At 50.8% G+C, this 276,578-nt stretch overlaps 13 protein-coding genes across 18 annotated transcripts; 6 read left to right on the top strand and 7 right to left on the bottom strand.

Annotated features, from left to right (window-relative positions):
• Window positions 1-34,273: 34,273 nt before the first annotated feature.
• Window positions 34,274-45,125, bottom strand: MVK (mevalonate kinase). Of its 2 annotated transcripts, none has more exons than XM_058036859.1 (10): window positions 45,040-45,125; window positions 44,807-44,954; window positions 43,934-44,081; window positions 42,773-42,928; window positions 40,894-40,997; window positions 40,031-40,076; window positions 39,121-39,211; window positions 38,610-38,726; window positions 36,034-36,187; window positions 34,274-35,779 (listed from the first exon to the last, which is right to left on the bottom strand). In XM_058036859.1, exons 1-10 carry the CDS (start codon window positions 45,115-45,117, stop codon window positions 35,643-35,645), a joined length of 1,179 nt encoding a protein of 392 aa, XP_057892842.1. In that variant the 5' UTR covers window positions 45,118-45,125; the 3' UTR covers window positions 34,274-35,642. The 2 variants fall into 2 exon arrangements, with proteins under 2 accessions (XP_057892842.1, XP_057892841.1); XM_058036858.1 differs by having other exon boundaries at window positions 34,274-35,735.
• A 202-nt stretch (window positions 45,126-45,327) lies between these two features.
• Window positions 45,328-49,419, top strand: MMAB (metabolism of cobalamin associated B). The gene is made up of 9 exons (XM_058036969.1): window positions 45,328-45,407; window positions 45,526-45,584; window positions 45,662-45,755; window positions 45,858-45,915; window positions 46,346-46,418; window positions 46,565-46,662; window positions 46,973-47,037; window positions 47,591-47,650; window positions 47,797-49,419. The coding sequence occupies exons 1-9, from the start codon at window positions 45,328-45,330 to the stop codon at window positions 47,882-47,884; spliced, it is 675 nt and encodes a 224-aa protein (XP_057892952.1). The 3' UTR covers window positions 47,885-49,419.
• A 3,357-nt stretch (window positions 49,420-52,776) lies between these two features.
• On the bottom strand, window positions 52,777-74,608 carry UBE3B (ubiquitin protein ligase E3B). 2 transcript variants are annotated; one of them, XM_058037053.1, is made up of 28 exons: window positions 74,484-74,608; window positions 73,773-73,853; window positions 73,164-73,357; window positions 72,713-72,833; window positions 71,933-71,992; window positions 71,493-71,597; window positions 71,313-71,409; window positions 70,589-70,674; window positions 69,830-69,912; window positions 69,191-69,296; window positions 68,415-68,535; window positions 67,645-67,822; window positions 67,194-67,363; window positions 66,251-66,418; window positions 65,338-65,509; window positions 64,650-64,768; window positions 63,927-64,041; window positions 63,479-63,578; window positions 62,924-63,043; window positions 62,444-62,620; window positions 62,246-62,356; window positions 61,361-61,498; window positions 61,173-61,238; window positions 59,572-59,630; window positions 56,907-57,089; window positions 56,357-56,468; window positions 55,972-56,064; window positions 52,777-55,363 (listed from the first exon to the last, which is right to left on the bottom strand). In XM_058037053.1, exons 3-28 carry the CDS (start codon window positions 73,322-73,324, stop codon window positions 55,172-55,174), a joined length of 3,213 nt encoding a protein of 1,070 aa, XP_057893036.1. In that variant the 5' UTR covers window positions 73,325-73,357; window positions 73,773-73,853; window positions 74,484-74,608; the 3' UTR covers window positions 52,777-55,171. The 2 variants fall into 2 exon arrangements, with proteins under 2 accessions (XP_057893036.1, XP_057893039.1); XM_058037056.1 differs by lacking the exon at window positions 74,484-74,608 and adding an exon at window positions 74,308-74,397.
• Window positions 74,609-74,653: 45 nt separating this feature from the next.
• Window positions 74,654-89,035, top strand: KCTD10 (potassium channel tetramerization domain containing 10). Of its 2 annotated transcripts, none has more exons than XM_058036816.1 (7): window positions 74,654-74,725; window positions 77,573-77,786; window positions 82,945-83,114; window positions 83,572-83,658; window positions 84,221-84,273; window positions 84,947-85,142; window positions 85,754-89,035. In XM_058036816.1, the coding sequence occupies exons 1-7, from the start codon at window positions 74,723-74,725 to the stop codon at window positions 85,970-85,972; spliced, it is 942 nt and encodes a 313-aa protein (XP_057892799.1). In that variant the 5' UTR covers window positions 74,654-74,722; the 3' UTR covers window positions 85,973-89,035. The 2 variants fall into 2 exon arrangements, with proteins under 2 accessions (XP_057892799.1, XP_057892800.1); XM_058036817.1 differs by having other exon boundaries at window positions 74,698-74,714.
• A 566-nt stretch (window positions 89,036-89,601) lies between these two features.
• Window positions 89,602-108,808, bottom strand: MYO1H (myosin IH). Its single transcript, XM_058037048.1, has 32 exons — window positions 108,644-108,808; window positions 107,454-107,612; window positions 106,445-106,560; window positions 105,925-106,123; window positions 105,429-105,509; window positions 104,839-105,018; window positions 104,412-104,510; window positions 103,696-103,809; window positions 103,347-103,418; window positions 102,550-102,669; window positions 102,191-102,258; window positions 101,745-101,850; window positions 101,145-101,225; window positions 100,774-100,865; window positions 99,373-99,467; window positions 99,120-99,166; window positions 98,856-98,936; window positions 98,559-98,664; window positions 97,805-97,922; window positions 97,427-97,540; window positions 97,023-97,099; window positions 96,486-96,554; window positions 95,839-95,923; window positions 95,203-95,362; window positions 94,752-94,835; window positions 94,233-94,326; window positions 93,676-93,731; window positions 93,078-93,213; window positions 92,249-92,310; window positions 91,704-91,801; window positions 90,283-90,382; window positions 89,602-89,625 (listed from the first exon to the last, which is right to left on the bottom strand). Exons 1-32 carry the CDS (start codon window positions 108,791-108,793, stop codon window positions 89,602-89,604), a joined length of 3,243 nt encoding a protein of 1,080 aa, XP_057893031.1. The 5' UTR covers window positions 108,794-108,808.
• A 26,138-nt stretch (window positions 108,809-134,946) lies between these two features.
• Window positions 134,947-149,956, top strand: FOXN4 (forkhead box N4). Its single transcript, XM_058037178.1, has 9 exons — window positions 134,947-135,029; window positions 144,112-144,275; window positions 145,054-145,163; window positions 145,252-145,386; window positions 145,537-145,664; window positions 146,385-146,481; window positions 147,391-147,598; window positions 148,815-149,174; window positions 149,706-149,956. The coding sequence occupies exons 1-9, from the start codon at window positions 134,947-134,949 to the stop codon at window positions 149,954-149,956; spliced, it is 1,536 nt and encodes a 511-aa protein (XP_057893161.1).
• A 2,940-nt stretch (window positions 149,957-152,896) lies between these two features.
• On the bottom strand, window positions 152,897-173,302 carry ACACB (acetyl-CoA carboxylase beta). Of its 2 annotated transcripts, none has more exons than XM_058036808.1 (52): window positions 172,869-173,302; window positions 172,083-172,209; window positions 171,259-171,397; window positions 170,873-170,982; window positions 170,678-170,759; window positions 170,185-170,283; window positions 169,801-169,910; window positions 169,438-169,548; window positions 169,070-169,279; window positions 168,577-168,747; window positions 168,185-168,346; window positions 167,843-168,006; window positions 167,187-167,337; window positions 167,007-167,110; window positions 166,346-166,427; window positions 165,598-165,743; window positions 165,370-165,520; window positions 165,159-165,293; window positions 164,608-164,754; window positions 164,344-164,532; window positions 163,927-164,027; window positions 163,759-163,847; window positions 163,556-163,680; window positions 163,163-163,276; window positions 162,967-163,080; window positions 162,547-162,636; window positions 162,326-162,452; window positions 161,979-162,141; window positions 161,481-161,577; window positions 161,282-161,389; window positions 161,046-161,102; window positions 160,419-160,460; window positions 160,135-160,350; window positions 159,904-160,059; window positions 159,420-159,623; window positions 158,830-158,985; window positions 158,460-158,582; window positions 157,875-158,144; window positions 157,450-157,547; window positions 157,187-157,307; window positions 156,915-157,025; window positions 156,562-156,705; window positions 156,369-156,480; window positions 156,106-156,202; window positions 155,843-155,939; window positions 155,504-155,639; window positions 155,017-155,196; window positions 154,792-154,935; window positions 154,127-154,281; window positions 153,810-153,980; window positions 153,192-153,328; window positions 152,897-153,083 (listed from the first exon to the last, which is right to left on the bottom strand). In XM_058036808.1, the coding sequence occupies exons 1-52, from the start codon at window positions 173,300-173,302 to the stop codon at window positions 152,957-152,959; spliced, it is 7,206 nt and encodes a 2,401-aa protein (XP_057892791.1). In that variant the 3' UTR covers window positions 152,897-152,956. The 2 variants fall into 2 exon arrangements, with proteins under 2 accessions (XP_057892791.1, XP_057892792.1); XM_058036809.1 differs by having other exon boundaries at window positions 154,792-154,904; window positions 155,019-155,196; window positions 161,979-162,116; window positions 162,334-162,452.
• Window positions 173,303-174,102: 800 nt separating this feature from the next.
• Window positions 174,103-178,357, bottom strand: UNG (uracil DNA glycosylase). Its single transcript, XM_058037242.1, has 6 exons — window positions 177,869-178,357; window positions 177,696-177,791; window positions 176,875-176,972; window positions 176,434-176,522; window positions 175,947-176,125; window positions 174,103-175,380 (listed from the first exon to the last, which is right to left on the bottom strand). The coding sequence occupies exons 1-6, from the start codon at window positions 178,355-178,357 to the stop codon at window positions 175,240-175,242; spliced, it is 1,092 nt and encodes a 363-aa protein (XP_057893225.1). The 3' UTR covers window positions 174,103-175,239.
• A 667-nt stretch (window positions 178,358-179,024) lies between these two features.
• On the top strand, window positions 179,025-182,924 carry ALKBH2 (alkB homolog 2, alpha-ketoglutarate dependent dioxygenase). The gene is made up of 3 exons (XM_058037004.1): window positions 179,025-179,280; window positions 180,283-180,481; window positions 181,836-182,924. Exons 1-3 carry the CDS (start codon window positions 179,064-179,066, stop codon window positions 182,179-182,181), a joined length of 762 nt encoding a protein of 253 aa, XP_057892987.1. The 5' UTR covers window positions 179,025-179,063; the 3' UTR covers window positions 182,182-182,924.
• Window positions 182,925-183,986: 1,062 nt separating this feature from the next.
• USP30 (ubiquitin specific peptidase 30) lies at window positions 183,987-199,496 on the bottom strand. Its single transcript, XM_058037003.1, has 13 exons — window positions 199,467-199,496; window positions 198,852-198,961; window positions 197,228-197,413; window positions 195,859-195,962; window positions 193,961-194,059; window positions 193,233-193,275; window positions 192,885-192,979; window positions 191,767-191,826; window positions 190,673-190,759; window positions 190,109-190,189; window positions 189,257-189,476; window positions 188,590-188,713; window positions 183,987-187,266 (listed from the first exon to the last, which is right to left on the bottom strand). The coding sequence occupies exons 2-13, from the start codon at window positions 198,949-198,951 to the stop codon at window positions 187,029-187,031; spliced, it is 1,437 nt and encodes a 478-aa protein (XP_057892986.1). The 5' UTR covers window positions 198,952-198,961; window positions 199,467-199,496; the 3' UTR covers window positions 183,987-187,028.
• Window positions 199,497-199,688: 192 nt separating this feature from the next.
• Window positions 199,689-219,302, top strand: SVOP (SV2 related protein). 2 transcript variants are annotated; one of them, XM_058036686.1, is made up of 16 exons: window positions 199,689-200,440; window positions 202,553-202,713; window positions 204,615-204,700; window positions 205,606-205,704; window positions 206,948-207,019; window positions 207,388-207,512; window positions 209,259-209,322; window positions 209,858-209,983; window positions 210,987-211,115; window positions 211,441-211,514; window positions 211,796-211,872; window positions 213,023-213,130; window positions 214,415-214,526; window positions 214,741-214,822; window positions 215,052-215,141; window positions 215,597-219,302. In XM_058036686.1, exons 1-16 carry the CDS (start codon window positions 200,406-200,408, stop codon window positions 215,783-215,785), a joined length of 1,629 nt encoding a protein of 542 aa, XP_057892669.1. In that variant the 5' UTR covers window positions 199,689-200,405; the 3' UTR covers window positions 215,786-219,302. The 2 variants fall into 2 exon arrangements, with proteins under 2 accessions (XP_057892669.1, XP_057892670.1); XM_058036687.1 differs by lacking the exon at window positions 199,689-200,440 and having other exon boundaries at window positions 202,581-202,713; window positions 204,615-204,704.
• A 1,655-nt stretch (window positions 219,303-220,957) lies between these two features.
• DAO (D-amino acid oxidase) lies at window positions 220,958-229,246 on the bottom strand. The gene is made up of 11 exons (XM_058036688.1): window positions 229,155-229,246; window positions 227,427-227,660; window positions 227,185-227,299; window positions 226,758-226,834; window positions 226,310-226,375; window positions 225,917-225,971; window positions 225,381-225,485; window positions 224,862-224,944; window positions 223,675-223,792; window positions 222,906-223,004; window positions 220,958-222,602 (listed from the first exon to the last, which is right to left on the bottom strand). The coding sequence occupies exons 2-11, from the start codon at window positions 227,618-227,620 to the stop codon at window positions 222,468-222,470; spliced, it is 1,047 nt and encodes a 348-aa protein (XP_057892671.1). The 5' UTR covers window positions 227,621-227,660; window positions 229,155-229,246; the 3' UTR covers window positions 220,958-222,467.
• Window positions 229,247-230,177: 931 nt separating this feature from the next.
• On the top strand, window positions 230,178-265,055 carry SSH1 (slingshot protein phosphatase 1). The gene is made up of 15 exons (XM_058037080.1): window positions 230,178-230,258; window positions 234,807-234,847; window positions 247,278-247,381; window positions 249,053-249,117; window positions 249,809-249,930; window positions 251,990-252,058; window positions 252,447-252,512; window positions 253,659-253,853; window positions 254,155-254,248; window positions 255,258-255,386; window positions 256,010-256,056; window positions 257,173-257,319; window positions 258,300-258,500; window positions 259,587-260,181; window positions 260,613-265,055. The coding sequence occupies exons 1-15, from the start codon at window positions 230,193-230,195 to the stop codon at window positions 261,882-261,884; spliced, it is 3,213 nt and encodes a 1,070-aa protein (XP_057893063.1). The 5' UTR covers window positions 230,178-230,192; the 3' UTR covers window positions 261,885-265,055.
• The last annotated feature ends 11,523 nt before the right edge of the window (window positions 265,056-276,578 follow it).

The raw sequence follows: 276,578 nt of genomic DNA, 5'->3' as shown, positions 1-276,578 counted from the left end.
ACCCGTGAATACTTTGCCGGAACATAAATTTCCCCCAGCGATGTTGGGAACACAAGGAGAGCCTTAATCTGCTAATGAATGAGCTCTGCAAAGTGAGACCGGCTCCGCTGCCACTTCCAAGAGGGATTGAATTGCAGGGAGGAAGCTGGAGGAGAGAGATTTTTAAAAGTCCTTCTGCTTTAGCACAAATAAATAATGCATCAGCGCGTCTGGGGTGGCGGCGGGTGAGTCCCTCCCCTGAGGCACTGGGGAGCCCACCCGAAGTTTTCCATGCTCCCAAAACAGGAATAACACACTGGATTGTAGTGACAGGACAACAGGAATGGCTTCAACCTGACAGAGAGTAGGTTAAGATTAAACGTGAGGAAGAAATTCTTCCTTGTGAGGGATGTGAGGCCCTGGCAGAGGTTGCCCAGAAAAGCTGTGGCTGCCCCATCCCTGTAAATACCCAGGGCCAGGTTGGACGGGGCTTGGAGCAACCTGGGATGGTGGAAGATGTCCCTACCCATGGCAAGGGGTGGAACAGGATGAGCTTTAATGTCCCTCCCAACTCCAACCATTCATTGATTCTCCTCTCTGATTCTGTGCTCTTTCAGATAACGATATCCCTTTAATTTAATATCATTATTTTTGACCGGCGCTGGCAATTTGGAGCGCGGAGCGTCTCCATCTCTCATCCTGACAAATGCACGCTGTAATTCTTTGCCCAAAATGTCACTCTGCCCTGGCAATGCCTGGCCCTCGGAACGAGAAAGATTTCCCGGGGATTAAAACCGGGCCATTACTCTCTTGCTTTAAATGCATTCAAGGTTCTGAAAGCTGTGTCTGCTCTCGTTCTTTTTGTACGAAAAGTTATTGACTTATCAAGGTTAAAATCCATTCCGTATGGCCCAATAAAACAGGGATATCTCCGCATCCGTGCTGTCATTTGCAGGTCCGTTTTCATGGCAACAGGGCTCTTTTCTGCACATTAAACGGTTCAGTTGTGCAAAGTTCAGACATTACATAAACACAGAGGTAACAACAACAAAAAAAAAAAAAATCAATGAGCTCATAGGCATGGAAAGAGGAGATAGCATTGATCGGGGCCGCTGTCGATATTTGGGATCGCTGGCTCCTGCCCCGCACGCAGCCCTCGCGTGCTGGCAGCGGGGACACAAAGGGATGATGAAGGACACGGAGGGGGAAATGGCACCTTCAGCTCCCTGCCAGCTCCTGCCTGTGTTTAATGCCACCAGGGCACAGCAAGGGGTGCAGAGGTGCCCACCAACCCCGCTGAGGTTTTTGGTGCCAGTGGTGCTGTTGTCACTCCAGTGGGTCCTTCCCATGGTTGGTTTTGGCTCACGACCCCAATTCCCATTCCCATGGAATCCTCAGAGGTTTCCCCCAGCTCCCAGCTATTTCCAGGGGATGGGGGTCTAAGAGGGGGCTCCAGGCGAGGACAGGACACCTGGGGGACACCAACACTGCCCTGGCAGCACCACACTGGGGACACAGAGCACTGGTGGGGTGTGGGGCGTTGAGGTGAGGGACTTTGATGCTGATGGGAGATGTCAAGCTTTTTGCTTCCCAGTCAGAGGGGGGAGAGAGATTCCGGCGTTGAAACGCTCGTTAGAGGAGAGACACCAACATCTGTTGGGAAAGCAAATGGAGAGCGGAGTGAGACGGCCAGGGGCAGCCAGGCGTGAAGAGGAGGAGGAGGAGGAGGAAGGAAGGAAGGAAGGAAGGCAGGAGTGGGGGTCTCTCCAAGCTGCTGCTGTGGCACAGAGGATCTGCTGCCCCTCGCCCTGTGCCAGTGCACGGGCACATTCCTGGATCCCAAATCTCAGAGTGAGAGCAGAATCTGCCCACAAATTAAAACTGATCCCTTACAGTTCCTTTCTCCTCAGGGGCAAAAGTTCCCTGAGTGCTGGGGCCAGACTGGGAGAGCTGGATCCAGGGAGCACAGAGGGCATGGAGGGCACAGAGAGCACAGAGGGCAGGTGGCTGAAATCTCAGAAATCTCCTGTTTGGGCAAGGAGCTGTGTCCAGCAGCACCCTCCCTGCTGTCCCCCAGGTGCCACAGCTGTGTGTGGGCACAGAGGTGGAGCTGGGCAGCATCTGGGGGCAGCTGCCTGGGGTGCTGCAGGGTCAGCAAGGCAGAAGCTCTGCGCTTGCTTCCCTCTGGTTTATTTATAGATTCAGCAAGTTATTCAGCTGAAACAAATCCCCTTTCCAGCCAGGTCCCGGGGCCAGCGGCGCCTGCGTCCTCTCCCAGTGCATCAGGCTGCACTTTCTGGGGGCACTGGCAGCCCCACAACGCCACCCTGGCATCTGCAGGGCCAGGGGGTGGCCTGGGCAGGGTGACAGTCCCCAGGGGCAGGTGGTGACACAAAAGCCACCCTGAGAGCAAGCCAGGATGGACTGTCCATGGTGGGGATCAGGGTGTGGGGTGAGGGGTGTGCTGGATGGGGTGAGGGGCTGGGGTCCACCCTGCCCCCCCTCCCAGCCCCTTGACAGAGATGCCAGGAGCGAGTGCTCACTGCCAGCCTGAGTCTATTTTTATTCCCCGCTTAAAAATATCCCAGTCCGGGTCACTGGCACATGATGGATCATCCTTGCTGCGACTGCCCTCAGGGTCTTCCCAGCTCCCGCACAAGGAGCAGAGCCCAGCCTCCTGCAAGAGCCCCCCTCGCCCTTCCCATCCTGCAAAAGCACCCAGGGGACACCACAGCCCCCACAGAAACATCCACGTGCTCCTGGGGCTGGAGGGAGATGAGCAGCAGCCCCAGCCCTGCCCCAGCGTGGCCCTGTGCCAGCCCTGCATCCCAGCAGTGACCAGGAGCATCCTGAGGTCACCGCGTCCTCACCCTCTGCTGTCACTGCCCGAGCAGATCCTGAGCCTTTTTTTCCCCTCCTGAGGGTATTTTGTGAAAAATTCAACCTATTTCACCAAAATCTTGGGTGAAAGCCCTTGTGAGCAGAGCTGGGATCATAAGGAGGAGCCAATTCCAGCCTGTGGAGCATTTTCTATCCCTGTTAGTCCTGAGGCTCTGATGCCACCCGAGATAAGGTGCTGACTGACAGGTGATTTGGTTTTATCTCACTGGGAATGTTTCACATCCTGTCCCACAGCCTCTTTGTGCGGGAGTGCTCAAAGGCATCACTGGGAGGAGGCAAGGCCAAGAGGCTTTATGGGGTCTCCAGGCTCCAGCACAGACAGGACCCTCTATGGGCAGAGCAAAACCCCAGAGAGGGCTCGGTGGGCACAGCTGGGTGTTGTCCTGTGGCCATCACCTCCTCCCTGCTGGTCCCCAGGGTGCCAGGGCCCCAGAGCCCATCACAGGGCTCCTTGGCAAAGCCCTTTGGCTCTGGGAGTGACCATTTCCTGGAAGAGGACATGACCAGGGCCAGGTCTGGTGGTGCTGCTGGGCTTGTTCCTGCCCCATCCCTTGCACGTGGTGTTCCCTCCTCTCCCCACACCAATATTTTATTTCCCTCCCCTTTCCCTTTAACCAATTTCCTTCTGCCCCAAAATTCTCGACTGGGGTGTTTGACTGCATTTATGGAGCAGAGCTGGGATGTTTTTCCAGCCTGGATTGCAGGGTGGCCCCCAGGAAGCTGAGCTATGGGAACGAAAGCAGAGCGAGCTGGAGATTCCCTGGAGATCTTCACCTTTAACTTATTTGCTTCTTTCTCCTCCAAACCTGCTGACATTTGGAAAAGGGGAATCGTTGCAATTTGCTTGTTTCAGCAGGTTCCCCCTCTCCCCTGTGCTGCTCCCAGCTCTGTCGGGCTGTCAGCAGCCCCAGCACTGTGGAAGGCACGGACTGAGGTGGGAGAAGGAAGGTGAATGATCCCTGAACCTTCCACAGTGGTGGGAGAAGGAAGGTGAATGATCCCTGAACCCTCCACAGTGGGACACAGCAGTGCCCAGGGCACCAAGCAACACCCAGCAGCTCCAAGCAATGCCACGTGGTGGGACCAGAGCCCCTGTGCCCCCCATCAGGGCTGCTGGCACAGCCCCACGGCCTTTCAGCCAGGGAAAGCGCCCGATTCAATCCTCCTGACAGTCAGGAATTTCAAATGATTTATTAAAGATGTATAGAGCTGGGTTGTCGGTGTCGCTGCTCTGATAAGAGCTCGTCTCCCGTGGCAGCCGCCGGGTTTGTGTTCCCCTCACTCAGCCAGCTCCGGGGGGAAGGATCCTTCCACCTGCATGTTAATTTTTTGGCACATTTCTGCAGGCAAACCCATCCGTGAGGTGCTACAGCTGGGCCATGACCTCTGGGAAGGCATCATTGAGTCCCATGCCCACACCTCTGCCCATGGCCAGGACAGCACCAGGCACAGCTCCTCCTGCTCCCTCTGCCCCTTTTGGCTCCTCAGGATCTGGGGGTCCCCTCCTGATGACCCACAGCACCCAGGGAAGGTTAATGGAGACAGAGAGCACAAGGAATTCCATTCCCACATTGTGTATTCCAGAGAAGGAGAAATGGGGCATCTTGGCAGCTCTGTCATCCATCCATGCCATACCTGTCCTTGTTACCTGGCACTGGGACCTGCTCGTGTCCTCAGCAGGGTGTGCCCATTGCCTCCACAGCAGATGATCAATTTAAATCAGGATTTTCTCCTGTTTTTTCAGAAAATTCTTCCTCTGCAGCACCCTGGCTTTCCCTGGAAGCCCAGCTGGCAGCGTTGGGCATCCTCAGCCCTGCTTGGGCTGTGATTGTTCCATGGGACCATCCTTACCATCCTCATCATGCTCAGCGTGGGGCTGGGATGAGGCAGCTCAGTGACCGAGCCAGCATATCCGTCACCATCAGCACGGCTCTGCCTTTGTGTGACACCAGGACCGTGCAAATCAGGCTCTGTGTGCCCCCGAGCCGGGCTCTGTGTGGAGCCAGCCCCAAAATCCCTCCTGGAAAAGGCACAGCACTCTTGGGCAAGAGCCTTGCTGTTCCAGGATAGCGGGAGCATGGCAGGGCTCCCATGTGAGGGCTGCCAAGCCCAGTGGGTCGGCAGGACCACCCCACCTCCTGTGGCATCCTGCTCCCAGATCCCTGCTCCCAATACCCATCCTCTGGAAGTCAGGTCCCAGCACCCAGCACCCAGGAATGTGCTCCCAGCACCCCAGCCCAGCATCCCTCCTCTCACAGCCCGCTCACGCCACCCCCTCTCCCAGTTTTGAGGCCAATTATGTCTCAGAAAGTAGCACGGTGCCCAGGTGTACAATCCCAATTAGGCTTCGCTCAAAACCAATTAACCACCATGATAAGTTTTCCATTTTGGAGCAGGTTTCCACGGGACAGCTGCTGTCCTGCTGGGCCTCCCAGAGCTGGGTGCCAGCAGAGCTGCCATAACCCGGGGCTGCCCTTGTGTGGGGGGGCACTCCTGACGCCACCTCATCACCCTGGGGTGGCTTCACAGTCCTAAATCCCGGTGGATGGTGCTGAGAACTGGGTCTCACCCATGGGGACACCCACATTGGGCTGATGGCCACGATTTGGTGCTGCAGGCCTTGGCTCCTGCTGCATCCCACTGTGGTGGGGATCCCATGGGAACAGGGAGGGGGTGGCAGCTCTGGATGGTGCTGGGCATCTCCAGGCTCTGGGGCCAGGGGGCTCATGCTTGGCTGAGCTTTCTGTGCATCTCTGGTGCTGGGCTGAGCACCGGGGTGATCCCTGTCCCATCGCTGGGGACACATGGGGACGCCCACATCGGGCTGATGGCCATGATTTGGTGCTGCAGGCCTTGGCTCCTGCTGCATCCCACAGCAATGGGGATCGCATGGGAGCAGGCATCCCTGATCCCAAGGACAGGAAAGGGAACAGGGAAGAGGTGGCAGCTCTGGATGGTGCTGGCCATCTCCAGGCTCTGGGACTGGGGGGCCCATGCTTGGCTGAGCTTTGCGTGCGCTGCCGGTGCCCTCCCGCCGCGGGCTTTGATCCGCACGGCCACAGAGCAAAGGCAGAGCCTTTGTGCGCCGGGAGGCTTTGAAGTCTCCCAAAATGGGGCACAGGGGAGTGACTGGCCCCTCTCTGCCGGCCCAGCCCCACTTTCACTCCCGTTTTATTTCCTTCTTCCCAATTAGGAGCCACCTCCGGCCATAAAACCTGCAAACTTTCCCTGGCTGGGGCTGGGGGTTGTGACACCTCACAGAACCCCCCGGGGGTCCCAAAACGCTCCCTCCCACCCTCTGTGATCACACTGATGTGTTCCCCCAGCACAAGACTTCAACTGACTTCTCCCGCTCTGGGAGGCAACAGGCACGTCCTGCCCAGCGGGTGACACTAATTATCTCTGTCCTTAATTCTCATCCCGTTTTTAATTTCCCACTCCAAAAGCAGGCACAGAGAGCGGCTCTTTTCCAACCCCCCCCTTTCCCTTTCGGTGGCTCCGCTGAGCCCGGGAGGTTGAGCAGAGCCCGGTGGGGACGTGCGAGCCTGGGGTTTTTTTTGTGAGAAAAATGCGCATTGATCATTTCTGGGAATCAGGCTGTGTTTTTTACTCTGAAGCATCCATTATACACAGCTGCTTAATTGACGAGCGCTGCCGAGTCACCTCGGCTGCCGGAGTAAAACAGCCTAAAAGCTCCAGCGCAGAGGAAGTCCGCGCTTTATAAATTGATTCAGTGGGAGAGAGAGAGAGCGAGTGAAAAAAAACATTAATTACAGATGCTTCTGTGGGCACTGTTTTATGGCAGCGAGACCAGGATGTGGGCAATTCTCCTAAATGTGCTGATTAGACAGCACTTCATGTCTGGGAGCACATTAAATGGGCTCTGTAAAGCTATTAAAGATGCAGCGCCATAAAGAATTGACAAGAGCGAGCGGCAGCGGCGCAGCCCCGGGCTCCTGCCGGGCTCCAGCTCAGCTCCTGCCCCACTCCTGCCCCATTCCTGCCCTGTTCTTGCCCCAGGCTCCTTCCCAGTTCATGCCCCACTCCTGCCCCATTCCTGCCCTGAGCTCCTGCCCCATTTCTGCCCCACTCCCATCCCAGATTCCTGCCCAGCTTCTGGAAACTCTCACTGTCCAGAGGACAGAACCCCTGGGGACCAAACCAGATGAAAGTCAGGGGGCTTTGAGTGCTGCTCTGGCTTCACCCCCCACCTTTGCCCACCCCAGGAGATGGGGAGGAAGGAGCCATCATCCATGCCATGGCTCCAGGATCCAATCCTGGCAGGCCAGAGTGACCCCGGTGGGCGCGGGGCCGGCCGGGCGTGCGATGTTAACACAGCTCAAATCAATTTGTCAGCACACAGCTCACCAATTAGCACTGCTGGGATTATTACTCATTTGCGCACTGCAGGTTTCAGGGAATTAATCAAGGGCTCGCGGGTAGCCGGGACAGGCGGGGAGGGAAGGGTGAGGCAGCACCCAGCTCAGCTGATGGTGCCTGGAGCTGTGTCCGGTGTTTCCCTGGGTCCAGGGGGAGTTTGTCCCTGGAGGACACCCCAAAATAACAACCACCCCCTTCCCTGGAGCCCCACATCCCCACCCACACCCCAGCTGTGCCAGATCCTGGCTGTGGTGGGACATGGAGCAGAAAGAAGTGAGCCCAAGGCAAAGTGAGACTTCCCACATCATGCCAGGGAGGTGACACTGAACGGTGTCACCCAGCCACACCTGGCTTGGGGAGCAAGCTGGGCCCTGGTCCTGGCATGGCACTGGGGGTACTGAGGGAAGTGGCGTTGGTGCCAGGGATTTTTGGCACCAAATGTGTCACCTAGGCAGGATTGTGAGCAGGAATGGAGTGACAAGGTGTGAGCAAACAGGACAGGGATTCACAACCCGGGCCATCAATTACAACAGTGTGGGCTGGGCTGTTCACTGCTAGATCCCACTCTCCAGCACAGCAACACTCACCTTCTTGGGGACCTGTCCCTGCCCTGCTCAGGGGAACACTGGATCCAGGTGCCCTGGGGGTTCCCCTGGCCCTGCCCTGGCTGGGGGTCCCTGGGCTGCCTGGCTGTGGATGCTGATGGGAGCTGTGTGCAGTGCCAGCTCCAGCCGCCGTCCCTCTGATGGATAATCGATCCCTGCGAGCCGGGGAGAGACACCCTGTCCAAACGCATCAGCCTTGAAATGCCAACCTCCCTAATGCGATTTTACAATCTCCTATAATCGAGTGGCAGCAAAACTTCCCTTTCCCCAGGCTCCCCTCCCGTCACTGAGCACGTGGATTGAGGCTGCATCCTCCCAAAGTCCTGCTCTCCCTGGGGTCAGCTCCACTTTGGGATGAGATGTGGCCTCAGGGTGCCAGGGATTTGTGAACCTCTGCCCCAAAATATGGCCATGCTGATCCACAGCTGTCCCAAATCCACAACCCTCCCAAATCCACCTCCCTGCCATCCCTGCAGCTGGGTGAGCACCCCTTGTGCCTTCCCAGCCCCCCAAAATTACAAAAGAAGCCCTAAGATTTGCCATGGGTATTTGGGAGTCTTGTACCCCACCAGAGGCTCCACACCCTCTCCCAGGGCTCGGAGGAAGGTGCAGAGCTGTCAGAGCTCAGATCCCCACACCTTTTTTTATGGGAACAAAACCACAGCAGCCCCTTGACCCCGCGTGAACCCCAAAGTCAGGCTGGGGGCTGCAGGGGGGTCTGGCAGGACCGTGAGGCTGAGCCTGCTGGGAACCCCAGCGCAGCTCAAGGTTAGCGCCGGTAATTAAGGGCTGGGATTTGCATGCAGCAAATGACTCCAGCTAATTGCAGGTTTAAAAGGAAAATGATCGGAGAGAGGATTGTTTGCAAAACTGGGGCACGGCAGAGGAAGGGAGAGGTGGAGGAAGGGACACTCTGCTCGGCTCTGGAGGTCACCAGGCTGGCTGAGCCATCACATCTGGGGACAGCACATCTGGGTGGCCCTGGCAGGAGCTGGCAGTGCCACCATGGCCCTGCAGGGTTGGACTGCCAGGTCAATGAGCCCTGAGGGATGCAGAGTGACCCCCCAGCTCTAGAGCTGCCCCCCAGCCCCAGGCCAGGCTCCCAGACCCCCACACATGGGCAGAGCGTGGCACTTGTGGCTGCTGGGCCACCACCAACTTACACCCCACCCACCCCCCCACAAAAAAAAATAGTTACAAATGCCAAGGTGCTGAATTGATTCATTTAATTTTCCCTTCTCATTTGATCAAGAGCAGGGTGACATTTGGCAAAAGTTGCTGATGAGGGATTGAATGATTAATTGTCATGACAACCATTCCTGGTTAATGACAGGGATGAGATTGTGCCGGCATAAAAGCCGGAGAGTGGCCTTGAGTGCCGCGGTGCTAAATTACCAGGCATGTCACTGTTTGTGCTTTTGGTAAAACGTGGCCATGCGTTTCTAATGAGAGGTTAACTGTGTCCCCAAAGTAATTACAACTGATTGAAGAGGTAGTTAGTAATTAGAGGATTAACTGTAATGAGTCTCACCTGCAGCTGTTGCCATAGTTACAGTATTTTAGACGATCGGAGTTAAAATAGGACGAGGTGCTGCCAGAGGTGGTTCTGCCCCTTGGGGCACCCTGGGGGCTTGGGTGGGCTGGTGCTCCCCTTGCACCCACCACCCCATGGGGTGTCCCACGGGCTGGGCAGGGAATCCCATGCCAAAGCCAGGGATGCTGGAGCAGAGCATCGCCCACAGCTCTGGGCACCGGGGCAGAGCAGCAGGTGGGAGCGCCAGGGCTGGCTCTGCCAGCAGCAAATTTCTCAAGGGCAGGAAAGTCACCAAAAAACCTCAAATCTTCAAATTCTGGCAGCCAGGGCTGGCTCTCTCAGGGAGCTGGGAAGTTGGGAGCACAATTAGGACGGAGATGTCCCCAGAGCATCGTTGGTGTCCTCCAGGGTCCCTGAGCTGTGACTGCACCAAAGTGCCACCTCCACTGCCCAGCCTGAGCTTGTTCCAACTCTCCTGACTCTCTGCTTTCACGGCTGACAATTTACAGGCCCATGTAAAACCTCCAAGTACAGTATCTTTAATTATTCCATCCATAAATGATAAGAGCCATTCATTTCAGGGCTCTCATTACGAATTTATACCCCTGTTTAATGTGCTCACTAGCAGCAGACATCCCACAGCTCGCAGAGAAATATTGAACAATCCTTTCTGGAAGAGCCAAGCGGATACCAACGGAGCTATTTTGGACTTGGGAAGAGAGATGGGCAAAGCAGGGGGGATTGGGCTTTAAAATCAAGAGTGAACCCCTCACCCCAGGGAGGTTTTGGGGCTCTGAGGGCAGGTGGCTCAAAGATTTTCATCCAGGTGCTTCCCAAGTGGAATTCTGCTGCTGGTTTTTTAATTTTTTTTTTTTTTGGATGTGCTGATGGTTGAAAGTGAGCTTCATTTTGATAGAAGTATAAAAATAGAGGTTCATATTTATATATATGACTACAACTACGGGGAGGCTTTTGCAAAGGCTTAACTTGAAATAAAAAAATATAAAAGAGAGAAATCCCAAATATTCGCATTTCCAAGCAAACACTCTGAGTTGCTTTGGCCTTTCATGATTTTTTTCCTGCATTATTTTCTAACACAAACTCTGTGTGCTCCCAAGTTGAAATCAACCCCTCCTGTACCGTTTGCCTTCGAGAGCTGCCACCTTTGTTGTTTCTTTTCCACAGGGACAAGTGCATTTGCCCAGTTTGCATTTTCCCAGGATTTCAAGGCATTTCCCCTCCTGCCCTGTCCTGCTGGTGATGTCCTGAGTCCCACAGGTGGGACCACAATGATGGGGGCATCATCCAGCCCCCAGCACCATCCATCAGCCGCGCTGGTGTTTCCCAGCCACCAGTGATGGAATCATGGAATCCCAGACTGGTTTGGGCAGGAAGGAACCTTAAAACTCATCCAGTTCCACCCCCTGCCATGAGCTGGGACACCTTGCACTAGACCAGGTGGCTCCAAGCTTGTCCCCAAACTTTGGGCCAGGATATGTCTTTATGGAGACTTTCAAATCACTTCTGCAGAGCCTGGAGGGAAAACACACCGTGCCTGCTGTAAATTGGCAAAAAATCCCAAATGTAACACAATTAATGGGAATATTGGCTCTCAGGTCTTGGGGTTTTATCAACAAATCTTAAATTTAGAAGCTGCCAGAGCTCTTTTAAAGAGGAATTAATCGGAGGTGCTGTAATTGCCCACGAGGAGTAGCCACTGTGAGAGATAAGCTCATAATGAGCTGTCACTGCCGGGTGGCTTTGGAGTGTGAACACCCAAATTAATAAACAGGGATAATTGGGAGGAATCAGGAAGGGACCTTGCTGGTCCCTGCAATCCCTGCTGGAGCTGGAGGTCACTGGGTGTGATGATGGATGGATGGATGGATGGATGGATGGATGGATGGATGGATGGATGGATGGATGGATGGATGGATGCATGGATGCATGGATGGATGGATGGATGGATGGATGGATGGATGGATGGATGGATGGATGGATGGATGGATGGATGGATGGATGAAATTGGATGGATGGGATTGGATGGATGGATGGATGGATGGATGGATGGATGGATGGATGGATGGATGGATGGATGGATGGAGGGAATGGAAGGAAGGAAGGAAGGAAGGAAGGAAGGAAGGAAGGAAGGAAGGAAGGAAGGAAGGAAGGAAGGGGAAGGAAGGAATGGGATGGATGGATGGATGGAATGGGATGGATGGATGGATGGATGGATGGATGGATGGATGGATGGATGCATGGATGCATGGATGGATGCATGGATGGATGCATGGATGGATGGATGGATGGATGGATGGATGAAATTGGATGGATGGGATTGGATGGATGGATGGATGGATGGATGGATGGATGGATGGATGGATGGAGGGAATGGAAGGAAGGAAGGAAGGAAGGAAGGAAGGAAGGAAGGAAGGAAGGAAGGAAGGAAGGAAGGAAGGAAGGAAGGAAGGAAGGAAGGAAGGAAGGAAGGAATGGGATGGATGGATGGATGGAATGGGATGGATGGATGGATGGATGGATGGATGGATGGATGGATGGATGGATGGATGCATGGATGCATGGATGAAATTGGATGGATGGGATTGGAGGGATGGATGGATGGATGGATGGATGGATGGATGGATGGATGGATGGATGGATGCATGGATGGATGGATGCATGGATGCATGGAATGGGATGGATGGATGGACGATGGATGGATGATGGATGGATGGATGGATGGATGGATGGATGGATGGATGGATGGATGGATGGAATGGATGGAAGGATGGATGGATGGATGGATGGATGGATGGATGGATGGATGGATGGACGATGGATGGATGATGGATGGATGGATGCATGGATGGGGAATCTCTCCAGGTGGGATGGTGCCTGGCTGTGGTGCCTGGTGGGTGAAACACAGCCCAGGTGCAAAGCCTGATGTTTGGTATGCTCAGTGGATGGGATGCCCAACAGGAGGAATATTCATGGGACTGGATGTTCACTCAATGGGATGCTCAGTGAATGGGAAGCTCCCCAGGTAGGATGGGATACCCAGTGTGTGGGACACCCCCTGGATGTGCTGCTCTCTGAACAGACAGCCACTGGATGAGATTCTCCCACAGCACACATGGAATGCTCACCAGGTTCACCATGGGATGCAGAGTGCCCTGCTCACCTCCCCTTCCACCCCAGCTCCCACCCCTGCCCTGGGCTGAGCACCCAGAGCATCCCAGCCACGCCAGCTCCACTTTCCACTGAAATTAAAAATATAACTCATGGAAACCCTTCCACTTGTGCTGGGCTCGGAAAACACCGGGCTCCCTCCCCCTCCTTTTTAATAACATCCAAACTGTGGAGCTAAACTGCTTGACAGAGGCCTTTAAATATGTGCAAATATATATTTGGACTCGGTCGTTTTTTTTTTTTTCCCTTTTCCCGGAGGCTCTTCCATTAGGTAATATTTGTTGCCAACATTAATTTCATTAGATTTTCATGGCATTTTAATAGGAGCCCCGGTGGTTTTTTGCATATATTAGCATGCGGGAGGAAGGAGAGTCACCAAATTAGAGTTAAAAAAAAAAAAATAAAATCTGGTGTAGAGAGGCAGCAAAGGGAAATTCCTGGGAGTGGGGGAGAAGGGGAACCGTGGCATTCCAGGCCTGGCTCTTTCCAGGCCTTAATGAAGATATTTCCACCCTGATTGTCAGCGGAGCCTGATTAGAGCCCGAACCCGCGTGGAAGAGCTCGCAAATTAAATACGCGTTGATTATGCAAACTCGATCCCGGGTTTATCCCTCATAAATAAGGCATGAGTCGGGCTCGGGCTCTCCGAGGGCGATATTTATTGTATGCAAATCGGGCACGGGGCTGGGAGGAGAAGTAATCAAGTGTTTATCAGGCCAGGAGCTTGGGAATAATCACCCGGGAAAAGATGGGGATGGGTGGAGGAGGAGGTGGGATGGGGATGGACAGGGGTGGCACCTGCAGGTGACCCAAATGCTTGGGATCTAAAGGGATCTTTTAGGGGTATTTTGGGGTGTATAGGGGTATTTTGGGGTGTATGTAGTTTGGTGTGTATGAACTGGCACCAAGCCAGGAACCTGCAGGGAGGAATTTTAAGATGGACATGAATATTTGGGGTCCGAAGGGATATTTCGGGGTATATAGAGATATTTTGGAGTGTCTAAACAGGCACCGAGCCGGGAGTCTGCAGGGAGGGATTTCAGGGTGGACATGAATATTTTGGGTCTAAAGGGATATTTTGGTGTCTAAAGGGGTATTTTGGTGTGTATAGGGCTATTTCGGGGTATATAGAGATATTTTGGGGTGTCTAAACTGGCACCAAGCCAAGAGTCTGCAGGGAGAGATTTTAGGGTGGACACGAATATTTTGATATCTAAAGGGATATTTTTGGGTGTATAGGGTTATTTCGGGGTATATTGAGATATTTTGGGGTCTATAAACTGGCACCAATCTGCAAGGAGGAATTTTAGGGTGGACATAAATATTTTGATGTCTAAAGGGATATTTTGGTGTATTTTGGGGTGTATAGAGATATTTTGGGGCGTATAAACTGGCACCAAGTCAGGAGCCTGCAGGGAGAGATTTTAGGGTGGACATGAATATTTTGGTGTCTAAAGGGACATTTTAGGGTGTACAAGAGTATTTTTACTCTGCATGGGGATATTTTAATGTGTATAGGGAACTTTTGGGGTGCAGGGGAGTATTTTAGATGGACAGGAATATTTTTGGTTGTATAGGTCTATTTTAGGGCGCATAGGGATCTTTTGGGGTGCACAGGAATATTTTGGTGTGTATAGGAGTATTTTACTCTGCACAGGAATATTTTGGTATATATAGGTGTATTTTAAGATACAAACAGGTATTTTAGAGAGCACAGGACACTTTTAGTGCACACAGGGATATTTCAGTGTGTTATGGGTGCATTTTAGGGGTATTTCACTCAGCACAGGGGCATTTCATCACCCACAGGTGCCTGTTCCTGTGCTCAGCTCTGCTCCACTCAATGCCATGCAATTCCCAGGAGCCAGGCTCCAGAATGTCCAGCACCTCCAGATCTCCCATGACCTTCCAGCAGAATGAAAAATGACATTTAAAATTTTTAGAAAAACCAGCCCTGGCAGCCTGTGTGGTCCTGCCCAGCGGTGCCCCTTCAGGGAGCTCTGCCAAGGAACCTGTGATGATGATAAATGCATCAGGACGGGTTTTTCTTTTTTTTTTTTTTTTTTTCCTTTTTTTTTTCCCTTTCCTCCCACATCATTTTATAGGAAATACATGTTGGAAATGAAATTGGAATGAAAATGAATAAATATTTCATAGAATACAATTACCGTGGCTCAGGACCAAGACAACTGCAGCAGCTCCTGCTGCACGCAGCACGTCTGCAATTCTGTGGCAAAGGATTCCTCTCTGGGCTTTTAATCTGCTTTTTTGCCAACACAAATAATCCCCCCAGCCCCCAGCAGGGAGGTGCCCATGCCAGGCCTGGATCCAGGCATTCCCCATCTGGGTGCACGCTGAATTTGCCACCCCATTAAAAAAAAAAAAAAGTCAACTTGAATTCAATCCTTCTGCCATAAAAGTGAAAAAGAGTGAAAACCCAGCAGGGAACAGCCTGGAAGGGCTGAGATTCAATAAAAGGTGACTTTGGTGTCTGCCCTCTCCCTGCTGCTGCAGCTCCCGTGGAGCCAGGGACAAACATCCCAAGCACTGGGGTTTGTGGTTTCCAGCCACCACCAGTCAATGGAGAAGAAGATAAGCTTTTTTTCTCCGGAGCACAGCGGGAAGTGGAGGATTTATGGGAAACAATTTGGTGGTGAGAGTTGGGTTTGTTTGTTTGCTTTGGCGAGAGAGACCCTGGGCTGTGACAGGAGCTGGGGCTCATCCCGAGGGATCCTGATGGGATATCCCAACTTCTCTGTGTCCAGGGCATCAGTGGGTGCCCAAGCCAGGGCTGGCTGGCACGTCCCAGATCGCCAGGTGTTGTGTTGTGTTGTGATTTCAGGGTTTACCCCAGAACCCCGGGTTTCTCCCCTGAAGATTCCCTCCCAGGTGTGTCAGTCACCTCTCCTTTCCCCTCCCAGCACTGTCTGTCAGTCCTGGCATTCCAGGATTGGCAGATTCAAAGGATGGCCTCTACCCCTGGGAGGCATTTGGCCATCCAGGTGTCCTTTGTCCCTTGTACCTGGTTGGTGGCTCCCTGCCCCTCTCCCCAGGTTAAAAGGAAACACAAGGTCCAGGAGTTCTGTTGGAGCTGTTGCTGGATCCAGAGGCCTGTGGGCCAGAATAAAGCTCTGGATCCAAACCCTCCATCAGAGCTGACTCCTTTCCTTCACCATCGCCTTAAAGCTTCTCCAGCAGAGGGAAACCTGAGGAGCAGCCCCTGTTATGGGGGGAAGCTCCATCCCAGCACCACCAGAGCTCCTGCAGGCCTGGACTTGTCCCCACGGGCCCAGTGCAGCACCCAGCCGGCCCAAAGTGTCCGTGGGGTGAAACACCACACACCCACAGCCCAAAGTGTCTGTGGGTGAAACACCACACACCCACAGCCCAGAGTGTCTGTGGGGTGAAACACCACACACCCAGCCAGCCCAAAGTGTCTGTGAGTGAAACACCACACACCCAGCCAGCCCAGAGTGTCTGTGGGGTGAAACACCACACACCCAGCCAGCCCAAAGTGTCTGTGAGTGAAACACCACACACCCAGCCGGCCAAAAGTGCGATGGCGTGAAACACTGCTATTTCCACTATTTGGTTCAGCACCAAGGGCCAGACAAGCTCAGACACATCTCGGCTATTTTGGTAATATTCCAGTAGCCAGGAGCATCCTCCTCCCTCTCCAGGGGGAACACTCGGGGCTTTCACCCTGAGGGGACGCTTAGCCCGGGAATTCTCTCCATCCCATCCCATCCCATCCCATCCCATCCCATCCCATCCCATCCCATCCCATCCCATCCCATCCCATCCCATCCCATGCCCTCAATGCCAATGAGAACGGCACAAACCCCCGCAGAACCCCGCACCCATCCCCGTGCAGCCCCCCCGAGCTCCCGGGGGGCTTTGATGCGGGGCCGCGGCGCCGCTTTGAACAGGAATTACAGGGAAAACTCAACAAAATGGCACAGCCGCGGCGGCGGCGTCGTGTTCTCCCAAAGCAGGAATAAAACAGACGCGCAGACGGTGCTTTGCAAACAATTTAATTTGCCTGATGCTTTGATATAGATGAGGATGCGGCGAGGCGGGCGCGGGGAGAGATGAAACGGCGCTGTCGGAGGGAGGGAGGGGGGGATGCGCCGTGGGAGATGTGAGATGTGAGGTGTGCCCGTGAGAGATGTGCCCATGTGAGCTGTGCCCCTGTGAGAGCTGTGCCCATGTAAGGTGTGCCCATGAGAGATGTGACCATAAGAGATGTGCCTGTGTGAGGTGTGCCCATGTAAGGTGTGCCCGTGAGAGATGTGCCCTGCAGGGTGTGAGATGTGCCCGTGAGAGATGTGCCTGTGTGAGATGTGCCCGTGAAAGTTGTGCCCGTGAGAGGTCTGCCCATGTGAGATGTGCCCCTGTGAGATGTGCCTGTGTGAGGTGTGCCCATGTAAGGTGTGCCCGTGAGAGATGTGCCCTGCAGGGTGTGACATGTGCCCATGTGAGGTGTGCCCCTGTGAGATGTGCCCCTGTGAGAGGTGTGCCCATGTAAGGTGTGCCCATGAGAGATGTGCCCTGCAGGGCGTGAGATGTGCCTGTGAGAGATGTGCCTGTGTGAGGGGTGCCCGTGAGAGATGTGCGTGTGTGAGATGTGCCCGTGAAAGTTGTGCCCGTGAGAGGTCTGCCCATGTGAGATGTGCCCCTGCGAGATGTGCCCCTGTGAGATGTGCCCATGTGAGGTGTGCCCATGTAAGTTTTGCCCCTGTGAGATGTGCCCGTGGGAGATGTGCCCATGTAAGGTGTGCCCATGTGAGATGTGAGATGTGCCCATGTAAGTTGCGCCCTGTGAAAGATGTGCCTGTGTGACAGGTGCCCCTGTGAGGTGTGCCCATGTGAGATGTTCCCGTGTGAGCTGTGCCCCTGTGAGGTGTGCCCATGTAAGTTGTGCCCATGTGAGATGTGCCCTGCACGGTGTGGGAGGTGCCAGTGGTGGCCAAAAGTGCCTCTGCCCATCTCTGACCTGCTGAAGTGACCACAAGCTCCTGCAGGACTGGAGCATCATCGGTGCAGGGACACCGCTCCAGTGCCACTCAGGGACATCTGGTGCCACTCAGGGACACCCAGTGCCACTCAGGGACATCCACTGCCACTCAGGGACATTCAGTGCCACTCGGGGACACCCAGTGCCACTTGGGGACACCCAATGTCACTCAGGGACATCCACTGCCACTCAGGGACATTCAGTGCCACTTGGGGACACCCAGTGCCACTTGGGGAGACCCAATGCCACTCAGGGACATCCACTGCCACTCAGGGACATTCAGTGCCACTCGGGGACACCCAGTGCCACTTGGGGAGACCCAATGCCACTCAGGGACATCCAGTGCCACTCAGGGACATTCGGTGCCACTCAGGGACATCCAGTGCCACTCAGGGACACCCAGTGCCACCCAGGGACACCCACTGCCACTCGGAGACACCCAGTGCCACTTGGGGAGACCCAATGCCACTCAGGGACACCCAGTGCCACTCAGGGACATCCAATGCCACCCAGTGCCACTTGGGGATATCCAGTGCTGCTCAGAGACATCCAGTGCCAGTCAGGAACCTCCACTGCCCTTCAGGGACATCCAGTGCCAGTCAGGGACATCCAGTGCCACTCAGGGACACTCTCTGTGGCCAGGGAGATGTGGCGCTCCAGGCTGTGAGAGCAGCCAGGGCTGGGGCAGGTACAAAACCTCACATCCTGCTGGGATATCCAAATATCCCCAGCTCTGAGGGGACACAGGCCGGTGTCACCCCACCCTGCCCGATGCCCACACCGGGCTGGGTCTGTGACAAACCTCGCCCTCCCACCTCCTGCCATCGATGCCAGGGTGACTCCAAGCTCCTGCAGGACCATCCCTGCACCGTGAGCGTCACATGCAGGGACACAGGTGACACTCGGGGACACCCACGGTGCCAGCCAGCCCACGCCAGGCTGGGGCTGTGGGAAACCTCCACCCCCAGCAGGCAGAGAGGCAGGGCTGGGAGCGTGTGAGGAGCACTGCTGTCAGATGTGGGGCACGCTGAAATATTAATGGAACTAACATTTCAATTACCTTTTATCTGTACAGGCTCAGGCTGCGGCGAGGGGGCTGGGGCGGGCCCCCCCCCCGCGGGCTGTCACCCAGACATTCATGCTGTGCTGGTTCTTTTTATTGGTTTTCATCACTTTTGACATTGCCAACAATGAACCTTGAAGTAAATTTTCAGTAGTGACTGTGTCAGTGGAAAACCGTCTCCCTGTCATTTTTCTAAATTAGGCAATGATGCCAGTCCTTGGGGCTGGGGAGGGAGGGGGAGGGATGGGGATGAGCAACAGGAAGGGGTGGCCATGGGGAGCATCCTCCGGGCCCCCCAGCAGGACAGGGGGACTGTCACCTCCTGCAGAGCTCCCTCCTGACACTGCCAAGCCTGCCCTGAGCAGTGCCCAGATGGGCCCTGAGCTGCTGATGCTGCCAAACCTGCCCTGAGCAGCACCAGATGTGCCCCGGGGCAGGGCCAGCAGTGGAACCACGGTGCAGCCACCCTGGAGATGTGCCCATGTAAGGTGTGCCCATGTGAGATGTGAGATGTGCCCTGCAGCTGCTCCCAGATGTGCCCTGAGCTGCTGATGCTGCCAAACCCACCCTGAGCGGCACCAGGTGTGCCCCGGGGCAGGGCCAGCAGTGGAACCACAGTCCAGCCACCCACCCTGTCCCCCCATGGCATCTGCGACCCATTCTCACCGTGCCAACAGGCTCCAACCATCCCTGGCATCCTCCCCATACCCTGGCACTGCCACCCCTATGTGACATCCCTCAATCCAGGGCTGGCTCCCAGCATTTCCTCACCTTTGCTGCTCCTGGGAGCACTCAGGGCTGCAATGCCTCCTCTCCATCCCACCCCACACCCCTCGGTGGTGCCAGGATGACCCCTCAGCCTGGCACAGCCCTGGCACATGGGCACCCCTCACCTCTGCTCCACTGCAGCCCCTCCTTGCCCCGAGGGGGGACACTGAGCAGAACTTTAATTTTAATGTTCATTGAGCATGTAAAGGGGGAGAAAAAAAAATCAATTTAATAACCTCTCTTCACAAACAATGCCTGGAGGCTGCTCGGCACACGCGGCTCGAACTTCACAAAGTCTTTTGTGCTGTTTTTTATGGTGGGGATTAAACGGGGCTGAGAGGGGGAGCAGCCCCGGCGTTCCCGAGGGGAGCTGGGGCGGCTCCAGCCCCGCATCGGCGGCGCCAGGGCCTGGAGGCGAAGCCAAGAGGGTGTAAAGGGGTGTGAGGGCTCGAAAACATCACCGGGAAAAATTCCTCCCTTGGTTTTCCAAAAGGAATTCTGCCCCAAAAGCAGCTTCAGGGGCAGGAGTGGGGGGCTCCGGCTGGACACCCAGGGAAGGATTTATTGTCGAGCTCAATGTGATTCCTGGAGAAATCATCCAGCAAACGCAGCTCGATGGTGCAGGAGGGTGCCCAAAATCCAGCCCCAGAGCCGTGATGGAGCGATGGCACCGTCCCCATGCCCGCAGCACCGTCCCCACCAGCACAGAAGTGTTTGCCATCAGCTTTTGATTGCAGCCTCCTTGTCTGCGAGTTTCAGCGCGGTTACAAATCCCAGTGTTATTCAAATGGCATCAATTATTCAATTCCTGCTGCTGCTGGGAGGGTGATGGGAAGTGGCTGGCGCTGAGCAGCGCCCACCCAGCCCCCTTGGAGCCATTTCTGGTTCCCATGGGATCCCTTTGATCCCGCTAACCTGTGCCTTTGGCTCCTGTGGAATCAGAGAACGGCTCCAGAACCACTCACAAGTTCGCGTCCAGAGGCGATTTGCGGTGGGAATAATTTGAATAAACTTTCTGTTGACTTTGTGAGCCATTTCCCCAGCATTTTACCCAGCCCAACACCTGGCACCCACCTCGTATTTTGGCTTTAACAACAAGGGGAAGCGATGCCAGGGTCCTGTCCCCACTCATCCCATCCCCATTCCAGCCCCAGGGCAGGGAGATGCTCCAGAATCACTTCCAGGGGCGCTAAAAGGATGCTCAGAGCTCCTCTGGGGTGAGCCCGCTGCAGCATTCCCGGGAGAGGAACAATCCCACATTCCCTGCATCCCCCCTGCCTCCATTCTCAAGGCTGAGATTCCCAGTGGGATTGAGGAGGAATAGGAGGGAATGCTCCTGGGAGCTGCGAGCTCCAGCGTTCACCCACCGAGGCTGAAATATCCCCTTGATGCTCCAGATTCTGCTCTGCACATCCCCCCCTCTCACTTCATTTCATTCTTCTGGAGGAAGCCAGAGGCGGGTTTTGCCCGAGATCTCCAATATTGGTTCTTTCCCACTGGGAAATTGTATAAAATTCCAGAGAAGAGCGCCACAGAACGCGGAGCTGCTCAGAAATTGCCTCAGTTAAATGAAATCGAAATAAAATCAGGGACGTGGATGACATGCAGAGGTGGGGGATGATGGCACACGGGTCCCGCTCCATCCCCATCCCACCCCAGCATCCCAACCCCGCTCCTGCCACCCCCGCGCCGCTGCCCTCAAATGGGGGCCCAGATTTCTCTGCTTTCGGTGACTTTTTCCAGGCACGAGGATGATTAACACATCAAAAGGCTGTTTTGCTTTGCTTAACAATATTATCTGCTTAACTGCCCCGTTAATTGAATCAGGCAGCGTTTGTTTGCGCAGGGGGAGTCACCCCAACAAGTCTGGTTTATTTTGATGACTTTCGTGTCCTATTAGTGGTTTTTAATGCTGCCTCTGCCTCGCAGCAGAGCTGGGCGAGGACAGCAGGATGGACGTGGAGCAACCCCAGGGTTTTATCCATGAAATCCTGGCTGCTGGGCGCTCTCCAGGGCACAAGGGGCAGGGATGGGAGGGCAGAGCCATCCCTGCTGCCATCCCTGTGAGTGCCAGGTGAGCTCCTCAGGTGCCCTGAGTGTGCCCAGCCCCTCAGTCCAGGCAGATTCAATTCCTGTGCCAGGTGCCAAAATCCTTCCTGCCTGCACAGCTGGCAGATCCCCTCCAGGGCAGGGAGCAGGGACAGGGACAGCGTCACCCCCTGGATGTGAGACCACAGGGATGGCTGGGGGTGGGATGGGATGGGTGTCCTACAACCCCACTTCATGTCCCAGTTTCCCCAGGTTTTTTTGTTTTGTTTTGTTTTGTTTTGTTTTGTTTTTTTCCCAGTTTTTCTGCAGCCCCTCCATCTCAGGGTGCAAACCAAACTCATCCACACCGGGAGAACAAAGCCGGGGGTCCCCCCAAATCTCTCACTGAGGTTTTTTTCCCCCCCGGGCCTCTGAGACCCCCCTGGAGCCCCCCTGGCTCGCTCTCCCCCTCCCCTCCCAGGGCTCCCACGCCTGAACTGCACCAAATCAGATTAAGGGCAGCAGACAAAGCCCCGCCAGGAGCAAACCCCGAGGAGAGGGAATGGGGTGGCCGGGCAGGGAACCGAGCCCCGTGTCCCGCACAGGGTCCCTGGCCCACCCTGGGGACACAGGGACATCCCCAGGAGGACACGGAGTGGGTTTCCAGGGAGGGTTTTTTCCACGAGGAGATGCGGGGATGTCTCGGGGGTTGATGGGGACACCTGGGGACACCTGGGGACAGTGACCCCAGGGCTCTGCAGGTTCAGGAGCTCACGGCTCGGCCCCTGCAGGGGTTTTATCCTTCCACTGCAATCAGGATCGCCACATCCCCGTTTTCCTCCTGTTGCCGGTGTTCCAGCCGGGCTGGGCTGGGACAGGCTGCGGACAGGCTGGGTGATGCTGGAAGCGGAGGAGACGGGATCGCTGGAGAATCCAGACAGCAAATAATCTGGCTCTGAAAAGAGCTGCTGATGCCTCATTAGCAACTTTGAAAAGCATCCGGTGAAAAAGCCTCTGCCCTTGTGCTGGGGGGTTCCTGCTCATTCCTCCTCTTGTCCTTGATTAATAAGGACATTTGCATGTAAATTGGCTCCTGGATCCTTCCCGGCGGTGCCGGCGCGGCTCTGGCCCCACCTGAGGCTCTCGCAGTCTGCACCCACTGCCCTGGGAACGTCTGTGTGCCCCTGGCACGGCCTGGCACGGCACGGCTCTGTCCAGGAGGGCACATGGAGCTGGGATATGAATCTGTGCTTTGCAGTAACAGCTTGAGTCACCCACTGCGGGGCTGGGACACGGGGCAGGGACACAGGATGGGGACATGGGACAGGGATGCGGCTGGGATGGGGAATGGGTTGGGACATGGAGCTGGGACACAGGACAAGGACACAGAGCTGGGATGTGGAATGGGAACACAGAACAGTGAGGGGCAGCAGGGACAGGGAGTTGGGACAGGGTCTGGGGACTCAGGGTCTCCTGGTGCTGCTGCCCAGCGGTGTGAGCAGCTCCGCTGTGCGTCCTACAAAGGCTTTTCCAGTGGCTGGAACTCGCTCCCTCTCCCCTGGGATGGCATTTTCCAGAACAAACGCATTTGCTAGATGCGTTTGGGGAAGTGCCTCTCTGCCTGTTTGATGGCGGTTCACACATCGTGTCCCTTTAAAAGGCGACTTTTTGTTCATGGCAAACACTGCCTGGCTCCTCCCTTTCCTCTCTCCCGCCCTCGTGGTATGAAGGGCAGGACAGAGGGACAGGCCATGTGCCACCATGGCTGCCCACGTGCCACCAGTGCTGCCACTTTCAGAGCAGTGGTGTGAGGAGGAAGACAAACAACCCTGACTGTGGGAAGGTGGCACAGGGAGCAAAGCTCAGCCCTCCAGCCATGGCAGGGAAAGGGGACAGTGGGGACAGCCAGGGACAGGGGTGTCACTGCACCCTCCTGTTGGGCACAGCCTGACCCCCATGGCAGGGAAAGGGGACAGTGGGGACAGCCAGGGACAGAGATGTCACTGCACCCTCCTGTTGGGCACAGCCTGACCCCCATGGCAGGGAAAGGGGACAGTGGGGACAGCCAGGGACAGAGATGTCACTGCACCCTCCTGTTGGGCACAGCCTGACCCCCATGGCAGGAAAAGGGGACAGTGGGGACAGCCAGGGACAGGGATGTCACTGCACCCTCCTGTTGGACACAGCCTGAGCCCCATGACAGGAGCTGCTGCTCCAGGGTCCTGCAGAGCTGGAGGGGTCCCACACCCCCAGAAGGCACAGCCAGGCTCCATCTGCACCCCGACCCAGCCTTGGGGACCCCAAAACCCATCAGGGCCCCACGAGGGGCCGGCAGAGCCACCAACCGTGTGTGTGACAGCAGTGCCAACGGGGACTGGAGGCAAACCAACAGGAGAAGGGCACTATTTCTAGCTGGGCACCGAGTGCCACCGCCGCTGCCGTCACTGTCACCGGCCCCTGGCGATGGATGGAGGGGCCGGCTCGGGGACGGCCGGGAGCCAGCGCTGCCACCACTCGCTCGCTGGGGTGACGCCGATTTCCCAAACACGGCACGGCGAATTCCCCAGCCCCCGCTAATCAGCAGCCGGCGCTTAATTGGCACAGCTCTGCCAGGCTGGGGTCTGTGCCAAGGAGGGAACCTCGGTGCTGCCGCCAGCCGCGGCCTCCCGTGCCCTCGGTGGGGACAGAGCGGGGACAAACCGGGGCGATTGCTGCCACCCACTCGGCTTGGCTTGACCGCGTCGCTCATCCCTGGGCGTCCCCATGGCGGTGGCAGCCCGGTGTCCCCCGGAGCAGCCGCGCCGTGCCAGGGGTGACGCGGGTGACGGTGGCGCTGGCGCGAGCCCCCGGTTGTGTCGCTCCCAAACCTGCCAGCGCGAATCAAAGGAGCTGCCACGCACGCCGCAGCCCTTTCTTCTCATATCACTCACACCACTGCCACGCTGCATTGTGACAATGGGGTGTAATTAAGGTGTCAGCATATCATTTAGCCTTTTCAATATAGAACCGCGAGAGAGACAGGCTGGGAAATCTGCGGTGTTCTCTTTAATGAGGAGTGTAGGGGGGAAAGAGGAGAAGCGGAGGTAGTGGCTTGGCAAGGGTGGGGCAAAAGGCACCTCTGGGGGGTTCTGGAGGGTGCAGGGCACTGGGCTGGCACGCTGCTGTGCTCTGCTGGGACCGTCCTGTCCAGGAGGGAAAAGGGACCTTGCTAGGGCCAGGCACTGCCAAGGCTCTGGGAGCATCCCTGGGGAGCTGCAGGAGCCACCACACCTGGAGAGAGGGCCTGGCAGTGCCATGCAGGGCATTCCACGTGTCCTAGAATGTCCTACATGGCATTCCCAGGCCCTTTCCTTCCGTTCCCACCTGAAAGTCGTGCTCAGATGTTGCTCCCACCCCGTGGGGGCCTTGCAGAGCTGTGTGGGACACACAAGGAGCTCATGGCATGACCATGACAAGGATGGAGGCGCGCGTGCCATGAGCTCACTCTGGTGCCTCAGCAGCGCCAGGTTTGGTCAGTGCTGCATCCACCACGTTGCTTTGAGGCCATCCCGGCCCTGTTAATATTTTTCCCAATTCCCAGCAGTTCAGACTCCAGCTGTATCCCCCCAAAAGTCACACATCCCTGTTGCCCCCACCATCCTGTGGGCACCACAGAGCTCCACGGCCGGCTGCAATCCAGAGGGCAGCCAGCGAGTTCAACACCATCAATAATCCCTGATGGCTACAGAAAGAGCTTTCCCGAGGAATAAATTCTTGCTGCATCAAAAGGAAACTGCAAATCAATGCGGGAATCGCTCATTCTGAACGATGGGAACTCGTCTCGCTACAGTGGGAAGCGCTAGCTGGGAACGAGGGGGGGACACGGGGCCGGGAGCACCAGTCCCGTCCATAAAATAGGAACAAAAATTAACGATGGGCTGGAACGGGAGCGGGATGATCCATCCCGGTGTCCCTGCTCATCCCGCCGCGGAGCACGGCCGCAAACTCCTGACCCCGCTGCCTACGGAGCAGCAAATCCCAAATTCCATCGGGATTTTTTTGTTTTGTCTCTGTACGGTCCCTGACAACTTTTCCCGAGCGAGCGGCGCATCCCGCAGGTTCAAAGCCGCAGCGGTGGTCCCGGGGCTGCCTCCGCCTCCATCCCCGCCTTTGTCTGCGGCGGCTCCGGCTCTCAGGGCACTTGGGGAGAGATGGATGTGCGGCCCCGCCGAGGCAGACGTGTTCCAGGCGAGATCCTGGCAAGAGGTTTCCTTAGCAACAATAATGAAGTGTGAGCGGCGAGAAAAGCTCTCCCGGCTCTGCTCCCTCCTCTGGGGACTCCCGGCAGGTTTGGGGACCCCCGGGAGGAGCGTTCCAAGTGTCCGGGGATGAGCGCTGGAGCTGCTGCAGATCCTGGCATCGGGGTCGGCCGGGAGAAGGGATCTGGGTGTCAGTGCTGGTGTGTGGAGAAGCCAAACCAGAGCAGGAGTGGTGACCTGGCACTGCCTGAGCATCCCATGGAGCAGGAGTGGTGACCCTGAGCATCCCACGGAGCAGGAGTGGTGACCCTGAGCATCCCACGGAGCAGGAGTGGTGACCCTGAGCACCCCACGGAGCAGGAGTGGTGACCCTGAGCATCCCATGGAGCAGGAGTGGTGACCCTGAGCACCCCACGGAGCAGCCTCGCCTCCCAAATCTCCGCGCTGCCTCTGCTCAAGAGGATGGGAGATGTCCCATGGAAGCAGCCCCTGAATCCCAGCTCGGGTGGGAAACCCTGGAATGTGTGAGCAGCGCCAGGAGGCACCACCTGCCCGGCAGCTCCTGTTGGGGTGCTTGGGAATTGGGATGTGCTGTCCATACTCCAGGAAACATCGGCTGGAGCAAGGGACAGGGGTGGCTGTGCCAGGACAGCTCCATGCTCCATGTCCGGCTCCAGACCCCTCAGGGGGCTCCATCCCGATCCGAGCTCCAGCCTCAGCCCCACGCCCCCTCCTCCCGGCCGGCCGGGGGGATGGCACTGTGCCTCGAATCACAATTACAGTAAATAAATCCTATTAGAAGGACTTTTACTACCGCATGCTCCTCATTACAATCTGCCCGAACCCCCGGCTCCTGGGATCGCCCTGGTAATGAGGCCGGGATGGATGGATGTGGGGAAATTAACGCTGCTACAAGTTAATTTGTTTTTATTAGCAGGCTGGCGGGGGGCGGGGGGTGGGTGCCATCCCGCTGGAGCGGCGCAGGGATGAGGATCCCTCGTGGATCGCTGCGTGTCACCGTCCCCTCAGCCCCTGCCTGGCTGCTCCTGGCCTCGGGGACAGCGCTGTCCCACCCCAGGGCGGGGCGGGCAGATGGCAGCGAGGAACCAGCTCGCTGGGTGAGGTCACATCTCATTAATAAAGGCTAATTAAGAGTAAATCATCAAAAAGAGGGGTTGGAGTTGTCGGAATAACCCACGCAGGTGCTGCTGGTAATTAACTCAGGGCTGTGACAGCTCCTGGAGGGGGTCACCTGGAGCATCCCCGTCCCCATCCTCTGCCCCGTGGCCACCAAGTGTCCCCTTGTGCCCCCTGTGGCACCAAGAACCCTTCCTTGGGAACAGCTGGCCCTGGGAACAGCTGGGCCTTCCTTGGGCTTGGAAAATATAGATCCCACCGTTAATAATACATACATTTATTAAAATTAAACCACCGGCAGATATTACATCCAGCGGCACTGAATTATGGATAGACCTCAACCCAACCTTTGTTTTTAATTAAAAAGCCCCTCTCAGTAATTCCATTAAAGCAGCAGCTTATGTTTTCCTCCTCTTCCCTCCCTTTCAAGCGCAATCCGGCAGCGTTCGGGTTGCGCTGATGAAACGGCTTTGAAGTTTCATGAATTGCTGATGTAATTGAATAAAAATAATATTAAGGGGAGAGAAGGGGCGGGGGGAGAGACAGAGACACAGAGAGAGAGAGAGAGAGAGAGAGAGACTTTTCTCTAAACCTAAATCCTAATGAAATCACCTTAGTGCGCCCAGCAGAGTGACAGCGAGCCGCTGGATTTGCGCATATTCCCGTAATCCTAAACCCATTAGGCAGGAGGCTCCGTGTGAACCACATGTTGCAGATTACAGCCGGGGAAAAAGGCTCCCACAAAACCCCCAAACCTCCCTTTAATTGCCAGGGGGAGGTGCAGAGATCCCCCCATCCAGAGGGTGGGAGGTGCAGTTCAGATTCCCCCTTGCCAGCAGCTCATTAATGTTGTTTTTAGGGAATTAAGGTGGGGACATTTCCAATTATTTTGCTGTGTGTCAATGGAAATAGGAATTTTTGCCATCCCTCACCTGCTTTTGGAAGAGTGGCTGTGATATCCAGCTGCAGGAGATGTTTGGGATGAGCTCTGGTGCTTCCAGAGCCCAGGTGGGAAGGAGACCATGACAGAAGCTCCTCTCCCCATCGAGAGGAACCTGCTCTAGTGGAAGGTGTCCATGGCATGGGGTTGGAATGAGATGATCCTTAAGGTCCCTTCCAACCCAAACGATTCCAGGATTCCCTGATCCTATGACAAACTCACCTTTCCTTTCTTCTCTCTCTCCTAATTCCTTCCTTCCCAATTCAAGCTCCTCTCCAGGATAATGCAATAAAGACATGAAGCACCTAATTTTCGGTGGGGGACAACAGACGCGACGGTGTATTTACCCAGTCAAACCATTATGAAATCCTACAATTAAGGCTTCAATCAGATAAATGCAATTACATAACACGATCTTATACGATATAATTAAAAACATCTGCAATCAAACCGAAGCCGATGGTACGGTAATCCTTAATCAGAAATTACCCAGCTCCAGCGGAGAGGTTCCATCCAGGAATCTGGTGGGACACGGTGGTGACGGTGCCACCCCTCACTGAGGAGGATGATGGTGGCCATGGGGAGTTGGATGGACCTCTGGGCCAGGCCATCTGCTCCCTGCCTTGCTGTGCCCCCAAATCCAAGCCCACCTCCCCTAGGATACATCTGTGTGCCACAGCAGGCATGGTGGCACACAATGGTCGTGCCACAAACACGGCAAATGTCCCCAGCCCTGCTGGGGTCTCAGGCTGGCAGTCCCTACCTGCAAAGCAACCAGGGATTTTCACTGGGAATGGGAATGGACATCAACACCCACTTTTGGTTGTGCTGGCCGTGCCATCCCCCATCCTGCTGCTGGGCCAGGCTGCAGCTCCAGGGCGTTGTGCCCGGCCCTGGCGCATCCCTGCAGCCGCCGGCTGGCACCAAATGAAGACAAATGGGCCGGGTGACACATCAGCATCCATTAACGGCAGCGCCGTGCCGGGAACGCTGGGGACGTGCCAGCACCGGCAGGAGGAGCAGCAGCAATGGGGCCAGCACCCCACCCAGGGGTCACACAGGGTCAGCAGGGTCAGCCTTGGGCTTCCACACCCCCAGGGCCCACCTGGAGCTGATGGCAAGAGAAGGAGCTGGATGGGATCCAGCCGTGGCAGCACAGCCCTGCCACATCCCCAAAGCTCTGAGCCTCTCACCCCTGCAGCCCCAGCTCCTGCCCTCCCTCACTGGGAGCTTTTGGGGGTGCACACAAGAACCCTTCTTGCTGGTGCTGACTCATCTCAGGTGGCTCGGGCATCCCAGAACATCACGTGGCATTCTCAGCACTGGAAGAGACATTGCAGCACTGGAAGGGCTATCTCAGCACTGGAAGGGCTATCTCAGCACTGGAAGGGCTATCTCAGCACTGGAAGGGATATCTCAGCACTGGAATGGATATCCCAGTACTGGAATGGATATCCCAGCACTGGAATGGACATCCCAGCACTGGAATGGATATCCCAGCACTAGAATGGACATCCCAGCACTGGAAGGGACATCCCAGCACTGGAATGGACATCCCAGCACTGGAAGGGACATCCCAGCACTGGAATGGACATCCCAGCACTGGAAGGGACATCCCAGCACTAGAATGGACATCCCAGCACTGGAAGGGACATCCCAGCACTGGAATGGACATCCCAGCACTGGAATGGATATCCAGTCCATGCAGTGTTGGTGCTGCAGTTGTCCAGGGGGGTCAGGAGCAGCCTCAGGATGAGGCAGGAGCACCGACCCTGCCAACCTTTTCCACCCCCTGACCTTTCCCCAGCCCCTCTCGGAAATGCCACGGAGCTCCTCGCCCGGCCAGACGAAATGTCAGGGAAGGTGGATGGAATGTTTCCAGCCGCTGAACCGGGCGCTGCGGGGGGTTTTCCCCAGCGCTGTGAGTGGCTCCAGAGGGAGCAGGGGCCGTGCTCCATCCTGTCCCCATCCTTGTCCCCATCCTTGTCCTCATCCTCGTCCCTGTGCCACTCCAGCACGGGGCCCAGCCGCGCTCGGCTGGCTGCGAGCGTTTAAGCAGAATTGAGTGTGTGTTCAGGCACTTTCAAACACAAGTAATCTTCATCTGGGAGACGGGAAGTGAAATATGTTATTGCCGAGCACAGTAAATTACCCGTGCCAGCCCCGGCGGATAAAACATCGCCGTCGCCGGCCGGCGCAGTCACTCACCCGCGCCGGGCCGCCACCGCCCCATCAATTACAAAACAAACGGCTGCTGGTCAGCCTGGACACTGCACCAGGACTTGTGTGGCCATTATGGCACTGGGACCTGGCCCAGGACTTGTGTGGCCACCACAGTACCAGAAGCTGCCCCAGGACTTGTGTGGCCACCGTGGCACCGGGAGCTGTCCCAGCAGCAGGCAGGCACGCGGTGTTGGTGGATGGATTCCTCCAGGTCAACGGGAGCTGGGGATGGACTGGCTCTTCCAGCAGCTCCTCCAAGCAGCTTGTGCCGGCTGGTTCAGCTCCTGCTCCCCGGAGTGGCCCCAGCGGGGTGTCCTTGTCATCGTGGTGATGCTGCTTCGTCAGGGCTAACGAGCTGCTCAGCTGCCGCTGCGGCGGAAGAACCCGGGGAAGGCGGGAGGCGAGAGCGCAGCTCCCTCTCCTTTATTTTCCTGGGAAAGACCTTCAGAAAGCCAATCCCGAGCCCATAAAATAAATAAAATAAATTCCTGCAACTTTAACAATCATTGTGTTGGATTTGGGAGATGTTATTCCTCGTGACAGACAAGGGCAATTATCTGCTATCCGCCAGCAGTTTTAGCCTAATTTCATTACTGCTGTGCAATTCTTCCCGAGCCGCCAGTCTATCACTGTCTCCCAGAAAGGATTAGCCGGCACTTTCTTCATCTTCAAATGAATTTTAGCTGTCATGCCCTTGATGAATAGAAGAGGGAGGACGGTGAACCCACGCCGGTGAGCAGCAGCCTGGCTGTGCCACGGCACCAGCACCGGGACCGTGCCAGAGCATCACTGGAGCTGCCTGGATGTGCCCTGGGATTTCCTGCCATGCAGGATGAATCGGCCACGGGGTTTTCTTGGAGAGCACCCTGGAAATGGGCAGGGCTCAAAGCTGGTGACCAGCATCCAGGAGGGATTAAAATGACAGGATCTGTAATAGAAGGAAATAATGAACACGCCGTGCTTCCCCCTCGCCTGGAGATGCTTATCTGTCAGCCCGGGCCACTGAGGGATAGAGAAAAGCAATTTCGACTTCAGAGCTGAAACTGCAGAGGATGTTGCAGGGAGAATGTCCAGGAGATGGTGTCCCAGGAGGATCCACCACAGTCCAGGAGCTGAAGGGAGAATTGAGGCTTCGTTTCCCAGGCACACGGATTCCCAGCTCAGTGTGTTCCAGGATGCCTTGTCCCCATAGCCTCAAGCTGTGCCAGGGGAGGGTCAGGAGGACACCAGGAGGAATTTCCTCATGGAAAAGGTGGTCAGGCCTTAGCAGGGGCTGCCCAGGGAGGTTTGGAGTCCCCATCCCTGGGGAAGTGTCCAGAGAAGGCCTGGATGTGACACTCAGTGCTCCGGGCTGGTGACAAAGTGGGGATCGGGCACAGCTTGGACTCGATGCTCTTGGAAATCTTTCCCAAGCTGAATGACGCTGGGATTGTGTGAAATATCAGAGCGCACCAGCAAGGAGAGCCCGGCTGGCCACCCAGAGGGGGCACAGAGCCCATCCTGGGTCCCCCCAGGACGTGGGACGTCACCTCGCGTAAACGGAAGCTCCGGAGCTGGGGCTGGCACCGGCCCAGGGTTCCATTATTTTTGTAAACATTCATTCCCACCCGGCACAGCATCCTGGCAGAATATTTTAGCACCTTTAATGCAATTTCCTTCTCCCTCTGAAATATAATTTTAATAGAACCCAGCCACACCGTGTACCTGCTCCCTAATAAACCTCTGCGACTTTAATGAACTAAATAGCAAATTACTTTTTTATTCAAGAATGAAATTTCATCATATTCATAATTCATATTTTATTTCAGACATCTGCTGCTGATTACATTACATTTAACTAAAATTAGATGATGCTCAGAATGTAATTAAGCCCCTGCCAAATTCTCTGGCCCACCAATACCAGCCTCGCTCAGCGGGGGCCGCTTGGAACCTAATATGTAATTAGGAGCTATTTTCTAGCTGTTTTTAAAGTCTGAAAATTAGCTGCCTTTATTAATCACACAGACAAATATAAAGCAGAGCCAACGCTTGCTGAAATTTCTAAAAAGGATTTTTTTTTAATTATACACCACATAGCGCTGAGACTCATTTTGAATGTTGATTTGTTGTGCACTGACATTTTGACAACTAGTTCTCAATTTGTCTGTCGTAGTTAGGCAACAACAAAGCAGACGGTAATACTTAACTTTCAAAACCTTCAGTGTGCTGGGAGGGGAGAGGGATGGGGGGGAACAGGGGGGACGGGCTCCCCACGAGCTCTGGGGATGGGGGAGCTCCAAAATCCGTGAGGATGGGAAGCAGAGGGGACAAGGGAGGTGTCAGATGCACAAATCGCCCTTAAAATGGCTCTGGGGGGGTCCCTACCTGCCCCGGGGGACCTCCCAAACCCTCCAAGTGTGTCTGAGGACATGCAGGGGGTCCCAGTGCCACCTCCTGTGGCCAGGAGGGACCCCTGGAGCAGCGGGAGCCCCGGGGGTGTGAGCAGCCCCCCAGCCCCTCCTGAGTGCGCGCTGACATTTCCTCTCTCCCTCCCTGACCCTGTTCCTGCTCTCTCCGTGATCTCCAATAATGTCACTGCCTCCTCAGCATCTACTCAGCGGAGCAGAAAGAAGGCACTGCTGACACCGAGTGCAAACAAACAATAATACCATCTGTGCCTGCCAGGGCTGGGCGGGGAGCGGGTCCGGCTCAGGGGGGTAACAGGAGCCCCTCGGGGCACCAGGACATTCCCCAGGGATAGGGCGAGACACCCCGGCAGCGATGTTGCCCCAGGCACTGGGTATGAAGGACAAGGACGATTTTAAAAGGTATTTTTATTCAAAGTGTTTTCGTTTTTGTTGTCACCGAACACCGGTGACCCCCAGCTCTCCCCTCTGCCATTCCTCAATCCCTCCTTTAGGCTGGAGCACAGCCTCCCCTCCCCGTCCCTGTGCTGGCTATTAGAGGCAAAGCCAGGCTCGTTAGTCTTGCTGCAGAGCTCGTAATGTGAAAAATGAAGCTCAAGAAAAATTAGCCAAATTACCAGGCTAATCCTTCAGCAGCAATCGCTGCCCTGCTGCACATCCGTCCCGCGGGGTGCCTGCGAGGAGGGGCTGATCCGTGGGGAGAACACGCTCCACAGGCTCCAGTTCTGCTTCCAAAGCAGCAAAACACACGAGAGACAGGGCTGTGCCTCCAAGAGACAGAGCTGTGCCTCCTTCTGCCCCTCTCTGTGTCCCCATGGGGCACCAGTCCCATGGCAGCAGCTGCTCCTGCCCTGGGTGAGGAGGGGCAGGGGTGGGTTTGTGTGTCCCAGGGCTCAGGAGCTGCAGCAGGAGGTTGGAACTCTGAGTGCACACATCCTGTGCGGAATGTGGGGTCAGGAACATCCCAGCCACCCCTTGGGTTGTCCCTCTGGGTGTAGCAGTGTCCCTGCAGAGCGTTTGATGGAGCTGGTGAAGGAGGAGTTTGGAAAGGATGGAATGGGCATCCCGTGCTCACAGATGGATGTGAAATCTGTGCTCACTCCAGACTGGGACTGGCTCCAGCTGCTGACTTCGGCAGATCTGGTCCCTGTGGCACAGGGAAGGCAGATCCCAGCAGTGCCTGTGTCACCCTGGAGCCTTCCCACAGACCCCTGTATGGGTCACCCTCCTGCCACGACACTGCCACCACCCTCCCTGCCCCGGAATGTCACCACTCCCACTCTGCCACAGAGCAGAGCGGGATGAGCACTCAGGTTGGACAGCAGGAGGAATTTCCTCATGGAAAGGGAGGTCCCTTTTGGGGAGGTTTGGAGTCCCCATCCCTGGAGGCATCCAAGGAACACCTGGGTGTGACACTCGGTGCTCTGGGCTGGGTGGGAAAGTGTGGATCAAACACAGGTTGGACTTGGAAAGCTTTCCCAAACTGAATGATCCTGGGATTCTGTGAATTTCCCCTCAGTTCTGGTCCCCAGCCCGCAGAGCCAACAAGGCTCAGCCCCAGACATGCTGCTTTGAAGGGAAGTTCCCCGTGCTGGATCTGGCATCCCTTTGTGCCAACATCACAAAGTCGACACATGTAAGTGGTTAAAGTCAACACGCTCCCAGATCCTCACATTGATTACACTGTATTAGAAAATGGTAAATTATTTATCAGCCTTTCTGACTTGTGATTAGTGTAAAGCAGCTCTCAGATGCAAATTGGAATTGTAATTAGACATGTAGAAAGGCAGCATCTGAGACCTGCTTTCCTGAAGCAGTGTAAGGTGCTTTTTTCCTTTTGTATCCAGCATAATTATCAAAGAACACTTTGCACATAAAAAAAAAATCGATGGATTTATTAAAACCAGAGACAGTTTTACATGGGATCAGGGAACTAAAGCTGGTCACCATGATGCTAGGGGGTTTAGAGCTAGAACATCTCAGCTTCTCACACTTGATTTTTTTTTATCCGTGGGCTGGAAGGGGAAGGCAAATTCCCCACCTCTGCCAATTCATTACTCAGCTGTGAGTGAAGTGATTGTTGAACACAGCTACACTTGAAAACCCACTTAAAAAACCCACCCTAGACAAACAGAGTGATGATAAAACCCTCTTGGCAGGTACAGCAGAGACCACAGTCCCTCAGAGTCAGCTCATGACTCCCAGAGATTCTGGCCTCAGCCACTTCCCCTTCATTCTGCGGCACAGCTCATTAAAATTTCAGGAGTTAAAAATGCATTTACATTTGTGTAATAAGTCTAAATGCATTTAGGTTTTAGAGTTTGTCAACTGCAACTTATGGCAAGCTTTTGAGGACGTGGTTTGGGTTTCTTTCCCCTACTTAATTACACCAAAGTAAACCCAACACCAGGCAGGGTCAGGGCCATGCTGGTTCAAGAGTGAAGTGTGAGAGAACAGCTTTTACAAGGAGGAATTTTAAGCCTGCCCTTGGCCTGGAGCTGCCCTCCTTGCAGGTGCTATTTGAGCCAGACCTCGCACATGTGAATAAAAACCAGAGCCTGACTACAGGACTCTGCTTATCAGCCCAGGCAGAGATTATGGAAAAGAGTGGAAATCAGTAATTTCACTAGAATTGTGCTTTATCTTGCATTTTAATTATCCAACACTTAATAGCAGGGAAGAGCTGTATTAAAGGTTTCCTCTTCACTGGGAATGTAGTCCAGAAGAAACAGAGACCTGGGCATCAAGCCCTGAGATGCCAAAGATGCTCTTCACCCAAAAACATCAAAGTACCATGCACATCCACCTTGCCAGCTCCCACAGGACAGCAGGGATGAGGGGAGAGACACCACACACATCTGAAGCAGCAAAGTGTCATTATCCACCCTGGAATCCAGCCAAGCCCCTCTCCTCCTGCCCCTTGGGATCAGCACAGCAGTTGAGGAAGGAAATTCAAACCGGGATTTTTGACAGCCTTGGTCAAACACCGCTGGGTGGGAGCTCCCAGGCCTCCATTGCAGCCCCAAATCCCAGTGACACCAGGCCCCAGACTGGCTCCATCCCCACATCTGGAGGCCCTCAGCCACACAGGAGAGGGGAAAGAAGTTTCCAGGCACGTGGGCACGCAGAGCTCCGAGGAGGTGGTGCCAGGAGCTCAGGGCTGCCAGGGCAGCAGCTCAGCTCTGGGCGAGCGCGTGCAGCACTTGGGCACTCAGGGAGGAGCAGGAGTGCAGGGTCACCCCGGGGGCCCCAATCTTGGTCTCCCAGCATTCAAATCCACAGGCACACAAGTCTTGCTTGGCTGCTTCCACGGCCAGAGGGGAGGTGTCTGCCAAGAGCAAGGCAAGAGCAGCCAGCGAGTCAGCTCGGCCACTGCAGGGAGAGGGAAAGGGCCATGGCTCCTCCAAACACAGCCCCTGGCACAGGGCCAGTGCCCTCGGGGGCTGACACACATAAATGAGCACTCTGAATCACACACTGCAAGCCACAGTGCCAGGCAGTGCTGGGACACATCCCACCCATTCCTCCAGAGCCAGAGCAGGGCTGGCGGTGATTCCTCTGCTCCCAGACCTGCCCCCCACCCCGAGCTGTGAGGAAGAGGAAGATGCCCAAGGGGCTGTACTGACCTGGTGGCAGCAGGGTGATGCCACAGCCACCCCCACCAGCCCCTGTCAGTTTGCTGTGCAGGCTGTGGGATGCTGTCACCTGGCACAGCCTGTCCAGGGAGGGGTGGCCCACGCCGAGCACATTTAAGTGGTGTTGGTTTATGTCAAAGAATTCCTGAAAGCAACAAAAAGAGAGGAGATGAGAACACATAGAAACACTTTAGAGCAGAGGCAGCCCTGCCTTCCCAGCCACCCCTTCACAACCACCTCATTTATGCAGAAATTTGGCCACCAGGACCAAGGAGAAAGGTCAGGGCAGAGTCTGATCTCTGAGCTGCTCATGTGTCCCTGTCCCCATCACAACTTGCACAGTGACCTGCACATTCCAGGAAAATCCTGATCACTGCAAGCTGCCAGCAGGAATTTTTTCCAGAGCTCTCCAATGCCCCCTGACTGCCTCTCCTCTGCCCTGTCACTGAGTGCTGGGCAGGAGGCTGTGCAAGGCCCCTCACTGGCCGTGGGAAGGGCACTGAGCCAGCAGCTCTCATTCCTGGCTGTCACCCTGCCCTGCCCTGCAATCCATCCAGCAAAGCCAAATCCAGGGACTTCTGACACGGCCGAGGCGTTGCTGGAGAGGTGACACAGAGGGAAATCCCTTTGTTTGCTCTGTGCTGCACCTCTGCCTCCTCACAGGCAGGGAGCCAAGGAGCAGCACCACGCTGGGAATCTGGCACCCAGCTCAAGTGGGGTCGAGAGGGTCCTTCCCTCAGGGAGCAGCACTGAGAGAGCCCACCCTCCTGGCAGAGCTGTGGGAGCATCCCTGCCACGCTTCCCAGCCTGCCAGAGCAGCTGCTCCTGGAGAAAGCTGCCCCAGCAGCAAGGTCCAAACAGCCCAAGGGACGGACAGCACCACACAGAAATGGAAGTTACAGCTTCTCCCCTCCCAGCAGGACAGGTGAGGAATTCAGGAGCAGAGGGAAGGGCTTGGTCTGTGATTGAAGCAAGTCTGGAGCAGGGCCAGAAGCAGACAGGAGCTCCCTGAGCACCACAGGGCCCTCCCAGCCCTCCCCCAGCAAGCAGCACTGAGCTGCTCCCTGCCTGCAGCTCCCGGAGAGCCAGGAGGGCTCTGTGCACAGGGAGCACAGGGCAGGTGTCAGCCACATCCCCCTCCCTCAGCTCCACCCAGGAATCCTGCCAACCTCACACAGGAGGGGACACTGCAGAAAGAATCCCTCTCCCACCTCCAGAGAGAGCATTTCTGCCCTGTGTTTGGGAAGAGCAAGGAGTGGGTGGCAGGCAGAGCTCAGCCACCACCCACTCCAGGCTGGGCAGGACACACATCCATCCAGAGGCCTCTTTATATGCCTGAGTGAGGGCACAGCAGTGGCTGTGATGATCCAAGACACCTGTCATCTCCTGATCCAGAATCTGCCAGGAATCCGATGACAGCTTATGACACACTAGACTAGTTCCATGGTTCTGGCCAGAGCTGCACATCTCAGAAACAGCCCAAAAGATGTATTTATATATCTGTGTGCTGCATCTCATCAGCTGGGCCTCTCTGGGCTCTTCAAGCACAAGACAAAACAACAAGATTCAAGACAGGAACCTGCTCACCGCAGTGCTGCTGCCCGGGTGTGGGACACAAGGATGCTCTGGCATTTTCCATGTGAGGAGCTCAAAGCACAACTCAAATTATCCCCTCTCTTCCCTGTCCCCTGACACTTCTGACAGCCTGAGGATGTGGAATTAAGATGAGTTGTATGAAGCTGTGCTGTGAACAGACCTCCCTCAGCTGATGGCAGCTCAGCTCACCGTGAGGGGGCCAGAATCCCACCCTGGTGCCAAGGGAGCAGGACTCTGCCATGGGAACAACCCAGAGCAAGAGCAAGGACAAGCAGAGATCCTCCTGAGAGCCGAGGGGAAGCATCCAGATGCCAACAAGGACTGGTACCAAATGGTTCCTGAGTGTCCAGGCTGGCTCCCAGAGCCAGGCCAGGTTTGCCTCAGCTGGGACACAGACACACATCCCTCCCCCAGGGGCTGTGGAGCAGCATTACAGCACTCTCAGCACTTCTTCCACTCGGAATCCTGTTCCTCCCCCTCCCCAGCCTCTGTTCTTTGAGCAAAGCCAAGACAAACAGATCTTTGTGTGCACCTCGTGCATCAATGTCAGGTCAGCTCTGGGCACAGCTCTGTCTGTGGCTCTCTGGAGCCAGGATGAGCCTGGAGCACCAGGAGCTGGCTGGGAACCAGTCAGTCCATCACAAACCAGTGGCTCTGGCAGTGACAGAGCTGTTGATTCACAGGCAGTGACTGCCAGAGCTGTGGCACTCAGTGTAAGAGAAACAAACCCTCCAGAGCCACAGGTCCCCAGAGCCCCAGCCCTGCACACAGCTGGGAAGAGGCACCAGCAGCAGCTTCTGTCTCCTGGCTCCAGGAAGGGCATTAAAAGCAGCACACCCAGACCATGGTTTCACTTAGAACTGAACATTTCCTGCTATCACTTTTTTTTTTTCAGATCTAATGTTCTTTAAATGACATTTTGATGTTCAACAGTAACAGTGGCTAAAAATACTGGCAAGCAAGCCCCTTACCTCCAGCACAGGGTAATGCTCTGCTGATGGATTTGCAGGCATGGCTTCCAGAACACTTTGGCACTCCTGAGAAATGGCATCGATGGAGTCCAGCACTGGGTTCATTATGGCAGGGAACTGGAAAGGGGGAAGGAGGGATGTCAGGTGCCTGCTTGCTGCTCTTCCAAAACCACTGGGAGGAAACTGGTCCCAGTCTCCTTGAGCTGGGCAATTCCTCACTCATTCCCAGAGCAGGGTGATGGTAACCTGCTCCTGGCTGCAGAAAAGGGAGGAAGAGAAGGAAACAGGCCAGAGGAAGGAACTTCTCTTTTCATGGTTGCAAATTGGTGGTTTTAACTCCTGTTAAACTGGAGGAAGGGAGGAGATGAGCTGAAACCCCATTCCCAAGCAGCTGGGAGATAGGAATACAGTGGCTACAGGAGAGATGTCCCAGAAGATCCTGTGGGACCTGCAGTCCAGGGTTATCTCCCAAAGGTTATCCCCCCCATCTCCATCCCACAACCACCTGCACCTTCAGGATCTTCTCCTTTACACCAGCCACCAGGACCTTGGTGCTCCGAGGGACTTTGGTGTTGGTCAGCAAGATCCTCAGTGTGGGCACCCTGGAAGCAACAGGAGACAGAGAATCCCAGAGTGCTCTGGATTGGAAAGGACCTTAAAGTTCATCTCATTCCAACCCCCTGCCATGGGCAGGGAACATCTCCTGGCCTCTTTCCTTCACACTCCCCAAAGCTACAGCTTATTCTGCCTCAAAAGGCCTCTTTGAGCAGGAACCCAAGATCAGGAGTCCCATTCATTTTATAAAACTTCAGCAGGTGTTGCAGTGCTGGCTGGGCTCAGGCTTGTTCCTCCTGGATACAAGGAACAACTGTACTAGAGCTATAAATAGTACTGTAATGTATTTACTAAAATCCATGTTTTTCAAGCAAATTTTCTCCTTTGAAATACTCTCTACAAGAGTAGCCAGCAGTGGCCATTAACTGCTAATAGAGCAATTTCATGCACTGTGGAAGATTTTAATGGAGTCAGATTATACTTCTCTGGCAGGAGGCAGAGGGAACACTCAGGACCCAGATTTCTCTCTGCCAATGGCTTTTCCCACCACCAGGTAAGCACAAAGTTCCCCCTCCCCACAGTGTCATTTGCTGCCAGGAGCAGATCCATTCCTGCTGCCCATAATGCCATGAAATTAATATTGATCCTTTGTGCTGTGTTCATCTAATGTCAGATAATGACCAAACGTTTTACTGTCCCCATCCACCCCAACAACTGAGGCTGCCCACACCCAAAATGGGGCTGCAGAGCCCTTCCCACACTCCAGCCATCTCCCATCATCCTCATACCCTCCAACACCCACCCAGAGCCTCTCTGACACGTTCCACCCACCGTGTGTGAGGGTTATTTTTAAACTCCAATATTACCTCTTTAACGGTGTGATTTTTCCTGCTTGGTATCTCAGGGCTCCACCTAAAGTAAAATACATGTTATTGTCTCAGCAGAGAGCGAGCTGAGAGATAACACAGGAGGTTTTTCATCTTCAGAACCTCACCCGGAGCCTGTGACAGTAATTGCAAGAAACACCAGCTAAATGAACCCATGTTCTCCAGCAGCACAGCCCTGCCTCACCCTGCTGCCTTAATGAGAGGGTCTGGCTGGACATGCTCAACCCAAGGCCTTTCCCTTTGCTCTCCTCTCCTCCAGGATCACACCAAATAATTTTTGAAAAGGCAAAGAGTTTGGCCAGCATGAAGCCTTTGCTGAGAAAACAGAATCCAGCAGAGCCAAGCACGTGGGATTCCATGGAGTGAAGTGGTGTGCACTGGTGTCAGCAGCCATCCTGCAGCACGGAATTTCATTGTCCAGAAGGAATGTCTCACTTGGCTCCTACCCTCACAGAGCCACTGTGATTAGGTCTCATTAGAAAGATTATTAAAAGTCTCCAAGGACACTTTCAAAACACTGGGAAGTCTCTGCTAATTGAAACTAAATGACAGCTGTCCAACTGCATTTTCCCCTGCATTATCCCTAGGACAGGATTAGGTTTCTTTGTTCACTGCAGAATGTTTCAATATCAGTTATTTGCAGCAAGGTCTCTGCCCTGTGGCACCTGCCTGGGGGGGACAGAGCTCTGGTGTTCCTGCAGCCCATTCCCAACATTCCAGCTGGCTCCAGGCCCAGCTCACAGATGGGGCAGACAGAGACAGGGGAAGGATTCCCTGTGCTCAGGCCTGAGCAGGGAGCTGAATTTGGGAGTTTCTGCCTGAGAAGCAGCAAAAACACCTACCCCAGGTGCCAACAGCATTGTCCACACCCGATGGATTGCCGTGGATCACCTGCTCCCCTCGGAAGGCCCAGCTGTTAATCAGGGTCAGCTCTTCTTCTGTCCACCTGGAAGGCAAGGAAATAACTCCAAACCAAACCACTCCAAACCAGTGGAGAGGGAGGGATCAGGTTCAGGGGGAAGATCCCAGCTTTGGCCTGGTGTAGATCAGATTTAGTCTGGAATTCAGTCTGGAATTCAAGTCCAGACTCATCCCCACCTCACCAGACAGGGAGTGTTAGCACACACACTGGAAAGGCTGAGGGAGCTGGGATTCTTCAGGAGAGGAGAAGCTTTGGGGACACCTCATTCCAGTGCCTGAAGGGCTACAAGAAAGATGGACAGAGACTATTCACAAGGACCTGGAATGACAGGACAAGGGGGAATGGCTTTAAGGTGACAGAGATTGATGGGATTAGATTGGATACCAGGAAGAAATTCTTCCCTGCGAGGGTGGTGAGGCCCTGGTGGGCAGGGACACCTTCCACTGTCTCAGGTTGCTCCAAGCCCCATCCAACCTGGCCTTGGACACTTCCAGGGATGGAGCAGCCACAGCTTCTCTGGCAGCCTGTGCCAGGGCCTCACCATCCTCACAGGGAGGAATTCCCAGTTTCCCATCTAATCCTGCTCTCAGTCAGCACAAAACCACACCTCTGACCCTCCCTGCACACCACAAGTCCATTCAACAGGCATTCCATGCTGGGGCAGAGGCATAAATCCAGATTTTGAGAAAGCCTCACAGTGCCTTACAAGGCAATGCAGAAATTCCAAGAGCCACCTGCTACCCAGAAACTGCTCCCCTTCACTCCTGCTTCCCTGGGCCTTGGCTGAATGTCCTTATCCATGTCCACACACCTTGCATTCCACCTGCCAGGATTTAATCTGGGAGCACTCAGCAAACAGCTCCCAGCAGCAGCCTCAGGAACAGGAGTAAACCACTTGTTCCTAATCCTCTTTGAGAGGCTGCAATTCCTCCCGACACAGGAGCCTTTCCATCCTGCTGTTCTTTTCTTGCCATGGGAAGCAAAACCCCTCTGAAGTCTGACACCCCCAGCTCTCTGCACAGCAGCTGGAAGGCAGGAATTATGCTGGATCCATGCTGAAGCCACGGAGGGTGAGCAGGGAATGAAGATATCTTTGCTGTAACACTTGGAGCTGCCTTTTTATTCCCCAAATTTGGGAGATTTGCTCAAGTGCTCCCAACAAGAACGTGTTTCTGGGGCAGAACACAGAACCACCCTCCTTGCTGTCTCGCTCTCAGCCCCACACAACAGAGGTTCTGCCCCTCCAGCTTTGATTTTGAACAGCTTCAGAGCTCCCTCTCACAGGGGCACAGCACTCCAGGCTTCCAAAGGGGAGCTCCAAGGGCGGCAGGAAAGAAACTCTCTTTCATCAGGTACTGATAAAAGGGAAAGACAGGCAGGAGATCAGGGGGAAATGTAGCACATGCAGAAAAGAATCCATGGGAAATGCAAAAGAAACCCAGAAAGGATCCTCGAGGACTCAAAGCAAAACCTGGAAGGTGCTCAGAGCCAGAGGAAACTGAGGGTGAAAAATTTCAGTGTGTTTTATTTGATTGAAAAAATAAGGGGTTTTCCTCCCTTTTTTACAGTGTGTTTTTCTGACCCTAAACAAGGGAAACAGGGGGAGTTTTACAAAGTCTGGGACAGGGCTGAGGTAAAGAGTTAGGGCTGGGAACACTGGGTATGGACAGGAGATGGGCTCAGGGTGTCACCTGTGGTGACAGCCAAGACAGACCAGCAGAGGTGGCAGTGCCAGAACTCGTGCAGGCAAAAGGGAAGGTGGGGCACAGAGCTGTGCATGCCAGGCTGGAATTCCTTACCTGGCTGTGGATTCTCCCTCCTGCAGTGGGCAGGAGATGGCCCCACACAGCATGAGCAGGGCTGCAGCCAGGCACACAGCATAGGCAGCACTGGATCCCAGCCCTGCTCCCGTGGGCAGCTCCGAGCACACCACGATGTCCACGCTGGGAACATCCCTGGGAAACAGACACACACACAGGCACTGGCACAGGGACTGGCACCAGCACCCTGAGTTCCACCCCCACACACAGGAACTGGCACCAGCACCCCGAGTTCCACCCCCAGACAACATCAAAAAGGCAGAGAAGCCAGTTAGGACTGATCACAGGGAAAGGTGGGTGAGAATTGGCAAATCTGCACACGCATCTGACACACTGGGGCTGCAGGAGGGATCACTCCTGAATGGAGCAGCCTGGGCAAGCACTTGAGATGGAATAAAGCCCTCCTGAGCTGGAGCCATGATTGGCACAGCTTGTCAGGCTGCTAGAAGGGGGCTCTTGGTAACTAAATACCTGAGCAGCAGCATAAAGAGCCCCCTCAGAGGTCGTTGTAAATATATTTCTGAATAAAATGTAAATATCCCAAATCTGTAATTGCACAGCCACATCCCACTGGGGCAAGAGGCTGGTGGGGAAGATGGAACATGGATATATCCACGAACCCTTTGCTCCACTGAACACACCTGGGTTGTGTTATAGACCCCAAAATAAAGCCCAAGAGCTTTTCAGGGCTGCTGACAGCCCCAGTGCCACCCTGAGACTGCAGGGAAACCACAACCCAGCTGCACATCCCAGCTCTTTATCCTTGGATTTCTTGGATGAGAAGATGGAAGTTGGGCTCTGCTTTGGTTTCTGGCATTGCCCTGAGCACCCATCCAGTCACTGATGGTGCTGGACAAGGCTGGGAACTGGAACAGCCCCACATTTTCAGTTTTAGGCAGATTCAGCCCATAAAGAGATCAGACTTAGTTCAGACAATAAATTCACAGCTTATTTCTGTTTTGCCAGCCTAAGCCAGGATGACAGGAGCTGCCTGCCGTGGGGAGGGGTGTGTGTGTTGTGACTGTGGCATGAACTGCTCTGCTTTCAGCCCTCAGAACTAAGTGAGAGCTGACACTCCCAGCTCACCTGCCTGAAGCACCCACCCAGCACCAAAAGTTTGGGGCAGGAGCAGAGCCTTACCCATACTTAGCAGAAATAGCCAGGCACATATACAGGAAGGCAAGAGTGGCAAGACTGTCTGGAGCTGAGGCCCCAGCAGCAATTCCAGCAAACTCCCTCAGTGCATCCAGCTGTTCTACACTGGGAGACTTGGACTCATCACCATCAGCTATGGAAGCAAGCAGGGGAGAGTTTAAACACTTAAAAACCAGGGAATTGTTACACTGAGAGCAGTATTTACAACAAAACCTTCTGTTACAGCAAGCAGAAACAGCTGGGGCCCATTTCAGGTTCCACCTGAGGATCTTCCATGAAATAAAAGCAAAATCTCCACCAGGCACTCTGAAATCCCAGGGTTTCCATACTCCATATTTCCAAATGTTTCCCTGCCTACACCTGCCATTGCATCCATCCACAATCACTATGGAAAACGTGGCAACTCACAAACTCTTCATTAAAGGACGTGGATTTTGGAAGTGGGATATCCTGGGGCTCCAGCCAGTGCAAGGTGCTGCAGAAATTTACTGTGAGGGCTGGTGTGGGACAGACGGGCAGGAAAACAGACCCAGGCTGGCTGGAGCCACAACAGCACCAGAACAAGTCCGTGGAACCCAAACCAGGAGGGGACAGGGCCACGCACGGACACCTGAGCATCAGCGGGGCCACGAGGGGAACGTAAATAACTGAGAGGGGCAGGAACACGTCAGTGAGCGGGGTCAGAGAGAGCGAGACCCCAAAACACTGCAGGGAGGACAAATAACCCCACGGGGGTCCCTGCAGAGCCACCCCATGGAGGGGTCCCAGCACGGTCACCGGGGTGTGACAGGCACCGAACGGCACCGAGAGCCCCTCAATGCCCCGGGGCAGCTCCTCCTTCCTTCCCCCGGCCCTTGCCTGCGATCCGCTCCCGCAGGGCCCGGAGGTCGGGGGTGTCCCAGCTCCTCCGGACGCCGACGCCGGGCAGGGAGATGCTCAGCCGGCCCTGAGCGCCGGGCCGCAGGCGGAGAAACGTGCGCAGGTCCAGCGCCACGGCCAGGGCCACCTGCGGGCGGAGAGCGGGGGTCAGCGGGGCCGGGCAGCCCCGGTTACCGAGCCGGGCAGCCCTGGTTTCCCCGCCGTGCCCTCACCTTGCCCAGCACCACGGCGTGCTCCCCGTGCAGGATCACCTTGCCCGGCGCCGACACCGCCAGCTCCCGCGTCCACATCGCCGCACGGCCGGTACCGACTGACAGCCCCACACACCAATCGGGGCCGCGCCTTGCCCCGCCTCCCTGCGCTCAGCCAATAGCCGGGCGTCGTGCGAGGGCGGGACTTTGCGGGCGGCCAATGGGAAGGGGGCGTTGCGGGGTGGCGCGGCGCTGGGGTGACAGCGTGGGCTGAGGGCGGGACGGCGGCGGGGACGGCGGCCGGCAGGGATGTGGCGGCGAGCGGCGGTGGCGGCGGGACGGGGCCTGCCGGGGATGGCGGGGCGGCGGTGGCGGAGCGGGGCGGGCAGGTGAGCGTGGGAGGGCCGGGACCCCCTCACGGCGTTGTTCCGTCCCTCGCGGTGTCGTTGAGTCTCTCACGGTGCGTCCCCCCCTCACGGTGTCCCCTCACGGTTTGTGCCTCCACAGCCCCGAGCGCGCCGCTGCCGAGCGGGCCCCGAGGATCTACACGAGGACGGGAGACTCAGGTAGAGCCCGGGGGGCCCCGGGGGCCGCGGGCAGAGCTCCCCAGGCGGGCCCTGAGCGCCTCCCGCCCTTCCCAAAGGATTCTCCAGCACCTTCACCGGGGAGCGGCGGCCCAAGGGCGACCGGATCTTCGAGGCCCTCGGAGCCACGGATGAGCTGAGCTCGGCCATAGGGTAAGCACCGGCTGGGAGTATCCAAATCATATAGAAAAGTATGTTTGTTGTGATTTCTTTATTCCCAACTAATTCTGTTTTGTTTTTTTCTCTCTACCCAAGGCTGGCCGGTGAGTTTAGCAGTGAAAAGGGTCACACGTTTGTTGATCAACTTCATAAGGTGAGTATTAATGATAAATCTTCATTCCAGTGCTATTAAAACATGGACTCCTTAATTTTAGCCACAGTGCTCCCACTGACACACAGGAATTCAATACATTTAGTATTACAATATCTAAATCTTTGAGACTCCCTTGATTGCTCTCTAAGAGGCAAATTTCTTTAACCAAGAAGGAAGTTGGTAGATGAAATTATTAGTTATGGGCAGACAGATTCATCTCTAGGTTTATTCTAAGTCAGATCCACATATGAACATGAGTTTTGTTGTAACAGAGCTCCAGGTTTGAAACTGGGACACAAACAACCACAAGGGCACAGCAGTGACCCAGGTCCTGCCTGGGCAGCCTGTGAGTTTGGCTGATCAGCTCTGCTGAGCACTGGAATGCAAAAAGCCATGGCTGGCAGTGACAGCAGTTGTGGTTTCTGTCCAGGTGCAGTGCATGCTGCAGGATGTGGGCTCCAACATTGCCACGCCACTCTCCTCAGCCAGGGAGGCTCACCGCAGTAAGTCCTGCCTGTCCTGGGCTGGTGTGAGTGCTGGGATGCTGAGTGTTTGGTTTCTTAGAGCTTGCTGATCCAAGAAAGCAAAATGAGAGCTCAGCTTGTTGTCTGAATCACTTTTCTCCAGCTGATTCTTCTCCCCTCTGTAGAACGAACATCATTCAGCGAGAAGCCCATCCTGGAGCTGGAGCAGTGGATTGACAGCTACTCAGAGCAGCTGCCTCCCCTCAGAGCCTTCATCCTGCCTGTAGGTGCTGCCTGTGCCCCTCATTTCCGTGGGGTAGCCCTGCTGCACTGCTTACCATGGGAGGCTGCTATTCCCATGGGCAAACAGCAAGGGAAAAGCAGAGCCAAGGAGCTGGGAGTTACATCTGCCCACCCTGCTGTCCCTGCCTTGCCTGGCGTGGCACAGGGCTCAGCTCCATGTGTGAGGGAGGGCAGGGGGGCTGTCCCTGCCTTGCCTGGCGTGGCACAGGGCTCAGCTCCATGTGTGAGGGAGGGCAGGGGGGCTGTCCCTGCTGGGGCAGGCCCTCAGTGGTGTTTCCTTGCTGTTCCAGTCTGGAGGCAGGAGCAGTGCTGCTCTCCACTTGTCCCGAGCCGTGTGCCGCAGGGCTGAGAGGTGGTGAGTGCTGTGCTGGGGTCACCCTGAGGAAATGGGCATGGGGACACCCCAGTGACAGCAAACCAGGGCTGGGCTGGGGGTCCAGCCAGGCTTAACCCAATTGCAGGTGTGCAGGAGGCACAAAGTCAGGCTCTGTTCTTCCTTCCCCAACCTAAACGTTTTGGGATTCTGCAGCCACATCCAACCTGACCTTGGACACTTCCAGGGATGGGGCAGCCAGAGCTTCTCTGGGCACTCTGTGCCAGGGCCTCACCACTCTCACAGGGAAGAATTTTTTCCCAGTATCCCATCTAACCCTGCCTTTGGCAGTGGGAAGCCATTCTCTGTGTCCTGTCCCTCTGGGAGTGGGCAGAGCAGGGGGTTTCCAGGACAAACACAAACATTTCTGGCATCATTCACCCCTCCCAGATCCCCCTGGGAAGCAAAGATCCCTCACTTCTGCAGGAGTCAAAGTGGGGACTCCATGGGGGCATTTGGGTTGGGAGGGGGCTCCAGTTTTTGTGCACTCAGAGGTGGAAAATCAAACACCAGCATTTCCCTTTGCTTTTCCCAGTGTGGTCCCTTTAGTGCAAGCAGGGGAAGCAGATCCAAACGTGGCCAAGTATTTAAACAGGTAAAAAAATAAAATCCCAAACCATTCCCCTGTCCTACTGAAGCATTCCCTTAGTTCTGGGAATAAAACTGGGGGGTTTTGCTTCTCAACAAGCTTCTCTTCTGGAGTAAGATCACTGATTTTCCTGCTTTTCCCTTGCTTTCCAGGCTCAGTGATTATCTCTTTGTCCTGGCACGTTATGCTGCAATGAAGGAAGGGAAGGAAGAGAAAATCTACATAAAACCTGAGCCCTAGCTGGGAGCTGGAATGTTCTGCCCTTGATCATGGAAAACTAAATCCAGCTGACTGCTTTTGTCCATCAGGGAAGGGAGAGAGAACAAGCCTGGACTGGAAATGGGAGCTGCCAAGGATTTCCATGTGAAATAACCAGGACCTTGTTGATAAATCCTGAGAGGAAGAGAATCACAGAATATCCTGAGTTGGAAGGGACCCAAACACACCTGTCCTGTTCCCTGGGCCTGGCCCACACATCCCATGTGGGGATGGCTCTGGAGCCACTGCTTCTCCCAGCTGGGAGTAGAGGCAGGAGAATTCCATAACATTTTGGAGATGCCTTCATTTCCCTGGGCAGCAGCAGGTGCTGTGGGAAGGCTCTGACAGGACTCTGAGGGATGATGAAAGGAAAACAATCAGGAAAACAATCAGGAAAACAATCAGCTCCTCCTCTGAAGTCACAGTGCTCGTATGGAGCAGCAGCTGGAGGCCTTTGGGAATTGTGTCCACAGCTCTGAAATAATAAATGTGAATTTCCTTGTACCAAAGGGCCACAAACTGTCACGTTTTAGCAGCGAGCCCTGTGAGCTTTGCTGCTCCAAGTCCCTTCCAATCCATCAGCTCTGGCTGGAGCTGAGCTGCACAGATTTACAGGAATGCACCAAGAATTCCTTGGCTTTGCTGCCTCTTGTTGTGCATGTGAGGAATTCTCTGAGCTGACAATCCAGGGCATCCTCTGCCAGGAACAGCATGGAGGGGGTGAAGCAGGAAAGGCCAAATCCCAGGGTCTGTGTGCTGGGGGTGTCTCCATGGGGAGCTGTCCCTTGGAATGGTGGGTCCAGCTGCAGGAACAGCTGGGGGAGCAGAGCCCAGGGTTTGGGAGCAGTGAGGGTGCAGGAAAAGGGGGTTGGGGTGAGGAGCAGCACCCCAAGGGCCCCTGGAATGTTTGTCCATGGAACCCTGGGCAGAGCAGGCTGGAGAGAGCTCACAGCCACATCACACAATTCCAGCTTTGCACTCACGTCCAAGCTGCTTCCAGCTTGGAAATACAACTGGGAGGAACCCATGTGAACCCTGCTGGTGTCATTTTCCCCCCTGGGAATGCTGTGGGCTGCAAGGTGGTGATGCCCATCCAGGGCTTGTCCTGCTTTTAAATCCATCCTGCCCCTTTTCCCATTCAATTATTTGAGTAGAAGCAACCTTAAACTTATTCTCCAAGGAATCTCTGGCTCTGTGTCCCTTTCTGGGCAGTGAGGAATGCCCAGGAATGAGTGAGGAGTGCCCAGCACTAACAGATCACTCACCTGGGTTTGAGGCAGATATTTCATAGCTCTTGTTAATGCCCATTTCTCATGGAGTAATTTTCCAAGCCTCAGCCTGGAACACATCCCAGTGACAAATGCTCTGGATTTGGATGGTCCCATCAGCTGCAGTGTCACCTCAGCCATTCCCTCTGCCTGCTCCTGCCAGTTTTATGAGAGCTCTGGCTCTGGGACTGAACCTCAGGAATCAAGAGGCTTTTCAAGTTTAATTTAATAAAATCCTTTGCAATATAAATTCCTCATGAATGCTCCATAAATCAGCTTGGGGAGGGATTTATAGTATTTCCATTTTTTCCAGCTGGGGGGAAGAAATCTCACTACTGTTTTGGGACCAAAGCTGGCATTGTTTGGATTGCAAGGAGAAATAAATCAAGCTGCTACACTTAAAACGATGGAGAGATTAAATTTACTGGGGTGCTCCCCCAGCTGCCCCCTCCCTCTCCACCCACAGCAGTTGTTTCTGGAGGGCTGAGGCAGAGGGAGCTGCTGGGGTGACCCTTAGTGTGTTACTAAGCAGGGTTTGGCTTTAGGAGGGAGTGGAGACAAGGATGGGACATTCTGCCCTGAGAGTTGTCCCCAAGGTCACAGGACAGCCATGGGCTCTTGAGCTGGGGGTGGCTCAGGGGGGACCTTGTGGCTCTGCACAGCTCCTGACAGGAGGGGACAGCCAGGGGGTGTCAGGCTCTGCTCCCAGGGAACAGGGACAGGAGAGAGGGAACTGCACCAAACTGTGCCAGGGGAGGCTCAGGTTGGACAGCAGGAGGAATTTCCTCATGGAAAGGGTGCTCAGGGACTGGAACTGTCCAGGGAGGTTTGGAGTGCCCATCCCTGGAGGAATTCCTGGACGTGGCACTCAGTGCTCTGGGCTGGTGACAAGCTTGGGCTTGATGATCTTGGCTTTTCCAACCTGGATGATCCTGGAATTCTGTGATTCCTCAGGCTCTGGTGCACCCTCCTCACCAGGCTGGAGCAGAGGCACAGAGCAGCTGAGCTGCCCCTGCTCCCGACCCCACAAGGTCAGCCATGCAGCAGCAGAGTGACCAAAACAAAACCCAGCCTCTAAATCCAAATAAACCTCCCTTCCTCTGGGCTGGCAGTTGTTTTTCCAAGCTCTTTGTCTCTTCCCAGCCCTCCCAGCCATACAGCATAGGGATTCCAGTGCCTGCACCTCATTAATATCACGGGGGAAGGCAGATGCTTTGTCCAGGCTGCCCAGCTCCAGCGCCCAGCAACATTCCTGCCTCGCAGGGTGCCTGATCTGGGACTGCTCTGGAGCTGCCAGCACAGCCATATGTTGCTAAGGGTCGTTTATTCTTGTTTGTAAAATGTATGGCTGCTCCCAGCTTCCACACTGTCAAAACGAGAAGGACTGGCCCCAAAATCTCTTGCTGCATGATTGGATCAGACGCCCGTACATCTGTTAGCGCTGCAGGAGCTGTAAAATGGAATAAGTTGGGCTATAACTCAAGCACCTCGATTGCCACCACGATGTGGGAGCAGCACAACGGCTGCTGCTCCGCCAGCAACGCCACAAACATCCATCGTGCCAAGTCAGATGGAAATTTACACAAGGCAGCACTTCCTGGGCCAGGGCTCACAAGGGAGGAGAGGGATGAGAGTTCCCACCTTGTCAGGGTGTGCTGGAGCCCCAGCCTGGTGAGTTTTGGGGTGCACAGCCCTGGAAGTGGGGAGCCAACAGCTCCACTGGAGCTGCAGGAGCAGAGAGAACCACAGGGCAAGTCCTGTGGGCCCACAAGCTCCTGAAATCCCCTTTTAGCCTGGAAATGGGCAAGGAAAATCCCTCCGTGGAGCAGCCCAGGGCAGGAACCATCAGCTCTGTGCCTGACAGGAGCAATTGAGATTGTCTGTGGAGGAAGGGGTGTCTGGGACCCTCAGCTCCCCCTGTGCTGCAGCCTGGCACAAAGTGCCCACCCCAGTGCCCATCCCTGCCTTGGCAGGGCAGGCACAGAGGGGCAGAGCAACACAGGGAGGGCTCAAACCACCCCAGAGAAACTGGAGAGGGTCAGGATTGAAGACCTCAGAAACAGCCACAAAAGCAGCTTGTGAGCACCAGTTCAGGGCCACTTCCCCAGGTGGTGACAGTGCCAAGTGCCATGTGGTGTGACCAGCCCAGCACCTGCTGCAGGAGCTGCTGCACCTCTTGGCAAATGGGAACAAACACAAAAATGAGCTGCAGAGAGAGACATCAGGGATGTGGAGACCCGAGCACAGCACAGCTTCCTCTCCATCCTAACCTGGAATCCAGCATGGGGCACAGGTGCAGAACAGAGGGATCACACAGAGGGAACACCAGCCTGGGTGTGAGCCAGGGGATGGGGACAGCCTGTAGGAGCAGGAGAGGGGCAGCAGGAGCTGCTGTTTGCTCCTGAACACCCCGTGCCCGCAGCAGGCTGGGACACCCAGCTCTGCTCTGTGCCAGCACTGAGCGAGCACCAGGCTCCAGGGATCCCTCCCATCCTCCAGGGACCCCTCCCATCCTCCAGGGACCCCTCTCATCCTCCAAGGATCCCTCCCATCCTCCAGGGATCCCTCCCATCCTCCAGGGATCTCTCTCATCCTCCAGGGACCCCTCTCATCCTCCAGGGATCTCTCCCATCCTCCAGGGATCTCTCCTATCCTCCAGGGACCCCTCTCATCCTCCAGGGATCCCTCCCATCCTCCAGGGACCCCTCTCATCCTCCAGGGATCTCTCCCATCCTCCAGGGATCTCTCCTATCCTCCAGGGACCCCTCTCATCCTCCAGGGATCCCTCCCATCCTCCAGGGACCCCTCTCATCCTCCAGGGATCCCTCCCATCCTCCAGGGATCTCTCCCATCCTCCAGGGATCCCTCCCAGCTCCTCACCCCACAGTTCCCAGGTTTATGGGGTGGCCACAGCCCCATCTCCCCTCGGTGGCCCCGAGCGATGCGTGCCCAGGTCCCGGCCGATGCCAGGGAAGCTGGGGCTGTGCAGGCCTGGCTGCTGCCAGCTCTGCCTTGGCAGCAGCTGCTCTGGGCTTGCTTTTTGCTGTTCCTGACAGTGCCAGATGCCTCTGTGTCAAAACAATGGCACTTGCACACTGACTGGGAGCCTCTCCCTCGCTCCCACCACGCTCCCGCTCCCGGCAGAGCCAGGGAGGGCTGGGAATGGCCAGGGGGGCAGGAGGGCTCCAGGCAGGGATGGAGGGGCACTGAAGGGCTCCAAAGCCAAAGTCAGAGGGAGCTGGAGCAGCAGGCACAGCTCTCACTCCTCCAAAGAGCTTCCAGCATGAGACTCAGGCAGAAACAATATTATGATATTGTTATTAATATCAAAGCCCATGTCAGCTCCAGTGGCTGCTCCTTGGGGCTCCCCCACTCCTGCACTGGGATCCCAGGTTGCTCCAAGCTCTGTCCAGCCTGGCCTTGGACACTTCCACGGATCCAGAGGCAGTCACAGCTTCTCTGGGCACCTTTCTCCTCACCCTTGCAATAAAGGCAGATGCCCTCCGAGAGGTGCCAGGGCCCCAATGCCCTGCTCTGCTCTGCCAGGAGTATCCCACCAGCACATTCCCTGCCCTAGGAAAGGACCAGGAGACATCCAACCACCTGAACTCATCCCAGCTTTATTTTCTCTGCAGCTCAGACACACAGGGATGGAACCAAGATCTCCACAACAGCAACTCTTGGATAGAAAAGATCCTTGGGAATCTCCTGTGGCAAAACCATCCGTGGGCAGGATCCACAGAGCGGGCAGGGACTGACACAGCCTCCCTGGGACACAGCAATCAGCCCCTCCACAGCAATCCTTGCCTGCATCCTGCACTGGGAACTCCCCAGACATTTCTCACGTTCTCCACACCAGCTCCAGCACAGGAGCAGTGTCTGTAGTGCAACATCTCCAGGTTTGGAGGGAACAAGCTAAGTCTGCAGTAAGATTATTTTTTTTTTCTAGGAATTGTACTCCTGAGGAACAAAGGGAAAAGGGGAGCAAGGATTTGATCTCAGTGTTCAACAGCTCATTTCACTGAATACTCATTGTGCTCTAGTCAGACACACTGCACTTCCTAGAAGGAAAAAGGAGATTTTGGGGTGATATTTAAACTCTGAGAGGTCCAAGGCAGTGCCTAAACCTCCCAACTACATAGTCACCAACTGGTTAATGCCAAAATGTTCTATGTATAAAAAAAAAAATAAAAGAAATTTACTATCATCTTTAATTTCTGTGACTCACAGCCCAGTGTCCTGAACCCTCTGGATGCAGACATTCCTGTCTGCACCAACACTTCCCATCACTCCTGTTTAATCTCACTGATTTGACAGAGAAGAAGGATCCTGACATTGCTTTCCAGATGCATTTCCAGGCATTGGCTCTAAAAAAAGGGTTATTTCTCTGAAATCCATCTGAAGCACGACAGGAGGAGGATGAAGCCAAGGCCATCTCGCTGCCCGGTGCCGAGGGTTTCCCAACCCCTTGGAAAGAAATCTTGTGAAATCTTGTGAAATATTGTAGTTAAGGGGATCTTCCAGAGCCCAGGGTGTGGAGATCTGTGCTCTGCTGAGCTCACCTAGGCACAGGAATCCTGTTGGATGGACCAGGCAGGGCAGCAGGAGAGGTGGGATATGGCCAGGGAGGGGAATGAGGATCCCCAGTGCCACAGGGAGGGAAGGAGGGAGAGAAAACCCTGGGCAGAAGCCAGCAGCCTGTGCAGGAGCTTTGAGGTGAAGGGGAGGAGGTGACTGCCTTTTAACCCTGTCCCCAAAAGGGCAATGCCATGGCTCTGCTCTGTACCAGAATCACAGCAGGGCCAGGACAGCCCAGGAGCAGCCCAGTCCCTCCTCTCTCCAGCCTGGGCCAGGGCAGGACTCAAGGGACCAAAGATGGGAAGCTGCAGAGACACTTTGAGTGTCTCAGAAATTGCAGGAAGGATCCACACCTCCCCAAGTCACCCCCTGCAAAAGCTGCCTGCTCCAGGCAAACACCAACTGACAGAAATAAGGCCAGAAAGAGACAAAGCAACCGAAATAAAGAGTTTGGCAACAAAGAAAATGTGGCCATCACACAGAGAGCCTGCCCTGGGTCCAAACAACTCTCTAAGAAAGAGCCTGCAACCAAAGGGAAACTTCCATCCCAGAGGGATTCTGCCAGTGGAGGTTTCCAGAGGATTTGACACATTCCCCTGGTTCCAGAGAGGAACCTGCCCCACCTGTGCTGGGGAGCCAGAGTGTGTGCCAGCTCCTGTCCTCTGGAAACCAAGGAAAATGAAACCTTTCCTGCTCCTGAGAAATTGAGACATGACTCTTCCTGTCCCAAGGCTGGGTCTGGCAGGAGCCTGGCAGAGGCACAGCTGGCTGAGCCCACTCCTGCTGCTCCAGCCCTTAACCTCCAGCATTCCAAAGCCTTCCTGAGAGCCACAGGGTCCATCTGCTCCTGCTGAAGCTGCTGCTTCCCTGTCATTCCTTCTCCAAGACACACCTAAGACCCTGCAGGGGCTGGGAAATCCTGAAACACCTGAAATCCCTCTGTCCTGAGAGAGCAGTGCCCATCCAGGCACTTTCAACGCTGCCATCTCCTCACGAGCTCTGCCATCCCTCTGCCTTTGTGCAGCTTCCCAGACTCACTTCCAGCCAGCCCAGCTCAGCTCCTGGGGAAGGAAAAAGCAGCACTGCCATGCCCAGCCTGCTGGGGGTGTCACTGTCACTGATCTGGGTGGCACTTGGAGCGTTCCTTCCATGCTCCCCCCCGGGGTTTGCTTTTAAGGACGATTTCCGTGGGTGTCAAGTGAAGGGCTTAAAGTCAGGCCCATCCCCTCCTCCAGCCTGGAGCCGTGCCTAAGAAAAACCAGCCCTGAGCCCAGCAGCTCTTCCCTGGATCCCTGTGAACCTCCAGTGCCTCTCCAGGCCTCCAGCGAGCAGCCAGCTCCCGCCGAGCTGCTCCGGGCTCCGTGTGGGAAGGGCTCCCCCTTCCTGCAGCAGCTCCAAGCCCCATCCCGAGCCCAGGCCGTGCCTAGGACAGCTCGAAGCCGGTGTTCATGCTGATGGCGTAGCGCAGCTTCTCCCTCAGGATGCTCTTCTTGCTGTAGTTGGGGAGCTTGAGGAGGTTGAAGCACGTGGAGGAGGTGGGGAGGCGCCCGCCCGGCTCCTTCTTGCGGATGGTGAAGAAGCCGCGCAAAACGCTGCCCAGGGTGTCCCCCGTGTCCTGCAAGGGCACACAGCTGTCACCTCCCTCTCCGGGCTCCTGGCACGGGGCAGAGGTGCCAGCACAAAATCTGGCACTGGGAATAGGGAGAGTCAAAGCCCAAAGCTCAGTTTTCCACCCCTCTCCAAGGAGCTTTGCTGGTAACTCAATGGCTGACACAGGCAGGGTGTGCAGGGACACAGGTGGGACACAGAGATCCCAAACACAGCCCTGGAGGAACCCAGGGAATCCAGGCAGGAAGAGTCTGGAGCTGCTCTGTGTGTGGGCAGCCATGAGCATCCTATTGGGGTAAGGGCTGTTCTCAGAATCCCAGAACAGTTTGGGTTGGAAGGGACCTTAAAACTCATCCCCTTGCCATGGGCAGGGACACCTTCCACTATCCCAGGTTGCTCCAAGTCCCATCCAGCCTGGCTTGGGACCCCTTCAGGGATGGGGCAGCCACAGCTCCTCTGAGCACCTTTGCCAGAGCCTCACCAGCCACACAGGGAATAATTTCTCCCTGGTATCTAATCCTAACACCTCATCTTCCCACGTTAAGAGTTTCCAGGTCAGATGGAGGGGAGGAAGCTGGGCAGGGAATTCCCAAGCCTTGAGAGCAGGATGCCTACCTGGTCATCAGACACTTCCACACAGCGGATGGAGAAAGGAGGCTTGAGGTAGGCAAAGCCCAGAAGTGGAGGTCTGGAGCAGCTGGTGACAAACTGCAAAGTGCCACATGGTGATGATGGGAACACAACAGCCACACAGTGACACAGTCCCAGCACTGCTGGGACTGGCACTGAGCACGCCCCAGTGTGTGTGTCTGACAGCCTTTGGGGAGGGCCACCTCTGCAGGGCCACTCATGGTGACACCACAGCATCCACAGAGCTCTGCTGGGGACTTCCAGGTGTCAGGAATTCTGGCGCCCCTTCAGAGAGCACCCAGCTAACTGGAGAACAGCCCTGGCCCCACCACCCCAGGTCCCAGCTGGGCAGGCATGGCTCCTCACTCACCTTGAGGAACATGGCTCTCTCCTCAGGGCTGAAGTCGTTGGCCAGGATGTCCCAGAGCCAGATGATGACACGGTGACTGCCATGGAAGCCCCCGTAGTACACTGTGTGTTTCCTGGGGAGGGAAAGGCTCTGACAGGCCTGCCACTGCAGCAGGAGGGGCACAAGTGCTAGAAGGGTGGGGTGGTTTGGAAGGGACCCTAAAGCTCATCTTGTTGCACCCCATAATTCCAACACCTTGCTCCAACACCTGCCATGGGTCAGGGGTCACTGCTGATACTGAGCCCCCAGCACCTCCTGGGCACTTGATCAGAGGAAAGGGAAAAGCAGACAGGAATTCTGCTCCCATGAACCAATGGAAGAAAGGACCCATCCCAAATTAGCTTTAAGGAACACATTCCAAAGCTGCTCCTGCCTGCTCCTTCTGCTCCAAGTAGAAGCAGCAGAAGTTATGGTAAAGTTGGTGTCCTTCCACCTCCCAGGAGCTCTGCAAAGGAAAAGCTCAGCTCCCAGGCCAGATGAGGGGTGCCCAGCAGCCCCAGCTGTCACTTACTTCAGGTCCTCGAGGTCGATCTCGGCGTTGTCCCCGGAGATGAGGCGCTGCAGCTCGGGCGCGGAGAACATGCGGATCCACTCGGGCTTGATGATGGCCCTGAAGCCACCAATGAGGGCAGAAGTCTGGCTCTTGATCTGGGTGTGCATCCGGAAATGAGCCATCAGGTGGATGTAGCTGATCCTGGGTGTGAAAAATGCAAATTTTATTATTGGTTTTGGAGAATATGAGGATCCACTCGGGTTTGATGATGGCCCTGAAGCCACCAATGAGGGCAGAGGTCTGGCTCTTGATCTGGGTGTGCATCCAGAAATGAGCCATCAGGTGGATGTAGCTGATCCTGGGTGTGAAAAATGAAAAATGCAAATTTTATTATTGGTTTTGGAGAATATGAGGATCCACTCGGGCTTGATGATGGCCCTGAAGCTGCTGATGAGAGCACAGGTCTGGCTCTTGATCTGGGTGTGCATCCAGAAATGAGCCACCCAGATCCTGGGTAACTGATGTAGCTGATCCTGGCTGTGAAAAATGAGTGTTTTATGACTGGCTTTTTGCAAATGTTAAAATGAATATTATATGTGTTATGTTAGAAAGTTATGCTGCATAAAGTTTTTTTAGTAGTGTTGTAATTATAGTTTTAAATATAGTTTTAGGTTGTAACAAAATGTTAAAATAGAAACTGTGCTATGTAAGATACTTTTTTTAAAGAGAGGAGTCACAGTGAGATAGCAGCCACAGGACACCCAAATCTTTCAGAGAAAGAGAATTTATTGCTCCATTATCACAAGAAATGAACTTCTTCCCACCTTGCTCAGCCATAAAGATGCTGTTAGGATTCAGAGGAAGAAGCTGACACTGACCAGACAGAATCCTGTGTTTGAATGGAATTTATGCATCATGTATGAGATGTATGAATATGCAACAGGATGTTGTTTTTAAGGATTAATCCTCTGTTAATGTGGGTCCTTTTTCAGGCTTATTTTACCCAGAAAAAGGTACCTGGGCATCCATAACTCTTTGTTTTTATTGTCTCATATTGTCCTAATCCAAATTGTCCAAACTATTATTACTCTAATTATATAGCTATTTTTATAACCATTTTATTATCATTAAACTTTTAAAATTTAAAAAAAACAAGTGATTGGCCTTTTTCACTCTGTGGGACAGGCAGGTGCCACGGAGGACATGGAGGTGACAGGGACACCCAGCACTGAACTGACCCTGAGGTGCTTCTCCAGCCCCAAAAGGACTGGGACAGCCTTGACAGGGTTGTACTTCCCCCTCCAGGCCCTGCTTGTTATTTCAGCAGATGAAGATGTTTTTCTGCCTCTTTCCCCTCCTCTGGGACTCTGCTCATTTCTCAGAGCTCCTGCCCAGCTCAGGGACTAATTGGCTTTAATAACTCCTTGATCAACCTTGGCTGGACACAGCTCCCAGTCCTTTGAACAGCTCAGCTCTCCTCTAGCTCTGACCAACAGCTCACTGGGCTCTGCTGCCCCATGGCTGGAGAAACACCACAGCAAAACCATGCAGCAGATTCCCACCTTCCTGCAGCATGTGGGAAAGGTGAACTTTTTGTTAGAGAGAGGCTCTTGCTCTTCTCACCTCCAGGCAAAATACCTGAACTTGCTGATTCTTCTTCTGCAGCTCCCAAACAGACCCCACCTCAATTCCACTGCCTGGGTTTTTGGCAAGGTCACCCCAGCATCCCCAGGCAGAGCTGTTTCCAGATTGCTGCCATTCCCAACACTTCTTTTCCCTCCCAACTCACAATTTTGGGTGCAAAAAGCTTCAAATTTCTGCTATAAATTACTAGAGCAGCATCCAGGACTTTCAACTTTTTTTTCCCCTGAGCTGACTTGTGACAAGCCAGAGGAAAATCCTTTCAAATGCAAACTCCCTGGCCAGAGCTGGAGAAGAGAAAAGCCTGGAAACATCAGACTGCAAAGCACAGATCCAGGTGGGATCCAGCTTCCATTTGTCAGTGAAAAGATAACAACCCCCAGATCACCAGTTCAAACACACATTTGCTTAATAGATATTTCATTCTGCTTTTATGAGCACTGAAGGGGATAGGGAAAGAAAAAAAAAAAAAGGAACAAAAAGGTGGGGTTGGTTTTCAGGCTCCGGAGTTGACATTTCTGATAACGATCTAAAAGCCGGTTATCTGTGAAAACAGCCCCGGGGCTCGGTGTCTCCTCTGATTTCCTGGCTCTAAAGAACGACTGTCGAGTACATTTGAATTCAGCACTGTCTGCTCGGAACACGGTGCTTTATACAACTGCCACATGTTATCATTCTGAGGAGATCTGTCTGCTCCAAGGTGTCTTTGAGCATCTGTGCCCTCTGTGTTCACGACTGTGTGCCTGAATTGCTTTGAATCCATCTGTCTGTATCCATCACCATCATTAAATCCTGCAAAATCTCCCTGACTGGGTGCCTTTGACCTCAGAAGTGCTGTTTCAAGAAGTAAATTGTCAATTTTTATTTTGCAAATCAAATTTAATACAATTTCTGCCGATGAACTGTAACCAGCAAATTCTATTAAGATATTTATGTGCTCCTTCTGCTCCAATCTATCTCAATTCATTCCAGATGCAAGCCCAAGGAACCAGAATAAAGTATTGTGCAGTGGTGACCTTAAAAATCTAATTGCTGTACTTACTTATTTTCATTGGTAACAGGAATGGTCTTCCCTCCAGGAACAAGTTCATGGCAAACCAGCTGAGGGAAGAAATGATTGGATTGCTAATTATTGCCTGGAACCACAATGGAAGGAAATGCCATGCTAAGCTGTTACCTCCCCATAAAACATTTATTTTTACAATAAAACAGCAGGATTTAAAATTTAAGTAATAATCCTGCTTCTGCCTTGAACCAAGTTTCACTTAACTATTAACAGAGTAATTGAACAGTAGGAACTGCAGCTCTCCCACCAGTGCAGCCAGCCCTTCTCCAAGGAAGCCTCCTCTGCAGCCTGATCCATCACTGCTGAACCACACACAAATCAATTCCAGGAGCCCTGGGGGACTGTCACAATCCCAGAATCCAGAGGCTGAGCAAGCTCAGAGAGCTCAGCCTGACAGCAGCACAGCCCAAAGTTGGCTGTGTCTCATGCAGGGGCTCTGGGCACTCCAGGCTGGAAAGCAGAGCCAGGAGGGATCTCCCAGTGCCTGCTGATCTCCTCCAGCTCAGGGCAGGACCCTCCAGGTGCTGCCTGCAGAGTCCCCACTCCTCATTCCCACTTTACAGAGGCCTCAGCTCCAGGTGAATTCCAAGGTCAGACTGAAGCCAGCCCAGGGAATGAGCTCAGCTGTGACATGGCTGTGGCTGCAGGGACACAGAGTCCAGTCAGGGTGACCCCACCTGGCTCCTTCAGCACCAGCAAAGCACTGGGGAAACAGCTATTCTATATATTTTATATATATTTTATATATATTTTATATATATTTTATATATATTTTTATATATATTATATATATATATATATTATATATATTATACATATATATATTAGATATATATTAGATACATATTAGATAGATTATATATTTCACATATATTTTATATATATGTGAAATATATAATCTATCAAATATAATCTATATTTGCATCACAAATATATATATTATTTATATATATATTTTATATATTTTATACATGTTATATATTTTATTTTATAATAACTGGGATTATTTTTGACCCCAGCCCACAGTATCTCATTGCTGGGCTCCACATCCTGCTCCTACCTTCATTCTTCACATGGAAGAACCCTCCAAGCTGAAACCTCAGCAATCCTGAGGCAGCAGCAGGTGTCCTCCATGGCTCCCCATGGAATTTGCAGCACAAAAAGCATTTTTATCTTATCTCTCTCCAGATTTTCCAGCTCTGCACACACAACTTCACAGGGCTCTAGTGCAACCAAGTACCTCCAAGTCTTCCTAAGGGATTTGCCAAACAGCTTTTCATTCTCTAGGCCAAGAGACCTCCCAACACACTTGGGAGTTTCCCTGATAGATGGGAAAAAAAGGAATTTATCCCTACTCACAAGCTCTTCTTTTAAGAAGGGAACACCAGTTATGCAGGGGAAGCATTAAACACTTTTCAACCCTGGAAGCAGAAAAATTAAGGGTCAGAGGGGAACCTCTTCTTGTGGAAAAGCTCTTTTCTGCCCACAGGTAAATACTGAATTCCATGGCTGAGTTCAGAGGAGCTGAGAGGACAAAACAGAGGTAAGGTCCAAAAAATCACTGAATAAAAACCTACCTGACCCATCACATCTTCATCATAGGACAGTGTCAAGCCCAGGTCACTGATATCACCATCATAACGCTGGAGAAGGGAAAAAAAAAAAAAGGAAAAATGTCAGGGTTCAGCAGCAGAACCACCACTCCCAGGTTTTAACAACAGACAGCAAAAAGGGAGGTGAATGACAGGAAAATTCTTGCTCCAACCTTAATTGAGGTGAGATTTTTATAGAACTCTGAGTCCAAGGAGGGCAGTTCATCCACGGAGCTGTAGAAGACACTGTGGTGGTGCCCAAGGAGCTGACTCAAAAAGAAGGAAGCAAATGGCACATCCACAACTATTCCCTGTGGAAAAGAAGAATGCACAGGTAAGGTCCTGCCACACACTTGTGGTTGTGGCAGCTTTGGTTACCTGCAAGGCAGATCTTGTGGTGTGGAACAAGTGCAAAGAGCACTTTGCAAGGCACCAAAATCAGCTACAAGCCCCACATCCTCTTAAAATCCATTAATTAGTAAGGCAGGTGCAAAAAGGCACTTGGGGAACTCCATATGCTCTTTAAAAGAACTGCATTACATGGTTTGAAGTGAAACAGGGGAAATTTAGTGACATACATGGAAAAATCCTTCCCTGTGAGGGAAGTGAGGCCCTGGCTCAGGGTGCTCATAGAAACTGTGGCTGCTCCTGGATCCCTGGAAGTGCCCAAGGCCAGGCTGGACAGAGCTTGGAGCAACCTGGGATAGTGGAAGGTGTCCCTTTCAACCCAAATCATTCTATCAGAGTCATTCTGTTATTTCATCCTCCTTTTTGCCTCATGTCCCTTTGAGGTATCCACAAATGGATGTTTGTAAGGTGGAACACCAAAAAATCAGGCTGGTATCCCAGCACCATGAGGAACAATCATGCATGACCCAGGTTTTACCTCCAAAATTATTTTTAAAACATGCCTAAAGAAATTCCAGCCTGTTCCACTAAGGATCTTTATCCAAGCCATTTTTCCAAACTCCACTCCTCAAGAAAACCCCCCCAAGCAGGACAGGTGCCCTCAAAGGCACCATCACTGACAAGACCCCAACCTGGTGCTCCTGGCTCACCTCATACACAGCCTTCCCAAGCATCTTCCCCACAAACTCAAAGAGCTGCAGGTAGTTCTCATGGATGTAGGATGTTGGGGATGGATACAGCCTCTCATCACCACTGGTGGTCTGCACAAAGAGATAAGAGATAAGAGCCCAGTGAGGCAGAATGGCTTTGCCTGCACCAGGTCACCTCAGGTGGCACCTGTGTCCTACCTTGAACAGGTTCAGTGCAGGGTCAAACACCTTTTTAATGATCTCTTCCAGGAACTCTTTGAAGACTCCATCTTGATCAATACCAGCCTCATCAACCCCCAGGTCATTGACAAACTTCACCCTGATCACTCCTTTCATGGCGTTCTGGGAAAGCTGCCGGAGCTGTTCGTACCCATCCTACACAGAGCAGAAAATCCAGAGGACAATCCACATGAAACACTCACCCAGAGATGCAGCAGGGACAGCACACAGGCCCACCAAAGAAATCTGTATTTGTCATGTGTCTTGAGCTCAAAAACTCAGCATTTTCCAAGTCAAAATTCCAGGTTTGCAGCAGCCTGAGCTGAACAAGAATCCAGCATTCTCCTGGGATGTCAGTTCTGGGAGTGGGTCCCTCAGCAGCCACAGAGAAGGTAAAATCACACCTCCCTGTCCTGTTTTTGTCAGGCCAGGCCCTGTGGGCTGGCTCACACCCCTCACCTCGAGCATGCGGGAGCGGCGGATGGTGATGTGGGTGACGTGAGGGGACGCCGAGCTCGTCTCCACCAGCCCCAGCTTCTCCTTCTCCTTGGTCACCATGTTGCGGAAGAGCAGCACCCTCTGCAAAAAGAAAACAAATGGACAGTCCATGGGGAGCCTCATCCTGCAGGGCAGCAGGGATTTGGGAGCTCCTGACACCCAGAATGGCTGCTGGGTATCCTGATCCCAGCTGTTCCCAGCGGTGCCACTGTCACCCACTCACTGCATGCAGCTGCACACACAGATCAGCTCTGTCTCAACACAGATCCATGCATTTGAAGGAAATGCACTAGGAAGGGGTGAGGACACAGATCAGTTCTCTCTCAGTGACAGAAATCAAGATATTTAGAGGAAATCTATTGGGGAAGGTGAGGATGAAGGAGAAGATTTTTATTCAGCTGGCATTTCAAAAAAAGCTCCATGTCACAAAATGCTCCAGACACGTGTCCCTCCCACCCCAATGGCCACCCAGGCTATTGATTCCCAGTCTCCACCCTCTGCCCCCATCCCACTCACGTTCTTGTGGGGAATGACATGTGGGATGTACTGCAGGAGCAGCTGGGCTCGTTTCTTGTCCTTGTCCAGCTCCTGGAAGAGCACGCTGGGTTTGAGATCCCTTGACAAAGAAAGGCAGAGATTCAGAGATCCCAGGTGTGGGAGAGAGGGAACAGGCAGTGATTCCAAAGATGACTGCAGTGCTCAGTGTACACATTAAGAAGGTGAAAGGGTCCAGGGACACCCAAGCTCTTGGGTGCTGAGTCAGTTTTCAAAGCACCACCTAAACCTCCCACCACAGAGAAAAGCACAACACGAGGGGCGTCCTTAACTGCAAACACAGGCAGCAGTTCCACCTCGATCCCACAGGCAGAATGTCAATAAGGAACCCCAAATCAGGCTCCCCAGAGGATGTGGGGCAGTGGGACAAGCCTGGAGCTGCCCAGGATCCCTGCTCTGAGCCACTCACTTGCGCAGCCAGTGATCCTCGGGAGCGAAGCGCCGGCGACAATCCCGCTCGTACAGCACCATGAGCCAGCCATGCACAGAATGGAACAGCTCCAGGGTCTCTCCTCGGGCATTCTCTGCACAAAAGGAACAAGGCAGCAAAGTCCAGGCACCCCTGGCAGCAGCAGGAGCCACACCTTGATTATCCTCCCCACAGAAACAGCACTGGGGTGTTTTCCTGGCCCGCACGGCCTCTGGAGGGAAGGATGTTGTGCCTCTGGGAAGAGAGATGGTCTCTTCTTTAAACAGAGCTAATCAAAGCCATCTCGTTTCACATCAGAGCTGGACTATCTCAGCTAATTACCAGAGAGCTGAGCTCTACCCAAATTATACCAGCAGAGAGGTTCACAGCAGATTCTACAGAGACCCAAGCAAGCTGCCCTGCCTGGTCACAGCACTGCCCTGCTCTTGTCCAACACATGGCTCAGCATTGCTAAACCTCATCTCTGCCAAAAACCAACATGCCCATCATGTCTGTTACAGAAATCCTTACTGGAAATAGGGAAGTGCTCTGGATTTGGCACAAAGCATGATTGTGGCATCTGGACATCAAAAGACTGGGACATATTCCCACACTGACGTGCTTTTTGTGCCAAGGAATAATTAGCAGAAGCTTCAAATTCCAAAATTAATGCCGTTTGTGGTTCTAAGAGTAACATCAACTCAATCTACTAAAAGCACTCACCTACAATTCCATCCCAGATCATCTTAAACACAAAGGAATTCAAGAAAGAGGAGATGGTCACCAGCTCTTCCAGTTTGAATGAAATCTGCTCTTCGTAGACCTCGATGTCATCCAGAATCCTGTCAGAGCAAACAAATGCAAATGCACAAGTGTAAATATAATTCCCTGTTGAAATTTTCATAAAGGCACATTATCCTTTAGCAGCAGCTCTTATTTCTATGACAACTGACACCCAGGAGGATCCAAAGTGATAAACAACCAAACCTTATTTATGGATTTTGACTGATAGCAGATCCTAACAGAAGATGGTATGAGAGGCTGAGATACAAGCAAAGTCAGTGTTTCAGGCTTAAAAAGACCTTTTCCATTCCCAATAAAATTTTTGCCTCATTCAAGAGGAGAGAATTGTCTCTGGTGACCAGCAAGGGCAATTTTCCTCCTTTCCCATCTTTTGTGTTGTTTCTTTTCCCCCTCCTGCCCAGTTTTGTCACCAGCTGCAAGCAGCACATGGCTGAGGGAAAAAAGTCCTTTTGAAGCCTTTTATTTTTCAGGAATCAATCCCAAAAGCTTGCTGCTTTACCCTGCCTACTTATCTTCATGAAAAAACCTTAAATGTTTCTCTTGAACCTGAAGGAACAGAACAGCTCCATGTCACAAATCCAGGGACACCCATCCATGAGCTACCTACGTGATGAGGTGACGGGAGCAGTCACAGAAGAGCATCAACATGGCCAGAAGCCTCTTGGATTCCTCTGTGTCATTGTTCAAACACTCCAAAAAGAGTTTTAGCCCTCCCTGTGGTCCCAGCTCACAGATGAAAGCCCACAATTTGGGCAGCAGGTCATCCAGGTAAGTGAGACCTAGGAAAATATAAAGTGCAGCCAGTAAAGCTCATTCTGCTGCTTGTGAAACTCAGAGAGGTGAAGCTTGAAGCTAAAAAAGCCTTTTGCAAAGCAAAGAGGAACATGAGCATCCCATTTGGCTCCCAGGCCTGTCTGCATTAACAGGACAGGGACAATCAGCAGGAAAGCACAAAAAACCCCCAAGCCTTTAGCAAGGCTCTGCCTGCACATCTTGAACCTTTTCTCTCTAATTCTTTTGCACTTTTAGAAAATAATGAATTCCTGTGATCCCACATCCATCTTAGGGATGAGAACACAACAGGGCTGCACCCATGGTCACCACAAAGCACCCAAAGCTCTGGACTCACTCCCTGCACTACCCACCAGACCAAAACAGTGCTCTCCTCCTCCACCCCTTCCCAAGATAGACAATTTGTTCTCAAGATGTGTGAAAGCATTCATTTCCCACCACAGAAAGATTAATATTGCCAGGCTCCCCAAAAACCCTGACTCAGGCTGAAGATTGAGAGGGAGTAAGCAAGGTTTCATGAGAGGAAAACTTGCTTTAATTTGTATTCTTGAGAGTTTGTGCTTGATCAAGTGGTGCTGAATGCTATTGATCCCACGGATGATTCAGGATGGAACAAGCCTTCCCCAGCCAGTCAATAACCTGTTGGCAGTGATAAAACTCCCAACAAATCAACAGAAATAAGGAGAAAAAAAAAAAAAAGGATTTGAGCAGCAGGGAGGTGGCCTGACCTGTGAGGATCTGCAGGCGGATCTGGGTGAGGGTGGTCAGGGTGGTTTGGTACAGGACACAGATGCTGCAAACCTTCTGCACCTCAGCAGAGTCCACGCGCTTCCCTCCCACCGGCTTCAGGATGTTCCGGACTGAGGCCGACTTCTGGAAAGCTCTCTTGAACAGGTCTGGGGGCAGAAACACAGGGGGAATGCCAGAAGGCAGGGTTAGATGGGATTTTGGGAAGGAATCCTTCCCTGTGAGGGTGGGGAAGCCCAGGCACAGGGTGGTCAAAGAAGCTGTGGCTGTTCCTGGATCCCTGAAGTGTCCAAAGCCAGGTTGGATGGGGCTTGGAGACAGGGGAAGGTGTCCCTGCCCATGACCCCAAATCCTATCTAATTCACACCATTCCACAGTTCTGTACATGATCTACAGGACAAGGAGAAAAGAATGAGCTGTGAGTGCCCTTCCAACCCAAACCATTCATGATCCCAGTCCTGACCGCAGCAAATAATGACTACAGGACCCTGTGTTATGAACAACAGCCAGAAAATATCAGATTTACAGTTATATTATCCCAAATCCTTTTCTGCAGGACCACCACACCTCACAGGTGCAAAATCAGCTTCACCTTGCTTTCTACATAGGAAGCTGAGCTCTCATCTTCCCTTGGAAGTTTTAAGTTTTGCCAAAAGCACTTCAGCGTTTTGAAAAGAAACTGCTAAAATAAGCAAATATTTTTCTAGCACTAAAGAAAGAGACTTGCCCTAGGTCACAGAAGCATTCCAAGGAGGAATTACAAATAGGAGGCATCACATCTCCACCTAAGCAGCAGCAGCTGCTGCAAGTAATTATTCAAAGCTTTTGGCATAAGTGGAAAAGTCAAAGCCCTGCGAGTTTGGGAGAGAGATCCATGTAAACACACACAAAGAGACAAAAACCCCAAAACCCTCCAGAACTGACTTTTCATAGGAAGGCTGTTCTGAGGGGAGATTGGCTGTGCTGGCAGCTGAGCTATCTCCTGATTTTCCAGCAGTTTCTTGCTGAGCACATCACTGAAGAGGATCCGGATCATGTGGACCCCCCAGAGGTGCTGCAGCTGCTTGGTCAGCAGGGGCATGGACTCGTTCAGCCTGGAAGACAGAGCAGGGGGACAGCTCAGAAAGCAGCTTGGAATAAAACCAGGCAGTGATACTGATCCATTTAGCTCATAATCCCAGCTGGAATATGCACCCACCCACGGAATAGTCTGTGCAGGAATGCTGCAGTTTATTGTGCAGCTAGAACCTGAAATGGCAGAGAAATTATTCTCATTGTTCATCTCAAAACATACAACACTTTGCAATATATAAAAAAAAATAAAAATAAAAGGAGAGGCTTCATCATCTTGCTCAGTGAGGTCCTTCCTACTCACCCATAATCCACAGTCTGTGAGAACCAGCCCAGCACAGGGTGCCAGTGGGTGAGGTTGGATTTCTTCTGGGACACGTACTTCTGGCAGTAGGAGAGCATCTGGATGAGCACCCCCACAAAATGAGCTGTCTCCTCCTCCAGCACCTGGTCATTCAGGGAGCCCAGGAACACCAGATTGCCTGGAGGGAGGACCAGCACAGCAAGGCTTAAGGAGGAACAGATGCTGTGGGACAGGGGTTACAGGTGAAGTGAATCCTCTCCCAGTCCCAGGAGAGGATTTGTGTCAGCAGTGATCTCAGAGGTCACCCTGCAGGAAGCCATTTCCAGCACACATCAACCCCTCAGTGACATGTCCCTTTGGCCACCTTCCCACCAACACCTTCTACAAACTACTAGAAGCTACAACCCACAGCTATCTCAGAGTCCCAACCTGTAATCTTGTTACTTTTGCAGAAATGTGAATTTAAATATGTAACAGCATTTAGGGGAGGGAGATCCAAGTCTGCCACACTCCAAGACTTGCTCAGAGTCCAAGTGAAAAGCTGGCAGAGATGATGCATGACATGAATACCCGAGCAAATCCCTTCTTCCCTTTGCAAAGGTCTTAAACCTCATCTGTAACATCCCAAAACACACCTCAGTTGTTATTTAGAGCGAATTACCAAAATAACAGTTCAAAATTCTGAGTTGGAGGCAGCTTTGCCTCATGAAAAAAGAAGATCTGAATCAAAACTCTTCTTCAAACCCAGCAGAAGAGGTGGAGGTGCTCACCCAGCAAGCAGAGGGTGTGACTGCCCTCCAGGCACACGCACACGTCCCGGCACTGCGACTCCCGGCTCAGGAACAGGATGAACTTGCGGAAGAGATCGTGGGATTCCATCACTGCCAGGCGCTGCAACACAGCATGGAGGGGCCACTGAGGCTGGGGAGCAGCACAGCCCCTCTCCTGACCTGCCAGCAGCACTTGGCACTGGCTTCTCTTCACAAATAAAGCAGCAAGTTGAGGCTGCTTTAGTGTCAAACACTCTGCTCCATAGAGTGCTTGACACGGAGTTGGGCTGGGAAATAAAACCCCTGGCAGGTGAACAGGTCGTGATGGAGATGGAGCCAGACCTTTGCAATGTTCTGCAAGATCATTGGTTCTCTGCAAGAACACAGCATTTGCCCATTTGGCACAAAACATGCACCAAGCAGATTGAATTGGATTAGTGGGCAGCACACTTGTCACCCCCACAGAGCCTCTGCCACCCAAAAGGGTGATTCTGGCTTTGGCTCTGTCTGTGGTTATGGAAAAGGAATAGCAAGGACATGAAAAATTCAAGCTGTGGGTCATATATGCCCTTATTATTTATTTCTTTAGGTATTTTAGGGCAGTTCAGCCCATCATCCCACTGGTGTTAATAACTTCTCCATTAGAAATGCAGAGTATTTGTAAGGCTTTCCTATTTCTGGCAAAGAGAAATGGCAAAGCTCTGTTCCAAGAGCTGGTAAAATGGAATAACAAGTGGCCTGGTGTGATAATCAGTCCTCTGAGATCACCCACTTACCTCAGGGGTGAGAGTAGCAAGGTGAGTCATTATAGCAGGCACGGACATGACATGGATCAGGAAGGACCTCAGCAGATTGTCTGAGAACTGTGCAGCAACCACAGGGCTACAGAGAGAAAGAGAACAACTTCAGAGCTCAACCCAACCTGGGAAAGCAACACAGCCTCCAACTGAGCCATCCAGAACTGGGAATTCCCTCAGCAAGAACCACAGACACAGGGAATGGGTTGGGCTGGAAAGGAACTTAAAGCTCAGCCCATCCCACACCCCTGCAATGGGCAGGGACACCTTCCACTATCCCAGGCAGCTCCAGGCCCTTTTCAACCTGGCTCTGAAGCATCCCAGGGAAAAGATCAAAAGATAATTCACTCACACCTCTGTTCCCAGAGCAAGCTCACCCTGAACTGAACTGCACCCTCAAGTTTAGGCTCACAATAATTCCTGACTTAAAACCACCCTAATCTGAGCAAGGGTGACAGCAAAGGGAGCCATTTGCCTAAAGCAACTTCTTTCCTCAGGGTGATATTCTCAATGGCACAAAACCACTGATAGAATGAGAAGTCTTAAAAAAAAAAAAAAAAACACTAAAAAAAAGACAATTTTGGCTGCAAATCCCCCCAGCAGCCCCAGCTGACTCACCGCAAGGCGAGGGAGAAAATAGCAGTTAAGGAACCTTTGGACAGGGAAGGTCTGGATCTTGCCAAGCCATTAGTTAGCAAAATCTGGAATGGAAAAAATATATCAAAGTATAAAAACCCTGTAGTACTCAGAAAAAAAATATTATTAGTCCTGAAAGACATTAAGTTTATTTAATGCAGAGAGAAAGAACATCAGAGCAGTCTAAAATCCAGTTCTTACAAGTTGTTTGGCAGAATTAGAAGGGCTTCAGGTTAATAATGGCAGAAGAGAGATAATGCAATGAAATCAGACACTCTGCAGGACTTATTTCCCTAGAACCTGTGCTCACAGGCTTTAAAAATTAACAGGCAAGGCTCAGAGTTTGGTAATGTAATTCTTATTTAAAAGATTCATTACATCCGTTCCTTTTCCCAGCAGAGCAGCAAACAAACCCAACCAATGCAATGTGCCAGCTGCAAAGTTTGGCAAAATTATGTAGGACTTGTCCTTGTCCCATTCATGATGAGGTGATTGAGCAGGATTTAGGTTCAGCAGCAGGGACAGAAGGGGAAGGGTGGATTTGCTCTCAGGTGGGGACACTCTGCTTTACTTGAGAAACTTGAGGGATTTTTGTTTTGCTTGAGAAAAACATAATCATGCACAGATCAGCAGCTCATCCCTGAGACCCCAGCACAGACCCAAAGAGCTCCTCAGGAGAGGGGCACAGGCAGGGCTGGGGCTGGTTTGGGTGGAGCTGGGGCTGTGGCAGCTCAGACTGACCTGCAGCACGGAGTAGAAGCCCTTCTGGTTCAGGTGGCCCATGATGTTGGCACAGATGTGGTTCATGGCAGGTCTCAGGGTCTCACCTTTGGGTTAAAGCACTGATGTCACTCCCACAGGAAGGTTTGTCACTGCCCAAGCTCTCCTGGCACCAACTCCTTGTCCTTCTACACAAACCCATCATTCTGGCAGCATTTCACACTGTACTGAGTCTCATTTCCTCCCACTACCTGTCTGCCTTTTCTACACCTATTTCCCACAAAACCCCAGAGCTAAGAGCACATTCCCTTATCCTCTGAACACTTCTTGTGTGGAGGTTTTTGGCATATTATAAAATGGTGTAACAACTGTTGGTGTCCTAAGGGAAACAGCCTAATCCCAAGGGGAACCAGATTAATCCCAAGGGAATCCTTGTTTTGGGCAACCACAAGAGCAGAATGAATGTTTGTGGTAACCAATGAATCTTTCTGGTAACTGGTGCTTTTCTGCAGAAACAGAATCCCAGAACAGTTTGGGCTGGAAGGAATGTTAAGGATCATCCCATACCAAGCCTCTGCCAAGGGCAGGGACACCTCCCACTATCCCAAGTTGCTCCAAACCCTCTCCAACCTGGCTTTGGACATTCCCAGGGATGGAGCAGCCACAGCTTCTCTGGAACTTGGGCCAGAGCATTCAGCAGATTTTAACACCAAGTCCCAAATCTTAAAGATTTGGATGCACCAACCTTTTCCCCGGAGGATTTTCCAGGTGGAAGTGTCTGTGAAGGTGACCAGCATTGTGAGGTGCAAGTTCACCAGCCTGGAGTCCTGCAGGATGTCAGGCTGGGATAACAAACAGCAGAGTTAACAAATCCACTGAGCCTCGTGCCAAATGCAGGCAGAGAAAACACAAGAATAATCCTCACCTTGAGCTGCTTGAGGAATTCACAGCAAAACCACAGGATGTCTTTGATCTGCTTGATCCAGAGGAGTGTGAGGTCCTTGGAGAGTGCCAGTGACACGTACCACACCTGAGCAAGGGGGGATGCACAGAGGGATCAGGGTTTGTGCTGCTGCTGGGCAGAGTTTGGGGAATGAACCCAGCAGTGGGACCAAGATGCTCCTCTCCCCAAATTCCCACATCACCCACCCCAGAAACCAAGTGTCCTTTAACTCCTGTGTCTGCACAGAGTAAAAATATCCCAGGAACACTAAAGGACTTGTCCAGACTTTCCCTGTGGAATCTCCACAGTGCTCAAGGGCTTCTGAAAGCTTAAAATTACACATTAGCAAAATAAATCCCCACAGAGAGAGCTGAAAACAACCACCAAGCCCTCTCCACTCCAAACCAAACCCCCCTGCTGACCTTGGGCTCGTTCTCCACATCCATGCTGGTCAGGATACAACGGCACAGCTTTTCAAACCTCTGGAAAATCCAAAGGTGGGATTAGTTCTAACTACAGGAAGGGTTAAAAAGCACAAGAACAGCTCAGCAGAGTAAGGAAGATCTCTCTGCCTCAAACCAGCAAATGTTCCCTACAGGAATTCTGATGGCTCCTTGCCTGGGAGCACACACATCACACTGCTGCTCCTTTTTTTTGGGCATTTTTTGGGTGCTGTACCTACAGAAAACTGCATTTGAGCACAGATTTCCATGGGATAGAGATTAAAAAAATCCCTCACTGCTGCTGCCATTGGAACACAGCTTTCCATTTTCCAGCTGGTTTTCTTCCAGTCAGCCCTCACAGCCTCCTATGATCATCATTTCAGGGCTTCACTTCTGAACCCACAAGTTCTGGGCATGGTGAGAAAAGCTGCTGGGGGACAAACAGCTTTCCCTGTGCCAGCACAGATCTCTGGGAGCTGTCCCAATGTACCTGGGGTGTGCCAAAATCCCCAGGCACTGCTCCTGCAGCTGGCACAGTCACCAGGAGAAACATCCATTAAAGGATGTCCCAAATTCAGAACCACTGCTGAAAAATTCAAAGCTTCTCCTGTTTCAATCCCTCAGGAAGGGCTAGGAGTCAGAGAGAACATTGTTGAAGGCAAAATACATTGCAAGAACCCCCAAGATCACTGGGTAAGGAATTTAACATATTTAACCTGTCCCCAGAAGCATGGCAGGATGTCAGGGCAGTGTCCTCACCTCCTTATCCTCCTTGGCATTGAACACAAACAGCAGCTTCCTGGCAATCCTGAACACAGACAGGGCACTTCTTTTACTTGAGCCACATTCATTTGTCCCAAAGAAATCATCCACCTCTCTCCTAGCAAAGAGGGAAAAACGAGGAGTTAAAAAAAGCAATCACAGAGCAAAGAAGGGGCTCATGAGGAAGATGGAGAAAGACTTTTCACAAAGGTCTGGAATGACAGCAAAAAGAGGAATGGACTCAAATTAAAACAGCACAGGGTTAGATGGGATATTGGGAAGAAATCCTTCCCTGTGAGGGAGGAAGAAGCTGCCTCACCCCTGGAAATATCCAAGGCCAGGCTGAAGCAACGTGGGCTAGTGAAAAGCAGCGAGGGGTTTGGAATGAGATGGGCTTTAAGGACCCTTCCAAGCCAAACCACTGCATGATGGCACGAATGCCACACACCTGATGTCCCTCTGCAGGTGGCAGCGACACAGGAACCTCCTGACCAGGGCCTGGAGCTGCACTGCTGCTCTCTCCCTCTCCTTGAGCTCCCGCCGCTCCTCGCGCGCCTGCCGCGCCTTGTCCAGGAACTGCGCCCGGGAGGACTGGCTGGCACTGAACATGGCAAAGGGAGCAAAGATCCTCACAGCAAACACCTGGGGAAACACAGTAGAGTGGGGAAAAAACACTCAGAGAAAGGTAATTCTCAGCTCCCTGCAGGGGAGGGGAGAATCCGACAGCAGAGGGAAAAGTGGGATGAAAAAACACCCCGGTGATTGTCACGGGGCTGCAGCAGGGACACAAAAACACCGGCAGGGAATCCTTCCAGCACAGCCCACAGCCTGCTGCAGGCTGGGAGGTTTTAAGTGGAAAAATAAACAAAGCAGCGGTTTTGACACTGTGCTCCACCTCCCCTCTCCAGCCTCTGTTCTTTCCTTGGTAACAGATAAGAACAACTCCCCGGCCAGGGACAGGAGGCAAAGGGCACAAGGGACACTGACTTATTGCCACTCACCAGATAAAACACCCAGGGCCAACCAGAGCTTAATTAAACAGCGACAAAGAGCTCACCTGAGGGGTCACTTCTTCAAGGGAAGCCTGTGATGCTCATTTACACACGCACATGATCCCCATCCAGGCTTCGGGCAGCTCCTGCATGGACAAGCACATTCCCTGCGGCTGATTTGGGGGATTTGGACTTTCCCTCCGCACTCCCGAGTCCTTTGGACCCGATTTACCCCTCCCTGCACCCGCAAGGAAAACGGTAAGTGGGAGGAGGAGCAGCACCGCGCCTCGGCGGCGGTCACCAGCACAGGCAGCTGTGGGGGACAGATTACTCCGTATGTGACAGCACGGAAGGACAAAGCCACCCGGGCCGCCGGGGACCGGAGCAGGTGCCACCCCCGAGTAGAGCCACCCCCAGCCCCCGAGCCGGGCTGCAGCTCCCGGGACTCGCCCACGGCGCAGCCCCAGAGCCCCCTCAGCCCCTGTGGCAGCGCCCGCATCCCTCCCGCATCCCCGTTTGCACCGCAGCCTCCCCGGGCCCAGGCTCGCCCCGCCGGGCCCCGCCGCTCCGGCGGCCTCCCCGCAGCCCCCAGGCGCTCACCCTCGTCCCGGCGGACACTGGGCCGGGCGGGCCGGGCCGAGCGGCCCCGGAACCCCCCGGTCCGTCCCGGTTCCCCCGCCCAGGCCGCGGCCGCAGCCCCCTCCTCGCCCCCGTGTCCGCGCTCCCCGTCCGGCCGCCAACCCGCCCCGCCGCTGCCGTTCCGCCGGCCCGCTCACCGGCTCGGCGCAGGGAGAACAGCCGGCTCTGCGTCCCGGTGATACCGGGAAGGTCGAACCGAGCCGGGGCAAACCGAACCGGGCCAAGCCCACGAGGCGGCAGCGCAGCGCGGCAGCGGCCGGGGGGGCCATCGGACGGGTTTGGGGGCGCACCCGGGCGGCGCCGGAAGCGAAGCGAGGGGCGGAAGTTCCCCCGCCCGGCGCTCCCGCTCGCTCGGTCCGAGGGGCTCGGTCCGTTCATGGTGAGGGGGAAAGGGCGGCGCGGGGCCCGGGAGACGCGCCCGCACGGCCGGGATGGGCTCTGGGCCTCGCGGGGGAGGAGCGGCTGAAGGGCTGAGGGGCTGGTGGGGGACGGGGTAATGGGGAGTGAGGGGCTCCAGGCCTCGGCGGGGCAGGGGGAGCTGAGGGGGCTCCGGCTCTCATGGAGGGTTAAGGGGCTCAGGGCCGGGGGGCTCAGGGGGGTTTGGGCCATGGGAGGGGGCTCAGAGAGGCGGAGGGGCCGGGGGTTGCGGGTAGCGGTCCTGGCCGGGGGTGCGTGCGGGGGCCGCTGCTCTGGAGAGGGGTCGGGATGAGGATTCGGGGATCCTGATGAGGATTCGGGGGTTCTGATGAGGATTTGGGGGTCGGGATGAGGATTCGGGGGTCCCGATGAGGATTTGGGGGTCCTGATGAGGATTCGGGGGTCCGGCCCCACAGAGCGGTGCGGGTGTTGAGCGGCAGCCCCGAGGCTGGAGAGAGGGGTCCGGGGGGAGTCTGACCCACGGTCACGGTCCGGTTTGGGGACGGCAGGGCTGCGATTGGGTCTCTCAGTGGTGGGATCAACCCCGAGCCCATTCCTGGGCTGTTCCGGTACCGGAGGGAGCTGAGGTTGCTGCCGGTGCATCCCGGAGACGATGGGATCACCTCCCGGCCATCCCTGCCCCTCCTGCTCCCTCTCCCGTGCCGCACAGCTCCGGCTCCTTTGGGAGTTTCATGGTGGTAAAACAAAAATCCTTCGGCTCGGCTCATCCCGGAGCCGTGGGAGCTGCAGGAGCAGGGGTGGAAGGGGTTAATTATCCCACCCTGTCCCATCCTGAGGGAAGGAGGCTCCAAGTGATTAAGGATTTATCGGCTCTGGGGGCATTTGTGGCGCTGAGCCTCCTGTGCCAGTGTGACCTCGGTGGCAGGGAGGTGACAGGAATCCAGCTCTGTCCGGCTGCATTTTGGCGTTCTGAGCAGGCTGGGAGGGCAGGGAAGAGCAGGAAAAGCTCCTGTGTGCTCTCCCTGTTTGCTCCGAGGCAGAAAGCCTTGAAAACCTGTGGATATTCTGGATTTTAGCACTGGGGAATCTGTTGATTTCTGCATTGGGACTCGCGGGAATCTGCTCCCCTCGTGTGTGTTGGGAATTGCCCAATTCCATCCCAGATTATTGTAAGAGCTTTAAGCCGTGGAGTTGTGTAAGAAATGAAAGCAGTTGTTGTGGGAAAGCATTGGCTTTGCAGTGCCAAACCCAGCTCAGCATTCCCGGGGCTTTTCCCCGGGAAAAAAAAAACAAAACGGGGGCTGTGCCCACGAGTGTCCTTCAGCTCCTGAAACATTTAAAACGCTTGAGAACTTCACAGGGAGAGCCAGGGGAGGAGCCGAGGTGTGAAACACCCGGTGGGAACGGGGGTGTCACCCTGCCAGGGTGGGGATTGTTCCTTTGAGCTGGGAGGTCCTTCCTTGAGCTGGGAGCTGCTCCTTTGGGCTGGGAGCTGCTCCCTTGAGCTGGAAATTGCACTCTTGAGCTTGGAAGTCTTTCCTTGAACTGGAAAGTTGTTCCTTGAGCTGGGAGCTGCTCCCTTGAGCTGGGAAACCCTTCCTTGAACTGGAAATTGCACTCTTGAAGTGGGACCTCCTTTCTTGAGCTGGGAATTCCTTCCTTGAACTGAAAAGTCCTTCCTTGAGCTGGGAACTGCTCCCTTGAGCTGGAAATTGCAGTCTTGAAGTGGGACCTCTTTCCTTGAGCTGGGAAGACCTTCCTTGAGCTGGAAACTCTTTCCTTGAGCTGGAAACTCTTTCCTTGAGCTGGGAACTCTTTCCTTGAGCTGGGGAGTCCTTCCCTGAACTGGAAAGTCTTTCCTTGAGCTGGGAGCTGCTCCCTTGAGCTGGAAATTGCACTCTTGAGCTTGGAAGTCTTTCCTTGAGCTGGGAAGTCTTTCCTTGAACTGGAAATTGCACTCTTGAAGTGAGACCTCCTTCCTTTGAGCTGGGAAGTCCTCGCTTGACCTGGAAAGTCCTTCCTTGAGCTGGGAAGTGCTCCCTTGAGCTGGAAATTGCACTTTTAAAGTGGGACCCCCTTCCTTGAGCTGAGAAGTCCTTCCTTGAGCTGGGAGGTCGTTCCTTGAACTGGAAAGTCCTTCCTTGAGCTGGGAGTTGCTCCCTTGAGCTGGGAGTTGCTCCCTTGAGCTGGGAACTGCTCCCTTGAGCTGGGAACTGCTCCCTTGAGCTGGGAACTGCTCCCTTGAGCTGGGAGTTGCTCCCTTGAGCTGGGAGTTGCTCCCTTGAGCTGGGAGTTGCTCCCTTGAGCTGGGAATTGCACTCTTGAGCTGGGAACTGCTCCCTTGAGCTGGGAACTGCTCCCTTGAGCTGGGAACTGCTCCCTTGAGCTGGGAACTGCTCCCTTGAGCTGGGAACTGCTCCCTTGAGCTGGGAGTTGCTCCCTTGAGCTGGGAATTGCACTCTTGAGCTGGGAGTTGCTCCCTTGAGCTGGGAGTTGCTCCCTTGAGCTGGGAATTGCTCCCTTGAGCTGGGAATTGCTCCCGTGAGCTGGGAATTGCTCCCGTGAGCTGGGAATTGCTCCCTTGAGCTGGGAGTTGCTCCCTTGAGCTGGGAATTGCTCCCTTGAGCTGGGAACTGCTCCCTTGAGCTGGGAATTGCTCCCTTGAGCTGGGAGTTGCTCCCTTGAGCTGGGAGTTGCTCCCTTGAGCTGGGAGTTGCTCCCTTGAGCTGGGAATTGCTCCCTTGAGCTGGGAACTGCTCCCTTGAGCTGGGAATTGCACTCTTGAGCTGGGAACTGCTCCCTTGAGCTGGGAACTGCTCCCTTGAGCTGGTGACCCCGCTCCTTGCAGGAAGAGATGTCGGGAGAGAGCGTGGTGAGCTCAGCAGTGCCGGCGGCCGCGACGCGCACGACGTCCTTCAAGGGGAGCAGCCCCAGCTCCAAGTACGTGAAGCTGAACGTGGGGGGAGCCCTGTACTACACCACCATGCAGACCCTGACCAAGCAGGACACCATGCTCAAGGCCATGTTCAGCGGGCGCATGGAGGTGCTCACGGACAGTGAAGGTGAGGATTGGGGTGTTCCTGGTGCTCTCCACGTCCTTCCTGGGCTGGGAAAGTCACAGGGGTTGTGGGAAGGTCAGAGGAGCATCTGTTTGTAGGGTGAAGGTAAGGACTGGGGTGTTCTTGGTGTCCTCCACATCCTTTCTGGGCTGGGAAAGTCACAGGGGTTGTGGGAAGGTCAGAGGAACTTCTGTTGGTAGGGTGAAGTGAGGATTAGGATGTTCCTGGTGCTCTCCATGTCTTTCCTGGGCAGGGAAAGTCACATTTGTAACCCTGTTTGTAGGGTTGGAAGGATGGAGGATCTTTCCTGCAAGGGAGGGTTGGGATTGTTCAGCCTGGACAAAAGGCAGGTTTGAGGTGACCTAATTGTGGCCTTCCAGTGCTTGAAGGAGCCACAAGAACCACAGGGAGAATATTTATAAGATATTTATATAATAATATATTTATGTATTTATAAGATATTTATATAATATTTAAAGATTTCATCCCAATATCTAATCCAAACCTATTCTCTTGTCCTGCTCTGGAGTGGCAGGACAAGGGAATAGATTTGGATTAGATTTTGGGATGAAATCTTTCCCTGTGAGGGTTGGGAGGCCCTGGAGGGTGCCCAAAGCAGCTGTGGCTGCCCCTGGATCTCTGGAAATGTCCCAGGCCAAGCTGGACAGGGCTTGGAGCAGCCTGGGACAGTGGGAGGTGTCCCTGCCCATGGCAAGGAGTGAACTAAATAATCTTCAAGGACTAAATAATCTTCAAGGCCTAAATAATCTTCAATCTCCCAGCCCAACCCATGCTGTTGTTCCATGATTCCATGATTATACAGCTGGGAAAAATGTGGAACAAAAGACAAGGATGACCTGAGTGGTTTCCTGAGCAGCAGAAGGACACTAAGAAGTGCCAAAGGTCCTGTCAGGCCCAGGTGACACCTGGAGCATCTTTTCCTTTCAGAACACTGACACTAAAGCTCTGAAGCCCATGGAAAAAGGTGGGGATGGTGATTAGGAATCTTTGACTTGGGATTTGTGTGTCCTCTTGGAAGCTCAGGGTGCCATTCCCTCGTCTTGTCTCCTTGTTTATAAATAAAATATAAAACAAGCTCTGAACATAGGTATAAATGAGTTAAAAGCTGATTTTTAAAAATGAAAGAATTTTCTTGTGGGACTTGACGGCTGATTTCCCTAAAACAGAACCAGTTGCAGGATTTTCAGAAAATTTGAAATTTTATCTTCACATTCCCACGTTGTGGGTGTGCCAGACTTCAATTGGAAGCTCAGCTTTATTTTCACTCTGTTATTTTACCCATAGCAATATTTAAGAACCTTTGTCTTTAACTGCAACCTCTGCAAAGCTGATCCTGGAGCTTCAAACACCTCCCTTGGGATTAGTTAATTATTATTAGAAAATTTTGTTTGAATTTGCTGAAAATAGAGAAAATACAGTACAAGATGGACTGAGTTGTGAGTGCTTTAAAACAAACTGTTTGGAGGTTTATGATAAGCTTTCCTGAGATAAAATGAAGTGGATTTGAAGGGAAAAAATGTAAAAATAGCCTGATTAGCTGAATATTCCTGGTTTAGCCAAAAGTCTTTATATTTAAGCTGGGGAAAACAAAGCTGTGTTGTTCCAGGTGTAATCCCAGGCCAGGATAAAGCAGGAATGTGGATGCTGTGATTTGGATCAAAGGGCCTCTGGGATGCTTATCCTGGACACAGACCATGGAGGTTGCATTGATAAAGTCAGTCTGTGTGTCAAATTTGGGAAAAAACTCAAGTGGGAATCAACACTGGGTCCAATTTGGGAAAAAATCTGTCAAATGTGAATGAACACCTGGACTGGGAACACTGGAGCACTGGAAATGTTGTGAACATTCTCCCTTTGCTAAACTTGGGCTGGATCTTCCTGTCCCTCCCTGAAGCTGCTGGGCTGAATTTGATAATTCCAGACTTCCTGTGCTTGCAAATGGATTGGAAATTCCAAATTCATTTTGGAAACTCACCCTGGCCTGATCCCAATGGGGTTGGGAGATGAACCCAGGAGGGTTGGGACATTCCATTCCCAGGGCTCAGAGGCTCTGCCAGTGCTGTTTGCACCCCAAATCTGAGGATAACTGCAGTTTCTCCCACTAAAATACCAGTTTGGGATGTAAAACCCCAAGTTTGTTTTGCTGTGACTCCCACAGTGTGTGTGTGGGATTGTTCCATGGAACCAGTTTGTGTTTTAAGAGGAATTTGATACTTCCTGTATGTTGTAACACAGACACTCCCATTGCAGCAGTTCTTGCTTTATCTCCCCTTGCCTGGAAACTGGGACAATAGCACTGGGGCTGCTAAAGGAAACACTTTTTATCTGGAATTCTTCAAAATCCTCCTCAGTGGTCACACCCTAAACCTGGCACCAAACAAAATGTTTCTTAGGGAAAGAAGCCAAGCTTGGGGAGCAACTGGAAGGAGTTGGGTTTAACCAGTCTGGAATTTGGGTCCTGCTCTGTGTCTGGGATTCAGATCCCAGCTGAACAATTCCAACCTGCTGCTCCTCAGGCTGGAGAGAACAGGCTGGGCTTCTCTGCCTGTGGGTGGCAGATGATTGTTTTCAGCTTAGAAATTATTGATGAACTGTAGCAAATCAGCACATTTGGAACATTTCCTTGGATGGTAATGAGCAGGGAGAAGGATGTGAGTTTTCCAGGTGCATCCACCTATTTCCAATTCTCCTTTTTTTCCCCTGACTCCCTGCTGCTGTTGATGGGGAAGCTGTTCCTGGTCCAGCTGCTGATAAGAGAGTGGAGCCTCAGGCAGTGTCCAGTGTCAGGCTCTTGTTTCACCTGCCAGGGCTTGCTTGGAAAATATCTGCTTTTAGCTGCAGTGTTGGGATCCTGTCCCTGAGGATTCCTGGAAGACAAAGATGGATTTTTAAGGGTGTGATGTGTCCATGAACAAAGGCAGTGAGGGGAGGGGGCTCTGAGACCCCACCTGCAGAGCTGGCCCAGCACAGGGAGGAGCTGGAGCTGCTGGAGAGAGCCCACAGGAGACACCAGCATGGTCAGAGGGGTGGAGCAGCTCTGCTGGGAGGAAAGGCTGGGATTGTTCAGCCTGGAGAAGGGAAGGAGCTGGCAGAAATGAGGGAAAGGACTATTTGCAGGGCCTGGAGTGACAGGAAAAGTGGGGATGGCTTCGAATTGCCAGAGGGCAGGAATAGATGGGATATTGGGAAGAAATCCACCCTGTGAGGGTGGTGAGAGGCTGGCATGGAATTCCCAGAGAAGCTGGGGCTGCCTCATCCCTGGAAGTGTCCAAGGCCAGGGCTTGGAGCAGCCTGGGATAGTGGAAGGTGGCCCTGCCTATGGTAGGGGGCTGGAACTGGATAAACTTTTAAGTTCTCTTCCATCCCAAACCATTCCATGACTCCATACAGCCCCTGGATTCTGTGTCCCTTCCTAAATGGATCACAGGATGTTTTTGGAGCTCTGCAATTAAGAAATGACTCCCAAAGACTCCAGCCCACTTGTTGGCTCTGCTGTGGCCGAGTGGCACCGGGGTCACTTCCCTGTGACTCATCTCCTTTGGGCTGCTGGGGGGAAGCAGAAGGGTTTTTAAAGCTCTTCTGGTGGTAGCTCTGATTTTGCAATGCTGCTGGAAGTGTTTTCTCATCCCCACATGAAAATGAGCAACTCTGCTTCAGTTTCACCATCTGTAAACATGAAGTTGCAGCAGATTTTTGCAGCCTATGAGGAATCATAGAGGAGTTTGGGGATGATAATTCTGCTCTCAGCTTGCCCTTTACCTTCCTGTGTGCTCCAGTGAGCTTGGGAGGCAGCTGCATTTGTGGAATGGTTTATTACCATGGCTTGTGCTTCCTCTTTATCACAGAATCCCAGAGTGGTTTGGGTAGGAGAGGACTTTAAAGCTCACCTTGTTCCACCCCTGCCATAGGCAGAGACACCTTTCACTAAATCTCCCACTAAAATGGGATTTCTTGCTTTCCATACTCTGCACTGCCAAATGGGCTTTTTTCTGCTCTAGTTGGATTAGCCATTAGTCTGGATCAGTCCTTTCTTCCATCATTTCTTTCTCTAGTTTGTTGTTCCAGCCTGTAAAATCACACTTGGAGCACTTTGTGTTGTCTGTGTTCAGCAGGAATGAGGGAGCTGGGAAGCCTGGAGTGAGCTGCTGCAGTGTCTCCTTTTCCCTCAGAAAGGGCCGTGTTCCCTCTCCAGACTGAACCAAATGTTCAGACTTTTCCTCGTAATTCCATTCATGCAGAGCACACAGGGGCTGCTTTAACCTACTTTCCTTATTTGTCCAAAATATGACTCCTTCCCCACAAGCGTTTCCTCACTGCATTCCTGAGCCTCAGCCTGTGAGAGTGGCCATCTGTTCACCCAGGGAAACTCCAGCCTTGGCACTGCCTGACTTTTCCAGGGGGTCCAGCCTGATCCCAGCAGTGAGAGGTGAAGTGTGGATGCTGCACCCACAGCAGCTACTTGGTTGTAGCTCTTTTCTTCCCTGGAGAAGAGAAGGCTCCTTGGAGTGCTTTGCAGTGCCTAAAGGGGCTCCAGGAGAGCTGGAGGAGACTTTGGGCAAGGGCATGGAGGGACAAGCCAAGGGGGAATGGCTTCCCACTGCCAGAGGCAGGTTTAGATGGGATATTGAGGAGAAATTCTTCCCTCTGAGGGGTGGTGGCACCCTGGCACAGGGTGCCCAGAGAAGCTGTGGCTGCCCCATCCCTGGGAGTGCCCAAGGCCAGGTTGGATGGGGTTTGGAGCAGCCTGGGATGGTGGAAGGTGTCCCTGCCCATGAATTTAAGGTCTCTTCCCACCCAGACCATTCTGTGATTTCCATCAGCCTTGAACACCCCCAGTGCCTCTCTCTGGTCAGGGCAGGGTCAGGGGTTATTTTTACTCACCCTTCACAGACTCCTCAGCAGGAACACATGAATACATTCCCAGGGACTGGATGGACTTTAAGTTCCCTTCCAACCCAAACCATTCCACGATTCTCCTCCCACCACAATCCCAAGCTCCAGCTGTGCCACGCTCTGCTCACATTCCCCATTCCATCCTCCCGCTCCCAGTTCCACCATGTCCTTCACCAGTTTGCTCTGCCAAGGCCTTTTGCCACATTGATCTCAGCTTGTGCTCACTGTGGCCTCGCTGTGTCCCCAGGCTGGATCCTGATTGACCGCTGTGGGAAGCACTTTGGGACAATCCTGAACTACCTGCGGGACGGGGCCGTGCCGCTCCCGGAGAGCCGCCGCGAGATCGAGGAGCTGCTGGCTGAGGCCAAGTACTACCTGGTGCAGGGGCTGGTGGATGAATGCCAGGCAGCCCTGCAGGTGGGCACGGGGCTCAGGGGCACCTGGGGGTGGGCAGGATTTTCTCCTGGTCTTCGTGTGGGGGTTTTGGAGGCTGGGATGGAAATGGGAATTGTTCGTGTTGTCCTCTGCTGGAGTCTGGTCACATCTAGGAGAACCAGCTTCTTTCCAGAGCTGCTGGAGTCCTGTTGTGTTCTTTGTTATGCTCTGAGGTTCCCATCTTGGGTTTGATGCCGCTGGCACTGATGTCCTGTCTGAGAGAAGCCCCATTCCAGACCCTGCTGTTTAACTGGGCACAGGACATTCAGTGGTGGAGCACAGGAATGGACACCTTAGCTGTCCCTGGCCAGCCACAGCTCCCCAGGGACACCACAGGGACAGACTGGACACTGACCCCTCAGCAGAGATCATTCCCAGGAAATGTGGCTGTGCCAGGGAGCTGCTGTCACTCAGCTGCTGTTTGGTTCTTCTCCCACAGAACAAGGACACCTACGAGCCCTTCTGCAAGGTCCCGGTGATCACCTCCTCCAAAGAGGAGCAGAAGCTGATTGCAACCTCCAACAAGGTGAGAGAGACTGGGATGTGCCATGGAGAGAGCTGGGGGTGTCCAGGCTGGAGAGGAGAACCTTTGGGGAGACCTCAGAGCTCCTTCCAGTGCCTGAAGGGGCTCCAGGAGAGCTGGAGTGCTGGACAAGGGATGGAGTGACAGGATAAGGATGATGCCTTTAAGCTGAAGGAGTGCAGGGTTAGATGGGATATCAGGAAAAAATTCTTCCCTGTGAGGGTGGGGAGGCCCTGGCTCAGGGTGCCCAGAGTAGCTGTGGCTGCCCCATCCCTGGAAGTGTCCAAGGCCAGGCTGGACAGGGCTTGGAGCAACCTGGGACAGGGAGTGCTGATGAGACAGAGGGAAGATAAGAGTAGGTGAGGATCCAGTCCCAGAAGGGATCAGGAAGGATTGCAACCCCATTGCCAACCTGTGCATCACAGGTTTGCAGCAACAGCAAGTAACACCACTGAAATCCCACTGGGAATTTGTTATTGCAGCTTCTCTGTGGGGCCTTGGGCTGAGCTGAGGTTCCAGCTCTGGCTGTGCTCACTGAAACTCATCTGTGCTTTGTTTCTTACAGCCAGCAGTGAAGCTGCTCTATAACAGAAGCAACAACAAATATTCCTACACCAGGTAAGTGATTTCAGCTGGAATTGCTGGAAGTTTTTCATGCACCAAAATCCACTATAAAAGTTTCCTTTTTCTTCCCCCAGACCCAATGACAGATTGGTGTTGGCAGGCACTCCATTTTTCCCCAATTATTTTCCAACTGGAGTCAGAAGGGAGTCTGCTGCCATCCATGGAGGGCTGAGCCTGTGCCAGAGGAGTTCCTCTAATCCTTAGGTGCAGCTGGCAGAGGCTCCTGGCCAAGTGCTGTCTGCATTCCCATGGATGGCAGTGTGGTAGTTAAACACAGAGAGCTCAGTGAGTGGTGAAATCATCAAACTGGGGGCCTTGTCCTCTTTCCCTTATTCCCTTATAAGTTTCATGACATAACAGTGCCCATCCAGGGTGCTGAGCTCAGGAATGGTTTGAAGTGAAATAATAAGAATTAATTTCTTCGCTTTGCCCCATCCCTGCAAGTGTCCAAGGCCAGGTTGGATGGGGCTTGGAGCAACCTGGGCTAGTGGAAGGTGCCCCTGCCCATGTCACAGGGTGGCACTGGATGGGCTTTAAGGTCCCTCCAACCCAAACCATCCTGGGGTTCTGTGGCACAGGAATCTGGGATCTCAGAGCCGTCAGTGCTCACTGCTCCCACTCTTTCCATGCACTCTGTAAATTCCTGCTGCTGCCTCCATTCCCACAGCAACTCTGATGACAACATGCTGAAGAACATTGAGCTCTTTGACAAGCTGTCCCTGAGGTTCAACGGGAGGGTGCTCTTCATCAAGGATGTCATTGGGGATGAGATCTGCTGCTGGTCCTTCTACGGGCAGGGCCGCAAGATCGCCGAGGTCTGCTGCACCTCCATCGTCTATGCCACCGAGAAGAAGCAGACCAAGGTACAGGAAACTGGGACAGTGACAGCTGAACAGGCTGGCACTTTGTCATTGCTCAGCCCCTCTGGAGGGTAATCAGTGCATGGAGAGTGGGGCAGCAGCTGGGGCTCATACTGGGGGTGCAGCAGGAGCTGCCTGCACTGGGCAGTTGGGATATTCCATAAAAGCCCTATGGTATTCCATAACACATGTGGTGTCCATATAAGTTGTGGTATCCATAATGTTCAGTCCAGCTCTATCTTCAGACAAACCTGTGCATTTAACTACATTTGGGTTTGGGAGTTGCAAGGAGATGATCTAGGGATGGGACTAAATGATCCCTCCCAACCCAAACCGTTCCCTGGCTCTACACCCCCATATAAGGAGGGATCCATCAATGGCACACCTTCCCTGCATTCTTCCCTTTCCCAGGAGGGATCTGCCTGGTTCTGGTAAAAACCCAACTTGTTGTTGGACTCAGAAGCTGGAAACAAAAAATGGAATAGAAAGGATTGTGCCTGAAAGGATTTCTGTCTCTGGGGTGCAGTTAGGGAACAGCAACACCGAGTGTCAGGAACCCACACCGAGGTACCCTGGCCCCTGCAGTCGGTGACCTCCTCTTCCCTCCCTGCCAGGTGGAGTTCCCAGAAGCCCGAATTTACGAGGAGACCCTGAACATTCTTCTGTACGAGTCCCAGGACGGGAGGGGGCCGGACAATGCCCTCCTGGAGGCCACGGGAGGGGCTGCAGGGCGCTCCCACCACCTGGAGGAGGACGAGGAGCGGGAGCGCATCGAGCGCGTGCGGAGGATCCACATCAAGCGCCCCGACGACAGGGCCCACCTGCACCAGTGAGCCAGCCCGGGGACCCCCTCGGCTCTGGGGAAGGGGCTGCCCTGCAGCAGGACCAGGCAGTGCAACTCCTGTCCAGCACAGTCTGTAAATTGGGATTTGTAACAAACTCTAGGTTATTTGGGGTATTTAAATGCGGTAGTTGTAGGGCGAGGATCCACGAGGTTACTGGGCAGCCTGGAAGGGCCTGTTGAGCAGCTGGAGAAATGCCCAGAATTTTTAGCACTCTTGTCGTTGCTGTTTTGTGCTGGAGAGGAGGAGGAGGACTGGCTTGCTGTGACTTTTGGTAATGATCCTGCACTTTAAAAGCAAAACAACAAACAAAAGGTCAGCCAGCCACCCTCCTTCCCTCCAGGCACTCCCTGACCCTCCTGGGCTGGGGGGAAAGGCAGGGACCTGGACCCAGGGCTGCTGCAGAGACTCCCCAAAGAACAAATGGCACAGGCTGATGAGATTCCTGGAGTCTGGGGGCAGAGGGATCCCTCAGAGCAGGGGCTGCTCCCTCAGGTTCCCCACAGCTCTCAGGATCTGCTCCTCCAAGGGTTCAGTGGAGTTTCTGCAGCACTGAGCTGGGGACACCCATCCCTGTTTTATCCCTGCAGTTCAAGGTTAAAATTGCTCCCAAAGGAGGAGAATCAGGAGCAAACTGTCCACGGTTGCTTTCCCTAGGAGTGGTGTTGGTACTGGTCAGTGCTTAGAGCTTCTGCCTGAGCCTGGATCTCAGCTGGGGGGTTGGTTTCCAGCAGCTCCCAGGTACCAGGAGTCACAGCAGGTTCAATCCCCCCTGTTTTGGGGGTGCTGGTGGGGGGCAGCAGCCCTGGTTCCCTTCTGGAGCTGATCCAGGAGCATTTTCCTGCTCTGAGTGAGGGGAACAGAAGCAGGCAGTGGCCCAGAGGCAGATATTCCCTGTTTGACTTCACCCTGAGGCTGTTCCAAACCCTCCCAGCCATGGCAGCTGTGTGTGGAAGGACAGAGCATGGAGAAGGCCACTGCACTGGTGGTTTTCTACGAGTGCTTTTCCCTTTCAATGAATATTTTATCTACCTCCTTGTCTCCTGTTGCCTGTTGTGGAGTCAAGTGACAGCAGTGGTGGGAGGTGGGCTGTCATTGCATAGGGCTGAGCAGAGCCACAGCTGTGACAGTTCAGGTCACCAGTCCTGGGAGGGAGAGAAACCTGAGGTAGGAAGTGTTAAACTTGCACTGCAGCAGCACCCGTGGGTGACACCAGAGCACTCTGCCCTGGGCTAGAGTTTCTTTTGACCCTTTCTCTGCAATATTTAGCACTGGCTTTAACAGCCACACTCCTGGAGCAGCAGCATCTCTGTGTTCCTGCTCCAAGGATCCCTGCTCCTGGCTCAGGGCTGCTGAGGACATGGGAACAGTGTGACACCAGAGGTGCTGCAGCAGCACCAGCCACGTTCTTCTGTTCCACAGAGCTCGGTGGTAGAGGCTGAAACACACCAGGAAGTGGCTGTACAGTTTTGGATCATCAAGTAAAGCTCAAAGATTTCCAATTTAATCTGAGGCCATCTTTCTAGTAACCAAAGACTTCTCCACACTGCAGGCAGCTGCTGGCTGTGGCAGGTGGGGTGTTATACCTGTCTCCTCTCCTCTTTCTCCTGCAGCTGCTGATTGTTCACTGAGAGCTCCACAGTCTCCTGGGGGTTCAGCAGCTTCAGCTCTGTCCTGACACCTCAGGGCTTCCAGTTTGAGTTGTACCTAAAGCTGTTGGCAGCACCCTCTAGGGCTGGAGCAGTGCAGAGGGGGACGGAGCCAGTGCCTCTCCTCTCGGGGCTGGGATGAGCTGAGGGTGAGGCAGGGAAGTCCTGGGCTGCTGTTTCTCCAGCACTGTGTACTTTGGCACTTACTGGTGGTTCCTGGGCTGTCACTGGGCTTCTCAGCATCTGCAGCAGCCCTTGGGGGTGGAGGCTGTGTCCCACAGAGGGACCAGGGACAGCCCCAGTCCTGCAGCAAACCCTGCTCACTCCAGCTGGGAGCTGCTCTCCACTCATCCCTGGCTGTGCTGACCTGCAGACCCCAGACCAAACCCAGTCCTGTGGGGCAGAGCAGCCTCAGCCCCAGGAGTGACACCAGTACCAAGCACCTGACAGGTCACAGCTACGTGATTAACTTCTCTGTAAATAGATCCTTAACTGGCTTCAGGCTTTTCCCTTTCAGGATATGCAAACTAAGTTCTTAAAAACCAGGGGAGGGCTGTTTTTAATCTTTGTACAGTGCTTTGTAGAGCTGTTGGTTTAGCAAAGTCACTCCAGGAGAGTTAAAGTTTCCATTTCGGTTTTGTTGCTGCATTTGTGGGCAGACTCTGTCTGAGCTCACCCTCGGGGTGTGGAGTGGTGCAGCCAAGCTGTGCTGTCCTGGGGCCTGTCCTGTGCTGTCCTGGGGCCTGTCCTTTCCCTGCTGTCCCTGTCCTTGCTCTGGCCACACCCTGGTCATGCCCTTGCACAAATGCTCTCAGCCCTGAGCCTCGTTACTCTAAGTGGTTTTACTCTGAGCTCTCAGGTGCACCTGGGGCTCAGGGCAGGTGTCCTGGGCACAAGAGCAGCTCTTCAGATTATCCTTCCCTGCCTCCCAGTGCCAGGGAGAGCAGAGCTGGCTGCTTCCATCCCCCAGCACCAGCAGTGCCAGCACAGCCCAGGGCAGCTGAGCAAAGTCCCCCTGGGGAAGGGATTTTGTCCCCTCCCAGCTCCTGTCACGGGTGGGGCTGCACAAGGAGGGGACAGGGACCAGCCCTGGTGTCCCCTTGCCACCTCTCTCCCTGTAGCACTTCCCCAGGGCAGGTGTGGATCCCCTGAGCAGCCCCTGGGCAAGGCTCCAAGCTCCCATCCTGCCCTAGAGCAAAGCATAGGTAGAACCTTTCAGTCTGAATGGAATTGTTTCATGGACAACAGCAAATTCCTGTTCTGTACAATCATTCCCACCTGTCCAGACTTCTGCACAGAACAAGCTTCAGCTGGATTTCAGTGTATGGTTGATGTTTGCAATATGTACTTTTGTTTTTTTTTTTTTTTTAATATAACACAATAAATTAGAAGATATTTCATATTTACATGCGTGTCACTTTATTACTCGCTGGGGGCTCAATATCCTCATGGGCTGTGTGGCTGGAGGAATTTTTGGGATGAAATATCAGATCTCCATCCTCATTAATGTCAGTTTGACCTCCCAGCCCTCCTTGTGGGAGAGGCCCAGCTGTTGGGATTCTCTCTGCCTTGAGAAAAGTTGGTTTTAGACCTGGGTTAATACTGCTCTGCATTTCCTGCAGTGCTCCTGAGTAGTGAGTCAAAGCACAGCTAGAAAAGCCTTTTGGCTTCTGTCCTAATCCTTCCTGACCTCTCAGAGATGGAGATTTTGCCTTGGAACTTTGGGGATAAATGTCCCTGTGACCACGTAACGAGCGTCTCCTGCTGGGAGCGTTACAGCAACGTCAGGGATTTTATTTATCTATAGTTGAATAGTTTAAAGCTATAAAAAAAAAGAGCCTAAAAGATGCAAACAAACTCTCAAATCACAGCAGCCCTGTGGCATCAGAGATTCCAGGGGAGATGTGAGGGCTGGTCTCATCCTGCAGGCTCCTTTCTGTCCCCAGCCAAGGGAACAGGAACTGGTTCTCATCAAGACCTTTTTGGGGTTGACACCTGGGAGGAGAAGAGGAAGGAACCATTAAATCAGGAATTCTCAAGGTGCCTGGGAAGAGAGATGGTGGTGGAGTTTCCATTTGCCCAGTGGTACATAAAGGCAACTCCCTTTGTCTGCAGGATGGAGAATTCCACTTGGAATTCTCCCTTGGAGCTGTCAGCTCCTCAGAGGACCTGCTTGGGTGACAAGAAGTGCCTTCCCTCCATCTCCCAACCCATTTCAGGCATAACTTGGTTGAGGGAGGTGGGAAACACCCCACGAGGCCTCATTTTGCTGGTGCACATTGAGTTTGGGTCAGGCTAAATTCTCTGAGTGCCCACACCAGGAACCAGCCTTGCTGCCCCCATCCCTGGGCCAATTCCTGCACGATCCCTGGAGCTGCAGCTCCCAGCCCTGTCATGGATCACCTCCTGCAGGTGACACTGACGGGGTGGTCACCTCCCCAGGGCCAATTCCTGCACAATCCCTGGAGCTGCAGCTCCCAGCCCTGTCTTGGATCACCTCCTGCAGGTGACACTGACGGGGTGGTCACCTCCTGCTTTGGGAGGGGTCTCAGTCCCTCCTGCACGCCCAGGAAGGAGGGGCTGTGCTCTCTGCAGGTGCAGATCCAAAGGAGGAAGCACCAGGTGCCTCCCTGGGCCCAGCTGAGTCCTTACCACTGTCAGCTGTCCAGTTTTGTCCTTGAAGACCTGAGGCTCTGGCCCCACGGTGAACACCATGGTCCCCTCCTTGCCGGAGCCCACGCGGAACCGGAGGCTGGAAGCACAGGAGGGCCCTTGTCACAAACATGTTTAATGAAAAATCCTTTCCTTAGGATTTTTTTTTCTCCTGAGAGGCCTCAGAAACGAAATGTAAATAATAATTATCTGCTGCTGTGAAATGCAACAGGTGAATCTGTGATTGGTCTCATGTGGTTGTTTTTAATTAATGGCCAATCACAGTCAGCTGTCTCAGACCGTCTGATCAGTCATAAGATTTTATTATCATTCCATTCCTTTTCTATTGCTTTGCTAGCCTTCTGATGAAATCCTTTCTCTATTATTTTAGTATAGTTTTAATATATCATTTTAATATAATGTATATAATAAAATAATAAATCAGCCTTCTGAAACATGGAGGCGAGATTCTCATCTCTTCCCTCATCCTGGGACCCCTGTGAGCACCACCACAGCCCCTGGAGAGCTCTCCCCACAAGAGGCTTTACTCCAAACCCCCTTTATTTCTGTTCCCTGGGCAAATCTCGTTAGAGGAGCAGATCAGAGCCTCCAGCTCAGGTGAATTTCCTAAACAATTGCATTATCCCAGCGAGCCCAAGGGGTTGATGAATGCAACAAGGCTGCCCAGCTCAGGCTTTTGAGTGTTCTTGGTGCAATTAAGCACTGGAAGCTAAGCAGATCTGACCTGGAGGAAAGCACTGAGCACACCAAATCTAATTAGAGCTGAAATGCAAAGGCCAGGCTGAAAAGCTGGAGCAGAAGTGCAGGTTTCACCTGCCAGCTCCAATTCCCAGAGAGGCTGGAGACATGGGCTGCATCCACCTGCCAGGAGCTCGGGGCTGCCACTGGGAGGAGGAATCACATTTTGGGCCTCCTCTGTCCTTGTGGGAGAGGAAAGATTTGTCCTGATGTGACCCACAGCTTCCCAGCTGGCTTTCCTGAGGCTAATGGGATCCCCTGTGGAACCACTAAAGCCACGACCTCACGCCCAGGTCACATCAGAAAACTAAAAAAAAAAAAAGTGGGTTTAAAATAAAATCACCTAGAAATAGGTTGGGTTTAGGCAGGTGGGGCGTGGGCAGCTGTCAGAGCAGAGCAGCATCCCTAGCAAGGTGCAAGGACTCATTGGCATGATTTTTAATACGTTTTCTCTCAGTGCATCCCATTTCATCTCCCTGTGCCTCTGGAAGTCACAAAAGCAGAGATGCTGCTGCCCCAGACCTGCCCAGCTTTGGGCACTGTCTGCTGGGGTGATTCAACAGTCTTGACCTAGTCCAGGCCTAAAAATTGAATAAAAATATTTTATTCCCACAAAATTGAACCTGCCCAGTGCTACCCACCCACCTTCCTGCCTTCCTTACCTTCCCTTCACCACTTTAACCACGCTTTGCTTGTTGGCCAATATGCAGAGCTTGGTCACTGTCTCAAAGAGGTGCTCACACTGCAGGATCACATCTCCCTGGAAACAAAAAAAAAGAGGGATAAAGTCACCTGGCATCACCCCAGCACCTGATGGTGCAGAGAAACTCCTTTGGGATGACTACCAGGCAGAAGTGAACCAATTCAAACACCCACCCCAGGGATTATTTAGGATTTTTTTTGTCTAAAAAAAAGGCAGAAATGTGTCCAGAGAAGGGGATGGAGAATCAGCCACACCAGGAAGGGCTGAGGGAACTGGGGGGGCTCAGCCTGGAGAAAGGGAGGCTCAGGGGGGATCTTCTCATTCTCCACCACTCCCTGGCAGGTTGGGATTCCAAGTGAAAGTTTTCATGTTGAGACAGCAAGGATGTAAAGGCCTGGCTGATTACACACTGAATAAACACCAGGAATTGTGTCATTCCAGGAGTTTATAGGATGGTATTGGAGGCATCAGCCCCTCACTTGAACCACCATCTCCATTTCCTACCTTCTTGTCCTCAGGAACATGAATGACCACGATCCCATCACTCAGGTTACTGGTGGAGATCCCTTCAAAAGAAGCCCAAAATTAGAGGGAAACACCAAACCCAGCTCCACACCACCCTCATCTCCTTCCCCCAGGAGAAATAACTCCAGCCCCATGTGGTTACAGGGGAAATCACATTCCTGAAGGAGGGTTCTGTCCTTCCTTAAGAGTGAGTATTCCCATTCTTAAAGCAAAACACAAAAAGCTCCTACTTTGATTGATTAATTAATCAGAATTTTCAAAATATCTTCTGCAGGTCCCTTTATGTCACCCATTGTCCATAGCACAATTCCAACTGTGGTGATTTAAACCCCTGCATGAGCTGTTTGCCCCAAACCTTTCCCTGGTGCCTTGGATTTTGGTAACAGAAGAGGGGGAAGGATCCATCCTACCCCTGAACTGTAGTTCCACCAGTGCCAGGATTAAAAAATAGCCACAAGCAGAATAGGAAAAGTTTGGGTTATTTTGTCTCCCTGTCAGCAGAAAGTGATGTCCTCCTGCGTTTAAACATTTCAAGGAACTCTTACTCATAAAATCATCCTTCAAAACTTTGTCCAACCCCCAGGAAAAGAGGGACCGATCATTCCAATATCTTTGCAAGGCAAAGATTCAGAATGCCATCCTTCTTAAAGGACGCCTGGCAGGACAGCAATCCCCACAACAACCCACAGAACCATCATGGGATGATTTGGGCTGGAAGAACATTTAGGATCATCCCATTCCACCCGTCCTATTAGTCCAGGTTGCTCCTAATTCCACCCAGCCTTGGAACAGTGACTCCCAGAGGTACCTTTCAGGGTGGAATACTCGATTTTCTGTTTGATCTTGGCCATCTCCACCACGTAGGCCGAGCTCTGGGTGAGCACCAGGAGCCGCTCGCGCGCCTTGAACCCGTTCCTGTCGTATTTCACCACGGGCGTCACGTACTGAGAACAACGAGCTGGAATCAGCATCTCCACCCCTGCAAGCTCCTGATCCAGGGGCTTGGATTCTCCTGGCTGGAAGCAGCTCAGCAAGGAGCAGGTCAGCAAGGTCTCAGCTCACAGGGATCTGGATTCCCTACACTGGGAAATCCAGGAGGCAAAATCCTGGGAATGATGGGGTCCCTATATGCCATAACCATGGGAACTGCAGGGACACTCCAGCTCTGCTCCTGGACAGGGCTAGGAATGTTTTTTAAGCTTACATTAAAATGAATCTTAAATAACTCCTAATTAGGTTTTCAATTATTTCAATTATTTTGAGACCTGTCCCAAATTTAAAAGCAAGGAAATGGTAGCTCTTCATGGAGCATTTCTTCAAGGAAATGCTGCTCTTCATCAGTTGTGTAAGCAACCAGCTCCAGGATTCCAGTGAATATAACTCCAAGAGTTCTGTCCTTGCCTTACCTTGATGTTCTCCCCACGAATGAGCTGCAGCACTTTGGGGTTTAGGTCACTCTCTTCTGAGGAGCAAACCAGAAAGAGAAACTGGGTGTGAGTGCCAGAGCCACAGCCCCAGACAGACACACCCCACCTCCCAGCAAACTCCAGAGAGCTGCTTCAGCTGTCCTCATCCCAACTGGCATTTTCCCCTTGGAATATTCCCTTCCAAACTGAGGGTGGTCGCCTCCAGCTGCTCCCAGACCCATTTTGGTGAATTTTCCTGCCTGACAAGTAAATTCACACTGGGAGTTTCTGCCTGGTTTTGGGTCTGCTGTTGGTTCAGACCCTGATCCATCCATCCCAGCCCCCAGGGAATTCTGCTCAGGTTTATGGATCCCAGTTTGAGAACAACCCAGCAGTGGTGCCACGTCGCTGGATGTGACAGGGAGGAACTCCACTGGCAGGTGATGCTGCCTCTGCCAGGAGGGAATTTCTCTTGGAAAATGAGTCTGTTTGGCCAGGCAGGAATTCACAGAGCCAGGAGGACGTGGCTGAGGCCCGCAGGGGTTTGCTGCACTCACTCAGGCGGGTCTCCAGGAAGGGCTGGCTGAGGCTCTCCAGGTACCCCTCCTTCTTCCCACAGAAAACAGCGCTGGTCACCACCTTCTGCTGCAGCTGGTGGGAGAAGGAACAGCCTTGACCCTCAGAATTCCACCACAGGGAACGCCAGCAGGGACAATGCAAACGCTGCCACTCCACAGCATCCTGCTGCTCGCACATGGAATATTGGAATTGTGATGCTTCTCTCCTGGCAGCTTTGGGTTATTCTGGGAAAATCCTACAGATTTTTGGTATTTATGGATCTTTTCCAATTATATGGAGAGCAGATTTCATGCCATAAATTAACCTCCACCTCTCTGCTCTCTCCATCATGAGGAACACCTGGCTCCAGGAGCTTGCTGTCCTATGATGAGAAGTTTGCTCTTATTCCTGAAGGACTGATTGGAGCAGCAGGATCAGAAGGTGCTGCCTGTGTCCCAGATGATCCTCGGGGGTCACAGCTGTTTGAACTGCCACATTTTCATTCCTGGGGTTGTTACCTGCACTTTCCTCTCAGCAGTGAGCCCTCGGCAGTATTTCCTCACCAGGTTCCTCACGCAGAGTTTCTGGAGCATCTCAGATGTCTGCGTTTAAAAAAATCAGGAAAAAATAAAGTAGAGCAGTTGTACAAACAACTCTGTCTGTGCCACAAGCCTTGAACCCCATGGGATTAATTTTGTCTTTATTAGAGCTCGTGAGTTCACTCTTCTGTCAGTGCATTTTCCCTTTTTATTGCTTAAACCAGCAGGGAACTTCATAATTTCTCTTGCACAGACCACTGTGCTATTCCACCCATTCCCACCCAAATACAGCAGATCTTGGGGTTTTCCAAAGGCTCTGGACAGAGGATGAGCCAGCAGCAGATCATCTTCTCCCACCTGGAATGTGCACACACATGGCCACCAAACAGCGGCCACCTCCACCTCTCCCAAAGCCTCCAGAACCCCTCACCTCTTCCAGGATGGAGGGAGGCCGGAGCCAGCTCTTGTCCAAGACATTTTTTGGGAGGTGGTCTCGGAGCTTCATCAGGTAGAGGTACTGTGAAAGCCTCACAAAGTCCCGGTTCTCCTCACAGAGGGGCTTCTTCCGATTGATGAAGCCGTTTATGAACCTACAGAAAATACCCCAGAAATCCATGGGAATGAGGGGAGGGACAGGCTAAGGATCACTGGTGTTAACACTGAGGGTCAGCCATGGAAATCTCAAGCTTTAGAATATTCTAAATATTAACAATATTTTGTTCTGTTGGCCAAACCACAGGGCTTTGGAGTTCTGAAGGAATCAGCTCAGGAGCTGGGTTTAGGGGAGTGGAGAGGGAGGATGAAGAAAATGGAGGGGCATGAGAAAAATTATGAGGAAATCCTTCCCTGTGAGGGTGGTGAGGCCCTGGCACAGGTGCCCAGAGAAGCTGTGGCTGCCCCTGGATCCCTGGAAGTGCCCCAGGCCAGGTTGGACAGGGCTTGGAGCAATGTGGGACAGTGGGAGGTGTCCCCTAGGCAGGAGGGGGAACTGGATGGGCTTTGAGGTCCCTTCCAACCCAAACCATTGTGGGGTTCTGTGGCTGGGCAATATGGTTGGGACAGTTACTTCCTGATGGTCTGCACTGCCCACGTCCTCTTCTTGGCTGCCCTCCGTGCCAGGGCTCCTCTCCAGCAGGCCTCCAGCTTGATTGCTGCAAGAGGGAATCATTCCTGGGCTTTGGCCATTCACCCAGCAGGAGCTAAAACTGGTTATTCTGCAGCTCTAAAAGCAGCTGATGGGAGCAGCAGGTTTGGAATGTTTTGTTCTCCGTGGTGGATCAAGTTCCACCTGTGCTGTGGGGCTGAGCATCAAGGGCAGGCCTTGTCCCTGCTCTGCCTCCTGCTGTCCCTGCCCACAGCCCAGAAAGCTGCTTTGAGCCTCAACTTCACATCAGCCTGCTGTGATAAGAGGGGTTTTCACCCCAGCAGCTGAGGATCGACCCCCAGGTACCCCAGAATGTCCCCAGTGTGTGACAGAAGCTGCTGCTGCTGCTCCCACAGCTGAGCCAAGAGCAGCTCATGGTGTGAGGATCCAAACAGAACTCAAGGAACCTCTGGAAAAGCTCTGGGAATGCTCTGGGTGCAGCTGCCACCTCCTGTGACCCCAACAACCTCAAGTGCTGCCACAGCCCCAAGGATTTGGGACCTCACAGGGCTCCAGGCCCTGAGGAAAGCCCCCAGCCCTAAGAGAATCCCCCATGGCAGAGCCTGTACCTGCTTTCCTCTTCTTCTGGTAGGCTCTTTTCCCAAGGAATCCTTTGTATTTGGCCTGGAGCCTTGAAACTGGAAAGAAAGCAGAGACATCAGTGGCACCTGCAGGGCCAGGGAGGTGAGGAGCTGAGCTCCTGCCCTCCATGGCACAGGGGACAGAGGGCACCAGAACCTGCCCCTGTGGGCACCATGCCCTGTAGGCACCATGCCCTTCAGTTCTGCTTCTCAAGGAACCCCCAGGATGAGACAGAAGAGACCCCAACCCCAAGGGAAAGGCTCTTGGTGCATCTGGGGGGTACTCATAGGACTGAGGAGCTCCAAAGGAGGCACAAATCCACAATTCAAGAGATTTCCCCCCAGCCTGGAGCAACTTTATTGAGTTTTCCATGAATTCTGAGAGCTGTGCAGACCAGGGTTGGGAGAGACCTTGGAGCCCATCCCATTCCACCCCCTGGCATGGGCTGGGACACCTTCCACCATCCCAGGTCCCACCCAAGCCAGGGGCAGGAAGGTCCCAGACCAAGGGAACTGGAACCTTACTCAGCAGGTGCTTTCTGTACTCAAAGGCATCTTCTGTGGCAAACAGGGTCTTTGGGAAACGGATGAATATTTTGGTTCTGAAAAAGAGACCAGGAGCAGGTTATCCATGGTGAGCCATCCTTCCTGAGCAGGCTCAGAGACCCCCAAACAGCTGTAATGCCACCCAAGCCTGAGCTGCATTGGGCTGCCCAGGGAAGCAGGAGAAGCTGGAGCCCTAACACAGAAATGGAAGAAATGAGGTTGGAAACAGGTAAACCATGGAAACAGGTTTATTTTTTAAAAAATTTATTTTTACCATGGAAACAGGTAAAAATAATGAGGAAATTTGTGCATCTTGCTCCTGTCACAGACAGGACAGAGGATCCAGGGCAGCAAACACTGAGCAGCCAGAACAAGGAACTTACCTTCCTAATTTGTACTCCTCAGGCTTGTAACCAATGTGTTTGATGAGTCTCTCCACACCCTCTGCTGCAGGCCCATGCCAGTGTGGCCAGGTAGCTGGGCAGAGACTTTTGTACCTGAAACATCAGCAGGACATCAATGCAAACAACCTGAAGTTTGAAGAAATCCTTTCTGAAGTTACCCCTGAAATTCCCTCTGCTTCGCTCAAGGCAGGAGATGCCAACGCAGATAAAAAAAATGCAGACAACAACAGGCAAAGGGTATTTTTGAAGCAGAAGGGGTTCTGCTGACAACTCTCACTACTAGGACAGGAGTTTTGCTTGCTCTGCAGCCCTCAGGAGGGCAGGATTAGCGGGCCAGAGGGGAGGCAGCTCCCTCACCTTTGCAGGAAGAGCTCGTACTTGCGGCGGTAGGCGAAGCCGGCGCGCCTCACCCGCAGGTGCTCCATCAGCCCCAGGTACTTCACCTGGTGTCGGATCAGGAAATCATCAAACTTCCCTGCAGCAAGAGCACAGCTCCACTGGTCAGTTCTGCCTGGGGGAGCTCACCCACATCCCCGTGTGTTGGGGGAAATCAGGAAGGAGCCAAATCCCCAATTACCCAAGGGGACAAATTCGCTGCCTGCTTAAACAGTGTTTAAGCTGGTGTTTAACCATGATATTTACTTTCCAATACCTATCACCTACGTTAGACAGTGAGCTTCTACTCTTAACCAATCCAAAAATACCACCATCACAGCAGAAGATGGAGGCCCAGAAGAAGAAGAATGAGAAAGGCTGGACACACCCAGATCCCTCAATCTTTCGTCCTGAACCCCCATTCTAAAAACCCGAAAATCTACTTTTTCACACCATGATAAATTCACTATCGTTCTACTTAAACTGTCGTGGCTTGTAATCCTCCATGTAAAGGTTGGTAGTTGTTTTTCCCAAGGGCTAAATCAAAGGCACAGTGGTCGTGGGCTCTGTGCCAAGGTCTCTGAGCCCCCTGACAGGGTCTCGAGCCCTCCAGGGCAGCCAGAGGAATTTCCTGGGTTCCCACACATCTCCACAACATACACACACTGCACCCTGCTCCAAAGAAATCTCTCTGCCCACTCCTTGGACTCAGCAGAGCCTCCAGGCCCAGCCTCACCAGGCTCCTTGTTCTCATTGGGTTTGATGCAGCGGATGTACGAGGGCTCCTTGGACATCAGGATCTCAATCAGACTCGTCAGGCTGTTCTTGAACTGGGTTGCAACCTAGGACAGCATCAAAAGGACTTCCTGAGCTCTGGAACTCCTCCCTGCAGGAAGGGAAATGGACTCCCTGCATCCAGCTCAACCCTGGAAGCAAAAGCTGATGGCAGCCTGGAGTTTTTGGGATCAGGGATTAAACCAAGGCCTGGGGAGCAGGGTTGATATTCAGAATTAAGACTAAAGACAGAACTCACAGTCTCTGGTCTCCTCCTGTTGTCCAGCTCTGACAGGAGGAAACACTCCCTGATGATACTGTTCTTGGAGTTGCACAGCACCTAAAACAGGAGGAGATAAAAGTTGTCCTATTGAGCAGCCCTTCTTCTCCTCCTGAGAACATGCACAGTTACCTAAAGATCAGTGCTAAAGAGAAAAGGATGTTTTTGTTTGCTACAAAAAATAAATAAATCTTCTGCACCGAGCAGGTGATGTAAAAGAGCAGCATCTCCTTTTGTGCTTACCTCCTTCAGGTTTCTGTACAGCAGATCATTATTCTTCTCCAGAAATCCTGAAAAAAAAAAATTGAATTAAAAGAAAATAAAAAAAGAAAACAGGAACATTCACATCCTCAAAATTCTCACTGCAGCCACATTTAAGACTTGCAGGTCAGTGCCTGCAGAGGGCAGGGATTTTGTAATTCCTCTGCCCATCAAGTCACCATCATCCACAGCATTTTAAGAGCTCAGGAACTCCAGCCTGGCCACTTTCACTCACCCACAGCACAGTAGGTGACCTCTCCAGCGTAGTGGAGGAGGCGGAAATCCACCCAGTCGATCGATTTCCGCGTCTTCTGATCCGCCAGCTTGCGCCTGCCGGGGGGAAAACCCAACAGAACACCAGGAGAAAGAGCAGCAAAGAGATTCCCTCAGCTTGGGGACAGCTGGAAATGTGGTGTTTGATCCTATTGATGGGGTCTGACTGTGCAGTTACCTTGAGCAAACCATCATCTCTCCCTGCTGGCAGCTCCCATAAACTCCTCAGGATACCTGGGATCTACTCATGGCCATTTGGCAGTGATCATCCATTCCAAAAACATTTCTATTTCTTCCCATAACATCCATTTAAATACATTTTTAGTGCTTATGTGGGGGAAAAAACCACCAGCTTCCTCAACCCCAAAGCAAACCCAGGGGGGAAAGGATTTCAGACATTTTTGCCCTAGAGCAAGAACCCAAATACAAAGGAAAAATCCAAGTGTTCGAGAATAGCAGTAATATTTCAGAAAGCAAGAATTCCTGAGGGGAAAAAAAAAGAACTAAACAAGAAAAAAAAGAGCAACTTCACAGCTGAATTTTCAGCTTTGTAAGCAGTCACAAACAGCAGAGCTGAGTGTCACAACAGCACGTTCGTGTATCAAAGCTCCTTCCAAGAGCAGATCCCGTGGAAGCAGCTCCAGCACTTCTATTTAAAGCTTTTAATCAGGCAGAACAGCATTAAGGCACATTGTGGTGACAGGGAAGTTGGCTACAAATTTTCCACTTGGCTGTGGCGGGGTTCAGAGCTGCGGGAACAGTGACAGCTCAGCACTGTGTCTCTCAATTGATGACTTGTCACAGCCCTTCAGCAGCTCCTGCAGGGAAGTGCCAGCACAGCCCGGCGCCAACGCGCTCAGCTGCCACCAAAACGGGATCCAAAACCCCTCCAAATGGAGTAGGAACCAAAATGCCACTCATCCGGGGGAGAGGAGCACAAGAATTTTCTCTCCTCTTCATGCTCCAAGCTCACACAGAACAAGATGGGTGTAAATATTTACATATCCCCCCTCAGCCTCAGGCATTTGGCTCCTTGTCACAACAGCTTTTCCTGGAGTGCCTGGGGACCAAAGCCATCTATGGCCAAAGCCATTTAACCTTCCTGGGCTAAAATCCTGGGTTAAAATCCCCTAATTTTGGTGTGGAACGACAGACTCAAAGCTCAGCATCAGAGCAGTGAAGAGACAGAGCCCTGCTCACACCTCCCAGCACCCCGGATCCACCAGTGGAGATTCCCAAAATCAGACACTGGATGGGCTCTTTGGTTCCCTCTGGGACAAGGCAGAGATTGTTCCCTCCCCAGCCCTGGCACGGATTTGGGATGGGAAGGGTCTGGGGTAGGATACAGAGGGTAAATGCATACGTCACGAAGTGGGCATGGTCTCCTACTTTCTCTTCCAGCTTTTCCAAGAAGCTCAAATCTGTCGCTTCCCCAGGCCGTAAGCACTCCTCATCCTGCAACAGCAGGCACTGGATCAGAGCTGCTCTGAGCTCACATTCCCTCCTCAACAAAATCTAGGACAGCTTTGCCCCACAAACCCAAAGCTCCATTGCAGGGGAAGCAGAACATCCCCCACCTTTAACTCCCCCCAAAACCGGAGCCTCTGCCTCATCCTCTGGGTGTTTGTTACAGGAATCTGTGTTTGTGTTCTGGATAACACAGACCCATCCCATAATTAGAGGGGGAAATGTGATTAAGAACCATTAGAGCAAGGCACAGGCCTCTGTTCTTACCAGGATGGAGATTATTCCTTTGTGCTTCTGCTCAACCAAGTCACAGATGATTTTGTTGTTAAAATATGGGATTGGTTCCCACTGGAAAAGGGAAAAAGGAAGAGCAGTTTTAGATGGAGACCTTTTCTTTGCAATTTTTAAAGTTCTTTGGTACTTAAATAAGATACAGCCTCAGATCCCACTGAAATGAGTGGTGAGAATTAGGATCCACTGAGAGAAAAGGGGACAGCACAGTGATCCATGATCCCACTCCAGAGTTCTCCTGCTTGAAGCAGCCCACACCATCCTCTTGTTCTCTGCATAAATCCTCTCCATCTTCCCATGTTTTACACTGCTGGAATCCCTCATTCTCCTGGGACATTGTCACTGCTGAACATCTGAGTTTTAGGGAAGGTCCTACTTCTTCCTTAAATGATGTCAATTAAATCTGGGCTAAATTGCACTTCAAAAGGGCTGCAGAAAGAGAGACCCCTGTAAATCCTACACTTCCCATGGGAACAATAACAATCTAAAAAAGCAGGATGACTTTCACACTGGTGATCAAAAGCATTCAGTGCAATGGCAGTTCAAAGGGAAAAGGGAGGGGGAAATATAATTTACCTCAATGCCTTCCAGTTCATATTCCTCCTGCTCTGCCTTCAGGGTCATCTCAATCAGCAGCTGCTGCAGCTTCTCATTGCAGTAATTAATGCAGAACTGCTCAAAACTTCAGGGAGGTTAAATGAGCAGCAGGTTTGATGTGATCCAGGGGCACTTTTGCTTCTTCCTCCATGATCTAAACCACCCATTCCCATATAGAAACCAAGCCCTCATTTCCACAGGGGCCAAATTCCCCATTTTTCCACGGACCAAACCCCCCATTCCCACACAAACAAACCCACCCCTTGCTCCCACACTGTTGCACCACAGCCCAAGGCAAATCTTTTCCTGGGGTCCAGCAAATCCTGCCCCCAGGTTTTAGTGCCCTGTACTGGGCTGAGGGCACTGCCAAAAATCCATGCAGGAATGTCCTGAAGCCGCAGGTCACCACAAATCCCAGCTCTTACCTGTTTGTGTCCAGCACTTCGAAGCCATAAATATCCAGCAGGCCAATAACTGTTTTCTGAGTGGAGTCCTGCCAAAAACACCCCTGCTCTGCCATTGCTCCTTCCCTGCAGGTGGCTGCTCTCACCTGAGCTTCAAACTTTCAGAGAAATCTCAGTGGAGAAGCCACTTTAAGGCAGGTAATGAACTGCTAAAACTTCTAAACAGGGAGTATTTAAAGGGTTTTCCAGCTCAGGGCTGGGACATGTCCCAGCAGCAATTACCCAACATCCCAGATATTTGGTGATGAGGGTTGTGGGGCCTCTCTGGAGAAACTGCTCAGCATTTTAGGAGCATTCAGCACCCCAGACAAGAAACCAACCTTGTTGGCAAGAGAGCCATTGATTTTGTTGACCAGCCATGTGAAAGTCCTTCCATAAATTGCTTTTGCTACAGCGTCCCGGGCGTAGAATGCCAGATCCACATTCAGTGGGCTGAGCACCTGGAAATATAAAGATATCCCAGAGAGGATGAACACCACGGGGGATCAGAGCAAACCTCTGCACAGCCAGGTCACCTCTGTGGCTTGGAGAAGCAGCCACATTTTCCTACAGCACAGCACAGCCACCCTGGACTGCAGCAATTCCTGCAGGGGGTTAGAATGGAACCATATAAGGTCCTTTCCAACCCAAACCACTCTGGAATTCCCTGATTTTCCCTACAGCTTTATTTTCCACCAGTGTTCCTTCAGTCTGGTGTATCCCAGCAGGTTTGGGGCACTACATTTTGGTGAGTATTAATTTAGATGAAGCGGGAAAATATTCTGACCTCATTTTACTTCTATACTATTTAAATAAAAATATAAAATGTTAAAAGTGTGGTTTTTACCAGTATTTTTCTCTGTGCAGCCCAGTTTCCCAGGAAGCACTGTGGACTAGGCAAGGGGAAATTGTTTGGCTCAAATACAAGTCCCTGTTCCAGCTTTTTAACAGCTCCTCCCTTGTTCAGCAATAAAACTCCAATATATTTTAGTTTAACATCTCAAGCTGGAAGAAGGGGATGTGGAGGAGAAGAGGGACAGCCAGAGGGATCTGGTTTACACTCAGAACTGGCTCCTCACCCACCCCCCAGCTGGGGGTCTCCCATATTAATCTGGGACCACACAGAACTGCCTGGTACCTCCTCGGATCTGGCTTCGATCTTCCTGTTTGTGAGAGCTTCCTGCAGGATGGACAGGTGAGCCCCCAGCAGCTGCAGGGAGAGAAATATCTGCACTCAGAGCACAGCCACAGGTCCCTGATTAAATAGGCAGCACTGTGAGGCACAACCCTCACCCCCCTCCCCAGCCACAGGAAATCAGCAAATTTCAGGGAGAAAACTCAAGGTGCTCTACAACAAAAGCTGGGTGTTTTTAGAGTTATCCTTGTGCTTTTGGGGATAAATATTTGGTACCAATAAGAAAATCCCAGCAAGGTTCAGGTTTTTCCTCCCAGCACTGGGAGTTCTGGGCCCGTCTGGGCAGAGGCACCTTGGAAATCCACTTGATCTGGGAGCCGTCGCGGATGATGGCGTGGCCATTGCTGTCCTCCTCAAACTGGATGTTCCCAAGGTGCAGGACACTGGCAACGATTCCAAAGAGCTGCTGATAATGGGAGATATTCCATTAGAACATGGTTTATCACAGCCCTGTGGGGTGGTGCTGATATTTCCTATCATTAATTAACAGGATTTTGGCCAGGCTGAACGAGGTGAACCAGAGGATCCAGTACCACCCCTGACATCGTGCTCTTCACCACCCACTCCCCTCAATCCCACTGAATCACAGAATCCCAGAGTGGTTTGGAGTGGAAAGGAACTTAAAGATCATTTAGTTCCACCCCTGCCAGGGCAGGGACACCTTCCACTATCCCAGGTTGCTCCAAGCCTCATCCATTCTTGGACACTTCCAGGGATGGGGCAGCCATAGCTTCTCTGGGCAACCTGTGCCAGGGACCCAATTTCTTCCCAATATCTGATCCAAACCTACTGTGTGCCAGTGGGAATCCGTTCCCCTTTGTCCTGTCACTCCAGGCCCTTTTCCAAAGACTGTCTCCATGTTTCTTGTCAGCCCCTTCAGTCCTGACCACCCAAAGTTGTCCCGTTCCACCTTTCACCCGCCTCCACAGCTGCTCCCATCACTTCAGGAAAAGAGCAGTGCCCTCCTCTCTGAAATCCCTTTGCTCAGCCCCCTTTCACCAGCAGTACCTCCATATCTTTTTCAGTGAAGTCAATGATGGAAAAAGCTTTCCGGACTATTTTCCAGTCATTCTTGTCATTGATAGAAAACACTTTGGCACATCGACCCTGGGCAGCAATAAGATGAATTAATACAATTAATTGGTAAAGAACTTCTATTATGAGCAAACAGATACTTCTGGGCACACTGCTTTCATTGCCAGTTCCCTCAGTGAGTTTTTTCACTGTTATTAATTCTGAGCATGGCTCCTTTGATCAAATCTTTCAGTTTATACTGGAAACCCCAAATAAATCAAAGAGAACATCACCATAAATTGGGTGAGGCTGTGCAGAGCTTGATCTTCCAGCCACCCCATATTTTTAGGGTAAGAACACCTTCTGCCCAAGCTGCTTTTTCCATCCTTACAGCTCCTGATGAGCTGCAGCTCCCACTGACCTGGATGAGGTACGCGTATTTCTGGGGGTTACGCTCCAGCCCCAGCCAGCCGAGCAGTTCCTTGTCTCCCCCCTCCAGCAGCTGGTAGAAAATATGGAAATTCCTCTCTCCGTGGTTTTGGTGGACAACTCTGGATTTCTCAATCAGGTAGCTGAGGATGTGCCCTCCCACTGGAGCTCCCTGGCACAGCAAAGCAGGCAGATCAACACCAAAAATACCAATAATCCCTGTGATTGCTGTTTCTTTACTCCCAGGAATGAGGAACGAGGTCAGGAAAAACCAAATTCTTCTGTCATTTATCTGCCACCTTGTGTTTAAGAGTGTCCAGCAACAGTACAAGGATTTGCTGTCCTGTAAAAGTAACCTGAGCTTTAAAACTCTCTATCAGCTTTCCGTGGAGGATTGCCAGCAAGGCTGGAAGTTTTCAGGATGGATAACCAGTGACCTCACCTGCAAAATGCAAGGCCTGCAAAAACAGGGTCAGAAATGTGCAGGGTAAGAATTAATAAATCCTGGGCTGCCTGCTCAGCATCCAGGAGGTTTCTCAGACACAGCTCCTTTCCCCAGCGCTCCACTGGGTTTGTGCTCACCTTAAAATCAAACTGGATGTCCATGTACTTCCCAAACCTGCTGGAGTTGTCGTTGCGCAGGGTTTTTGCATTCCCAAAAGCCTGGGGGCAAGCAGAGAGGGAAAGTCACTCCTCACCTCACTGGGAGTAACCAAGACTTGCTGCTTCAGCCAAGTCCCACTGAATTTAGTGAGATTAAAAAAACACAAACTAATGCATTTCCATAGCTTTAAAGTGGAATTCAGCTAAACCAATTACTGATTTTTCTTATCTATCCCCAAGGAACTGCTGCTCAGTACAGTTCTATTTTCTTATATTTCTTCCAGCCATTCTCAAACCAAACCTCCAAATTCAAATTTTTCGAACATTAAATGATACTAAATCCCAAATATTCTTTCAGAGGTGTGCCAATATTGGCAATTCTTGCTCGGTGCTGCAGATTTGTAAGGAATCTTCATGAAGTGATGCTACCAACTCCAACCCCTCTGCATTTTTGGGCTTTCCTTTGGTTTCCCACCTCGAGGACAGGGTTGGAGAGCAGGAGCCGGTCCCGGACAGTCTGGAGCTGCTCCGTGGTGGGACAGGTGACTGCATAGTACTGCAGGATCTTCTTGGATGCCTCTGTCTTGCCAGCCCCACTCTCCCCAGAGATGAGGATGAAGTGGTTGTTGAACTCATTGCACATCACCCTGTAGGCGTTGTCAGCTATGGCATAGCTGGCACAGGCACAGGAGGGGAGACATCCATTAGGAATGGCTCAGGAGGAGGAACAGCAAAAGTTTCCAAGAGTTTTTACTCCTGGTTTAGTGTTGGACAGGGTCATGGAATCCCAAAATGGGTTGGAGGGGATGGTAGGGATCATCTCGTTCTGGGCAGGGATACCAATGTGAAAGCTGAGCTCAAAACCTGAGCCTGACTCAAGGCCTGACAGTAAAAACCAGGCCTGGAGACTGTGGACACCTCCCGTGGTGGCAGGACAGCAGTACAGGGAAATCCCAAATCAGGAACACCCGCAGAGGCGCCAGGGGAACACTCACAGGTGTGGGGGCAGCTCAAAGAAGTTCACGCCCCGATAAAGCTGCATCTGAGACACTGTGTAAAGGTCCAGCTCCTGGTAGGGGTTCACAGACACGAGCAGAGAGCCAATGTAGGTCTGCAGGGAGAGAGAACCTGGTGGGACACCTGCTCCATCCCAAAATCCCAAAAGAGGAGCCAAAGGAAAGCTGCTCCACCCCAAAATCCCAAAAGAGGAGCCAAGGGACACCTGTTCCGTCCCAAAATCCCAAAGGAGGAGCCAAGGGACACCTGTTCCACCCCAAAATCCCAGAGGAGAAGCCAAGGGACACCTGCTCCACCACAAATCCCAAAAGAGGAGACAAGGGAAACCTGCTCCATCCCAAAATCCCAAAGGAGGAGACAAGGGAAACCTACTCCATCCCAAAATCCCAGAGGAGGAGCCAAGTACCTGAGGACATTATCCACAAATAAATGTCAAAACTGGTACAGAGTTTGTTATGGGAGAACCAAACCAACCAAGCAGAACTCTTCCCAAACTTCTTCCAAAATCCCCTTGGTTATGAGTAAAGCTGAACCATGAGAGCAAGCTCAGAGCCTGACAATTCAAATGCAAGGATTTGGGATCCCTTGGTGCTTCCAGGACCCTTTTCCTACTAAAGTTAACACAAAATCCTCAACCCTTCCCAGACAAGCCTTGTCCTGCCTTCCTTCAATCACAGCGTTCCCTTTTCCATTCCCTTCCTGTTTACTGCACATCCTTTAAAGCTTTGCAAAGCAACTCAGAGCAAGCTGAGATTTATTTTCATGAGTTAAAATAGATAAATTACTCCTAGGTGATCACTCTGCTGGGCACTACCAACACCTTGTGAGATACACACAGGATACTCAGCTCTTCCTCCTGGACCTGACCAACAAAGCCACCTCAGGGACATTTCAGCCACCACAAGGCCACCTCAGGGACATTTCTGCAGACACATGGCCACCTCAGGGACATTTCTGCAGCCACAAGGCCACTTCAGGGGCACTTACATAGATGAGGTTCTCCTGGTAGCGCTTGCGAAGGTTGTTGAGGAAAGCAGCCTCGCTGGTGTGGGAATCCAGAAGGACAAAATCCTGCACCCCGACCTTGTCCCGGGCTATCAGAGCCCCCTCCATGATCTCCTCGCCGTTCTCGTCCACCTCCTCCTTCTGCAACACGAAGATGAAGGTCAGGAGGGGGAGAGAGGGCCCTTGCCAGGGACAAAAATCAGCCTTGCACAGGTAATTCCAAGAGATCCTTATTCCAGCTTGTCCGAGGATGGCAATTCCACCCAGGCTCTTCCCAGTCCAGACTCGCTGCTGTGAGCAGGAAGGAAGATCCCAGTTTCCATAAAAACTGAGATAAACCCATCCCTGGACACGTAATCAGGATCTGAACACTCAATAACTCAGTCTAGACAGAATTTTCCAGGTATAAAGTTGGAATAAACAGTGGAAGGCACCAGAAAAACCCTTAGGGTTTTTTCCCTTTATACAGATCTAGGCGTGAAAATGGAGATTCCCTGGAAAAGGCTGCGAGGGGTTCGACTTGTAGGCAAAAAAGATGAATCCCACAGCAGCATTCTGCACAAGAATGTGATTCCCAGTGCTTCCCAGCAGCAGCTCCAAGCCAGCTTTCAGTGCTGGCAGCAGATGTCCCCACACGCCAGCCAGAGGCACGGCCACTGCTGATAAAATCATCAGTGAGAGGGACCTGGGGATGATAAACCCTGAATCCAGCATCCCCCATCCTTCTCCAAAGGCTGAGAGGTGCAAAAAAGGCTGTCCCTGACACTACCAAATCCTCCTGCACCCTCCATTTCTGATGCTTTATGATAGAAATTTGATTTATCTGGGAAATTCTCACTGAGGGTCAAGCTCGATTTCCAGGCTATAAAAATAGACTGTGCTTTTTATTTAATTTATTTATTTATTAACTTAAACCAAGCTGCTAATTTCATGCTAGCAAATAAAAAAAAAAACATTTTTGTCTATATATTTCATACACATTATGGTATGACAAATTATGGTATGACAAATTATGCCTACATCACACATATCATTGCAATATTGTGCTAAAGTTGGGTTTTCAGACTTTCCTTTTGCTTTTACACATACCAGGATTACCCAGTTCAGAGACAAATTCCCATCCTGAGGCATAAATGGACAGAAAATAGTTCAGTACAGTTGGAGCAGCTTACCTTGGAGGAAATTGCCTTGGAGTGAGCTCCCCTTGGAGGGTTCCAGGCTTGGAAAATGAAAGGAGGAACGTGGCAGAGCAGCCAGAGCAGCTCCAGGCTGTGCTCACCAGCCCAGCACCTCTGCTGTTCTCCTCCTGCCCTTGGGGACATCGTCCCATTTTGCTGCTCCACTGCTCAAGGGGACCTTGTGGTTGTGGGTGAGGTTTTTCACCAAGCACTAAAAGGATGGTGATGCTCTGTTTGTGCAGGTTCTGCCCCCCATTTTTTTTAATTTAAATTTGATTTTTCCAAAGCAGAAGCTTTGCAAAGTGGAAATAGGCAGCAAATTGAATGTTCCTGCTGGGCTCTGGCAAACCCTGACTCTGGAGGGAGATTTTGGGATGAGCCTTGCAGGCATTGGTGGATATTGGGGCTCGGTGGATTTGCACAAAATGAAGAGCAAAGGACACAACCACACAATATCCTTTATGACTGTGGCAAACTCAGAAAAATCAGCTCTTAAACAGGAATTTTAGGGTAATTCTCATTTTAATCCAGCCTGTTCTTTGCATTTGTCTCTGAATGAGCTGAGTTTTGAGATTTATTCTCAGCAGCAAGAATACAACACTCCAGAAAGATCCCCTGAAAGCAGGTTATTTAAATAAAAAATGAATAAATCAGACCTGCACTCACTTCACACACAAGAAATGCCATTTTTTGCTTTGCTGACTGTCCCCAGCTCCAGGATACAGAATTCCTCATTTTTCCTTAGCCAGGACATGACCTGATTGTGATCACTTTTCTTTCTTGTCAGGAAGTTCCCTACTTTTTCCTTTTAATATTAATATCCTTTTTCCCCTGTCCCCTGCACGTGACCACTCTCATCTATTTGTTGTGCCTGTCCTTAGCTCAGGCTCCATTGGTTTGGAAGACAAAATAAAGGATGATTTTTGTTCCTTGAACTAACACCTGGAGAGACCCCACAGGCAATTCAGGGAGGAACATGGAAGGGGGAGAGAGAAATAAATAATAAATAATAAAACTAATAAAATAAAATAAAATAAAATAAAATAAAATAATAATAATAGTAGTAGTAATAGTAGTAGTTTTAGTTTTATTATTTTGCTTTTGACAGAGCTCTCAGGAAAATGCACTTTTCCTTTCTCTCCCAGCTGGGAAGCAGGAAAGGATCTGCCCTGCTCAGGTTTCCTTAACCCATTTCTCTCACGTGTATGTTAATGAGTAAATGACACTGCTCCCCACCACACAAAACTCCTGAGCTTTTTTCTGGGATGTTTTGTGCCCAGATTTTCTCAGTATTTTGCTGGTGCTGATAATTTTATGATGCCAGCACATTTTAGTGCCCTGTTCCCAGCCATTTCTGGAAGTTCACTCCAATTTTTGTGTTTCCCTGAATGAGAGATGCCCCAGGACTCATCAGTGCACGTGAGCCCAGCAAGACACTGCTCGTCTAAAGGATTATTTCCCTTCCCTCATCACTCAGGAGCCAGGAGATTTCTTTCTCTCCCAGAGACACGAGCTTGATGAGAAAACCTCTCCCTCACTACAATGAAGGGTTTTGCTTTTCCCACAGGGATTTGTCTGTCAACAGGGAAACTGCAAGGAGCTCTGTGGGATCACAGCACAGATTCCTGAGAAAGAGTCAGACAGAACAGGCCAGCTCCTTTGACAAAGTTTGCACCACTTTGAAGCAAGATCTGTCAAGAAAACTTTAAAAACAGAAACTTTGCAAAATTATTATTTATCTTCATCGGAGCACCAAAACTTCATTTTTTCAATTGATGCTGTTATTGATGTTTCTTGGTTTAATGCCATAGAACAGAAGATATGAGGGTGCAGGGGGAGGAGGATCACTTATGAGGCCACAGCTATTTTGGCAGCACTGGAAAAGCCCAAACCATGCAGGTGAGAGCCTCAGGTGGGCACCAGCTCATCCCATGGACCTTTGAAAGCCTCATAGCTCCCACCCCACGCAGGGGACTGCTCCAAAAGGTCCAAACCCAGCTTTACTGGGGCCACCAAGAGCAGAAAATCTCCTTATGGATCCTCCACACCCCAAACCATCCCGGGACTGCCGTATTTCCCTTCCAACCACCCTGCAAACCCCGAGGTGGTTTTTATGTCGCACCTGAGTCCTGCTTTACCTGCACCCTCCCCTCACCTCCTTGTCCAGCCCGTGCTGCTTCCACAGAGCTCCCGGGGCTGGAATGGAGTCCCACGGACACGCAGGATCGTGTGTCGGGCTCTCTGCCCTCCTTGGTCCGGGATGCGCCATCCTCCCTCTCTAATGAATTATCCAAGAGCTGTCAGCGCCCAGCCTCGGGAGCTGCCGGCAGCGCCTCCAGGAGCTTCTGCTCTCACCAAAACACCCATGGCTGATTCTGGGGATGAGCCGATGTGTTCTGACTTTCCCGATGGGAAATTTGGGCAAATCCGGGGAAAAAATGCATCCCAGCGCTGCTCAGCCCCTTCCCGTAGCTCCCGGCTCGCTTCCCACTAGAGGTCACTGCAAAACTCAGTTTAAGTCGGAGTTTCCATGGATTTTCCTTCTTTTTTTTTCCCATATTAAACAGGCAGTTTTCTCCACTCAAAAATTATTTTCCTGCTGGACACCAACTCCCACTTGGTGCCAGCTCTTTCTGCCTCTGCTCACCAGTCAAATAAAAGAGATGTCCCCAATTTCCAACAGGATAAAACCCATCCATTTGGGAAATGAGCAGCACCTCTCCATTCTCCACATGATCCTTGTATTAATTATGAGCTCTATATTTAAGGAGTTTCCCACCCAAGCCCCACCTCGCTGGATGAGGAACTCCTAAAGGGACTCATTGCAGGATCAGGTTCTCCAGAAATGGGAGAGCCCTTCCTGTGCCACAGACACCTTGGTCTTACAGCAGCACTCAGGGACTGGATCTCCTCCCTCGTGCCTCAGAGCATGAGCCAGGCAAAGGCATTTATGACTTATCCTCAGCTAATAATTACTGGGGATGAACAAAACCTTTCAAAATTTAAAACGAAAAAACGCTCAGTAAGGCACATTTTCACAGAGAAGTGGGAAAAGCACCTGTTTATTAGCCAGGTTGTTTAGACCCCTCTGTTTCCCAACAGAATCAGGATTTGGTATCAGAAACGGGTTTTGGTAGCAGAAAGTTATTTTTTCCCACCCAGAGCACATTTCTATTCTGATCTCTGCAGAACTTCTTCCCATCACCTTCAAGCCTTATCTAAGGCTGGGCACAGAAATCCTAAAGCCCAGTTTGGGCTGTTTGTTCTGCTCTGTCTCCACCTGGCACCACAGAATCATGGAATATCCTGAGCTGGAAGGCACCACAGGGATCATTATTCCTTCCTGGCCCTGCACAGACACCCCAGCAATCCCACCCTGTGCATCCCTGGGAGTGGTGTCCAAATTCTGAAGCTCTGGCACCCTCAGGGCTGTGCCTGTTCCTTGGGGAGCCTGGTCAGTGCCCAGCACCCTCTGGGGGAAAAACCTTTCCCTGATATCCAACCCAAACCCCACTGACACAGCTCCAGCATCCTGGAAATTTCTGTGACACCAAACTTTTCATTTTTGCCTTTTCTCTGCAGTTACAGCTCTGAGATAAAAGCATATAAAAGTGGTGCCACAGGAAAGTGCAGCAAGTGAACATCCCTGGAGTCATTTGGTTCAAAAGAGACATGAGATAAAAAATAGACATGAGATTAAAAATGGACACAAGATTTAAAATGGGCACAGGATCTAAAATGGACACAGGATTCAAAATGGACACAGGATCTAATAGAGAGTGTGGGAGGTGGGAGCTGCACTGCTAACACACATTCCCTCAGGAACATGGGAGCTCTGTTTTGGAAATATTCCTTTACTGAGAGAGGCAGCAGCTCCCTGACCCATCCTGCTCCCCTGTGTGCTCCAGGAATTCGCTCATTAGGAGGCCTGGGCTGCAGGGATCACAACAAGGAACCCCCCAGCTCTGCTCCACCCTCGGCTCTCAGGAGGAATTGGCCCAAGGGGCCGTGACCAGGGAGAATGGAAAAGGAAGATGTTCTGCCAGAGGCATTGGCAGGGTCAGCAGGGGAGCACGGCCACGTCCCGGCAATCCTGGATCTTCCTCCGGCCGTGACCTCGGGGTCAGGACTGCAGCACTCTGTAGGGATGCCCTGTGTCTGCTCCAGGAGCAGTCAGGACTCATCCAATTGTCCCCAAAGGAAATTCAGAGTGTCAGATCTTGGCAGCAGGACTTGGGGTGACACGTCCCCACCCAGGAAGAACAGCCAGCACAGGGTAATGGGAATATTTTCCCTCTCCTGAGGAAACCTTGGTGTGGCTCCTGAGAATTCATCTGCTCGGCTTAGTTTTCAGATAAATGAGAAGCCCATAAAAAAGGGATTAAAGCAGAGCAGATTCCACCACAGGACCAAGTTACGCTCGTCCCATCACAGCAAAGCCAACAAAACAAGATGATTTTTAGATATTTCACTGAGACTTTTCACAGATCTCTGGAAACCTCGTTCAGATTTCTAACAGAACTGGAATGCTGGACATGGACCATGCTTGGGAATGCAGCAGCCATGGAAAAGGGATATTTTGTGTGTGCAGGGAGGCACTTGGACTGTCTGGCACTACTGTACACGCTCCTCTAGGCAGGAGAATTCATAAATACAATTATACTGTGGAAAAATTTACACATTGTAACCTAATTTCTTTTCAAAAGAATACAGAATAAGAGGGTTTTAAGGTTAATCAACAGCCCAGGGAAACGCCAAGAGTTCTTAAGGCCTCTTGTCTGTCTCCAGGGCATGGTCTGCTATAGACTTGTTAAAGGGTGACTGTCTGTCTTTCTCAATAGAGGAGAGGTCGAGGTGAACCACTTCACTTTCATAAATCAAAAGAAAGAAAAAAAGTGAGAAAATCTCCTGAGTTCAAACATTTCTTTAAACCCCAAACTTTAAATACTAAATGGGCTTCATGGCTGCCATTTTGAAAAACATTAGTTTGCCAAAGGACCCTTTTGATTCCTATTGGAAAAGCGAGCGCTCACAGATAATCCATTGAGAATCCAAACCCCCACAAAAGGCTCCCTGAAACAATCGCGGCGCTGCTGAAGGACAACATTTTTGTGCCCAAAAGAAAACATTTTAACGCGCTACAATCCATGACACATATATTCCTCCATTTCCTTTCAGTAATTATTCATTAGAAAACATTTAACGTCACTGTGGATTTCACACTGGGCAGTCTGCACACAAAGGAGAAGAGTTGGCCCATTTAGAAGGGGCTGAGGCCGCCTTTTCTCATCCCAGGAGCTCCAAGGCGGAGGGGGCTGCCGGACACAAGGGGCCGGCTAAATTGTGCGGTTAACGGTCAAAGCCCCCCTGCCTACTTTGACACTCATTTAAAGATGACGGGGAACAATAGAGATTTGTTCTTAGCAACTCTTTCTTGTGCCATGGGGTCCCCGTCGGCCGCGCCGGGCGCTCTGAGGCCTGCGAGCGGGGCCTAGGCCCGGGCCCACCTGCCCCCGGCGCTCCCCACTTTAACACAACGAGACAGGTAAAGAATATCAGCAAAAAAAGAGCCCCATTCAGCACGTCAGCTTCAATAAAACAATGGCCTGTCAGGTTCATGCCAGCAGCTCGGAGTTTGGGTGGGTGCCAGCAAGCCCGGCCCAGGTTAGGCAAATGCTTCAGAATTCCCAGTTTGGATCCATGCTGCCAGGTTACAGCAGGCAGCCAAGCGTTCAGGCACCTGACTTAGAGCATGAAACATTTCTTTAGAGGTTTTTTCACTCATAGGAAGGGCTCTTTTGCTGTCTCAGCTTGTTTCACACGCACAGAGATGCTGCCCAAAACTCCCTGCATCCCAGACATGCTGGATGAGAGAGGAAAGCAGCAGCAATTCCACCTCCCTTGGGAAATTTAGGAAAAACCAGGTAAAATGCAGCCCAAATTCTGTCAGGCCAGAGCACAAACAGTGTAGTGCTCACTCCCTCAGTTGTTGGCTTTTAGATCTGAATTTCAGAGTTTTCTTCATGCTTGGATTTACTGACCAGAGACAGCTCCTAAAAGCACCCTGAATCCTTATTAATTGCAGAACAGGTGATTTATTAGAAAACATCAATATTGATAAACTCCATAGCTAACCTCTTTATGCTCCAGAGCATTCCCCAGCTGACAGAGCACAGGAATTCCAGCTGAAAAACTAAAACTCGGAGTTAAAAATCCTGGGAATACAGCAAGGCAGATTGATTAAATTTCTAGGAAAAAGAAGGATGGTCATGACAGTCCCTAAGGTACAGGAAAAGGAGTGTTTAACCACAGTAAATTCATGTATTCCAAGCTGAACACACTTCCAGGGTGTTTACAAGCCAGAATAGAGAAACAGAGGAAAATGGCCCCAAAATCACATTTATGGCCACAGGAAGAAAGCCACTGATAAAGCAGGGATTGGGATCCAATCTCCCATAGGAGTGTTCCAACACCCCCCAAAGGCCAAACCCTTTGGGCACCAGAAAGGAGCTCCCTGTGTGAGCCAGCATCAGAACTGAGAGCAGATGAGACAAATGACACCTGGGACAACAAATCCCAGCCCAAACCAAGACTACAAGTCCATTTCCCACAGCAAAATCCAGTTTTTATCACTCCATAAGAGCCTCCCAAAAGTCAGGGGCTGCTTCCATAATATCTACACACCAGAGACTCGCAGAGGCTGCAACACAAGGTCTGATTGAGGAACTGCAGCCAAGGTCACCCAAAGCCCTCTGTGATTTAGGACAGGCCTTGCTGTGGCTCTGCTCTGTCAGGGTTGAGGGGACAGCAGTGCCAGGGCTGCAGTTTTTGGGTGGGAGGAGCTGGAGGGGCAGCAAAGAGGCTGGAAGGGCTCATGGCCAGGCTGAGGATTGACTGGCAGGGCAGGATTTCAGCTGAGCCTGGAGATGCAGTCACGATGGGAATAAAGAGCAAAAACTCCTCCAGAAAACACCTTCATCTGTCTTTCTGTGGACCCTTGGCACACAAAGCACTTTGGTACAAGATTTGGAATCCAGGAGTCAGGCACAGAGACATTGTCACTCTCTCCAAAATACCCCCAAACTCCTTCTCCCTCTGTTCCTTGGAGAAGGACAACAACCACTGCTCCCTGTCACGTCCCAGTTTGCCATTACCCAGAAATTCCCATAAAACCTAAGGAAGAGTTCTGAACTTACCCCACTTTTCCACAGTGCTACAAAAAGGCAGCTTAAGGCAAGTCAAGAAGGAAAGAGGAAAAATTAATCCCCCCCAGGCTTTCTGAATCACAAAATTATTAATTCCATGTGGGGTGGAGGGCAGGACAGAGCAGGTGGAGGCACAGGGGACTCAGCTGATTCCCAAATGGCTTCTGGATGGCTGACAGAGGGAAAGGTAATCCTTTGAAACAGGGAAAACCTGTAAATGGGTCAGAATAGCCACATTTTATTGGATTTAGGTGCATGTTTGAATCAGAAAGTGTTGCTATTCCTCATCTTGAAATTTAAATGTACCTAAAATTAACAAGTTTCTTTTAAAGAGTCTCATAACTCTTTATGAATTATTTATTTTTTTTTTTATACTTACAGCTAAATGTTATTTGAGGAAGTAGAAATAACTGCAGTGATTTAGATGGAAATGTTTTACCTATTAAAAATAACACAGGAGCTCTTTAGAGGAAAGGGATGAAACTTCCCTGGAAGAATTCCTCACTGAGGACTATTTACAGTGTGTGGAAATTATCCTGGCAGTCAGGCTGAGAATTTCCCTGCTGCTGGATGAGGAGCAAAGAGAAGATGTAGGAGGAAAGCAGGGAAGAGAAAGGAGAAGGCAGATCCTTCAGCCAGTGGTCTGCCCATGTCCCAGCTCTGCAGCAGAACAATTATCCCAGTAATTATCCCAAATTATCCCAGTAATGAATGCGCTCATCCTGTTTGCTGGAATTCTGCCTCGTGTCATTAATACAGTAAATATCCAGACAGGGATTCCCATCTGACAGGGGAAAAGACCACTCCAAACCAAGCCTTCCTGAGAAGGAATTATTCTTGAGCCTCCTGCAACCATGAGTGAAAAGAAATTCCCTTGCTCCTCTATCAGCTCCAAGCCTCAGTGGCAAAGTCCTTACCCCAATGGATGGACCCTCCTGCTGCTGAATTTTGGGTCATTGAGCAGGGGGATCCACCACCCCTGACTCAGCCAGACCATGCAGAGTAAAAATCCAGCAGTAATCCACAGTAAATTTACCCTGCAGCACAACATGCAGAGTAAAAATCCCATCCATGCTGCAACAAGGAAAACTCCAGGGATCTCCCAGGATCGTCCCACAGCCAGACACCCCCAGCTCAGCCCTCAGCCCCCTGAGACACCCCTTTGCCTCCCTCTCTGCTGGGACCCACCAAAGCAAACCCACCTCTCACTCCGTGTTCTCACCAGACTTCAGATGTGGCAGGAATTCATTGTGGCTGATTAAAAATTAAATCCTCCCTTGCCTTCGGTCACTGTATTTCTCTCTCTCTCTGCCTCAGCCTGTCACGCTCTGCCTCTGCCACCTTCTCCCTGGGAATAATTTCCTTCCTTCTCCTTGGCCTCTGCATCCATCTGCCCTGAGGAGCCTGGCTCCTGCTCTGCTCCCAGCTGACCACCTTGGCTGCAGCTCCTCTGCCCGTGCCTCAGAGTCACTCCTTCCTTCCTTCCTTGCCTCCAGCCCTCCCAGCTGCAGGGCCTCCCCTCCTCCTGCCTCTTTCCAGCACAGGGAGCAGCTCCCTGGGAAGCTTTTCCAGCACATTTGGAGCTCCCAGAGCTGCTGCAGGACTGACCTTCCTGGGCTGAGCCCGGGCTCTGTGTCCCACCAGTTTTCCACGGGAACAGGAGATGCCCAGGGAGCCTCTTGCCTCTGAGCAGGTCTCACCACACCAATGCTCAATAAATAAACCAAGGATTAACCAGGTTATTTGCAGCAGGTGGAATGTTTGCCAAGGAGACCACAGGAATTTCAGCCCCATCCAGCTCTTCAGGAGGCAGCTCTGGACAGAGAATGTCAAGGTTACCTGGATGTTTGTCCTGCAAAAGCCGTGCCCAGGTTTTGTGATGGGATTTGATGCAGATTGCAGAGCACCACACCAAAACTGTGACCTCTGTCCAAGGAGCCCAGCTCCAGAACCTTGGGAGCATTTAGGAAAATTTAACTGGACTGTTTAAGAAATCAGCCTGCACCCATGTTAGTGGTGCAGTACTGCAGAATTTTCCCTGGAAGTTTCCCTAAAGTCTATGACGAGAGAAACTCATCAGCAGAAACCAAGAAACCTGCACCTTAATTATAATTTGTTATAAACCTTCCCATTTCAGCATCTTCTTGGAAAAAATAAAAAAGTAGCTGGATTGATCCTGGAGTTCCATCTGTCATCTCCTCTGTCAAGACTTCATTACCATGCAAGTGAGATGTCATCCCAGTCCCAGCTTCCAAGATATTTCTGTGCTGAAGTCCAAAAATGCCATTAGCCAGCAGAGAAGGAAAGGGAGCCTTTAGGACCACACAGGAATCAAGGAGGAAAGTCACTCTTACCCCACAGGATAAACCCAAATATATTTCTGCACCAGGAAGTTTGGGAAAAAAGTCCTGATATTTGTGTCTGAATTACATCAGTTGTGTGCTTTATAAAAATACAATTTTCAGATCATTACCCCATCATTTAATCTATAGAAATGCCCCACTCAAATACACAGTAATACAGATAATTGAAATCTTAAAATCCCAGAGTGATTGGTTTGGAAAAGACCTTAAAAACCTTCCAGTCCCAACCCCCTGCAGGAAATGCCCCATGGAATAAATCTCTCTGTTAATGCATCTCCCCCTAGAGCCATGATAATTTGAGTTACCTGGGCGTCCATCCTGGCTGCTGTTACCAATTATTCCAGGGAAACCATTCACCAGGGGCTTTGAACCTGGGTAAGGTCCCTCAGAACTCTGGGCAGCTGGGCAGGGACAACGTCCTCACCCCAATTGAGCACCTTTAATAATTTACTGGGACCAGGGACTTGGACCTATGGCACTTGCATCCACTTAGTGGCCACTTTTCCAAGATAAGAACTAGAAACTGTATCTTCCTCCAGATTAGGTTGCACTTGAGGATCCTTGAGGAGTCAGGGTGAGCGTTCTGTGTTAATTACAAACTGCCCAAATTAGGGAGGGCATCCTTTGGGTGTGTTGAGATGGAGCCATCCCAGTTTGATGGCACCACGTTGCAGGTGGTGGGTGCTCAGCTGCTCCTTCAGAACCCACTGCAGGAGCTGCCTGGAGCTGGGAGCTTTAAGGTTAATAATGTATATTCCCTTGGTTATAGGATCTCCCTTCCCCAGGCTAAGACATGCTTAAAAATTAACAGTGCAGATATCCCACAAAGGAGGAGCAGGTGCTAAGACTCCACATGAATCTTTCATGCAATTCCAACTCACAGAGGCAATTTTAGCAGCTTCCCTGCATTGCTGCAGCCTTTGGGATCTCCCCACCTCACTGGGACAGGGCCCAGAGTGGGTAGAGATGACCCTGAAGGAATTGGAATAAAACTCTTGTGGAGGATGAGGGCCCCCACTCTCACATGCAGATATTGAATTCTGCTTTTTTCCTCGCCGGGGTCCTGACGTGCTGTAACCAGATCTGGGGAGAGGCTGCTCCTCCTGCACCTTGCCAGCCTCACTCAGCATCAGCTGCTGAAAAACTACACCCCGAGCTCTGAGCCATTCCTACAGCTGCTTCTACAGGGGAAATATTCATTAAATTCATTCAGGATTTATCCCATTCATTCCTCTGAAGCATGGGGACACATTGCTGTGGGTGTTTGAACTCGGAACAGAGGCCAGGGAGCACTTACAGGACTGAGCAGCACCAAAGCTTTAGGGTAAAAATCCCAGGGATGAACAGGGAAATGCATGTTAACACTGCCAAGCCACTAAGTTTAGATCCTGGGCACCTTCCAGGAAAAGGGAGAGGAAAACAGAGAAATGAATATAATATGAGGTGGTGTAACACAGAGATGGAAAGCATATAAATGTGTGTTATTGACTCTGGGGCAGAAACACTGAGGAAAACCCATTAATTCATTTAGGGATGTGCTGGAGCAGAGCTGAGGGTGTCAACTGAGAGTTACAAGAAATGGAAAACAAAGGGTGCTCGTGGCCATTCAGACTCTCCAGGCAGGTCCAATTTATCCCTCCCAATCCCTTCTTTTGCTGGCAGAAAATCCCAAAGTCCCTGTCTGGTCACAGGGACAAGGAGGATCTTTTCAGTGAGCTGGCCTGGACTGTTGGATGTGCCATGGGCATCCCTTGTCCACCTGGACTGTTGGACATGCCAAGAAGGTGTCACCCTGTCCACCAGAACAGCTCTGCTCTCTCCCACACATTATTTCTCACAAATTACAACTGGAAGTTGCCACCAGCTAAAATAAAATCCCAAAGAGATCTTTCCATGCCACCAATGGAAAGGGGATTACTCAGGGAATTGCAGAATCATTTGGGTTGGGAAAGACATCCAGGATTGAGTCCAAGCTGATCCTGACCTTGTCCCCAGCCCAGAGCACTGGGTGCCACATCCAGTCCTCCCTTGGACACCTCCCGGGATGGGCACTCCAAACCTCCCAGTCCCTGACCACCCTTTCCATGAAGAAAGCACAGAAAAAACAGACTAAAAGGAATTAAAATAGACATAAATGTTGTTCTCTGCTGGCAAATGCAAAATGACAACTTTGTAGCTGGAGCCAGGGTGTTGTGATGGACACACGGAGCCTTCAAATACTCCTTGCAACTCAGAATCCTGCTTTCCTCCAGCAAAATATTTTATTTCTAACCCACATTCTTTCTCCAGCTGGTTGAGAGGAAACAAAAACAAAGCAGACAAAAAAAAAAATCCCAAAAAAACCAGCACCCCAAAACAGCGCAGAGGGAACAGGAGATCATTTGATCCTGGTAAAATCCATGAAAACCACAACCTGCTCATTCCTATGGACGGCTCATGGGATGGCTCCCAGGAAATCATTTCCCTGTGTCCTGTTCTCCCTGCCCTTCCCTCCAGCACAGCCCCAGCCCCTGCCCTGCTGGCACAGGGACATTTCAGCAGCTGGCAGTGGCTCCCTGTCCCAGCTCCTTTGTGTGCAGAGATCACCCTCAGCGATTATTTATTGCGGGAGTTCAGATTCCTGCCTTCCTGCGACATGATGAATGACTTTTAAGTAACATAATATCTGGTTTCCTCCTCTTTCACACACCCATTTCATTGCCAGGTGTCTTCAGTGACCAGATCCAAAGGGATTGGTTGCAGTCAAAAGGGAAAGAGAAATCCTTCACCACGTGCCCAGCCTCCTCTTGTTCATATTTAATGGAATTCTTGCTTGGGTTAAAATGATTATCAATTATTCACCCTTGATCTCAGTAATTCCAAACATCCCAAGTAATAAATAGTACTCCTCTACTGCTGGTAAAAATTCCCAAATATTTTGGTTTTTATTTTTTAAGCTCTTCTCCAGGTAATTATAATATATTCTATATGTTATAGAATATAAATGTATATATTAACTAAAGAATAAAGCAGGTTAGCAGGCCAGTAGTGTCAGGAGGCAGATCCATCAGCTCAGGATCTGAGTTTGTCCCATCACTGCTGGGAACAGCACTGGGAACAAAGTCCTGTCCTTTCAAAGCAGCCCTCAGACCTCTCTTTCAGCCTGTTTTAACATTTGAAAAGAGTATTTCTTGTCTGGCTAAATTAAATCCTCGACATCTTTTGTTTCTAGCCCACATTCTTTCTCAAGCTGGTTGAGAGGAAACAAAAACAAAGCAGACACAAAAAAAAAAACCCCAAAAAACCCAAAAAACCACCCCAAAACAGCAGTGAGGGAAGAGGAGATAATTTGATCCTGGTAAAATCCATGAAAACCACAACCTGCTCTCAACGAGCCTCTCCAAACCCTGCTGCACCTCTGGAACAGAGCAGCCACACATGAGGAAATTCTGTCACTCTAATGTTGGAATTTGAGATTTTTATTTTGCATTTAAAGCCCAAACAAGGTGGGAACAATCACAGGTTGGACTGGATGGTCTGGGAGGTCTTTTCCACCCTCAGTGATTCTGGGATTAATCCAGCACAGCCAGAATAATCCATGAGCTTCATGTAGCATCAAGGTCCATAAAATCATTAATTTATCCCATTAAAAGTTCATATTCATGAGGAAAAAAAAAATCAGGAAAATGTGACCTTCTCTTCAAATGAACAAATCCTTCTCTGCACTTGAAATTGGGATGAATTTCTTAGGATGAGGATTTAAAGTTTCTTCCTAACAGGAAAAATTCATGGAGCCAGCAATGCTGTGCCCTGACTGGGTAGCTGCAACTCACAGAAATTAATTGTTACAGCAAATATGAGAGTAATATTTTTGTTAAGTCAGCAACAGAAGGGGGGACACTGAAACCCTTTATCTCTGGTGTGAATTTCCCCCAAAAAAATGCTGTACAGAACAAGCAGAGGCATAAAACCCAGCATCCAAACCACTCCAGTCTCCCTCACCACAACCTTCCCACAAAAACACCCAAAACTTCAGCTCCACACCCACAACGTGGCTGACCATTAAAGGATGACAACCCTTCCTCTCCCTGGTGTGGCTGCAGGGAATATTCCCAGCAAAGCCTAAATCCTGATGTGCAAAAGGCAGAAAAATCCCAAATTTAGACCCATGGGATCGTGGAAAGCTGCGATAAATACTGATACACAGAGGCATGGAAAGCTGTGATAAATCCCAAATACTGATACACAGAGGTGTGGAAAGCTGCAATAAATCCCTTTCAGGCTCACTCCTCACACAGGTCACTAAATCTGTATTTTTGGGATTGTGCTGCTCACTGGACAAAGGCCTTTTCTCTCCAAGTTCAGTCAAAAGGACAACAGCACATAACAGAGCCCTTGGATCTGCTGGGATTTTAGGGTCAGAGCAGGGACCTCCTGCAGGGCCAGGGAAGGAGGGGGATTCTTAGCCAGGATAAAGCAAAAAAAAAATCACCCAATGAGTGGAAAAGCTGGGAAGTTCATGCAGTTGGTGCTGTGTGGCTGGAAGAGCATTTCCAAGCTGGCTGTGGGGATGGAAAATCATCCCCAGAGGTGCCATCACATCAACTCTCAGGTGAGTGGTTGGGCTGAAAATAAAAGCAGTTTTGGTGCTATTTTTGGAGGTATTTTTGGAGCTGTTTTTGCTCTCCCAGCAGAAGTGACAGCCTCTGTGTGCAGCAAAAGCAATGCCAGGAGGAAAGCTGGAGATCCAGCATGGACAGGCAGTGAAGGGCTCATCCAGGAGCTTCTCCAGGCTGCAGGAATTCCCTGATCCAGAAAAGGTGGCAGAGGCTGCAGGAGAATTGAGACAGGGCTGAATTTGGGCTGGGAAGGGTGGCTGACACCAAGGAGAGCATTGGGAAGGAGCAAGGACTGGACAAATATTGAGTAATCCTTGCTCATTTTCTCCAGGACAATCCCAGCCTCCAGGCCTGATGTCAGAGATTTCCATAATTAAGTGTCAGTTAATTAACACAATATATAATTACTAATGCAAACTGCCCAAACTCCTAAAAGTAAAGATCCCACTGTAGAATCCTTGTCTTGGATTCCTCAAGACATTTTGGACGTGTTACTTCTCATGGGAGAAGTGCTGCAGTTTGTTTATTTGACCTTCAAGCAAAGCTGAAGAGGAAAGTACAGAAAATATAAATATATCAAAGGAAATGTCATTTGAAACGAGTGTTTGACCTCACCTGTGCAAAGGAAAATCCAGTATTTAATCAAAGCCTTGGTTCCATGAGTAATGCAAAGAGTTTTGTGAGGGATTAACTGCTTTGAGAACTCTGGCAAAGTTAAGGCTTCAATAACAAATGACTTGGTCTTGCAGCTGACTCAACGAAAGAGCACAGGGAATGATTTACCAAAGTGATTTTTATGGCTGAAAACCACCAGAAGGGTGAGACAACTCCTTCCTCAGCACGGGCTGGAATGTTCCTTCCCTAAGAAAATCCAAGACATGAACATTTATTATATTTACAGCAACAGGATGGTTCAATTCCATCTTTATCCAGAGGTGTCTTCACAGAAAAGCCCCAAATGATAGTGATAAAAATGTTGCTTTGTGGCAGAAAAAAAGCTGTGAATTGAACAGCAGAAATGCCCATGTTGAGGTATTGAGAGGAATCTTCCCTTTAAATTCTGAATAAAAACTTCCCACAGGAATTTGGGGAAAACTTTCAGCAGTTTCTCTGTTTGCATGACACCCCTGCAAATCTGTTTAAAACTACCTGAACCACGTGAAGCTCTCACAGGCAGCCTGGGCCGATTAAAGAGATTTTCATCACCACCCTGGGCCCACTTCATATTTTTGGTATAAAAGTTTAGAGAAAAGGTCCAACAGGTGCAGGGCCAGGTCAGGTTCTAATTAACAGGAGTGTCCTCACACCCCAGGCAGGTTTTACACAACACAGAGCTCAAAGCAGCAACACCCTGCAAAAACCAAAGCCTGCAAACAAACCCTGTCGTTCCGTGAAACTTAAAATACAATTTGACTCTGTCATAGCCATGCAGATGAGCTATCTGCATTAAATTGTGTTTAATTTAACTCTAGAACTATAGGGCCCAATTAAAAATAATGAGGCCTGTCTCCAACTGTCAGGCTTAATTAGAGGTAATGGGAAGTGATAGTTCCTGGAATAGATTCATTTTTGTCTGATAGACGAACTGGGGCAGGGGTCTTTGCAGGGGTCAGTGGAATAGACCTGCCAACAAAACACGGGTCAGTCAAGCTTAAGGAGTCTTAAGGAACCTGGTTATTAAATAAGGAAGTAGGAAGTAAATCAAATCCAAAAGCACATGAATAACCCCAACAGATTCTTTTTGTTGTTGTTGTTTTTCCTGTTATATCCCCATATATCGAAATTCATCTGAGCATTAAAGTGCCCATTCTGAAACCAAATACAGGAGAAATAAAGGTTAAAGCTTTTTGGCAGGGCTGAAGGGGAACTCGAAAAAGAAGGGCCCAACTTCATATCCCAAGGCAAAAAACTGTAGCAAAACCACCGAGCTTTTATCTTATAAAAAACAACCATCAGCAATGATGATTTGGATGTAGAAAGAAACCAAGGTGTTGAAGAATGTAATGAGAAACCAAGCAAGGTGTTCTGTGGGAAGTGGATTTGTAGAGTTTTTAGGGTTTGGTAGAAATCCAATCTCTACAAATCCATTTTAGGTTTGATAGAAAACCCTAAAAAACTCTCTACAAATCCATTTTAGGGTTTGACAGAAAACCCTAAAAACTCTCTACAATTCCATTTTAGGGTTTGATAGGAACCCCTAAAAACTCTCTACAATTCCATTTTAGGGTTTGATAGGAACCCCCAAAAACTCTCTACAAATCCATTTCCCACAGCCTTCTGTGTGATGAATTGATTGCTTCGGGCAACAAAAACCGGAAAAATTTGCCAACTTCTCCTTCCAAAATCGCAGCAGAGCAGTCAGAGCGGCTCAGAAGCGAAACCACTCACCCTTGAGGAAGCTCAAATGGGTAACAACCCTTGGTCACCAGACAGTGGCTGTCATTTTGGATGAGTAATTGATCCTGAGTGGGGAGGGAGCCGCAAGGCCGGGGCCCGTGTGGGCCGTTCCGTGTGCGTCCACACTGCAGGCACTGCAGGGACAGAACCCTGTCCTTGTCCTCGTCCCTGCCGTGCCTCTGGGGCTCGTGTTGGATAATCCTGATGCTCCCAGCCAGCCTCTCCTTTTGTTTGTGTGGGAAGACACTTTTTTAATCTAATGATATCTCTCTCTCCGTGCACCGTGCCCGCGGCTCCTCATCCCCGCTCCCCTCCCCCTTGTGCAGCCCAGCCTGCTGCAAAGTCATGCTTTGAATTTAAATCTCTGCTCTGGGGGCTTCTGAGGAGGGAAAGAACAGCTCAGGGACTGAGCTTCTCCCCAGCTGTTCTGAAAAAAAAATGGGCAAATTTGTAATTAGACTTGTTGTTTCTTCTGGTCCTTCACTACTCGCTCACCAAGAACCTCAGGAGGGGACACAGAATGACCAATGAACAAACCCTTCTCTGCACTTGTGTCACTGCTGAAATGCAGCAAAGGGTCACTGGCAATACACAGGATCAATGCTATTCCCTTCCTGCAGGGTTTTAAGGCCCTTGACAGACCCTCACCCCAGGTCTGGGGGAAAACCTTCCTCACCACAGGCAGGAAAAGCTTGGCAGCCTGAGCCACCACTCGGCAGCTGTGCAAAACTCAGAAAAACAGGGAGTCAGCTTCAATCACCACCCTTAGGTGTGATCTAGTTTTAAAAATCCCTACAGAGATGTCTCAGCTTGCTCTGAAGGATATCCAGCTCCTGTCGTCCAGCACTCGGGATTTGGAGGATTCTGATATTTGAGCTCAACACAAAAACTGCTCCTGGGATTCAGGGCTGAGCTCCTGGTGGGAATTCAGGTGTGAGAGTACAAGGCCCAGCCCCTGGAAGTGTCCAAGGCCAGGTTGGATGAAGCTTGGAGCAAACTAGGACAGCAGAAGATGTCCCTGCCCATGGCAGGAGTGGAACTGGAGGAGATTTAAGGTCCCTTCCAACCCAAACCATTCTGGGATTCTCTAAGTACAAGGATGTATGTCCTTAAGAAAACCCTCCTGATTACTTCATATCTTAAAATCTTAAGCTGGGAGCACTACTTAAAATCAACTGAAATGTTTTAAACTGTGCTAGAGACAGTTCTAGACCCTGACCTTTTGTGTCATGGGTGTGGCAAAAGGAGAAAAGCCAGGAAAATCAGATTTAATGTAGGGATTTGTAAGGTTGGCCAGGGAAAACCTTTTGATGATGAGTAGAAGAAAATAAAATCATTTTTTCCATGCAGCTTCTGAAATGGTATAAACCCCTGTGTTTACAGAGCAAATAAAGTGTTTTTACTGTTTTTATTGAAGTAAAAACAAAGCCAAAGATTCTAATTTCCAAATATCAAATCCTACATGGAAGAGAATTTTATTTATGGCTGATTCTGCCTCCCTCATGAAGCCAGAGATTGTTTTACCTTCAATGGCCAGGAGCAGACTCACAACAAAATCAACTTCATGGTGAGACCTCTCCAGAAGGCTCAGAAGGTTCCTCCAGCAGGTGCATCCCACTGCTCCACAGAAACCCCTTAATTTGCTATACAGGCCGAGATGTTGCCATCACTTAAATCTGAAGACTGTCACCACCACAATAATCAGACGTTTATCTTGCAGGGAATTCCAAATACAAAGAAACCCAGCGGGCAGCCAAGGAATCCCCACCCCCGGGGCTCCTCTGATTAAAAAACAACCTTATGGGGAGGAAGGGAAAGAGACACACCATTCATCCCGAGGATACCAGGGGGTTTTTCCTGCTGAGTGGGCCCTGGTTTTGCCCAGGAGCCCAGGGAAGCACCAAGATCATTCAGTCGCCCCTTGGTCACTCGTTACTGTAGCAGAAAAATCAGTTTATTCTCTTGTGACAGTAACCCGGGGAACAAATCCGTGATGACACCGTTCCATGCATTGGTGAACTTCGTGGCCTCGTAGGTCACTGGACAAATCTCTCTAAACTGAACTGTTGACAGTTCTTTGCAGGGTTCCCCCCAGGAAACTGAAGGTTAATTGACCATTCTTTCAAACCATGAAATGCTTTTGAAAATGTTAGTTTTAAGTCTCGTAGCCTAAAAGCTGATGAAGCAGCGTGTTCTGTACTGGGGTGTCTTCTAATTACTGCAATGAAGAGTTATGGCCAGGGAAGGTGCAGAAATGGTTTAATTAGACTTGTGTGCCATGGAAGCAGGAAACAATATTCCCTAAATCGCGGGGCTGGTCAGGGCAGAGCTGCTGAGGGAGCAGGAGAAGCTGCTCATAAATGGAGCCGAGGATTTCTTGGCTATGTTAATTTGGTGATGGCCTCATTAAGAGAAGGGATCTTAATTTTTTCACTCTTAAAAAACCTCAGGAAAATACTCACAGGCTTCTCTTTGCTCACTGGCTCCAAAGGAATGGTCACGGCTGGATTCTGATGGGTGCTTCCACCCAGGAATAGTTGCACAAATCCTCAGAAACTGGGATCCCTGAAAACATCCAACACTCTGGATGCTTCCAGGAATAGTTACACAAATCCTCAGAATCAGGAATCCCTGAAAACACTCAACACTCTGGAACACAAGTAGGGATGATATCCCTCTTTTCTGAGGGATGATGCATGGGCAGAACCAATATTCACTAAATATTTAGAGAAACGAGGGAGAAAATGGAAATCAAACCTTCTGTCCCTTCTGGAAGGATTTGGGCTGAATTTGGGCTGTACACACTTGGATGTTACTCTGACATCCTCTGAGTATTATTTTTTATTTGAGATAAAAATGTGTCTGTGACACACTGAAAATATTGCAGAAATAAAAACAAAGAAAAAAAAAACCTGTTTGTTTGTTATTAACACTTCTCCACAAACCTTGAAGAATGTTCTACTTGAGCATCTCCAGTCATGGCTGACAGTCCTGATGCCATCAGGAATTTTGAGCTCTGCAACATTTCCAGTCCCAAACCAGACTTTGGCATCCTCTGTCATCTCTGTGGTTCTGTGTCAGAAATATCAATTTAACCATGGTCAGGGTGGGATCCTCAGACCATCCCTGTCCCTGTGCCAATGGAATTCCCTCACTGGGAAGCAGAATGAGCTCTCTGAAAGTTGGGCTCCAGCTCTGGGCTTTTCATGAACTGTGCCCTCAGGGATGAATTTCCCAAATTATTTCTGTATTCACTCAACATTCATTGCTTGCATTTGCCCAAAGATGGAGCAAAGAGCTCCAAAATCTCCTTTTTTTCTTCTTTCCTTTTCACCTACTAAGACAAAAAACTTCATGTGAGCACAGAGACAGAGAAAACCCTGATTGCCATTATCTGCATGACACAATCCATGGGGATTTGCTGAAACAATGAGGGACATTAATTAAGGAAAAGTTAATTACTATGATGAAGGAATAGGTGAGACCTACACAGGATTCTCAGTTCCTCAGCTGTAAATAAATCACAGGCTACAAAAGAGCAATAAAGAGATCAAAAGTGACAATTTTGTCTGCTCTGGTACTGAAGTTGTCTCCTCCAATGACAAACTAAATTAGGAATTACATCCATCAGCCAACAGCGTATTGATAGCCCTCTGTTTTTGGGGAAAAAAAATAATTTCAGAAGCATTTATTTCATTCCCTAAATGAAAAACAAAAGCATTCATTCTATGCTGACATAATACACAGATTTGTTCTAATTTCATTGCTGCATATTACTGCACACAATAACCACTGCACAATTACAGCACCTATAAACCCATTTTGCCCCAGACTGGACATAAATCAGAGCAAAATATTCTTGTAGTGCACTCACAGATGTAAAAATTGTGCTAAGCTTAGGTTTAACTGGCTAAATAATAAATATATTGTCAGGCTTTGTGTATCTTTGTGGGTTGGGTTTGGGGTTCTGCCAGCACAAACAATCCTGGCTCTGCAGCATTTCTGTTGCAGGGGCATTTAGAAGCCACGGGTCCATTTTTCCAGGCAAATCATGGAATCCCAGAGAGGTTTGGGGTGGAAGGGACTTAAATCTCCTCTTGTTCCATTCCTGCCAGGGGCAGGGACACTTTCCATTATCCCAGAGCCCCATCCAGCCTGGCCTGGGGCACTCCCAGGGATGGGGAATTGCACTCACACACCTGAATCCCCACCAGGAGCAGGCAGCACGATGGATTCTGTTCCTAAACAAGAACAATTTCACATTAAAATCAGGCAGCAGCTCAGCTGGCAGTTGGAATTTCAGGGCTGTGCAGGGCAGCAAATGCCATTTCACAAGGATAAAGATTAATTTCTTCCAGGCCAGGCTTCCAGCACTTCACAGCATTTTCCCTGTGGGATAGACAGAATTAATTCTGGGGAACAAGAAGCTGCCAGACCCTGAAAGGAATCCCCATTTGTTGGTGTTTGCAACCTAAAGATGCAACAAAGCAAGGAAAAAAAAAAGGAATAAGAAAAGAAGAAACACCATTAGGAAGTAAAAATGGGGTTTGAGCTTTTAAAGGGAGTCGGAGCAGGTTCCCCTTTGTTTGGGAGAACTTTTCCAGGGCAGATTTTCCAGGACAGCTCTCCCAGCAGGAGTCAGGCTCCAGCACCTCCGGAGATTTCCTCACCTTGGCCACGGGGAAAAGCTTTCTGTCCGTTACATCCCCGCATCTCATCAGGGACGGGGCCTTTTGTCACACGCCCAGGCACCATCTGTGTGCTCCCAAGTGGCCAGGCCAGGGCCAAACCCCCAGCCCGGCGGGATTAATCTGCAATTTCACACCAAATGATTTTTAAGGATAATTTGTTACGATACAGTATCCCGAAATAAAACAAACGGTCGGTGCTTTCGCAGGGGGATAAAAGGAGGGAGCTTGTGGGGTTTTCCTGTTTCCAGTGGCTTGGGCTGAATCCATTTGCACATTTTTGTTCCCATATGAATGCACAAATCCTGGGAAAAGAGCCTGTGGGGAATGGGAAGAGCTGCTTTTGATTTTTGGGGGTGAGGATGGAACCCCAAAGCCGGGCACTGGAAAGGGGATGAAGTGTGACCAAATTCCCATCTCCAACAGGGGCTGAGAATCCGAGACTTATCTGAATATTAGATTTGAATATATAAGATCTGAATCTTATTTCAGTTCTCCAGAAGTGCCTGATAAAGGCATTGATTCATAGAAGTATTGATTAATCTCCACTTCTATTGACAGCAATTAACAGAGGGAGATTTGATGCTCATCAAAGCGAACAGCTGCACTTTAAAATGTGAATAGAATATTTCACTTCTGTAGGGATAAATGAAATTTGGTAAAAATAAAGGACAAGCTCAAAAATCCAACCTTTCCCATAAAACAAAGCTGGCTTGAAGTGTGCAAGTATTACTCTCTAAGAAGCACTAAATGCTTTCAGAGCTGGATTCACATCAGTACTTCCCCCGCATCTGGAAGAGAGAGATGAAAACCACAATCAGAAAAAAAAAAGCCAAGTGAGGAGCAGGAAGATCCAGGGTTGGGACACCCCAATGTCCTCTCACAAAAAACAACAACAATGAATAAACATGAAGCTGCTTTTCAGCCATTCTGGGTTCACCACAAAAATCACAGGTCCCAGTCCAAACTGCCTGAGGTGGGGGAAATATTTTGATTTTCCAGCCTGATGCAGAGGTCACCAAAATCTTCACAGAGTTCTCATCAATCTCTGCTTTTGAAGGTTTCTCAGCTCTCTCTTGCTTTTTTTTTTTTTCCTCCTATTTTGCTCCTAAAGCAGTGGAGAGTGTGGAAAACAAACCAAACTTGTTTTATGATGACCTCAGCTGGTAGCAAAATGAATTCAGTTTGTCATCCAAAAGAAATTCCTACAGTTTAAAAGAAAATCTGTAGAAATTAAAGATATTTCAGGAGAAATTCATACAAGAGAAAGTGAATGCCTTTGAAAAACAAATCCCTATTTTACTTCTGTTGTTGTATTGCACAGTTTGTTTACTACAAAGTTGTTAGTGCAAATAAAGGAAGAAGTTAATTGCTGAACAATGTTCATTTAAAGGCTATATGTGGTTTTTCATGCCACCAAATAAATCAGACAGAAATTGGATCAATAGAAAAACCTAATGCACATTTCTCTGCTAATATTCACAGTAAAAATAACTTCAGTTGTGCCAGGTGAATTTGAGCCATTCCTTAACTGAGATAAGGATAAATACAAATACAATCAGGAATTGCCCTTATCTCGTGTTCTTGCATTTTAAATCACAGAAAGAAACAGAGCTGCTGGATACCAGGAGAAAATGCAACACAAATATTCCTTTCCATGCCATTCCAATGGACAGCATCACTTCTCCAGCCTGGCAGGAACTGGTGAGAAAAAAAAAACAAAAACAAAAAAACAAAGGGAAAACCCCAATTTTTTAAAAGTCCCACAATCAGCCTGCAGTTCTGCAGCTCCAGATGGAACATGGAACAGCTGCAGCTCCCTGTGCTGTGGAAGGGACTGAAACAAGCTGAGTTTTTAAGGTCCCTCCCAACCCAAACCTTTTTGTGCCTCCCCGAACTCCTCAGAGTTTTGTCCCGTCCAAAACCTCCCCAGCGCCCATTGCAGTGTTGGACTTCCCCCATTGTGAAAAAGCTCCTTGCACCAATCTACTGGAATTTTCCTTGTTGGAACTTGCTGCTGCAGGTTTTGGACAGCTAAGCCCTTGATCCCTGCCCGTGGCAGGAGAGCAAACGGGGCAGGAGCCACCCCTTGATCCTCACCTGCCCTTCCAAGGTGTGCAAACCACCTGAGATGGGGGAAACCAGCTCGGGCATGGAATGTGTTCCTGCGGGAAAGCAGCCAGGGGGAAAGCTCAGCACAAGGTCTTGAACAGGCTCCAGGGAGACCTGGAGGGAACCTTGTGTTTTATCCTCGCCCCTCCTGCAAATATTCAGCCATAAAAACCCATTCTTTAAAGTGTGTTTTGAGTTACCAGGTAAGGATGTAAAGATCTGAGATGACCTTTTAATAAGTTGCAGCCCAACGTTAATTAATGCAGCCTGTAATTAAGGGAACCCTTGCAACTGTGCGAACTCCGTGCCTGAGGCTCTGCCAGTACTGTGACTTCTCCTCTTATTTCAGCTCTCCAGAACTGCCTGATAAAGGCATTGATTCATGGAAGTATTGATTAACCTCCCCTTCTATTGACAGCAATTAACAGAGAGAGATTTGATGCTCATCAAAGTGAACAGATTCTCATTAAGAGCAGAATAAAAAAGATCTGTATTCACATTTCACCCCCTCCATACTCTGTGGTAAACTGGCAAGCACAAGGAAATACATTTATCATGGATCTTGTGGGTTTTCCTTGTGCAAGGATATTGGGAGTATTTCCACATTTCAGCTTTGCTGTGCAAAGGTCCCAGTGTCATCACAGACTTCAAACTTTTTCCTGACAGAGAAGGTTGGTCCCTGCTTTGATGATGGGTTTACAGGAGATAAAATCTGGTCTCAAGAAAAGACCTGGACAGTCCAAGCCAATATTTCCTGGGGCTGGATCTGTGCTGGTGTGGGATTTGACCTTGGCTCAGATGTTTGATCCATGATTTTGTTGGAAGTAACACTGTTCCAAATTCATGCCATTATCATCAGACTTAACTCTCTGATGGCTAAACCACGCTTAAAAACCTCTGGTGAAAGAGGAGGCAGAATTACAATGCTCAGAACGACTTATTCTCTTTACAGATTGCTCCAAACCCTGTCCAGCCTGGCCTTGGACCTTTCCAGGGATCCAGGGGCAGCCACAGCTTCTCTGAGCATCCTGTGCCAGGGTCTCAGCATCCTCCCATCCTCATCCTTCCCATCCTCATCCTTCCCATCCTCATCTTTTCTATCCTCATCCCTGCCATCCTCATCCCTCACCTCCCGCAGTGCTGAGACTCAGGCCGGGCGCTGCCTGCCCGGGGCTGTCCCGGCTCCGTTCCCGCTCCCGCGGCCATCCCGGTACCGGGGACAACCGGGGACAACCGGGGACAACCGGGGACAGGCGGGACAGGCCGTTCCGGCCGCTGCCTCCGCTCCGCTTCCCGCAGCAACGAGCGGGGCACCGAGCACCGGGTACGGAGCATCGTGCACTGAGCACCGGTACCGGGCACCGTGCGTTGAGCACCGGCTCCCCCCGCCCCGCTCCGCCCCGCTCCGCTCCGCTCTCCTCCCGCCGGTGCCCGTTTGAGCGGGCGGGTCCCTCCCCCTCCTCCCTGCGGAAAGTTGCACAAAGTTGGGTCAATCCGGGCTTCTCCCCCTTTTCCCATTCGCCGCTCTCCGCCGGGACGCGCCGCCCGGTGCGGCGGGGCGGGGGCACCGGGGGCGGGGGCGGCTCTGCCCGGCCCTGCCCCGCCGCTGACCCCGGCCCGGGCCGCGCATGCTCGGGGCTGGACAGCTCCGGAGAGGGAAATTTAAACCGGGGCCGGAGCGCGGCCCCGCCGCCGGCCCCGCGCACCGAGCGCCCGCCGAGCTCCGGGCGGCCCCGGGGCCCCGCCCGACAGGTTGGTGCACGGAGCGGGGCAGCACCGGGTGAGGGGTGCGAGATCGGGGATGGGGAGCCCCGGGCTCCCTCCGTGCCGGGGCAGCGGGGATGGGGAGCCCCGGGGTCCCTGTATCCATCCATGCCGGGACAGCAGAGATGGGGACCCCCGGGTTCCCTCCATGCAGGGACAGCGGGGATGGGGAGCCCCGGGGTCCCTGCATCCATCCATGCAGGGACAGCAGAGATGGGGACCCTCGGGTTCCCTCCATGCAGGGACAGCAGAGATGGGGACCCCCGTGTTCCCTGCATCCATCCATGCCCGGGGCAGCAGAGATGGGGACCCCCGGGTTTCCTCCATGCAAGGACAGCGGGGATGGGGACCCCCGTGTTCCCTGCATCCATCCATGCCCGGGGCAGCGGGGATGGGGAGCCCCGGACTCACTCCATGCCGGGGCAGCAGAGATGGGGACCCTCGGGTTCCCTCCATGCCGGGGCAGCAGAGATGGGGACCCCCGTGTTCCCTGCATCCATCCATGCCCGGGGCAGCGCGGTGGGAATGCCGAGGCTCGCTCCATCCCGGGGACCCCCGGGCTCGTCCATCCCTCGTCTCCCCCTGACCCCTCCCGAGGTTGCGGGGCTGGCTTTTTTCCAGGCTCGCTCCATCCCCGTGGATGCGGGGCTGGGGTTTTCCCCGGCTCCCTCCATCCCTGGGGCAGCGGTTTGGGGATTGTCCCGGATTTGGGATTCCCCTTCTATCCGCGGGGCTGGAAGCACCAGGCTCCCTCCATCCGTGGGGCAGCGGTGCTGGGATCCCCCCGGGCTCCCCTTGCATGACCGGGAGTCCAGGACTGGGGTCTCCCCTCATCCCCGCGCTCGGGCCGCCGCAGCTCCCGCAGCTTTTCCACCCAAAATGCGACGGACGCTGATTGCGGGATAAGAGCGGGAGCGCTCCCGGCTGGCTCGGTGCTCCCGGTGCCCTCACCCCGTGGGCAGCTGTCCCTCCCTCAGGGGTCCCTCTCCGGGCTGGGATCATCCCTGGGATGTTTTCCTGCCGTTGCCGGTGCCAGCAGCGCACCTGGCCGCGCCGGTGCCGGTGCCGTGCCCGGGGCCGGGGCTCGGGCGGGCTCGGGGGCTCCCGCCGCTGCTGAAGTGCTGGATAGCTACTGCTGCTGACCGCTGCCTTCTGCTGCTTCCCCAGGAGATGATAGAGAGCGATATCCCGTCCATAATGTCAGGAATCATTAGGAATTCAGGGCAAAACCACCACCCCTCGCAGGAGTACAGGTGAGGTTTGCTCCGTCTCAAAAACGTGCACTGCACTCCTGCTGCCTCCTCCTTGCTTCCTAAAAAATCCTTTTAGTATGTAGAAATCCACTTTTCTTCTTCTTCTTTATTTTTTTTAAAGCTATCTGAGTTATTTCTCCACTCTAAATAAGATTTGTAAGGCTGATGAGCAGTTACAATGCATTCCTTATTCAGAAACATTCCTGTTTAAAGTATTCACATTTGGATGAAGGCTGGACTTGGTAATATTGCAGGTCTTTTACATCCATAATCATTCTGTGATTCTCTGATTTTGATACTAACCTATATTTGATAAACACACCTCCAAAACCTTGGGCTGACCTCTCTGTAAATTCTCTGTCCTGTGTGAGCGCTGCCACAGAAGGAGATTCTCGTTAAAATATACTAATTTAAAAGTTCCCTTGCAGATCACTTTTTGCATTGTTGTGGAGCAGTCATGGAGAGACTGAGCAAGAGACACTGGAGGAGTTTTTTAATTAAAACAAGCACTTGTGCAGCCCTCCAAAGCACTGACAACCTGTCAAAGGGCTTTTAATATGGGTGGGAACAAACCTGGCTCTGCCAAAGAGCCTTTCATAATTTAATTTACCTGCACCGCCGTGCCTCCATTTATCATTTCAAAGCATTGTTGGAGGTTGCAGGAGGGTTCTGCATGAGTTACAGAGCCCTGGGTTATGTTAGGTTACATTTTGTCACATGATGCAGAGCTCCAACAAATACAGAACACACACAACACGTCCCACTTCCCACGACAAAACAGAAAAGCAAACCAGAAGGAAATTAATTCTTTTTGTTTTAACGCATAAAACGAGCATTGAGAGAATCCTCCCTCCCAGCCTGAGGGGTTTGCAACCTTTCCTGGGGCTGCTGCAGGTATTCTTCTCCTGGCCTCTCTCTATTCAAAATGCAAAGGCTGCAGCTCAGGCTCTTGCAGCTCAGCCAGGGATTTGTTTTAGTCCCTGCAGCCTCTGGGGAAAGGGTTTGTGCCTCTGCCTTTGCTCTGTGCCCAGGCACTGTTTGCTCGGGGCATTTTTCTTGGCTGCGTAAATATTGGTGAAGAAATTTTTGGGGGATTTAAGGAAGGGTGTGGGTGAGAGGGACTTCTGGGGACGTGGATTTAAGGCTGGGTCTTCAGTGCCCTGCAGAATTCACCATCTTAACAAAGCCCCTTTTTTAGGGAGAGAACTGTTCTTTAACTCAGAGCTGCAGGGAAAAAAATTATTTTTGGGGGGAGAAAGATAGGATTTATCTTATTTCAGTAAAAAAATCATAACTTTCTTATTTTGTCCTTTTAAAAACCAGCTTTGAGTCCTCTGTGAAACATTTTGTGCTCAGTTCTCTAAAGTTTTTCACCCACTTGTGATTTTTTTTTTTTTTACCACGGCTTTAAAACAAATAATTTGACCTCATTTAATAGCGGCAAATTCTGATAAAAATGCATAAAATCTGAACTGCACCATAAATGCAGAGCAGTATTTGTCCTACTTCATGAGAAAACACTTTGGATTATGTAAAAGAAAATCTTTTAGACTGAATGATTTTAAGAAAAGAATAGACCTGTCAAATTCTATCAGCTCTGTTTACTCTCCTGCTGTCACCACAGTCCAAGACTGGAACCCACAGTCCTGAGTTCTCCATGGGGGAGCATCAAGGCTCCACAAAATGGGGAATGGCCTCCAATTAGCGAGTGGGAGGCTGGGGCTGTGCTGAGAATACTCTTCTGTCTCATTTGGAGCCTTTCAATGGGACAGTTGGACCTGGAGGAGCCCCGGCTCCGCTGGGGAGGGAGGGGATCAAACCCCCAGACACCCATCAGTCTGCAGGCAGGCTGTGCTTACAGCTGGAAAACTTGGGATTTTATAATTATTTTAAATTTTTTAATTTTTTTTTTTTTTTTTTTTTTTGTGAAGGGAATGTGGCAAAAATCTGATTTTAGCAGATCTTTGAATTGCGCAGCTCCAAAGCCTCTGCAGTGAATTTGAATTTGCTGTGGCTCGGGGTGGTGATGAAGTTTTGGCCGCAGGACTTTCTGCACCCCAGTAAAATGATTTTAGGCAAACGTCCCTCCCAGCAGTGCAGCTCTGGGATATTAAACAGCACAGGGATGATTAAGGGCCATCAGATCTCCTCCACTGCCTGTCTTTATGGTGCTGTCACTGCCTGGTTGCGATGCAAAGTAATTATTTTATTTTAGCAGCTGCCTCTCTCAGTTTCCTACAGAAAATACCACCATATTCAGTATATTTACCCTTGTAGGGCTGACAAATATTTCTAATAATCTCATATTGCATTTAAGGGAATGAAAATAGAGAGTTGTAACACACCGAGATTTTTTAACCCTTAGTACTTCATCCTTGTTAATCATCATTAATAATTAACATGTTTTAGTGCCAGTATTTTGATTTTAAATCACAGCACAGGCAGACCACGAGTTTTCTATACAGTGGTGGCTCGTGGTAGCTCCAGCACAGACCTGTACAAATTATAGGAGCCAGCTCCAGGCTTTTCCCATGGAATTTATGGTCTGATTCCTGATAATCCAGGTTCTTCAGCTCCTGGGTGCTGCAGCCTTCAAGCAATATTTTGAATTGAAATATGAAATCTGTCGTTTTGATTTTAAGATCTGATTCAACAATATTTGGTGTAAGGACCACATTTCTATTTTTTTGTTTTATTATGTATTTCCAGTTGACAGAAGCCTTGTGGAGAGTTTTGAAGGCCTTGCAATGCATTTTCTATATGTTAAATGGGAATTAAGCTTTAAATTTTTGATGAAAAGGTGTTAATCATTAATAATTCAGTATATTGGTAGATTATATTGTCCTTTACCCCATTTTAATTATCTCTTTGATTCTTAAAGAATTGTCTATATTCATTAGCTCATTAGTCTGATCAATTTTTTCCTTAATTACTTTATGTTGCCACAGTATAGTGTAAAATCAGATTAAGATGCACAGAACTGCTGTACTCCATAAATTCCAGATGTGACAGCATTCCAGTGTGGAAAAAGATGACAAATCTCTAATTTGAGCACATTTGTTGTCCTTTCATGTCTGGGGTTTCTGGAGAGCAAGTGACGCCTCTGTGCCCTGGGATGGATGGATGGATGGATGGATGGATGGATGGATGGATGGATGGATGGATGGATGGATGGGAGTGTGCACACAAAAAGGTTACAAATGCATCACTAACAACACCCTAATTGTTCCTGGAGAAAATGCCAGTGTCCATTCCTGTGACATTCCTGTGACAGGCACTGAGATAATGACTCGCAGTGCCCCAGGAATTCCAGCACGGGAGTGGCTTCATTCTTTTCCAAAAAAAAAAAAAAAAAAAAAAAAAAGAAAAGAAAAAAAAGTGAGAAACCTCCAAGGAATCAGTCAAACTGGATTGATTTAAGTGGATTAGCACAACTGTTTCCTCATTTCCTCAGCACTCCTGAAATGTGCTGATCTGGAGGAATAAAATTTGTGGCCTTTTGCTTCTCCTGGGGCTGGTTTGGGGCAGCACCTCGAGGTCCTGTGAGAGCAGAAAGGGCTCATCCCTTACCTCAGAAAGGCCAAAACATGGATAGAGAAAGGGATTTGGGATTTTTCCAGCATTCCTGAGGGATCCCAGAGGCTCATGTGCAGGAAGAGGAGCTGCTGCAGGCCCAGGGACTGAGGGGTTCTGAGAGCCCTGCCCAGGGACAGGTTGGAGAGCTGATATCCATCCCCTCCACACTGCTCTGACACCCACACAAGGCTCCAGGGCTAATGAACAGCAATTCCCTAGGAAAAAGCAGCTCCCCAGTCTGACCATGGTCCTGATTTTAGTATAAAGCATTCCTGTGGTGCCTGGTGCTTCAGCACGTTTTGCTTGTTCTGACTTGGGTCAAAGGGCTGATTTTTGAGTTGTTTGGTTTGGGATTTTTTTACCAAACAGGTTCCAGAGTCAGATCCCAGCTGTATTTGGCAAATCCCAGCCTAGGGATGGTTAGGGCAGAGCCGGGAATGAGTGGCTGGGGGTGCAGTGCTGCCATCACCTCTTGTTTCCTCTTGTGTTTAAGCATTACACATTTCACTGTAATTCAGTTTCCACTGATCCCACAGCAAACTGGTGTAATGGGGGCTGTGAAATGGGGAGCTAGGATGGATAAAAGGCTCAGGGAGTGCAGCTGTAGCTTGTTCTTTGTGCCAAGTACCTTTGCAGGAGATTTTCAGAGTCCAGCATGGTGCGAGGAAAGGGGACCATCACCACCTACCAGGTTATTGATGATATTTAATTTTTCCTCACTAGTTTTTGTTCTGATGACACTGTGTTTCTAGAGTTATAGATAAGGAGGGACCCTCTTGAAACTTAATTTCTGTTCTGATTTCCAGCAAGGCCAGAAATAACCCAGAAATCTTGAAGCCAGGGAGAGGGGTGGGATGATGGTGTGGGACTGGGTGTGTGTGTTGTGCCTTCAGGGAGAAATCACAGACCAAAAACTCTGGGAGCTGCTGGTAAAGCAGGAGAGGGGCTGGGACAGAAACAAGTTGGAAGGTGGTGTGAGTGTGGAAACCAGAAAACAGTGGGAGGAAAAGCACCTGGGAGGCAGGAAAATGAAGGGGAGGGACTTAAAGGGAATGAGGAGCTGAAGGAGATGGGGAAGTTGAGTCCCTCAGTAAAACAGAGGACACTTCTCACCATGGACACAGATGGAGAGTCACAATACAAATCTTCTCCTTGTCTTGCACATAAGAACTCCCTGTGCTTGCCCTGTGGATTTTGTGTAACCCCAGACAAAGGAAAACACCACTTCTAGAAGAGGTTTGCTTTGGACTCTTCCTGTCCAGTTGTCTCTGACTGGAGAAACCATTGCAAACAGTTAATTAAGAACTCATCACCCAATTGCTCCTGCCTGTTGAGCAGTTGTGTCACCTAAGCCTGGGATAAAAACTCAGTGCTGAAAATGGGAAATAGCCCTGTCCACTGAGTGCGACTCAAAACCCTGGAATATCCCAAATGCAGCTGTGGGCTTTTGGCCTGGCTCTGTTTCAGGTGGAGCTGATGAGTTCTTGAGATGATCCTTACAGTCTGCAGCCATGAATTCACCGTCCTAGGCAATGTGGAGGTGGATAATTCATGGATAATTCCCCTGGCAGAGGTTCCCAAGGGGAGGAACCACCTCGAGCTCAGCCTGAGGGAAGGTGGCAAAGCCCCACTGGTGAGCACAGGCTCAGATCCAGCTCTGGTGTTAAACTCCTGCAAGGCCAGGCCAGGAATGACCCCAATTCCACCTTGTGCCAGCAGGATGCCCTTGATGGTGGGGGGAAAATGGTGAAAATAACCTTTAGGTAGCTGTGAGTGAGGATTTTGTGCTGCTGGCAGGCTCTGGTGAACTTTGCCAGGATCAGATCTGGAAAGGGGTCTCATTCCAAGGTGCTCCTGATGGGAATAAATATTTTGGGCAGACAACTCCAGAGCAGATTGTAAAGACTAACAGTGTCAAGGAGCATTTCTGTATCACACCCAGTTTTCCAGGCACTTTTCCCAGGATCAGCATCCTGGGACACACAGGAGAACTGGGCTGTAAACCCTCAGCACCCTCTGGATTCTCATCCTTGCAGGAGACAAACAGAAGCAGGGGATATTTTACTGCAGAGGGGTAAAAGTGGAGTTGCATCATTTCACCACACTCTGAAAAAAACAACATCATGTTTGCAGCACCTCTGGTGGGGCTGCAGCCTCCCCTTGCTGGGGTTCTGTTCCAGGAGCCCTGGGAATGAGCAGGGGAGGCTCAGCAGTGCATTAATTACAGCCTATCACTATTTATCTCATTTACATGCACTGAAAGGCTGCTTTTACCACAGTGCCCCATTGTGCCAGGGGCTGTGAACACCCAGCCAAAGGCAGGAGCTCTGACTCCTGGAGTTTGTCCTCCTGGAATTTATCCTCCAAAGTGAGATGAGCAAGGTTGTGGTGGGGAGCTGAATCCAATCCCACCTGGTATTCCAATTTATGGATCTGTAGCTGGCAATTTTGAGGTCAGGAAGACTGAAGCCCGGGAGATGACAGTGTTGGTTATTCCTGTGCTTGGCTCTCTCTCTTTTTTTTTTTTTTGCAGTTAAATTAGAATTTCTTCACTGGAAGAAATTGAGCCTCTGGCCTGGGAGATGTGCTGGGTTTATGCTACAGAATATTCCCAGATTTTAAAGCTCCTCAGCCAGGCAGCAATGGGAATTCTTTAAAATTTCACCTTCTTTAAGACATGAGAGAAATCAACATGGGTTTTGAAGGCAGCCTGAAGAATAATCCTTAAACTTGAAACCGTGGAATCATAGAACTATCAAATCATGGAATCGCAGAATTATCAAATAATCACAGAATCCAGACCGGTTTGGGTGGGAAGGGACCTTAAATATCTTGTTTCAACCCTCTGCCATGGGCAGGGGTGTAATTCTGATTGAATTTGCTTTTTCCTTCATTTTTACCAGGATGTTAATCTGATAAGTAGCAAATCTATTTTTTTAAAAAAGCGTAGTGAACAGGCTGAGGTGGTTTTAAAAGAATTACTGTAAACTCAAAGAAGGGAAGGGAAGGGAAGGGAAGGGAAGGGAAGGGAAGGGAAGGGAAGGGAAGGGAAGGGAAGGGAAGGGAAGGGAAGGGAAGGGAAGGGAAGGGAAGGGAAGGGAAGGGAAGGGAAGGGAAGGGAAGGGAAGGGAAGGGAAGGGAAGGGAAGGGGAAGGAAGGGGAAGGAAGGGAAGGGAAGGGAAGACCATTGACTTGGACAAAGAGCCATTTTGCGCACTTCTCTAGTTACTAAATACCATTACACCTTCATATCCATTTAAAACAGAGCCTCGTGCACTAACAACACTTTCCCATCCTATACCAGAGCCTTTCCTCGCCCCTCTCCGCGTCCCTGGCGCGGATGCGGAGCGGGACACGCTGTCCCACCTTCCCGGGGCTGGGAGCATCCCGGGCGAGGGCTGGGCAGCAGAACGGCCGGGAATGCGGCCCGGGAGCGCCGATCCTGCCCGGGGGAAGGGCCCGATGGCGCAGAATTGGGCGATTCTGCGTTTGCACGATGCGGAGCGCTGACCCCGTTCGTGCCGGCGGGGCGCGGGGTGCCAGATGGCGAGGGGACGTGTGTTGTGTGTCGCCTGTCACTCGGGGCAGATTAATGGGAGGCTTGTAAAGAGGGAGCGGGTGCGGGGGGTGGCACAATTAAGCGGGGTCCCCAAAGACAAAGGGGACACGTGCCAGGGGCGGCGGGCGTTGGGCGCACAAAGGGCCCGCGGCTCCCCCTGCTCCCAACCAACTGTTGCGAGCGACCCCCGAGCCTGCCCGGTTTTCAAATCATTTCATGCCCCTGTTTTCTTCCAATCCAGCCAATCTCCGAGCCGGGAGAGCCGTCACCTGATGATGGGGTTTGCTTTTTTTTTTTTTTTTTTTTTTTTTTTTTGGTTTTTTTTTTGTTGTTTTGTTTTTTTTTGGTTTTTTTGTTTTTTTTTTTTTTTTTTTTTAATGGATGGAAGTCCCCAAGCCTGGCCAAATAACGGCGTAACCATGGCAATGCTAATTATTGCCCTATAACTACAGTAGGAGAGAGAACGCGGGGTAGGCTGAGAGGGAGATTTGAAGAGGGTTTTTTTATTCTTTGGCTCTTGGTCCCGTGTTGATTTCCCCCCCGCTTTTCTCCTATACAAAATCTTTTTGCAAACAAAAATATATTTTTTAGTTTTTTCCCCCCCGACAGTGGTTCAGGGAGCCTTTATAGGTGTTTCTGGAATTCCTGAATAGAGGAGCTGAGAGCTCCAGGGCAGGCAGACACTAGAGTTGTGCCTTGCTCTTTTAAGCTGATTTAGAGTCGTGTAAAGCATAAAAGATGCTTCAGCGAGAGATCAGATTTATTTAAGTTTCCTGCAGCATCACTTGGCAGCAAACACGCATCAGCAGCAGGCACCACTTTAACACATCTCTGAGAGCTTTTGAAAGCAAAAGGGTTTGAAAGCAAAAGGGTTTGAAAGCAAAATCAGCTGCATCCAACTAAATTGTCTTCTTCTGAGAGATAAAGATGTTTTCCTGGATCTGAATCCCTTTAGGCTTACCCTTGGTGTCAGTGACAACTCCCTGACATGTCCTAATTACTGCTTTACTCCTCAAGGTACCAGTGACTCCTGTAATACTCTTCCACATTAATTAATTTAGCCTTTCATTTGCAAGAGTTCTTTTATTGACTTTAACAGGGAGTTTGGACCACACAGGAATTTTTGAGTACTGTAAATATATTCCAATATTCTCATTTTGTACCACATGCTCTATCATAAGCAAAGCAAAACAGGTGATCTGGAGCATGTAAAAGGTGTCAAAAGCAGAGCTTTAAACCAAAAGCAGCCTGTCACAGCTGTGCCTGCTGTTGTTGCTGGTGCCTGGCAGATATGGTGCCTCCAGTCTCAAACCTTTCATTCTGCTCCTTTACTCTGTCAAAAACTGCCTAAAAAATTGGTTTTTTAAGTATCAATAACTTCATGTATCTGAATGGAAGCTATCAGCAGTCTGTGGAGCTCTTTTTATGCAGATGTTGATCTGTCACAGCTGACAGGATCCAGGGGCTGGGAGAAGTTTTTCCAGGTGTTCCAGCATTAGCACATGTATTCCCCAGGAGCTGGGCACAGAGCTCCTTCCAAGGCTCTGAGTTGCAGGGTTAATACAGAATGACCAGGTTATAAGTCCTGGTTTCTCTCCCATCAAAGCCAAACAAGTGCAAATTTCTGACAGATGTGAAAATCAGGAATCAGTTTGGGTTTGTTTCCAGGCAGTTTCTCTGCTGGGTTCCTGGGCCTGCTTCCCCTACAAATGCTCCACAGGAGGTTTTCTCAACCAAAATGTTCCAGACTGGACAAAGGAACACAACACCAGGTGAAGGGTGTCAGAACCCAGCTGTGAAGCCACGGGGCACATCTGGATTTGGACACAGAATTCCAGCCTGGTGGTTCTTCCCCCTGACCTGCAGGAGCTTTGGCACCCATCCATCTCTTTCCAGGGCCAACGCAGCCATTCCTGCTCCCCGTTAACCTCCCCTGCTGCTTTGCAGGCTCCTGGCCTCAGACCCTTCCCAGCTGAGTGAGGATGAGCTCCCGGGGGATCTGCAGTCCCTGTCCTGGCTGACATCCGTGGATGTGCCTCGGCTCCAGCAGATGGCCAGTGGGAGAATGGATTTCAGCCTGGGGGCCCAGAGTGCCATGCTCCAGCAGACAGGTACTGTGGGGTGGAAAATGGGAAATGGGAAATAAAGGGAATAACTGCTCCTTAAACAGCACAGCCTGCCCCTGCCACTCCCCCTCAGGCTCCCTTTTCCCCATCCTTTCACATTTTGCTTCCTGTCCAAAGACTGGAGCCTGTTGGCTTCTCATGAGGGCTCTGCTGGTGCCTTTCCCCCCATTCCAAGAGGGAGAGAGCTCCAGCACTGGCAACACTCAGATCCTATGGGAATTTCTGCCCAGTGCAGCTGCTGGTGCCCTGTTGGGCTGAGGTATTTTAAGTCCTGGCTTTCAGAGGTTTTCAACACCTCTGAAATGAGATAATTAATCTTTTTGCTTTGTTTCAACGCTGATAAAGCAAAGGGCACCTCATTTACCTCACACCTCTTTGCTTCTTGCAGCCTTGCAGCGTGTGTTGGCTGAACTCCTTTCTTTCCCTTGTGAACATCCTTTAGGCAAACACACATCACAGAGCTCAGAGTGTCACCCTGCCTGCCTGAGAGCACAAATCCAGCTGATGCTGAGCGTGTTGTCTCTCTTTTGTAAGACGCAGTGTCTGTGTCACCACCGTGGGCTGTTAAACAGCTGCCGCCTCTCATTCCCTGCCTAACGAGTTTTGGGAGCAGCTGATGTCATCTGGGCAGGCTGTGAAGAGCCAGGGAGGTTGGATTCTCCACTCCAGAGCTTCCCTGTGCTCAGCTGCGTCCATTAACCCCCTTCCTTCCCTGAGCTGTGCTTCCATGGGAGCATCCCTTGCGTTCCTCTCTCCGTGCCAGGTGCCGTGGGGAGCGCGATGCACTCGGCGCCCGGAGTGATGATCCACGTCCAGGCCAGCCTCCCCCAGGGAATCCTGGGCCTCAACTCCATTTCCACACATGGAGCCAATGTAAGAGCAGGCCTTGGTGGGTCTTTATTGCCCCAGCTCCTGGGATAAGGTGGTGGTCATTCCTTGACTGTTGTGTTTTTCTTGGCAGATGAGCCCCTACGCCGTGGGTGGGCAGCTGTCCCCTGGTTTGCAAACACAGCAACAGCTCTTCCCTCCTCATCCTCCTCATCCTCCTCCTCCTCACCCCCAGCAGGTGTTTGCCCTGGCCCAGAACCCTCAGCAGGTACTGGTATGTGCTTGTTGTCTGTCTTGGAAGTACCTGCCAAGATCAAATCTAGATATCTTTTAAAAGAAAACCAAAATATCCCTAAACCCACACACCCCAGTGGACATTTTGCATCTGTCACTTCCCTTCTTTTCCCTGTGCACACAGTGTAACCCAGCAACAATCTACAACACATCCTATGGGACACAGCCACACTATTCCCAGCCACGCCTGGCTCCCCACTCTGCCCAGGAGCTGCACCCAAAGCATTATCCCAAGCCCATCTACTCCTACAGGTGAGTGGGGAGCAGGAGGCACAGTGCCCACAGCCTGTCCTGGGGGTGTCAGGGTCCTTTGGGAGGGAACAAAAATCCCCCCATCCATGCAGGAGTTGCGTGGGAGCTGCCTCTGAGGGGTGGCAGGAGTGAACAAGGGAAGTTATTCCTGGAGAGCAGTGAGAGAGTAACAGCACAGAGGAGTAAAACCTGAGGATCACGGGGAAGTGGCCACAGCACCAGGCCTGGCAGAGCCCAAGAAGAAGGGTTTGGACAATCCTTTTGGGAATGTGGTGTGACTCTTGGGGATGGGCCAGGAGCTGGACTCAGTGATCTCCGTGGGTCCCTTCTAAATCAGCTCATCCCGTGATTCTGTGACTTCTGAGCCCTTGGGAGCAGGCATCCCAGGATCCCAGCTGTCTGTGTCTGAAGAGGTGGGTCCAAGGGTGCCAGAGCACAAGAAGGTGTGGAGTGACGGGACAGGAGGAGTGAGCTCCCACTGCCAGAGGCACGGTTAGATGGGATATTGGGAAGGAATTCCTCCCTGTGAGGATGGTGAGGCCCCAGCACTAGCTGCCCAGAGAAGCTGTGGAAGTGCCCAAGGCCAGGCTGGACATGACTTGGAGCAACCTGGGCTAGTGGAAGGTGGTGGCAGGGGGTGGAACTAGATGAGCCTTTAAGGTCCCTTCCCACCCAAGCCATTCCATGATTCCAAGCCATTCCTGGGTTTCCTGCCCACAGCTGTCTGATTGCCATGGCACTGAAGAACAGCAAGACTGGGAGCCTGCCCGTGAGCGAGATCTACAGCTTCATGAAGGAGCACTTCCCCTACTTCAAGGTACCTGGGCCTTCCCCAGCTCGGAAATGCCACATCCCTGCCCCCTTTCCCCCGTGGTGTGGTGTTGTTGGGTCCCCACAACGAGGTGAGAGATGAGAATTTGACTCCAAGTTCTCAGAAGGCTGATATTATATTATATTATATTATATTATATTATATTATATTATATTATATTATATTATATTATATTATATTATATTATATTATATTATATAGTATATAATTATACTATAAGTAATATAATATAATATAATATAATATAATATAATATAATATAATATAATATAATATAATATAATATAATATAATATATACTGTTGTAATAGTATATTATTTATAGTATAGTAATATTATAGTATATTAATTATATTGTATTAATCATATTATTCTGTTTATAGTATAGTATAGTATAATATACTATTATATCATATCATACTATATCATACTATACCTTATATTACATTATATTACATTATATTATATTATATTATATTATATTATATTATATTATATTATATTATATTATATTATATTATATTATATTATATTATATTATATTATATTATATTATATTATATTATACTATATATCATAACTAATGATATACTAAAACTATCCTAAAGAAAGAGAAAGGATACACGAGAAGACAAGAATGGCAATAAAAACCCATGACTGACCAGAGAGTCCAACACAGCTGGACTGGGATTGGTCATTCAGTAAAAACAACTCACATGGAACCAATCAAAGATGCACCTGCCACATTCCAGAGCAGCAAAACACAGGGAGAAGTGATCAGATAATTGTTGTTTACATCTCTTTTCTGAGGCTTCTCAGGAGAAAAAACCCTGGCCAGGGGATTTTTCAGGAAATATCATGGCCGCTCCCATTAACCCCTTCCTGCCCTCGCAGACTGCCCCTGACGGGTGGAAGAATTCCGTGCGCCACAACCTGTCCCTGAACAAGTGCTTTGAGAAGGTGGAGAACAAACTGAGTGGGACGTCCCGCAAGGGCTGCCTGTGGGCCCTCAACCCCGCCAAGATCGACAAGATGGAGGAGGAGATGCAGAAGTGGAAGAGGAAGGATTTGGCTGCTATTCACAGGAGCATGGCTAACCCAGGTAGGGCCCACATTCCCCATCCTGCTCGTCCATGGCATTCCCTGCACGGCTCCTCTGCCTCTGGGGCTAGTTTGGGGGAATATTTTAATATCCAGCCATATTTAATGCACTTTTCATAGAGAAGCATTTTAATGCCATTTCTTGCCTGTTCTTCTGCAAAAATCTCCCCTTCCTAAGACATTTTCTTATTTATAAAATAGAATTTAATATTATTTATACTATATTAACTACAACATATAAATATTATGTAGTTATATCTATTATCTATATTATCTAATATATAGAGATCTAAATAGATATATATCTAATATTATATCTATCTATTTATTTATATATAAAAATATTACATTATATTATATTACATTACATTATATTATATTATATTATATTATATTATATTATATTATATTATATTATATTATATTATATTATATTATATTATATTATATCATGTGTCTATATCTATATCTATATTATCTAATATATAGAGATCTAAATAGATATATATCTAATATTATATCTATCTATTTATTTATATATAAAAATATTACATTATATTATATTATATTATATTATATTATATTATATTATATTATATTATATTATATTATATTATATTATATTATATGTCTATATCTATTATATAGAATATTCTCTATAATATATTTATTATTTATAGCTTATTTATGTATAATTCCCTCCCTTATTTATAACATTTCTTATTTATAAAGAAACACATTTTAGAAGCTTTCAGGAGCTCGGAATTGACAAAATCAACTGGAATTCTTTTTGCTACAAAATCAGTAACATGCAGTCAGTGACAAATGACATGTTATTGTTTAAAAGCAAAAGGGCCACTGCAGCAGCCAGGAGTTTTTTGCAGTTATTTGGGAGACAAGCAGAATTTTTTCGTACTTATAGATAAGCAGAATTCTGAGTGTTTCTCTGACCACAGAGCTCTACAGCTGGGGGTGAGCTGCCATCAGGGATGCCTGGGCTGCTCTGCAGTTGCATGATCATTCCTTTGGCTCAGTCAGGGATAACCATGGCTTTGGGGAAGGAATTAGATGTCATTTCTTGCTCCCTGCACAGTCACAGCCTGTGCCGGGTCTCACACTGTGACAATCAGTTCGCGCCACAAACGCAGTTGTTCTTTGGGCAGCACCGCCTTGAACAAACGTGTTAAAGCATCTCTTTTCCTCCCTGGAACGGGCAGAGGAGCTGGACAAGCTGATCACCGACAGACCCGAGAGCTGCAGGCGGCCCAGCAAGCAGGCAGAGCCCGAGGGGCCCCCCCTGGGCCGCATCTCGGTGTCCCAGCTCCAGCCCCAGCCCATCATGACGCTGTCCCTGCAGCCCCTGCCGCTGCACCACCAGCTCCAGACCCAGGCTCGCCTCGCCCCCAACTCGCCAGCACCTGCACAAACCCCTCCTCTGCACACCCTGCCTGACATAAGCCACAGCCCCCTGCCCCACCACCCCATGGGACGCGCCCCCGACTTCCCCAACGTGGCGGTGGACATGAGCACGGAGGTGGATGCTCTGGATCCCAGCATCATGGATTTCGCGCTGCAAGGTACGGGGCAAGGCTCTGGGAGGGCACGGCTGGGGTTCCCTCAGTGGATTTTTGTCCCTGTGCCAGGTGGGAAAGGTGGGACACCTTCCTGGCCCCAGTGGGGGAAGCAGGGGTGTCCAACCAGGTGGATGTGGGACACCACATGCTTTGGGGTTCTCCTTCCGTGCAAGTAGAACTTCTCTGGTTTGTGGCAATGCCTGACATGGTCCTGGGTAGAGCACAGGTAGAGAGATGCTGTGTGGAAAGATCTGGAAGCAGAGGATTTGGGAGATAGACACACTTGCTGCCCAGAAAGGTCTGGAATTGCAGGATTTGGGGAATCAGACACTTGCTGGAGAAAGGTCTGGAATCACAGGACTTGGGGGATTTTCTTGCTGCCCAGAAAGGTCTGGAATCACAGGATTTGGGGGATCAGACTTGCTGCCCCTTGCACCACCGCAGTCCCACACTCAAGCATCAAATGAAGCCTTTTAGTCCCAGCCCCGGGGAACTGGGCATGTGCTGCTGTGAGCAGGATTCCATCTTTTCCAGGGAACATTTGGGAGGAGATGAAGGATGACAGCTTCAGCCTGGACACCCTGGGTGCCTTCAGCAACTCCCCCCTGCATCTCTCCGACTGCGAGCTGGGCACGCCCGGCCTCACGCCCGCGTCCAGCGGCAGCGACCGCTCCTTCTCCGACCTGCAGGTCACTGGCCTTTACACCACCTACACCACCCTGGACAATGTGGCAGCTGCTCAGTACATGAACCCCCAAGGCAACAAACCCATCCCTCTGCTCTGAGCTTGGCACCGTTCCGCAGATCCCGAGGGACGGTTCTTCCCCGTGGTTGAAATCCGACCGGGAAGCTCCAAGGGCTTCGTCCTGCTTTGGGATGCGTTGGCTGCTTCCACAGCGTGTGAGGCCAAAATAAATCAAGCTGGGACTTGTGAAACCACTTTCCCCCATGGCAAGGGCATGGACACTTGTGTTGTGGGACTGGGGAGCTCTCCAGAAGAACCTGGAAGGCAGCAGGAACTTTCACTGGAATGTAACTGAGCTAAAAATCACCAGGTTAAGGGAATTAAATTTATTACACACCGAGGTGGAGCTGCTGTGTCACCACTGTCACAGAAGCCACCACAAGCCAAGGGGCTGGCCAGCCCCAAGTTAGTTGATTGTACCCCTGGTGTGTCATTTTTTCTTAATTTGCCAAATTGGACAAAGACCTCCCCCAGTTCCTGGAGATGTTTGCACCACTAACACTTTTCTGATGTAACTGTTGTTAATTTATTGTTAGGAGGTAGGAAAAAAGGAGCAAAACCACTAAAAAAGGAAAACTCACCTCCCTAGCAGATCACTGTTATATCTAGATTTGTAAAAGTCCTCACCCCTGAAGGAAGTGGTACTACTGAACTCTTAAACTGATCACTGGCTAGAGGATTTTAGGAATTATGCAGATTTTTAGGATTTTTTAAAAAAATAGATTTATAGTCTTGTGTATTGTGCTTCTGTCTATTCTTGTGCTAGGCAGTATTACTATTTGTAAATTTATTTATATTTATTGTTATGAAAAGAAATTATGTGAACTGAGCACTGTTCAATTTGTATAATGCTGCAGTAACCTTTCTTACAGCCACTAAATTATTCATCCTCAGAACCACAACCATCCTATCAGTTTTTACACTACACTTCTTTAATAAGCACTTTTGATACTGTGAAACTCATGCTTTTTAAAAAAATTCAGAGACCAAATATTGTCACTGTACCTTTCATAATAGTCTTTGCTAATTAACTAAAACCCCTGATTCTAATGTAGCTTTTAAAAAAGAATTTCAAACCCTGCTTTGTACTTGTTAACATGCATTGAAAATAATGTGATGAAACATCTGAAATATGTTGGAATTTAGCATTTAGTCTACTTACACCTCTGTGAGCAAAAAGTGATATTTATACCTTGGGTTTTGTCTGTTCCTGTGCATTCAGAGAATTTCCCAGTGCCATACCCAGGTGCTCCCAGGCTTTTCTCTCCCACACCCATCCATGGATTAAAGCTGGAGGGTGCAGGATGCTGGAGTGGCCCCACAGGGCACTTTCTTGCTTGAAAAATATGAAGATCAGGGGGCTTGGAAACATCTGTGCTTGTATCTTCCCAGTGCATCCCTCCACGGCAACCTCTTCCAAAGGGCACCATGATGCTCCACATGATAATTTATTGTCCAAGGACAAATGTGACGAATGATCCTTTGCTGTGACTGGTGTCACCTACAATGTCTTTGCTTTTTTTTAATAAACATTTCTTAGCACTACGCCTGGGGCATTCTGGATGTGCTGTGTGGTGCCTGCTCTGGTGTTATGTTGGGTTTCCCAAGCTTTTTTCCCTTTACAGACCCTATGGCCAAATTGAAGGTGGATCCTTGGCTCAAATCCTCCAGGAGAGTAAGAGTTTACAGGTATTTACTCTAAGAGTTTACAGGTATTTACTCTCAGAGTTTACAGGTATTCACTCTAAGAGTTTACAGGTATTTACTCTCAGAGTTCTTCCCCTGTGGTGTCACCCTGTTCCTGAAACCCTCTGAAATGCCTGGACAAGCTCTGTCGTGGGGACAGGGGCTGGCAGGAGGGATGCTCAGAGCTGTCCCACCCCAAACAGGCCCTGTGCCACAGAGAAGGGGCTGCCCAGTGCCAGAGACACCAGGCCCTGCTCAGGACAATGACAGAAGACACAGAGGTCAGGGAGTTCTCTGGGAGCTGAGCTCACTTTATTGCCTGTCAGCAGTGACACCTTCCAGCCACGAAGTGACCCACAAGACCCTTTCCATCCCCACTCCAGGACAGGAGACCTCCTACAGACTTTGTGGGATCCCAGGAGGTGTCCAACACCTTCGCCCAGGGCAATACCAGCACTGCACTTGAGCCAGGTGTCCCACCTTCCTGACCCTCCTCCTTTTGAGCCCAAGGCAAATCTGTGCTGGGGAAATGACACAGCCAGAGGCACTGGAAAACCTCAAATTTCCCCTCCACAACCAAGGTGATCAAAGGCTACCTGAGCAGCAGGGTACAGGTCCCAGCAGGTGACAGCTCCCCCTGGCTCTGCTGCTTCCAAGGAGGAACCAGGTCCCTGGAGCCATCCTCCCTCCTCTCCATGCTCTGCAGGAGCCAGAAAGGACACGAGAGGCACAGCCAGGTCAGCCAAAGCCTGATGGATCCTTGGACATTCCCAAGGGAGCAGCTCCCAGATTAGCTCACTGAGGTCTTTCCTGGACCATCAGCTACTCATGGCCACATTTTCTCTTTGCTCCCCAGTGAGGGTAAGGATGACAGAAATTGCTCCTCACAGTTTATAAAGCATCACTTGGAGGCTGCTTCTCATTTCCAGGTCTTGGTGCCTGGTCAGCTTGAACCCAGCCAGCTGGACACTGGCCCTGGCCAGGGGTCTGTGCCTCCAGCTCTGTCCAGTCTCATGAGACGTGTCTGACCTGGTGCTTGTTTGGAAGACCAAGGGCTGGCAACTAAAACAGGAAAATATTTTGGATTCTTTTTAAAATCAAGTTCTGCACCAGGTCCAGATTCTAGGCTTGGCTCAGGACAAGTTCATCTTCTGGCAGCACCCCCAGTGCCAGAGAGGACTGCATGGATGGCAAGACCATCTCCATGGCTTAAAATACTTAAAAGCACTGGTGTCCTTTATTTAGGCACATAAGCAAGAGTCCAAGGCTTCAGTTCAAGGGCTGAGGAGCCAGGTGGGCAAGTGAGGTCTGGCTGTGTCCTGGTGCTTCTCCTACCCTGTGGTGATTGTCCAGATCAGGAGGGATCATCAGTGTCCACCCTGGACAGGAGATGGGCGACCTGGGCCTTCTGTGGGCCGGTGATGTGCTGAGCCATCTGCACGATGCAGTCCATGGTCAGCTCAGGGTTGGCCTGGAGCAAGCTGCAAGGCACAGGGCAGAGAGAGGCTAAAGTGAGAACTGTCTGGTCTCCACCACCTGCTGTTCCCATCCCAGGGACCCCTTCTCATCCCAGATCCCACAGCACTCACCTCCGGATGTGCTTGAGGATGTAATCCCGCTTCAGGTACTTGATGTTCTGCCTGATGGCTGACTGGGTGCCATCCTCCTCCTGCATGTGCTTCTCCAGCCACTCCACCACCACCTGGTTGTTGTCCCAGAGGTAGCCCTGGAGAAAGCAGCACTGTGGGCAGGGGGTTCTGCTGCCTGCACAGCCTGAGCCCTCCCTTCCTCCTGGAGCCTCAAATCCAGGCCATGGGATTTTTCTTCCCTGATCTGCACCTATTTGCAAACCACTTAAAAAGCAAAGAGGTAAAACATGGTTCCTTTGCATGTCCTGCTTCCTGAGGAAGACACAGCAACCTGAGTGTCATTTGAGAACAGCCCAAATGCTAAAAACCCTATTTTTGCTCTGGGAAGTAAAAAATGTTTATTTGTGGACTAATTTGCCATCACTGAGCACCAGCACCCAACTGGAGTCACCTGATTTGAAGAGCCAGCCCCAGCCCAGGGCTGCTTCACTGCCCATGCTCACACATTCCCATCACACACTGAAACACTACTGACACTTCTGAACGGTGGCAGAGCAAGCTGAGATCCCTCGGGATGCCCTGGCCAGAGGTGCCTCAGGAAGCCGGGGCTGGGGGTACCTTCTCAGCTCCTTCGGTCTCCATGAACCAGCGCCGCAGCATGGACTGGATGTGGATGTGGGTGAGCTCGCTGTTGGCCTTCAGCACCTCCCCCTTCACCATCTCCTCCAGCAGCAGCCGCCGCAGCCGCCAGTAGAGGAAGGAGCGGGCGCTCTTCCACTCCAGGATGTCCTGGGGAAATCGGAGCACAGCCCGGGTTTGCCGGCGGCTGCTGGCTCCCGGCTCCGGCGGGATGGAGGGCAGGGATGTCACAGGGGAGGGATTTTCCCCCCACCTTTGCCTGTCACCTCAGGGCCCCTCCCCGGTGCCCGGCTCACCGTGATGACCCCTTTCTCCTGCATGCGGCCCGGGGTGTCGTGCAGGTCTGCGAAGCGCACGGCCACCTGGTGGTACACGGGCAGCAGCAGCTCCTCCCGCGCCTTCAGCTGCTGCTCCAGCTGCTTGCGCTGCGCCTCCGACAGCTCGGGGGAGCCTGCGGGACACAGCGGGCTGAGCAGCCCCCCGGTGATGCCACCAGGGTGTCGCCTCTATGCTGCCACATCAGCCACCATGCCCCGTGCCATGGCTCTTTCCTTGGCACACTGACACCAAAGTGATATAAGCCACAAAGAGGTCACACCACACTCAGTGCCTGCTACATGAGAGGGGAGATGGCATTTGCAAGGATTTTGTGGGACCATGCTGTGGCAGGCTGGAGGGACATGGGGGCAAGCAGCTTTTGATGCATCAGGAATCGATTCAACGTGGCCATGGCCATCCTTCATCTCAAAGCATGGGAGAAGACCCCAGCCCCATTTAACCCATTGATGGAGCCCCCAGGAGATACCAGGTGATCTAAAGTACCACCACATCCTCTCAGCTCCACCAACAGAAAAGACAAAAAGAGTTTTCCCAGGACACTGGTGGTTGCCACCAAAGTGCTTGAGCCTCATGTTTAACTTACCACCACCAGTGTCCACAACCCAAAACTCCCTTTCCTTACCCATCTGTTCAACAAGCTTGGCATAAACTGTATCAATCCTTCTCATGGTCTTCACCAGATCCTTCTTTCTGAACTTGATCTCCACTGTTCCTCCAGGCTCCAAAATGCCTCCCCTGGAAGGGAAGTTTGGTAAAACAAGGACTGGTGTGCATGGGAGAATAAATCTTAGGACAAGATGACACACACAGGTATTTTGGATGACCCACACAGGTGTTCAGGCTGCTGACCTGCTCTCCTTGTCAGCGTAGAGCTCCACGTGCAGGGGGTTGATGGTGGAGTCGATGACCACCCAGGAGCCGCCGCGCAGCTCGGCGTGAGGGGGGATGTACACCAGCACCGGCTGCTTGAAGTCCCGCAGGCTGTCCACGATGAAGGCGCCAAACTTCAGCATCTGGTCGTACATGTCTGAAACACAAAGGGACTCAGGGGCTGGGTGTCCCAAATGCCACCGTCCCAGCCTGCTCCCAGCTGCCCAAAGCCACCTTGTCTATTGGAGAGACAAAGCAGCCTGCAAAACCAGCCAGCAGGAAGCCACCAACCCCTGGGACTTCTGCCCTGTGATCCCCCATGACCTCCTCAGCCCAACCCAACCCCACATCCCAGAGTGCTGCATACCCTGGTAGGCTGGGCCATCTCAGGACCCTGTGGGGTGGAAGGGGTGACAGAGTTTTGTCACACACCATGGGAATGTGGGCATCCCAAGCACAGGTACCTTTCATGCCGCTGGAGAAGCCTCTCCAGTTGGCAAAGATCATCAGTGGGAGGTGCTCCCGGTTGAAGTCCCGAATGGCCTGGGCTGTTTTAAAAGCAGAGTCTGGGAACCACACCTGTCCAGCCTGCTGGATTATCTGGAAAAGACAGTGAGCAGCTGAGACTGTGCCAGTTCTTCCTGAAACTGCATGAAACAGCTGCAAGAAAACAAACTGCCCCAGCACCCTTGATTTCACCTGAATTAAGGAAAATTATGCCCAAGGATCATGCTGAGCTATTACTCCTCCCTTCCCCCCAGTTCCTCTCAGATGCCACCTGGCCCCAGCTGTACCCCACTCACCTTTGCCTCTGAGTCCAGGTTGGCAGGGTCAGCAGGTATTGTCACCTCCACGGTGCGGGTCTCAACAGCGATGACACCCACAGGGAGACCTCCCAGCCTGTGGCAGGGCAGGGTGGGCTCAGCAAGGCCTGTTCCCCTCCACCCCAGCCTCACCAGAGAGCTGCTCCCTCTCCACCATCCCAAAAGCAGTGCCACAGACAGGGATTGAAGGTGAGGGGCCACACATGCAGGATCCCAGCTCCATCCCCTGCTCCTGGCAGTACCTTGCTCTGCCAACCACCACGGTCTGAGCCCACGGCTTCATGATCTCCATGAAGCTGCCCTGGTCGAAGAAGCCACTCTGCCAGGTCCCTCTGAGAGCTGCAGAGCACAGGAAACCATGGAGTGGTGCAAGGGCAAGCACTGAAAGGTTCCTGAACACCAACCCACAGCCAAGAGCATCTTCTGCACCTACAGGATGCATTTGGGAGCAGTGCTGCACAGGCCTTGGGTTGTTCTCACTTACTTCTCACTCTCACTCACTTACTTCTCCCTGCCAGCATCCACCTGGGGTCATAGGGGACTTTGGAAGGGACAAAACCAATTTCTCTTTCAACAGGGTCAACTATGGCAGTGACAGGCACTGGGCTCTGGTTATCCTGTAAGGGAGACCCCGAGGGCAGGTCACCAGCCAGGTATGGGTGACATCCCCCTCCTTCCCCCCTGCAGCACCCTCCTACCTTGGGTATGTATGAGAGCCACTGCAGGATGGTGTAGACCCCCTCAAAGTCATCTGGGACAGTGACATGAGAAACACCATTGTTATGCATGATCTGCACTCCTCCCAGCTGGTTGTTGGATGTGTAAACCTCCCGTCCCAGCACCTAGGGAAACACATGGGGCTCTGCTGACACAGGAGCTGCTCTCTTGCTCTGTTTGTCAGCCCAAACCCCTGCACAGGCAAATTCCCTCTAGGCTGAGGCAGAATGTCCACCTCTATCCAGGCTGATGTTCCATGGGACAGGGAAGGAGCCCACACAGGGAGTGGTGAGAAGGACAGTGCCATGGAGGACATGCAGCCAGAGCTTGGTACCTTGTTGAGAGCTGTGACACCTGTGAGGATGATGTGGGAGTTCTCCACCTGGATGACACGCTGGCCCAGCCTCACCAGGTAGGCACCGATGCCGATGGCACGACAAGTCACCTGGGCACACACAAAGGGACACCTGGGGTCACTGGGGCTGCAGCACACACCTGGAGAAGGATGCTGTGAAGGGCTTGTTGCATCCTCCCACCCTCCCATGGTGACTTTAAGAGCCAGCAGGAGAGAGGGGAGGAGCAGAGAGGGGAAGAGCCCCACTGTACCATGCTGATGGTCACTATTTCGTCATAGGCACGGGAGGACTCCCCAGCTATGGTACCAGCTGCTCTCAGGTTTTCCACCCCAAATCCATTGTCCGTCCCAATGATGTCCAGCAGGACATACCTGCAGAGAAAGTGGAGCTGTGGTCTGGGAAGCACTCACTGCATGATGTGCCTGGCAGGATGCTGAGGTGGAAGCTGCATCTTGGTGGGGTTAGGGCAGAGCTTGCAGTGGCTCTGTGTGTCTCATGGGATATGGGACTCACCTGGACTCTCCACCTTCCTCCACGTGCTCACAGCGCACCGAGTTCATGGCGCTGATCCTCGTGTAGTCCTGGGGAGTCAGGTACAGGTACTTGAACCCCTGCAAGGGAAGAGGAGAAGGATAATTTATGGAGCCCCCCACACACATGCGCACATGGCACATGGTCCTTTCCCAAACCTATCCCAAACCATGCTGTGCAGCAGCTCAGGGACCAGAGCTGAACAGAGCAGCCATGCCAGCACTGGCACCTTCACCTCCACCACGTGGGAGAAGCCAAAGGAACAATCCCCATGGTGCTGGGTGCAGGTACGGTCTCACTCCTGCTCTAATCCCACAACCTGACATCCCACTTTAACTCTGCTCATCCCTTCCCCAGCTGGACCCTCTGCTGTTTCCTGTGCTGCAAGAGGGGAGGTGCCCACACACCTTGAAGGGCTCAGCTGGGTCCACCCAGGCCACCTGGAACATGTGTTTGACCTCCTCAGCGAAGCCGATGCGGGCGCCGCTGTTGGCAGCGATGTAGATGCGGGGGATGCCCTCAGCCCGTGCCAGCTCTGATGCCCTCAGGAACACCAGGTCCTCCTCAGGCCCAAAGGAGCCAATCTTGTGTGTGATGTCGTTGCAGATGAGCACAATGTCCCGGCCTTTGGGGTACTCAGGGGTCTTCAGCTTCATTTTGAAAGCAACCATCCCCACCTGCCTCGAAACGGCACAAGGTTACACAGAAGAATCTCCAGAGAGTCAGAGAGTCATTTACAGAATCACAGAATTAACCAGGCTCAAAAAGACCTCCAAGATCACTGAGTCCAATGCTTGACTGATCACCGCTTTGTCAACTAGACCAAAGCACTAAGTGCCACGTCCAAGAGACACAGGGGCTGAGCTGCAGGTGGCATTAACCATCAGACAAAATGGTTGAGGAGCATCTCCCAAGCTTTAAACACAGCCAGATTAAGCCACCAGCCATTCCCACCTGCTTCCTCTGCCCAATTCCAAACAATTCCCTGCTACCTCGTTCCCTCCAGGGACCCTGTTCATCTGCACAAGGTGCCCCTGAGGATCCAGGACCAGCTCAGTGTAGGTCATGATGTCCTTGGGATACAGGTCCGAGGAGCCCCACAGCTTGAAGAGAGCCTGTGGAGACACAGCATGTTGCTTGGAATGGTTTAGCTTGGAAGAGAACTTAAAGACCATCTAGTTTCAGGAATTCCAAGAGCTAGGAATTGGTTTAGAAATGTTTCATATAACCAAAAATGTTGGAGCTTGGGCTCTTTTTGTTTTCTCATTCAACAGCCTGAAGAGAGGGACCTTTTCCTCAGGTGGGAATATTTGGGGATAAAGAGCAGTAATTTGGAGCCTCTTTCTGCTCAGCCAGACTCACCTGCCTGATCATCTCTGGGAAGTCATACACATAGGTGGTGCCCAAGGACTGTGCCTGGAAGCGCTTGGCCTGAAGCAGGTCCTTGGTGACATAGGGGGTGTTGATGAGCATCCCATGCTGCGGCCCGTGCTTGTCCCCATACGACTGGAACATGATCTGGAGAGAAAAGCAGAGCATTGGTTGCCTTCCCTGGATGTCATGGTGACTTTTTCTGGAGCACTGCTGAGCCCTGCTTGGTCAAGGTGATTTTCCACCTTATTTTTTACTAATGAGGGGGCTGCCACACTGATGTGCTGCCAGTACTAGTGACACCCTAACACTGACCATCACCTCCAGCACTCAAAACTGCCCAGCTCCACACCAGCATCAACTCAAGGAACCCAACTGGGTGAAGCTCAGCACATTTTGAATAAAGCACCACCCCAACTGGATGCAGACAGATGGATGAAACCAACCCAGCTGTGGGAATGCTGTTGGAAGTCTGGGGGTTCACAAGGAGTTTTGCAGAAGCTCCCCCAAAGCTCTGCTGGAGCTGGCAACTCTCAGGCAGGCACGGTTGGGTTCCTGCAGTCACCACTGGGGTTACTCACACTGCCAGTGCCAGGGTCCTTCACTTCCTTGTAGAGGCTGATGTCCAGGTAATATCCAGACTCGTTTGTGAGGAAGAGGCGGATGGGGATGGCGGTGGCAGTGGGCGTCAGGCGGATGTTGATCTTCACCTCAGCCTGCAGCACACGCAGCTTCCAGAGGTGGCTGCCGTAGCGCATCACCATGGAGCGCACCGACTCCTCGATCTGCACAGGGGATGGCACAAAGGGGGGGTTGGTGACCTCAGGGACAGCACTGAGCACACAATGCCACGGCTGGAGCAGCCCTGTTGCATGTCCACCCCAAACAGCCATTTCGGATTTGCTTTGGGTGAGTCCCTTCTGTCTCTCCATGGGCCTGGTGCTGATATCCACCCTCTCCACTGGGGACAGGGAAAGATGGTGGGGGCTGGCTGCCCATCTGTGCACAGGGCATGACAAAGAAACTTTTCCAGGACAGAGGAAGCAGGACTCCCAAGAAACACACCTTGGACGGGTCCATGATGACGGTGGGCACAAAGTTGAGGAAGATGTGGTTGCAGTCGGTGCGCACAATGGTGTTGTTGAAAGCCACCTCCAGCTCATCCATGGCCTCCAGGAGCAGTCGCTCCCCCTCGTTCTGCAGGTACTCGAAGGAAGCCTCCTGTGATGGAGCAGGTGGCTCAGCAGGGGCCAGGCCAACCCCGCACCCTCACCGTGCCCCAGGGTGCCACCCTGCCTTGGTGATGAGGTCGGAGTGGCGCACGATGGCGCGGATGAAGAAGCGGTAGTCGGTGGCCTCGGCGCCCGCCTGGACCTTGGCAGCCCCCAGGTACAGGTGCATCTTGTGGTTGGCACAGGGGATGGCCGTCAGGTCGAAGTTGCGCATGCGGCTCAGCTCCAGCTGGAAGGCGAGCGCCGGCTCCAGGTGCCGGTAGATCCGATCCTCTGCGAACTGCCGGGCACAGCCGTGAGCCAGGGCCGTGCTGGAGCCGCGCCGGCACCACTCCCACGGGATCTTACCTCGTCCCTGGCTCTGAACGTGAAGAACTTTGGGAATTCTCTCTGCAGCAAAAGGGAGAGAGAAGGCAATGTGAATAGGCCTGGCCCACAGAGGATTGTTGATTCTCCATTGATTGATTCTCCATTAAAAAAAAAACTTTGCAGGCCTTGTTCTCCCCCAAAGGGAAAAGGGCGGGGAGGGATTGATTAGATTGGATTTTAGGAAGGAATTGTTCCCTGTGAAGGAGGTGAGCCCTTGGCACGGGCTGCTCAAAGAAGCTGTGGCTGCCTCATCCCTGGAAGTGTCCCAGGCCAGGTTGGAGAGGGCTTGGAGAAACCTGGGACAGTGGAGAGTTCCACCTCATGGCAGGGAGTGGAACAGGATGAACTCTAAGGTCCCTTCTCACCCAAACCACTCTGGGCTTCTACTCTGTGAAGGCTTCTAAAGGCACCTTAAAGCTATGGAGTGGCTCTGCAGGAACCACGTTACTGGAAACATGAGCAGGATAAAGGATTATACAGGAGATGAATCACTCATTGAATTGCTCATTAATTAATTCCCAGCTCCTGAAGCACAGTGGGTCCATCCATCACTCAGTGTTGTGTCTGTAAGGTATTTATAGATGTCAGAATCTGAGCTGCACTCACCTGCTGGGCAATGAGGAACGTGATTCTCCGGAGACCATGTTCAACGAGGATCTTTTTCTACACAGAAACAGAAAATGCCGCCAGTTAAGAGAGCTTAAACATATCCACCAAGGGAGCAAACAAAACCTAAACTGCAGCATTTTGGGGTGCACTGCATGGAGAGGAGGCAGTGTCCTTGGGTAGAGTGTTCTGGCTTGCAGAGTTAACAAAAAGAGAGTCCATCCCCAGCAACAAACCTTGGACTGGGCAAAGGCTCTGAAGATGGGCACCAGCTTCTCATCTTCCGCGTGGTCAGCTGAGCAGAGCGCGATGTTGAGGATGTGGATTGGCTCCTCATGGATGTTCTGGCAACAAAACCCTACAGTCAACCTTGGCCAGCAGCATCAGTGCTGTCCCAGCACCACCTGGGGACACCAGCAGCAGCTTCATGCCCACCTTGGTGTCCTCCTCATCGTAGGTGGTGGCCTGTGCATCACTGAGGAGCTCACTGTTCAACGAGTTGGAGAAGCACCAGATCACTTCATCAAAGTTCCTGCCCAAACAGCAGAGGTGGGGTCACAAGCCAGCATGTTGTGCCCACCTCCTGCCTGAAGGAACAGCGCCAGGAACCCACTGTGACAGTGTGACAGGGACACAGGTACCAGCACAATGGCCTCACCATCCCACAGCAAACCCACAGCTTAAGAAATGCAGCTCTGGGCTCTGCTGCATTAATGTTCAAATGTAAGCTGTGCCATGTAAGCTTTCCCCACGTTCCTCATGTCCCCACAAGGTAAATGTTGTACTGAGAATACCCAGTCTGCAGCTACGCTGGGAACTGGAGCTGCCTCTAACACCACCCAGCTGCCCCCAGCTGTGGCTCTTTCACCCCATTTTGCTCTCCAATGACCCAAAATGCACAAACACTGGCCAGGTGTGTCCCTGCACCCCCACCTTTTGAAGTCCTCGAATCTGCGGAAGGCCACCATGACTCCCATCCTCTGGCTCCCGGGGCAGAAGCCGCTGTCCATGAAGAGCTCAGTGCTGTGCCAGGCCAGGTCAGGGTTGGTGATGCTGACAGGGATGGATATCCTGCCATGGGGAGCAAGTGTCAGCTCTGGGGAAGGCACCGTGTGGGACCACACAGCTCCCATAGGGGACCCTGACCTGGAGAGGGCTCATCCTGCTCCATTGGCAATGGGACAGTGTGGCGGCAGCACCCACTTTGCACAGAGGGAATGATACAAAGCTTTGTGAAAGGCTTTGTGTCCAGGGGAGCAGGACAGGTGTGTGGCAGGGACCCTTGTACCTATTGGGGTGGGAGCAGGGCAGCATGAACTGGAACTCCACGAGGCAGGTGCCATCAGAGAGCTGCTGGTGCTGCAGGCTGTGCAGCTCGTAGGCGATGTACCCCCGCCGCACGTACACCTGTGAGGGGACACAGGAGGTACCACCTTGCCCCTGCCACCCCTGGGCCCCCCATGCCACCCTCAGGCCCCACTCTGTGCCCCCCAGGCCTCACCTCCAGCGCTGCCATGCGCACCACCCTGTTGGTGTGGTAGAAGAACACGGGGAGCACATCAAAGATGGAGGTTTCTGACAGGATCAGTTTCTGCGGGAAGAAAGGAAAATTTAGGGCAAGGATGAAGTGAGACTTCCTTGCTCCATTTAGGTGCAGGACTGGTCACCAGGGTGCCATGGAATACCCAGCCCACCATGGGGAAAGCAGAAGAGTCAGACATGGATCCACACATCTGTTCCCTCCCAAATGGAACATGGAGCAATGCATAGGGACTGGGGTGCACCCCCTCCTCTGCTCCACACAGCCACTACAGCAAGGTTTTGAATGATTTTTAGTTGTTTTTAAGACTAAACCACTTGCAGCCAGACCCCTTCCCTGAAGTCACCCAAATTCCCTCTGGAAAAACACATAATTCCCAACCTTCAGGTTCTCAGGGCAGTACTCATGTCCGTACATGTCGATAGCAGAGATGAAGATGGACTCAACCTGGTTGTGCCGCAGCTCGTAGGAGGGCATGTGAGAGGCAATGAGCACCTGCCAGGGGAGAGAGGAGCTGGGAGCACAGGGGACAGGGATGGGGACAGGAATGGGGTGGCACTGCATGGTGCTGGCTGACCTGCCGGGCTCTCAGTGCCACTTTGGAGTGCTCGGTCTTGCTGAGCTGTGTCAGCTCATGGAGGATGGTTGTCAGCTCATCTGTCAGCGTGGGGTCACGGCCACACAGCTGGTCCTGCAAGGTCACAACCACCATGGCTCAGCTCAGGCTCCTCACCTTGTGGGATGGCTTCGTCCGGCATCCCAGCCCCATGCAGCCAAAGGGGACAAGACCCAAGGGACTAAAATGGGCTCTCTTTGACCCAAGCATAGTCACAAAACACCACAGAGGGAAGATAATTAAAATAAACCGATAACGAGGCACAAATGGACACTTCAAACAATGCAGAGCTGCCTTGACTCTTTCCTGCCACCAGCCTTTGCTCCTGGAGTCTCAGGCACAGGCTGTACTCACAATTAACATGATCACCAGCTCGTTCTTCTTGGCCACCTGGGCATGGGAGAAGATGCTCTCCACCACGGGGGTCATGTTGGGTTTGCATTGCTCCCGCAGGCTGATGACACACTTGTCGTAGTGAGCTGTGGGGCAGGGTCTGGTGAGCCCTGCAGCTCCTCCAGAGAGCCCTGCAGCTCCCTCAGAGAGCCCCGAGCCCTCACCATGCTGGAACTGTGTCTCCACTTGCAGGTAGCGCCTGAGCAGGTCCAGCACCACTGCCTTCATGTAGCCCCGGATGCCACTGCGATACCTGGGGAGCAAAGAGCCCATCGTGCTGTGAGGAGGTGGCTGTGGGGGGACATGGGGGTCACAGACAGTATGGGGCTCACCTCTGCACCAGCTGCACCAGGCTCTGGGTGTTCATGAAGAAGACCTCCCGCTCAGCCTTCCTCTGCAGCGTGGCTGCATGGGTGTCCAGCACGTTGGCGATCTGTGGGGAGAGGGGACAGGGTCCAGGGTGGCTCAGGGGCACGAGGCTGCCATCTCCCCCTTTGCTTACTCCACCTAGAGCCTTTCCCTTGACTTTTTTTTCCCAAAGTGAAAAAGGCAAAGTGACAAATGAATATAAAAAAGAAAGGCACGCACAGAAGCAAATACACATACAAAACCAAACACACATACAAAATATAAACCTCCACATATTTCCCTCACTCATTTCATTTGTTATAAAATCTTGGCAACAAAATTGAGGCAGGAGCTCCCAGCTGGCTCCAGTGCAGAGGATGTGAGCCCCCTTTGGCACTCACCTGCTGGCTGGGGAAGCGGCAGAGCACGGAGGTGATGTTGCTGGCGTACTGCGCCATCACCTTCCGGATGGATTTCTCCACAGCCAGCGGGATCCGTCCCGAAATGCTCGTCATGATCTCCTGCAGCTCCAGCAGGGGCAGGGCAGGGTCCCGCAGGGTCTTCATCAGCTGTGCCACCCACTCCTTCACCTGCAGAGCAGAAGATGGTGCTGCTGGACCTGCCCTCGTGGCAACTGGGTGGAATCCATGGTGCCTGGCACCCACCTTGGTCTTGAAGTAGGGCTCGGGCAGGCAGTAGCCGTTCATGACGTTGGTCAGATTGTCCAGAACGTTGCGCAGAACCTGGTGCTGCTTCTCACCAGTGATGGGGAGGGTCTGCTGGGCTGGAAGTCCCCCTGTGAATGGATTTGCCTGGAGAGGGCAAAGGGAGGTGGGCTGAACTGTTGTTGTTGTCAGAAACAGAGCTCCTGAGAGCTGCAGCTGCCCAGAAACCCAGCACAACCCATGCTTTGGGTCAGGTATGAGGAAGCACCTGACATTAAGCATAATGGATCTGCCAGTGTCTCATGATGAAAATAACATGGAAAAACTGGCGATTTTAGTGCTATAAATGCACTTTTTAGTGCATGTGAGCTCCTGCACATTGAGGAAGCAGAGTGGAGCAGCACTTGAACCCAAAGACAGCCCAAGGACATGGCATGACCTTCACTGTGATGCCCCACTAGAGCAGCTCCTCCATTTTGCCCCCTAGGGAGCATTCCCAGGATGCCAACTGGGAGCTGGCAGGAGGGGATGGCAGCCCCTAGGAGACTCACAGGCTTCACTTTGGAGGGATCATCGAGCTGGAGGCGGGCAATGACACAGCCAGCCTCCAGCAGCGTTCCCGGCCGCTTGACGTAGTTCAGCTTCCCCGCCTCCTCCACCGTCAGCGTCATGATGATCTTCATCACCTGGGAAGGAAGAGACACGGTCACTGAGCCAGCAGCACCAAAAATTCTGCTCCTCCAGCTCTTCTGCAAAGCTCACCTCCATCTCTGCATAAACCTTCCCCTCGTCCACGTGGCCACCGTCCTCCACCATGTACTGCAGCAGCTTCCCCGCGCACGGTGAGCGCAGCACCGTCGGGTCCTTCTCCTTCTCGAAGGTGCACGTTTTGTTGCCGATGGTGATCCGGTACCTAAGGGACAGGGGAAGGTGTCACCAGCCAGCTGGTGGCCATAGGGGAGGGGGAATGGTGGCCCTGGCAGGGGGTACCTGTCAATCTCCTCTTTCATGTAGGTGGTGTAGCTGCAGCCGTCGTAGGAGAGCAGCAGCCCCCCGTCGTTGAGGCGGTGCACGTCGATCTCGATGTGCGTGCGGTTCATGATGACCACGTAGGTGGTCAGCGACTGGCGGGCCACCTATGGGCAGGGGACACCGTCAGTGCAACCCCCAAGCACACTGGACAGCAAGGCTGGGGGCTGAGAGGGCACCTCCCCATGGGCTGCTCCCATGGGATGGGGCTGTGCTGGCAAGGCAGGAGGCACAACCTCAGGCTGCACCCAGGAGCTGGTCAACTCTGCCCAGAGCTGGTTTAACTCACAGCCCAGAACTGGTTTAACTCAACTCTGCCCAGAGCTGGTTTAACACACAGCCCAGAACTGGTTTAACTCAACTCACAGCCCAGAACTGGTTTAACACACAGCCCAGAGCTCATGCAGCACATGGCTCGCTTGCCACTTTCATCGTGAGTAAGGAGTTTTGCATGAAGTCCAACTAATTTGGTTTAAAAGCAAGAAAATGAAGTCCCTTAATAACTCAGGGCAAAGGGTTGTATGAAAGTGTTTGTCAGGTTAAAATGAGGTAATTAAGGTTATGAGGTTATTAAGCTCATTTTTACGTTGCCCATTTTTAAAGGACAGCTCTGTATTTATTTCAGTTTTCTCCCCTGGGACAGAAGCATGTCCCTGACCCCTTGAGAAGCACTGTGGCTGGTCTGGGGGGAGCACAGCCCTGTCCTCACCTGCAGAATGTACTTCACACCCTCATAGAGGAGCTCCACATCGACAATGTTCAGCAGAGAGGCTGCTGGCAGCACCTGGCCCCTGAAAAACAAAGGAGGGATCAGGCCCCAGGGCATTCCCAGCCTCTCCAAGCCTGTGGGATGTCAGCAGTGCTCCCAGTCCTGGTGGGAGGGCACAGTGGTGACCAGAGGGGACAAGCGTCAGCTTTAAGTGACCCACACGAGCACCATGCACAGCCAGGTCTGGAGGGAGGCCAGGCACTGGGAAAACACTCAGATAAGGCATATGGGAGAGCCCTGGGAGTCCTCCAAGGCTGGAGGAATAACCTTGATACTCAACAACAAAAGCAAACTGCAGAGCCAAGCCACTTCCCCTTGAAAACTGTTTTCCCAGCCAGGGGAAGCCTTTCCTACTGTCCAAACTAATAACTGAGGATCCAGATACTCCTGTCCCTGCATGTCACAGCACTACTGTCACTGAACTTGTAAAGCAAAACTGGAAGGAAGATGCCCCAGAACAACACTTAGGTCTCCATTGTGACTGCCCCAATCCTGAAATTCCTCAAGGCAAGGTTGGATGGGGCTTGGAGCAACCTGATCTGGTGGAATCAGATGATTCCACATGACTGAGCCCCCACCCTGTGCAGCCCCCACTCCGCACCTCTCCAGGGTGTGCAGGAAGTCACTCATGGACTCTCTGAAAGCAGCATCTGCCACGTTCAGGGCACCGCAGACAACCCCCAGCATCGTGTCTGGCTTCTCTGCCTGTGGGGGCAAAACCAACAGGGTTTGGGTTTTACCCCAAGGGAGGGGAGTGGTGACCCCAGGGCATCACCCCCACCTGCACTTTCTCAGCAATCAGGTGGTCCAGCCAGCCTGTGTGGATCTCATTGTTCTGGAAGCTCTCTGTCTCCAGCAGCTTGATCAGGTACTCCACCGTGGTGCGGAAATCCCCACGGATAGATAGCTCCTTCAGGGCCACCACCATGTTCCTTTCAGGGAGAGAAGTCCTTCATTAATGACTGAGAAGGTGGCACTTGGCTCCCAGCAGAGGGAACTGGGGAGCTTCAGGGCCTAGGGTGATGAGCTCCTGAGCCCCCAGCACCTTTATAATCACTGCATGGTTTGGGTCGGAAGCAACCTTAAAAATTCTCTTGTTCCACCCCCTGCCATGGACAGGGACACTAGATCAAGTTACTCCAAGCCCCATCAGCTTGTCCATGAAACTGCTGCTCAGTTCCTGATGGACACTGCTGCTCATGGGCACTAAGCAAGGCTCAGCAGATGACTTCAACATGCCCTTGAGAAACAGGTGGATGAATTGGGGCTGTAGGACCACCACAGTCCAAAACATTCTGGCTTTGGCCAGACAGCCAGGTGCTTAGCACAGCAGCACCGTTCTGGTCCTGTCAGATAAAAACCACTTTTCCCAGCTCACACATCAACTGTGACTCCTCCCAAGGCCACACGCCCTCCAACTCATCCTGCCACACTCACGAGGTGGCCTCCTCCCGGTTCTCTCCCCATGAGAAGCAGTGTCCAAACTGGGAATCAGCAAACTCGTGCAGCCCCCCGGCTGCTGCCACGCTGAAGTACCCCCAGACGTTCTTGCTGCTGCGGAAGTTCAGCTCCTGCACCGTCCCCGAGCTGGGCTTGAAACCCTGAGCCAGAACAGAGCAGAGATGGAGGAACCAGGATTGAGAATCCTGCAGCAAGACAGGGAAGGGGAACCCCCATGGACTGCACCAATCCCATGAACACTGTCTGGCTGGGGAGGACCATGCCCAGCTCAACCCCACGGGTGGCAGTTCCCTGGTCCCCAGCCCAACCCCAGCTCACCTCCTCGGGGTTCTCGCTGGTGATCCGGGCAGCAATGACGTGGCCCCTGGGCACAGGGGGGTTGGAGGGGCTGTGGAAGGAGATGGGGGTGTCCCCCCAGGGGCTCTCCCCATACAGCACCCGGATGTCTTTTATCCTGTGCAAGGGGATGCCCATTGCAATCTGCAGAGAGACAAAGGCCTGAGCTGCCAGGGAGACACCGACAGAGTCTGAATGGAGAGTTCCCAATGGGAAGCCAGAGTAGAAGGAAAGCTGCCACACCTCTTTCACCTGCACCCTCCGTGCTGGGATATGGGGCAGCTTCCCTCTGCCAGGCTCCAGCCCAGTGCTCCTCCCTAAACACCCAAACTGCCTCCTCCAACACCCCTGGAGTGAGCCCTGTGTGCAGCTACCTGCAGCTGGGCAGCCGGGAGGTTCACGTCCGCCACCATCTCCGTGCACGGGTGCTCCACCTGCAGCCGGGGGTTCAGCTCCAGGAAGTGGAAGCTCCCGTCCTCCCCGAACAGATACTCCACGGTGCCTGCACTGACGTACCCAACCATCTGCGCCAGGCGGACAGCGCACTGCGGGAGAGGGAAACCCCTGGGTCATGGAATCCTGCCTGGGAAGGGACCCGCAGGATCGGCATCCAGCTCCTGCTTGTGCAGAGGACACCCCCAAAACCCCACCGTGTGCCTGGAAGTCCAAACGCTCCTTGGACTCTGGCACACTTAGGGCTGTGATCACTTCCGTGGGGAGGCTGCTCCTGTGCCCGACCAACCTGGGCAGGGAGTCCTGCTCAGCTCAGGACCCCTCCCTTCCTTAAAACCCCAATAAACCCAGCCCAGTTTCCCATTAAAACTGGGAAACCCAGCCCTCAAGCTGCCCTTAGATCAGGCCACCCACCTTCTCCATCATCTCGGTGACAGCAGGGGCAGCGATGGTGGCGGGTGCCTCCTCAATGATCTTCTGGTGGCGGCGCTGGATGGAGCAGTCCCGGCTGAAGAGGGAGATGGCGTTGCCGTACTCATCTGCCAGGACCTGCACCTCCAGGTGCCGAGCGTGCTGCGCCAGCTGCATCAGGAAAATGGGGGATCCGGGCGCCTCCGCCTGCACCTGCGGCCGGAGGGAGGGTCCTGCTCTGGCATCACCGCCCAAAATTCATCCCAGGATGGAGGCAGAGGTGCGGCAGGAAGTGGGAGGTGCCCCGGGTGGGAGCAGGACCCTGCCAGGATGGGACAGGAACAGGGATGGGGGTTCCAGGCACCTCTCACCTGCCGGAAACTGGCACTGAATTCCTCTGCTGCCTCCACTTTCCGGATGCCTTTGCCCCCGCCGCCTTCTGCTGCCTTGATCATCAGGGGGTAGCCGATCCTCGTGGCCACCTGAGAGGGTCAGGAATGGGGTGACTGTAGTGTTTTGGACCCCAGCACATCACCCCGACAGCCCACACAATTCCAGGCATCCCTGAGCAGGGTTATCCCAAGTGACATTCATTCAGTGGGACAAACTGCTGCTGGCACAGCCTTGTGTCACTCCGGTGTGTGCTGGGAGGCCAGAAGAGCCAAGGCAGGCAGGCTCTGAGGAGGAATCATGGTGGGCAAGAGATAAGCAGCTGCCTACAGGCTCAGCTTTACCTCCAGGCCTTCCTCCACGTCCTTCACACAGCCCTGTGCGTACGTCTCCAGGGGGATGCTGATGGTCTGCTGCTGATTCTGGTCCTCCTCGGACCACTGAGCCACCAGACCTGCAGATATGGCCAGGGCTGTGGTCACCACCAGGGTGGCACAGCTGGGGTGGCATGCTGGGTGTCCCCAGGGAGCTGAGGGTTCCATTGTTTCCCTTGTTTCCTTGCACTTCATCTCCAAAATCCCCCTGCCCGAATCAGCCGCTGCAATGGGGTCCCCAATATGTGTGGCCAGATGGAGCAAGGACCCCCATCCTGGTGCTTGTTTTGGGGGCAAGGAGAGGCAGGGAAGAGGGGAGCAGGGAGAGTGTGGGGGCTGTGAGGAGGCACTCACCACTCCCACTCCACGGCAGTGTGGGGATCTCCAGGGTCTGAGCCACGATGGTGGAGGCAACTTTGTCCCCCAGCGCCCACATGGCATCACTGGGGGGACCTTTGGAGAGGGAGAGAAGAGCTGAGGGGGTGCTCAATCCACCAGCCCATCCCCACATCACTGAGTTGGCCCAACAAGCCTTCTGCAAGGACTAGGAATGTCGGACAGGAACCTCCCCAAACCCACTGCCCAGCTCAGGACTGGGAATCCCACAAGGTCTGCTCCCACCCAATGTTCCTCTGTGAACACTGCATCAGCCTGAACATTACAGGGAAACCCCAGAAAACAGCAGGATTCCTGGGAATGCCCCAGGAAACCAGCCTGAAGACTGCCACTCCATGGGCTGGGCATGCCAGAGGCACCAAAGGGGCACTTCCAGTGCAGTGTCCCTGGCAGTGACTGTGAGTGCACACACCAGCCCAACTCCCAGCACAGAAAAGCAGTAAGACCTTACCTAGGAAAGCTATCCCATTTTTCTGCAGCAGCTCTGGCAGCTTGTGGTTCTCTGAGGCGTGTCCCCAGCCAGCCCACACCGCCTGGCACAAGGAGAAGCAGCAGTGGGTGGCACCTCCCACCATGCCCAGCTCCTCAGCACACAGGGACATCATCCCCCTTGCAAGGAGGTGGGAGCCACACAAATGCTCGTTACCTGGACTGGGATCCGTTTGGAAATGTCCACAATCAGCTCCACGTTGGCGTAGTTGTTGTTGTTCGTCCCTCCAGGGACTGGCACGTAGTGATCTGCCATCTTGATGTACTCTGCAAGAGAGCACGGGGAGTGGTGGTGAGAGCCAGATCCCTGAACCAGATCCCCGAGCCAGATCCCTGAGCCAGATCCCTGAGCCAGATCCCCCTCCCAAATCCTCCATCCCAGGGAGGCTGGAGCAGGGAAAAATTTACTCCTGGATTTGGCTGCGCGGGAGTAAACTGTGTGACTCCAGGCTGTGCAGAGCCCTCACGTGCCAGGCAGGAAAGGGCTGCCCTGGCTCAGCCCCACGTAAGGAAATTCCTTTTTGGGGTATTTTCAGGAATTACCTGCGTTAGCCTTGAGGTCCTCGGGGGTGACCATGACCACGAAGCGAATGGCGCGCTCGTTGCGGAACATCTCGTAGGCCCAGCGGCGGATGGAGCGCATGCACTTCACAGCAGCGATGCCATTGTTGGCAATGAGGACCTGGGGACACAGGGACAGGGGGTGGCAGGGTGAGCCCTGGCCTTGCTGCCCCCAGGGATGGCAGTGTGTGGTAATGCTCCTCACTCAAGGCCACCAAATGTGGTAACGTTCCTCACTCGTGGTCACCAAATGTAGGAATTGCGAGCATCCCCAACATGGGAAGAGATGAGAATCTTGACTCCTTGTTTCAGAAAGCTGATTTATTATTTTATGATATATATATTATATTAAAAGAAAATTATATATTAAAACTATGCTAAAGAATAGAAGAAAGTATTTCATCAGAATGCTTAAAAGGAATAGAAAAGAATGATAATAAAATCTTGTGATTGCTCACAGCCTTGACACAGGTGGCAGTCATTGGTCATCAAGTAAAAACAATTTCACAAGCAGGGTAAACAATTCTCCAAGTCACATTCCAAAGCAGCAAAACATGGAGAAGCTGAAGCTTCTCAGCTTTTCAGGATAAAAGATCCTAATAAAAGGATTTTTCATAAAATATGTCTGTGACAGCAGTGCAGGGGCAAGGGGTAAGTGTGGAGCAAAGCAGGGGGAGTGTGTCAATCAGGAGCTGCCGTTGCTCCAAGCCTGGCAGACACAGGACATTTGGGCAGTGCTCAAAGATGTCCCTGTGAAAAGCAGTGACCCCCTAGCCAGGCACAAGCAGGGATGTGTGGGGACAGACCTTCTCGATGACACGGTTGCCCCCAAAGCGGGTGACGAACTCGGCTGGGGAGGCAACAGAAAAATCCCGCTGCAGGTCCATCTTCCTGCGGGTCCTCTTCGTCAGGCTCAGCCCTGACATGCTGGGCCTGTGGTGGGATGTGGTGGCTGTCACTGAGCCCAGGGCCACCCCAGAGAGCCCAGAGCCACTCCAGTGAGCCCTCCCCCAGCCCCAAACCCCCTGCAGAGCCTGTCCTGGAAAGGTCACCAACCATATCTACAATGTGACTCAGGAAATTCTTTATTTGTGGAAGGATGGAAGAATAGCACGGATACTGCTGGCAGCACCACCTCAAACCCTGCGTGGCAAGAGCCACCGTCGGGCTGTCGAGTGTCACAACATGTCCCTGCAGCTAAAGGTTTGTTATTTTTAGCCACAGCAGAGCAGCTGGAGGAGGCAGGCAGCAGCATTTGGCTTCCAAGTTGTTTCTTCTGGATATATCAGCTGTGCTCCCATGGGAGCTTCCCAGTGAGCTGCCCCACATCCAAACTAGAGATTTTGGAGGGCACCCCCTGCCCTGCTTCTTGCCGGTGGCACTGCTGTCACACAGCCAAGGACACTCACTGGCTCTCCTCCCTCAAAGGGAGCAGGATTGGGGACATCACCTTGTGGTTCTGAGGAGCACCTGCACATGTGCACCCCAATTTTATTTATCAACGGCAACGTACCCACCACAAGCACCCACCCTCCCTAACTGGGACATCCTTATCCGACCACGCTCCGGCCATCGGGGGTTGCCATCCGTACCTGATGCCGCCGCTGGGCTCCAGAATGTCGCTCACGGTGGTTGGCTCGGGGACGGTACCGGCCACCCCGGCCAGGCTGCTGCGCCGCCGGCCCACCTTGAAGGCCGTGGCCATCAGCTCATCATCGGAGGAGTTGTCGTCGAAGGAGCCCAGCACGAACTTGGCGAGGGCCGGGCGGCGCAGCGCCGCGGGGTTGTACACGGCGAGCTGCTCCTGCTCCGAGCCCGCCCGCCCGGCCCGCGGCGGCGGCTGCCGGCCCGGGGGGCTCTGCCGGCCCGAGGGGCTCTGCCGGCCCGGGGGGCTCTGCCGGCCCGGGGCGCTCGGCCTGGCTGCGGGGCTCTCCTCCGGCTCCTTCTCCTGCTCGGACCGAGAGCTGGACATTTTGGCCCAAAGGAGCAGCAGCAGAGCGAGCAGGAGCAGCGCAGCCGGTAGCATTCACGGGCCCTGGGGGACACGGAGCACGGCGGTCACGGCTGTGCCGCTGAAACCACGGCCCCGTCCCGCAGCGCCCGGTGCCGGCCGCCCTCAGGCGGAGCGGAGCTCCGTGAGGAGCCGGGGGGGTGACACGGCCTGGCCCGGCCGGCCCTCACAGCACCCTCAGGATGGCGGTTCCTCACACGGGAGGGCGTTGAACGGGACCCCCGAAGCGCGGTGAGTGCGGTGGATTATCCCCGTCAGAGTGGGCATGGGGGTGAGGGAAATGCGCCTCACTTTCCCCTCAGCCCTCTCCCTTCCCTCAGCACCCCCAAGCTCCCCTCAGCCCCCCCAAGCTCCCCTCAGCTCCTCGCCCTCCCCTCAGCCCTCGCCCCCTCACCATGGCTACCAGCCCCGAGCCCCCTCCCTGCCGCTCTCCCGGGTCACTGCAGTGTCAGCGGTCGGTCCGTGTGTCCATCTGTCCCTCCCCGCTGTCCCCGGGCCGGAGCCCACGCGGTGCCAGGGCCGCCCCGAGGGAAGCACAGGCCGCCCTCCCTGCCCGGCTGTTCCCGTTTGGTCTCGCACGTGACGGTCACGTCAAGCAGAAATATTTCGCTGCTAACGTGTCTGGAAAAGTTCTGCTGGAGATGAGGGCGGAGGGAGGGAGGGGGACACCCGATCCTTGGGGGACAAAGGTGCCCTGGCCCTGTGCCTGGTCACGGGGATGAGGACAAGGACACGCTCATGGGTTTGGTTCCCTGGGGGGAACAGGGACTCCCCATTCCACCCTCCCCGAGTTAAAATACCAATGCAAGATCATGTAAACAAAGTCATTTTTATTTAAAAAAACACACTCGGAAAAAAAAAAAAAACCCAAGCAAACAACATATACAGCAAGGCCACAGACAGTGTCAATTCACTGGTGATAGTGTTAGCTCAGAGAGAACACCAGAGGAAGGGTAACAAGGATATTCTATAAAAACTGGTGTGATTTCCAAAAAAAAAAAATAAAAGCTCTTAATTTCCATTAAAGGAATTACAAAGTCGAAGATGGGCTGGAAACCCAGGAATATGAGGTCAACACCTCTCCCTCCTGGAAATCCTGACAGTTATTGCCAACAGTAGGTGGAAACTTTAATTTGCTCCCAAAGTGGCAAAGCACAAACTTCCATCTTTTAAGATCTTAAAAAGATCTGAAGTAATTTGCAACTATCAGTCCCTGAACTGGGAGATGTCAATGAACAAACCTTCGCTGCTGCCATCAGCAGATACCCCCAGATCCTTGGTCAGCATAGCTCACCTGTCACCCAGGTGATTCCACCCAGGAAGAACCTAAAACCTTTGGATTTTCCTGTCTAAATGCCAACAAAAAATTCAAAAGCATTTCCAAGGGTCTTGGTCACAGCGTCCCTGTGGCTGAAGGGAGGATTTATCCCGAAATCTTGAGATCATGAACACACCAAGCAACACTCCTGACCCTGTATTTTCTTTACAGCCTTGAGAAGCAGTTTGTGTAATAAATCTGTAGCAAAAAGCTAAAACCAAAAGCCTTTTCCTCCCATGGACACAGCTCCATTCCACCTAAATAGGCAATCTGGATTTTTGTGGGATGGAGGAAGCAGAGCATGCACAAAAGCTGAGCAGCTCAGTAAGAACTGACATCCCTTCACCAGAGTCTGAAAATAAATTCTCATTGCCACAAAGGCCACAAATTAATACACAACTCTGGTGTTTGGGATCTTTTTTTGCTTCAAACCAGGCCAAGATCTGTTCTAGCAGCAGAGCTGTCCATCAAACACTCCCACACACTCTCAGAAAATAAACATTAAAAACAAAAATATAATCTGAAAGTTTGGAAATTGACCAACACCATCTCTGAAAGTCTGGAAATTGATCAACACCTGAAGAGGAGTTTTTCAGAAATGGCCCAGGGGCTGCTCCCAAGCCCCAGCCCCAGCTCAGAGTGCTTTCCAGTCAATGGGCTTCTTCCCAGATTTCCTGAGGAATTCATTGGTCTTGGAGAAGTGCCGGCAGCCAAAGAACCCTCTGTTGACAGAGAGGGGCGAGGGATGAACAGTCTGCAGGACGTGGTGACGCTTCTGGGGACAGCAGAGGAAAACACTTGTTAGATTTGCAGGGTTTGGGCTGCTCCTGCTCCAGGGCAGGTGATTTACCCCCATTCCTCCTTTTCCTGCTCCAGGGCAGGTGATTTACCCCCATTCCTCCTTTTCCTGCCCCAGGGCAGGTGTGATTTACCCCCATTCCTGCTCCAGGGCAGCTGTGATCTCCCCTTACACCCCCTCCTGCACCAGCCTGAGACCCAAAGAGAACCAGCCACAAGCACCAAGACTTCTGTCCCACTAAGCAAAGCCATAAATGCCCTGGCATTTCCCAATTGCTGTCAAGCCACCAGCAGATTTCATATTGATTCATGACCCCTCAAGCTAGGACAAAACAGCTCTGTCCTTGTGGGACAACAGGAGTTACACTTGCTCCAATCTTCTTGCTCAATTCTGGCAAAGGTTAAGCTGGAGCAGAAGCAGAGCTCCATCTGACAGAGCTCAGGCAGGGAAAATTCCCAATTCTGTAAGGGAAGTGCCCTCTAGTGTCCAGCAAACCGAGTGGGGAGGAGAGGGAAGGGCTGGGGAGCAGGAGGTGTACCCACCCTGTCGATGGAGCTGCCTTTCCTCTGGGCATAGGCTCCCCAGAGCATGAAGACGAGCCCGTGCAGGTTCTTGTTGAGCCAGGACACCACAGCATCCGTGAACTGCTCCCAGCCCCTCTCCTTGTGGGACGTGGCCTGGTGAGCCCGAACCGTCAGCACCGCGTTCAGCAGCAGCACCCCTGGCAAACAGAGCACACCCAGAGGGTCAAACAAGGGTTAATCCATCCCTGCACTGCCCAAGGCCGGGCTGGATGGAGCTCTGAGCAGCCTGGCATACTGGAAGGTATCCCTTGGATAAGATTTAAGCTCCTTTCCAACACAAAGCATTCTGAGATCCAAATTTCGTTTTCTCCGCTGAAGCAAATTTTCATTTTAAGAAGTGATTTTCTCTCCTACAGGTGGATTATTTCCAACCACAGGGCTGGTGTTTAGATAGGATTTTTTCCTGCTCCACAGGGCACCCATCACTGAGGGTCTCTGAGCTCACCTTGCTTGGCCCAGCCCGTCAGGTCCCCGTGGCCAGGGTGGGTGAAGCCCTCAATGTCCTCAGACAGCTCCTTGTAAATATTCTCCAAGCTGCAAACCAAACCAGCAAAAGATTGTTAATACAACAAGGAGAAGCAGCACCAGTTATTCCTCTAAGCAGGCAAGAAAAGCATTGATTTTAAACTTATTATTTAAGATAATGAAGCCATTTGCAGAGGCAGGGCAGCAGGGACTCTGTGTGTCTGCCTGGAAGCTTTAATGAGACTGAAAATGGAAATTTACATCCAGAATATCACCAAAACTACACAGAATTATCCTTCCAGGTAATGCACAACACAAATCTAAGTAGTTGCAAACCGCCTCACATCAATTTTTGCCAGCCCTGAGCACCACAGAACTGCAAATAATTAAATAACAAAAGGGATTTTGTACATTTTCGTACCTGGGGGGAGGTGGGACAGGTTTCTGGACACTGAAGCAGAGCCCATGAGCTTGCTTGGGTCCATGGTATGGATCTTGTCCCAAAATAACAACCTTTACCTGAAAGCAGACCTTGGTTAGCATTGAATTTCAATCAGTATTATTCCTAGAGAGTGAGGGAAAACAAGTTTATAAATGAGCTTTATCTTCAAATAGAGATAAAGAGGTGCCACAAACCAATCCCTCCAAGAAACTGAAGTTAAATCCCAGATATCTCATTGCTAAAGAGCACAGAGCCCACCTAACACTAGGGATTAATATTCCTGTGGGTTTGTTGCCAAAATAAAGACTATAACTAATATAATTTGAAAGCAGAAGACCAACATTTTCACAGTCACAAAAAAATCACCTTGTTCATTTCCAAGTAAGTTTCATCCCATTTCATCTGCATGCCACACTTGTGGTATTTTTGACAGCTTTTATTGGAAATAACATTACCTTGTGTTGTCTTATTTTCTTAATAGTCCTTAAGAACAAGAGATGTACGAGATCAAAAAACTATGAGCTAGGTTAAGCTGTTAAAACCAGAAAAAAGATCAAAAGGCCCAGAGGAAGTTCAGTGGCTTGTGAGGGTAATAAAACAATAAAATCACAGTTTGTTATCAGACATGAAAGGGAAGGCTGGAGGAGTTAGGTGAGCCAAACAACAGCACCCACACCCCATGGGATCCATGTTTAAGTGACAAAACACTAAAGGAACGAGTCTGTGCACCCACCCAGCACCTGCAGGGTTTCAAACTGCCCTGATCAGCTCAGAGAGCCCCACACCGCGGCTCTACTCACATCCCAGATGTCGCACATCTGCGTCCAGGTGAAGACCTGCTCGGGGGGCGGATACACCGTGTAGCGCTTCCTCTCCTGGGCCACGAACGCCATCAGCTGCGGGGACAGCGGGGGCTCAGCGGGGCTCAGCGGCCGCTCGGGGCGGTGCGGGGGGATCGGGGAATGCCGCTCACCTCCGCGAAGTAGGGCTTGGAGAACTCCCCGGCCAGCTGCCGCCGCCAGCTGTCGCCGAAGCCCGGGGGCACGTTCCGCTCCGCCAGCAGCTGCCGCGCCGCCTCCTTGTTCCTGCGGATGCGCTCCTGCTGCTCCGCGCTCAGCGCCGGGCTCGCGTTACCGCCGGCTTCCTTCGCCTTCTTGGCGGCGCTCACCTGGAAGCAGCGGGCAGGGGGGGAGCTGCGGAGGGTGCGGGAGGGCAGCGGGGACAGCCTGAGGCGGGAGTGCAGCCTGGGGCGGAGGAGCGGCCCAGGGCGGGAGAGCGGCGCGGCCACGGCGGCACCGGCCACGGCTGCAGAACGCGCGGCCACGGCGGCACCGGCCAGGGCGGCACAGGCCATGGCTGCAGAACGCGCGGCCACGGCTGCACCGGTCACGGCGGCACAGGCCACGGCTGCAGAACGCGCGGCCACGGCGGCACAGGCCACGGCTGCAGAACGCGCGGCCATGGCGGGACACGCCCCGCCCAAGGGGCAGCCCCGCCACACGCGGCGGTTGCGCGGCACAACACAAAACGCGCCCCCATTGGCTCGCCGCGGCCGGAGGGGAGGTTTTCACCTAGTAACTGTGACGTCACGGAGGGACTCAGCGCCCATTGGGCGGCAGCGGAGCATGGCCGCTTGATTGGCAGCTCAGCCACGCGTGGAGCGGCGCGGCAGTTTGGAAATTGTGGCCCCCCGCCAATTCCCCTCAGGAAAGGCCGGCAGTGCCCTCAGGCCCCCTCAGAGCCACGCAGAGCCAGGCACGGACACGCTGCCACCAGAGCCGTCTCCTCCCTCCGCTCTCCCCTCCTCCGGAGCCGCGGGCCCCCTCAGCCCCCCGACCGCTACCTCAGAATCGCCGTCCGGCTCCGGGGAGCGCCCGCGCTTCTTGGCCGGCGCGGGGCTGAAGAAGGAGTGCAGCGTCCTCTGCCCGATCATGGCTGCGGCGGAGCGGGGCAGGCAGCGAGCGAGGGCGGCCGGGGCTCAGTGAGGGGCGGCAGCGGCGCGGAACGAGCGGGGAGGCGGGACTCGGATTTGGCGCCAAAACCGCGCGCGTGCGCTGGGGGCGTGGCCAGCTGGAGAAGGGGCGGGGCCTCGCGTGCTCCCGTTTCCCGCGGGATCGCGGCTCCCGTTCCTTCCCTCCCGGGCATCGCTCCCGGTACCGGCTCCGGCCATGGACGCGTTCGTGGTCAAACTGCCCCGCGGGCCGGCGGGGGATGGCGGCGGCAGCGGCGGGAAGAGGCCGCGGCTGGAGGAGCCTGGCCTGGAGCGGCCGCCGCCGCGGGAGATCCGCGCCGAGGGGCTCAACTGTGATTACCGCATCCTCTTCGGCAAGGCCGAGGCGGACGAGATCTTCCAGGAGCTGGAGAAGGAGGTGGAGTATTTCGAAGGTACATTCCTGCCCTGTGAGCGTGCTGCAGCACGGGCTGTCCAGGGAGGCCTCCCGGAGGGCCTGGAGAGGTCTCCTGGAGACCCTGCTTGGGCAGGAGTGTGGCCTGGATGACCCCCCTGGTCCCTTCCACCCTCAACCTTTCTGCATCCACCTGTATTCCCCTCCATATCCCCTTTCCCAGTGAAGCATTTCCCTGCCCGGCCCACCCAGGTGGGTCCCAGGACAGTTCCCAGGGCTGGGTACAGCTGGTGGGCACTGGGAGGTTCCTGCAGCCACCCGGTGTTGGCCCTGAGAAGCCAAGGGACACAGATGTGATCCTGCAGGGTTGATTTTGCTGAGCTGGAAGTGTTTGTCAAGGGATAATCCTGGAGTGGTGGCTGGAATTTGTTGGAGGTGCAGTGTGTGAGGGATGTGATGGGGGAGGACAGACAGAATCCAGCTTTGCTGGGACACAAACCCTGGGAGCAGGGGTGACAGCTTTTGGGTTGTCATGAGCCTCCTCACTCCTGTTTGGAGATTCCCAGGAGCTGCAGATCCAGGAGAATACTGGAGTGTGCAGAGATTCCCAGGAGCTGCAGATCCAGGAGAATCTTGGAGTGTGCAGAGATTCCCAGAATCTGCAGATTCCCAGGAGGATACTGGAGTGTGCAGAGATTCCCAGGAGCTGCAGATCCAGGAGAATATTGGAGTGTGCAGAGACTCCCAGGAGCTGCAGATCCAGGAGAATCTTGGAGTGTGCAGAGATTCCCGGGAGCTGCAGATCCAGGAGAATCTTGGAGTGTGCAGAGACTCCCGGGAGCTGCAGATCCAGGAGAATCTTGGAGTGTGCAGAGACTCCCAGGAACTGCTGATCCAGGAGAATCTTGGAGTGTGCAGAGACTCCCAGGAGCTGCAGATCCAGGAGAATCTTGGAGTGTGCAGAGATTCCCAGGAGCTGCAGATCCAGGAGGATACCAGAGTGTGCAGACACAGTACAAACCCAGGTTTGATCCTTCCCCAGATGAGATGACAAAGCTGCAGGTGTTTGGCACGTGGCACAAGATTCCCAGGAAGAAGGTGACCTATGGAGACCCTGGCCTGTCCTACACCTACTCGGGGGTCACGTTCCACCCCAAGCCCTGGATCCCGGTGCTGACCCGGATCCGGGAGCGCGTCACCTCGGAGACGGGACACGCCTTCAACTTCGTCCTCATCAACAGGTACGGCCCCTTCCCACCCAGCAGCTTTTTCTTCAAATATAACAAAATAACGCCCAAATTTTTATGTTGGAATCTGAAATGCAGGCGACTCTCAGGACTTTAGGCCTGTAGATAAAGTTTAGGATTAAACACAGGAGTTGAGACCTTTGGAAAGGCTTCCAAGCTTAAGTAGTGGAAGCAAAAATGTGGATTTGTGGTTTAAAGCGGAGACACTAATAAAACTAAGTAAAACTAAGTTTAAACTAAGGAAAAGAAAGTTGAGAATTTTAGGGTTTAAAATACAGAAAATATAAAAGTAATTAGAAGAATGAACAAGTTTAGAATGCAGCACTATAAGTAAATTATTATTAAATTAATTAATTTAATAATTTGATTATTATTAATAATTATTAAATTATTAAAGTAATTAATTTAGTTATATATTATTGAATTGATTTATATATAACATATATTTATATTATTGATTTATATATAATGTATATTTCTATTTAATATAATTAAGTATAAAATGAAATGTAAAATGTAAAATTAATAAATAGGTAAAATACATAAATATATAAAAGTAGTTAGAAAGATAAACAAAAAGTTTAGAATGCAGCACTATAAGTTAATTATTGTTAAATCAATTAATAATTTGATAATTATTAATGAAATTATTAATTTTAATGTACTTAATTTAATTATATATTAAATTAATTTATAGATAAGATATATTCATATTAAATATAACTGAATGTAAAATTAAATATAAAATGTAAAATTAATATAGTTATAGTACATATAATATATAAATATATAAATATAAAATATAAATATATTCAAAGTAAATTAAATAGTTAAGTGTAAAATTAAATGTAACATAAAGCTTGTATATTGATAATATAAAATATATTAAATATATAAATATAAATATAAATATATAACTATAAATTTATAAAATATTAATATATTAAGAACAACTATAAATAATTAAGTGTAAAATTAAATACGAAGTTAATATATTTATAAATATATTTATTATATATTAATATAACAAATATAATATATTACTTTTATTTATTTGTTTGATATATTTATAATATAAAATTATATTTTAATAAGAACATATTAATTTTATTTATTTGATATATTTATAATATAAAATTATATTTTAATAAGATATGTATAAATATTTTATAAAGTATACAAATATAGAATTATGAAATATACACATATGCATATAAAATTAAATACAAAATTAGTACACATTATATTAATTATAAGTAAATATTAACTTAATAATAATTATTAGATTAATAATAATTAATTTAATGATTAAAAATAAATTAATGCCAAGCCCAGAGTTAATTCCCAGGTACAAGGACGGCCTAGACCACATCGGGGAGCACCGTGACGACGAGAAGGAGCTGGTTCCCCTCAGCCCCATCGCCTCGGTGTCCTTCGGAGCCTGCCGGGATTTCGTGTTCCGGCGCCGGGGCCGAGGCCGGGGAGGAGCTGCGGGCCCGGGGAGGATCTGCCTGCAGCTGGCCCACGGCAGCCTGCTCCTCATGAAACACCCCACCAACGTGCACTGGTACCACAGCCTGCCCCCACGCAGGAGGGTGCTGGCCCCCCGCGTCAACCTCACCTTCAGGAACGTCCTGCCCGTGTCCCAGAGGGGAAACGTTCAGCCACGGGGGCCTTTAGGCTCTGGAAAGTGAATTTAGTTCCTGCTGGAACTGTGGATGCGCCTGCTCTGAAGTTTCGGTGCCTGCTGGAGTTGTGGAGTCATCTGTTCCAGCAGGTGAATTCTGGATTCACCTCCTGGTCCATCACCTAATGGACAAAATTTGCTGCTGAAGCCCGTGACCACCAATCTCAATGGCAAGATTGCTTCTGGGAATGTTGCTCTGGTCCTGCTGATCCCTGGTTTTGCTGATTGTTCCCCTTGTTTTGCTCGGGGAGAAGTTTGTTCTCAGCTGAGCTTTAGCTAAGCAGTGTTCCAAGATGAAAATGCTCCATAGCTCTGAAAAGTGAGGTTTTAGTTCCTGCTGGAACTGTGGATTCATCTATTCCAGCAGGTGAATTCTGGATTCACCTCCTGGTCCATCACCTAATGGACAAAATTTAATAATTTTGCTGCTGAAGCCTGTGACCATGATCTCAATGGCCAAGTTTTTTACTCTGGGAAATGTTGCTCTGGTCCTGCTGATCCCTGTTTTTGCTGATTGTTCCCCTTGTTTTGCTCAGGGAGAAGTTTGTTCTCAGCTGATCTTTAGCTAAGCACTGTTCCAAGAAGATGAAAATGCTCCATGGCCTGGAGGCAGCAGTTTGTAAACACTGTGAGCCACAAGCTGAGATTGTGTAAAGCTGATATTCTACTGGTGGCACTTTCTGTCAATGAGCTCTGGTTTGCTTGGGGTTTTTTAAATTAAAATAAAGCAAAATGAGCCTGACATGAGAAGGAGAGTTCTGAGCTGTGAGGACAGGGTGTAGCTGGATCTGCTTGAATTCCTCTGCTCCTGAGGAAGGATGCTCTTGCAGGAGAAGCACAAGATTTTTCTTCCCTCAGGTATTTTGTACAAAAACCAGGCAGCAAAAACTGCCCTTGTGGGGAAGAACTGGGTTGTCCCATTTCCACTGGAAGGTTGTCACTTTCCAGTGGAAAGTGAGAGTTTATTTTCCTAAATAAATTCCTATATAAATTTTATTTTCCTAAATAATTATCCCTAGGGATCCCCTCCTGACTGCCTGAAAGCCACCACCTCCCACACCCACAGGGAATCCTGCTGGAAATGAGGGAATTCTGTCCCATCCCCATGAGATCTTGAACCATCAAGGAATGGAAACTTCTGGGTGAGAATGGGAACCAAATCCTGTGTAACCTGGCTCCAGCTTCTGGAATTAGTGCTGGGCTCTGGCCTTCAGTGCTGGATCCATTATTCCTGTGGAATTAAGGCCTGGTACTTCCCACCCTCTGCCACTCTTGAGATGCTCTGTGGAGCTTGGAAATCTTTCTTATCCAGGGCTTGTGAAGTGTTGTTTCAACCCCTTTGGCTCCCATCTTGATGTTTGTTTCAAGACATTCCCACACTTGATTTTTCTACCAAGTTTGTTCTTTTATTGCTACTGTACAGTTACAAAAATACCCTGAAGTGGAAAAAAAGCAACTTCAAACAGTAGTGCAGTGCTTGGACTGGAACAGACATTTTTAAATTAACACACAAAATAAAGACAAGAATAATCCAAACACAGAAATGTCATCTTGGAGCTCTTAATTCTTTACAATTCATTAACATCTTCTCCACCATGGCAGCTTGGGAGGGACGAGTACCAGAGTTTGAGCCTTGTGGCTGCACAGAGCCCTCCCAGAGGGGAGGTTTGGCTGGAAAACACAGAATTCTGTGACCTCTGGAAAGACATCCCAGTGATCTCCAAAGGGGAGGCTGGGCTGGCAAACACAGAGCCCTGCAAAGGGGAGGGCTGGTTCCCAAACACCTGCACAAATTCCAGTGATCTCCACAGGTGTGGCTGGCTGGAAAACAGATCCCAGTGACCTCCAGAGGGGAGGATGAGCTCCCAAAGCCCTGCACAGATTGCCCAGCTCACAGGGGGCTGTCAGGATCTGGCACAGCTCAGGGCCAGGACTGAGGTGCTGGGCTTTGCTCCCTTCCTCACCTGAGAGTTAAGCCAAGCTCATTTACTCCTCCCCTCCAAGCAAAGCCAAAAAAAAAAAAGGCTCAACCCTCCCCTTGACAGCCCTTGAGGGAGATCCAGAGTCAATCCACAGCCCAGGGAAACAGCTCTTGGCAAAGAAAACCTGCTGGTCCCAGCTGCCAGATTTCAGGTTTCAGTCCATAGTGTGCGTGTCCTCTGCCCCTCCGCCAGCACAACCAAGGGGCTGCTCAGCTGAACCCCCAAATCCAAGAAAAACCCCCCCAAATTCAGGAAAAACCCCCCAAGCAGAGCACTGAGCCTGGAGAATGCAGGACTGCCACTGCTGGCACTGGAAATGGTTTCAGTTCTGGGCTGCAGGGGCAGATCTGCTGCAGGGAGATGCAGGGGTGATGGTTTTCGATGGCTCCCAGTAGGGAGGGCTGGCTCCTTCTCCAGCTCTGTCAGCTCTTCCTTCATTGGCCAGAGAAAATTTTTGGCATTTTGCATCCTTTTTGTTTGTTTTCTTGTTTTTTTGTAAATTAAAGCAGGTTAAAACCAAGCTACTGCTCGTGCAGCACAGCCAGGAACCAGGTCCCAGTCCAGCAGTGGATTTATCAATATTTATGTACTATGAGCATTTACCTGGGCCAGGAATTGTGCTCCAGACTCTGGAATGATGAGTTATGTAAATAATTTTGCATATCCACCTATTTTACCACTCCTGCTTTGGCTGGTTTGGAGCCTCTCCTGAGGAAGTGGGAACACCCCCGAGCTTTGGGCAGCACTATGAATTCATGAGGTACAAAGTTGCCCTAAAAAAACTATTTAAGACAGTTGTTATTTGAAAACTTCACACTGAAAAAAAAAGCTTGTCTGATGAGGCATTTTTCTCCTCCAAGCTTACAAGGACAGAAAAGAGCTAAAAACAACCTACATATTTTATTCCTGGTTATTTAAAAGCAGGTTTTTAAAGGAGGACTTTTGCTGCTTTTCCCTCTGTGCTTTGGGATTTTTTTTAATTTTTTTTTTGCACATCAAACAATCCAGAGCAGCAGAATTCCCCTTATTTCTATTTACAGGGCAGGCTGGAGCTGATGCAGGATTCCCAGATTTCTTCATGAGACCAGTAAGTGCCCACCAGTCCTGGCCCTGTTGTTTATATTCTATTTAACAAGGCCAGGGGCTGCAAGCCAGGAGCATGGATCCCAGTGTTGGGAATAGCAGATTCCAGCAATAAAATGGGAAGGGCAAGTCTAGAACAGTTACAGCAGCTTGGAAATCACAGCATTAAAAGTTGTAGTTGATGCTACAAAACAACTGGATTCAACAGTGCTGAAGGAAATGACAACACTGAGCACTAGCAAACACTTCCATGTGCTGATTCCAGCTAGATTCCAAAGGTATGGAGCAATAAATTAAGGTTTCAGCTCTTAATAGATACAAAATTATCTCCTGGATAAAGCAGTTTAAATCAGGAGAAGGAATTTATAATATAAAGAAGTAAAGTGGGAGGAAAATTGTGTGACCAGGGAAATCTTTTGGATGGGGGACAGTTTGTGGAGATGCCTTGACTTGATGGGTCAGGAGGAATGGGATTCCATGGGTTCATCCCATGGGTGTGAGGCATTCCCAGGACACAGTGGGCATGCAGAGGGCTGGGCCAGTGGCAATGCAGCTGCTCAGGGAAGCTCAAGGCACTTTTGTGTCTTAAATCACTGCCAGCAGCAGCTTCCCATCACCCCCTCCCAGGGCTCCCCACTGGGAAACACCGGGAATAGAGCCTTGGGATAAAATCCCTGCCTGACAGACAAGGGCTGCTCAACACTTGGGGCTGGAACAGCTCTGGGAATTTTGGTACAAAACACAATTCCCAGCCATTGCCACAGGGAAGGGAACCTGGAGGGGCTGGTGCATCGTGGAGAGGGATTGGGATGGGCAGGGGCTCCTCAACAGCAGCTTGACATCAACTCTTTGCAGGGCTCTCCCTTGGGAAGTGAAATGTGTGGGATGGGATGAAGCATCTCCCTGGGAAAAGTGCGGTGTCAGGACATGGAGCAGAGCCTTGGGACAGGCAGAAAACACTTCTCAAACACACCTGGGGCTGCACGGTGCTGGAACAGCAGGACCTGGGTACAAACCACAACTCCCAGCTGCTCCCACCAGGAAGGGAGCCTGGACAGGGGGAGGTTTGCATAATGGAGAGGCTCCATCCAAGGGCTTGGACCATCCCAGGGGCTTGGACCATCCCAGGGGCTGGAACCATCCCAGGGGCTGGAACCATCCCAGGGTTTGGACCATTCCAGGGGCTTGGACCATCCCAGGGGCTGGGGCCATCCCAAGGCCTTGGATAATCCCAAGGACTGGGATGGTCCCAAAGGCTGGGATGGTTCAGAGGGCTGGGATGACCCCAAGGACTGGGACCATCCCAGGGGCTTGGATAATCCCAAAGGCTGGGATGGTCCTGAGGGCTGGGATGACCCCAAGGGCCGTGAACATCCCAGGGGCTGGGATGAACCCAAGGGCCATCCCAGGGGCTGGGACAGTCCCAAGGGCTGGGATGGTCCTGAGGACTGGGGCGATCCTGAGGGCTGGGACCGTCCCAGGGGCTGGGACAGTCTCGAGGGCTGGGATGACCCTGAGGGCTGTGACCATCCCAGGAGGGTCCCAATCCCTCTCCATGATCACCCTTGGGGATGACGCCAAGGGCTGGGATGACCCCGAGGGCTGGGATGACCCCAAGGGCTGTGACCATCCCAAGGGTTAGGATGACCCCAAGGGCTGGGATGATCCTGAGGGCTGGGATGACCCCAAGGGCTGGGATGACCCCAAGGGCTGGGATGACCCCGAGGGCTGTGACCATCCCGAGGGCTGTGACCATCCCGAGGGCTGGGACTGTCCCAGCAGCGCCGTCTCAGCTCTGGGCCGGGCTCTGGGGCTGGCCCCGGCCGTGCACGCGCTCGTAGAACAGCAGGTAGGCGCTGGCTGCCAGCACCTCGTGCAGGCTGGCCCTGCGCACCGACTCGTCCGAGATCCAGAGCCACTGGCTGCCGCGGGCGCCCGGCGCGCGCCGGAAGGTGACGAAGTGTCCCGAGTGCATGTCCCCGTGGTGAACCACCACGGCCATCAGGCGGTACAGGTACAGCGGGGCCCTGCGGGGACACGGGTCAGCCTGGCCACACACACACGCAAACACCAGAGCAGCCACAATTCCTGCCTGAGCAAGGGGGTGGCTCCCTATGTGGCTGCTCTGTTCCTGGTCTAGTGGAAGGTGTCTTTGCCCATGGCAAGTGGTGGGATGGGATGATCTCCAAGTTCCCTTCCAACCCAAATCATTTTGTCATCTAAACTGCTTTTTCCTGCGGCTCCATCCCTGGAAGTGTGTAGGAAAGGCATTTTGTGCTTTTTTTGTGAGCCAGCAAAGGCTTCCTGAAGTAAGGAAAGCCCTGTATTGTCACAGACATCTTTTATGAAAAATCTTTTTTGTGCTTTTTTTGTGAGCCAGAAAAGGCTTCCTGAAGTAAGGAAAGCCCCGTATTGTCACAGACATCTTTTATGAAAAATCTTTTTTTTAGGATTTTTCCTCCTGAGAAGCTGAGAGGCCTCAAGAACAAAATGCAAACAATGGTTATCTGCTGCTGTGGAATGCCACAAGTAGATCTGTGATTGGTCTCATAGAGTTGCTTCTAAATAATAGCCAATCACAGTCAGCTGGCTCAGACTCTATCCAAGACACAAGCCTTTGTTATTATGAATCATGTGGCTCCTTGTTCACCTATTGAGAATTTGTTTCTTTCTTATGACCAATGGGCAGTGAATGTGTCTGTTAAGTAAATGTAAATATCTTGAAAAACTATAAAGGCAAAATGTTGCTATGATAAATCTCTCTTATGCACCTTTCTGATGGAGTCTTGGTGTTTTGCACCATGTCACGCTCTATAGTGGCATTAAGTGTCCAAGGCCAGGTTGGATGGGGTTTGGAGCAACCTGGGATAGTGAAAAGTGTCCCTGCCCATGGCATCTCCATGTCTCCTTTCAACCCAAACCATTCTGGGATTATGGGATTCAAACCTGCTGCTCCATCCCTGGAAGTATTCAAGGACAGGCTGGACGGGGTTTGGAGTGACCTGGGACAGTGGAAAGTGTCCTTGCCCATGGTAAGTGGTGGGATGGGATGATCTCAAAGTTCCCTTCCAACCCAAATCATTTTGTCATCTAAACTGCTTTTTCCTGCTGCTCCATCCCTGGAAGTACTCAAGGACAGGCTGGACAGGGTTTGGAGTGACCTGGGATAGTGGAAGGTGTCCCTGCCCATAGGAAGGGGCCTGCACCTGGATGGTCCCTAAGTTCCCTACCTACCTAACCCATTCTGGAATTCTATGGAAAAGGATTATCAGCCTCAGGACAAGGACAGAAGAAAGGGAGACAATTTGAAGGAAAGAAATGAAGAGAGAGGGTACAAATCTCTAACTTACCTGCACTCGGGGAATGCAGCAAGTGGGAAACTTCCTGGGGACATTAAAAATGAGGGAGAGGAGGAGGAGGAAGAGGAGGCACCATTCATGAAGAGAGGTTTGGTACCAGCTGGTTGTTCTGCATCTGCCAGAGGAAGGAGAAATTTAGGGATTTAATTTGAATGCTGTTGCTAAGAACAGAATCCCTGCTCCTCAACACGGGATATGAAGGTATTTCATTGATTTTTATATCCAAAGGCAATGGATATTTTATTCAAATTCATTTTACATGACAAATATGGAAATTGCCATGTGTCCAAAATCCCAACTAAAGGAATATTGAGCTGTCTAAGAACACACCTCCTACAGCTGGATTTTCCAACTATTTTTGAAGAATCCACCATTCCCTCTCACTTGTCCTGAAGCCTTGGAAGAGATCTCTAACAAGAAAAACCCTGGGACAACCCAAGTTCAACACTCCTTTGGATATATATTTTTTTAAAATATATATATATTTAGTAGGATAAAATGAAATTTTCCAAACTGAACTGTAAATTTAGGAAAGGCAAAGGGATTTCTGTCCTCTTTGCAGAGCTCCACATCAAGATGCTAAACATGGCTTGATCCTGCAGAGATCCCTGACATGCAGAAAGAGCTGAACCATTTTATGGGCAAAAAAAAATGGTACCTGAAGGTTTCCCTGCTCTCCCATCCTTTATTCCAGGGGTTGTCTCCTCAGGGTTTTTCTGGCTGAGCTGCTCCTGGCAGGATTTGGGACCAGGAACTCGGTATTTGTAGATGTCCATGACCAGGAACTCGTTGAACTGGACGTGTTCGTGTCTCTTCAGGGGAGTGCCTTGGTTTGACCAGCTCAGCCTTTGCAGGTGGATGCACAAACACTGGGGCAGCTTCAGCAAAGGAAAATCCACATTTTTCATGGAAAGAAACAGCTGGTAAGTCCAGGGAATAAGGAAATGCATTTCCCTTATCTCTGTGTAAACTCAGTGGCAACAGTGTCCTTAAAATGTGACAATAATTCTTGTGAGATTCCTGATCTCTCCTAATCCCCAAAAATTAATGGCTTTGCACAGGGGAAAACCAAAAATATTAAGTGTTATAAAGAGCAAAAAAAAAGTTTTTTCTTAGAAATCACACCTGATGTTTACTCACCAGCTGTACTAAGAATATTTTAATTTCTCTCAAATGAGGAATTGCTAAAGATGCTACAAATCCTGCAAATATAAATCAATTTGCTCACTGAAGAGCAAATGTAAAATTAATGTAAAATGTAAGACATGACACTGAGCAAAATTCACATTTAAGTATTTTTCTAAATAACAGAATATTCACATCCTGTAAGTGTTTAATGTTTGATGTTTTGCTGAGTTGAGGCCTCAATGCCCACAGATATTTGCCAGGTGAGTTTACTTTGAAAAATAAAACATTTGTGGTCTAGCAGCAAGAAATGGACACAACCAGCTCCAAGGGAGAAGTTACTGTGACAGGATTTAGGGGATTTGGAGGGGATTTTTTGCCTCACCTTTCCTAACTTTAATTGCTTAACAAATGTTGTTCTCTGGTTTTCTATGCTCTGTCCATTCAGAATTCCTTGTGCCTGGATCTGGAATGAAAAGGGGAAAAAAATGAAGGCACCTGCAGACAGGAGCAATTTATTGTCTGGTTTATGCTCAGTGCATTAATCACACCTAGGAATGCTCTTCAGAATTCTTAAAGGATTAAAATTCTAAACCAAAATCAAGCAGAAATGAGAATTTAGAGAACTCCATTCAGAACTGCACTCATTTGCCTCTTTTGTTCATTTTTAAACAGAATTGATTTTTAATACCAGAGCAAAAAATTATCCCTGGTGACACCTGGCAACTACAGAATAAAATATTTGTAGATTTTTGTAACAGCAGTAGCAAGTAAAGCCTCAAATACTTCATGAGGTAAGAACTCCTTGTTAAATATCTGAAATCCCAGAGGTTTTCCCCAAGTCCTGAAGAAAAAGGAGGTGGAAAGTGAAACCAGGATTGTGTCAGCAGGCTCAAAACTGAGCAGGCAGGTGACAGGAATTAAAGTGACAGGAATCAAAGGGACCTACTTTGGTGCAGTTGTCACACACAACATCCTTGACAGACTCTGAGGAGATGAAGTGATGGAGGCAATGGTCCAGTGTCATGGGACGACCCTGAGGGCCAAGAAAAACCAGAATTATTTGCAAGAATTTTAGGGTGCATTCCACTGGATTTTGGGAAAGGATTTTTAATAATTTTTTCCATAAAAAAAACTACAGAACTGCAGATTTATTTCATGAAAGAACTGAGTAAATGGTTTTGGGTGATCATGGAACTGTGGGGATTCTCCTTTAGCCTGGATTAGACATGGAAAAGTTTGCAGCTTTTTGGTAACAGCAGCAGTGATTCCCTGTGTGAGCCTTTCAGTGGGATTTTAAACCTCAGATTTCTGTCCTGTTCCTATTTATCTCTCATTCCAGCACTTCAGGGGTCACTTCATGCTCTCTGGCCCTCTCCATAGCAGAAATACAGCTTTTAATGGGATTTAGGCCTCCTTGCTGCCCTTCCTCATATCCTGCCCTGCCAAGATTGGATAAAACAAAACACAGAGAGCAGAAGATGTGTCCAGATTTCAATCCTGGCTGTCCAGGAGGGCATTCTGCAAACAGCAATCACAATTTCCATGAGCTGTGGAAAGAAATCCCTACCAGACATGAAGCAACAAACTCTTACAGTCCAAAAATATCCTGCAGTTGATGCCCTAAAAATCCACAATGTTTTGTCATTTTGAAGTCCAGAAAGAAATGGAAAAATTTTCCAGTTGAATTCACCCCCTGGTAAAGCCTGGATGGGGTAAGGTGTGAACTGCCACCTTGCCAGCCCTTGGGATACGATCTGGGCTCTTCAAATTTGTGGAATTTGTGGAAAAGACCAAAATTTTGTGGAATTTGTGGAAAGGACCAAATCCTCCACCAGGAGAAACAGAAAGCTCTGCTGGCATCACCAAGTTCTGCCTGTTGGGCTCATCAGAACCTCTTACAGCAGTTAGGGAGAAGGTCCTGCAGCAGCACAGGGTTGAAACAGAGCAGGAAAATCAAGTCCTGAAGGAGCTCTGAGTGTTTTCTGCACCTGAGGAAGGGCTGGGAAGGGCAGGGAGGATCAGGAGCAGGGGGATACGTACCCACACAGCTGCTGGAATGCTCAGGGAGAGGCTGTCAAAGGTGTCAAACCTCACAGGGCTCTGCAAGAGAACATTCCAGAGCCAGCATTTATGTCAGTGATGCTTTCAGTTTTAGCTTTCATGTTTTTCACATTCTGCACTGCATTAGGATCTAACTCTGAAATTCACAGAAAGTGTTAGCAAGTTCTCCTCACAGTTCAGTCAGACACAACAATTCTTCTCCAGCCCCAGAACCAAGGATACTATTACAGCTTCTAAAAAGTGTAAACAACAAAAAGGCCCAAAAAGTCCAAAAAGTGTAAATTGAGGAGAGCAAACTGAGAGGATGAGACTTCATAACCTGAAGTGGTAATTGGACAATTAACCCCAATATGGAAATGGACTTTAACTTATAAAAAAGTGTGAAAACTCGTGACCATCTTGGGTGTAGCCCTGCCCAAGGTGTATCCTGTGAAGGCCTTTTTAATAAATATTTACTTTATCCTTTAACAATGTGTAGCCTCTGTTCTAAGTAGCCTTCAAGGCATCATCAGTCTCCAAAAAATCCAACCCAGTTCTCCCAAGGTGAGCCTGTGCCCTGCGCTGTCCATAATTCCCTGGTGGAACAGGATCCAAACCCCTCAGTTCCCCCGGGAATATCAGCAATGTTCTGCTCAGCCTCTTCCTCCTCCCCATTCCAATTTGTTTGCAAGGTTTTGGGAAATAAAATGCAAATGTTTTCTTGGTTTGGGCTGTAAATGACGTTTATTTTCTGGATTTTTTCCATTGTTCAGGTTGTCTGCATCTCCTTATTTGGGATAACTGGACTTTGCAAAATGTGCTGAATGAGCAGCAAGTCCTAAACTCACCAGGTGAGTGAATTTTCAGGTGATATTATTAATTAATTAATTGTTAATTCAATGATAGAATAAAACAACCATTATTCTGTTTGATGAGGCAGCTTTTACCCCCACAAGGTGCATCACATGGATTTTTTTTTAGTCTATTTAGATGATGAACAAATCTTTGTTCATCACCAAGGGATGATGGTTCCAGGAAGAATTCTGAGTGCTGGAAATCCCTCCTCATACAACACAGATATTAACAATAATAATATAAAATATTATCTATTTCCACACCTGGTGCTCACAGTGTTTGCAGACCATGTTGCTGGTCAGCCTTCCATGGAAAGGGTGCTGGGATTTCCAGTGGTTGGACACAGGGGGAAGACATCCTGCAACACAAAAATTGTCCTTGGATTTTCCATTCATCCACTTCCATCATTCCAATCCCACACTTTTGCCCTTCAGTTACAAAATTAATACCTCCACAGCACACTTTTGTCTCAGTGATTAATAATTAATTGAGGACTATTTATATTTTTGATTTCTATTTCAGTTCAGCACAAAGATCAATTAATATTATCCCTTTAATAAACAAAACTACCCTATGAATATTCAGAATATCCAGAAGGGATAAAATCCTACCTCTTGTTCTGCAGCTTATTTGCTTTTGGATTATTTCTGGTTGCTACAGAGGGAGATAAAAACATTTCATTAACCCTACCTCAGCAATATTGAAAAGATTCAGAAATTTAATACATGAAGTATTAAATGTGCTCCTATTTCATCCCTAATTGTCTTTTCTGCCATTAGAAAAATTGCGGCTCTTTATATTTGTAAGAACAAAAAAAACCTGGAACAAAACAAATTTATAATTGACAATTGCTCATAAAAGGAATCATGAATCTGCAGAACTCTCTGCCTCAGAAAATGAAAATGGGAGATTTTGTCTTTTTTTGGTCTATATTTTAGGCAAAACCAGATATTTTCCATCTGCATCAAGCTTATCAGCAAGCTGGAGGGTAAGATCAATTTTACCTCCATAAAACTCTTCCAGAAATGCCCTTTTTGCACTTTTCAACCCTTTTTCAGGTGGGAAATAAAGATCAGAGTAACTGCTTGGAGGGACTCAAATCCCTACATCCCATGGATTTAGGGATGCAAAACCCTCAGGAAAGCAGGAACACTGAAAATTCAGAGATATTTTCTTCGGAAAACCTGAGAATTCTTTAAATTTGACTTATTGATGAGTCCTTATCAAATGATTAAAGAACAGCTTGGCGAAGAGAATCAAAATATCCTAAATATACATTTTCTACTTGGGAATCTGGGCAGAGGACAGGAGTTTCTGCTGAGGAAATAAGGGGGATCACCTCCAGAGAATGCACATCAAACAGATGGGTCACACGGGGCTGCCGATCCCGCTCGTCCTCCAGGGAAGAGGTCAGGACATGGAACAGCTCGTGGGCATCCTGGAAATGCAGTCAGGGAAAGAAGACATCAAAAAACACCCCAGGAGGGCTGGAATTCCACAGGAAATTCAGGAAAAATCACAGCTCAGAGACTGGATTTATTTTTATTTTTGTTTTTAATTTATAGCTATATTTATGCCTATATTTATACTTACAAATTTTATGTGTATAATTTAATATTTATATTTATATTTATATTTACGGGTATATTTATATTTACATTTTATGTTTATATTTATAGTTATAGTTAAGTACATCTAAAATATATAATCTAGATCTTAATATATAATATTATATATATAAAATATGTAAGTACATACTAAATATAAATAATGACAAATAAAAGTTTCTAAATAAATATATTAAATGATTATTCAATTATATATATTAAATATATATTATACTTTATAAAATTATATATAGCTATTATATACAATTATTATAATATATAACTTTTATATAGATATATTGTATACATTATTATAATATATTGTAATTATATCTAATGCATATAATCATTATTATATATTATAATTATATATGTTATTATATACAATTACTATTATATATCACTATTACCTCTTAACCCTACTACTACTACTACTACTACTACTATTATTATTATTATTATTATTATTATTATTATTATTATTATTATTATTATTATTATTATTATTATTATTATTATTATTATTATATTGGTGTTTATATTGAATCTATTTTGTTGTGCCCAAAAGCTTCCTAACAGCACAAGATACTCAAGACATTCTGGGCCATATAAACTCACAAAAAATGAAAACACTTGGGAGTAAAAAATACCCCCAAATAAATTTCCAAATCCCTCTTTTCCTGGATTTTGAGGGAAATATCCTTGGAAATCAGTAACATATTTTAGGAATGGATAATTGATGGAGTACATTGGCAATACTGACAAAAATTGCAAATAATTAGGATTACTGAAAAGATGAGAAGAGATCCATTATCCAGAGGGAAATCAGGGATCTGCTGTGCTTTAATATTCCTGGTCCTGTTGGTAAGGACAAGGTTTGGAATTCCCTGAGGAATTCCCAGCCCACTGAAAGCCCCATTTCCAAGCTGGGGATGTTTCCCATCAGTTTTTGGAGCAGGATCCAGCTCTGTCACTCCAGCCCTGAGGGTTTTCCTGCTGCACTCACCTGCTCCTCAAAGGAGGAGATCAGGTAATGACAAGGTTTGGAATATCCCAGCCCACTAAAACCCCCATTTCCAAGTTAGGGATGTTTCCCATCAGTTTTTGGAGCAGGATCCAGCTCTGTCACTCCAGCCCTGAGGGTTTTCCTGCTGCACTCACCTGCTCCTCAAAGGAGGAGATCAGGTAATGACAAGGTTTGGAATATCCCAGCCCACTAAAACCCCCATTTCCAAGCTGGGGATGTTTCCCATCAGTTTTTGGAGCAGGATCCAGGTCTGAGAGCTCAGCCCTGGGGGTTGTCCCAGCTTGCTGCACTCACCTGCTCCTCAAAGGAGGAGATCAGGTAATGACAAGGTTTGGAATACCCCATCCCACTGAAACCCCCATTTCCAAGCTGGGGATGTTTCCCATCAGTTTTTGGAGCAGGATCCAGCTCTGACACTCCAGCCCTGAGGGTTTTCCTGCTGCACTCACCTGCTCCTCAAAGGAGGAGATCTGGTATGGACAAGGTTTGGAATATCCCAGCCCACTGAAAGCCCCTTTCCCAAGCTGTGAAGTTTCCCATCACTTTTTGGAGCAGGATCCAGGTCTGACACTCCAGCCCTGAGGGTTTTCCTGCTGCACTCACCTGCTCCTCAAAGGAGGAGATCTGCCACCTGTTCATCCTGAGCACCTCCAGCAGGCAGCTGGCATCCAGGACATCGTCCTCTGGCACCTCCTGGCACGACAGAGCTGGGGAGGGGAAGGCAGGAGTGTCAGGAGGAGCCAAAAATGGAAAAAATCAGTGTGTTTTATGGGGTTAGAGCACCACCAGCCTCACACCACTTCTACAGGAACAGCCCAAGGCAGAAATTTCCTTTATGTGAGGGAAGCCAGGGGGTCGCTTGAGGGTTTCGGAGATTAATTTAGACCAAAAATTAATCACCTTGAGCTTAAAATCTTAAATATTTTATAATAATATTTTGTATTTTACATAATATTACATAAATTTATTTATACAGTTGTTTATTAGCTTATTTATCGATTCATTAATATAATTTGTTCATTATATAAATTTATTATATAAAATGGTATTATTTATATTATAAGAAAAATTTGTACTTACATAATATTGTATATTTTATAATAATATTTTGTATGTTATATAATACCTATTATATGAATTTATGTATATAATATAAATTTATATTTTAAATTTATAATTAAATATATATTTATATATATTATATATAAATTATATATATTTGAAATTATATTCTAAATTTACAAATTTATAATATAATTTATAAGTTTATTTATCAATTTATTTCTATAATTTATTACATAACTTTGTTATATAGAATTATATTATTTCTTTTATGATAACTTATATTTAATCTTTTATAGTTTATATTTTATAATAATATTTTGTATGTTATATAATACCTATTATATCAACAGGTATTAATATAAATAATAATTATATATATAATTAATACATATACATTTACTTATATAACTTGTTTATTTATTTTACTAATTCATCTATTTATAGAATTTATTTCTAATATGAAGTTATTATATAAAAGTATATTATTTTTATAATTATAATTCATATTTATATAATATTTATGTTTATCTTTTATAATAATATTTTATGTTTTATTTTTTAGAATAATATTTTAATTTTTAATATCCAAAACCTACAAAGTATGGTTGAATAGTCCCAGGTTTTTGGAAAAATAGTAAGCTTGGGGAAAACAAAAAAGCTTAAATTATTTGCTAATAATTTTTAATAGAATTCTAAATTTCTTGAACTCTATGGAATTCAACCCTTCTGTGAAAGGTGGCTGAGCTTTGCCCAAGGCATTTCAATTAATCTGAAAATTAGAGAGGGAAATAAAGCAGGGAATACAAACCCCACGAGCTTCTTTCTTTGGGAAAAGAGCCTAAAAATGACAAATGTTCTCCTTAAACATTTAACCCTTGGCTTGCCACGAGAGGAAACGTCCCAGTACCTCTGAGGAGCTGCAGCAGAGTCACTGAGAGGTGCTGGGGCTGCTCCTGGGGCTGCTCCTGCTCCGTCCTGTACTGGGCTGTGAACTCCTCCAGCCACCTGATGAACGAGGGGCAGGAGGACAGGCCCTGCAGCAGGGAATTCATGAAACACGTGTTGCCCAGGTTCAGCAGGCCTGGCACGAGCCCTGCAAAGAGAATTGCAAGAGTTTCCACCACGAAATCCAAGGGCAAACATCCTGGTCTTCAGTAGGAATGCTGTGTAATTACAGAAAAATGGATTTCTGTTAGTTCTGTTTTCAGTTTGTGGTGTTTCAGTTCATTTTTTATCATCTTTCAAAAATTTCACTATTTTTTCCAGTATCCATATAATTAATATGGTGTATATATAATTAATATGGTGTATATGTGTATAATATGCTGTATATGTGTAATATGTATATAATTAATGTGATGTATATATAATTAATATATGGTGTCTACATAACTAATATATGGTGGCATAATATATTAATAAATATATATATGATTATATATATATATATAATTAATATATGGTGTCTACATAACTAATATATGGTGGCATTATATATTAATCAATATATATATAATTAATATATGGTGTCTACACAACGAATATGTGGTGGTATTATATATTCATTAATATATCATTAATATATATAATATAATTCACATATGGTGTATATATAATTAATATTGTGTTTATGTGTAGTATGTGTATAATTAATATGGTGCATATACAGTTAATATATGATGGTATTATATGTTAATATAATTAATATATAAAATGTGTACATATAATTAATACGGTGTATATGTGTAATATGTGTAGAATTCATATGGTGTATATATAATTATTATATGGTGGTATTATATATTAATATAATTAATATATAAAATGTGTATACATAATTAATATGGTGGATATGTGTAATATGTGTATAATTAATATGGAGTCTATATAATAATATATTATGGTATTATATATTAATTAATATATAATTAATATATATTATAATATGTATCATAAATATATGGTGTATATGTGTACAATATGGTGTATATGTGTATAACAGTATTACATATGAAGCAATATATGGTAGTATTATATATTAATATAATTAATATATATAATGTTTATATATAATTAATATGGTGTATATGTGTAATATGTGTATAATTAATATGGTGTATATATAATGAATATATGGTGTATATATAGTTAATATATGGTGGTAATATTTATTAGTATAATTAATGCATAAAATTATTATATAATATATTTATATAATATAGAAAATTAATAATAACAATAACATAATAATTAATATATAATTAATTAGTTAGTGTAATAGAATTTCGTTTAACAAAACAGTTATTCCGCATTCTGAATAACTGTTCAGAATTTAGGAATTCCTTCCTAAAATCCCACCCAGCCAGCGGGAAAAACGGGATCAATCACGTGCCGGGGCGGTTCCCGGTACCGGTACCCCCAGTTCCCCCGGTACCGGTACCCTCAGCCCCCCCGGTACCGGTTACCCCCAGCACCCCCGGTACCGGTTACCCCCAGCACCCCCGGTACCGGTACCGGTACCCCCCCGGTACCTCTCCGCCGCCGTTTCCTGCCGCTGATGGGACCCCACAGGACATAAATCCCGGCCGCCAGCGCCGCCGCCGCGCCCCCGAGCACCCCCCAGCTCCGCATGGCTCGGTGCCTGCCTCGGGAAAAACGGGAATAGGGTCAGGAGCTGCGGGAAAAACGGGAATAGGGGCAGGGGATACGGGAAAAACGGGAATAGGGGCAGGGGATACGGGAAAAACGGCAATACGGGCAGGGGATGCGGGAGTAAGGTCAGGAGCTGCGGGAACCCCGAGAGCCCTCAGCCCCCCCGGGCCTGCCCCGGTAACCGGAGCGCAAAGAGAATGCGGATATGGGAAAGGGGAAATGGAGCAGGGAAAGGGAAGGGGAGAAGGGAAGAAGGAAAGGGAGGAATGAAGGGGGAAAGGGAAATGAAGGAGGCGAGGGAAGAAAGGAGGCGCTCGGCCGAGGCTCGCCGCGATCAAGCCGAGGTCCCCCCGCCCGCCCTCCCGTCGGACCCGGCCCCGGCCCCCTCCCGGCTCATTCCGAGCCCCTTCCCGCTCCGTCCCGACGCGCTCCGGGTGCAGCCGCCCCCTCCCCTCGGACCTGGCCCCCTCCCCCGCCCGCAGCAGCCGCCGCACCGGCCCCTCCGCCAGCATGGCCGCGCCGGAACGCGGGCGCGCGGCCGGGCGGAGCCGGGGGGACGGCAGCGGCGCGCGGACCGGCCGGGCGGCGGTGCCGGAAGTGGCGCGGGGGGGCCGGTGATGGCGGGGACCGGCCATGGCGGCGGGCGGTACCGGGGGCGGCACCGGGGGCGGGCCCGGAGCGCTGTGGGCGGCCCGGAGCGGGGGAAACGGGCCCGTTCACGGTGTGACAGCGGCTGTGGCGGGCAGCCTGTGCGGCTCAGGCCGGTCCCGGTGTGACGGGCCAGATCCCCGCGCTGCCCGGCCCTCACGGGGTGTCCCGGGAGAGCAGCGGGACAACACCGCAGTCCCGCGGCGCTCTGGTTGGGATACTGAGGGCAAACCCTCCCGGAAAGGTTGTGCAGCCCGGGGGTTCCCGGTGTCGCTGGATGTGACCCCGGGGACACGGCCCGCGGCAGCGCCCGGGCTCGGGGCTTTACCCGGTGCAGCCCCGCTGGGGCCATGGGGGAACCGCGGCTGAGCCGGGCTGAGCCAAACCGAGCTCAGGCAAACGCTGCGAGCCGAGCCGAGCTGTGCTGAGCTGAGCTGAGCCAAACCCCGCTGAGCTGAGCCAGGCCCAGCCATGGCCAGGGCGGGAACCGAGCCGAGCTGAGCTAAACCGAGCCAAACTAAGCTGAGCTAAACCGAGCCACGCTGAGCTAAACCGAGCCAAACTGAACTGAGTTAAACCGAGCTGAGCCACGCTGAGCCGAGCCGTGCCAAACCATGCCGAGCTGAGCCGAGCCGAGCCAAACCGAGCCAGGCCGAGCCCCGCTAAGCCGAGCCCAGGCGCGGCGGTGCCTGCGGAGCTGTCCAGCCCTTGCAGCCTCTCCAGCCGCTCCATCCCGCAGCCCGAGCCCGCCATGCGGGAGCGATGAGCGCAGCCGCCGCCCGGCCATGGAGGAGGATTTGTTCCAGCTGAAGCAGCTGCCGTGAGTAGCTCCGGTACCGTGAGTAGCTGCGGCCCCTCCGGCCGCGGGGATCCCGCCGGGGAGCGGCCGGTGCCACCGGGGAGCCGCTCACAGCGCGGCGGGCAGGGCCATTTTCCCGCCGGGTGGAGCATCCCGAGGGATGCAGGAGCTGTTTGTTACATAAATTCACTCGTCTCGCTTGATTTTCTCTCCTTTTTTTTGTTTGTTTGTTTGTTTTGTTTTTGGGTTGTTTTTTTGTTTTTTTTTTTTTTCTCGGCGTGGTTTTTACCACCATCAAAAAAAAATGGCACGGGATAAAATCGTGGGGATTTTGCATCACCAAGGGTTGGGATAAAATCGTGGGGATTTTGCATCACCAAGGGTTGGGATAAAATCGTGAGGATTTTAGGAAAGGAAACGTCGGGATCGCCTTTGCAGCGGGGTTTGGCTGTAAATAACGTTGTGCTTCCTCGCCATCCTCCTCCTCCTCGCCAGGGAGGAATTGCAGAGCAGAACCTGCTCTGTCAAGGTGGGGTGGGGGGGACCCCAAAATCTCCCTTGGGATTGGCATTTCTGGAAAGCTGCGCGAGGAAAATGCTGATTTTTTGGGGGGGATGTGGTTGCTGGATCTGTGCAAAAAAAAAAAAAAAAAAAAAAAAGGCAAAAACCCAACCCCAAACCTGATAAAATCTTTGGTGCCTTTAACCCCAGGAATTCCTTCCTTCCCCCTCAATTCCTTCCTTTCAAACCAACCTGCTTTTTCCAAATGCTCCGTTCTCAGGTGTTTTGCAACATATTTCCTATTTATAAATCATGGGCTCTGCCAGGCAGGGAAGGAACGTTTCAAGTTGCTGTTAAATATTCATGAGCTCGTGTCAATGACAGAGCACCCTGTCCCAAAACATTCCTGCTAACTTGGACAGGAGCTCCAGCTCTTTTCCAGCCCTTGCTTAGGATTCAGCTTGTCGGGGAAAAGAATCTGAGGTTATTTTATCAGAGGTGATTATTTTATCAAGCTTTTTTTTTTTTTTCCCCATTTTTAAGCCCAAAACCTGGGGATACATCCCAAAGTACCATCCAGTGCAGCTGTTTTGGTGCTGTGAGATTTTGCAAATAAATGCAGCAGCTCCCTGAGATGTCCCAGATGTCAAAAATTTGGCAAATATGGAACAGAAATTATCCCTGTGGAATTTTTTCCTTTGTTTGTATCAGTTTGTTTTGTATATCCCTAAATTATGCACCTGTGTTTTTATTTCTGTGCTGAGGAATGTGGAAATCTGGATTTGTGATTTCAGCTTTTGTAGGATCCATCACCTCCAAAGCAGGGATGATCTTTAAGGTCCCTCCCTGTGATTCTGGGATAATTTAATTTATTTCCAAAACTATTTCACTTTAATCCAAGGGATTTTCACTTTCCAAAGGAAGAAAGTTCTGTTGTGTTGGATAAAGTGAAGGAACTTTGAGGATCTGTTCCCAAATCTTTGGCCACAGAAAACTTCATAAATGGGAAAAGAACTTTCTCTGTGGGAAGGGAGTAAATCCCTCTGACCAAAACATCAAAGCTGTGTCAATTTAGCAAATTCTGGTCTCAAAACAGATATTTCCTTAATGACATGATATTAAATAATTCTGTTCAAGATGAAAGCAGAGTCACAGAATCATCATCCTGCTGGAGAAAACCCCCATCCATTCAGCTCAATTGTATTTCACTAAATACTATTTCAAATTCTGGTGCATTTCTGGAGTTTTTAATCACAAAAACAACTCAGGAAATGGAATCTGGGCTCTTCCTGCCTGAAAACCCCTGAAATTCAATGACACAGCAATGCTTAATTCCAATTAAATCCAGTTCAATGACGCAGCAATGCTTAATTCCAATTAAACCCAGGCCCACCAAACATGGATCTCATTAAATATGCATCATTCCATCATATTTTTATGACCTCTGTGGTTTTATAACTTTGTGGATAGCACAATAACAACCTCTGTAGCCATCCCAGGGTAGGACACCTCAAACCAGACCCAAACCTAAATCCCAGTGGAGAGTGGGAGCCAGGCAATGAGGAGAAACCCTGATGGAAAAGGGGTTTCAATCCTCCTGGAAGGATCCATCCCGCTTTTTTGTGCTTGCAGGGTGGTGAAGTTCCGCCGCACGGGGGAGAGCTCGAGGTCGGAGGAGGATGGAACTTCGGGAGAGCACGAGGTGCAGATCGAGGGGGTGAGGACGGAGCTGGAGCCCGTGGAGCTGGAGGATGGAGCCGCGGTGCCCAAGGAATTCGCCAACCCCACGGATGGTGAGCAGGGCTCGTTTTCCTGCTGGGAGAGCCTTGAGGGATCTCTTTATTTCAATCAGGCTGGGTACAGGAGGTTTGGAATTTCCCAACTCCATGGATGATGAGCAGGGCTCATTTTCCTGCAAGGAGAACTTTGTGGGATCTCTTCATCCCAATCAGGTTGGGTACAGAAGGTTTGGAATTTGCCAGCCCCACCCATGGTGAGCAGGGCTTGTTTTCCTGCTGGGAGAGCCTTGTAGGATCTCTTCATCCCAGTCAGGCTGGGTGCAGGAGGTTTGGAATTTTCCAACCCCATCCATGGTGAGCAGGGCTCGTTTTCCTGCTGGGAGAGCCTTGAGGGATCTCTTTATTTCAATCAGGCTGGGTGCAGGAGGTTTGGAATTTCCCAACTCCATGGATGATGAGCAGGGCTTGTTTTCCTGCTGGAAAAGCCTTGTGGGATCTCTTTATTTCAATCAGGCTGGGTACAGGATGTTTGGAATTTTCCAATCCCATCCATGGTGAGCACGGCTCGTTTTCCTGCTGGGAGAGCCTTGAGGGATCTCTTCATCCCAATCAGGCTGGGTGCAGGAGGTTTGGAATTTCCCAACCCGATCCATGGTGAGCAGGGCTCATTTTCCTGCAAGGAGAACTTTGTGGGATCTGTTCATCCCAATCAGGTTGGGTACAGAAGGTTTGGAATTTGCCAGCCCCACCCATGGTGAGCAGGGCTCATTTTCCTGCAAGGAGAACCTTGTGGGGTCTCTTCATCCCAGCCAGGCTGGGTGCAGGAGGTTTGGAGAAGTTAAGGGTGCTCAGATATGAATAATAACTCAAGGAAATTGTGTTAGAGCTGAAAATGGTGGTTTGATCAGCCCATTCCCTGTGGGGAGCTCTCTGTGCTCCTTTTTGTGTCCCCAGTGCTGGATGCTCCTGTCAGGAGTTGTGGATGCAGCTGCCACACTGGAATTGGAATTCTGAGCTCCCTCAGGAGCTGCTCACACCTGGCTCTCCTTCAAGGCTGAGATGAATCTGCAGAGTTCCTGGCTCCTCTTTTCCTGGAGGACATCAGGAATGTCCATCTCAGCTTCTCTTCCTGCCTGGAAGGAGAGAGGAGAAATTTCTCCTCTCTCACTGCTTTAGGAGAGAGGAGAAATTTGAGTTTTTCTTGGCTCAGTGTGAAAATTTGGTGTTAATCTTGTTTTTGTGCTTTATCCCTTGGATTTTGTTTGGTTTCCTCCTGGTTTGTGTTGTTGTGGGGGTCTCACAGCCAAAGCTTTTCCTGAGGAATGTCCTTTCCAAGCTGATACAAATGTTAGAACTGTGAGACTTCAATTGATTTAAACAACTCAAATATCAAAATGTGCTTGTCTTGGTCATTTCATTTTGCATTTGAGCAAAGGAATTTGTGACAATTCAAATTTGAGACATCTTTGAGCACCTTCAGCTGGAACAAACTAAAGATGTCATGGAAAACAACCAGCAGCATTTTTAAACAGGGTTAAAGATTTGTGTGTTTTGGAGAAATTCTTGATTTAAATAATGAGAAGTTGCACTGAAATACTCCCTCCAGCTTCCAGCAGTGCTGTGGAATGGGGCAGAGCAGTTTCTCTCTACAGAAAACTCCATTTCAGTGGCTGCAGGAGGAAGAGGCTGAACATGGGCTAGATTTGTGGGTGCCACACTGATTTACCTCCATGTGGTTAAAATATTCTAGGAATAATTCCAATTATTTTGGCCACAGAGATTTTCCTGAGTAGGAATTGTATAATTACAACTAAGTAGCTCTGTTATAGATTTGAGATCTCAGCAGATTAGCCCAATTAGTTAGTAATTAAACCAGAAAATTCTCTCTCAAGGGCTGGCCTTTCTCAGGAAGGAATCCACTGGAATTGTTATTGTTTTTTGGGTTTTTTTTGCAGATACTTTCATGGTGGAGGATGCAGTGGAAGCCATTGGATTTGGGAAGTTCCAGTGGAAGCTCTCTGTCATTACTGGATTGGCATGGGCAAGTAAATGGGATCAGGATCAATTCATGATCATCACTTAGAGAACCTCAGGGATTTCAAATAATTTTCAAATAAATTTACAATAAAGCAAGAATTTCACTGGGAATTCTAAACCAACAGCAGCACTCAGCCTTGTTGTGAGGGGTAATGATGGATTTGTCTCTGAAGTTCTTAGAAATCAGGGTTTGGAAAATTATTTAAATTCTTCACTTCAAGTTGGTTTCAAATGAAAGAGGTTCCAGGCTGCTCCTGCAGTGATTTTGCCACATTCCTCCCATCAGCTGCCACCTCAGTTGTCTGTATCAGTCAGGATTGCTGTAATCTCAGTTTCAGAGGAGCAGCAACCCAGCACTTCCACTTTTAACTTTGATATCAACAATAAAAAAGTCTTGGTTTGCATTTTTCTGCTGTTTCTGAAGCTCTGTTCCACCTCCTGTGGTGCATTTCAGGATCCTGATACCTGGAGCTGTAATTACTGGCTTTTATCCATGTAAAAAGCTGAAATCTGCCATGGTTAGGTCCTAGACCAGCTGTGGAATTTGGTTTCAGGGTGATCAATGCAAATCCAGGAGTGTTTAAGGGAATAATCACAAGATATTAAACACTCCTGACTGAATCCATGTGGGAAGAAGCTGAAATCTGGAATTTGCACTATGGAAGTGACTGAACTGTCACTGACCAGCCAAACCTCCTCAAAACCTTTGCATTCAGCTCTTTAAATCCTCTCTGCCAGAGTTACTAAAAGTGCTGACAATCAGAAATGACTTTAAATATTAAATATGCAACGTTTTCTTCAACCACGAGGTGGGAACATCACGGAAATGTCACCAAGGCCTAATATTGACTCCTAAATCCACCTGACTTGCAGGCACTTGTTGATTTTTGCTTTCTCTTCCCCCTGCAGATGGCAGATGCCATGGAAATGATGATTTTAAGTATCCTTGCTCCTCAGCTGCACTGTGAGTGGCGCTTACCCAGCTGGCAGGTTGCATTGCTCACCTCGGTAGGAAAAATACCTGACAGCTCCTGTCTTCCCTGAGCTTTTGCCATCATTGTTATCCAGACATTTTGCTTTGTATCCCCCAAAATTAAATCTCCTCGTGGCCTTTGCAGGTTACCTTCAGCTTGGAAGTTTATGGGAGGTTTTTAAAAAAAGATTTATAGGAGTTTGTTTAAAGATTGAAGTAACGAAATTCAGTGAGAACTGAGGGCAGTTTGCAGGTTTCAGGCTCAAAGTTTCGTATAATTTCCAGGAAAACCTATGGATTCACTCAGATTTATCCTAAAATTCAAACCATTTGATTAGTTTTTAAAAAATTGGTAAATTTTGAGTATCTTGCTTGCAAATCTTTCTCTCTCCCCACATCTAAGCTCTCTGACATGCTGAGAGCCCTGAGAGAGAACAAACAGTTGATTTTTTTGTGGTTGGACTCAATGATATCAGAAATCTTTTCCAGCCTAAATAATTCTGGGATTATCCAGTGATCTTTGGAAGCAGAGCTCTTACAACACCACCTCCAAGGATGGTGCTGTGATGTTGGAATCCTGCAGTGCCTTTAGGGATAAGAAAACAAATTTGGGAACCCTTCTCTGAGCACAGGCCACTGCTGAATGCAGTGACTTTATTCCCTGAATTTCTTTTTCCTTTAGTTTTTAATGCCCTTTGTTTGATTGTGTAAAATCCTTCAAATGCTCAGCAGATAGAAATGGTGTCCTTGAACCCCATGAATGTCCCATCCCTGAGTGCAGCACACGAGTGTCACCTCTGGGTATTTTCTTTCACACTTCAGACTTTTGTAAACTTTTAAGGTGTAATTTTATCTCCATTCAAACCTGGGAGCTGCTGAGGATGGTGGTAGATCTCAACCAACAGCTCCTGAGCATTTATTCAGGGTTATTTTCCCTGGAACTGGAGATCTCTGTGTCTTCCAGGGCTGGACTCACAATGGGACAATACCAGTGTTCCCAGTCCAGGCCAAACTGGGATTGTCTGGGTTGTCACTGATGGATTTTTTAATGCAAAGCTGACTTGAGGAGGGACCTTGTTGCTTCCCTGCTCCAACCCAGAGAGAACTGGATGATCTTTAAGGTCCTTTCCCACCCAACCCATTCTCTGACCTCCTGCACATCTCACTCTGTTTTGGGCTGAAATGTTCTGGTTTCACTGGAAATTTGTGTTCTGTGTTTGTCACACTGGAATTTTCACTTGTTAAGGGAAAGATTTTTTTTTTCCTGCTGTTTCACAGGTGGTGTTTGTGGGAATGATGTCCAGCTCCACCCTCTGGGGAAACATTTCAGACCAGTATGGGAGGAAAACAGTAAGTCTGCAGCTCCTGCTGGGATCTATCCCAATATTTCTGCAGCGTGGACATTTCAGTGCAGCTGGCCCAGAGAAGCTGTGGCTCCCTGGAAGTGTTTGAGGCCAGGTTGGAGCACCCTGGGATAGTGGAAGGTGTTCCTACACCTGGAATGGGATGAGCTTTAAGGCCCCTTCCAACCCCAAACCATTCCAGGATTCCACATTCCCAAATGTCCATGTATACAAAGCAGCACTAAGCACATCCAGAACTGAGCCCCTATGAAACAGAAGGCATCTGAAGCTCTGTTTTACACTTTAATTTGTGTTTTACACTTTAATTTGTGTTTTACACTTTCATTTGTGATTTTTAACTCTTGCTGAACACAGGGCCTGAAGATCAGCGTGCTGTGGACTCTCTACTATGGGATCCTCAGTGGATTTGCTCCCATTTACAGCTGGATCCTGGTGCTGAGGGGCCTGGTGGGCTTTGGCATTGGAGGAGTGCCTCAGTCGTAAGTAAATACTCACAACTCCAAACTCCCTCATTTCTCTTTCTTCCTTAGGAGATTCTCCTGTAGGACTGAAGTTTTGTTTCTGTTCAGCCACCCCAAGTCTTGGTCTTGTTGCAGGGCAGGTCATGCCTTGAACAGGAGGATTTAGAGGCAGAGCTGAGCCCTGATTCTGATTGTAAAACCCCAGATTATTGCTCAGTCAGAGCCTGAATTCCCCATCTCACCCTGAGCTGGAATTTCAAACCCACACAGCCCAGACCTGAGCACTAGAGATGGCTCAGAAGGAAAGGGAAGTGCCAGGATATTTCTCTTATCTTGTGTGCTTCCTTTCACTGAAGAGAGGGATCCATAAATCTCCCACCTGCAATAAATAACCCTGCTCAAGGCTTTTAATTATAAATGTAAAGAGAAGGGTTCAGCCATTCTCTCTTCTCTCTCTGTAGACTTTTATCCTTACCAAGAATTGATTTTTTTTTTTTTTTTTTTTTTGCCTTCTGGAGGTGCTGTTTTGGAGCAGGAGAGCCTGGCTTGCATTGATGGCTCACAGATTCCTACTCCCAGATAAAAACCCAGAGCTGCAGGTGCAGCCCAGCCAGGGCCTGGGACTGGACTGGGCTCACTGAGGTTCTGTGGCTTCATGAGAGAAAATCCAGAGGCAGTTGCAGATCTCCAGGTGGATCCCATCCTCCCCGAGTCTGTTTCCTATTCTGACTGTAAAAGGGTTTATTTGACAGAGGGGTAAACATGGATGAGGCAGGAAAAGTAGTTCCTTTCTAATTCCTTAAGCTGTGTGATTTTGGAGGGATTTTGGTGTGATTTTTGCCTGAATCTCCATGGAGTGAGAGTCATTTCCTCCTCTGGACTGGCTCCAACAATTCCATGTCCTTCTTTTGCTGGGGTCATTCACCAGCTCCTGTTTTCTCTGCACTGCAGAGGGGCCTGAGCTACACTTTAAGATGTGATTTGAGTTCTGTGAATCTCTGCTTGAATGAAATATTGTGTGAAACTTCCTGCTTGGGCAGCTCCTCAGAGATCAATCCACTCTTTAAGTTTGTAGGAATTTTGTCCCAAACCTCAAAGGAAGCAGGAACAGACTGAGTCAGTGGAATGCAAACAGAGCAAAGCCAAACCTTCCCAGTTTGAAAGAGATGGCAGAGCCTGGACTGGAATTCCTGCTCAGAAATTCCTCCTGGAGAAGCTTTGCCATCACTCCTTGGCACAGGCATGAAACAAAGCCTCAGTGGCTGCTCTTTGAATGCCACAATAAAAGAATGCAAATTATTTTATATCAGTGACATGAAATAATTCCCCTCTTGGAGAATTGAACCCTGGCACAGGAGATGGATGGGAATTCTCTGAGCCAGTTGTAAAGCCCTGAAGAAATTCTTTATCCAGCAAGAGTTTGTGTTGAATTCTGATGGACCACACTGAAAATACCCAATAAAATTGTATTTCCAATGGACTTTGCAAACATGAGCATCAAGATCTGCATTTAAGTGATGACCATGGGGTCACAAAACCACAAAAAAAGAGCAAACTGTGTCCTCTCTTGCAGTGTTGAAAGGTTTATTCTGGGGTGGAAATGGGGTGTGACCCAGTGTCACAGCCTGGCTGGCTCTGGCGACAGGGAGAGCTTTGAGTTGCTGCTCTGAGTCTGGCAGCTTTATTAAAAGGCAAAAGGGATGTTTGAACCTGTGGCATTTCCCTCTCTGTGCTGACATTTTCCTCCCTGTTCTCTCTTTTTAGGGTAACTTTATATGCTGAGTTCCTTCCAATGAAAGCCAGAGCAAAATGCATTTTATTAATAGAGGTGAGTGGGTGCATTCAGATCCTCAGGGGACAAATCCTCTGGCGGTCACATCCCTTCCATCCTCCTGCCTGGAAATGCCCTCAGAGCTGCAGCCAGGCCTGGCCTGTCCATCTTGGTGGAGCTCCTGAGCTCTGGAGCCAGCCCAGCTCCAAAAGCAGCAGAAACTTTTCCTGTCACACTCCACTCTTGGTGTTGAATTTTCCTTTTTCCAAATTACTTTGCACCCAGTGTTGCAGAGTGAGCACAAGAGGGGCATTGGGTGTCCATGATTTTGTGGTGAAATCCATCTCAGTGATGGATTTGGAGAGCTGACAGCTCCACAAATTCAGTGCTAAATTCACCTCCACATCTTCACCCAAACCTGTCAAAGTCACTCAGGGCAGAATTTTGCCCTTGGAATATTTTAAGGCAGAACTTGCACCCCTGGAATTTCTCTCTCCAGCCATCCCTGGTGAGCACAGCCTGGAATATGCCGAAGAAGAGGCCTTGGGGACATTCCATTCCTCATTTTTTCTCTTGTTTTCCCCTCTTGCAGGTGTTCTGGGCCCTTGGGACAGTGTTTGAAGTGCTCCTGGCAGTGGTGGTGATGCCCACGCTCGGCTGGCGCTGGCTCCTCATCCTCTCTGCCCTCCCACTCCTGCTCTTTGCTGGCCTGTGTTTTGTAGGTATTCCTCATGGATTCATGTGAATTCCTGCAATTCCCATCCCTCCACCCCATTCTGTGACCCAGCTGAAGGGAATCAGGGCAGTTTTGAGCTCTCTGGTGGTGTATTATGTGAAATAACTGAAATAATGATCAAAAAATGCAGTTTCAACAGGGTGCTGGGAAAAACATTCCAGGGGGAGTTGTGTTGATGTGGCTGTAATTCCTGCAGGGCTGGAATTTGGTGAAATCAGACCTGGAATCCTCTCCAGTTTAATTACTTTTATCAACTTTTATTCAATTACTTTTATCAGTTCTAACATTTTATCAAAAGCTGTTGCTATTTCCCTAAACCCTCTTTAGATTTTGTCACTTCTAGAATCAATTCCCACTTAAGAATCCTCTCAAATCAGGGATAGAATCTGCAGAGTGCAGGCCAGATTCTAAAATAAGCTAAACCTGAGCTTCAGTGATAAATTTTATTATTTATTAGGTGATATCTTTGCCAATCACTCAGTTTCCTCATAGAGAAATGTCCTTGTCAGGTGGTTTAGCAGCCTTTTTTATTCCTTAGTTTTTTTAGGAATACCTGCAGTTATCCAAGTGATCACAGGCTTGTTCTAAATTAAAAGGAGCCTAAACCCATAAATTTTATTCCATTTTATTCCAAAATTCCATAAATTTTGGAATGCCAGGAGCATCTTGTTATCTGCTCTGGATTCTTTGCCATTCCTGCACAGAAGGGATAATGTAAAAAACCTGCAAAAATTCCAACAGCTCTCAGGGATAAACCCAAAGGAATGGAAGGGAAAGGGTTCTGAGTGATGGGAAAAGTGGGGGATTGCAGTTTTTAAAGCCTGATGAGAGAATTCTTCCTTGGAATTCTTCCAGCTGAGTTGTGTAATCCTTTGTTATGTGGGAATCTGCTGGAATCACTGAGATTCCCCCAAGGAAAATCCCAGATTTATTTATTGCTGCTTGTGACACCCTCCTGTGTGTGTGACCTGCTCTGCTCCCTTAGTGGCTGCCAGAAAGTGCCAGGTATGATGTTTTATCTGGGAACCAGGAGAAGGCTCTGGCCACCTTGAAGAGGATTGCCACAGAAAATGGAGCTCCAATGCCCTTGGGAAAACTGGTGGTGTCCAGGCAGGTATGTACAGAACAGTGAAACTGAGGGGGTTTGTGAGCAAATCATCAATGTGTTGTCAATTTTAATGTCTCAAATAGGCAGAAACAAAAGGGGTTTAATCATCTTCCTCTTTTCTACTGAGGAAGAGTTAATTTCTCATTTGGGAGTGAAAAGCAGCTTTAAAATGGGCATTAATGTGATTTAACCTCCCTGTTATTAAAGAAAACCAAACCTTGAGGTTCTTGAAGAGCTCAGGTCAGAATTCCTGGGTCTGAATGCATGAAACAAGATGAATTTTGGCACTTTAGCTGTCCCTCATCACCCAACTTCTGCTTGTTCCCAACAGGAGGACAGAGGCAAAATGAGGGATCTTTTCACTCCCCATTTCCGCTGGACCACGTTGTTGCTCTGGTTTATTTGGTAAGAGAAAACCTGAAGGTTCAGTGCCAGCACAGCTCTAAATTGGTTTAACTGAAGGGATTTTACTCAATACAGCAACTTCCTCCTTATAAAAATACCAAATAAACAAAAAAAACCCACCTGTATTGATTTGTAATTTATTCAACCATCCAAGCATTCCAAATCAAGTTGCCCTTTAATTTTCTGAAGGCTGAAATAGCTTTGAGGTAGAACTTTTGATTGGTGGTGTTTCTTTTAAGTTGGACCAGCTGAAACTTCCTCTCTCATTTGCTTCCTTGCAGGTTTTCCAATGCATTTTCATATTATGGGTTAGTTTTATTAACTACAGAGCTCTTCCAAGCAGGAGATGTTTGCAGCAGTGAGTATTACTCCATCTTTTCTTTTTAAATATGTCCTGTTAAAACTGCTGGAATATCTTTGATTAAATCACCTTCTGCTGGTGGTTTGGAAAAGGAACATGGCTGAGTTTTAAGTTTATTTTATTTTAAATATTTCCTCATCTCCCCACTGCAGATAGGTCCTGCAGTGGTTTTGAGCCCAAAATGTCAAACAGGAAGACAACCTTCAAGGCAGACCTGTTATCTGTTCCTCTTGATTTAAAAAAGTGATTAAATAAATAGAAGTTTGCAGATTTGACAGGTCTAATTAGTTCTGAGAATAAGAAACTGCTGCTGTGGAGCTCCTGGGTTCTCAAGATGGGAAAACCTGCTGAGAAAAAAGATAATGGTGGGAATTCAGCATCCTTTGTGTTGCAGAATTTTTTGGGGGGAAAAAGAAGGTGCTTTGACTGAGTTAAGAAGAGGCTTGAACAGTTTGATTCCCCAGGGGAGAAATGATTGCATTCAGAACATTTGTAATTAGGGAAAACTGCCTGGAAGTTGGGAAATGATAAAAGGTGGATGAGGAGTGTTGGAGCAGCCCCAGATTCCAGGGCTGAGCAGCAATGATGAGCTCTGAGAGCTCTGACTCAGGTTTGCCTCCCCAGAGGAGGCTGTAGCCCTTAAAAACCCTTGTTTTTTATTAGGACATGGGGTTTTTCAGTATTCTCAGTGTGTAGGAAGTGTTGGGATCCCAATTTGTGGTGGCAGAAACTGAATTATTGGAGTTAATTCTGTCCTGAGCCCTGGGCTGGAAAATAATTCTGGCTGTACAGCTGATAAGGAGGTGGAATTTTCACCTGTCACAGAAAATATTATAAATGTTCACTGTTTTCAGGCAAAATCACCCAGCATTGCTCTTCAATGCCCCTCTGACTCTGAATTCCATCTCAGGCATTCAGAAGAGGAATAACAATTAAATCAAAGGGGCAGAATCACTTGAATTTCTATCCCTAAACAACTTCCCAGGAGTATTTCAAAGGATGCTGGGTGCAGTGAATCCATCCCAGTCCTTCCAGCCCATCCCTTCCTAAATTTCAGCAGTAAAAATGAGAGACCCAGCAGGAAGGGTAAACAGGGAAGAGTTTGCTTAAAATATATTGAATATTTGTCCTTTTTTTCTCCCTGCAGTATCCAGCAGAAGACAGGAAGTGAAAGCCAAGTGCAGCCTGACCTGTGAGTACCTGACAGAGGAAGATTACACTGACCTGCTCTGGACAACCCTGTCAGAATTCCCTGGTAAGGACAATGGGAAGCTCCAGTTTTTCCTGGGAATGGCTCAGGGTGTGGAAATGAGCTCTGGAAGCTGCAGTGGGACTGGGATTTCTGGCCTGATGCTTCCCACAGCACTCAGAGCATCCTTGCTGTAGCTGTGGATTCTCCCTGTCCTGGGATCACTCCAGAAAAAAAATCAGTCATTGCTCTGGAATGGCCCCTCTGTGTGTTCCCACCCAGCAACACTTCAGGAGGAGCAAAACCTCAATCCAAGGGGCAGAAACACTGGAATTTCTATCCATAAGAGACTTTCCAGAAGTATTTTCAAAGGATGATGGGTACAGTGAATCCATGGAGAACTTGCTCTCTAAATCCCTGCATCCAGCCTCAGTCCTGATCCTGGGATTTTCAGGCAATTCCAGCAAATTTCAATGGACAGTCTGGCACAGGATAAGCAAAATAGTGTGAAACAGCCATTGATCCTTCAGATGGAGGGGATCTCCCAGTGTTAATGTGATTGAAACAGCACCAGAGACAGGGATCAGGATGTTTTCACTCTCCTGGATCCTCATTCAGGGCTAAAAGCTCAAGGAGAAGCCATTTAATGAATGTAATTTGCAAGTATGACTGAGAAATCTGCACAGTCATTGCTAAGAGGAGTGTGCTGCCAAACAGGAATTTTGGGAAGGAGACCCAGAAAAAAAGAGTGGGTGCTTGGAGTGGTGCTGTGGCTGCAAGGTCTGGTTTGATCCTCACACACACTGAGGTGGGAGTGAGAAATATTGGCAGGGTCCCTCTGGATGTGACACTGATGCTGGAATAATCCCCACTCCTGCTGTGCATCAGCTTTCAAAATTGCAGGAGAGGGAAGACCTAATAGTGAGATTTACTGAGCTTGATCTATTTCCTATCAAAAAGCAGGAGAGAAATAATTTGGTGAAACATCTAAATAACAGGACAGAAAGAAAATCCCACATTCTAAAGAGCCTTTAAATCCAGCAAGCAGCAATGGCCAGAAGTTGAGCAGAAGTTCTTTTCTTCCAGTGAGCCATGAGCAGGTGTTTTAGGCATTGCCATCAGTAATCCCTGGATGGGAGTGGGGATTTGTGCATTTGTGGAGCAGCTGGGCCACAGAATTCCTGTTTCCACATGGCACCAGCAGCAATCCATCCCACAGCCCTGCCTGGGGCCAGCAGGGGTTTGGAAAGAGAGGCCAAAATTTCCAATCTAAACCACCCAAGCTGTGTTAAATCTGCTGCAAGCCCCTCTTTTCTTGATTCCCAAGGGTCTCCTGGTCTCTTCCCACAGGTGTGTTGGTGACCCTGTGGATCATCGACCGCATCGGCCGCAAGAAAACCATGGCCCTGTCCTTCCTTGTCTTCTCCTTCTGCAGCCTCCTGCTCTTTCTCTGTGTTGGAAGGTGAGTCCAGCACAGGAAACAGCTGGAGTGAAGGATTTCCTCATGTTCTCTCTTGGTTGTGATGGGAGAACTGGTTTGAAAAGCTGTGGGATGGTCGTGCTCAGCTGGAGGAGGATTTAAGGCTGGGGTTGGGTTATCTCACCAGAGTTTGGGAGGGAAGTAAAAGTGAAATCCAAGTGAAACCCAAACTCTGCTCTCTTCTTTCTCCTCACAGAAATGTTCTTACTGTGCTGCTCTTCATTGCAAGAGCTTTTATTTCTGGAGGATTTCAGGCTGCCTATGTTTACACTCCTGAGGTAAGGGGGTTGTTGTTGATGGGAATATTCAAGGGGAGTGAGAACAGGGTGGGAAAGTCATTTTGATGACCTGTTCCCAATGGACCTCACCCCAGACTGGAGCTGTAGATCCCATTGTCATTGTCTGACAGAATGTGCTGTGGCACCATTTATAAATTCCCATTGATTTAGGAGTGAGAGGAGAAAAACTTCCCACTGGGATTGATGAGATGATTTTTTTTTTCCACAGGTTTATCCCACAGCCACACGTGCTTTGGGCCTGGGAACGTGCAGTGGAATGGCCAGAGTGGGAGCCCTCATAACCCCGTTCATTGCACAGGTAAATCCCTTCTCCTCTGAGACTGGACACACAGGAAGCTTGGATTGATGATCCTGGAGGTCTTTTCCAGCTTTTGCAATTCCATGATTCCATGAAGGTGATGCAGAACCTGCTTTCCTTCCACTATCCCAGGTTGCTCCAAGCTCTGTCCTTGGACATTTCCAGGGATGGAGCAGCTACAGCTTCTCTGAACAACCTGTGCCAGGACTTCCCACCCTCACAGGGAAGAATTCCTTCCTAAAATCCAGTCTAATCCTCGCCTCTGAGAGCTTAAACCACTGTCCATTTTCCTGGCACGATCTATAAAATCTCCCTCCTTTCCAGAAACTTCAAATTAAACTTGATTCCCAATACGACGATTAAAATTCCAGTTGTTCCACCAGTGTCTTCTGTTGCTCCACCAGTTTATTTCCATGCTGAGGTGCTGTTTTGCATTCCCTGCCTTTCTCCTGCAGGTGATGTTGGAATCCTCAGTCTATCTGACCCTGCTGGTTTACAGTGGCTGCTGCCTGCTGGCTGCCCTGGCCTCCTGCTTCCTGCCCATCGAGACCAAGGGCCGTGGCCTGCAGGAGTCCAGCCACAAGGAATGGGGCCAGGAGATGGTGGGCAGAGGATCTCATTCCCCAGGGGAATCACAGGAATGATGGGACATGGAAACCTGCTGGAAGAATGAAGGATAGGAGCAAGATGTCTCACAAAACCTCCGAGCCTGAAGCATGGAAAGCTGACCACCATCACTGCCATCCTCACGTGTCAAACTGCAGGAGTTTGGGGTTGAACCTCAGCAAATTGTGTTTTCTGCTGCTCTTTGCTCACACTCATAAAAACTTTTTTGGATGGAGAGGCCTTTGATCCAGATATCCTTGGAAGTTTAGCAGGAAGGGTTTCTCTTCAGTCTGTCGTGCTTGCATGGTCAGCTCTTCAGCTTAAAATGTCCTGTGCCAAGCAAATGCCAAGTGACTGCAGCCCAGCATAAGCTGTCATTAAAACACTGAGCTCTTGATGCCTGAAACCAAGAGGTTCATCTTTAGTGTGGCCCTGGCCTGGCACAGGGTGGATTCCATCCCTGCCACTATGGATTAAATGCCTGCCTTGCACTTTTAGCCATCAAAACCATCACCAAAATGTGATTCTGTCAAACCAACCCAAGCTTTCCAGTTGGGTTTTGTTTCTGGAGAGTGGATTGCTTGGAAATTGATTCCTGACTGTTTCTGCCATCCCAGGTGGGTATGGAGCAGGGAGGGTGGTGTTGCTGCAGAGCTGGGACCTTGTAGCAGAAATGTAAACCACAGAGTCATTGAGGTTGGAAAAGACCTCCAAGCTCATCGAGTCCAATGCATAAATCCTCATGTTTTGGAGCAGAATTGGACTTCTCTGGTGTTGCCAGGGACCTTGAGCTCTCTCTGCTGCTTGGAGTGAGGAGGTTCTCACTGCTGGGGTTCTCTGTGTGGATCCAGGTGTGTCCCTGCTCCATTTCCTGGGCACATCCTCATGGTGGGGTGGCCCCAGCTGCTGTTGGGATGGAGCCACTCCCTGGCAGCTGGGCAGGACCTTTCCTGCTGATTGTACATTGGTGACAGAGGAATGTAGCTGGAATAAATGAACAAAACCACGGGAAGAGCCCATCTGCAGTGCCCTTGGATGAGGAACATCCCTCCTGCAGGTGTGGCTCCTCAAGGGATGATCCTGCTCCTGTCAGGGAATGTAACAGAGCTCAGGTGAGGACAAGGTGAGGACAGGCTCATCTGGTTTGTCACAAACTCTGTCAGGTGGCAGAGTCTGTGGGAATGTTTAGACATCTGAGATGTGCCTCAGTGGATGTTCAGGATTCCAGACCTTGGGACACACAACCAAATGTGGTGAGATGAACTTGGGTGAGGCTGTGTGGGGGTTTGTGGTCTGTCTGACAAGTGACTCACCTGAACACAGGTAAATGTGCAGCACACTTGTACACTTGAACATTTGAAGTATCCTGGGAAGCAGGTGCCATTCCTGGGGTCAGGAATAGGTCTCCAAGTCCATGTTTGGGGCAGTACAAGTGAGCACTGTGGGGCACAGCTGTCACTGAGGGTCACAGCTCTGAGGTCACTCAATGCTCCACCACGTGCCAGGCTGCTTCTTTGGAGACTGAGGGGAAAACAGGAGTGGAAAAATCTTTAAAGAAAGCCAGGAAACTGATGAAAAAGGTTGAAATTGTGTGAGGGAGGGATTTCTGCTGAGAGCAGAGTTTGCCAAGGCACCAAGTGTCCATCCAGTCCCACTGGAGATTGGTGACTCAGTGAAGGATTCCAGGAATGGTTGGTGGAAACAGGCAAACTTGGCTTTTCCCAGCAAGATGAAAATGAATTCAGCTCCCAAGAGATCCCTGGGATCCCTGGGCTCAGCTGTGGGTGGTGGCACAGAACCCTCTGTCCCTTCCAGCTGGGTTGGTTCCCTTTGTGCCCCCTGTCCCTGTGTCCTCACACTCCACCAAAATCGAGCTCCAGCTGATCCCAGTAAACAGCCAGGGCTCTCCTGGCACTGACACCAAGCACAGCTCATCTTTTCCCCTCCCTCTGCCAGGCTGGAGCTGGATCCTTCTCCCTGTGAGCCTGGAGCAGAGCCAGAGAGATTCATTCCCTGGAATACCAGAATTCCAAAGTGATTTGGGTTGGGAGGCACCTTAAAGCTCCTTCAGGCAGGGACACTTTCCACTAGACCAGGTTGCTCCAATCCCCATCCACACCTGACCTTGAGCACTTCCAGGGCTGGGGAACCTCTCTGCTTTCACGTGGTGGGTATGGGACACAGCAGGGAGGAAGCAGATCCTGGGTGGGTTTAATCAGATATTACCCCACATGTGTGGCCAGAGAGCTGGAAAAGCTGCTGGAGCTGGGATCACCCCTCAGTGACAGCTCTGACATTCCATCCTCATCCTCACCCTGCTGCTGCTGGAGGCCCTCAAGGCCATTTCTGTCCCCCAGGTGTTTCCATGCTTCCTTCCTTGGCCTTGCCATGAGCTGTGTTTGCATCCCAAAACTCTGGAACGGAGCCTGGGTGGAGGTGACAGAGAATCCAAAGTGCAGGGGGCAGGCCATGGCCCAGGTTGTTAATCAATGCCTTGAGTTAAAATTCTGCTTTCCTGGGGTAATGATCACATCTCACTCCATTTTTTTTTAGGTGAATATTCAGCAGTTTTAAGGAATTGCATTCAACTGCCTTTAGAGAGTTTTAGGTGAAGTTTCTCTGTTCATGCACACCTGGATCCTACAGATAAGCCACTTCCCAGGTAAAGATTTCTAGGGAATGCAACATTTTCCATGCTGTTGAATAGATCAGTTTTAACCTGTGACATTTACAGTGTTAACCAAAAAATGGAAGGCATTTTTGCTCTTCACTTTTTATGAATTCTGCACTAAAAAAAAAAATCTATTTAAGGATAGAAATACCTATCCTAAAAAGATTGGTGTTGCTGGATCTTTGATTTTCTTAAAGCTTGATCCAAAGCTCACTGAAATCTGGGAAAATCTCCTGTGGATATCCCTGGGCTTTGGATCAGCTGAATGAAAGGAGCCCACCACAGCTGATCCCACCTGGCTGAATTCAGCAGGAGCCCATTGGGCACTGCAGAAACAGAGCTGGAATTGAGGATTTGCAGGAATTTGCATATAATTAATAAGAGAAGGCCATTTTAGCTTGTTCACTGAGAACACTGGGGTTGACACACACCAGTTCTAAACCACCACTATAGATTTTATCAGTAGGGCAGCACCATTTAGGTACAAAATATTCCAAAGAATCCTTGTCCACACTGGATATTTCTCACTGGTAAAGGAATTATTGCAACTGCTTTGTTTCAAACAGGAAAGTGAGATCCTTTGGAATTCAAACAGAATTGTGGGATTTGGTTTTGCCAAGCTGTTGTGGGAATGTAATTCCCCAAATGTATTTGGATGGGATGATTTGTTATTCCCAAATACTTGCTGAAAGAGCAGTGAATGTTCCCATGGCTGAATGTACAGTTTCTAAGCTGGATTTACATTTTAATGTTGAAAAACTTGGTGTATCTCAAGCTTGTTGTAAAATACTCCTCTGGTTCCTGTTCCTGACATGGCATTGGAGAGTTGAAGTCCACATTAGATATTTTATGTTAAACAAATAAATAGTTTTTTCAGGAAATAAGTTTTTGGCTCTTCTGGGGGATGTTTAGGAGGGGTCATAGCTTTGTTTTCTTTGGTTTGGGTTTTTTTGTCTTGGTGTTCAGAGGTTTGAGCTACAGGGCTCAGCACTCTGCAGGTCTGACTCATTTTCTGTTTGTTTTGTGTATTTAGATGTAAAGAAAAGTCACAGGATTCCTGTTCCCATTGTAAGTAACCTCACTACAGCAAAATATTCTGGATGCTGCATCCCTGGAAATGTTCCAGGCAAGGTTGGACAGGGCTTGGAGCAACCTGGGCTAGTGGAAATTGTCCCTGCCCATGGCAGGGGTGGGACTGGATGAGCTTCAAGATCCCTTCTCACCCAAACCATTCAGGGATTCTATAATTTTTTTTTTTAAATTCTCTTAAATCTTTAATTGATTTTCATATTTAATTCAGTTTCCCTGGGTGTGCTGGCATCAGGTGGCTCCACATGTGTCTGGACTTAGGGGCAGGGAGGGTTCCTTCTATTCATTTCCATTTCAGTAAAAACCCTCCCTTTCCCTATCACTTTTCTAAACCATCATTAAGTGCCCAACCCTATTTTCCTCCAACCTGTCAATGATATTCTTATTTTGATGCCCAAATAATTTACAGGCAGGAGGTGGTTGAAGGATGAGTCAAAAGGACTCAGGAGCTGCAAATCCTTCTCATGTAATGCTGGGTGTCCTCATCCCAGAGTGCTTCCATCTTCCTTCATCCCAGAACTTCCATCTTCCTCCTCCCAGCCTGGGATGCAGAGCCTCCTTCCTGGAAATGGAAATAATTGGGAACTGGAAGGGTTTGTGTGGCTGAAGCAATGCTGGTGGAATATTCTTTCGTCTCTGGTTACTTTTTGGCATCCTCAGGCATTTCTAAAGCTCATCCTCAGGATTATGGAATATCCTGAGCTGGAAGGGAGCACAGGGATCATCCAGTTCAACTCCTCAACAATCCCACCCTGTGCATCCCTGGGAATGGTGTCCAAACACTCTTTGAGCTCTGGCAGGAGTTTCCCAAATGCCAGAGCTGCTGTTTGCTGACTTCCCTGATACTTGATGTGCTTCCAGCTTTGTTCTGGGTCACAGGAGGTCCTTGTGGAGTTTCTAAAATGTGCTGACACTGGAGATGAGAGGTGGTGCTTTGTGTGTGTCAGAGGACAGGCAGGAATTGTCCAGGCCCCGTTCCCTGACCTTCCCTGGCCTCAAAATGAATTTTAATCCCTCTGATTAAAATTTATTTTGATAATTGATTAAAATTGATAAAACTGAAAAAAGTGGAGATTTGCTGTGGCTGCCCCATCCCTGGAAGTGTCCAAGGCCAGGTTGGAGAGGGCTTGGAGAAACCTGGCCTAGTGGAAGGTGTCCCTGCCCTGGACTGGATGATCTTCAAGGTCCCTTCCCATCCAAATCCACAATTCTGTGAGTTCTTAATGCCCTGGGCACTGTCAGCAACCAGAGATCTTCACAGGATGATATTCCAGGATTCCTGGTCTGCTCGGAATCTGGAGTGATGACTCCTACTCCTCCAGGATTAAATATTTAGGAAAAATGTGTGTGGACACATGGAATGATGAACTCCTGGGACATTTCTGTGGAATCAGCACTTGAGGCCTTTCCTGTGCCATCACTGAGAGGAAGAACCACCATGCACAGGAGATTTGAACATTCCCTTTATTGGTCACACAGATTAAATTGAGGCCTTTAGAAAACAGACAGAGTTAACCTGCAAATGTAATTACAGATCAGCTCACTCCTGTTTGCCCAGAGGCCACGTGGGATCACAGGGCTCCTGCAGGCTCTGAGATCAAAGAATCAGCTGCTTCTTGTCAGGTGTACAGTGATTTCCTACACCCCTGTTTGTCCAGTGGAATTTTCCCAAAATCACCAAAGTGGGGCTGGATTTGCAGCAGAGAACAAGCTCCTGAATGTCTCATATTTGGAATAAATGAAGGGCTCCAGTTCCCCTGAATGGCTTTTCCTGAGGTGGCATCACAGACCCTTGAGTTCAGCATTAATCAGCAGGGAATTTCCTCCAGCCTTTGTTTTCCTGACTTTACCCAGTGACTGCAGCATTTCCAGGGAAGCTGGGAATGCTTTGGACAGTGGCTCCCAATTCCCTCAGCCCAGCTGTGTCTGCTGAGCCCAGCAGGGAGGTGCCCACGCTGCTGAGCTATTCCTGGCACACAGAGTCAGCAGGAGACAGGAGCTGCACCACGGATGAGTAAGGAGCACTTGGCTTATCCACACAGGAGAGTGAGCCAGGCACTGTGCTGGGCTCACCACAGCCTTTGGATCTGAGGCTTCCTCACCATCCTGGCTGGGATTGGTTTGTAAAGCAGGAAAGACACATGGAAGGGAAAGATCAGCCAGGCTGTGTCTTCAGAACAGTGTGTTGGTCCCCAAAAGCATCCCTGATCACCCCAAAAAGTCCTGCTCCTCCTTTGAGGAGCACAACCTTCCCCAAGCCAGGCCCTCGCTCCAAGCTGGGAGAAATGGGAAGCTGAGGGGCCCGTGGGAGTTTTAGGGACAAGAAGAGCTATTTTCTTATGCTCTCTGCTATATATAGAGCCTGGCAAGCCCACAGGGCTGGAACAAGTTGCTTTTGTTGCTAAAACATGGTTTGGAAAGGCCATTTTAGGCAAGTGCTGCTGTCTGGTGCCAGCTACACTAAGCAGGTGCTGTGGCCCGAGCTTTGTCCTGGCAGGAATGTGAGGGGAACTGGAGTGAGCCAGGCACGTGCTCCCAGAGCTGCTGCTCCTTCCCTGGGAGCCTCAGAGCTTCTTCCTACTAAGGAGCTTTTGCCTCCTGGGGGGGAGCCTGTGAATCTAATTACACCCTGGGGTGTTGGAGCAGCCAGCAGAGGCCTCAGGTGTCCCCAGCTCCGTTTCAGATCCCGTCCCCTGGTGCAGATGAACTGCAGGGCTGTGCAGTGTTCAGCTGAACCCAGCCTGACCCCAGACAGCCCTCTCAGTGCACTTTGCCACGGGTGATTAGTCCATATTTGAAAGCCTTTCCTCCAGGCAGGGTGTGGAGCGAGTGGAGACATCTGGAAAATGGCAGCGACCTGGAAATGAGACGCTGAGAGCCAAGTGAATCCCTGTGCTGTTCCCATCCTTCTGCTGTGATTCCTAAGCCATTTTTGTCACACATTCCAGGGCAGCAGGAGCTCACAGACGGTGTCCTGGGGGGGTGCCCAGCTGCTGCTTCTCCTGCAGGATGGTCCCAAAGAGCCGAGCTGCTGCCATGGCACAGCCCCAGTGGATGGTGAGCCCAAAGCCGCCGTGCCCGTAGTTGTGAATCACCTGGGGGAGAAGCACAGAATCCCAGCATGGGCTGGGGAATCTCAGAGCCCTTCTTGTGCCATCCCCTGATGTGGGCAGGGACATCTCCTACAAGCCCAGGTTGCTCCAACAGATCCCTGAGCACTTCCAGGGATGGGGCAGGACATCAATCATTTCTTTGAGTGTCTCTGACATTTATCCCTGGGCTCAAAGATTCCCTCGCTGTGGTGGGGAGATGGAGAGAGGGATGATCACAGGAACAGGGCTTGTTTATCGCTGCCCCAGGCACAATTAACACGGTGATTAATTACACGGGGCGGGTACCTCTGCCTGGCGATTCCCCAGGCGGATGCTCTCCCTCTCCAGGCGCACCGAGGGCCGTGCTGGTCTCAGCCCGCTCCACTCCCCGACGATCTTTGCATTCTGGAAGCAAAAGCACGTCAGCACTGCACAGCATTCCTTGGAATCCTGCCAGCCAAACCTCACAGCACCAGCTGAGCCCTGAGGTGAGCAGGGACAGGAGCTTCCCATCCTGCAGCAGCTCCAGGCAGAACGGTTTGGGATGGCAGTGCCAGCCTGGAGCTGAGGCAAATCCCTGTGCCAAAGCCCCACAGCACCTTTCCTGCTAATCCAGGGAATAACAGCAGCACTGGGAGTGGACACAACCCAGCCTCACCCCACAGAACCCTTCTCTAAAGGTGTGGGGACAACGGGCTGGAACTTCCCAAAGCTCTGGCTCTATACATGAGTAATTATTATCCCTACAAACCTTGTCTCAGTGCCAGCCCCAGCCCTGCCTGTCCCTCAGCCAGGTGGAAGAGCCCTAGGTGTCCATGATGGACACACACAAACCCTGATGATGGACACACAGAAATCCTGATGATGGACCCATAGAAACCCTGATGATGGACCCACACAAACCCTGATGATGGACACACACAAACCCTGATGATGGACACATAGAAACCCTGATGATGGACACACACAAACCCTGACTCATGGAAACAGCTCCTGTACTTTGTCCCAGCACTCATTCCAGCATCCTGAGCCCCCCCAGCTCCCTGTGCCCCATGCTGGCAGTCAGGTCACCCACCTGGAGGGCTGGCAGCAGCTGGCAGCAGCTGTCCCAGATGGATTTGTGGTCCTTGGCACTGTTCTCCTCACTCCAGTTTCCGTGCTGGTAAACCCCTCCCAGGACTGTGAACTCGCTCCTGCACCAGGAGCCAAAGGAGACACACAGGGGTGGTGGCTTGTCCCCAGCTGTCCCCTGTGGGGCCACCACGTGGAGTGACACTGTGTGAGCGTGGTGATGCATCCTGCTACACCCTGAGCCTGCAAAATATTCCTGTGGGAGGAACTCCCACCTGGAGCAGGCAGGGAGAGGAGCCTGCAGGTCTGCTCGTGAGCAAGTCACTCATTAAATCCTGTCAGCCCTTCTTTGTCTGGGCAAAGCAGACAGATAATTCCATCCTTATCAAACAGGTCTGCCCCTGCCTGGCTCAGCAAGAGCTGGGAGGAACAGGATGGCTCTGGAGGGGAGCACAGAGATTGGTACTGCTGCTGCCCCAAACTCCTGTGGATTAACAGAACAAGAGGCAGGTTAAGGCTGAGGGGGCCTGGAGGTGTCTCTATGGCTGGACCCTTCCAAAACCTTGCTTGATCATTGGGAAGCACAAAAGCCAAAGGAGGGACCCTCCAGGGCTGAGCTGTCCAGCAGGGAAGGGGTGCCCTCACATGAGAACTGGATCCAGCTCTTCCTTTGGGATCAGCCCTGACAGCTCCAGCTGAAACAAGCACAGGCAGAGGAATTCATTGGGCCTGTGATCAGGAATCACTCAGAATGTGCTGCACTGGGGCTGTGAACCTGCAAAGCTCCTCTTTGCATCCTGGCTTACTGCCTGAGCCTGAAATGTGAGGACAATAGGAAGTGCCAGAGATGCAGCATTCAGATGTGAAAACAAAACTTCTCCCCCAAAATATCCACTCCACTGTCAGTGTTTGGCTGTTTGGGAACTTGGCCAGGGTGGAGTTTGCCTTGGTGGGGTTTGGTCCTTGGGAAAGGACAGGACATGGGAGCACGGTGGTGCTGGGTGCTCTCTGTGCTGACTGGGAGCTCCCTCTCTTTGCTGTCCACGTCCTTCTGCTCTCCTCCCACACAGCAAGAACAGCACCAGGGATGAAGCCAGGCCTGGCAGACACAGCAGGAGCCATGTCCCAGCCCAGGCTTTGGGGACAGTGGCAGAGGAATGTCACTGGTGCCAGCCAGCCCTGCTCACCTACCCTGGGATGACATAGGGCGAGTTGTAGATCCCGGATTTGAGGTCGTGAGTGATGATGAAATGCTTCACCCATGGGGCCAGCACCTGGGACATGAAAGAGAGAGTCAGAATGGGTGCCAGGCTCAGGGGACAGCAGGAGGGATGTGAGGATCCAGATATGGGACCCTCCCTTAGCTCAGTGTTCCCTGTGCTGGCTTCCCTGGGAAGTTGGGAAAACCGGAGTGCAGGCAGGGAGGAGCTTTTACTCACCTGTGTTTCTCCAAATAATCACCACCTTCCCCCAAAGATTTTGTCTTTTTATTATTATGCCTCTGACCTCTCCCAGCCCTCACCCTATGGACATTCCCAGAGCTGGACCAGGAATGGGATCTGTTGGTTCCACATGAGCAGTGTTTGCTGGGAACCAGGGCCTGACCCCAGTGTGGACCCAGCCACAAGGCCGTGGTTCTCCCCAGAGGGCACAGCCACTGCTCGTGGTACAGATGGGTTTTTGGGGAGCCCCAGGCCTGCCCCAGCTCACCCTGATGATCTGGCCCCGGCCAGGCTGCAGCTCTGGGTCAGGCTGCAGCTCCCCTGAGCGCATCCCACTGCAGTTCAGCACCACATCCACACCCTGGGAGAACAGCTGAGGAGAGAGGGAGCAGCACACAGGGATTATGTTCCACAGAGGCACAACATTCCTGCTTCCAAACCAGCCAAGTGCTCTTTCCAACAGTCAGGAAATGGATAAAGCATAAGGGGCAGATCCAGGGCACAGCTTCTTCCCCAGCCAGCTCCTGCTGACATCCCATGTGTGCCACCAAGCCATTCCAGGGAAAGCTGCCAATCCATGCTGGATAAATGCTCTACCCCAACCTCTGACAGCCATCCCTTAATACCCAAAACCTTTTATCTTTCCTGGTAGAATTTATTTTCTGGATTTTGGCATAGTCTTGCTGCTGTTCTCTGTCCCATCGCTCGTGCCAAGGAATATCCCAGAGCAGCCCCTGCTGGATGCTGCTTCTCCCCTCTGGGATGGGGCTGTGCCCTCTGCCCTGGCTCCACATCCCCACTCACCTCCTGGAAAGACTCAACCTTCTTATGGAAAAACTTCACTCCCCTCTGCATCAGCCTGGGAAGCAAAAGTTCATTTGTTACTGGCAAATTAAAAGGAAATGTTCAATACAAGGACACCTGCTCAGCATTAGAAATTACAGGACAGGAATAAAATCAAAGCCCAAATTCTTCCAAAAGCACTTGGATACAGCTCCAAGTATCCCATTACTTTGATTTTTGTCATGCAAAAATTGCACTCCTGGGCTCACTGTTAATGTGTTACCCCACTGGGGCATTGAACAGGAATTCCAGAACCTCTTCCCAGGGATGGATCTCTGCCCACCCTATCCTGATGGGCAGGATGAAAATCCACACCTGCAGCCAGAGGGAGCAGGAGCAGCTGCACTCACTCACCTGTTGGTGAGCCAGGGCAGGTAACTCCTGCCCTCCAGCATCAGCGCCGTGTTGAACCAGCCATGGCTGAAAGAGGAGGAGAGGGGGCTGTGAGCACCTGCAGGAGCCTCCTGCCCCAACATTCCTGACAGCCACCGTGGCTCTGGGACCCCAAATCCCCCTGGGACCCTCCTCACATGAGTGCATGATTTTCCCTCCCTTTTTACAGCATAAAACACCACCTGGTTTTCCTCTCCTATTTTGACATTGAGGTAAGAGAGGAGCCTGAATGGTTTCTATGCTGGGCCATTTGAGCTGTTGCTTACTTATTTGAAGGGAAGCATTTTTAAAGAAGTGAGGACGTTTCTACACCTGCAGTTCCTTGTCCCACTTCATCCTGCCAGGGCTGCATTCAGGAGGTATCCAGGACTGTCCTACCCGAGTCTCCAAAAACCACACTGAAAAATACCTGTAACCAGGGAAGAGTTCAAGTTCTTTTGGTGTCAAGTGCCTGAATCCCAGGACAATGTTCCTCCAGGATGGGTCCTGAAGAGAAAGAGCTGAGATCATTAATGAGCCGAGAATAATGTCCTGAAATCATTAATGAGCTGGGAAATAATGTCCTGAGATCATTAATGAGCTGGCATCACCGTGGGACAGGAGCCATGGGACACAGCCCATGCCAGAGGGACACAGCTGGATGTGCAGCTGCCAGCACAGCTGGACAGGCTCTGTCACTCCCACTCTCCCATTGGATCCTCACATCAATATTGCCTCAGGAGCACAGAAAACACCACGTCCCAAGGCAAATTTGGAAATATTGGGAAGGGCTGGCTGGAAGAAGCACAGCCCCTGGAACCCTCCCCAGCCCAGGCTGTGACCTGCTCCTTCCTTACCGGCGGTGGCTCCCTGAACAGGTTGTAGCCAGAAATGAGGAAAAGTCCCATTTCCTTGGCCGCTGGGGAGTGCAGCTGCCCAAGGAGGTGATCGAACGTCTCTTTATTCCAGAGCCTGGCGTGAGAATGGGACAGTGGTGGCTCTGCCAGCCCCATGGAGCTGTGCCAGGGCAGCTCATGGCACACAGGGAGAGGGGACAGGGACCATCCTCATCCTCCTCATCCTCCTGCCGCTGCCTTACGTCTCCTGCAGGTTGCCGCGGTCGCTCACGTAGGGCTGCCACAGCCCGGCTGCCCCGTCGCTGGTGGTGTGGGGGGTGAAGTGGTCGGCGTAGATCTCCAGCTGCAGGGAGGGCAGCAGGCTCTGGAACTGCTCCTGGATGCACAGGGCGCTGGAGAGCCCGATCACCCCGGCCCCGATGACGGCTACACGCATGGCTGCGGCTCCGAGGGCACGGCTGGGGCTGCGGGACAAGCTGGGGACACCACGGGGGAGCATCAGCTCCTGCGGGAGCTCAGCTGCACTGCCAGAGCAGCAGGGAAGGGCTGAGCTCCTCGTGGTTCATTCTTGTAAAGCCTCCCAGCCCTCCTCAAGCTCTGATCCAGGAATCATGGATGGGGATTGTGGTTCCTCACAGCGTCTCCACGCATGGATGTGCCAGCAGAAAAGCTGCAGCGTGGCTGGCATGGGTGCACTGCTGGCACAAGGAGCTCCAGGTGTGTGATGCCCCAGGGATCCTCCTGTGTGTCCCACCAGCCACAGGGATGCTGGAGCACCCACCACAGCTCCATTTCCCAAGGAACACATGGTGAACCCTCCACTCCCAGTGACCCAACCCTGCTCCGAGTGGGCACGGGTGAAAAAGATGGGAAGCAGCAGTTGTTTCCCAGGGAGCAATGCCAGCTGTGATGGGTGCAAGGTTGGATCCTCGCACCATTGTCACCCACAGGGCTGCACAGGAGGGTGGCTGTGCCACCACCCCTAACCCTTCCAGGCACAGCTGGGAGGGTGGCTGTGGGTAAATTCTGGCTGCAAATCAGAGAATCACAGAATCACAGAATCTCAGAATTCACACAATCACTGGGTTGGAAGAGACCTTCAAGATCATTGAGTCCAACCCAGCCCAAACACGTCAGCTAAACTCTGGCCCCCAGTGCCACATCCAGGCTCTGTTAAACACACCCAGGGATGGTGACTCCACCACCTCCCGGGGCAGAACATTCCAGAACTTTATCACGCTTTCCAGAAAAAACTTTTTCCTGATATCCAACCTGTATTTCCCTTGGTGCAGCTTGAGACTGTGGTTCTGTCAGTTCCTGGAGAAAGAGCCCAACCCTGTCATACTAAAACAACCTTTCAGGGAGTTGTAGAGAGTGATAAGGTCACCCTTGAGTCTCCTTTTCTCCAGGCTAAACACCCCCAGCTCCCTCAGGGGTTCCTCACAGGGTTTGTGTTCCCAGCCCCTCACCAGCCCTGTTGCCTCCTCTGGATGTGCTCCAGAGTCTCAATGTCCTCCCCAAACTGAGGGGCCAGAGCTGGACACAGCTGCAGCCCCTCACCATCCTCTGGTTCCCTCCTGACAGCGCTTTCCTGCCTTGGAAAAGCCCTGTGGTCACTCCTGTGCAGGGAGTGGACAAAAACCAGTTTGGGGAAGAGCTGGGGGTGCAGATCCTTGGCTGGTTCTGGGAGCAGGAATAAATTCCAGCCTACAGGGTGGTTTTTTTTTTGGCCAAGGTGAAGTCCAGCATCTCTGCTGTGACAACGGGGGGGTGACATTTGCCAGGATGGAGGGATGAGTCATTGGAATGGCACAGTGGGAGCTGCTTCCCATCTGCCATGGTTTTATAACCCTCAGGACGCAGGGTCACCTCCTCCACAGGGACAGGGACTTGCCCCAGCTGCCCCTGCAGCGCCAGCTGAGGAGGATCTGCCAAAAAATAATGGGAATGCACATTTTCCACCAGTTTACCTGCGGAGTGTGGGGTCCCTGGAGCTGTCAGTGCCGTGTCCAGAGGCTTCAGAGTCAGAGTTGTTGCAGCTCAGCAGGGCAAGGTCTGAGTGTCCAGGGCAACAGGACCAAAGTCTGCCCTCGCTCTGGGAGGTGGAGTTGCCACGTGATGCCACTGGCAGGAGGCCCCAGAGCCATGGAAAACGGGGTCACCACCATCCATGGCAAAGTGCCACCCCTGCCTCTTGTCTGCATGGTGAGCACTGGCACACCAGGACACAGGGATGTGTTTGTGGGCATGGTCCTGGAGGTCTTTTCCAGCAGCAGTGATTCTGTGACTTCCCAGGATGTGGATTTGCAGAACCCCTTAGATTGGACAAGAGGACTGAGGTCAACCTTTGACTGATCACCATCTTGTCAACTAGACCACAGCACTAATGTCACATCCAGTTGCTTTTTGAACACAAAATTCCTGTGGGATTTGGATAAATTGAGTGCTTCTGGCTCAGTTTTTGAGTAGGAAGAGAGGCTGAGGGCATCAGGATTGTTCAGCCTGGAAAAGAGAAGGCATTGAAGGGACCTAATTGTGGCCTTCCAGTACCTGAAGGCAGCCGGATGGAAAAATGGAGAGTGATTATTTACAAGGGCCTGGAGTGACAGGACAAGAAGGAACAGCTTCCCACTGCCAGAGGGCAGGGTTAGATGGGATATTGGGAAGAAATTCCTCCCTGTGAGGCTGGGCAGGCCCTGGCTCAGACTGCCTAGAGAAGCTGTGGCTGCCTGGGAATGTCCCAGGTCAGGTCAGATGGAGTTTGGAGCAACCTGGGATAGTGGAATGTGTCCCTGCCATGGAATGGGATATTGGGGGCGGGATTCGGGGTGGGACGGGCCGGGAAGCCCCGCCCACCAAAACAAGCCCCGCCCGGCACCACAAATGAGCCACGCCCATGGAGGGAAGCTCCTCCCATTTCAGCCCCGCCCTTTCCCTCGCAGGCGCCGCCCCGGGCCCGCCCCTTCCCGGCGCGAGGGGGAGGCGGCCGCAGCCCCGCAGCTGCAGCCATGGCGCTGGTCACCCTGCAGCGCTCGCCGACCCCCAGCGCCGCCTCCTCGGCCAGCACGAGCGAGGTGAGCGGGGACGCCATGGGCAGGGACGGGGAGGGAACGGGAGGGTGAGCCCCGGGAGCGGCGGCGGCGGATGGGGAGCGGGGAGGGGCGGGGTGAGGCCCCGCTCGGCGCCAAGCCCCTGCAGCCCCCCCAGCATCTCACAACCCAGAGCTTCTGGCTCCATCACCCTCATGGTTCCGGCCTCACGGCTCTGGCCCTTCACAGCTTTCCCCTTCCAGCCCCTGGTTCCACCCCCTCGCGGCCCCTTGGCCCTCCACAGCCACTTGTCCCCTGTTTCATCCCCCCGCATTCCCATGGCCTGACTTCCGACAGCCCCCTGGCACCGGCTCAGCCCCTCACAGGCTCCCCAGCCCCTGCTTTCAGGCCCTTCACAGGCGCTGGTCCCTCATGGCTCCCAGCCCTACAGAACCCTGGTCCCCCATAGCCCCTTCCCCCCAGCCTTCCTCCCCACCAGCCCCCGGCCCAGCTCAACCCCTCACAGCCCTCACCCCATCCCCTCTCATAGCCCCCGATGCTGCCCAGCCCCAGCCTTTTGATGCTGCCAGGCTGAGCCAGGCCTGCCATCCCCCCACACACATCCCCATTCCCCTGTAACTGTCCCCCATTCCAGCCCTCAGCTGGCAGGGAGCCTGAGCTCCCTAAACCCTGGGGCAGCCTGCTTCACCTTTCTCACGGCAGGTAAATCTCTGGGCAGAGTGCTGGGCCTGTCTGCATGGAGCAGCTGTGCTGGCCCTTGTCCCTGCTTGGCATCCCAGAGCTGCCAGCACCTCCTGCCCCAGGGATGCTCTGCTTTGCCCTGTGTTATCCCTCTGTCCGTGGCACCACCTTTCCCCACATCTGCTGCCCCTCTGGAAATTCACACCAGCCCTTCCCCAAGGTGACCGTTGTCATTTTGCCAGGAGCAGCTCCCATCCTGCTCCACGCCACACCTGTGCCACTCCTCACACCTCTCTTTCCCCCAGCTCTGCTGCTCCAGGACCTGCACCTGCCACTTCACCGCCCCCGTGGTGCCATCCGTGTCCTGCTGGCCTGGCACTGCGTGTCCCAGCCCTGCTGCACACCTCCTCCACTCCTGTGCCCCAGGAATGCCCTCTCCTGCCTCTGCCCAGCCTTGGCCTTCTGCTTCCCCCCACACAGCTCCCACGTGCCATCCAAACAGCTGCCCCTCCAGTTTCTCTTGCTTCTCACCTTTTTCCCTCCTAACCCATCTCCTTTGTGACCCTCAAAGACAGGCCTGGTGTTTCTCTGCACATCCTCTCCCCCCCAAGCTTCTTTCCTTTGATGTTCACTGCCCTTGGCTTCGCTCTGTCCCCTCTCCTGCCAGGTAAACAATCCTATTTGTCACCTGTCAGGTCCCTGTGACTCCCCCGATTAGCTGGGCTGAGGGGGGAGCAGAGGGGGGAGCCACAAAGCTCCCAGGTTCTCCCTGGCCCCAGGGGCTGCAGGCACCCAGTTTGGGCCATGCTGTGCCAACTGTGGAGCTTGGAGATGTGAGCTGCACTTTTTGAAGGAGTTTTCAGAAGGAATTTTGTGGGGCCTGGTTTAGACAAAGTCTTAAACAAGACCTAGTCTAGAGAGATGAAAATGAGCTGTAACCCCAGAGCAGGCAGTGGAATTAGACTGGATTTAACTGGTGCAGGTGGGAGAGGAGGCAAAGCAGGCCTTGCCATGTACATCTGTCTTAGGCATTGCTTTGTGGCAGAGCTGCTGCTAGTGATTGAATTTTCTGTGGGGTGACCGTACAGTTCTCCTTTTTTCCTCCTAAAAATGCTGCCCCAAATTTGCCACCAGGTGTTGTCCATGGCAGGGCACTCACAGCTCAGCTCCCAAAGGAAGACACTGAGTCCTGATAGAATGGGCTCTTCTGGCATGGAATAAAATTATGATTTCCAGATTCTTTTTCCAGGTTCAGCATGTTGTTCTTTGTAAAGTTAATTTAAAGAAAAATCCCATAAAAACTGCCAGCCTGGTTCTGTTCTTTTAGGATCTTTCTTGCAAGGAAAGTCAGGGTAAATTTGGGCTTTTAGCTGAATAATTAGTAGAAGATATTTTAATGGGAAATGATGGCCACACATCCTTGCTAATTGTGGCTGTGCTACTGTGGTCTCTCCTAACTCAGGAGCCCAGAGGAATTTATAAAATGGATGCTGCTGCCTTGACATAGTGAGCCATAAACTCTTAGGTGAGAGTGGTTCACACACACGTGCAAACTTGCCCTGCTGGTGCATCTCCCTTGCACACACCTCCCACTCCCCTGGTCCTCCAGAGTGGCCACGCTCAGCACAGGCCCCAGGGAGGGTCTGCCCATGGTGGATGAGCAGCTCCAGAGCATCTCCACAGTGTGTGGTGCCCCCCAAACCCTGCCAGCTCCCAGGGGTGCTCTGAGCAGCACAGGACAGGCCAGGAGGGCTCGGCCTTGCTGCTGCCTCACTTTGGTTTTCCTGCAGTTTTTAGTAGAAAATACAGAGAAAGTCAGCTTTGGGAACAGCTCAGCTGCTGCAGGAGAGGAGCCCACAGCAGCTCCAGGCCCAGCCCTGCTGCTGAGCCCCAGCTGACGACATCCCAGAGTCATCATCCTCACAGTCACGTTTGTTTAAAAAGGGAAAAAAAGTTTTTCTCCCCTTTGTTGCTACGTGACAGCCCCAAACAAAAACAGGAGGGTGACCCTGCAAAGGTCCCAAACCTGCCAGACCTCCAGACCTTCCCAGGGCTGGGGGATCTGCCCGTGGGGGCACTGGGGCTTGGGGTGCTCTGGGGCCCTGCTGCAGCCCAGCTCTGCACTGTAAACAGACTAAAAATAGCCGTGGTATGCTCCTCACCCTCTGCCGGGTCAGTCGGGACAGCCTTGTGCATCTCCCTCCTCCAGAGGCCACAGCTCCAATATCCGGCCTCTGCTCTTGCATTTGCAGGACTTTCCCCCCCTGGCTTCACTTGGTTCTCACAGATTGTCAGCAGAGCAGCTCCTGTGCCCTGCAGCCTCCCAAATCCTGACTTGAGAGGATGGGGAGTGATCCAGGTCCCCTCATCCCTCCAGAGCTCCAGTCTTGAACATTTGAAATGGTGCAAAACTTGTACAAAACCACCTGGAAACAAGTAACTCTTCCAGGGACCTTTATTTGAATCCTTTATTTGTGGGTTCTGAGCAACCAGGATGTTCCCCAAGAGTCAGCACTGATGGAGCCTGATTCCTGCAAGGCTTGTGTCCCCCCAGCTTTGTCAGGATCAGGTGTGTTGTGAGTGTGAAGGATTTCATGTAAAGTCCCTGCTTTGCTTTTTGGGCCCAAATCTTCTCCCAGCACAGCCCTGCTCTCCAGAGGATGCTCCCAGCCCTTTCTCCTCTGCACTCACACAGAACCAAAGCAGAACTATCCCAGAGCCTGTTGTTTTGGTTGCTTTTTATTGTCAGCTCTGGATGCAATTAACCCCAACTCTGCTTTTCTCTGATAAGGAATTTTGTCTAAAAGCTACTCGGGAACTTGAAGGGAATGACTGCAGAGCATGACTCTGTGAAAATGCTTGGGTTTGAAGCAGGCTGAGGTCACACTTCTCTTTTGAGGACACTCAATAAAAGTGTAGTGTCACCTGAGCAGCCAGATTTGCTTCAAGGGGGGCTTTCCCCAAGTGCCTGGTGCAGAAGTGCCAATTTTGATCCACTCCTGCCACCAAAGCAGCGTGTTCCCTTGCAAGGCAGCAGGCAGAGTGTGACAGTATTCACAGGGGTCTCAGGTTGAGGGAAGAAACAAGGATTTGACTCTGTGTTTCAGAAGGCTTGATTTTTTATTTTATGCTATATATTACATTAAAACTATATTAAAAGAATAGAACAAAAAATTTCCTCAGAAAGCTAAGAATAGAATAATAAAGAATGATAATAAAAGCTTGTGGCTCGGGCTCTCCGTCCGAGCCAGCTGAGCTGTGATTAGCTATTAATTAGAAACAACTAACATAAGCTAATCAAAGATCTACTTGTTGCATTCCACAGGAGCAGATAATCAATGCTTACATTTTGTTCCTGAGGCCTCTCAGGTTCTCAGGAGGAAAAATCCTGCGACAGCAGAGGACATGCATTGTCCCAGCGTGGGGACACGTGTGCCAGCACAGGTGGAGGTGGAACCTTGCCCTGCTTTGTGCTCCCTGGAGCTGCACATCAGGGACATTCCCAGGGAGCACTTTTGGCCGTGTCTTGGTGCTTGGGACACCCCAGTGTTGGTTATTCGTGGCTGCCAGCTGCTGCCCTCACGTGTGCGCGCGGTGGCAGCGAGGTGTGCGCCGGTGACGTCGGGGCTGGCGCTCCTCACAGCGCTCTGTGCTCCAGGACCAGCTTGCAGGATTAGAGCCTAATAGCCTGAAAATCCCCCTGAGCCCCTTTGTCACCCGGCGCCGGGTGCTGGTGCCATACAGGACTAGGGAGTGTCATTTCATTTAGCCCTGGCCCCAGGAGGAAAAACCCTGCAGGAAACAGCCCCTCACACCCTGTTGGTGCAGAGATTTTATTTATTTTATTTAAAATAACCAACCTGTAACTCTTGTGTCCTTTCCTCCCCTCAGGCAGAGGCTGGCAGTGATGAAGAGCGTAGACTGAATGTGAGGTAAGCTGAACTTTTGGGCTCTAAGTTTGCACTGTTGTTAATTGTCTGCCCAGCGTCTGAGTCCTGACTCTGCAGAGATCCCCTTGCCTAGAAGATCCCCTCCAGGTGTTTTTGCAGAGAGCTGAGCCTGGGGATGCTCTCTGCCTCATCAGTTTTAAGATGAGCATTGAACAAGATGAAAGAATAAAAGAGTTTGTGATCCTTTTTTCCCCTCCTGAGAAGACCCTGGAAAATTCCTGGTCAGCTCTGGCCACAGCACTTTGGTGTTATCACAGCATCTCTGGCTCTGCTGCTGCTCCCTGAGGCTGGGGCTCCACTCAGGAAGGGGCTCTGCTCCCAGGGTGGGGAGAGGAGAACTCTGCTCATTCCTGGCTGTTATCTACCAGGAATTTGCCTCCTTGGGGTCGTGCAGAGCCACTGTGTTCATGTGAGGGTAAGAAAGGGCTGAGCTGTCCTGCCAGAGAAGAGAGAGGCTCCTCTTGCTGACATTGTGCAGATCTAAAGTGGTGACACAAGCTCATGTGCCAGGGCCCTGGCTAATGGGCTCTGAGTAATGCTGTGGATGGCTCACTCCAAGCCTGGCTCTTGCAGGCAGCTCTTCTAACCTGCAAACCACAGCCCAGGGGAGCAGGGAAAGGCACAGCAGTCACTTCTCAGTCTCTTCTCCTTGTCCCTCCTTCCTGCTTTCCTTATCCTGGCTTCAGGAAAAGCAAAGCAAGTGAAGTCAGAGAGCAGAAAGCAGGGCAGCTCATGGACAGAGGAGGAAATTGTTGGAGTTTTTTATTTCTGAGTTTTGGGATGGTGTCTCCTGGCTGCAGCCTGCCTGGGAGGCCTGGAATTCCCTGGCTGTCCTGTGTGCACACACAGAAGTGCTGTGTGTCTGCTCTGTGTGCTCTCCTGTGTGTATGAGCATTTCGTGGCTGTCTGTAATGCCATTTGAGAGCTGACCCTGTGGGGAATGGATTTTGTATTGATGAAATCAAAATTCAGGGTTCCTTGTTCTGCTCCTTGTACAATGCAAGGCCCAGCAGGAGCATGAACAGCCACAGAACCTTAATTCTTGTGCTTTTCCCCATGTGGTATTAAACAGTTACATGTAACCAAGCAGGATGGCAGCCTCCTCCTTTGGATATACAGTTCTGTGCTGAAAGAGAAAATACAACTTTATCCTCTTCCCTCAAATGTTGTCACTGTACAAACAAATCCTGGTGAGACACCTTGGGTCTGCCTGTCATCCACCCCTGACCAGAGCCACCAGGAGTGTGGATGCACTTAGAGCAGGCTTAAAGGCTGCTGCTTTTCTCCTGGCTGTTGAACAAAGCTGCAGCCCTGACGTTGGACACTGAGATCCCATGAGCTTCCCCTGTCCTTCAGTCTCCTGGGGCTGCTCTTCCGTATACGATTGTCAGGATAAGAATCTGGTAATTAAATAGCCAGACAGAGCTGGAGAATCAGATGGCTCTCATGCACAGCCTCTGCTGTCCTCAGGGGGAAACACTGCCAAGAGCTGCAGCAAATATGCAGACATAACTCAGATGATGAATGGAGCTCCTGTTGGTTTGGTGGGTTTATCCTGTCCCCTTCCCTGCCCTGCTTCGACCTGCTGAGACTCTGCCCGGTGCCCAGGGGGTGGCAGAGTTGTTCAACTTCATTGTGCTCTGAAAAATCCCTGCAGCATGGGCTGTGCTGGTGTTTGTGCCTCCTTCAGTCCTGGTCTAGCCTTGGTGACAGCTGGGCTTTGTCACACGTGCCCTGAGCATGAGGGTCAGCAGTCCAGCCCCTGGCTCTGCAGACTTTGGAGATCTAAGGCTGAAGGGAAAGGAAGGATTGTTGGAAACACATCCCCAGCATGCTGCCAGCTCAAGCTGTGTTTCATCAGTGCAGGATGGCTGTGCTAGTACACATTTCTGACATCATGTATTCATCTGCCTGCTGAACAATTATTTTTGTTCATTCCAAAACATTCTGGGATTTTCATTTGAGGTTGCATAGTTGGATCTGGCTCCTTGAGCCATCTGATTGTTTTCTTGGAGGAACAGGTCTGTATCATGGTGTTGCACCCAGCCATGTCTTGCTGCTCCCTGGTCATCCTTCCTTATGGTTTCTGTCATTCCAAAATGCTTTTCTTTCTCCCTGGAACAGCTTCTACCCCAGAACAGACCAAGGGGACATGCTCTAGCTTCAAAGATATTGCTGCTGTCCACATTTTCTTAGGCATTAATCTGCTTTTAGCTCTGTTACCAAAAACTTTGTGGAAGCTTTGGCAATGTAACATCCACACCGCTCCCACCAGGCAGCCAGGAGTTTGTATTGCTCCCTGAGGGTAAAGACTGAGAGCAGAAGGAAAAATAAGAGATCTGAGAGCCCTGTTGGGCTCAGTGGAGCCAGGAGCTGCACGTCTGAGCTGTGTTACCAGTGTCTGCTCAAACCTTCCCTCCTGGAGAACCATCAGGGAGATGCTGTGGCTTGGTCCCTTTTTTTCCCCTACTGGTGCAGTGCACCCACAGCTCACCCAAACCTTTGTAAAACTGCTGTCAGGGCTGGGCCAAGCCCATGGCAGGATGTGTTAGCCCAGGCTTGAACACAGCCCTGAGTTCTCTGAGATCGAGTTCCGTGCGAGCCTCGTGCCTGTGGCCTTATCTCAGCCCCAGATCCTGCTCTCCAGAGCAAACCCTGAGGAGATGCTATCAAGGAGGAGGCAGAGCAGAGCCCAGCTCTTTCCCAGCTGCCTGCTGTGCAGTTTTTCCTTTTTGCTGTGACCCAGCTGATTCTCAGTCCTGGCCGTGTGCTGGCTCTGTCACAGCTAGGCAGAGGAGTTGTTGTACAACCCAGATCGCTCTGTGAGTGTTGGCTGATTCTCAGATGTGGTTGGCAAACACAGCAAGATAATCACTGGTTTTAATTACAAATATAAATAGGTTTGTTTAGCCAGTCATTCTGTAATCTTTGCCATTATTGGCTTTTCAATCACAGCCTGAATGCAGGGCTGGGTGAGTGTTTTCAGGCACCTTCTGCAGAGATAGAGGCTGAACCACTGCAGAAGGCCTGGAAGTTGGTTATCTCCAGGCTCTGATCAAGCCTGAAGGTGGTTATGGAAAGAATTGTTCTTGTCTGGCTCATCTAAACCAAATTTTAAGAGCAGCTGTGGGAGGTAGAGGTTTTCAGGGTAGGGCTTGTGTGTATTTGCAGATCGGTGATCAACAGGAGGAGTCATTGGTGCAGACAAACTCTTAACAGAGCAACTGCAGGTTTAGATTGGCTATCAGGGAAAATTCCTTCATGGAAGGAGTTGTCAAGCATTGGAACAGGTTTCCCAGGTCAGTGATGGACTCCTCATCCCTGGAGGAATTGAAAAGCTGCATGGATATGGCACTTGGGACCATGGTTTAGTGGTGGCCTTGGCAGAGCTGCAGGAACAGCAGGACTTGATCTTGGAAGTCTTTTCCAACTTAAATAATTCCATGATCACCCCTCTGGCACATACCACAGGACACCATTGTATCTTACTTACATCCTATATGTTTTATACATTTGATTTACATTTAATGTCTATTATATTTTAGTGCACCAAAATGATCTTTTCATGCACCAGAATGATCTTTTAGTGCACCTTGATCCTTAATTTCTTTAGGGATTTAGGAGCATGTTTTGCTGGAGCAGCACTGAGTGAACCCTTGTACCCACAGCCACGTCCACGGTGCCGGGCAGGCGCTCAGGGCAGGGGGAGCAGCTGCCTTGAGGATTTATTTGTGGGGACAGCAGCTCATTACAGCCTCGACAAGCCCTGCTGGCTGCAGACTGATCGTGTCCCGGGGAGCTGGTGGGAGATCTCGGGGCAGAAGTTGCTGACTTCATGAAGTGTTCAAAACAGGACGCTGAATCACATCCTGGCCGGCGGCAGCATCCTGCCTTAGCGTGCTCCGTACAATGGGGAGGCCCCGGCCCAGCCCCCGGCCCTCGGGGGCGCTCAGCCCGGAGGTGTGGCCCTGGAGGCTCGGGAAGGTGTAATTAGACCTTCACATTTTGTGGTGGGCTGTGTGTGGATGTTCAAAGGCCACAGAGCCGGGGAAACTTCACTGATTTGAGACTTATTTAAGATCTGGCCTTTCCAGGAAACTGTTGCTGACTTGGAATTGAGCAATATGAGGAGTTTACTTGGATGGAGGTAGAGCAACAGCCGGAGAGCTGCCAATTTGAAGATGTGATGATCAGACTCTTTTGGAATTGTATCTAAATCTTTTTGGGTTTTTTTTTTTCTTCCATGGAACCTCAGCAGTTTGGCAGAACCCAAACCATGAGGCCCTATTGTCAGAGGTGCTGGCTGTGCACTGAGCACTTGTTCCTGTAAAAGGCCAGTGTGGTCACTGTTTATTTAGGTGTTAGAGCTGGGTCAGAACAATATTTTGGTTTCAAATGCCTCTAGATTTTAAATATCTTAATCTTTGATAATTGTCTGCCAAGATCTGTGAGTCAGGCATTTCTCATACAAATCAGAGCTCTGCTCTGCCTGGCAAATACTCCTAAGATGTTTTTGGAATGGGGAAAGGACATAACACCTTCCCAGGCCTGGTTTTAGTTCTAATGAAGAGTGTTGAGATTATTTCCTGATTTTTTTCCCAAACATTTACACATCCCTTTGCAGCATTTAATCCCTGATGCAGAATCACTTTACCACTGTACAAAAATAAGCCCAGATTCAAACAGATTAGGGTGCACTGCACATCCATCAGTTGTTTAGGTTTATCTGCGATCAGGACTCTCCTCTGCAGGGCTTGTCTTCCCCCTCTGAAAATTTTAGTTCCTTGCTGCAAGAACTGCTGGTGAAGGAAACTTCATATCAGGGACCAAGTCAGCCAGAAATGCAGGGCATGGGACAAAACGTCCCGTTCAGATTTCCCAAAAAGCTGCCAGGTTCTGTGTTTGTTCTGTCTGCCATCCAAATGGTCACATCCAACCATGTCCAACACTTGCATCCCAGTGGAGACTGCTGCCCATGGCTTGGCATCTCCCTCCCAGCCCTGCAAAACATCCTGACCTCCAGCTGTCTGCTTCCCTCTGCAGCACCATCCTGCCTGGAAATGTGGATTGGATGGGGAAAAGAAGGATGGTCTTGGGGTTTTTACCACCACTTGTCCATTGTGAGTGAGCTTTGCCCCTGCCTGGCACTCTCCAGATTTTGGGAGTGCTGGCTGTGTACCCTCAGGGGCTGCAGTCCAGTCAAACACTCGAGGAGTCAGGGCTGAGCCAGAACTTCTCTCACTCTGCTCTCGCCGCGCGTGATCCGCCTGGATTTATTTTGTTTTGTTTTTTCCACATTACCAATGTGTCAAGTACTCCCTGGTCTCTGCTGCCTTTTTTGGAGCCGTTCTGCAAGCTGGCAGCTCAGCTGGTTTTTGGGTTGCTGTGCCACCAAGATTCCCAGCCGTGTTTCTGATGCCATTGTCTGTGTCCTGGCTGACCTTCACTCACACCGCTCAGGAGCTGCTCCCTTAATCCTTCAAGCTGTTCCTCACCTGCCTTTTCTTTCCCAGGAGTGCCCTTGGAGAGTTTCCACTTGTTTCTCTGGGAGACACTGAGTGGGTGAAGAGGGGTGACTTAATAAAATAGTTCCAAGGATTAGAACAATGGGCTGACAGGAGGAATGCAGGAGGATGGGCCCGTGTGCTGACAGCTCGGCTGAGGAGGAGGACAGGAGCAGGATCAGCTCCTGCCAGGAGCGTGGGTAGAGCTCTGCCTCTGGTGTGCCCTCCATGGTGGGCACCATCCCACCTCTCCTTCAGCTCAGACACTGCTCTGGGACAGCTCCAGGCCTTACCTGTGGTCATGGAGCAGCAATGGCAGGAACGTGGCAGCACCCAGAACAGTGACTTGTAGGAAAACACAGGGAGCCAGTGTTTTGGGGATAGACCATCAGGGAAATCCATGTTGTTGCTGATGCTGATCTCTGTGTATTCCCCTGTGCCAGCTGCTGCTTTTCCAAGCCTTGTTCTCCAAGTCCATGACTCCAGGTGAGGGTGAGCTGCTGTGTGGAGCAGCTCTGCCCAGCCCTCCCCTGGGTTGGCACAGCGGGCTGGGGACAGCCCAGGGCGTGCACTGGGGACCCCAGTGCTGAGGAGCTCTGTAGGGTCAATACTCCTTTTCCTAGCAGCTCGTGCAGGCTGAGCTTTGGAGAGGATCTGGCCTGGCCTCCTGAGACAGTGACTGTCACCAAATGCCATCGTGTTCCAGTGGGAATCTCAGAAATGCTCCTTGGGATTCAGAGCGAGTTCCAAGCCCGTGGCGTCGCTGGGTGATGCTGGGATCAGCCTCGTGCCTTTTTGAACTCTGCCATTAATGGGATGAGCAGAAAGGATTTCTTTTTCCTTGTGAAACAATCTCTTATTTTATTTGGCTTTCCACCATGCAAGTCCTAGGGATTCCTAGAATTTTCTCATTCCTGGCTCTTTGGGAGCAGTTCTGTCAATTTACTTTGCGCAAGCCTGCTGGAATGGGGAGTGATCCATGATCCTGCTCCTTTGTTTGTTTCCCTCTTCCTGCCCTTTCTCTTGGAGGGTTTATCCCAGCTCCTCCTGGGCTCTCTGCAGGCACAGCCTGGATGCTGGGGCTGCCCCCAGGGTGGGACACTCAGAGCTGAGCTGGTTCTGCTCTGTGCAGATCTGGATCTGTGCTGATCGCTGCTCCAGCCCAGTGCATCCCCGGAGTGGCTGCAGGGACATCATCAGCAGTCTGTTTCTGTTGGGAAATTGGCTTTTGTGGGCTTCATGATTGATTTCGTTTTTGTCTTTTTGCCCTTTGTGCCAGAGGAGGGTTTGTGTGTGAATGGCCTGCAGTGTGTGCAGCCCTGTCAGCATTCCTGCCCACGGTCCCCACGCCTCCGAGCCCAGCAATGCACACTCACACTGCCCTTGCTCCCTGCTCTGCTGACAGCAGCAAAGCCTGGTGAGTTTTTTGGTCTCCCCAGCATCTCACTTCCTTCACAATAGATGGGAGAGATGCTTGCTCCTGCAGGGAGGCTTTACAACCAACACCCCCAGCTGCAGCTTCTGCCTGCCCCCTTCCTGGCACAAAGATGCCCTGGCTGTGTCCGAGGAAGGGGAGATGTTCTCCTTGAGAACCTGCAGCCCACATTTTGCTTTTCTGCTGGGGGTGACTTGTCTCCAACTCAGGAGGTCAGGGAGTGATGACTTTGGGTGTGGAAGTCATGGGTATGGAAAGAGCTTTCCTGCCTTGCATTTCTGGTAGTAAAAACACCTTAGTCCAAGTGGTTCTGAGCAGATCTCTGACCTTGCCAGAGAGCCCTTGCAGGAGCCCTTGTTTTGGGCTCCTGCAGTCCTGACCACAGGTCAGTTTGTCAGCATTTCCCAAATCCTACACGTGTGCAATAGCGCTTTGGTGTCTTTGTTCTAAACCATCTTTGCAGTGTTGGAACTGGGCTTTTCCTGGGGAGCACACTGCTCCTGTGGCAGCCCTGCTTCATGTGGGGCTGAGCTGGGATGCCTGTGCTGATATTCCCACCAGTGTTTGTCACTTTAATCTCTGTGTGACACGGAGCAAAGGCCACTTGGGCACACTCCACTGAGAGCAGGAGAAGGGACTTGCTGCTGCTGCTGCTGGAGTTCCTGGGGGTGTGCAGTGCCCTGGGAATGAGCAGCTCTGAGGTCCCTTTTTCCCCTCTGCTGTTTTGTGCTGCTCAGGCCCCTTCCAAAGGCCCCTGTGGTGGTCAGGAAGTGTTATCAGATGTGCCTCTATCAGCCCTGAGCCAGCAGTGCCTCTGCTTTAACCATCGGCTGTTTTGGGGAGCAGGGGCCACACAGCTGCTCTCAACTCTTCCTGTTTCTCTCCTTTCTCTTTGATGTGCCACTTCCCAGCTTGGGTTGTGCTGCTGTTGTGGCTGTGGGACAATGCCAGTCCCCTCTGCTGGCTGCAGTGTCCTGCCTGAAATCCACACTCTGGAATGGGAGGCTCTGGCTGGGCTGTGGGAGCATCCAGCAGGGCTGGCTCACCCTTCTCCAGGGCTGCTTTTTGTTCTTTCTCAGTTGCCTTGAGGTGGCCAAGCTTTTTTCCAGACCAGGCAGCAAAAGAGGGAAGAAAAAAGGGTGAAAAAAATCAGTTCTCTTCCTCCTTATCAACAGGGCTGTAGAAAGGGAAGTGTGTTCCATTCTGTGGTGCTCACAAGTCCTGTTTTTCCCTCACCTTATCAGTCTGGAAATGTTTTGAGTAGAAGATGCCATGAAACCCAAAAAACTGGGAGGCATTACCGTGTTTGCCTTTGTAAAATCATGACCAATTTTGAGAGAAGTGAATGTTCCTTTTCTTGTAGGGGTTTGGGGTTTTTTTCTTCCTTAAACACAGACCTGGTTGCAGGAGGCTGCTCACTCATCTCAGGCTTGCCAGGAAAAGTGGTTTTCTCTTTTCTGACTCTGTCTGTGGATCTTTATTTTCATATGAGTTCTGTAAAGATGTGTTAATAGAGTGTTTTCTTGTGTCCTGCAAGATGATTATTTTTTGTGTGAGATTCCCCATTAAAACACGGAACTCAGGCACATGAGGATTGCTCCTGGGACACCTCACAGCTGGAGCCACGATGGCAAAGCAAACTGCCTGGGGAAAACTGTTGTGGGACTGGCATCTGGCTGCCCAGGAGCATGAGCAGCTCTGTCTCTTTTCCCAAAATCCCGTGTTTTTCAGGGATTGCTTTGTGGCATTCCTGGCCCCGGGGGGTGGCAGTTTGTACCGCCGAGGAGGCGCTGCCTATTGTGTTCCTCAGCTACTCGAAATGGGGCTGATGTGTGTTGCAGCCACGCTCCTCTGGAGCTTTCCCAAAGGGGAAGAAATATTTCCTTTTCAAGTTGAGCAGCACGGAGCCAAGGGATGGAGCAACAGCCTCTGGAGCCGGGCTGTGGCCATGAGCGCCCTGTCCTTGCCAGCCTCTGGGGGTGTCACTGTCTGTACCCTCCTCCTGGCATTTCCCAGGTGTTGGAAGTGTTGGTTTTTCCCTCTTTTGGGGTAATAATTTCCTGTGTTTGGTGAGCTGAGGTCAAGGAGTGGGAGGAGAGCTGGTCTGCAGCTGTGCTGGAGCATCAGGGTCCTGGGGCTGTGAGTGGGCTCTGTGTTTATTCGAGAGCCTGAAGCGACTCCTTGTAGAGAAGTTTGGTCAGGATTCCTGGAAGGGCACGCAGGGATCGGGTGGTTTCTGTGGTGTGTGCCAGTCAAACTGGGAATGCACAGAGAGCTCCTCATCCCCTGCTCAGGCTGGTGGGACCAGAGTGGCCTTGTGGTGTGTGCCTGCAGAAAGAACTGGGGTTTGTAAGGCACAAATATTCAGGGAATTCAGTGCTCCCCATCCCCGAGCACCTGAGAGACTCCTTGTCCAGGAATGGCTCTGAAAACCCAACGGGGGAGCTGTGCACTGAGGGAAGAACCATTTAAATTTCCTTTGCTTTCACTGTGAAGGAACAGCCCATAGGATGCTTTTCCCCTAGTCTGTCCCTCGCAGGGATTATGGACTTCCAGCCAGGGGCTGTGTGGGTGCTGATAGGAGCCTCTGGAGCACGAGGGGGGAAGCAAACAAACAAACAAGTCTGGAGGAGGGAAACGATTAGCCGAGCCTCAGCTGGTTGTTTCCCCTCTTGAATGGCTCTCTTTCATCAGGATGTGTTGGGACAAGTGCTTTTTCAAGGCAGGATATCAGTGGAAGACACAGTGTTCCCTAAAAGCCATCCAGCTCCCGGGGAGCATCGGCAGCCGCGATTCCTCTGCTGCTCTGCTCCTCTGACCTTTTCTTTGCCTTCTGCTGGTTTTTTTTTTTTATGGGTTTAGAAGCAAAAGGATGTGAGTTTTCCAGCTGGTTATGAATCTCTTCGATTTTGCTGACTTCTGTCTGACGCTGGGGCCACCACGATGCTGCCGCCGTGCAAAGAGAACCAGCCCGAATTAGTATGTATGGCTTGTGCTTCGGGGCATCTGTCACCCCTGCCGAGGGGATGTTCTTCAATGCCAGCATTTGGGTGCTCTTTAGGAGTTTTGTTTTTTTTTTAATGCTCGGAGTTTTAGTTGCTTACTGGGATTGCAGGGTTTAAAGGGGAGTTGTGCCTTGTGTTTCTCACCGAGCTGTGCCCACAGCAGTTGTGAGGAGTGGCAGAGCGCAGGCAGTTCCCCGAGCGGAGATAAGGGCCGGGCTCGGGTAACGCTGTTGTTACAATGTGGTGTAAAGTGTGAGCAGAGAGGCGTTTGGGTGTGTTCCGTGTGGCTGGCACCGTGCTGGGCACACGGAAACCGGAGCTGGTGCGGAGATGGGCAGTGCTGGGGGCACGGGAGGGTTTGTGCAGGGAGGAACGGGGATTTCAGTGGCAATGCAAACCTTGCTCTCAGCAGGCTCCTGGCTTTGCTTTCTGGGTCATTTCCACGCACGTGGAAACACGGCAACAAAAATTTTGCTCTGTGAGTTGTCATATTCCTGGACCACTCACTGCTCCAGCAGCACAGCTTTCCCTTTTGCCTGCAACTGGGAATATTCTGCTTTATTGTCACAGATTTCCTGACTGCAGGAGAGGAGAACATCTGTCAAGATGTATCATCAGAGCAGATCCTGATAACTTTGGGAAGGAGCTCTGCTTTTTCCAAGGTTTTTCCTGCTGTAGAAATCCTAGTCAGTACTTTGAGATCAAAGATCCTTTAGGGTAAAACACTGGAGTAAAATACCCTATTTCAAGATATTTTTTTTTGCTTTCCTAAAGGAAATTTCCCCCAAATTCTCAGGGTGGGAATGCTGTGAATTATCTCCTGGTGCATGATCTAAGCATTCCCTGCCTCTTGTGAGTGCTGAATATCCCATACATTGTGTGGGGGTCGCTGCTGTGTGTCACTTCTGGCCTTTTTTAACGCTTTCCTGTGAGGTCTGGGGTGAGAAGGAAGCAAGGCTCTTCCTGGCTGGCTCTGGAAGGAGCCACATTCCCATTTGTTCCCATTTGGTTATCCCGAGCCAGGCTGAGCTTGGATCCTGCTCAGTCCCAGCCAGTGAGGTGAGGGGGGAGTGCTGGAATCCTGTGGGAATGGAAGTGGAGAATTGTTGGGATGAGAGTGTGCTTCTCCTGCTCTGTTTTATTGATCTCGTGGAGCCTGAAGTTCAGGCAAAAATTTTAGTTCACTTTTTAAAAAGTGAACTCAAAATTCGAGAAATCTCGAGTTTAAACCTGATCCAGATTTTTTCTGGGGAATTCTTGAAATTCAGTTGAAACAGGAGGAAGCTTTTCCTGGGAATCTGGGCTGTGTTCTTAAGAGATTAGAAAATCTGAAACGATGTGAATTTCATGTCTGTCCTCACAAAAATGCTGAGATAGAACAGAGCATTGGGAGCATTACCACTCACTCCTGCCCCAAGGCAAAGACCATGGGTAAAATATGGAAGAGATGGGTGCTGGGAGCAGTGACTCCAGTGGGAGATGAGTGCTGGGAGCAGTGACTCCAGTGGGAGATGAGTGCTGGGAGCAGTGACTCCAGTGGGATCAGTTGCTGCAGCATAAGGAGCTCCTGTGTAGCCCAGTCTCATAATGGATATTTCTGTTTAGTGGATGCAGACAGTGATTAATGGTGAGCATGGGGTGCTGGAAAATTGGGCTTTGGAGCAACAGATGGCTCTTGTGCAGTTTGAGGAGCAGAGCAAACACATCCCAGGCAATTCCTGTGCAGCTGAAAAGTGCCTCAGGAGACAGGGGTTTCCAGCCATGTGGGAAATGCAACTTCCCTGCTTCTGGCCAAAGCTGCTTCTGAAGGATTTCTGAGGTTCTCATGTGATACCTGACTGTGCCGGTGCTGTTCTGCCTTCTCTCCTTTATTCTCCAGCCCTGGGTGTCATTTCCCTCTGGAAATGTCACTGTGTTTGCCCAGACTCTGTCCCAGGATGCTGATCCAGCCACAGCAGAGCCAAACCTCTGCCCCTGTGCTGGCTGTTTTCCCTTGAGGGTGCAGAGCTGTGTCTTTTCCCTTGGGATGTGCAGGTTCCACCTCCCTTCCCCTTTAAATCTCCACAGTTGCAGGTTCTTGTTTTTGCATTCCAGAGAAATGTCAAGAACTGCAATCAGCAGGAAGTGATGGGCTCAGAACCTGCTCTCCAGTCCATTGCAGGTCTCAGCCTGTAAAGAGTCCAACTCTTTGCTTCTTTTGAGTTGCAGAATTGTAGAATCAAGTGATAAAGTCATTTCCAGCCCATGACAGCTCAGGCAAGTATCTCCTGCAGGGGCCAAGTAACAAACCAGTGCTGGAAAATGACAGATGAATAATCCATGAATAATCCCAGAGTCATGCTGTGCAAGTGGCTGTGGCAGAATCCTACTATTTTAGTGAGGAAAGCACTTCCTTTCCCAGATATGCACATTTTGCTGCTCTTTCCTTTCAGCTGACTCCTGTGTGGTTTTTGTTTTTTATTTTCCAGCCTCAGCGAGAGCTTTTTCATGGTGAAAGGTGCAGCTCTTTTCTTACAGCAAGGAAACAGCTCCCAGGGCCAGAGAAGCCTCCAGCATCCCCACAAACATGCAGGTAATGATTCCATCCCCTCTGGAGATCCTTTTTCCTTCTCATCCAAAGGGACAGGTGGGTGACACTCCAGGTTGTCTTGCTGAGCCTTGTACAAGCTGCTGAACAAACCCAGGGTTTCAAATTACTGATTTTTATTGGGATCATTGAATTTTGGTTTAAACTTTTATCATTCTTTTGGAACTGTGACTGGAATAGAAACTCTGTGAAAATCATGGCATTTTGCATGGCTTTCTTTAGGCAGGGGAGCCTGTGCAGCCAGAAGGGCTGTGTGGAATATCTCTCCCTGTTTTCCCCAGTCACAGAGGAGGAAATGTCACTTGTGCTGCAGTGAGTTATTCTTTGCCTTGTGGCAGGGCTGAGTCACAGAGCTCAGCACCCCTTGGGCACTTGGGGATGTTCTGGACATTTCTCCAGGGGCTCTCCCAGCCTCCAGTCATCTGAAACTTGGGACTTTTCCCTTTGGAACTTCCTGTTGCTGGTTTTGTTTGGATGTTGCTGGTCAGAGTGAGGAATATTTGATCAGGATTTGGCTATCTGGACAGATGGACATTTGTTTGCTCCTCATATCCTGGTTTCAGGAAAACCCCCTTTCCTGTCAGCTCACCACAATCTGTTGGAGTTTATTGTGGTTTAAGAACAGGCTGTCCTGCTTCCCCCAGTCCCTTCCAGTTGCCAACTGGTGGGAAGAAATGGCAGGGAGTGGTGTGGTGAGTGTGCACAGAGATTTGGATGCAGATAAGGGCATCCAGGGAAGTTGATTCTGCTTCCCCAGAGTTTGCACCCTCTGCCTTTGGCACTTTGGGAATAGGTGGGTACTGGGCAATAGGAACTGGGATTTGGGGGCATTTTGAGAGCAGGAGCCTGTGGGAAAGGCACAGTGTGGTTCTGTGTGGTGCTGCTCAGCAAACACTCCAGCACAAAGGGGGTGTTTGAGTGCCAGGCTTGGCTTTGGGTTTCTTTAACTGTCAGCAATTCCACATACCCAGCAAACAGCCTACGGAAGGAATTTTATCTCCCATGGAAAGTTATGAGTGCATTGCTGAGTTATTAGATGGGAACTTGGTTTGTTTTCCTGTAGATTCCTTGTTCCTTTCGTCTGCTTTCCCCAAACAGAAATGTACCCACAGCACTGGAGCTGAGGGGACTCAGTGCATGAGCAGAGCTTGGAGACTCCATCACCCAAACCAGCCCATTCCTGCAGCCCTTCCCTCTGGAGGTCACTCCTGCTCAGCCACACCCTCTGCAGGGCTGCTGGGGCTGATCCCACCATGCTGGGGTTGATTCACAGCTCAAAGTTGTTCTTTTCTCCTTTGTTCCTGATTTTTTTTAATCAGAGTTTTTCCTCCTCTTCTCCCTCACCTGTTCACATGGCCAAACCTTTCTGTCCTCTGTAGGGTGCTGTGACAGGAAGAGAATCCTCTCTTGTGCCAGGCACAGGTGGTTTCAATTGATTTGGTGGCTTCCAGATACTGTAAAGATTGGTTCTCACCCATCCAGGGAATGCCCATCCAGGAATCTCATTGCTCTTGGTGCTCTCTGGGACAACAAAGTTGATTGAGCTCCTTAATTAGTATTTTTTTACTTAAAAACATCCAATTTCTTTAAAGGTCAAGATTCTGCTCCTAGTGCAGCAGGAGCCCCTCAGTGATGATTGCTGTGCTTTCTGTGCAGGTGACTTGCCCCAGCACCTGCAGGTGATGATCAACCTCCTGCGCTGCGAGGACAGGATCAAACTGGTAAGGACAGCTGCATTTCCCTGATCTCTTTTCTCTTGGAAGTGTTTGCAACAGACCTGTAGAGGAGCAGGAAAAGCATTGGCAAATCCTGGATTTCAGAGCTGCCTTAACTCTGTGCTGGTTTCCAGCCCTACCTTTCCTGACCACTCCTTTTGTCCTGGTCCTTGTGTCCAGGTGCGAGCTGGGTCAGGGAACTGCTCTGCCTGAAATGGGTTGTTGTGTTGGATTTCATTTTCCATCCAGCAGGAGGAGAGACACGACCTTGCTGGTTCTCTTGGACACTTTTAAGTCAGCCTTGAAATTGCATCAGCTGGGCTGGGCTGTCTTTTGAAGAAATCTGCAGATAAAAATCTGCTGTAAAAGTCACTTCTCTGCAGAGAAGTTGATGCCAGTTGTGCGTCCTGCAGGACTGAGCTGTTTCAGTGAAGGTTTGGGTGTGGGAGAAGCCTGCCTGTTTTCAGCTCAGTGCACCATCAATGTTTTTACACTTCCTGCTTGAAACTTCATAACTTGGGTTACATTTTGTAGCGTTTCCCCAGCCTGTAATCTCAGCTCATCTTCCCTCACCAAAACAGCAACAAGCCTTGCTGTATCTTCCATAGTGCACTAAACAAAGCTTTTTGGGGGTAGTGAGAGTTTGCAAAGGCTCGTGCAGCAGTGGCAGCACTCATGAGGCAGAGGTGCTTTGCAGGCCGTGCGCTTGGAGAGCGTGTGGAGCGACCGCGTGCGCTACATGGTGGTGGTGTACAGCAACGGGCGGCAGGACACCGAGGAGAACATCCTGCTGGGAGTGGACTTCTCCAGCAAGGAGAGGTAGGTCTGAGCTGGCAGCCAGGCAGGATGGGCTCTCTGGCAGCACCAGGCAGTGAGGCTTACCTGCAGCTGCAGATTCCAGCAAGAGAAAGGACGCAGGGATTGTCACAGACACATTTTATGAAAAATTCTTTCCTTAGGGTTTTTTTCTCCTGAGAAGCTGAGAGGCCTCAGGAGCAAAATGTAAACAATTATTATCTGCTGCTGTGGAATGCTGTTACTGGGCTTGCAAGGGTCTTTCAGCGTGAAGAGAGAGGCGAGAATCTTGACCTCGTGTTTCAGAAGGCTTGATTTATTATTTTATGCTAAATATTACATTATAACTATACTAATAGGAATAGAGACAGACATTCGCAGAATGCTAGCTAACTAAGAATAGAAAAGGAATCAATAACAAAGTTCTGTGTCCAGGCAGAAAGCAAGAGCAGCTCTGCCGTGAGTGGTCAGTAAATCCAAACATCCACAAAAGACCAATCACGGATCCACCTGTTGCATTCCACAGCAGCAGATAACCATTGTTTACATTTTGTTGCTGAGGCCACAGCTTCTCAGAAAGGGGAAAAATCCTAAAGAAAGGATTTTTCACAAAAGATGTCTGTGACAGAATGCAACAGGTGCATCTGTGATTGGTCTCATGTGGTTGTTTCTAATTAATGGCCAATCACAGCCCAGCTGTCTGTGCTGTCTTGGTCAGTCACAAGCCTTTGTTATCATTCCTGTTCTATTCTTAGCCAGCCTTCTGATGAAATCCTTTATTCTGTTCTTTTAGCATAATTTTAATATAATATATATCATAAAATAATAAATCAAGCCTTCTGAAACATGGAGTCAGATCCTCATCTCTTCCCTCATCCTCAGACCCCTGCGAACACCACCTCAGGGGATGAGTCTCTTTCAGCCTCTGTGGAATCAAAGGCTGTGGCATCCACCTCACCAGTGGGAGTTTGCTGCCTGCTCCCTGCAAAATGCTCTTGCAGACACATTTGCAAAACTGGAACTCATTCTCTCCCCCAGACTCCAGTGTGTTGATGGAATGATGCAATGGAGCTGCTTTTGTAGTAGCTTTGTTGCCAAATAACGTCAAAAAACAATACTGCAGAAGTGGCTCCAAAAGCAACAAACAACTGTGTCAGCAACGAGCTGTTCCTTTTGTCTGACTGATAAGAGCACACAGTATTTGGAAAAGCAAGTGAAATATTTTGTTATTGCAGCCTCTCTCAGATTATTCCAGTTCTGGTGAGTAAACCAAGGCAGAAAAGCTCTTGGCTCAGGGAGAAGGGGCTGGTTTGGCAGAGCTGGAGGCAGAGGCTGGAGCTGCCAGGTTGCTGTGTGTGCTCTCCCAGGATTTAACAAGCTGCCCTGTCCTTGTGGTGCAGCCTCTGTGAGTTTTGCTTCATTCTGGAAAACCTCAGTGGTGGTTTCCCCTGGAAGGTGGGAAAGGGAAGCTTTGCACAGCAGAGGGATCTGTAGGGAAGCCCCCAGCTGTGCCTTCCTTGTCAGATTATTGTCACTGGCTTTGATGCTGCTCTGAAATTCCCATGTGGCATTCCCTTGGTGTGCCTCAGCAGGGGAGGTTTGCCATGTCACCTCCACTCTGAAACAACCTTGCATTAATTGGCTCCTGGTGATTATTGATGTGAGGCAAGAGGAAGGATGGATTTCTGTTGCTGTCTGCATCCCAATTTCCTTTAAAACTTGAATATCTCAGTAGCTTAATTATTTATGGCTGGAAGTTCCTGGCCTTCATTATAGCAGGGTTTTCTTGCCAGATTGCCTGTCTGAACTGAAAGTGTTCTTTTGGGTCAGATAAAGCCCTAAAACCCATTTCCATCTGTTCCACCTGTTGGAGTGATCCCATGGAGCAATCACCACGAGTTATCACCTTGTCAGACCTTCAGACTCCAGCTTCCACTTTTATTTAATGGCCTGAAATATTACAAGAGATTACTAGAGCAAGGCTTGAGGATTTTAAAAATTAAAGAGTATTAATAATTTAGGCTATTGGCATGACCACATTGTGGCCTATATTTAACTTCCTGTCTCACCACCTCTCTTCCAGTAAAAGCTGCACTATAGGAATGGTTCTTCGCCTGTGGAGTGATACTAAAATCCATCTGGATGGGGATGGGTAAGAAACCACATTGAAAGGATAAATGTGAATGTCCTTCCCTACCTGGGGGCTGCTCTAGCAGAGATTCTCCATCACCTTGCAAATGAAGTGCCCAATTTGGATTCATGGCTGCAGAGTCCTCTTATTCAGACAGTGAGTTCTTGTCTTGCTGCCCTCACAGTGCTCCTGTGGTTCCAGGGAATGCTCTGAAACCCCACTGAGGACTGGAGCTGCCATTCCTGGCAGCCTCTTGCCATTCATACTTGGGAGGTTGGAAAATCAGTGAGAGAAATTCTCATCCTGATTCTTTTGGCCTTTGGGTGCCCCAGTGCAGTGGCTGTTTGTAGAGAGCAGGTTGGGGTGCAGAGAAAAGCAGTTTTAACTTGATTTTCCCTCTCTCCATCAGTGGCTTCAGTGTGAGCACTGCAGGGAGGATGCACATCTTCAAACCTGTGTCAGTGCAAGCCATGTGGTATGTGAGGGGCTGGGCTCAGGGAGACACTCTTCTTTCTGTCATTAAATTTTAAAAAATCAGCTGCATTTTATCTTTCTCCACAATGGGTATTTAGTGAGCTGCAGCAGAGATCTGCTTCCCTGTGTCAGCAGAGGGGCTGTGGGAATCCTGATCCCAAAGCAGGATCTGCTGCTTCAGTTCAGAGCAGCTCTGTGTCCTTCAGCAGGGGGGATGAATAAATATGAAGGATGAGCTCAAATTCCAAGAATTTCCTCTCTCTGCATGTTTCTCTCAGTGGCTGACAGAGGAGGTTCAGGGCCCAGTGCCAGCCTGTGGCATTCCCAGTGTCCTGCCCCATTCCTGGGGTTCCTGGTGCCCATTCTCCTTCCAGCTCCTGCCACCCCTCCCCTGTGCACAGATTCCAAACCTCTGAGCCAGCAAATTCCTCCCTGAAGAGGCTGCTCCACGTGGAACTGCATCTCCCTCTGCCTGGGCAATGCTCTGTCCCCTGGGAGCCTGGAGAGATCCCAGTCCCTGCAGCATCTCCTAGGGAGGAGATCCAGCTGTGGAGAAGGATGTTGTGCTGGGGATGGTTTGGTACAAAAACAAACAAATCTCCTGTTCCTGTCAGTTTTGAATTTGGCCCCTCCTGCTGCCAGCCCTGGATGTGGTTGATGTGTTCAGTGCAACAGCTTCGGAGTAGAGCCTTAAAGAAAGGAAAAATTGAGGGGGGAAGGAAGGAAAAAGTAATGTTAGGATTTGCAAAAACAAATGACCCAATCTGGGCCTTGTCCCTGGAGCCTGTCAGGGGCCAGGAATGCTGGTAAATATGCATCAGGCTCCTTGCTGGAGGTGGCTGGAAAATTGTCCCTGTTCTTTATCTTCCTTTGGCTGTACAAGTTGGTTCATTATTAGATCCCACAGCGACTTGTGCCTCCTTCTTCCCTATTCATTAGGAGAAGATTTCAGCCCCTGCCTCAGCCCTGCTGTGAGAAGCCCCCAAGGTGCAGTTTGTGCCTCTTTGAGCTCTGACACCATAAATTTCCTGCTTTCAAAGAGCAAACTGCAACAACTAATACTGAAAACCACTTTTCCTCTGTGAAACTCTCTCAGCTCTTGCTTTGTCTGCTCACAGCTGCCCAAATCTCTTCTCCCACCCTGCAGGTCTGCTTTACAGATCCTCCACAAAGCCTGTGAGGTTGCCAGGAGGTACAACTACTTCCCAGGGGGGGTGGCCTTGGTGTGGGCCACCTACTACGAGAGCTGCATCAGCTCGGACCAGAGCTGCATCAACGAGTGGAACGCCATGCAGGACCTGGAGTCCACCCGCCCCGACTCCCCTGCCCTCTTTGTGGACAAGTCAGTGCAGCATTTTGTTTGGAAAAGTTTGCTTGGCTCATGAAGGAAATCTTCCCTTCTCCCTGTTCTTCCTGGCTTAGTTCTTTTCTGGGGCTGCAAAAGAGAATTTGTGTGAAATAATCAGACCGTAAACTTTAGCTTGTGATATAGTGTATAAACACCAACAAACTGCTTTTTTTTTTAATTTTTGTCATTATTCCCATAAAAATTCCCTTTAAGCCAAGCCTTTCCCCTCACCCCTCAGTGCTGTGCAGGTGCTGCCAGCCTGGATTCATCCTCTCCTCCTCCTGTTCCTCCCCAGGCCGACGGAAAGGGAACGAACGGAGCGGCTCATCAAAGCCAAGCTCCGGAGCATCATGACCAGCAAGGACCTGGAAAATGTCACTTCCAAGGAGGTAAATATCAAAAATTCTCACTCTTGTTCTTCCTGCCAGACTCCCTCTCTAGAGAGTGGTCAGCAGGCACCACATGCCTGGGTGTCCCTGGCTTTGGAGTGTGCATTTCAGCTGTTCTGTGAAGGCTCTGCTCTGGCTTTGCTGCACCTCCCTCCTGAGAAATCAAGATAATCTCAGCATCACAAGTGTCTGTCAGGACCTCAGTAACAGCTGGGTGACTTTCAAATTAGATCTGAAGGTTTTATTTTCTTTCTTTTTTCCTGGACAAATGTCAGAGGACCTTGCAGACAGCATTTTGCTGGTGAGTTTATGGATGGAAAATCACAAATCAAGGCTAGAGCTCGTTTGGATCCATCCCCCAGGCTGGTGTAATCCATCCACCCACAGTGCAGACGTGATCAGAGTGGGAATGGTTCTTTTTGGGGTGGTTTTTGGTTTTTAAGGGAGGTTATTAACATGCAAGTGGTAGGAGGAAGCTGAGAACGTGTCTGTCTGTGGATGTGTTCACTCCTTCTGCAGACAAGTTCTTGTTCTTTATCTCTCAAATTACTATTTTTAAGGAGCAGGTACCCCAAAATACTTTTTTCCCCCCAGATGTTATGTGAAGCTTTATTTACAGCTCCTTAGTTTGGGGATTTAGGACACCAGGATGCCAGGGCAAGGGACAGTGGTTTTAAATTGCCAGAGGGGAGGGATAGATGGGATATTGGGAAGGAATCCTTCCTGGTGAGGGGCTGGGATGGAATTCCCAGAGAAGCTGGAGTCCCTGGAAGTGTCCAAGGCCATGTTGGAGCAACCTGGGATAGTGGAAGGTGTGGAATGAGATGGGCTTTAAGCTCCCTTCCCACACAAACCATTCTGGAATCATTGGAGAGATGCTGTCTCCAGAAGGCTGAGTCCCTGTTGCTGTTTTTAATGAAAAAGTGAGAATTGTTCTGCAGGGAAGTGCCCAGAAATGTTTCTGTTGGACACCAAGATTCCAGTGCCATCCTTTGTGTTTGCTCTGCAGATCCGAAACGAGCTGGAGAAACACATGAACTGCAACTTGAAGGAATTCAAGGAATTTATAGACAATGAAATGCTGCTGATCCTGGGTCAGATGGACAAACCATCCCTGATTTTTGATCATTTGTACCTGGTGAGTGGCAGGAGCTGCAGGAGAGCTCTGCTGTGCTGTGTCCAGTGCTTTGCCACTAGATGGAACTCCAGGCAAAACCAGGCTCTGCCTCAGGAACAAAGACTTCCCAGAGATGAGCACTTTGTGCCCATTGGGTCTTTTTGTTGCTGTTCTGGATTGAGTCAGAGGAATTGCTCATGTTTCAGGGCAAAATCTGCTTTTTAAAAGTTTAAAGCTTCCTCTTGTGAAGGTCTAGGGAGAATCCAAGGTGTAACTAACCCCAGAGTTTCAGGATTTGCCTGACTTCTCATGTGTGGCATGTCTGGGATCACAGGTGCATTCACTTTGTTTCCCTGAAATATTTCTCCCTGTGTTTAAAACTGCAGAGTGGGCAGGGGCAGGGATTTGGGATGAGCTCAGTCTCACCCTGGCCTAGAACTAACTGTGGTGAGTTGTTCCCTGGTCCCTCCTTCAGCAGATCCCTGCCCCTCAGGACAGGACATCAATGCCCCATTCGTGTCTCAGAGGCTGTTCCCAACATTCCAGTGAGCTCAGGAGGATGGCTGGGGCTGGGGGATTGCAGAACCTGAGGGAAAGGGGCTGTTTTGGGGTCCCTTGGAAATGTGAGTTTGTGGCTGTTGCAGGGCTCCGAGTGGAACGCGTCCAACCTGGAGGAGCTGCAGGGCTCGGGGTGAGTACTGCTCCTCCCACTCCAAACCCTCCACTGTGTGCCTGCCATTCCCCCAGGACCCTGGAGAGGACATTTGCAGGCTCTAGAGTTGATTTTACCCCTCAGCTATGTGGTAACTTCCTACCAGCAGCTGTGTGGAGAAATCTCTTCAACCTCAGAGAGTGAAAATTACAAAACTTGTCATTGCTGAGATCCATCAGGATCTCCATCCCTCAGTGCTCCCAGTGCTGTGCCAGGTGGGAATTCTGCACAGCTGCCTGTGGATGAGCAAACTCCTCCTCACCTGCCTGGACAGGCAGCTCCAGGTGTCTCTTCCATCCCCGTGGTGCTGCTTGGCTCCATTCCCTGCCACACGTTTTGGATCAGGAGAATTCTGCCCATAAATATTTGCTGCTCACTCAAGGCCTGCACCAGCCTTGCTGTAAGGAACTGAAATTCTTCAGAATTTCAGCACAGCTGAAAATGTTTCATTTGGAGTCCTTGGGAGCAGATGTCTGCACATCTTGGGACAAGGAAATCAAGCAGGGTGTTAATGATTATGTCTTGCATTGGGATGTGCAGTGTCCAAAGGCAAAGCTGGACAAATTCTGAGACAAATATCCTGTGTCCTTATTTTTCTCAGTGATAGGAGGTGATAAATCAATCTGGACATTTGTTCTCGGGTACATTGTTATCCCTGCTGTGATATTTGGCAGGAATCAAGAGATACCATGTGACTCTCATGGTTTTGGTCAGAAAGAAGGGGAAGGGATGAGATTGCAGCTGAAACCTGCAGCTGGAGATGGTGATTCCTGGGCTGTGTTCCCAGATGATTCACTTCTTTTTGCATCTCCAGTGCTGTGTGGCACAGCAAGGAGTTCCTGGTTGGGTTACACACACTCAGAGACAATAAATGGGATAAAATAAATTTCTCCCTCCTGTGCCCAGGGTGTTTGGACACTTGGGATGTGCTGGCAGTGAGAGGTGGCAGAACAGCCCCTGTGTGCCAGGATTTAAGAATTAGGGCTTAGGCAAAACCTTACAGCTCATGTTGGGTTGGATTGCATGGATTCCCAGTGTCCCTCAGGGCCTGTTTGGTGACCATGGCAGCTCAGGGTGTCTCTCCTGGTCCCACAGCATTGACTACATCCTGAACGTCACCCGCGAGATCGACAACTTCTTCCCAGGCCTGTTCGCGTACCACAACATCCGCGTGTACGACGAGGAGACCACGGACCTGCTGGCACACTGGAACGAGGCTTATCACTTCATCAACAAGGCCAAGTGAGTGCTGGGACACCTGGCCCTGGGGAGGGCACATCCCAGCTCTCTGTGTCTCATCCTGGACCCTCACAAAGCCACAGGAACTGCAGGCCCTTGGCATCATCATTCCAGTTCCTGGAGCTCCCTCGTGCCCTGTCCCTTCCTGGACTGGCATTAACCTGTCCTGGCCCAGCATTTTTGTCACTACTTTGTTTTGCTTCCGAAAGGAAATGAGGATGTTTCCTCTTCTGGAGATGTTCTGGAGCTGCTCCAGCTGTGTCTGTGTTGGACCTGCCCCAGCTGTCTCTGCAGACAGAGCCTGTCAAACCCTGTTGAGCCTCTACACTCAGCCTTTTCCCAGTGATCCCAGTATCCGAAGACTTGGATGGAGGCAGGAGGCTTCGTGGTGGTCTCTGAAATGAATGAGGCTGCCAGTCTCTACCTCCCAGCTGTTCTGGAGAGGGGTTTTTCTCCTGGTCCTCATCATCCCAAGCATTCTCCCCTCCAGAGCTGTGATGCGGGGTGAACAGAGCACTGTCCTGTGACCATGTTCACAGGGGTCTCAGGTTGAGGGAAGAGATGAGGATCTGACTCCATGTTTCAGAAGGCTCGATTTATTATTTTATGATATATTACATTAAAACTATACTAAAAAGATAGAAGAAAATATTTCATCAGAAAGCTAGCTAAGAATAGAATAAGGAAAAATGATAACAGAAGCTTCTGTCTCGGACAGAGAGTGTGAGCCAGCTGACTCTGATTAACCATTAATTACAAACAACTAACATGAGCTAATCACAGATCTGCCTGTTGCATTCCACAGCAGCAGATAACCATTGTTTACATTTTGTTCCTGAAGCCTCTCAGCTTCTTAAGAGGAAAAATCTCAACAAAAAGATTTTCCATAAAAGATGTCTAGGACACTGTCCCTCTTCTGGTGAATCCACAACAAATCCATAACCGGTGAGATGGGATTTATTCTCCTGTTTGTCCTGCTGCAGGAAGAACCACTCCAAGTGCCTGGTGCACTGCAAGATGGGCGTGAGCCGCTCTGCCTCCACGGTCATCGCCTACGCCATGAAGGAGTTTGGCTGGTCCCTGGAGAAGGCCTACAACTACGTGAAGCAGAAGCGCAGCATCACGCGGCCCAACGCCGGCTTCATGCGGCAGCTGCTGGAGTACGAGGGCATTTTGGATGCCAGGTAAGGCTTGGGGAGGAAGGAAAGGAGCTGGTTGTGGGTAATGTCACGAAGGATTGCTGGATCTCTGTGGGGCTCTGTTGCTGTCATGCCCACAGATGGGTGAGGGATGTGGCCTGAAGGGACCCTGGGCCAATCGTGCTTTTCTTAAACCTTCCTATTACAGCGACTTGATGAGGGTCTTCAGGGTGAAAGAGATGGACGAGAATCTTGGTTCATGATCAGAAGGCTGGATTTATTGATATATGATATATAATACATTATGACTATACCAAAAAGAATAAAGAGAGAAGTTGCAGAGGCTTGCTAAGCTAAGAATAGAATCTAAAAACAAGAGAGTTCTCTGTCACTGTGTTCTAGAGAGCTTGCCCTGTGATTGCCCCTTAATTGTACACATGGAACATGAGCCAGTAACAGGGGCAACCTGCTACATTTCACAGCAGCCGATAACAATTGTTTACATTCTTCTTCTGAGGTCTCAGCTTCTCAGAAGGGATAATCTTAAAGAAAGGATTTCTATGAAAAAATGTCTGTGACATCTTCCCTGTTCCAGGCTCCCTGCGTAGGAATTAGCTGGGAGAGCTGCTCTGGTGTAATTCAGGGAGGGTTTCTCCGTGCTTGGGAAGCACGTTTGGGTTTCTCAGCAGTGAGTGCTGCTCAGCACAGCATTGTTCTTGTTTTATGAGGCAGAACTGAGCTTGGGCCATTCTGGAGGCAAAGTGTTCGTGGTTGTGTGCCAAGCCCAGGGCTCTGTCACTGCAAGGGCTGTAGTATTTATCTTCTAAGGACAGAGGAGAGAATTCTGTCCCCTGGTTCAGCAGGAGCTGTGCCATGGGACGTGCAGATGGGTCAGTTTGAGGTGTTGTGCTCTGTGAGGGCTTCTGTGCCCTGAGGAGTCTCCCAAAGTCTGATCTCACCCCAGCTGTACTCAGGGAACTGCTCTGGAATGGGCAGGTGGGGAGGAAAATATCCTAATGCTGAAGGTGGTTTGTGCAGGTGGGATCTCAAGTCTGGGCTGTGGAATGGAAGGAAGCTCCTGGCACTGGGCACCCTGCAGGGCAGTCACTTGTGTCCTTGTCCTCTCCCCAGCAAGCAGCGCCACAATAAACTGTGGAAGCAGCAGGCAGAGAGCAACCTGCCCCAGAACACCGATGGCACCACGGGCTCGGGAGACTTCTTACTGGAGAGCTTGGACATCGACCTGGAGAACCGCCTGGCTGACCTGGACATGCCTTCCCAGTCCGCCTACCTGGACAACCGGGCCGGCTCCGAGGGCTTCGGGTACTGCTTCCGCCGCCTCTCGGACACGCTGCTGGAGAACAAAATCCCCGGGGACAGGGAGGGCTTCTTCCACATGGAGCAGCTGGAGAGGGATGCCCTGGTGGGACAGCCCCCGTCTGCACCTTCCCAGGGGAGGCTGCTGGAGATGGAAAAGGCCCCGGAGAGAGCGGAGCCGCTGGCAGAGCTGGGCGGCTTCTGTGAGAAAGAGGCAAAGAAGAAACAGGACTTCAGCCCCAGGAAGGGAAGGATGGTCCTTGGGGAGCCAGGGGAGGATGGTGTCAGGGAGGAAAACCCCATGGAAAAGTGGAAGCGGCGTTTGTCCATGCACAAGGAGGAGAGCAGGCTCAATAGGGAGAACTTGAATAACAACAACAGCAAAAGGAGTTGCCCAGAGGATTTTGAGGTGCGTATGGAGGTGAGATGGAGATGATTGGCATGGCTGACTCTGCTGCAAGTGAAACTGCTCTTGTCATCCTCATAGCCCAGTTTCATTTGACTTGGATAAAGCCTTTCATTCCATGATGAGCTTCTCCCCTTTCGAGGCGCTTCTCACCAGGGCTTTGCTTGCCCGAGCTGTGGATGTAGATGCCAGAGAGTGCCCAGTGAGTGCCCTGTAAAGTGCTGTGGGCAGCTCGCTTGCATGACCCTCGCTTGGCACGGTAGGTATTCCTTGGAGACACTGTCTGCTGGGAAAGCACGTGGCTTTAGTTCCTGCTGCAGGGCCTGAGGTGGAAATGGGCTTTGTTCCAGATCTCTTTGGCTGTCCCACACCTTGTGGGCTGTGCCGGTGTCTGTTCCGTGCTCGTTGATCTGTCCCTGTTTTCTCTCCTGCAGCACGATGCCGTGTTTGGGATCCTCAGCAAGGTGAAGCCTTCCTACCAGTCCTGCACTGACTGCATGTACTCCTCAGCAGGACTGGCCCCCGACCCCTTTGGGGAGCAGTGCGAGAGGCTCGGCGCCGGCGCCGCGCGGCGCAGCAGCACCATCTGCACCCAGCCCCCCCTCCTATCCCACCTGCACTCCCACCTGATGGAGCACCTGCCCAGCAGGGCACCCCCCGAGGAGCCAGGCAGGACTAAACATAACGAGGCTCCGCTCCCTCTGGCACCAGGGGCTGGGGATGTGGAGGTTGGCACGTGCAGGGCACCGGATCAGCACTGCGGCCTTTTGGAGAGAGGGAAAGATGCGCCAAAAACCCCCGAAAAAACTCTGCTGCCCAGGAGAAACTCCCACTGTGACAGGAGCCTCCTTCACGCAGAGGTGGTGAGGGAAGAGTCTCTGGCCAGAAAGGACCCCAGACCTACCAAGGACCTGAAGTACCTGTTGTTCAGCAAAGACTTGGAAAAGCCGAGCGCCAACAGTTACTTGATGCAGCACCAGGAGTCGCTGCTCCAGCTGCAGAAAGCGGGGTTGGTCAGGAAGCACACCAAAGAGCTGGAGCGCCTCAAGAGCCTGCCCTCAGACCCCTCAGTGCTGCTCAGGGACAGCCCCCTGGGCAGGGTGGACTCCAGCATCGTGGAGGAAAGCGAGGACTTGATGGCCCATCCCGGCCTCGTGCCTCTCCTGGCCCCAGCCCAACTCGTGGCCGGAGACACCGAGAACGACGTGGAGAAGCTGGGGGTGAAGCGTGTCCTGGAGGGGATCTCCCAGAAAACCTCCACACCAGCTGGGTGTCGCCCGGAGCACACGAGCAGCTTCACCAAGGACTTCCTGAAGACCATCTGCTACACCCCCTCCTCCTCGCGCAGCTCCAACCTGACCCGCAGCTCCAGCAGCGACAGCATCCACAGCGTGCGGGGCAAGCCCGGCCTGGTGAAGCAGCGCACGCAGGAGATCGAGACCAGGCTGCGCCTGGCCGGCCTCACCGTGTCCTCACCCCTGAAGAGATCCAATTCCCTGGCCAAGCTGGGGTGTCTGAACCTGTCCTCCGAGGACTTGTCGAGCGACGTGGACGTGGCCACCATCACAGACTCCAAGGAGGCCGTGTCCAGCGAGTGCTCCGTGCTCTGTGAGCCCCCGGCGAGGGGCGCGGACGGCGCCTCCAAACCAGGGCTGAAGCCTCTGGCTGGGAACTTGAAGAACACGCTTTGGATGGGCAAAAGTTGATGCCTTGCTGGGGGGGGAGGGGGCTGGATTTTGGGGGTTTGCAGAATTTATTCATTACACCAGTGCTGTTTTATCATCTGACTTGCAGCAGCTCATCTGGTGCCACCTCCTCGTCCCCTCTTTGTGCTCAGAGAGAGGAGGGAAGAACCAGATGGGTCACAATGAAGGGCACAAGGGAAGTAAAATGTGTTGCATGGCTTAGAGGAGGACTTGGTGTGTGACTTGCCTGTTGTCCTGCAGGATACTCTTCCTAGTACTGTTTGCCAAGTGTAATAATGTGGATTTGTGTGTGGTTATGGATAGATATTTGTATCTCTATCTATATCTAAAATGCTGAAATATTCCGTTTCAAAGACTCAAAATAATTATTCATTACTTTTTTTTACAGAACAAACACAAGGCTCTGTTTAAACAGGGCACTTGTGGAAAATCCTTAAAATGGTGACACGCACACTACCTCTGTTCTTGCTGGCTTTTTGTCCTGGTTTATTGTTTGGGGCTTTTATCCAAAAGGCTTTTCCCAGAATTCTTGCTGTTGTTTGAAGGAATTCCTTTAGCTGTAAAGGCCTGGAGGAGTGTGGACGCAGAGGCTTCCCCAGGCCTTGCTGGGAGGTGACAGTGCTGAGCTGTCCATGGGGACCCGATGTCACCCTGGCTGTTGCTGTCACAGGTGTTGTGTTCTTGGGGTGTTTTGCTGTCGTTGTGGTTGGTGTTGTCCCAGTGCTGACAGAGCCTGGCCAGTGGTTGCCTGTGGACCCTCGTGATGTGAAGCTGTGTCGGTGTCGTGGGTGCTCTGGGGACCCTCTGTCACTGGGTGTGGGTGACATGAGGAGGGGTGGCTCTCCTGGACCCCAGTAGGTGACAGGGTGTCTTTTGTGGTTGTGCTGTTGGTTTTGTAGGATGGTCCCTGTGCCCGGGGAGCTGCTGGAGGAGTCCTGGGTGTTGTTTGTGGTGGCATCAGGAGTTTGGGTGCCACAGCCAGGCTGGGCCTGTCCCAGAGCTCACAGGGCTGTGTGTGAGAGCCCTGCTGGGGGAGCAGTGGGACAGAAACACGGACACGCTCTGAGAGAGGGGTGTTGGAGGAAGGCTGGGCAGCCTGTGCTGTCTGTGCTCTCAGTCCAGTGTTGCCCCCTCCTGCCAGGGCTGCTGCTTGGATTCCAAAAGGAATTCACATTTTCTGTGAATAGTTTTGGCATCCAGCCTGGTTGAGAGCTGCTCTATGTGAGCCTTTGCTGAGTCCAGGGGGAAGATCCTGGAAAGTGAGCAGGGGATGTGCTCCAAACCTCTGATCCCATCTGAGGCCTTGTGCCTTTGGGTGATGTTTTGAAGTAGATTTGGGGGGTCAAAGAGGTGGATTTGCTCACCCTGGCTGTGAGTGGGAGTATTCCCACATTTTAAAATCTCCATGGAAAGGCTTTCTTGTAACTCCCCTCTGAAGTGGGGCAGAGCCAGGCTACAGCAGCTGCCCTGAACTGTATTGATTGAAAATCCAGTGTCTTGAGGAAGGGAGCTGTGCATTTTCCTGCCCTATATGCCTGGAGTTCCCCTTTTCCCCTTAAGCATAAAATCCTGCATGTTTCATTTGTGTGAGCAATTGTAGGGACAGGCAATCAGTGAATAATTGTCCCTCCTGAAAGAGTCTGAATTTGATTTGCACTTGCTCCACCCGGGAGTGCTGGTGTGGAGCAAAAGCTGCTCTGGGAGAGAAGTTTTGGAGGAGCCTCTGCTTGTCTGGGCTGAGGCAGCGCTGGGTCGTGCTCAGGGCAGGATGAAACCCCACAAGCCAGGGCCGGATCCATTCCCTGTGTTTGGATCATTTTTATCCTCCTGTGCACCCAGATTCAGATTTGGGAAGGGGCAAACGGGAGGCCTGGGGCTGTTGGGTACCGCAGGGTCGGAGCAGCACCTGGGGAAGCTCCGTGTCCCCTCCCCGGGACAATTCCACCGTCACCCTCGGCTCGCCAGGGCTGCCCACAGGTTATTGTTCTGTGTGTGCTGCCGACCCTTCCCATCCCTGCCTGGCTGAGGGAAGAGGTGCTGGGAACGGTTTTGAAATGAGTTTGGGAAATTCCGTGAACCGATAGAAGCGAACATCTGATTTCCTTCCTGTTTCTCGAGTGCCTGCCGAGTTCTGCCGCGTCCATCCCGCCGCGTTCCGGGCCCAGCTCGGCACCCTCCGCCTTCCCCCGCTGCTGCTCCCGCCTGGCCCTGGCTGGATCAGCCCCAGGCTTCGCTCCGGGCCCGGGGCTCCCTCCCTGCGTGCCCGGGGTGCGGACACGGCTTGGTGGGAGCTGCTCCGGGAGCTCCGCGGTGCCATTCCCGGGGGTTGTAGCCAAACTCCCCCGTCCCGTCGGGTTTGTTGCATGACAAGGTTGATGTGCTTGTCCTCCCCACGTGTCGTACGTGTCCTTACGATGGAGTGCCTTACTCATAGTTTACAAACACTGTGTATCTGCTGAGCTGTTGGACTCTGCTGTTTGCTGTTCTCTAGGGAGTTTTTGGTGCTTTTGGTGTTTCCGATGGCGGTGAGGCCGTCCCTCCTCCTGTCCTGCCCTCCTGTCTCCGCCGAGCTCGGCGCTGCTCACCTGCTACCGCTTCCCTCTGCTCTGGGCATGGCAGAACCGAAGGGCTCCGTGACAGCCGCGGTGCCAGCGGCTGCTCCCGGTGTCCCCATTTATTATCCCATTTATTATCCCGTCTATCCCATTTATCTATGCATCGCTGCCGGAACGCGGGCGGGGTGTGCAGGGACACATCCATCACCGACCACGCTTTGCTCGGCAGACCCAAACCCCGTCCCGTCCTGCCAGAAATCCTGAAATGCACAAACCGGTCGCTCATTCGCGGCCCTGGTGGTGTCGCTCCGTGTGGCAGCAGTGCCGGATCTCCCGGAGCCCTTCCCGTGCAGGGTTTGTCCCGGCCGTGTCACCGAGCGCTGGGGACAGTCCCGGGCAGTCCCTGAGGAGGGGGTGAGTGATGTTTAGCTGTTCTGTGCATTGCTGTACTCCATAACAACGTTCCTTTATTCCATGGTATTTCTTATCCCAATTTTATATGGAAATCTGCAGGATTTTTGTACTGTATGCCCGCGGGAGGGATGCATCATGCACTTTTTTTTTTTTTTTTTTTTACTTTTGTTTGTAAAAATTGTCCTGGATATTTTATGTTCATCTTGTGAGGAAAAATAAATAAACTTTTTTTTTTTTTCCTAATACAAATGAGTTTTGTGGCTTTGTTTGGAGGTGGGGAAGGAACAGATGGTGAAGAGGGGGAAAGAAAAGGAAAGAAAAGGAGGGGATGGGATATATCTCAGATGTCTGCCCTGTGTTGTCACTGCTCATCTATCCTGGCTCTGCTTCCCTCATTTTTGGGTCCTGGCTGTTTTCTGGTGCTCCTGAAGGCTGGATCCAGAGGAGCAGGATGGAAATCAGTCATTCTCACCTGGTTTCTTCAGACCCCAGCCTGGGTTCAGGAAAAGTCTCTCACAGTCCAGAAAGGATGCCAGCAGTGGAGCTGTGGCACATGGAAAAGTGACACCTTCACCTTGCTGAGCCTGGAAAATCCCACCTGGGAGAGGCCTTGATGCTGGCACAGCAAGGTGGGCTGTGGGATTCCACAGGCCTGTGCTGCTCTCCTCAGCAGAGCCACATGCCAGCTGTGCAATCCCAGGAGCTCACACAGGGACTGGCATGGACAGCAGCTCCCTGGCTGGGGAAATCACTGCCCAGGGCTGCCAGGGGTGGGTTTGGAGCATTTGGGTCTCCTTCACCTGAGGATATCCCCAGGGAGGGATGGATCTGCAGGTGTGGCAGCAGCTCTGGCACAGCCTGGGCAGGTGAAGAGCAGCTTCCTGCTGTTGTTTGAGGTCCTGGAGCACAGCCTGGCCCTCAGCCAGCACCGTTTTGGGGGCACTGTTTGCCCCCAAACTCACACATCCCTTGGCTGGGTTGACAGAGGCATCACTCCCTGCTCAGCTCAGCTTCCTGAAGATGGAGCCTCCCCTCAGAGCCATTCCTGGCTCCAGAGGTGGGTGTGAGCTGGATATGGGGAGCCACGAGCTGGGACTGTGGAATGGCTGGAGCATGCCCAGGCTGCCGGTGAGTCCCTGGCTGTTGTTTTGTTCTTGTTAGGATTGGAAATTGGTTCTTTTCAGAGCGGTTCCTCACGGCTGAATGTTACATCCTGTTGTGATGTTGCCATGGCAAAACCAGGCAACATCTGGAGCAACACAAATTCTCTCCAGCGACCAGGGAGGGTTTATTTATAGCCTTGCTGACCAGAGGAGATGCCTGAGCCTGGAGCTGCCGTGGGCAAGGGCAGCTGGCACTGGGTGCCCTCCTGGCTGGGAACTGGGCTGGTGGGAAGGTGCAGGGTCCAGCTGTTCCCTTCGTCTCTCCCCCATGGAGGAGCTGCAGGTGCTCCAAAGCTGCTCTCCTCAAGGGCCCTCTGATGGGAGGATGGTTCCCTGGCAACATTTCCCAGTTCCATGTGGAGCTGGGGTGGTGAGCAGGTACTCTAACGGTGGTTTTGGGTGAAAAGATGAGGTTTTGCAGGAGGATGAGGCTGATTGCAGCACACAGAGAAACTGCTGGAAGGACTCTGGGGGCTGTGGCTGCATTTCCACACTGGCAGAGGAGAAGCTGCTCTCTGTCAGTGGCTCTCCAGCTGCCTGCAGCCCCAGGATGATGCCTCTGTGTCTGTTCCTGCTGGGCTGTGGCTGAACAGCCGCTCTGGCCCCTGGAAAGGTGGAAATGTAAATATTTTTCTAAGCAGAAGCTGCCAGTCGGTGCTGCCAAGGCCAGAGGAGCCGGTTCCTGCAGCGGGCACGGGCCGAGCTGTGCTGCCAGTCAGGTTTGCTCCCGCCTCAGTGTGTATTCCCTAAAAGTCTCTTCCTCCCTCTGTTTGAAGGACAGGGCAGCAGCAATGCTGCAGCAGCTGCCATTTCCTTTTATGCAGAGGGTTCAGAGCAGAACCACGTTGGTGCCATGTCAGAGTTCTGAGCAGCTCCCTGGAACATGGGACACAGCACCCAGGGCAGGTCCCAGGACACGGTTGTGTCCCTTCCACACCAACCCTGGGCTCTGCAGTCCCCACACCGGACAGGCCTAAATCACCACAACATCCCCAAATTGTGAGGGTTTGTGAGAAACATAGAAGGAATTTGGTTTTGTCACGAGGGCTTGAGGGGAACACTCAGAATTACTGATGGGGTCATAGTGCAAATGTGAATGAGTTCATCCCGTGGGAGAGGTGACTTGGCTGTGAATGTCCTCACTCCTGCACCTGCCAGCACACCTTGCTCAGCATTTCTGTACCTGTCAGGACTGCTGCTGCTGCCAGGTGCTCCTGTTGCTGTTGGCAGGAGCAGCAGGAGCCCGGCCACCAGCCCTGATCCCGCTGGGAGCTGGTTGTATTTGCTCTGGGCAGCCTCGCTGGGGATTTAAGACTTCAAGTGGAAACAAATGGGGTTTTGTCTGTGCAGAGCAGCTCTGCAATGTGCACTGATACAGAACAGTCCCAGCGAGGGGCCTGGCTGGCTCCAGGCTGATAAGGGCTGGGACAACCCTCATCCCTCACTCCTTCCCCTTGGCAGTGCCCAGGATTCACTCCTGGCACGGGACACAGGATGAGGCAGTGGCATCATGACCGTGGTCCTGGTGTCACCCACGCAGCTGCCGTGTGTCTGTGGTGCTCAGAGGCTGGCTGGGTCCTTGAGGTCTCTGGACAAAGCCCTGTGGGATTTTCCAGCCTCATGGAATATCAGGGGATGCCTTTGTGCTGGGGCCAGGCTCTGTTTGCCAGCTCTTTAGGTGACACTGGGGTAACTCAGCCCCAACACCATGAGGTGCCTGTGCAGGCAGCTCTTTTGGGATGATCTAGGTGTTTTCCTGCATCCTGCCTCGGGATGCTTCCCAGCTTGGGGAGCCATAAAAGGCAAAGCCCAGGGCAGCGGCTGGGCTGGGAGCTGCGGCTCCCTGCAATGCCAGGCATCCCAGCTGTGTACAAACGGATTGGAGCCCTCCCGCTCCCCGGCTCCGCCGCCAGCCGGAGGGGTGTCCAAAGGGAGCAACGTTCTGCTCCGAGGGTTATTTAGAGAAGTGCCCAATGCATTAATAGGGATTTTTGATAAGTTGTGTTTTGGAGTTTCTGCAGGGAAGGTTGTGTCTCAGGCTGCTGTGGGGCTCCCGTGTTTATCTCGGGCAGCCGGTCTCTGTCACAGCAATTCCCTTTTCCATAACGAATTCCCGCAGACCATTCCAGCTCTCTGGCTCTGCCCTGTGTGCTCTGTGCAGGCAGCATCTCTCCCTCCAGCTCTGGGACACAGCCCAAGGCTGAGTGCTGCTTCCAAGGAAGGAGCGCTGGGGGAGCTGCTCTGCGTCCCACGGGTGTGGGGCAGGGAGGAGGGAGCAGTGCCAGGGGAATGGATGTGGGTTCCCTTCTCTCTTTGGAGCCCACAAGGAGCTGGCAGAGGGATTCTGCCCAGACAGCCTGGCAGGAAATCCCTCTGGAAGCTGCAGAATTGGAGGCAAGCCGGGATTGCTGCACAGGACTGTGGGGAGCTGTTGCTGGAGTAGGTTGGGGAAAGAGGAGAATCCCTGGAGAAGGATGCAGATGAGAAGCAAGTCCTGATTGTGAAGCGCCATGGAGCAGCAAACTAGCAGCTGGAGGGGATTTTTCCAATTATCCAGGTGGGATGTGTTTGGGTAGGGACCAGCATGGCATCAGCCGTGCTGGGTGTGGTGTCAGGAGTGGCAGAGCCCGGGCTCCATCGTGCCAATGGGATGTTCCTCTCCGCTGGCCATGAGGCCGAGGAACGCCGGTTCACATGACCCAGGCTCCGACGCTTCCAAGTGCCGCCGGCTCCCAGAGCAGAGCGAGGAGGAGGCGGTGCTGAAATCCCGCCGAGACCCAAGGTGGGAAAAATCTTGGCTGGCCAGTCCCAAAGCATTTGGAACCAGGAATTATAGTGACAGATCTCCCGGCCATGGAAGCCTCCACCTGGCAGTACCGTGGATATTTACGGGATGACACAAGTAAGGCAAGGGGGAGAGACTGCCCAGCTGCCCGGGGAGACTCTGCAGGCACCTGTGAGGATTATCCACTGCTGCAGCTCAGCCAGGAGGGCCTGGGACACAGCCGGGAGCGGGGGGACCGCCCCGACCTCCGCAGCGACACCGCAGGCCCTGCCAAGAGGTCAGAGATGAGCAGCAGCGGGCAGAGAGGGCAGTGGGGGCCGGCAGGGGAGCTGTGCCTGGAAGAGCATCCCGTGTCCAAAGGGTGCAGGAAAGGACGGGAGGGAGAAGCCCCTCCAAAGGTGTACGAGCTGGAGGTGGTGCCCAGGCGGGTGGGCACGGGCAGGACGGTGAGGCCGGTGGTCTACAGGCTGGAGGAGAGTGAGTACCGGCGCCTCATCCAGGAGGCAGAAACAGAAACTGAGGAGGAATGGGAAGAGGCAGAGGACACGCTACCCTTGATTCAGGAGGGCTATGCAGGGGATGGCAAGGTGGCGAGCCCGAGCCTCAGCAGGCTCAACTCCTTGGAAAGAGTCCTGAGGAGGCAGATGAGCCGCTCGGACTCGGAAAGCAGCGTGGAGGGCAGGCAAGTGACCAGACTGAGCCCCAAGGGCCCCGCGGAGGGGAACAAGCCCACCGTGCCCGTCAGGTCCGACAGCCTGGAGCTCATGGATTACATCCTGCAAAGCAAGCAGGACGCAGGCACACCTGTCTCCTACATCCCCAGGGACAGCAGCAGGGACAGCCTGAGGCAGGCACGGAGCTTCGCCCCCCAGCCCGATGGAACACTCGAGCTGTGCCAGAACGGCCAGGCCAGCGAGGAGGACCCGGCCAGGAAGGCCGAGCCGGAGCAGCAGGTGGTGAAGAGCCTCGAGAGAATGGTCCCTGCGGTCACCAATTATCATCCCTCGGGGGCCAGAGACACCGGGAGGCTTTCAAGACAGAGCAGCAGCCAGCTCCCGGACAGCAGGGAGCAGCTCGGGGGTGAAGCTGATGAACTCGATTCCTACATCCCGAAAAGAACCCCCCCGGCCCCCCCTGTCAGGACCCACAGCAAGGAGTGCCTGGCTCTGAGTATGAGCAAGGCTGTGGCGCTGACGGAGGCGCTGCTGGAGCCCCTCGGCGATGAGGCCAAGGCTGGCAGGGAGCAGTGGGCAGCGGCGGGCACGGAGCTGCTCCCTGGAGGCAGGACTGCGGGAGGAGGGGGCTCGGAGGAGCCGGAGCGGAAGGGGAGGCAGAGTCAGGAGGATGAGAATGTGCTTAAAGTTGCCGATGCCAAGAAAACCTTCGAAAAGTCCAAGGCGTCGGAGGGGACGGCAGCAGCACCAGCGCCCAAAAAAGGTGAGGAGTGAGGGGTCCCGACTCTGCCGTGGGGCTGGGGGGTGCTGGGGGTCGCAGTTCCAGGGGAGATGGGAACATTGCCGTGAATGGGAAATAGCTGCTGGGAATAGCTGGGTGACAGACGCGATGTCCTCAGGGCACACGGAGTCTCCTAAAGAGGCAGGATGGGAATCAGGTGTTGGTTCAAAGTCCTTTATGCAGTGAAAGTGTTTTGGGGAAAGATTTGTTTTGTCAGACATAAGTACAATATTCTGTTTCTCACAGCAGCCACAGTGCAGCAGTGTCCATAGGGTGCATCCTCCCACTGCCATGTGGGATTATTTGCTTCTATCTCTCCAGCCAATGTAATTTTATTTTAGCTATAAAAAAGCAGCATTATTTTCTCAAAGTTCTTTTTCTCCTGCACCCTGACTTCACTGAATAAGCCATTCAGGAGAATGACATCAACTTGGAAACCCTTTCACTGAAAAAAAAAAAAATGGAGAAGTGAACTCTGTTGAAATTTTCCTGGTAAAACAGCAGTTCTGCAAAAATAGGAAGGATAGAAATGAGTGTTTGTGTGAGAGTTTGGATCCCGCAAGGAGCCACCCGACCCACGCTGCTTAACTCCCATCTTCTGTTCAGTGACAATCTGCAATTGTGCATTTCCTTATAAGGGAAAATAAGTGTTTTAAGGCACAGGAAATCTGTGGTGGCTTTGAACGGAGTTTGCTTTATAAAAAGTAGGTGTGATGTGTTACTGTCGCGACAGAGCCGGAGCGTGGACGTGGCACAGTTTGTGCATGTCAGGGATGACAAAAGCCCTGCAGGGATGGCAAACAGCTCCTGTGCTCTCAGGAAGCAGCTGAGGACACATTGCAGGATGTAAGGAAATAGAGGTGGGAGATGTTTGTCACTGCAGGCACTCCCAGGCTCAGAGCAGGGAGCAGGGGGGTGGTGTGAGTGTGGATCTCCACACCCCACAAGGTGGAGGATCTCTGGTGTCACTGGCACAGCTGAGCTGGAGCTTCCCCTCAGCCACACCTGGCACGGGGATCTTTGATCAGCTCATCCTTCCCGGGATGGAAGGAGCAGGAGCTGAGCTGGAGCTTCCCCTCAGCCACACCTGGCACTGGGATCTTTGATCAGCTCATCCTTCCCGGGATGGAAGGAGCAGGAGCTGAGCTGGAGCTTCCCCTCAGCCACACCTGGCACTGGGATCTTTGATCAGCTCATCCTTCCCGGGATGGAAGGAGCAGGAGCTGAGCTGGAGCTCCCCCTCAGCCACGCCTGGCACTGGGATCTTTGATCAGCTCATCCTTCCCGGGATGAAGGAGCAGGTGGATGGAATTGGTCTGGCAGAAGAAGGGGTGAGAAGGGATACAAGGAATCAGCTCCCTCCCCAAGTTAATCCCCTGTGCAGCCCAATCCCTCCTGACACATTTTTACCTCCTTGTTCTCCAGAAGAAACAGGGAGGGAGAGTTGAGACAATATTTCAGTGCTGAAGTGTGGAAATGTTGCAATAAAAACCCACAGACTCACGGAATTGCTCTGGTTGGGAGGGATCTCAAAGCTCATCTCGTTCCTCCCCCTGCAGGGGCAGGGACACCTTCCACTGGAGCAGGAACAGCTTCCCATTCTGTCTGTCCATGGCAATCTGCTGGGGTTTAAAAAAAGTGTTAAACATTGATCTTCCCAAATCTCAAACACACACTCCTCACCTGGATTTACCCTTATGAGTTTCCTTTCTTATATCTCTGATTTTTCCAGCACCTTTGGTCCAACCTGGTCCTAGACAGCAGAGAGAGAAACAGAAGGAGATGGCAAAAGAATTCCAAAGTGCTTGAATAGTGAGGCTCTGTGATCAGTGCCCAGGAACCCAACACCCAGCCCTGGCTTCTTCCCTGATTTTTTCCTGTTGTTCAGGAGGATAGGAATTGTCAATCCCAGCATATTCATGTTGTAAATAAAATACAGCTTGCTTTTTGCTTTTTTCTTTTTCTTTTTTTTTTCTTTTTAATTTTTTTTTCAGTTCTGCTTTCTTGTCTCTCTCCTCCTCGTTAATCATCCCGAGACAGCAACAAAGGAAATCCCATCTGTTGCAAGCAATTGCTTTGGGTTTATTTGGTGGCCCAACATTTTAATTAGGAATTGGGACCTGCCTCCTTTTCACTGCAGAAATAGAAAAGAAATGAAAATATATTTCACAATCCTGTCTAATGATGGAGAAAAAATACATGAGGAAATAGATTAGCTTGAAATTAGAGGTTTCTTTTTGCTGTAAAAGCTCATTTTTTGATGCCTTTCTTCCAGCTGAGTTGGGAGGGATGTGTCTGACACTGGTATTGCTGCACAAAGGTGTGAGAGTGGGGAGATGCAGTAATAGATGTGCTGGATGAAATCTATTGTAAATCATTAATAACAATAGCATTAATTATTAATGCACATCCTGGCCTAATGTTCACTCATTCCTGATCCATCTCCAGCCTCCTCCAGCCTTTCCAGTGGCTCAGGAGTGATGTCAGCACAGGGCCTGATTCATTTTATTTTTATTTTAGTGCCCTTTGGGGAGGGGGTTGTGAATGACCCCAGTGCTGGGGTCTGCAAGTGGCACAGGGATGGCTCCACGTCACACAGAGCTGGCAATAAAGCTCAGGGCTGGTGGCTCCCAACCCTGTCCTTCAATCCATGATTTCCTCTTTCCTTGTTGCCACACTCAGACACTTCTCCCTTCCTGGCTGTTGTTCCAAAGCATCTGATGGAACATTTTGCTCTCCTTATCTTCATTCCCTAATTCTACAGCTCCCCTTTCTGGCCAAGGATTGAATAAGGCCAGTCCAAAGGGATTCTGCTCTGTCTCTCCAGCCAAACCCTCTGCAGGAGCTGGGGAACACTTCCCTGGGCACAGCACATCCTCCCAGCCAGAGACAGAATCGATTTTCCATTACCCAGAGCCCCTTCGTGGTGGCTCTGAGGACAATTTCATCTTGGCAGCTGCTCAACAGTTGATGATCATGGAAATGTCTCCTAAAAACCAGGATTGGCAGTGGTTTCATAAAGCTGCCCCTGGCACTTGCTCTGTGCCCACAGACAAGGAGGAATCAAGGCAGAGAAAGGAAATGAATGCTGAGAGTAAATCTAATTCCACTCAGGGAAAGTGGAGAGGGGAGGATTTGTCACTGCAATCAGTTCAGACATTCCCAGAGTGGTTTGGGTTGGAAGGGACTTTAAGGACCATCTTATTCCAGCCCTCTGCTATGGGCAGGGAATGTTTCCCTGCACTAAAAATCACTAAATCCCAAAAATGTTCAGTGAAAGGTAAGATGACATTCCTGATTTCAGCAGGAGCAGCTCTTCCCAATGCTGCTGGGCCTGGTCTTGATGGGATCCCTAAATTATGGAAGCCATAGAAGAAGAAATATAAAAATATCCAAATTTTGTGTAGGAGAACCTAGTACTTCCTGGTAAATAAATATTATAATAGAGTAAATATAATAATAATAATAAATCAAAAGGTTTTAGGAAATAAATACATAAATAAGGACATAAAAGTCCTTGAAAAGCTGTATAACTTGGATATGTGCAAAACCAGGGTTCAGGACTGTCCTGTCTGGCATATTTTGCTTGATTTAGAAGTTAAGCTGCAAAATAACAGGACTTTAAATTGCTGATCTCTCTAAGCCCTCCCTAAGCCATTTCCCTCCATTCAGAATATATTTAGCAGGGAGGATTTCAGCAAAACGAAATGTTTGAGACAAATCCATCCCTCCAGTGACCTCACTGGTTCCAGAAATGGGGTTTGTCACCCCTTTGGGATGGCTCACAGACACCAAGCTGAAGAAATTAATCAAAATTTCCTTTGAAAAAGGTGCCTCAGGTGTTTCTTTTCCTCTTCCAACTACAAACACGGCCTTGGTGGGGAGGGCTGTGGGACACACCTGGTGTGGGCCTTGGGAAGCACACCAGGAGCAAAGCAGGGGGTTTATTGCAGGGATGGAACTGATGCATATTTGCAGGAGGCTAAATTTAGCAGCTGACATAAGTTTCAGAGGTGGAGTCTGTAGCCACGGTGCTGTTTCCCTATAAAGGCTGTGAGATAGTTTGCAGCAATCCTGCAGTGATGTAGCTGAGGGGAAAATATGTGGGATGGCTAAAAGTGAATTTTTTAAAATAAATCCTGAATTTCTGCAATATGTGCTAAGCAGGTGCTGGAAAAATGGGGTAAATTTTGGTGTGTTTCTCCTTGTAGCTGTAAGGGTTTGGTGTTTTTTCTGTAGAAAAATTAGAATTTGTGGCTTATTTTGACAAGTTGTTTCAGTTGCAGCACTGTGGATAACATTTAAATTGTTTGTTAGGGTGGCTTTACTCATCTGAAGTGATGAAAATTAGTGGTTACAGCAGAACCAAAGAGCACATGTAAAACCTGAGCTGTGTCTTCTGTTTGTTGGAGAATTCAGCCTAAAATTCCTGTAATTTCTTCATCACTTTGTGATCTAAACAGCTCATTAATCCCAGACAGGATCTGGGTGTCCTTTGGAGTGTTTCCATCCAGCTGTTTTAGGTAGCTGTGGTAAAAATTCCACAGGTTTTATTTCCACCTGAGCCCATCTTTAGCATCTTCCAGCACTGTTGAGCAAGGAATTTTCATCTCTGCAGGATCCACCCTTCCCAAGGCAGCTCTTGAGAGGATTAGGCTTCAATCAGATTTCTCAGGACAAATTTCACTTTTGTGTCCCCTGTGTGTCACTTTCTTTCCAGTTGGAGGCCAAAAATCTTCTTTGGTTCCCCTTCTGAGCTGGTGGGCAGTGCTGGGTGCTGCTGCCTTCATTCCTGTTTTCCAGCCCAGGCTAAAGCATCACTTGGCACATAATTTAAATATAAGTTTTATAAAATTTAATTCCCTCACCCAGTTCTGAGACTCCTAATAAATTAAGGATGGGCAAGCAGGACTCTCAGCTCTATCACTGACTCATTCTGTGACCTTCAACACATCATGTACGTACGTGGAAAATGTGAATCACAACCTAAACTCCCTAAACTCTGGGTTACCTTCAGCTCTGCTCCAAAGCTGCTTTCGTTTTCTTCTCCTTTAGCTTTAAAGGGATTGTTTGAGGGAGCAGAGTGGTGTAATTGTGCTGGGCTGGCTTTCAGAAAGAAGCTGTTGATTAATTTCAGGGCAATTGTTGTCATGGGCAAGGGTGCAGCCTTGCCACTCCAATCTCTGTTTGTGTAATTTTTTTATCAAGGTGTTGCTGAGTAGGTGAGAGAGGCTTTCCCGCTTGTGGATCAGCGGTTACATTTAGTGTCAAAGGTTAATAAATGCAGGATAACATTTGTTTAATCTGTAGCTACTGATGTTTCCATCAGCTGTGACAGTCAGACCAGGACAAATGTATCTGGGGATTTTAACACCAGCTATCACTCACAGTGGATAATTCATGGTCCTGTCACTGCTCCACAGGGGAAGAGCAGGGCTCTCAGCTAGCTCATCACACATATTCCCCCAAATTCTGAAGGATTAGAAGAGAAATTAGCAGGGTGATGCTCCCCTAAAACATCACCCCACCCCTTAAGCATCAAACCACATGCAAATGAACGTGCAAACGTCGGCCCAAGCGGATGAGGAAGCTCGAGGAGTTTTGGTTTTGGCCATGTATGGTAACGCTGAGGGCTGTGGGCTCTGCTCGGGTGTTCTCACCCGCCTCTCGGGCTCCCTGAGGCCGCGATGGCCCCGAGTGTGGTGGTGTCACCTGGGTACAGCCAGGTGTGTGTGCAAAGTGTTTGTCCCACATGTCAAGACAGATACACACAGATACAAACCTTACACCTTGAAGCGCAGCATCCCTAAATTGCCACAGTGCAACGGGGAGAACTTCTGGTCTCAAAGCTCTGCCATGGTGTCTTGTTGGAGTGTGGTTCTTAGCTGGGGTCGAGCTCTGCAGTCTTTAGCAGGAGCTTTTGTCACTGTCCTTTTTTCACCACAGCCACCGTGATTTGGTGTGACAGCGTGAGGTGACGCGGTTGTTTTCTTGTGGAGCTCCTGGCTCTCCTCAGCGTTGCCTCTGAGGACAGTAGGCTCATCTCACCCCTCAGGGCAGACATGGCCGATCCTTCAGGGAGGACACGATCAGTCCCCTCAGGGAGAACAAGATCTGTCCCTCAGGGAGGACATGACCATTCCCTCAGGGAGGACACGATCAGCGGAGGACGTGACCAATCCCGCAGGGATGTCATGATCGGTCCCTCAGGGAGGACATAACCGTTCCCTCAGAGAGGACATGACTGTTCCCTCAGGGAGGACACAATCGGTCCCTCAGGGATGAGGCGATCCGTGCCTCAGGGATGACATGATGGATCCCT

The sequence above is a fragment of the Melospiza georgiana genome, chromosome 18 (assembly GCF_028018845.1).
Source record: "Melospiza georgiana isolate bMelGeo1 chromosome 18, bMelGeo1.pri, whole genome shotgun sequence".
Taxonomy (NCBI): domain Eukaryota; kingdom Metazoa; phylum Chordata; class Aves; order Passeriformes; family Passerellidae; genus Melospiza; species Melospiza georgiana.
This window is presented reverse-complemented; position numbering and strand designations above follow the sequence as displayed.

What these genes read in the sequence shown, in the direction of transcription:
- MVK (XM_058036858.1), bottom strand. Translation starts at nt 45,117, where the DNA reads ATGTGGACGCGGGAGCTGGCGGTGTCGGCGCCGGGCAAGGTGATCCTG. An exon ending in AAAATCACACCGTTAAAGAG is followed by an intron (nt 39,212 to 40,030) that starts GTAATATTGGAG and finishes TGTTGCTTCCAG; the next exon opens with GGTGCCCACACTGAGGATCT. An exon ending in CATCACCCTGCTGCCACCAG is followed by an intron (nt 35,736 to 36,033) that starts GTCAGTACAGCC and finishes TGCTCTTGGCAG; the next exon opens with ACACCTCCCCTCTGGCCGTG.
- MMAB (XM_058036969.1), top strand. Translation starts at nt 45,328, where the DNA reads ATGTGGCGGCGAGCGGCGGTGGCGGCGGGACGGGGCCTGCCGGGGATG. An exon ending in TGGCGGAGCGGGGCGGGCAG is followed by an intron (nt 45,408 to 45,525) that starts GTGAGCGTGGGA and finishes GTGCCTCCACAG; the next exon opens with CCCCGAGCGCGCCGCTGCCG. An exon ending in GAGCTGAGCTCGGCCATAGG is followed by an intron (nt 45,756 to 45,857) that starts GTAAGCACCGGC and finishes TCTCTACCCAAG; the next exon opens with GCTGGCCGGTGAGTTTAGCA.
- UBE3B (XM_058037053.1), bottom strand. Translation starts at nt 73,324, where the DNA reads ATGTTCAGTGCCAGCCAGTCCTCCCGGGCGCAGTTCCTGGACAAGGCG. An exon ending in GAAAATCCTCCGGGGAAAAG is followed by an intron (nt 70,675 to 71,312) that starts GTTGGTGCATCC and finishes TTTAACCCAAAG; the next exon opens with GTGAGACCCTGAGACCTGCC. An exon ending in GATCTGGGATGGAATTGTAG is followed by an intron (nt 64,042 to 64,649) that starts GTGAGTGCTTTT and finishes CCTTTTGTGCAG; the next exon opens with AGAATGCCCGAGGAGAGACC.
- KCTD10 (XM_058036816.1), top strand. An exon ending in AACAAATATTCCTACACCAG is followed by an intron (nt 84,274 to 84,946) that starts GTAAGTGATTTC and finishes CCATTCCCACAG; the next exon opens with CAACTCTGATGACAACATGC. An exon ending in CCGAGAAGAAGCAGACCAAG is followed by an intron (nt 85,143 to 85,753) that starts GTACAGGAAACT and finishes CCTCCCTGCCAG; the next exon opens with GTGGAGTTCCCAGAAGCCCG.
- MYO1H (XM_058037048.1), bottom strand. Translation starts at nt 108,793, where the DNA reads ATGTCCCCAAGGGCAGGAGGAGAACAGCAGAGGTGCTGGGCTGGTGAG. An exon ending in GACCATGCCCACTTCGTGAC is followed by an intron (nt 99,468 to 100,773) that starts GTATGCATTTAC and finishes TCCCCCCGGCAG; the next exon opens with GCGCAAGCTGGCGGATCAGA. An exon ending in GCAGTGCAGACCATCAGGAA is followed by an intron (nt 95,363 to 95,838) that starts GTAACTGTCCCA and finishes TATTTTCTGTAG; the next exon opens with GTTCATAAACGGCTTCATCA.
- FOXN4 (XM_058037178.1), top strand. Translation starts at nt 134,947, where the DNA reads ATGATAGAGAGCGATATCCCGTCCATAATGTCAGGAATCATTAGGAAT. An exon ending in TGGCCCAGAACCCTCAGCAG is followed by an intron (nt 145,387 to 145,536) that starts GTACTGGTATGT and finishes CTGTGCACACAG; the next exon opens with TGTAACCCAGCAACAATCTA. An exon ending in CAGGAGCATGGCTAACCCAG is followed by an intron (nt 147,599 to 148,814) that starts GTAGGGCCCACA and finishes TGGAACGGGCAG; the next exon opens with AGGAGCTGGACAAGCTGATC.
- ACACB (XM_058036808.1), bottom strand. Translation starts at nt 173,302, where the DNA reads ATGCTACCGGCTGCGCTGCTCCTGCTCGCTCTGCTGCTGCTCCTTTGG. An exon ending in CTGGTGCAGCTGGTGCAGAG is followed by an intron (nt 163,848 to 163,926) that starts GTGAGCCCCATA and finishes TTTGCTCCCCAG; the next exon opens with GTATCGCAGTGGCATCCGGG. An exon ending in AGCTGGTGATCATGTTAATT is followed by an intron (nt 163,277 to 163,555) that starts GTGAGTACAGCC and finishes GTGACCTTGCAG; the next exon opens with GACCAGCTGTGTGGCCGTGA.
- UNG (XM_058037242.1), bottom strand. Translation starts at nt 178,357, where the DNA reads ATGGCCGCGCGTTCTGCAGCCGTGGCCTGTGCCGCCGTGGCCGCGCGT. An exon ending in AGATGTGCGACATCTGGGAT is followed by an intron (nt 176,973 to 177,695) that starts GTGAGTAGAGCC and finishes GTCTGCTTTCAG; the next exon opens with GTAAAGGTTGTTATTTTGGG. An exon ending in GACGGGCTGGGCCAAGCAAG is followed by an intron (nt 176,126 to 176,433) that starts GTGAGCTCAGAG and finishes TCTGTTTGCCAG; the next exon opens with GGGTGCTGCTGCTGAACGCG.
- ALKBH2 (XM_058037004.1), top strand. Translation starts at nt 179,064, where the DNA reads ATGGACGCGTTCGTGGTCAAACTGCCCCGCGGGCCGGCGGGGGATGGC. An exon ending in GGAGGTGGAGTATTTCGAAG is followed by an intron (nt 179,281 to 180,282) that starts GTACATTCCTGC and finishes ATCCTTCCCCAG; the next exon opens with ATGAGATGACAAAGCTGCAG. An exon ending in AACTTCGTCCTCATCAACAG is followed by an intron (nt 180,482 to 181,835) that starts GTACGGCCCCTT and finishes GTTAATTCCCAG; the next exon opens with GTACAAGGACGGCCTAGACC.
- USP30 (XM_058037003.1), bottom strand. Translation starts at nt 198,951, where the DNA reads ATGCGGAGCTGGGGGGTGCTCGGGGGCGCGGCGGCGGCGCTGGCGGCC. An exon ending in TCTCCTCCTTTGAGGAGCAG is followed by an intron (nt 194,060 to 195,858) that starts GTGAGTGCAGCA and finishes CTGCATTTCCAG; the next exon opens with GATGCCCACGAGCTGTTCCA. An exon ending in TTGATGTGCATTCTCTGGAG is followed by an intron (nt 193,276 to 193,960) that starts GTGATCCCCCTT and finishes CTCCCTCTGTAG; the next exon opens with CAACCAGAAATAATCCAAAA.
- SVOP (XM_058036686.1), top strand. Translation starts at nt 200,406, where the DNA reads ATGGAGGAGGATTTGTTCCAGCTGAAGCAGCTGCC. An exon ending in TTCCAGCTGAAGCAGCTGCC is followed by an intron (nt 200,441 to 202,552) that starts GTGAGTAGCTCC and finishes TTGTGCTTGCAG; the next exon opens with GGTGGTGAAGTTCCGCCGCA. An exon ending in AATGCATTTTATTAATAGAG is followed by an intron (nt 209,323 to 209,857) that starts GTGAGTGGGTGC and finishes CCCCTCTTGCAG; the next exon opens with GTGTTCTGGGCCCTTGGGAC.
- DAO (XM_058036688.1), bottom strand. Translation starts at nt 227,620, where the DNA reads ATGCGTGTAGCCGTCATCGGGGCCGGGGTGATCGGGCTCTCCAGCGCC. An exon ending in CGCGGCAACCTGCAGGAGAC is followed by an intron (nt 227,300 to 227,426) that starts GTAAGGCAGCGG and finishes TTCTCACGCCAG; the next exon opens with GCTCTGGAATAAAGAGACGT. An exon ending in TGTTCAGGGAGCCACCGCCG is followed by an intron (nt 226,835 to 227,184) that starts GTAAGGAAGGAG and finishes CTTTCTCTTCAG; the next exon opens with GACCCATCCTGGAGGAACAT.
- SSH1 (XM_058037080.1), top strand. Translation starts at nt 230,193, where the DNA reads ATGGCGCTGGTCACCCTGCAGCGCTCGCCGACCCCCAGCGCCGCCTCC. An exon ending in GAGCGTAGACTGAATGTGAG is followed by an intron (nt 234,848 to 247,277) that starts GTAAGCTGAACT and finishes TTTATTTTCCAG; the next exon opens with CCTCAGCGAGAGCTTTTTCA. An exon ending in GCGAGGACAGGATCAAACTG is followed by an intron (nt 249,118 to 249,808) that starts GTAAGGACAGCT and finishes GGTGCTTTGCAG; the next exon opens with GCCGTGCGCTTGGAGAGCGT.